This window comes from Scyliorhinus canicula, chromosome 6 (genome assembly GCF_902713615.1).
Source record: "Scyliorhinus canicula chromosome 6, sScyCan1.1, whole genome shotgun sequence".
NCBI classification, from domain to species: domain Eukaryota; kingdom Metazoa; phylum Chordata; class Chondrichthyes; order Carcharhiniformes; family Scyliorhinidae; genus Scyliorhinus; species Scyliorhinus canicula.
The window spans coordinates 69,040,442-69,328,799 of NC_052151.1; the positions used below are offsets into that span (position 1 = coordinate 69,040,442).

General features: G+C 45.0%; 2 protein-coding genes across 11 annotated transcripts; one reads left to right on the forward strand and one right to left on the reverse strand.

Moving 5' to 3' along the window:
* Positions 1–45,848: 45,848 nt before the first annotated feature.
* si:ch211-278j3.3 (E3 ubiquitin-protein ligase RNF19A) lies at positions 45,849–169,799 on the reverse strand. Of its 10 annotated transcripts, none has more exons than XM_038799458.1 (12): positions 169,583–169,796; positions 143,199–143,315; positions 111,289–111,427; positions 106,362–107,263; positions 93,811–94,016; positions 79,904–80,048; positions 66,980–67,142; positions 59,544–59,658; positions 59,091–59,225; positions 53,039–53,228; positions 50,193–50,403; positions 45,849–48,528 (listed from the first exon to the last, which is right to left on the reverse strand). In XM_038799458.1, the coding sequence occupies exons 4-11, from the start codon at positions 106,844–106,846 to the stop codon at positions 50,220–50,222; spliced, it is 1,623 nt and encodes a 540-aa protein (XP_038655386.1). In that variant the 5' UTR covers positions 106,847–107,263; positions 111,289–111,427; positions 143,199–143,315; positions 169,583–169,796; the 3' UTR covers positions 45,849–48,528; positions 50,193–50,219. The 10 variants fall into 10 exon arrangements, with proteins under 10 accessions (XP_038655386.1, XP_038655385.1, XP_038655382.1 ...); XM_038799457.1 differs by adding an exon at positions 113,046–113,281 and having other exon boundaries at positions 45,849–50,403; positions 169,583–169,795; XM_038799454.1 differs by adding an exon at positions 160,483–160,505 and having other exon boundaries at positions 45,849–50,403; positions 169,583–169,795.
* Positions 169,800–169,871: 72 nt separating this feature from the next.
* On the forward strand, positions 169,872–230,242 carry LOC119967222 (zinc finger protein 845-like). The gene is made up of 3 exons (XM_038799452.1): positions 169,872–170,475; positions 192,370–192,498; positions 224,004–230,242. Exons 1-3 carry the CDS (start codon positions 170,436–170,438, stop codon positions 227,666–227,668), a joined length of 3,834 nt encoding a protein of 1,277 aa, XP_038655380.1. The 5' UTR covers positions 169,872–170,435; the 3' UTR covers positions 227,669–230,242.
* Positions 230,243–288,358: the final 58,116 nt, after the last annotated feature.

A 288,358-nucleotide genomic window follows, 5' to 3' on the forward strand; every position in this document is an offset into this window, starting at 1 on the left:
CACAAAGGGTGTGAACCTCATTTTAATAGATTTACATACATTTCAATGTTATTAGTGGACAACGTTCACAACAGGTTTGGCCAGATGTGGGGGCAATCCCTCCGGGGTGAGGGGGGAGGGGGCAGAGGTAAGTATAGCTGCCAAGGGGGAGAGGGGCAGGCACAACCCCGTGGCACTAATTGGCACGGCCAGGTCAGCATTGCCAGATTGGCAGCAGTGCCGGGGTGGGCCCTAGTGGAATCCCCATGTGGGGGAGGGGGCGATTTTATGTGTGGTGGGGGAGGAAGAGTGGACACTGAGTTGGGGGGTGGGGGTGCTGGCTATACTTCTGCAGTGTTGGTGGGGGGTGCAATGCCAGCGAGGATTGTCAGAGAGGTGGGCGTAGCCCCCGATACCTCCGTGATGGGGACTGGGGGCTGTTAGGCTACAATGCCCATTAAAGATGACAGCTCGATCTCTACAGAGCCGGGTGCTGACTCAATGAGGACCCACCACACCAGGGCGACGGAATAAACCACGCCTACTCACTTTTTATCTTGAAGAGGCTCAATACTTGGAGAGAAAACCGGTCTCCACAACTGGGGAGTTACACGCCAATTTTCAGCCTGAGCCTGACACTGCAAGGTTCTGGTAAGAATCCACCCCATATTTCTGCGTCCTCGCAATTCAGCCCAAGTCTAAATGTTTATTGAGAACTAAACTAAAGCTGAGTGGTGTGGTCTGTTGCTGAACAGTTCTTTTGTGTCGCAGCCCACTCTTGATTTTTGTGCTTTTATAGGCGCAGGAAGGTCACGTTCCACACATCCAAGTGCAGATCGAGGCATCACTGATTCTGTTCCAACCCCTACTGTACTGGATTTATTTTTTCTGTTTCTTACAGAAAACACCCTGAGGACTGTCAGAGTAGCATGACCAAATTATACCAAATTCGCAGATGACTGCACAATGTTCAACACCATTGGCGGTTCCTCCGATAATGAAGCAGTCCATGTCCAAATGCAGCAAGACCTGGGCAATATGCAGGCTCGGGTTCACACATGGCAAGTTACATTCACACCACTCAAGTGCCAGGCAATGGCCATCTCCTACAAGAGAGGATCTAACCACCGCCCCTTGACATTCAATGGCATTACCATTGCTGAATTCCTCACAGTCAACATCCTGGGGGTTACCATTGATCAGAAACTGAGCTGGACAAGCCACATTAATACTGTGGTTACCAGGACAGATCAAAGGTTAGGAATCCTATGGCAAGTAACTCACCTCCTGACCCCACAAAGCCTGTCCACCATCTACAAGGCACAAGTCAGGAGTGTAATGGAATACCCTCTACCTGCCTGGATGAGTGCAGCTCCAACAACACTCAAGAAGCTCAACACCATCCAGGACAAAGCAGTCCGCTTGATTGCTTTCTCTTCCACAAACATTCAAACCCTCCACCACCGACGAACATTGGCAGCTATGTGTACCATCTGCAAGATGCACTGCAGTAACTCCCCAAGGTTCCTTAGACAGCACCTTCCAAACCCACGACCACTACCATCTTGAAGGACAAGAGCAGAAGATACTTGGAAACCCCACCACCTGGAGGTTCCCCTCCAAGTCACTCACCACCCTGACTTGGAAATATATCGTCATACCTTCACTGTCACTGGGGCAAAATCCTGGAACTTCCTCCCGAACTGCACCGTGGGTGTACCTACGCCTCAATGACTGCAGCGGTTCAAGGTGGCAGCTCACCACCACCTTCTGAAGGGCAATTAGGGATGGACAATAAATTCAGGGCCTAACCAGCGTCCACATCCCTTAAATCATTTTTTAAAAAATTAACAGCAATTTTGCCGTTTATAAGCTGCCTCAAGACTCTCCAAACAGCGAGTTGACATGATAATCACATAAGAGTGAAAGCCTTAGTTATAGGACAGAACGGCTTCCTGCAACCCAAGTGAAAGTTTCAGCCCCAAGCAGTGAGGTGACTTTGTCAAAGGATGCAAGATATGTAAGGTCAAGCCTACATCAACCAATCACTGAGCACTCAAGCAAAGGAGCCAGCCTGGCTCTTTACTGGATTAGATAGTTGGCAATGATTAACTTCAAGTTGGCTAGGATGACTGAAGCTGCCCTGAGTGGATACTTTTGCTATACTAGAAGGAAATTACTGTGGATTGAGAGGTCACGTGGTCAGGTGATGACATGGCTGCAAAAAAGGCCATCATGTTTCGGGAGCGAAGGAGTTAAAAATGACTAGCCCACCTGGTTTATTAATGGAATATAAAGGGAGTCAGGGTTAAGTAATGACGTAACTGCATTAAATAATCAATCCTACTCATTTACAGGTGACCCTGTAATGCCTCAACAGCTAAAAGTGGTCCGAAGCATGTTTTAGTTGGTTAATTGCCAGCTATTCCTGCACGTGCTTGATGGTCACTATGTCTGAATTCAATTATTATGCACCTGAAAGCTTTAGACTTGGTAAGTGTTGTATACAGAGGATGTGTGATTATATTGGGAAACAAAATCCTACACATGGACATTGATTTCTCAGCAGCTTGTTTTAGAGGCTCTGAAACATGATGATGGGATTCCTCATGTGTCAGACTCACTCATGTGTCAGACTCTGGCCCGTCTGAAAATAAAAGCTCTTTCAGTTTGTGATTGAGGCAGATTTACAGCTCGTGGGGCCTCACACTCGCGTTCATTTCTGCAGCCTCCCCCCCCAACCTCAAACTCCTCCTGGCTCGATACCATTATCCCGCTCAGAAATAGATAAGCAAATTTTTACCTTACTGTTGTGAACCGAACATGAATTTTGGTGCCTTGCCGTTTCTCATTATTTATTAATAATAATAATAATAATAATAATAATAATAGCCTTTTTCACAAGTAGGCTTCAATTAAGTTACTGTGAAAAGCCCCTAGTCGCCACACTCCGGTGCCTGTTCGGGGAGGCTGGTACGGGAATTGAACCCGGGTTGCTGGCTTTGTTCTGCATTACAAGCCAGATGTTTAGCCCACTGTGCTGAACCAGCCCTTATTAACAATAGGTTTGTGTGATTAGATCAGAAGTTACTGGAACGGTCAAGCTCAGGGGATAACGTGGGGCTGAGGACTTGTGACAAATGTATTTCTACGCTTGTTGTTGAAATCATGTAATCGGCCAGGGAAGCCCACTGCTAAATCAGTGTACAACAGGATGTGTGTTGATAGTCACACTGTCACATGAGTCTCATGCACTCGAAGTACACATCATATATGTAAAAGAGCTCAGTGAAGTGAGACGAGCATTGCTGAGGTGATAACTCCAATTAATCAGTTCTACTCGTAAAGAGTGAGGCATATTTTACAATGAGTTGGATTTCTTCACTGAAGAATTAAGATTATAAAAAGTAGTAATTATCATCCTCCAATTTTCCATTTACTCTTAAATTTTTTTTACCTGATTTTGTTTTATAGTACACATAATTTATAGTAGCGTAATTAAATAATTTATTGCTTTGTGAGACAACTGTAAACTTCTATTTAGTATCACTCTCCTTTTGAAACTTACTTAGAAGAACATTTTTAACACTGAATTAAGCAACATTTTTGAATGTGACCATAAGTATTGAGTTAATAATAATAATAATCTTTATTGTCACAAGTAGGCTTACATTAACATTGCAGTGAAGTTACTGTGAAAAGCCCCTAGTCGCCACATTCCGGAGCCTGTTCGGGTACAGAGAGGGAGAATTCAGAATGTCCAAATTACCTAACAGCACGGGCGATATTCTCTGCTAAAGCCAAAAATCGCGGAGGCCGTGGTGAACACGGCCGTGGTTCACGACGGCCTCAGGGCCCGCTCCCCGCACCTAATTCACCCCCACCCAGGGGGCTAGGAGCGGGCCCCCGTCGTTCCCGACTGCGACCTCGGCCGGCAGAAATGACGCGCGAACGGCACTTTTCATGATGTCATCTGCGCACACGCGGGTTGCCGGTTCCAACCTGCGCATGCGCGGATGACATCACCGCGCAGATGGCACGAACCCGCGCATGCACGGTGCCGTCTTTCTCCACCGCCGCCCGGCAAGACGTGGCGGCTTGATCTTGCCAGGCGGTGGAGGGGAAAGAGTGCGTCCGTTTTGGACGCTGGCCCAACGATCTGTGCGCACCGATCGCGGGCCTGTCCCCTCCGGAGCACAGTCGCGGTGCTCCCGTCCAAATCGGGCCCCTAGATGCCCCAAACGGGCATCTGGCGCCCGTTTCACGAATGCAGTGACCAGGTGTGGTTGCTGCCGTGGTGAAACGGGCGTGAAGGGCCGGCCGCTTGGCCGATCGGGCTCGGAGAATCGCCGTTCGCCGTGAAAAACGGCAAGCAGGGCGATTTTTCCGAGGGGGGGGGGGGGGAGAATCGCAGGGGCGCCAGGGGGAGCGTAAAAAATGTCGGGAGGCCCTCCCGCGATTCTCCCAGGCTGCGTGGGGAGCGGAGAATTCCGCCCCACATCTTTCGGGACTTGTGGGAGGAAACCGGAGCACCTGAAGGAAACCCACGCAGACACGGGGAGAACGTGCAGACTCCGCACAGACAGTGACCCAAGCCGCGAATTGAATCTGGGACCCTGACGCTGCGAAGCAACAGTGCTAACTACTGTGCTACAGTGCTGCCCATGAGTTGAGTATTTACATGTGGCATTTGTCCTTGTATATATGAAAATGAGTTTAGGTTGACAATTATACCTTCCTCTTTTGATGTGCTATTTTGTAGAGCCAAAGAGCCTCATTTTTTGACACTAGTTTTGGTGCTAAACCATTACCATTGCCAATATTTCCAGTGGGTAGAACAAATGCTACTCAAGTTTGGTGCAAATACTGGCCTCAAAATTGAGTAGAGTGTCATCACTGGAGGCCTACTGCAGATTCCCATGTTCGTTATGCATCATTGGCCACTGCTTGCATGGCCCACATGGTGTTATTGAATTAGAATGGGGAAGGTTGCATGGTCGTACAGTGGTTAGCACTGCTGCCTCACGGCACCAAGGACCCGGGTTCGATCCCGGCACTGGGTCACTGTCCGTGTGGAGTTTACACATTCTCCCCGTGTCTGCGTGGGTCTCACCCCCAGAACCCAAAAAGATGGGGTAGGTGAATTGGCCACGCTAAATTGCCCCTTAATTGAAAAAAAAAAGAATTGGGTACTCTAAATATATTTTTTTTAAAGAATTAGAATGGGGCATTGTAGACCCTGCATGTTTCCGAAGTCTTTGATTGGACGGCATCATGGTCTATGTCAGCCAAATCGGCAGATGCAAAGCTAGGTTACCAAATTTGTGCAGGCGGTGTCTTTGTAATCACTTATGAAGCAACAAGCAGGATGCTTCAAAAATTAATGACACTTGAAATAAAAGGGTGAACTTTAATCACATTCAGGTGGATTCAGGAGTCTGGATCTGTCCAGGAGGCTGAGCTGGCTTGATCTGTTATGGAGCAGTGTGGGCCCTGTTCTGGGGCTATTTAAAGAGCCATTCAAGGAGTTGCAGCTGAGGGTTTTCTTATTCTTGCAAAGGTAAGGTTGGTGGAAGCACTGTGGTGAGTTGCTGAGCAATTTACGGCAGACATTTAGAGGGAAAATGCTACTGGGGGCAACTGTTGCAGTAACACCTGGTTTGCAACATGACTAAAGCATGGAGAGGAGGAGGCAGAGATGGGAAGCACTGAGAAAAGGAGGGCTTTGAAGTTCATAGAATTCCTACAGTGCAGAAGGAGGTTATTCGGCCCATCGAATCTGCACTGACCCTCTGAAAGAGTACTTTACCTAGGCCAATTTCCCCGCCCTATCATCATAACCTCGTAACCTAACCCGCAGATTTTTGGACACTAAGGAGCAATTTAAAATGGCCATTCCACCTAACCTGCACATCTTTGGACTGTGGGAGGAAACCGGAGCACCCAGAGGAAACCCACACAGGCACAGGGAGAAAGTGCAAACTCTACACAGACAGTCACCCAAGACTGGAATTGAGCACGGGTTCCTGGCGCTGTGAAGCATCAGTGCTAACCACTGTGCCACCTTTAGAAGATCTTACTCAAAAAGGCTGTTCCAGGCACACCATTTTTACTTAGCAATGAGCCAGGAACTGAGGAGGCTAAATTTCAAGAAGGTGGTCGTTTGGGTTTACACCATCTCCTTCAGATTGGCCTGGAACCTCAAAGTAGGTCTGGGGCAGCCCTCCCTGTGGATAAGCAGATCACCATAACCCTAACACTTACACCAATCTTTTCCTGGTGGGAGTAAGCGACATCACACATTGCCATTCATAGACCCATCGAGGAGGTCACTGTGCACAAGGAGAGGGAACTTCATCCTCTTCTCCTTGAGGAGGGAAGACAATGATAAAATAGCATGGGGATAGCAGCTTCCGAATGGTGCGAGGCACCATTTGACTGTACTCGGAATTACAAACGCTACCAATCTCTGAACGTCCAATTGGTCAATGTATCAAGGGGTTCATCTTTATGAATGCCTGTTACTTTGGCAGTACGCACAATGCATTCATTTGCACCAGTTTGCCATATCTACCATCCTCGGGTCTCCTCGGGTTTCACCGGAATGTGGCGACTAGGGGCTTTTCACAGTAACTTCATTGCAATGTTAATGTAAGCCTACTTGTGGCAATAATAAAGATTATTATTAAACTGCCATAGATTGTGGTTAAAAAGTTATCTGGTTCACTGATGCTCCTTTTGGGAAGGAAATCTGCCATCCTTACCTGGTCTGGCCTACATGGGACCCCAGACCCACAGCAACATGATTGACTCTGAACTGCCTCCCCTGAAATGGCTGGGTGTATGTCTCCATCTAAGAACAATTAGGGACAGACACCAAATGCTGGCCCTTGCTAGGAGCTCCACATCCTGTAAAAGAATAAAGAAAAAAAAACCTTGCCAGATCCAGTTAAGGATGGACAATAAATGCCAACCTTACCCGCTGTATCCACACCCCAAGAATTAACTTTTGTAAACAAAGGACTATAACAACTGGGAAGGAACAGGGTGATGTGCAACCTGATGGGGAAGATAATTTGCTCCCCTGAATATGGGTGCTATTGAATTTTAAAGACACGTTATTCCAAATATGATTGAAATTAGGCAAACGTGTCTAATAATGCATGAATAAGAATGGAGTGCATTGATTCTGGAATGTTACTGTTTACCTGTCTCTAATGCTGTGCCTATTCAGGTACGGTGAGGCATCTTAACTTGGAAGTGGATCTTCTTTTGGAAACGGTTAGTAAACTATGATTTTCTGGCAGGAAATAAGCTGAAGGATGCATAGTGTGAAACTTGTTTAATCATCAAGTTCCAATAATCAGAACTAAATACTGGAAAACACAAGACTTTTAATAATGCCCACTGAGACTGCTGTTTCAAAAGGAAAGGCCGCACAAGATGTGAATCAACCGAACTCTCTCCTCAAATGAATCAAGAAACATTTTCGCTATGTGTGATATGTCATTCAAATATTTATTGGGCATCCTTCTCTGTCATTCAATGTCAGAAAATGAATGGTCCAACCTGCTACTGTAAATCAGCTGCTTGTAAAATCCATGTTTCGGGTTTTATTTGAGTTGCTAATCCACCATTTATTACTCGGAGGTTTTTATTGTTGATGTCAATGAGACTAAAGTCTCGGCAAACGTTGGCATCAGTTGGCACGATTTTCAAGTCAAAAAACCTAATTTCTTCAGTTAGTAAAGGCCATTAAGTTCATGTGACAGGACGTGGAAGGTTGCATTTGTAATGAACGTAAGTATTATTGCACTTTCAGACAAAACGCATGCTGTTTGATTTCATACCATTTTACAATCAAAACAGCTATGATTTTAGGCAGCCATTTTTAAACTCAGGGTCGCGACCCATGGGTGGGCCGCGTCCGGCTTTTAAAATGTCAGCCATTCCGCTCATGCGAGCCCCCTCAGCTGGGTCTAGCAGTGCACAGGCCCAGAGCCCAGTGGGACAGACGGCCTCCTCCTGACATCAGTGCGTTGTCCCAGGAACAGATTTTTAAAGAAATCAATGGAGCCTTCCTACCTGGAGCGGCTCTTCCCAGCAGAGAGCAGGTCACTGACATCACCTGCTCTGGCCCAAAATCACAAAGCAGGAATTCCAACATTTGATAGTTGACAGCAAGCAAGCAACAGGACTGTGGAGAACTGAAGATGGATCATTTTGTAATAAGGAAGAGAGTGCCAGAGGCACAAACAGGCCAGGATCTCGCAATTGAATCTGCTGGAGAGAGTTGCTGAGGAGAGTTCACAACAGGATAAAGCAGTCCTGGTGTGAGCTGATCCAGACCTCCATGGCCTCTGGTGAACAAACAATTAAGAAGAAACTGAAATCGGGAACAAAGCAGTATAAAGATGATTTCTTTACGTATAACATTGTTAATTTTTGTCAATGTAAATTAGGATGCAAAGCCCATGACTGTTATGTGCAGGGAAGCACTGGCAAATGAAAGTTTAAAACCCTCAAAACTTCAAAGACATTTGAAAACTAAGCATGGTGAGTTTGAGGACAACCCTCTTGACTTTTTTCCTAGAATGCAGCGAGAACATAAATGGTAGGCAGAAATGTAGCAATGAATTACAATACAAGTGAGATTGTGAGGACCAAGTAGGCTCACCTGTTCCATTAAAGGTAAGCAACAATTGTGGGTCGCGAAAGTCAGCCAGCGTGGATCATGAAGTTAAACATGATTCCACGATCTTTAAGGGGCCAGCACCGGTGCCACATGGAACACAATCAATTCCAATGAGAAACGGTGCCGGATTCGCCAGTTTCACGATTGACATCCAGGAGGCTGACACGCTGCAGCCACATCTACACACTTCACTCCCCACACACACCATCCCAGCCAACAAGATGGCAGTAAGGAGAGCAGCTCCATGCTTCACCGACACCAGGCTGGAGACCCTCCTGGACATGGTGGAGGAGAGGTGGATAACCCTGTACCCCGGCCCGGGAAGGAGGCTGCCAGCTGCCGCAGTTCGCCATGTCTGGGCGCAGGCGGTAGAGGCGGTCTGTGCCACCAGCAACACCATCCGGAGCGACCAGCAGTGCCGTAAAAAAGCTGCCAACCTCCTCAGGGCAGCAAAGGTGAGTAGACAGCACTGTGTCCCTGGCACCAACACCCGTCCCCGTGACCCTACCCCCCCCTCCCACCCGAAGGCTGGGCAAATCCCCACCCTGCACCATTGCCGACCCCCATTCCAGCCGACATGGCCGGGTGCCCTAGCCACTGAGGTCACCAGCTACCCATCCCCTGAGCTGCATGCGTCGGACTGTCTACTGCTGTTGGTTTCTGTATGCCACCCCCCCCCCCCCCCCCCCCCCGCCCCGGCCTTCTGGCTGCGCACAACCGCTGGGAGCGGGAGAAGACAGGAGGGGGACCACCAAACCTGCGGCCCCTCATTGTGGCAGATCAGAGGGTCCTGGATGTGATCGGCACCCTGGAGGAAAGGGAGGTCGCTGAGGTGGAGTTCAGCCACAGGTGAGGAAGTGAGACCTGCTGAGTTACCGTTGTGTCAACCCCCACGAACACCACCCTCACCCCCCCACACTACCCTCACCCCACACCACCCTCACCCCACACCACCCCCACACCACCCTCACCCCACACCACCCTCACCCCACACCACCCCCACACCACCCTCACCCCACACCACCCTCACCCCACACCACACTACCCTCACCCCACACCACCCTCACCCCACACCACCCCCACACCACCCTCACCCCACACTACCCTCACCCCACACCACCCTACCCTCACCCTACACCATCCCCACCCTCACACTCACCCCCACCATCCCCAATCTAATCATGCGTCTTGTATTGTGCCTTTCAGGATCTGCTGGAGATGAGGCAGGCCTTCTGGTGTCCCCTGCCCCCAGCCAGTGCACCAGCCGGAGCCCCCCCCCCCTCTCATGAACCAAGCAGCAATGAGAGCAGCTCGAATGGCAGTCCGCCGCCCAATTCCCGGGAGACCCCGGAGCCTGAGTCCAGGGATGACACAGACTTCCCGTCACAGCGTCTCCAACACCCACCCCCATCCCAGAGAAACTCACCTCGGTTGGGCGCTTTAGTGAAGAGGCTCCTGGGACACTCTCTGGTGCGCACCACATAACTGATGCGGTACAGCAGGTGGAGGTAGGAACACCCGAGGGGGCGGATGGTCAGAGGGCGGGCCGACCCTCGGGTCTAGCCGCCGTCCAAATTTAAATGAAATGAAAATCACTTATTGTCACAAGTACGCTTCAAATGAAGTTACTGTGAAAAGCCCCTAAGTCGCCACATTCTGACGTCTGTTCAGGGAGGCTGGTATGCAAATTGAACCATGCTGCTGGCCTGCCTTGGTCTGCTTTAAAATCCAGCTCTTTAGCCCTGTGCTAAACCAGCCCAAATGGGTTTTGGGCTTCAGGAACGGACAGTCCCATCAATCGTGGAGATGCAGTCAGAGCCAGGGTCTACACGAGGGGTTGTCGGTGAGCATCCAGCACCTTTAGGTGCAGATGGAGGACTCGAACCGCATGCAGCAGCCAGAGGTGATGCTGACAATGCGTGCACCCAGGCCAACACCACACGGATCGGGTCCACGGTGGAGACATTGGGGGCGACAGTTTTGGCTATGGATCAGCATGTCCAAGGTCTGAGCATTCTGTGCAGGCGCTGCCCGTGGCCCAGAACAGGGTTGCCATCTCACAGGCAACCATGTGCCAAAACCACCTGCAAATCACTGCGGCGCTCCTGAGCATGCCCTAGCCCCAGCAGGCCATGGCTGGGAACATCAGCGACATTGCCCAGGAGCTGGCCTACGTGGCACAGACACAGAGGGAGGTGGCCCTGTCCTAGAGGGACATGGCGCAGTCACTGGCTGATGTGACACAGATCCAGAAGGTGGTGGCACACTCGCAGCATGATGTGGCGCGGTACCCTTGCTGTAGCGACTGGGAAACCACCTAGACCTAGTGTTAGGGCCCGTAAGGCCAGAAAGTTAGACATCAGTTAAGTTAGCATTGGTGCAGGGCACAGTTTAGGTATAGGGGTTAGGGCACATATCTATAAATATTTGTTCACATTAAACACCTGTTCACACTGTTACAACCTGTCTCGGTGCTCTGTCAGAAGGGTGTAGGGGGTGGGCTGGTCTGGGCTGGCCAGAGAGGGGGGGGGGCGGGAATGGGCAGACATTGTGGGTGGCCAGGGCCCCTCATCCGCCACTGTCCATCTCCTCCACTATCACCCCAGGAATTCAATGGGACCATGTGATGAAATGGCCAACTCGCATGCATGGATCACTCAGGCGGATGGTGGAACATGCTACCGTAGACAGGAGTTAGACCTCATCATCGCTCATCGTCGAGTGGGTTGTCGCCATCCTCCATCCCATGGACCAGACCCGCTGTTACTGCCAACCCGGGTTCACAGGTTTTGAGAGCACATGTGGACTGCCCCGTCAGGAACTCGGCCCATTGGAGGCGGAGAATTGCGGGTGGGCCCACTGAGATGCAAACACCATTTAAACTCCGTGCGATGTGCGTCGCATTTATGCCATTTTGAGGTGACGGAGAATCACGATTTGGCATCAACCCGGCGGCTGCCGGGATTTTGGCATTGGAAGCTATTCCCCGCAAAATCGCATTTCCTGATTTTGCCATCAGCCGATGGAGAAACCCGCCCATCTTTCTGGTGAGCTTGCGATTGGTATGAGACCAACAGGTCGCCTACATCTGCGATGCATGGACATCTGCGAAACTCCAATTTGACTGAGGTTGGAGTTGATGCATGGGAACTCCTCATTGCCGACTAGAGTAACTGGAAACAAGCAGTCAAGAAGGGTATGGAGAAAGCGGAGGACAAAGGAAGTGGGCAGATGCTAGGGGGAGAGAAAAAAAAAGAGTTCGCCATGGAAAAAAATAATCAGGCGACATCGGACCAACGTTATTCACCTGTGCCAGCTACGGAAGAGTGAACCAATCACAAAGCAACAACAGGGAATATTCTATCCAGAAGTGATATTCACCCAGGGTGCAGTTCATCTGCCGGTCGGTGAGGAGTGCCACCCGATACTGGACTGGAGCGCGGCCGATGGGCGTCCCAACCTGGCTGGATAACCACACCCAGAAGCTCATTTACCTGCGGTCAATCAACCGACTCTGGGAACTTGCTGCTGGCATCAATGAGCGTTTCATGATTCTTAATCTATAACTTGACAAGAACCAGCAGTGTGACTCGTGAGTACTTAAGCCCCAACTGTTGATGCCAAAGAAGGCATCTACTGCATCCTGGATACCCTACTGTCCAACATTCCTGAGGAAGATAAGGTCATCCTCCTTAGGGACTTCAATGCCAGGGTTGGAAAGGATTGCTGCTGATTAGGATGGTTAACATTGTGCTGTGAGGCATGATGGTAAAAGAGGCCAACAGATTCATCTGTGTGAAAACCTGCCATTCTGCAGAATGTATTTCATGGCAACAGACATCACTTGCAGCTGCTAACACTCTGTTTTGGAATAGTGAGAATAAGGCTCTCTCAAGGATGAATAAGGCCTGTGGGCCGCAGGATTGTTTATCTCAATGGATTATAGACTACAAGCTGCACTGCGAGAGTTAGTCAAATTCCCCTTAGTGCTGGGGTTCTCGGGTATTATTTTCTTCTTCTGTCATTCTGTTTTTAGCCATGGGTGTACATTGTTGCCGGTATCCTGTTTGGGACCAGATGAGTCATTTATTCGTGGGGGGAACCTGTTGGGGATTTTGTCCCTGATTCATCCGGTCTTGTTGCTCCTAACACTGTAATGACTGTTGTTCTGGGCTGTACCTGTTGTACGCTGACACCTGGAGCTGTCTTTTTGCTTCAGCTTGCATTGTTCGATTTTGTGTAAAAATTCTAACAGACAGATGTTTAAAAAAAGAACAAGCTTCCCAGTGGAGTGGACAATATCTACAGGATGGATGGAAAACTTTACACCCTCAACCGTTTGAAATCTAATCAAAAAATGACACCGACATCACTTGTGGAATGTCAGTGTGAGGATGACATCGCCATATCCACTCTCTCTGAAGAGAATCTCCAAGCTATGATTGACACCTTCGTGGAAGCATCCCAAAGAATCGGTCTCAGCCTCAAATTCAGGGAGACTTACATCCTTTACCAAGGCACCCCAGGGCAAGATCCGGACTCTTGCCCATCGGGTTCAATGGAGAAACCCTCCCATATGTGTAGAGAGGTTGTGAGGAAGAACAGAGGGTAGTGGGAGTCTGGAATTCACTGCCCGAGTTGTTGGTGGAACATTTCCCAGACCTGGGGAGACACCTCTCATCTCAGACTGATATCAATGCGGAGATCCAACATCGTGTCCAATCCGCGAGTGCCTCCTTTGAAGGCTTACGTCAAGAAATGCAACGTAGACGTCATTGCCCAGGAGACCCTTGCTCAGATGAGACCTACTTAAAGGAACCTCATGTTTGAAGGGACACAATTCTTCCAATGGCATGGTGAGGTCCAGAAACGGAGCCTGAGAAAGGAATACCAGCGATCTCGAGTCCAAGGTCCAATCCTGGGAACAAGTGTCCATGGATCTGCAAACCACATCCTTCTGATTTAGGCAAGGGTCCTACCAACTGAAAGCTAACACCAAAAGGATGGAATGCAATTCTATGTAAATGAAATTTGTATGCAAGAACAGGAAAGTTATTTTAATGAGACTTCAGAAAACCAGACATAAAACTTGGAAAACCCAAGGAGTAGACTCAATGCTGGTAAATGCCATGTTTCTCTGCTTCATGACTCAGTGTGTCCATGACATGTGACAGAGAGTGCTCATTGTGAGCTTGTGCTCATTAATCACTGATACAAGGTGCAGGAAATGAAAGTCATAGCATCCCTGCAGAGAACTGCATATTGTCAAACATACATGAAGTATGTTATATATCAATACATTGTGTATTCGGTGTTATACTTGTCCTGTTATCATTTACTAATGTCCTCTACTTTACTATGAGCAAAACCGTACAAGACTCACTCAATTTTTAAAAGGAATGGAATTTTATTTAACGCCCATTGAATGTATCTTAAAGATATCTGTTTTAATGTGTTCCAAATTATTCCTTTGACTTAGAAATACACTGAAACTGGCCATTTGGCCCAACTATTTATTTATGCTGCAGTCAAGCCACCTTTCCTACCTCACCTAACTCTATCAACATGCACTCTATTCTCTTGTCCCTCATATGCTTATGTAGCTTTCCCTTCAATGCATTAATGCTATTTTTTTCAACTAACCTGGTAGTTCTCACCACTCTGCATAAAAAAAATTTCCACTGAGAAAATGACTTGGTGACTTTCTTACATTGATGGCCTCTAGTTTTGTTCTTTCCCACAAGTGGAAACACACTCTCCAGGCAAAATTCCATAGAACCATAGAAAAGTTAGAGCACAGGAGGTCATTCAGCCCATCATGTCCATGCCAGCCCGAGGACACCCACGTGCCCTTTCTAATCCCACTTTCCTGCACCCGCTCCATAGCCCTGTAGCTTGCAGCACTTAAGGTGCAGATCAGATACTTTTTAAGTTTAGGGTCTCTGCCTCCACCAACAACTTGGGCACAGAATTCCAGACTCCCACTACCCTTCTGCCACTTATCTTGAATCTATGTCCCCTGGTTCTAGAATTCTCCACCAAAGGAAACAATACAATCCTGTCCACTTTATCTTTCCCCCTCATAATTTTGTACACCGCAATCAATTCACCCCTCAGCCTTCTTTGTTCCAAGGAAAATAACCCCAACCTATCCAATCTATCTTCGGAGGTACACTTTTCTAGTGCTGGCAATATTCTTGTAAACTTCTTCTGCACTCTCTCCACAGCATTACGTCATTCTGTAAAGTGGTGACCAGAATTGCACATAATACTCCATGGTCGGCACAGGCCTGGAAGGCCGAAGGGCCTGTTCCTGTGCTGTATTGTTCTTTGTGGCCTCACACATTTAAAATCCATCTACCTGCACAGAGTTAAAAGTGAATTGTCTATCAAAACCTTTCATAATTATAAAGACTTTCATTCAGTCACCCCTCAAACATTTATTTTCAAGAAATAAAAAAAAACAGCTATTCATCCTTCCCTGATAAGCAAAATCTTAATTCTGGTATTATTCTTGTAAATCTTTCTTTTGCACCCTCTCCGATGCCTACATATCCTTTGTTCGATACATGTTTAACATAACTTTACAATTCTGTCCCTCCAGAAATGAATCTTCGTGTTTGATTTGCTTTCCTTGGACTTCACCCTAATGTCTTGAAAGAAGTGACGAATGAGAAAGTTGAAGCATTGGTTTTAATTTTCCAAACTTCCCTCGATTCAGGGAAGGTGCAATTTTATTAGAAGATAGCAAATGTAACTGTTATTCAAAAATGGAGGGAAACAGAAAGCAGGAAACTATAGGCCAGTTAGCCTATATCTGTCACAGGAAAATGTTAGAAGCTATTAAAGATGTTATAGCAGGGCACTTGGAAAAATTCAATGCAATCATGCTGTCAACATAGTTTACTGAAAGGGAAATCATGTTGAACCAATTTATTGGAGTTCTTTGAAAGAGTCACTGTGATGAATGTAGGAAATTGTTATATATATTGTATTATATACTGTTGCAGTAATATATTTATAAATCCTGGTTTAACATACAGGCAGATGGTGTGTCTGCACAATATGCAACTAAGATGTTGTAAAAGTGGAATATTAATTGATTATAATTTAATTGTTTCTCTGCATAAGACTAATGGACTTTTGTTTCTGGAAAGAAGATTCCCTGGGGTTCAGATAATTGAGGGATTATGTTTAGCCTTATTAAGATGGTCATAAGACAGTTAATGGAATAGCCATGATGTAATTAATGGGAGGAACCAGGTCTGAAGCCAATTTTTCACTCTGCAAAAGACAGAGGTACTTGCAGCTTGTGTCTGAAAGTGGTACTGTCCTTTACAGAAAGGAAGTCTCTACACAGAAGACAGCAAGTATCTCAGGGCTGGATTCTTCCAACCCGCCCACCGCAAGAACAGCCAGGGCGAAACGCGAACAATGGAGAAATCGATTGACCTCGGGTGGGATTCTACAGTCGCTGGGTGGACATGGCCGGAGAATCCCATTGTCTGTGTTTGCTAACTTTATGTACAAGTAGCTTATGACCTGTAATGGGCTTTGCTTAATTGGAGATAGAAAGATTATGAATTCGAAGTTAAAGTGCTTCCTTTTATTGTTAAGAATTGTTTAACTGTTCATTGTAAGCTATTTTCTGTGATGTCAATGCAGTTGGTCCTGTGTTACAAATAAAGTTTTTTTAAACATAATAAAAAATTGTTGTCTATCAGTGGAATTACCCCTGGGCATGAAGTATCCCTTCCTCACAATTTACTAATTGCAAAATTGCTGGGGTTTCACATCTAGTTCCCGAACATACATTGGGGTCTGGTCCAGTACCCTAACAGTCACATGTACTGTGGATAAAGGGGAACCCGGTAGCGTTGTGGATATCTCAATTGCTTCACAGCTCCAGGGTCCCAGGTTCATTTCCGGCTTGGGTCACTGTCTGTGCGGAGTTTGCACATTCTCCGTGTCTGCGTGGGTTTCCTCTGGGTGCTCCGGTTTCCTCCCACAGTCCAAAGACGTGCAGGTTAGGAGGATTGACCATGATAAATTGCCCTTAGTGTCCAAAATTGCCCTTAGTATTAGGTGGGGTTACTGGGTTATGGGGATAGGGTGGAGGTGTTGACCTCGGGTAGGGTCTCCAAGAGCCGGTACAGACTCGATGGGCCGAGTGGCCTCCTTCTGCACTGTAAATTCTATGATAACCTATGAACTAGTGGATGTACTTCACTTTGATTTGCAGAAGACAGTTGATATGATCCTTGGTGGGAGGGGGTCCCCTGTTACAGGAGTCCTTGGAGCGAAGGGGGTGGGGTCAGGTACTTGTGGGGAGGGGGGCACCCAGGTAATTCGGGGTTTGGGGCTGCGCATTTCATTAGAACCTCGCCCATAGTATTCCAAATTGAGAACCCAGACCAATGACTTTGAATATTTTTAAGGCACAGCCAAATAATTTCTTGATTAAACAGGGGTTGAAAGATAATTGGGGGTTACTCAGAAACTTGGTAACGTAAGTGGAATTCATATCAATAATGTCCTGTCGTGGAACAGACTAAGTTGGGGTACGGTTAGTGTTTTAAACAAAAAATCTAATTCTTCTTTTCTCCTAAGATATATATAAAGAAAGGTGGGGGTGGGGGACGATTTATGTTGGGGCGGGCTGGGCCGAAGGGCCTTGCTATTGGGCTGCCTGCTCAAGATGGCAGCCTGATAGTGGGATTCCCTGGGAATCTATCGTATCCACTCCATGCATAAATTTGCATGTGGTGAAACATGGAATTTCATCCCACTTTACGACCGCAAGGGAATGATAAAACTGGTGTAATTCAGCTCCAGGAGGGAGAACATAGGGCGGGATTCTCTGTTGGCTGACGCCGAAATCGGGAAATACGATTGGGCAAAGCCAAAATTGCAGTGGACGCCGATTTGACACCAAATCTCAATTCTCACATCGACAGCGGCGTAATGCGGTCTGAAACGCATGTATAGTAAACATCGTTTGCGTATCATTAGCGGGCCTGACCTGGTATTCTTCGGGGCCTCCATGATTCTCTGCTTCCGATGGGCTAAGTTTCTAAAGGCGCGGTTCAATTTTGCTTTTAAAAATTGTGAAACTGGCTTCATGGCTGCTGAGAGAGAGGGGGGGTATGGAAAGTGCCCAACATTACCATAGTTTGCTGACAGTTGTGCCACTGGCCAGAGGGCTTCTGCCAGGGCTGGGGAAGTAGCAGGAAGTGGGCTGTGGGGTCGGGGTGGATGGGCATGGAACACCATTGCTGCAGCCGGAAAGGCAGCCATGCAGCTGTGCACACCGCTAACTGGCCGCTGTGAACTTAGGTGTGCATAGAACATAGAACATAGAACGATACAGCGCAGTACAGGCCCTTCGGCCCTCGATGTTGCACCGACATGGAAAAAAAATCTAAAGGCCATCTAACCTACACTATGCCCTTATCATCCATATGCTTATCCAATAAATTTTTAAATGCCCTCAATGTTGGCGAGTTCACTACTGTTGCAGGTAGGGCATTCCACGGCCTCACCACTCTTTGCGTAAAAAACCCACCTCTGACCTCTGTCCTATATCTATTACCCCTCAATTTAAGGCTATGTCCCCTCGTGCTAGCCACCTCCATCCGCGGGAGAAGGCTCTCGCTGTCCACCCTATCTAACCCTCTGATCATTTTGTATGCCTCTATTAAGTCACCTCTTAACCTTCTTCTCTCTAACGAAAACAACCTCAAGTCCATCAGCCTTTCCTCATAAGATTTTCCCTCCATACCAGGCAACATCCTGGTAAATCTCCTCTGCACCCGTTCCAAAGCTTCCACGTCCTTCCTATAATGAGGCGACCAGAACTGTACGCAATACTCCAAATGCGGCCGTACTAGAGTTTTGTACAACTGCAACATGACCTCATGGCTCCGGAACTCAATCCCTCTACCAATAAAGGCCAACACACCATAGGCCTTCTTCACGACCTTATCAACCTGGGTGGCAACTTTCAGGGATCTATGTACATGGACACCGAGATCCCTCTGCTCATCCACACTACCAAGAATTTTACCATTAGCCAAATATTCCACATTTCTGTTATTCTTTCCAAAGTGAATCACCTCACACTTCTCCACATTAAACTCCATTTGCCACCTCTCAGCCCAGCTCTGCAGCTTATCTATGTCCCTCTGTAACCTGCAACATCCTTCCGCACTGTCTACAACTCCACCGACTTTAGTGTCGTCTGCAAATTTACTCACCCATCCTTCTGCACCCTCCTCTAGGTCATTTATAAAAATGACAAACAGCAACGGCCCCAGAACAGATCCTTGTGGTACGCCACTCGTAACTGAACTCCATTCTGAACATTTCCCATCAACTACCACTCTCTGTTTTCTTTCAACTAGCCAATTTCTGATCCACATCTCTAAATCACCCTCAATCCCCAGCCTTCGTATTTTCTGCAATAGCCGACCGTGGGGAACCTTATCAAACGCTTTACTGAAATCCATATACACCACATCAACTGCTCTACCCTCGTCTACCTGTTCAGTCACCTTCTCAAAGAACTCGATAAGGTTTGTGAGGCATGACCTACCCTTCACAAAACCATGCTGACTGTCCCTAATCATATTATTCCTATCTAGATGATTATAAATCGTATCTTTTATAATCCTCTCCAAGACTTTACCCACCACAGACGTTAGGCTCACCGGCCTATAGTTACCGGCATGTTGTACAGGTTTCCCCCCTAGGCCACCTCTCTAGGTGCTCTTTAGCCCCAGCCAGCCCATCAACTGTATGGGCATGCTCCAACACAATGAGTGCCGTCTTGTTGGCTGGGGTGAGTGTCTGTGGGAATTGACGTGTGTATATGCGGCTACAGCCTGTCAGCCTCTCGAGTGTCAATCACAGACCCGGAAAATCCTCCATTTTTCATTGGAATTGATTGTGTTCCACGTGGCGCCTGTGCTAGCCCCTCCACTGTCGCGTTCAGCGGCAGTTTTGCTGTTATGAAAGTACACGAATCCTGCTCCGGTGTCAACACTGAGGATTTTCTGTTGCTCGATGCCGAAATCATATTCGGCAATCGGGCGGAGAATCGCTTTTGTGACTGAATCAGGGCCGGTGACGTGTTCGGATGCTCCGCCCTCTCCAAATTGTCCTCATCAATGTGCGCGCCGCAAGCCATTGTGACGGCATCAGCACGTCGCTTTGAGGCCCTTCCCCGATGCTCCGCCTCCGATGGGCTGAGTTCACGACCGCGCAGGTCGGTGTGGTCTGGGTTTTCGTAAACCCGTGTGGCGGCTGTGGACTGTGTCCAGCGCCGCCACAGTCGGGGGAGGAGCCAAGTTGGGGGGGGGGGTGCTTCGGAGAGGGCTTGGGAACTGGTGTGGGGTGGCAAGGTGGGGGTTACTCAGAAACGTGATATTTTAAGTGGAATTTTTATCAATTTAACGTCCTGACTTGGAACAGGCTAAGTTGGGGTTATGTATAGTGTTTTTAAAAAAAATCTCTTTTATCTTTCCTCCTGAGATATATTCTAAAGAAAAGTGTTTTCTCCTTTCAATAAAGTTATCTGCCATCTGCCTTATTTTTTTATTTTCCCACATCAGGGGCGGCGTCAGTTTGACGCCGATTTTCTATCCTCCACCCCCTCTGAAATGGCATCATCGAGCTGCTTGCCAGAACCTGAAGGCCCTCCCCCCATGCTCCGCCCTCGATGGGCTCAGTTCCCGACCGTGCGGAGGAAGAGTGGGCTCAGCGGTCGGAAACCTGACGTGGCAGCTGCGGACTGTGTCCAGCACCATCACAGTAGGCCGGGAGCTTCAGCGAGGGCTGGGGGGACTGGTGTGGGGTGGCCAGGGGGGGCAGTATTTTGCAGGTCAGGTCTGCACACGGCCTGCGCCATGTTTTATGGCGCAACCGCTGTAGGTCGTCGCCGTGGCCACGGACCCAGCCATTCACCTGCCGTTTTTGTCATGGGAGCCGGGAGTTTAACCCGGCGCGGCTGCTAGCCCCTCACCAGTCGCAGAATCGGTGAGGATTCGACGCCGATTTTGGCGTCGTAAAACGCCACAGTTCCGCACTTAGCCGCAAAAACGTGAATCCGGCCCACCACCTTTTGGATGAGATATTCAACTGAGACCCTGTCTGCCCTCTCAGTAAAATATGAAGTAAAATATCCCATGGCACTCTTTCAAAGAAGAGCAGGGGAATTATCCCAAAATGACTGTCCATTATTTATCCCTCAATCAACATCACCAAAAGCATATTATGTCATCATTATTATTATAATATTGCTGTTTGTGGGAGCTTGCTGTGCATAAATTAGTCACCGTGTTTCCTACATTGCATGATTCATTTTTAAAAGTTTACTAAAAATGTTTCATTACAAACAACATAATATAAAACAATTATGCCAAGTTATAATATCAAAGAACAAGACAAACCAGCAAAATCACAAATTAACCTCACCCCACAGAACTAAACTAAGCCCCTTAACAACTGATGGTGACTAGTTGCTTAAAAAAGGAAATGAATGGCTGCCATCTTAGTTGGAACCAGTCTACTGATCCTCCAATGTGGTACTTAACCTTCTCCAAATTTAAGAACAATATGAGGTCGCCCAACGAAGCTGATGTATTGGGCGAGTAGGATTTCTCCATACAGGCAGAACTTGCCTCCGGGCTATTAACGAGGAAAAGGTGAGAATCTCTGCCTTCACCCTCATCTGGGACACTGGTGAGTCTAGCATCCTGAAAATGGCAACCAGCGGATATGGCTCCAGATCGACATCAAGTATCTCTGACATGGTGTTGAAGAAAGAGACCCAAAAGCTTACTAACTTGGGACAAGACGAGAACATATGACTCTGGTTAGCCAGCACCCAAGAACAATGCTCACACCTGCCCTGCACACTAGATGAGGCCCGTGTGCCACCTTGAATTGAATCAGACTAAGCTGACCACATGAGAACGTTGAGTTGACCATATGAAGAGCTTCGTTCCATACCTCATCATCCAGAATGGGAGGGCGGCAAGGTGCGCAGTGGTTAGCTCTACTGCCTCATGGCACTGAGAACCTGGGTTCGATCCCGGCCCTGGGTCACTGTCCATGTGGAGTTTGTACATTCTCCCCGTATCTGTGTGGGTCTCACCCCCACAACCCAATGATGTGCAGGGTAGGTGGATTGGCCATGCTAAATTGCCCCTTAAGTGGAAAATAAAATGAATTGGGTATTTTGGAATTTAAAAAAAAAATCATCCAGACTGGGACCCAATTCACTCTCCCATTTAACCTTGACGTCATTCAACAGAGCTGACTCCGCTGATAGGATCCGGCCTGCGCGAAATAGTCCCCTCACCAGGCCCGGTCAAAGATAAAATCCTCTTCAACAGGAAGGAGGGTGGTGCCAAGGGGAAAGAGGGAAAAGCCTTGTGTGAAAAATCACACATCTGACAGTATCTGAACCAGGTAGTTAAAATTTCACCGACAGCTCCTTGAATTGGAAACCTTCCCTCCACAAGCAGGTCCTCAAATCCCTCCAAACCCTTCCCCCTCCCATGACCGAAACGTCGAATCCAAACCCACTGGCAAGAAAAGGTGATTGTTGTAGATAGGCAATCAAGAGTTTGTCTTTACTTAATTTATTATTTTACTGCTTACCTGTAAGACCTGGAACCGAGTTTAAAATGCTGTCTGAACTACTTCCAGATTCTCCGGGTGGACATCACGACCTGAGTCAGGGAAAATCTTACCGGTGAGACTGGCAGCGATATGGTTACAATTGCACCAAGGCTGGAACCCTTACAGGAACTCGCCTCCATTTTCCCCCATATGGAACCCGGGTCACTGAACCACAACACTAATTTCTGAATGTTGGCTGCCCAATAGTAAAATAATAAATTGGGTAAAGCCAAGTCTCCTGATTGCCTATCTCTCTGGAAGAACGTCTTACAGATTCTTGGAGTCTTACCCACCCAACTAAAGGGGAAGAAAAGCAGGGAGACATTGAAAAATAAAAATCTCAGGAGCACATTCATTTTAATAGTCTGAACCCTGCCTACTAAGAACACGGGGAGGTTATCCCAATTCTGTAAGTCAGAGTTGATTCTGTAATTCAGGGCTGGTTTAGCTCACTCGGCTAAATCGCTGGCTTTTAAAGCAGACCAAGCAGGCCAGCAGCACGGTTCGATTCCCGTACCAGCCTCCCCGAACAGGCGCCAGAATGTGGCGACTAGGGGCTTTTCACAGTAACTTCATTGAAGCCTACTCGTGACAAGCGATTTTCATTTTCATTTCATTTCATTCACCAGACTAGTATAATTTAATTTTTAAAACTAGGCCCAATCGTGGACCACCCGGATACCCAGATACCCAAAGCTAGATCTGACAAGGTAACATTCTCAGATAAGCTCCTCTCCCTTGAGGATTAATTGGGAAGTATTGATTCTTATCCAAATTCAACTTTATCAAGAGAAGGAGCCAAAACTTTCAAGTAACTTCATTATCTCATCCATAGCGGATACTGGGTCCATAATATAAAGAATCATAGAATTTACAGTGCAGAAGGAGGCAATTTGGCCCTTGGAGTCTGCACCAGCTCTTGGAAAGAGCACCCTACTTAAGCCCATGCCTCCATTCTATCCTTGTAACCCAATAACCCCACCTAACCTTTTTTGGACACTAAGGGCAATTTATCATGGCCAATCCACTTAACCTGTACATCTTTGGACTGTGGGAGGAAACCGGAGCACCCGGAGGAAACCCACGCAGACACGGGGAGAACATGCAGGCTCCGCATAGACAATGACCCAAGCCGGGAATCGAACCTGGGACCCTGGAGCTGTGAAGCAACTGTGCTAACCACTATCCTACTGTGCTGCCCAGGTCATCTGCGTACAAGGACACCTTATGCTCCACTTACAGGAAAATCTCAACGCAATGGCAAGCGGTTCTAAGACAATAGGAGTGGAGACAATGGATATCCCTGCCTCATGCCTATATTTAGCAACAAGTAGCCAGAATTCAAAGCATTGTGTGAACACTAGCAGTGGGGGCCCTATACAATAAGCAATCCCAGGATATGAACTTTTGTCCAAATCCAAACCTCCCAAGAATCTCAAAGAGACATTCCCACTGCACCCTATCAAATGCTTTTTCAGGGTCTAAGGGAACAATCAACTCCGGTTCAGGCAACGAGGAGAAGAGGGCAACATTTAACAGACGATGTATATTTTCCGACAATTGCCGACCCTTGACAAAGCCTGTCTAGTCTTCCAAGTTCACCTCTTGGAGGCAGGGCTCCAACCGCAGTGCCAGCAAGTAACTTAACATCTGCATTTAAAAGTGAAATAGGTTGGTACGACCCACACTCTGCCAGGACCTTGTCTTTCTTAACGTTCAAGGCAATATAGGCCTGCGCAAGTGTAAAGGGCAACGAACTCCGGGATAAGTGGTCGTTAAACATATCTAAAATTAGAGGTAACAATTGTTCCGCAAACTTCTTCTAAAACAAAATGGGGACGTTATCAGGGCCAGGAGCTTTACCCGACTGCATCAACCTAATGCATTTCATACTTTCTTCTGGGCCCAACGAGATTCCAACTCTTAATAATAATCTAATAATAATCTTTATTATTGTCACAAGTAGGCTTACATGAACACTGCAGTGAAGTTACTGTGAAAATCCCCTAGTCGCCACACTAGGGTACACAGAGAGAGAATTCAAAATGTCCAATTCACCTAACAAGCATGTCTTTCGGGACTTGTGGGAGGAAATTGGAGCATCCGAAGGAAACCCACGCAGACATGGGGATGATGTGCAGACTCCCCACAGACAGTAACCCAAGCAGGAATCGAACCTGGGACCCTGGTGCTATGAAGCAACAGTACTAACCACTGTGCTACCGTGCCACTCTCATGCCTCTTCATTTCCACAGCCAGGATGGATAATTCATCCAAAAAATCAGTGCTCCAATCTAGAGATCCTGATAAAGCGTTTCATCAGCAGCATTGACCTGAAACGGGGCAGAAACCAGGGTGCCACTCGAATCCTGTACATGTACAATCTCACGGGAAGCCACCTGCCACCTCAGCTGGTGAGTTAAGAGTTGACTGGCACTCTCACCATGTTCATACAATACACCCTCGAACATCGCAGCTGGCCCACTGCCTTATCTGTTGATAATAATTCAAATTGTAACTGCAGCTTTTTCCTACTTTCCAACAACTCCGGGGCTGGTTTATCACTGGGCTAAATTGCTGGCTTTGAAAGCAGACCAAGGCAGGCCAGCAGCACTGTTCAATTTCCGTACCAGCCTCCCCGAACAGGTGCCGGAATGTGGCGACTAGGGGCTTTTCACAGTAACTTCATTTGAAGCCTACTCGTGACAATAAGCGATTTTCATTTCATTTCATTTTCATTGGGGTTGGGGCAAGTGAGTACTAGTGCTCCACTTCTGGAATGGAGTCTGCCAGTCTCTGTTGCTCCACCCTCGCTGTCTTTACCATGTGCACTTTGTAGGAAATTATCTCCCTACCATAACCACCTTAAGAGCTTCCCACAACATAGAAGGTGAGGTAGACTCACTTTTATTAAATGCAATATATTCCTCAATGGTGATGGTCATGCGTTTGCAAAATCTCGTCCACTAATAGTGCCCTATCCAATCTCCGCTGGGAGGGACCTGATTCGAGTCTCAAATCAACAAAATGTGGGGCATGGTCTGAAATCGCAGTTGCTGAGTAACCCGCTGCCTCCACCAAACGGAGGAGACACCTATCCACCACAAAGAAGTCAATACGTGAATATACCTGGTGCACATGGGAGTAAAAGAAAAATCTTTTATCAGCTGGATGGTACATTTGAGTTACGAAGAGAGGTTGGATAAGCTTGGGTTGTTGTCTCTGAGAAAACTGAGGGGTGACCTGATTGAGATGCACAAGATTATGAGGGGCATGAACAGGGTGGATAGGGAGCAGCTGTTCCTCGGAGTTGCATGGTCAGTTATGAGGGTACACAAGTTCAAGGTGAGGGGCAGGGGGGGATTTGAGGAAAGATATTTTTACCCAGAGGGTGGTGACTGTAAGGAATTCACTGCCTGGGAGGGTGGTAGAGGTGGGTCACCTCACATCCTTTATGGATGAGCATAACATTCAAGGCAATGGGCCAAGTTCTGGCAAATGGGATTAGGTAGGCAGGTCAGGTGTTTTTCATGCATCGGTGCAAACGCAATGGGTCGAAGGGCCTCTTCGGTGCTCTATTATTCTGTGATTCTGGGTGCAAAAAGCACCACAGATCTGCCACCACCCCTCCCCCTCCCCCATCTGTTCCATGAAAACCAACAATGCCCTGGCCACCCCTGATGGAGTCAGAGATTTGGGCCTTGACCAATCCAGCCTGGGGTCCTGAACACAGTTTAGGTCACCACCCAAAATGAGCTGATGCAAATCCCAATCGAGGATGGAGGCCAGAAGCTTATTAATAAAATCCGTATCATTCCAGTTTGGAGCATAGATATTAACAAGAACCACAAAGGTACCTGTCAAAGATTCACAGACATTAACATTTCTTCCATTGGAGTCAGCCAAGATCTTAGCAGCAGAAAGCTGAACCCTTTTATTGATTAATAGGCAGCACCCTGGGTCCTGCCATCAAAGCCCGAATGAAAAACTTGTTGGTTTAGCTCAGATGGCTGGACAGCTGATTTGTGATGCAGAGTAAGGCGAACAGCACAGGTTCAATTTCCGTACCGACTGAGGTTTTTCACGAAGGCCCTGCCTTCTCAACTTTGCCCCTTGCATGTCTGATGGGCTCAGTCCTCCTCGGGAAGGGACATGAATCCACCCTCCCCCACCATCTTCCCAAACATCTCCACAAAATATGCTCTGGGGGTTGGGCCTCGCAGCCCAACAAATCAGATATTTTGCCTCCTGGAATGATTCTCCAAATCATTCACTTTGGCCTTCAACAATTTATTTGTATCAGCCATCAGAGACATCTCTGCTTCAATAGAGGCAATCTGGTCGCTATCCCTCGAAAGGACCACCTCCATGCCATGTATCATGGTTCCATTTAGTTGGTCCTCTTCAAAGCCAAATGGATGGGAGCCAAGGCCTCTTCCATCGATTTGTCAAATTCTGTCACTGAGGTGCTCAAAAGCATCCTGGCTGTTAGTGGAGTAGCAGAAGTCTCAGAGGCTATCCCCTGCTTCCGATTCTGTCAACGAATCTCTACTTTCAGCAGGTTCTTTAACCCATTAAATATGTGTTTTTAAATGAATATACCCCTGAAACTAATCAGAAAGGACTAAAAGTGCAGTACCATAGCAATGGACCACCTCGTGCACGCCTTAAGACCTTAAGACATAGGAGCAGAATTAGGCCACTCAGCCCACCTAGTCTGCTACACCATTCAATCATAGCTGATATTTCTCCCCTACATAACACCACTGGAAGTCACCCAGATTCAATGATTCATGATCGTTATGTTGTTGTACGCTAATCAACAATCATTCGATGAAAAACAAAGGTGAAAGTACCCAATCCTGAGGAAATCTAGTATTTGTTAATATGGGTTCTGAGGAAATCCCAGAAAATAATACCTGTTGGGTCCTACTGTGAAGGAAATCACTGATCCAAAGTAGTATTGACATCAAGATTTTTCCTTTATTTTCTATAAATCTGGTATTAAAAGCTGAAGAGAAATCAACGAAAATAGTTGCCCAACTGCTTATGGATCAAATGGAGATCAAGCTCAGAACAGCACCCTCCACTGACATATGAGGTTAAGGCAAACTGTAACTCATCAACATGTGGAACAAGAGGATTTAAAAGACACTTTGACACAATGCGTTTGAATGAAACATGACCATTGACGTAAGAGCAACCGGTTGGTATGTTTCAGCTCAGCAGGCCGTGACTTTTTCGCAACCAGAATGATGTTGGCTGATTTCCAACAACATGGAACAGTGTGCAGGTCAAATGAAAGACCAGCTAGAAAATAGCTGCTAACTGATGAGAACATTCCTTCAGAAATGTTTCACTGATCTGATCCGGGCTGCATGCTTTCCGTGAAGTCACTCTCTTGAATTGCTTCCCATTTATTGATGGGAACATAAGATCCTTTGAAATTCATGAACTAAAGCCTGCTGCAAGGAGGGAGATAGCTTTCAGTATAGTGTGATGCTGACATCTAGTGTGAGGTTCAGTTTGCGGTTAACACTTTGCTGATTACCAACAACAACTTTATTTTGATAGCACTTTGAATGTTTTAAGTTTTTCACAGCAGTTTACATGAAAGAAAACAGACAGAAAAGAAAACAGGAAGGAGTTGGACAAGGTTAGCTAATAAAATGGATTACAAAAAGTTTTTAAGATGGAGAGTGAACTAGTATTCATTTCCTATCCCATCCTTCCCCACCTCACCTCCCTGCCCTATTATTTTCACCCATGATTTGAAAAGTGAGTACTTAATGAAATTTTGCTCTTTCAGAAATTAAGACCAAATGTTTGGCCTCTGCAAACAAACTTTTCCATCCTCCATTTCCCCAAACCTCAACCCCCTCACCTACTGAACTCCCTTTTCCATCCAGCTCCCAGAAGTCCAACACCTTTTCCCAAGTAATCCAGTTATGGGTCACTATGGGGAGACAGTGGTGCAGTAATGTCACTGTCAGTAAAGCAAAGGACTAGGCTACTGTTCCAGGGTCAAGGGGTTCAAATTCCACCATAACATTTGGAGTGATAAGCTAGTATCACTCTTTTTTCTTCTTTTTTTAAATAAATTTAAAATGCCCAATTCTTTTTTTCCAATTAAGGGCCAATTTAGAGTAGCCAATCCACCTGCCCTGCATATCTTTGGGTTGTGGGGGCAAGATCCACGCAGAGAGGGGAAGCATGTGCAAACTCCATACGGGCAGTGACCCGGGACTGGGATTGAAACCAGGTCCTCACCGCCATGAGACATCAGTGCAAACCACTGCGCCACTCTGCTGCCCTCGAAAAACTAGTATCGCTAATAGTGACTATGAAATTGTCAATTGTTGGAAACACCCATCCAGTTCACTAATGCCCTTTCGGCAATGAAATCTGCCATTCTTACCTGGTCAGGCCTACATGAGACTCTCGATCCATAGCAATGTGGTTAACTCTTAACTGCCCCCTCAAATGGCCAGCAAACCACTCAGTTCAAGGCTTCACCAGTGATGCCCAGATCCCATGAAAGAAAAATAAGTTTCTGATCAACCAACTTCCTTTTCTTCTTGCATGAAGTTATATACTCATTTTCTGCAATGTTTCAAGCCATTTTAAAACTGGGAATATCATATTAACGCCCTATAGTTTCACCCGCAGCCTCATCAACCCGATAAACTACGGTCTTATCTTTTATCTTCCTTTTCTAAAAATAATTGAAAACATCATTACCACACACTCACTAGCCCTCCGTGTTCACGTTTTAAAAATTTAGTTTCTGTTAAAGCCACAACTTGTCAATGCGCCCAATTTTTAAATTCTTTAGCAACTTCCATCCATTTCATTCCATTGGCCCTCTGGGGTTTATCCTTACCTGCCCCAACTAAACTAATACATTTCCTCAAATGATTTCTTCTCCTGTGCCTACACAATCACTTTCATATTTCCCAAAGGCTCCATATGAATCCTCTTCTCTTTTTTAAACAAGTACAAGTGCTGCTTGCACATATACAGCTATTACCCTGCTCTATCCCTCTCCCATCACGAAGGCTCCAAGGCTTTTGCTATACCTGACTGATTTACCACATCAAGCTCTGATCGAGTCAAAACATCCTACAGATTGTTGTTGGCAGACCTCAGGACACCCTGTTCAGCTCTCCATAGCACACTTATGTCTCTGGGAACAAATTCTAACAACCGCTTCAACTGCTTGATGAAGCTTAGGCCAGGAATTCACAACCTTGATGCGCTCTTTACTACAAATTGAATTTTCTGCATCGCCAGGTCATCACCAGGATTGCTTTCTCCCACTTCTAGATCTTGTATGTTTCTTTTTCACCGTCTTAGCTGGTGAAAGGCCAAAGCATTAGGATCAATATACCATTCTAATATGTTGTTTGTCAGCCTCCCCTCCTCCACATTTCATAAGTTTCGGCTAATCCAAATCTTCATGTCATCTTGTTGGGAGTTTTCTATAGGCCCCACCAATAGCAGCAGAGATGTGGAGGAACAGATCCAGATTTTGGAAAGGTGCAGAAGTCACCGGGTAGTAGTCATGGGTGACTTCAACTTCCCAAATATTGAGTGGAAACTCTTTAGATCAAATAGTTTGGATGGGGTGGTGTTTGTGCAGTGTGTCCAGAAAGCTTTTCTAGCACAGTATGTAGATTGTCCAACCAGAGGGAGGCCATATTGGATTTGGTACTTGGTAATGAACAAGGGCAAGTGATAGATTTGTTAGTGTGGGAGCATTTTGGAGATGGTGACCACAATTCTGTGACTTTCACTTTAGTAATAGAGAGGGATAGGTGCGTGCAACAGGGCAAGGTTCACAATTGGGGAAGGGTAAATACGATGCTGTCAGACAAGAACTGAAGTGCATAAGTTGGGAACATAGGCTGTCAGGGAAGGACACAATTGAAATGTGGAACTTGTTCAAGGAACAAATACTACGTGTCCTTGATATGTATGTCCCTGTCAGGCAGGGAAGAGATGGTCGAGTGAGGGAACCATGGTTGACAAGAGATTGAATGTCTTGTTAAGGGGAAGAAGGATACTTATGTATGGCTGAGGTTCAGACAGGATGCTGGAGGGATACAAGATAGCCAGCAGGGAACTGAAGAAAGGGATTCGGAGAGCTAAGAGAGCGCATGAAAAATCTTTGGCGGGTAGGATCAAGGAAAACCCCAAGGTCTTTTACACATGTGTGAGAAATATGAGAATGACTAGAGTGAGGGTAGGTCCGATTAAGGACAGTAGCGAGAGATTGTGTATTGAGTCTGAAGAGATAGGAGAGGTCTTGAACGAGTACTTTTCTTCAGTATTTACGAATGAGAGGGGCCATATTGTTTGAGAGGACAGTGTGAAACAGACTGGTAAGCTCGAGGAGATACTTGTTCAGAGGGAAGATGTGTTGGGCATTTTGAAAAACTTGAGGATAGACAAGTCCCAGGGCAGCACGGTAGCATAGTGGTTAGCACAATTGCTTCACAGTTACAGGGTCCCAAGTTCGATTCCCGGCTTGGGTCACTGCCTGTGCGGAGTCTGCACGTTTTCCCGTGTGTGCTTGGGTTTCCTCTGGGTGCTCCAGTTTCCTCCCACAGTCCAAAGATGTGCAGGTCAGGTGGATAGGCCATGCTAAATTGTCCTTAGTGTCCAAAATTGCCCTTAGTGTTGGATGGGATTACTGGGTTAAGGGGTTAGGGTGGGGGTGTGGGCTTGGGTAGGGTGCTCTTTCCAAGAGCCGATGCAGACTCGAAAGGCCGAATGGCCTCCTTCTGCACTGTAAATTCTATGATATCCAAGGATTCTATGGGAAGCAAGAGATGAAATTGCAGAGCCGTTGGCAATGATCTTTTCGTCCTCACTATCAACAGGGGTGGTGCCAGGGGATTGGAGAGTGGCGAATGTCATGCTCCTGTTAAAAAAAGGATAACCCTGGGAATTACAGGTCAGTTAGTCTTACTTTGGTGGTTGGAAAAGTAATGGAAAGGGTACTGAGGGATAGGATTTCTGAGCATCTGGAAAGACACTGCTTGATTAGGTATAGTCAGCAAGGATTTGTGAGGGGTAGGTCTTGCCTCACAAGTCTTATTGAATTATTTGAGGTGACGACCAAGCACGTGGATGTAGTGTACATGGTAAAGCAGTGGATGTAGGGGACATAAATTTAAGGTGAATGGTGGAAGATATAGGGGGGAATGTCAGAGGTAGGTTCTTTACCCAGAGAATAGTGGGGGCATGGAATGCACTGCCTGTGGAAGTAGTTGAGTCGGAAACATGCGGGACCTTCAAGCGGCTATTGGATAGGGACATGGATTACGGTAGAATGATGGGGTGTAGATTAATTTGTTCTTAACCTAGGACAAAAGTTCGGCACAACATAGTGGGTCGAAGGGCCTGTTCTGTGCTGTATTTTTCTATGTTCTATGTCCTCTCCCACATAAAAACCCACACAACCATCTCAGCCCACCTTCACTGGATGCCTGTACCTAACTGGATTAACTTTTGAGGGCGTTATTCTTAATTTCTATTCTCATTCTTTATTTCGAAGACCTCTAGCACTCCAGAACCTTACCCAATCAGTTTGAAAAATCAACATTGGCTCAATCTTCTCCAGCCTGCGCCTTGCATTCCCTGGCTGCTTACCCTCCACTCTATTACTAATAGCTGATCTTTCAGCCATCGTGATCCTATCCACATGAACACTGAAAAAAAATGTATATCTCCTTCCCTGCCTTCAAAAGCTCCTTAACACATCAGCTTAACTGAGTTTCCCATCCCCAGCTTCCATTCTTCTTGCCAATTTACATCTCTTCCTATGCAAAAATCTCTGAGACTATTATTTTGTATGAAGAGTGATATATAAATGCAAGTCTTTTGTCTATCCTGTTGATGCCAACATTTAAAACTACTGGAACTGCTGATATTCATCAGAAATGCTTACTTAGAGAATTAGCAATACCCAACTACGTAAGTGTTGAATTAGTGCATTATAGTCAAAACAACATAATTGTTGTCACAAACTGGCATAACTGTGTCTCTGGTGATATTAATGAACCTCTTTTACAGTGTTAGAGTAAATATCGAACACTGATCAGTTCTCCAGGATATGGTCAGTCACAACATTTGGAATTTGAGATTTTAAACCATTCAAGTGGATCTCCTATCCCATAGTTGCCAGGAATTTGTGAAACCGTGAACTGCTGAAAATTTTATATTTCAATAAAAACCCCAGACACTTCGCAGAATTTTTGTTTTGTATGCAAGCAGTGGTCAAATATGGATTAAATGGAAAAAAATTAATGAAATTAAAGCAGTGGCCATTTGATTTGATGGGGTTTGAAACTTAATCACACATTTGTACAAATGTATTATTTAAATAAATGTAGCAGCTATTTAAGCAAAAAGGATTTCCATCAAGGAATGCATTTAAACAAAATAGTTCCTGAAAAATGTTATAATTAAATAAAATGAACAGACATTTAGTTCCAGAGGATTTAACATTTTCTTTAAAGAAATATTTTTAATGAAACTTTGACAATTTTATACAAAGTTCACACAAAACCAAATCACACCACAAAAATAACAGTAATAGACCCCCCCCCCCCCCCCCCCCCCTCAACCACCCTATCCCACTGTCCAACAGCTAACAGTGACCAACTCTTTCAAATACAGTACAAACGGCCGCCATCTATGGCTAAATCTTCTCAGCGACCCTCTCACGGTCAATTTGACATTCCAAGGCACTTTGCGGTGTAGATGACCACCAGCTTAAGAGTATCCACCTCCGAGCCAAAAGTGAGGCAAAGGCCAGAATGTCTGCCCCTGCCTCTCACCAGAGCTCCGGTACATCCGAGACCACAGAAATCACAACCAATGGAAATAACTCCAACTCCATGTTCAGGATAGCCAACATGGTATCAAAAAAGGACCTCCAGAAGCCCATCAAGCTTTGAGCAAGACCAGAAAATGTGCGCATGGTGTTGCCGGCCCCCTTGAACAACGATCACATCTATCTCCATCCCGTTGAAAAGCTGACTAATTCTAAACTTTGTTAAGTGTGCTTGAAACACTACTATTAGCTGAATGAGACAGAGCTGCGCACAAGACAAGGTTGAGTTTACCCTCCTCAGTACCTCACTCCAAACCTTCTCCTCCACAATTGGACCGAGCTCTTCAACCCAGTTTCCATCACTCCCTCAACCCAGCCAGTCTCTTCCCCCACTATCCGCTGGTATATGCCCAACGTACTCTGATCCCAAGAATCTGCTTGAGCAAGGTAGAAGGCTGCTTCATCGGAAAGGAAAGAAAGTACATTTTGACCCAATAAAAGAGATACCTGAACCAGTCAGTGTCCGTAAGCTCATATTTCTCCTTCAGCTCCCCAGGCTTGCAAACCGACCTTCAAATAATAAATCTTCACCAACCCCTTCTCCTTCTATTCTCTAAAGCTTGCATCCTGCCTAGCAGGCACAAATAATTGGTTTGCACAAATGGGATCTAGCCTTGAGGCAGCCTTCAAATTGAAATGTTGACAGAGCTGCCTTCACGCTTCCCACACTTTTGAAGTCCTCAGTGCCATGGCTAGTGGCTCTATTGCCAATGCAAATAACAAAGGGAAAATCGAACAACCCTGCCCGGTATAGTGAAAAGGGCTCAGAAGCCACTTTGCTACTGCAAATACCGGCAAATGGGGCCGCATACAATATACGCACCCATGCTATGAAGCCCGATCCAAACCCAAATTTCTCTAGTATCGCAACAGGTAGCCCCACTCTACTTGGTCAAACACCTTCTCTGCATCAAGTGAAACAATGATCTCCGAAACCAAACCCGCATGAGGGGCAAGATCCTGCTCACGCACGTGGGTCTCCTGGAGAAACATCACCAAGTCCCCCAGACTCTTTAAATGAGCAAAAACCTGTGCTCTTTTGACTGGGTCTCTCAGCCCCGCAATTCCAGGTGACCACCCTTGCTGGGGTCTCTCACCTCAATCACCCACCCCCCCCTTACCAGCCTTGAGTCAGCCATTACCATCACGATAGGCCATAGCTTCACCAGTGATTCCCAGGCCACAGGCCCACATAAGATGCCGATTGGTGGATGAAAGAAACTAACAGTCACTGTTAATTCCTCCCTCTCCCCCACACCCCAACAATGCCTCCACTAACTCCCTTCCCCCCGACTGTCTACATCCATCAAGCCCAACCTATCTGGCCCAACAAGTCACAGCTCCACTTAACTACTGTTAACTAACCTACTTCCTAGTGTTAGCAAGGTGTGTCCCCCCCCCCCCCCAGGTGCCACCTATTCTTTAGCCTTTGGTCCTGCCCCAGGCTCGCCCCTATGGCCCTCAACCCATATTGAATAAAAACCTATGCCAGGGGAACAAAAGAAGCACGCCCCCTCCTGGCACAGCCCAACAAACACGGAGTCCGAAAAAGAGACTGAATATAGAACAGAGGATATACCCCCCATCTAACCGTTTCTACCATTACTCCAACCCAACGCAAAACAACAGTAAAATCTCAACCACCAAACATCCCACCTGCACCTCTCAAACCGTGCTCAGTCCATGATCTTTGATGAAGGTCTCTGACAGCACGAGAGTTTTAAAGTAAAAGTCCTTCGAGTCAAACGTGACTCTCAGCTTTGTTCCAAACTGCTTTCCTTGGTTGGACCGCCTTCACCTTGTTAAAGGCAGCCTGTCGCTTCGCCAGCTCAGTGTCGATGTCCTGGTAAATTCTTAGAGGATTTATTAATTAAGTTGAAGGAACAAATGTTACATGAACTTCCTAAAATGCATTAAGAATGTAAAAAATACTTTCCAAATTAATTATGCAGCAGACTGGTGTAGGATGCAAATATGTTTAATTTATTTCTACAGCGGGCAGCACGGTGGCCTAGTGGTTAGCACAACCACCTCACGGCGCTGAGGTCCCAGGTTCAATCCCGGCTCTGGGTCACTGTTCGTGTGGAGTTTGCACATTCTCCCCGTGTCTGCGTGGGTTTCACCCCCATAACCCAAAAATGTGCAGAGTAGGTGGATTGGCCACGCTAAAAATTGCCCCTTAATTGGAAAAATAATTGGGTAATCTAAATTTAAAAAAAATAAATAAATACATTTATTTCTACAGTACAGTAGTGGGAAAAGCCATCAGAAATTATGAGATAGGCTCTCAGCTATGGTCTTTAAATGAAAAACTAAATGAGGGGTGAAACCAAATTCAAAAGAAATTAAATGTTATTCCATACTTAAATTGTCAAATGTAAGCATATAGGTAAATATTCATACAATATTAATTTATATTTTGCATTTATTTATATTGATTTATCTTATCAAGAACATCTATACAATTTATATTAGTTATATTGATTATTTAAAACATTGGCCCAGATTTTCCTGGTCTCCAGATGAGCTTTATATCCCCGATTTATTAACTGAAATGAAATTCCTCCAGCTGCCATGAACCAGTGGCTTGGTATTGTACTAGTTCAGTGACACCACCACAACACCACCATTTCCTCTGATTATCCCCAACTGACTGTGCCTCCTGGCCTGACCAGACCTGGCAAGCTAAAGGCAAAGTCACCAGAGTCTCAGATGACCACAGGCTGCTTTCCCCTTTGAGGTGGGTGGGGGCGGCGGGGGGGGGGGAGGGGGGGGGGAAAGAGAGAGAGAGATTGACTGGTGGTGGTTTAACCTGAGGATCAGGGAGGGGCAAGGCTGAGCAGGTGGGGGCCTTCATGAATAACCTCAGCCATTATGGGAATTGAACCCGCACTGCTGGCCTTGTTCATCACAAATCAGCTGTCTAGCCCACTGAGCTAAGCCAGCCCCCACAAATTTCACCACCCAAATACTGCCTATCCAATTGTAGAGGAGAGGGTTGAGTGTTATTGCTATGGACTCATGGGGAACTTACAACAATTGCAAACATCATACACTTCGAATTAAGCATTGTGATGTTTCTACCATATTTAATATAAAATGCAGAGTTGTTAGTAGGAAGTAACTGCATATCAAATTTACAACAAATATCCTGTCAATATGCTGTAAAGATATTGGTGATCCTATCTTGCAGCTGAAACACTGGGAGGAATTCTCCTCCCCCCCCCCCCCCCCCCCCCCCACTGACACGTTCAATGACAGGCATGGTGGAAGTATATGGCAGGAAGCCCTGAAATTAGTTTCAAACCATAGTGAATTTACAGTGTGATCTCACGCTGGTGCCTACCCATCAGATTGGAAAATAAACCAGAGGCCGTGTGAACCTCATTTACAGCCTGTTAATGGGATGGCGAAACAGGCCAGACCATCCCCACACGAGATTCTTCATGAAGCCAGCAGGAAATCATACCGGTGTGAAATATGCTTGGAACAGCGTGGGATGCAGATATTGGGTGTCATCTGAACAATGGGGCTGCCGATGGAGTTCAGGGTGAAGGCCGCCCGCAACCCTGGACCATCATAGTGGTGGGTCAGGGGCGTATCTGCAGGTGAATCTTTCAGATTAGGTGTCCAGGAGAGCCTCAGAATGTTCTTGGAGATCCATCTTCATTCTCAGGAAGTCCATCTTCTTTCTTCAATGGTGGGTCAGTGATGGTGGATGCCTTTTGGATGTGGCACCCGGGCATGATGGCAGACAAATCGCCATCCAGACCAGCCCCACCGATGAACACGGTGTAAAACACCAGGTGCATAATTATTTGGTTGGGGCCAGAATATTTGACACGTTTTCCTGCCAGCTGGTGCAGTGGAAACACTTCATGTTCCCACCCATACCATAACACTTAATCTCCAGATGGGAGAATTTCACCGCCCCACTGTGTTGTAATTCCCTGATGCAGCTGCATCATCATCATCATCATTGTCTTACAGATTCAAGGGTCAAAGTAATTTGCATGAAGTCGCTGTGAAACACACCCAGACAGAACGAGGCGAGAAGAAAGGCAGGAGATCGCGTGAGCGGCGGTGACACAGGGAGGGGAGTAAGAGAGAGGCAGACTTGGGCAGGGGGAAGAGACTCAGGCAGGGGGGAGGGGGTGGGAAAGAGAAAAATAAGAAAAATAAGTGGGTGGCATAGTGGGACAGTGGTTAGCACTGCTGCCTCACAGCGTCAGGGTCCCGGGTTCAACTCCAGCCTCAGGTGACTCTCTGTGTGGAGTTTGCACTTCCCGATCCCCATGGAGTCACCCACGGCACCCTTCGTGAGGAAGCGCTGGAGGCAAACCTAGGGCCTGCCACCAAGGAGACTATGGCGGTCTCCAGTTCTTCTGAATTCCCCCACCCCCCCCCCTCGCCCGTCCCCTGACGCCGGAGCATCTCAAGAGCAGTGGGCAGCATAGCGCCACCCCAGAAAGTCGGCTGGGGGTCCTCCGGCTCCAAACCCTCCAGCGGACATCTGCCAAGAGCACCAATGGCCATACATGGCGCGGAAGGCAGCAGGCTGCTTTCACCTCTGATGTACATCCAGGGGACATACCTAGACGTTACATTAGACCCCGAAGGATCAAAAAGATTGAGGAGCATGGAGTGGGCACTTGGGGGGGGGGGGGGGGGGGGGGTCATTATCTGCAGCCAGAGGAATGGAAATGTCAAATGTTCACAATTAAAACATGCCACACCTGATACATAGAACACAGAACAGTACAGCACAGAACAGGCCCTTCGGCCCTCGATGTTGTGCCGAGCAATGATCACCCTACTCAAACCCACGTATCCACCCTATACCCGTAACCCAACAACCCCCCCCTTAACCTTACCTTTCAGGACACTACGGGCAATTTAGCATGGCCAATCCACCTAACCCGCACATCTTTGGACTGTGGGAGGAAACCGGAGCACCTGGTGGAAACCCACGCCCACACGGGGAGGACGTGCAGACTCCGCACAGACAGTGACGCAGCCGGGAACTGAACCTGGGACCCTGGAGCTGTGAAGCATTTATGCTAACCACCATGCTACCGTGCTGCCCTTTAAAAAAAAAAGACCATGTGAAGCCTTTGTCACGTTAATCGTCACAGAAGGCCTGCCTGTGCCCCCACCCCCTGCTGCAATCCGTTCCTATCCCGACATAGTGGTCCAAGATAAAATATCACTGATGTAGACACCGTTCAGGTGATGGGTGTGAGCATGTTGGCAGCAAAAAGACAAGAGTCAGACTTTGGTATAAACTGAGGAACAACAGAGCTTACCTCACAGCGAGTGATCATCACTCTCCTGCCTTGTATATTGTCCCACTGACAATGTCAACACAGGCCCATCACCCCGTTGGACCCTTGGAGAGTGAACAGGGTAGTCGGGGAGGGGGGGGGGGGGGGGGGGGGAAGAGAGAGAGAGAGAGAGAGAGAGAGAGACAGAGAGAGGAGGTGTGCAGGAGGGTTGGGGAATGGGGGGGGGGGGGGGGGGAGGGAGGGATTGGGGGTGAAGAGGGCAATTTGGGCATATTTAGATATTACACTGCGACCTGTTTAAAAACTCTATAGTTCCATAATTTGCTGGAGAAGTTAAAATCTTCAGTTCTGACTGTGGGAAACAAGCTGCCAATTTGGACACAAGGACCATTCTGTTAGTTGGGGCCAGCTTCTGCAGGTGTCAAAACTAAAAGTCTCTACAACAATGTGGGACAGCCCACCATTTGCTCGGACTCCAGGTTGCCTGCCAATAACGGCAGGGAGGGGTGATGAACAGCACCCATATTTCGAGAGGAGCCATTAAACAGTTGGGAGGAAGATGATTGATAGCTACACCCCATATATCAGATCGATGTCACTAATTGCAGGACAACATGCGTGCTTTGTCGTGATTTGATAGTTTAATTAAGCATGTGAATCTTTGATGATTGGTTAATTATTCTCACATACTATGCATGATATAACCTTAATCGACAGTCATAATTGGACATCGAGCGGGCAGCACGGTGGCACAGTGGTGAGCATTGCTGCCTACGGCGCTGAGGACCCGGGTTACTGACCATGAGGAGTTTGCACATTATCCCCGTGTCTACATGGGTTTCACCCCCACAACCCAAAGATGTACAGGGTAGGTGGATTGGCCACGTTAAATTGCCCCTTAATTGGAAAAAATGATTGGGTACTCTAAATTTATAAATAAATAAATAATTGGACAGATAACTAGTAATAAATTATTGATAAATGCTAACTCCTCGTAACAGAATCTCAAAGTATATCTGTCTACACCATTATTAAATCTGTGCTCTTCGGTGTCACTTGGAATTCCAATAGCCCCTGCTGTAGCTTGTAATCAAGGCCTAGTTGTTTAACTCCAAATGTCTTCATATGGCTTCTCATGAGTGGAAGAATGAAGTAGTCTAAAGTCCCAATAGCTGCATATTTCTCCGGCACATGGAGCAGGAGGGATTGTGGGTAGGGTGAGCTGATGGACAACACCTCATCCTATGAGAATCTGGTGAGGATGAGGGCTTCACTGATGTCCGGACATGCCGGAACCTTGCCGCCACCTGTCCTCCATCCTCCCGCGGCTTGCCCCCCAGCCGCTCCTGGTCCAGCTCCTCCTCCTCCAGCATGTCACCCCACTGCTGCGTCAGGTTGTACAGGCACAGCAGACCACCACAAAGTGGAGATCCTCTCAGGGGTGTAATGCAGTGCACTACCAGAGTGGTCCAAGCATCACAACTGCATTTTGAACAGTCCAATTCACTGCTAAGTGACAGAATGGATGGTAACATGGGCCTCGTTACATAGAACATACAGTGCAGAAGGAGGCCATTCGGCCCATCGAGTCTACACCGACCCACTTAAGCCCACACTTCCACCCTATCCCCGTAACCCAATAACCCCTCCTAACCTTTGTTTTTGGTCACTAAGGGCAATTTATCATGGCCAATCCACCTAACCTGCATGTCTTTGGACTGTGGGAGGAAACCGGAGCACCCGGAGAAAACCCACGCAGACACAGGGAGAACGTGCAGACTCCACACATACAGTGACCCAGCAGGGAATCGAACCTGGGACCCTGACACTGTGAAGCCACAGTGCTAATCACTTGTGCTATCGTGCTGCCCCTGTGCTACCGTGCTGCCTCCGCCTCGATCTCCGGCATGGCGTCTTCAGCCAGGAGCTCAGCAGGTGCCCCTTGTCCCCAAGAGTCAACCCGATATTGTGGGGTGGTCCTCCTCGAAGGTGCTGGTGATCTCAGTGTGTCCCAGGATTTAGCTGTCATGCATACTCCCTGGGAAGCGTGCACACATGCGCATGATCCGCAGTTGGTTAACACACAATTTGAAGTGGAACCCCTTGCTGTAAATGAAGGGTGCAGACAAGGCAACGTGTGCCATCAATTACCCCCTGGACCTGGGCATCGCAGTGACAGCGGAGAATCTTGCAGCCTGGGCATCTGGGTGGGACTGGTTCAGCTCAAAGTTGATAAAGTCTGATGCCCAGACATACATCCTCATGGATGCACTTGTGGACTGTAGATTGGGAAATGCTGCACAAGTACAACACTGGTACAAAAGGTGAAGTCACATGGGATCAGAGGTGAGGTGGTAAGATGGATACAGAACTGGCTCGGTCACCGAAAGCATGGGGTAGAAGTAGAAAGGTGTTTTTTGAATGGAAGGTTGTGACTATTGTTGTGGTATTTCACAGGTATCTGTGCTAGGGCCTCTGGTGTTTGTAGTATACATAAATGATTTGGAGGAAAGTGTAGTCGGCCTGATTAGTAAGTTTGCGGATGACACCAAGATTGGTGGAGTGGCAGATAGTTTTGAAGGTTGTCAGAGAATACAGCAGGACATAGATAGGTTGGAGAAATGGGCAGAGAAATGGCAAATGGCGTTTAATCCGGACAAATGTGAGGTCATGCATTTTGGCAGGTCTAACAGAGGGGAAATATACAATAAATGGAAAAACTCTTAGGAATATAAAGTCAGAGATATCTGGGCGTACAGGTTCACAGATCTTTAAAAGTGGCAACAGAAGTGGACAAAGTAGTCAAGAAAGTTTATAGAATGCTTGCCTTCATTGGACGGGGCAGAGTCTAAAAACTGGCAAGTCATGCTACAGTTGTACAGAACCTTGGTAAGGCCGCACATGGAACATTGCACATGATTCTGGTCGTCACACTACCAGAAGGATGTGAAGGCATTGGAGAGGGTACAGGGAAGGTTTACCACGATGTTGCCTTGTCTGGAGGGTGTTAGCTATATGGAGAGGCTGAATTGAATCAGACTGTTTTCAACAGAACGACTGAGGTTGAGGGACGACCCGATAGAGGTCTACAAGTAAATGAGACGCATGGATAGAGTGGATGGGCAGGCACTCTTTCCCAGGGAGGAGGGGTCAGTCATCAGGGAGCATAGGTTTAAGGTCCATGGGGGAAAAGTTTAGAGATGTGCGAGGCAGGTTTTTTTAATATAGAGGATGAGGACTGCCTCGATCACGCTGTCAGGGGAGGTTGTGGAAGGAGATACATTAACTGCGTTCAAAGGCATCTCGACAAATACATGGATAGGATGGGTATAGAGGAATACCGCACTAGGAAGTTCAAAGGGTTCTGGACAAGGGTGGTATCATGACCGGTACAGGCTTGGAGGGCTGAAGAGCCTGTTCCTGTGCCGCACTGTTTTTGTTTTAAGTCTCCCCTCGAGTCCTGCAATGAACCAGCTGGATAGGCATGGCTGCGGTGACCTTCACGGTCACCGGGAACGGGTGTCCTCGTCCTCCACAGGATGCCAAGTCTGCAAAGACATGGCACATGTACCGTACATGCGCAGCACGGTAGCACAAGTGGATAGCACTGTGGCTTCATAGCGCCAGGGTCCCAGGTTCGATTCCCCGCTGGGTCACTGTCTGTGTGGAGTCTGCACGTTCTTCGCATGGGTTTCCTCCGGGTGCTCGGTTTCCTCCCACAGTCCAAAGACGTGCAGGTTAGGTGGATTGGCCATGCTAAATTGCCCTCAGTGACCAAAAAGGTTAGGAGGTGTTATTGGGTTATAGGGATAGGGTGGAAGTGAGGGCTCAAGTGGATCGGTGCAGACTCAATGGGCCGAATGGTCTCCTTCTGCACTGTATGTTTTATGTACTCTTTGTTGAGATGGAGACTCCTGCGGCACATGCTGTCCGTCACCTCCTGGAAAAAAAAATCAGTGCCAGGCACAATGCAATGGTTAAATCACACCCACTTATTTACTAATCAAAATGCCATTTGAGACATCTGAACTTCTGCCTATTGGCCAACATATTGGACAATATTAGACTACACATTAAGTCATTGTCCATTGTATCCTGAATGCTGCTATTTGAGATAGCTTCATTTTTTAATGCAGCTTAGTTAGGCCTCAATGATCATTGAGAAAAGGAACATGGTTAACCATAATGGAGGGTTTGTTTAATCTCACAGATACACATTATTTTGTCTACTCAACCCCAAGCTGAGATCCATCAGCAATAACCGAAAAAAACTGGACTGCAGCAGTTCAAGAAGATAGGTCATCATCTCCTCTAGGGTAATTAGGGATGGGCAGTCCCATGAAAGAATTTTAAGAAAAGAGGGTGCACATTGTAACTCGTCAGCAGCTTACCCCTGTGACATGCAGCTGTGGCCTCATAATGCCTTACTGGAAGGCAGGGAGCCCCATCAAATCACCATTCAAGGGATTCCATGTCCTGATTTGCCAGTATCATGGACAGTCACAAATCCTTCCACCATGCGTCATATATACTTGGGTTGAGAAATATACATATGCACAGAAAACAAATGCTAGTGCCCATCAGTGCTGTAGCTATTTAAACATGAAGGTCAACTGAACTCTTAACTCATCTTTGCCAATAGTCCAGTCATACAAATTCAAGCACTTACTACGGTGTTATTTAGGCTCTTCTTTCCTTTAATTAATAAAATTGGTAAAATATACACTGCAATTAAATGTTTATCTTCAATGGTTATTTTATTTTACAGATTTATACTTGTAGAATATCCTTTCTTTCCCCCCAGCTCTGAAAGACGGAGAAAAGATTGAAATAAATCTTTGAACAGAAACTTAACTGGGCGAACCACATAAATACTGTGGCTACAAGAGAAGGACAAAGGCTGGGTATTCTGCAGTGACTCCCCAAAGTCTTTTCACTGTCTCCAAGATGCAAGCCAGGAGTACGGTGGAACACTTCCCACTAGCCTGGATGGATACAACTCCAACAATACTCGTATGTTTAACAATATCCGGGACAATGAAGCCCCCTTCATTGGGACCCACCCACCACCTTAAATGTTCACTCCCTCCGTCAGCGCAACCATTCGCCAAGACTCAATACCACCTTCCAAACTCATGATTTCTATCACCTAGAAGAACAAGAGCAGCAGGCCCATAGGAACACCATCATCTCCAAGTTACCTGACAAGTCATATTGCATCCTGATTTGGAATATTATCACCATTCCTTCATGATTGCTGGGTCAAAATTCTTGAGAACTGACTTGCTAATAGCACTATGGGTTTACCTATGCTACAAGGCCTGTAGCAGTTCAAGGTAGTGTCTCACCGGCATCTTCCCAAAACAATTAGAGATAGAAAATAAATTCTGGCCTTGCCAGTAACACCCACACTACATGAATTAATATTTAAAAAATATTTTTCGTATACAAAAGCTTTTAAATAAGATGCTGTAGAAACCTGGTAAAATGAGTTGGCATAGCATTCAAAAAATAATTAAATTGTAATTCATAGAATTCCTACAGTGTAGAGGAGGCCATTCAGCCCATCAAGTCTGTACCGACCCTCCGAAAGAGCACTTCACCTAGGCCCACTCACCCGCCCTATTCCCGTAACCCTGCTCGCTGACCATGGCTAATTCACCTAGCCTACACATCTTTGAACTATGGGTGGAAACCGGAGCACCTGGGGGAAACCCATGCAGACACGGGAGAATGTGCAAACTTCACGAGTCACACAAGGCCAGAGTAAAACCAGAGTCCCTGGCATTGTGAGGCAGCAGTGTTAACTACTGTCCCACTGTGCTGCCTCAATGTGAAGAAAAGGCACAGGAAATATAATGGCAAATTTAAAGATATTATGATTCAATTCCCGCATGTACTATTGTACTAGTCCATTACTTCTACTAGCGCATTCGGAAACACTTCTGGTATTGTACTTACTTAGCACAGTACCTAAAGGGCTGGATGAGCAAATAATCCTTTTTTTATTTGTGTCACAAGTAGGTTTACATTAATACTGCAATGAAGTTACTGTGAAAATCCCCTAGTTTCACACTCCAGCGCCTGTTCAGGTACACTGAGGGAAGAATTCAGAATGCCTAATTCACCTAACAGCACAGGTACTTGTGGGAGGAAACCGGAGTGCCCGGAGGAAACCCATGCAGACACGGGGAGAACGTAAATGGAAAATTCCCACCATGGTAATTAAAAAACATTTGCAAAATGTTGTTCGAAAATGCAAAAGAACATTAAGTTATGGAAGGCATAAACCATTTATGGTCCTTTAAAAGTATACATGGTTTCTAGTCTGTCTAACCTGAAAGAAGGAACAAAATTCCAAAAGAGGTGGAGATACTCTTGCTGAGTCTGGAGAAAGTTTGATACAGCACTTTCAAAGCACTATGCAGTCAGAATGCCAACAAAAATTTTCATTAAAAGAAACATAAATAATTACATTTCCAGATGAAAATTGGGAAAAGAGAAGAATTGAATACTGACTGAACAAAATACACAGCTTTTCTTGGACTTGAACAACTGTGGATGAAGATACAATTTGTACCAAAATGATGGTTATTAAATAGAATTAATGCATTAATGCTTTTGCTGAAAATCATTCCAGAATATTATTAAAGGTAGAACATTCAGCCCATCTTAATTCATTCAACCAAGAAATTGTGCCAAGATTTCCCTCCTCCACCCTGCTTCCTTCCATATTCAGTTTTCTTAACAAAAAACTTCTGCTTTTCCTTCAGCTGTTATACAAATCACTATGAGAAAATTCTACAGACCAAAGCTGAGATTCTCTTGATTTTAGAAGGGCGAGGGATAACCTACTTGACATGTTTAAAATGATAAAGGAATTTGATAGGATAGGACAGCATTCAGAATAAGGAGGCAGAATCATTTAAATAGAGGTAATCAGAATGAAACGAGAAAACACCGTTGCATATAAAGGATAGTGGAAATCTGAAACTCTTTCCTCAGACGATACTGGATGCTGAGTTTGTTGAAATTTAAGACAGGTATTGATAAAGTTTTGTTCGACAAGGGTATCCAAGGATATGGCTAAGCTTAAGGAGTTGAGATACAGATCAGCTGTGATCTGATTGAATGGTGCGGAATAAGCTAGAGGGGTTGAATGGCCTATTGCCATTCCTGTACCCATGCTTGACGAACATAATTAAATCTCTTGAAAGTCTCAAAAATAGAAGTGTTTGGAGAAGCTAGGAGTTGAACAGGTCTGTCTAATCTTTAGCTTCAGTAGAAAAAAAACAGGTAATAATGTTTAAATCAAGTATTTATTCATGATTAAAAAAAAAAAGAACAGAAAAGAGCCTTATCTATAGATGTTAAACAAATTCTCAAAAGGATTAGAGTGAGTGAAAAGCAACCCTCAGTTAAAATCTGAAGTGGAATTTTAGAATTAAAAATGCATGTTTGAGATCAAGGCCAGTTGAGATGGATGAAAATCAAGCTTCTCAGTCTAAAAGAAACTGAATTGATGATGAGGGGACAACAAAAGCTGCTAAAATTTAGGAAAAGCATATAGAAATTAGAGGTGAAGAAAGTCAATATTCATGGACAGACATCTTTAGATGGATTTAAGTTATCTTCCAGACAAGGAAGGAGAAATTTAACAAACGTGAGTGTGAAAAATCAACTCACTGTGTATAAAAGTGATACCAGTTTTGTTGTGCACAGATTTCATCAGGAAGGGGGACACCAGGAGGTACATTTTTACGTTAAGCTAAAGCCAGTAAAATCAACGGCCACCAGATCATAAATAGCCGTGTTTAGATTTCAATCTTAGTTTCTTCATTCAAAGATGGCTCAACTTCACCTTTGTGAAAAAAATATGTTGGAACAAGTTGAACCTGGGCAGAAACTGCTCGATGTCGGAAAGGAGCACATTTCCAATCTTGTGCAGTTGGCAACAGATGATCCTTCAGAGATGGATTTTAAAACTATTGCTTCTGAAAATGAAAATCCATTGATCACTTATACATAGTTTAAAAAGTTTTTAAATGAAGGCATCACTTAGAATATTGAACATACTTTCTTGCAAATCCATATTTCTAAATGTTTAGCATGAATGTACAAAATTCATTGCAACTTCATCAATCAAAGACTCCAGGATATTATAACACAATAGTTTTAAAGCCCTTGGCAGAACAAAGACAACATTATATTTGGGATGCTATGGGGGCATGCATTCACAACTTTTCTCACTCAAATTTGTTTATATTAAAGCCATTTCCATTTCAGACTTTTTATATTACACAATCTGTGTCTTATGGTAGAAATTCACACTGCGCCACCCCTTTATGACTGCATCCACTCTCAAAAGTGTTCAAACTAGAGAATTATAGGTACGTATAGCTCTTATATTATCGTAATATACGTTAAGGAGCAACTTACAATTAATACGCCAGATTTAATGGCAAATAACATCTCAGCTGCCATACTGACATGTGCACATTGGCTATGCTCAGACCGTAGCAAAGCAGAGGTTATAATGAACAGTGACTATGTGTTTTTAAAAACTGGGTTATGCTTTAATAATGTGAGAATGAAAATTAAGCAAATCATGCATTTTATGAGGAGCATTCCTTGACAACAGACTTTGCAAGACACACAAACATACTGTAAATGTTCACTTTGATGGCTTATGAATGCTCACAAAGATCTAATGCAAGCCATCCTTAAATTAAGGGATCCACAATTTTTCAGGATTTACCCTCTACCGTCGTAACCTGGAGGTGACGCATAGTGGCCCAAACAATCCTCAGAGACTAAGGTAGCAGTACATCAGGTGTTAGTACAAGATGCAAAGTATTCCTGAAAATACTGAGCATGGAGCACTTGTATTCATCATTTGTTTTTCTTCACTAAAAGAAATGTAGCAGTTCCTAAAACAAGCAATACTACTGAAATTCTAAAGAATTGTTTTCATTATATACTAGCAAAGTGAGCATTTCAGGGTCCTGTTTATGAAGGAATGCTCCTTTAAGGTATGGAACCAGTTTCATGTGGGTGGAACTCGTCAATGTGGTGCACAATCCAATATGGCAGCAGAATAAGGGTCCTTGACTCTGATGAGACATGCTCAAAATGTTCTGCAGCCAAAATGTTTTATAATTTTGAATATAGAGATTGTAATGTGCCAATACAAAGGTTATCATGGGACCATCTGGCTCCCATAATCAGTGTTAACCACATAAATAGCACTTTCTCCAAGCTGATATAAGGCTAAAGCGGACACATTTGATTCAACAATAACACCCAGTAACTTATTTGCTGTTATTATGCACATCTGAGATATTAAACATGCTGTTCCAAACTTTTGTAGGTTTGTGTTGTCTGCTGAGCATTTTGAAGCTTTAAATTTAATTGGTGTACATTCCTGTAATGATTTAGCTATTTTTAAAGGTGAGTCTATTCAATTTCTCAAGAACTCCACATACCAAAACAAACATCTCTGGCACTTTGTGGTCTCTGGATATACAGTTGAACTGCAATCTGACTGTTCATGGAAAGGCTGTGCCAATTCAAGATTCCATACTTCATGGGTACTGCTGGTTACAATAGCAATACTTTTCCAGCAAGTTGGCCTTTAAAATTGGCAAAAAAAATTACACTGGCCATACAATTCCAAACTTAGCCAGTAGTGAAATTACATGTTTACATTTGGTCTCTTTCTCATTGCGCCCACAGAAGACAAACTTCACAGCACGGTGTTGGAATTAAAAAGTCAGCTTGCAGTTGTCATGGTTTGAAATTGAGCACAAAGGTTGAAATGGATTCCGGTGGATTTTCACTGAACCACAGCCAGAAGGTGGCACATTCAATCCTGAAGAAAATCAGAAAGTCACTGTTATGTCTGCAGCTGAAGTAATGCAGCACTTTCAATGAACAACGACCCCCTCCAGTGGTCACCATCAGAAAAAGAAATCAGAGACCTTGTAAAGAATATATCGAATTTTAAGTCTGAGTTTTTACATCATTAAACTGTCTTTATCAAGATTAGCAGTGTTCCTTAAAACTATCGAAAAAGCTGCTCCATTCTTTGCGAAGGGAAGCTCTTTTGTTGCTGGCAAGAAGAACAAAGTTTAGCTTGGGATAAGTAATGTGTAGGAACAGTCAAGGAGCTGAGTTTTAAACTCAAAAATCATCTTAGTTTATTATTAAATTCTCAATAGTGATCCATTTGGCCTCCAATGGACACACGTTTAAATCACTGAACTCATACAATGCACATCTAACATGGATCTCCTTATGCCAGAATCATAAGTGTGCAAACTGAGAATAATTAATCAGCAACTGCATGTGGCAAGCCACTGATGATAGAAGTGTGCATGCGCCCACACGTGTGAGTGAGAACACAAAGTGGGCAAATGTTATTACCCTAAATTCTGTGGGAGTAATGTCAATTCTCCATTGTGACTCTGGTGGAAGACAGGCTGGACACCCCAAGAAACTGTGTATTGGACTCAAAACAGTTGCTTCTTTGGGGTTTCATTAGGACGTTGGGGGAATCTGCATGAGATGTATAGGTTCAGATCTGCTGCAGATAAACATTGTGACTTATTTCACACGACTGAATAAATTGCTGTTTGAAGCATTGTCAGGATTTTCATTCCATGACTGCATAGCTTTATTCAAATCATGCTCAAAATTGGCAGATGTCTCACTATGTGGTTTTCCATCAAAAATAGGTTTACAGATTGAATTTTTTTCCTTTAATTATATTGAAACAATTATTGTTGTTAAAATATTGAAGTTCTCATCACATTATGGAATAACACGGTCAATTGAGCACGACAATAAGAAATTCTCCCATTCCACTGGCCGCCTCAGATTATATCCTTCAAACCCAAATCGAAGCAAACAGTAGAACCAAGATTATTTTGGGGGATGCGGATGGAAACTAAAGTCCTCTTTTCATACAAGAGGATTTTAATTTTCATTTCAATTTTATATAGTTCCTAGATATTTCAGGATTTAGTTCAGGATTTTTAAAAAAAGAACGATAAATTCAGAAAAATAACATCAGGGAAAACGAATGCTATTGGAACAACAATGGTACAAGGAGATAAGAAAAATTGATTGAGGATTTTGACAATTGTAATTTTTTGCATCCCAGTACTGGTTCAGAATATTACTTTGCTGTTTTAACGGAGTGGAAAATCGAATTTATGTTAAAACTTGCATAATAGTTTTTGTTACCTTTTAATAGTTTAAATTATTATTTGAACCTGGGTGAGACAAAGAGTCAATATTTTGCTAGAGTGGAGATGGTGGTAAACAGCAGAAATTACACCCATTGCTGCCACTAATGCAGCTGAAAGTGGAATACCGCATCAAAGTGCAACAGGCAGGACAAAAACATCCCCGGGGGTTGGGAAGTCTTGTTAACATTCAGGCAAAAAAATCAGATAAACATAAAAATTCAAGAAGTTTAAATCGAAAATAACGAATGCTGCACATATATGGGCAGCTGGAGTAGCGTTGTAACTAGGTGTGTCAAAATATATTAATCGGTGTTTACAGCTGTAAAAACTCAGCAATTCTGCATATTCGATCAATTTTAATCTTTGATTTATGGGGGTAGTAAATACTGCACCTAAAACGGGACAAGGCATAAACTCTTTCACACACAGGTCTGAATGGAAATCCGTTCAATGTTTGGGCTTGTGCCACACAACAGTTCTCTTGAGCAATTTGGTGACTCCATAGACAAACTGTGAACAGACAGGTAACTACTGCTGCTCTGGTCTTTTGCCCCGCCAGGCTCTGTTTCAATATCCACGTGGACCTCTATGTTCTTTCCTTCCCTAAAACAAAAGCAGCATTTAGTAAGTTGCCAAAACCGCAACGCGTTGCAATATCATTAAATAAACACAACAGACAAGCCAACAGCAAGGGATGGAAAAAAAATACTGATGCTGGAAATCTGAAACTCAAAACAGAAAATTGTTGACAGGAGACATCAGGTCAATTAATATTGAAGAGGAAATTAAAGGTAGAGAATCAGACCTGGTGAAATGATTCCTGACAAAACTTTCCCTTTCTCTTTTTGTACTGCTGGGACTAGTTGCATACTGTTGTACATGTGCCCGCATTCTCTATTTCTGTACATTACAACATATAGGCTTGGCAGTACTAGGCTATTCTGCACCTTACACACACACTTACACACACACACACACACACACACCACTTAAATATGATGTGGCCCATCGAGTCTGCACCAGCCCTTCGGAAGAGCACCCTACCCAAAGCCCACACCTCCACCCTATCCCCGTAACCCAACCCAACCTTTTTTTGGAAACATGCAGACACGGGGAGAACTTGCAAACTCCACACAGTGACCTAAGCCGGGAATCGAACCTGGGACCCTGGAGCTGTGAAGCAACTGTACCCCTCCCCGGAGCAAAGGTTTGCAAAATGTATCTTATGCTATAATATTTTCAGTAAATACACAGTCCCTGTAATCCAATGGGCTAACTGTGGTCAGAGACACCTCACTCTGATAACAAGTGGCTGATGCCATCTAATCGAACTTCTGTGGATCTCTCCTCAAATCCTCCCAGATAATGATCACACAAATGTTTCCAAACTCTCAACCCAGAAAGACCTGCCTTAGAGTCTTCTTCCAAATAACGCTTTCTCTCAGCTGTTTGCAGTAAGGATATACTTCCCAGATTATAGAATTATAGATTTCCAACTCTCCTTTTAGTATTCCTCTGCATTAAATTGCCACAAACAGTCAAGCTCCCATACAATCTCTCAGATATCCAGCCAGCAATGTAACACTACTGCTTCACAGGTTGCACCAACCTTAGGATTGCTTCAGATATCTGGGGCGGGATTCTCCATTGCCCGACGCCAAAATCGGGAACGGCGATCGGGCAGAGAATAGCTCCCAACGCCAAATTGCGATGTTCCACCCCCTCCATATCGGCGACATTGCGACGTGCGCTGCGCATAGTTGCAACCAGGTTTGCATCTCGTTATCGGGCCCAACCACGATGCTCCGCCTCCGATGGGCCAAGTTCCCAGCAACATGTGCCACGTGTGGTCTCAACAATCGTGAACTTGGCTTTGTGGCTGCGGAGAGAGCGAGGGCGTACGGACAGTGTCTGGCACCACCATACTTCGCCGACAGTTGTGCCGCTGGCCGGGGAGCCTCTGCCCAGGTTGGGGGGGGGAAAGAGTAGTGGAGGATGGCCGGGAGGTGGGCTGTGGGGTCGGGGTGGATGGATGCGCGGTCCAACACAACTGGTGTCATCTTTCCGGGCATGATTGGTGCGCGTCTGGGGTGCGTAAGTGTATGCACAGCTGTCAGCCTTGCGCGTGTCCAGCACGGACCGGGCGATTCTCCCACCATTTTTCACGTGTTCCCCGGGTGTTTCATGCGGCCCCCGTGCTAGCCCCTCACTGGTAGCGTCAGCACTTAGCCGGAGGAACAGAGAATCCAGCATCTGATTTCTCTCGAGCAACTTCATCAGGTCTGCACCTTTCAGCACTATCTTTAACTTCAGTGAACAGTACCTTGTTCACATTCCGGTTCCTTCTTTCCCTTTGGCTTCCTGGAACTCTCTTCTCATTCCTTGGTTTCTACAACTAGCTGTTCCCAGTTTCTGGGACTTGTTTACTTCACCATTACTCCATTATATTGCTTCTGCTTTTGGCAAAACTGTGACTGCTGCCTTCTCTCTCACTAACTAGCTCCAACTAGGGGACGGTACGGTGACGCAGTGGTCAGCACTGCTGCCTACAGCGCTGAGGAAACTGGTTTGATCCTGGCCCCGGGTCACTGTCTGTCCAGAGTTGGCACATTCTCCCTGTGTCTGCGTGGGTCAGACACCCACAACCCAAAGAGGTGCAGGTCAGGTGGATTGGCCATGCAAAATTGCCCCTTAATTGGGAAAAAAAATAATTGGGTACTCTAAATTTATTTTAAAAACTAGCTCCAACTAGCTTGGGCCCAGTTAAAACTAAACTCAAAAGGTCTTTCTAACTTAAAAAGCAGCCCCTGTTTGTCATGAAACAGCCTATTCCTTCTTTACACTGGTTTGCTTTTTATGTTGTAAACTCTCTAAACACAGTAGACAGTTTGAAATGAAACCAAAATCCACATACATGCAAACACATTCCTTTAGCATGAATCTAACAAACCCTTTCTTACACAGAATCATTTAAAGTAAACTAACTTAACTCCATCCATTATTTCTAATATCCAACAATACAACCTTAGATTGCTTAAAAGTACCTCTGCTTCCCGACATTTGGCAGAGCCCAAGTCCAGTTTATTCAAAATATTATTTGAAAATCAGTTTTACGCTGGACAAATCAATTCATGCAATCTATGCTCAGAACATTCTAGACTCAACAGAAGTTTAAGATTAAGGCAATTTACCACGTCAATTTATAAAAGCATTTCAAGTGACTTTAGTATATATTTACCTGTTTGAAGAATCCTGTTCTGCACTCAGCATGCTTCCTGCTAATGCTACGGTGCTTGCTGATTGATCGTTTTCTAATTTGACACCTGCTCTGTCTAGGTTGCTTCCACTTGCACTCAGGCCACTGGTCACTTCTTGCACACTGCTCCCGCTGATGCTGTGGTTATGTAGTCTAGGCCGTGGCTCATTAACTATAGGACATTTAAGGCATTGATACTCAATACAATTGGAACACTTATTAAGATAAGAAACAGCATGTTTTAACATTGGACTTTGTAATGGTGCCATCCACTAAGTGTGCAGCTTTCAACATGAGCTCTCTTAACCATTCTATATAATATCAACATTAAAAAGCTTAGGGCCAGACAAAATTAATACTAAAAAGAAAGTTACTCTTCAACCAAAAATGGACACATCAGAGGTCTACTATTTTCAACATGCATAAGAATTGTGTTGGAGGCAGAAGTACAAAAGGTGTAATGGTCATGTGGCTAATTTTTAAATTCGAGGTTAAGGAGAATCCAAATATAAACTGGATGGAAACAATGAGATGCAAGACATTTACACCAATGCCATGTTCCAGTCTTAATCGGGAAGACAGTTGGTCGGCAAAGTTTTGGAGTTAGCGGACGAAGACAATGGGAAGAATTCTCCCAAGACCTCAATAGCGTGCTCAACGGCGGGCCTGGTGGAATAATATGGTGGGAGGCCCAGAAATCAGTTTAACACTGATGAAAATTTACAGGGGGATCTTCTACTGGTGAATGTCATGGTGAGGACCACATTTGCATTCTGTTAATGGGATGAGGATGAAGGCCTGACAAACTATGCCAGATTCTCCAGGATGCCGACAGGAAAACACACCAGCATGAAACACATTTGAAACAACATGGCATGCAGATGTTGGGACTCATCTGAACAATGGCTGGAGCTGCCTCCGGAATTCAGGATGGAGATTGTCCACAACCCTGAACACCACAGCAGTGGGTCAGGAGGGCATCTGCAGGTGGACCTTCCAAATCAGGTGTCCTGCAGGGGGACAATTTTCCAGTCTCAGAATGTTCGTGGAGATCCATCTTCATTCTAAAGAGGTCCATATTTCGGTCTCCATGTGCTCCCAGAGATCTATCATCATTTTCAGGTAGTCCACATTCTTCTTACATTAGTGGGTCAGTGATGTTGGGAGCCTTTTCTATATGGCACCCAGACATGGCGGCAGACTACGCACCATCCAGACCAACCCCATCACTGAATATGGCTTTAACCATCTGGCTGCACGAGGTCAGCGTGTTTTCCCGCCAGTGTCTGCAGTGGACAACATCCCTGTTCCCACCACACCAAGGCACTTTGACTCAAAATGACAGAATTCCACCCTTTGGAATTGCACACAGAGCTTGATCTGGTGGGAAAAACTGCGTGAAACTCACTGGATTCACAGAGGCCTTTTATCATCTGATTAAGCAGCGCCCTGTGCAATTTCAAGGTGCTGCCAAGGGTTACCGAACCAGCTTGAGGGACGGGGACGGGAGTTAGCACTGCTGCCTGACAGCGCTTGGAACCCTCGTTCAATTCTGGTCTTGGGTGATTGTATGGAATTTGTACTTTCCCCCAGCGTCTGCTTTGGGTTTCCTCCGGATGCTCCAATTTCCTCTCAGTCCAAAGATGTGCAGGTTAGATGGATTGGTCATGTTAAATTGTCCCTTGGTGTCCAAAGGTTAGGTGGGGTTATGAGGTTATGGAGATAGGGCAGGGAATGGGCCTTGGTAGTGTGCTCCTTCAGAGAGTCGGTGCAGACTCAATGGGTTGAATGGCCTCCTTCTGCACTTTAGGAATTCTGTGGTTCTATATTAGTTCAGAGAGTCGGTGCAGACTCAATGGGTTGAATGGCCACCTTCTGCACTTTAGGAATTCTGTGGTTCTATATTAGTTCACCAAGATATTAGAGCACTAGGCAGATTATGTTAAATGGGTAATAACAAACTGAAGCAAGTTGCTTCTTCTGGAGTTAACAGGAATTGCTCAGGATAGCATATTTTGCCATTTAGGAACATAGGAACAATTAGGCCATTCAGCCCCTTGAGCCTGTCCCGCCATTCAATGAGACCATGGTTGATCTGTAACCTAACTCCATATACACGCCTTTTGGCCCATATCCCTTAATATCTTTGCTTATCAAAAATCGATCTCAGCATTAAAATTAACAACAGATCTAGCTTCAACTGCTGTTTGTGCAAGAGCGTTCTAAACCTCTACCACCTTTTGAGTGAAGAAGCTCTTCCTAACATCTCTCTTGAATGGTCTAGCCATAACTTTTATGCCCCCTAGTTTTCGAATCCCCAACCAGTGGAAGTAGTTTATCTTTATCTACCCTGTCTTTCCCTGTTAATATCTCAAATACTTTGATCAGATCACCCCTTAACCTTCCAAATTCTAGAAAAAACATCCAATTTGAGTAATCGCTCCTCGTAATTCAACCCCTGTAACCTAGGTGTCATTTTTTACAACCTGCATTGCACTCCCTCCAAGGCCAAAATATCCTTCCTAAGATGTGGTGCCCAGAACTGCTCAGTCTCCAAGTGGGGTCTAACCAGGGTTTTGTATAGCTGCAACATAACTCCAGTGTCTTTATACTCCAATCCTCTAGATATAAAGGCTAGCACTCCATTTGCCTTTTTGATTATTTTCTGCACTTGTTTCTGGCATTGAACCCCCAAGTCTCTTCGGACATCCACTCAACCTAACCTCGTTCCATTTAGAAAGTACTCTGCTCTATCTTTTTGTGGTCCAAAATGGATAACGTCATACTTGCTTACAATAAATTCCATCTGCTACAATTTTGCCCAGTCACCTAGTCTCTCAATATCTTCTTGCAATTTTATCCTATCTAGGCTGTCCACAATGCCACCTAACTTTCTATCATCCCCAAATTTGGATATATGACTTTCTATGCAATCATCCAAGTCATTAATGAACAATGTAAATAATTGAGGCCCCAACACAGATCCCTGTGGTACACCACTCATCACCTCCTGGCCTACTAGATTAATTACCATTATCACCATTCTCTGTTGCCTGCCATGCAACCAGTTTCCTAACCATGTCAATAATTTGCCCTCAACTCCGTGGCCTTCCACCTTGGTTAACAGTCTCTTATGTGTGACTTTATCAAATGCCCTCTGGAAGTCCATACAAATGACATCCATAGACATTCCCCTGGGGTGGCACAGAAGCACAGTGGTTAGCACTGTTGCTTCACAGCACCAGGGTCCCACATTCGATTCCCGCTTGGGTCACTGTCTGTATGTATGGAGTCTGCATGGTCTCCCTGTGTCTACATCAGTTTCCTCCGGGCACTCCGGTTTCCTCCCACAAGTCCCGAAAGACGTTCTTGTTAGCTGAACTGGACATTCTAACTTCTCCCTCTGTGTACCTGAACAGGTGCCGGAATGTGGCGACTAGGGGATTTTCACAGTAACATCATTGCAGTGTTAATGTAAACCTTCTTGTGACAATAATAAAGATTATTAGAAGTCACTTCCTCAATAAATTCAATAAAATTAGTCGGGCATGACCGTCTCTTCACAAATCCATGCAGGCTCTCCCTGATCCTCTGAAATTTTTCAAGGTCCTCAGTTACCCCATCCCTGATTATAGACTGCAGCAATTTCCCCACCACAGATGTTAGGCAAACCGGTCTGTAATTCTCTGGTTTCCCCCTTTCACCTTCTTAAAAAGTGGAGGGACATGTGCAATTTTCCAATCCAGAGGGACTACTCCTGAATCTAGCGAACTCTGGAAGATTATAGTTCGGGCATCTACCATGTGCTCCCCTACTTCCTTTAACACACCCAGATGGAAACTGTCGGGTCCTCGGGGTTTGTCACTCTTCAGTTCCATTAATTTCCTATGATGTAGAGATACCGGCATTGGACTGGGGTGAGCACAGTAAGAAATCTTACAACACCAGGTTAAAGTCCAACAGGTTTGTTTCAAACACTAGCTTTCGGAGCACAGCTCCTTCCTCAGGTGAATGAAGGATTCACCTGAGGAAGGAGCAGTGCTCAGAAAGCTAGTGTTTGAAACAAACCTGTTGCTCATTAATTTCCTAGTTAGTGATCCTGTACTTATGTAAATTATATTAAGTGTTAGTTTCAGGGCAAAGACAAAATACATTTATTCAGAAGCAAATGACAGAAGTGACAGGTCCTGCAGAAGGAGATATTGTTGGCGGTCTTCTTGAAGCACATGAAAGTGAAGATAATTGTAGCTGGCTGGGAGATAGGAAGAATTAAGGTGGGATGATAGCATATCTGGCTGTAACTTTGGGGGTCCCCAGCGTTGGATTTGAGGGGGTACCCCAACGATATGCTGGGGAGTCCCTCTCGGAACTTCCCAGGCCGGGCCGGAGAATCCCCACGACTGGGCCACGCCTCCCCGAAGTCAGCACGTGATTCTCCACAGAGTGAAGGATTGGCGCCATTGGCGCCAGCATGGTTGGCGCGGCGCCGGTCGCGGGCCGCTCGATGCTGCCCCTCCCCCGCAATTCTCCGGCCCGGATGGGCTGAGCGGCCGTAAGAAAAAAACAAGTCCCACCGGCGCCATTCTACACTGCTCTGAGCCGGCAGGGCCTTGGTGTTGAAGGGTCAGGTGGCGGCCTGTGGTACTGGGGGTCCGACCCTGGGGGGGGGGGGGGGGGGTCCGATGTGGCCTAGTCCCCGATTGGGGCTGTAGAAGCCAGGATTCTAGAAGCCACCAATCTGTGGCCGGCCTCTCGGGCTGGGGGCCTCCTTTCCTACGCGTTGGCCCCTGTAGCCCTGCGCCATGTTCAGTCGGGCCCGGCGCATTGAAGGAGGCCACTGCGCATGCGCGGATTCCGCGGCGCACAGTTCTGAATTAGTCCTGGCAGTGGCCCGTTCACGCCGTCGTAAAACGCGACGGCGTGGACACTCTGCCGGGGGATTAGAGAATCCCGCCCCTGATTTTGGGACAAGCGGGTTTATCCACAGTGCACATAGTGAAGTCAACCGTTGGTTTGCTTTTGTTTGTTTTACACTCATAAATAAGATTTTAATAGAAGATAGTAATCTCCTGAAAGTTCCTTTGAAAAGGAGATGGGGTTTAAAAGAATCGTTATCCACTTTGGCTAATAAAATGTTTAAAATTTGCTTTCCTTGTAAGTGAGGTTTAGGAAGGCAGAAGATTTGAAATATTTGACAGATTTTGATGCTTTACTTGACAGGTACAGTTATTTCATGGTTTCTTGCAGCTGCATCCAGTTCATTTATTTATTCATTTAACAGTTATTTAGTACTTGTCGGAACTTCAAATGGGAAAAGAGAAGCAGAAGCTTGTGGAATAAATCACCAGCAAAGGCAAAAGAACTGAAAACAAAAATCATAGAAACTAGAATTCACAGTGCACAAGGAGGCCATTCGGCCCATCGAGTCTGCATTGGCCCTTGGAAGTGGCACCCTACTCAAGCCCACACCTCCACCCTTTCCCCGTAACCTAGTAACCCCGCATAACCGTTGGACATTAAGGGCAGCATGGCCAATCCACCTAACCTGCACATCTTTGGACTGTGGGAGGAAACCGGAACACCCGGAGGAAACCACGCACACATGGGGAGAATGAGCAAACTCCACACAGACAGTGACCCAAGCTGGGAATTGAACCTGGGATCCTGGAGCTGTGAAGCAACAGTGCTAATCACTGTGCTACCCGTATTGTATTGAAAGGACTATTAGATGTGTCTGTGGACAGAGGGGATTGAACACAATGTTGAGGTGGTACGCAGGCTGATACGTGAAAAAAGGTGCAACGAGGAAAACAGTTCTTTCATGTCAAATCGGAAATGTGTATGGGAGTACTGTATTCTTCTGGAATGCTTTTAGACTGCACCATTTTCCTGCCATATTCTGTCACTAACAATTTTGACTTCACATTGAAGTTACTTATGACGATGGGTGTGGCCAAGGGGGGAGTGAAATGTTTGCAATATATTTGGAATAAGGTCAACTGCACAACTTTTCTGAAACATTAGCCACACCTACCAGAGGCAGCATCTTCATCTATTTCAATCTTCACTCCTTTCCCATTTCCAGTCGTAACTCCACACCAATCGCTGCGACACAGCGACACTGGGACAACACCATAAACATATGCAAGCATTATAGGCACACCAATACCTTAAATACAAACAAAAATGAAATGTGTTGCTGGAGAGAGCAACTTCAACAAGTAACCGTGCCAACAGTGATATACAAGGACAGATGCATTAATTAAATAAAGTAGGGAAAAACTTTACACTGCGATTACTGGTGATGGAATTTGAAGCATGGTAACCAGAGGAAATTTTGTGTGGTTGTATCACTAAGTATACAAGATAAGGACCCACATAAAAGTTTTCCCCGTTTAAAAGAAAGGAAAAAAAATTCTCCCATCACCTGCCATTTTATCTAATGAAAGAACCAATTCAATATTCTTGTCCTGAAATTTAACCTTACCGACCGTCACTGCAGCTAACACAGGGGACACAATAATGGATAGAACCACTCCTCCAGCTACAGCAAGTCTCCGTCTATGTTTTGATATCTTATTACTTTCACAACGGCTGTAAATCTAAAAAGGTACAAGAATGAACTTCAGTTATATTAGTTTCATTATCTTAAAAATCCACATTGTTTCAAATTGGAGCAAAGTAGCACATATTAATAATTACATAGTCCCTTCTTAGATCAAATTGATAATACCCATTTAAGAGGGCCTTAACAGGGATACTGGATTCTTTTTGGTGAAATATAGATTACTACAATCAAGAGCATTAAGCACATCAGAAACTAGCTGGAAGGGCTGCACAGGAAGTACAAGAAACAATCTTCATGGTGAAAATCAGAAAAAAGTCTTGCGTTTATGTAGTGTCTTTCACGACCCCCTTTACAGCAAAGGACAAAATGTTTTTTCGAGGGCTCTTCTTGACACTCTCTCAAAGGCTCCTTTTTGATTTTCAGAGGCTCCTTTTTCACCCTGGCTATCTCCTCTCTTGGGTGATGCAGTCATGTTGCAGCATTAGCTTCTGTATTTGTGCTGAATATTTATTTTAGGGCTTCCTTCTTCAGATAAATGAAGTGGCGCTAATGCCAAAGACTATTAAATCTCCCATACTCTGTTTCCAAAATCAAAATTCTGACCACTTAGCACAAGGTAACTTATTGGGAATGACCCTCACATCTACAGGCCTTTAAAAAATTAACTGCAAGCAATTAGCACTCTCCAGCATTTCATTTCATTTTTCATTTTTCTTTGGTTTCGCTGGGCCAATTTCAAGATTCTTTTCCCTCATCAGTTCTGTTTAACGTAAGCGCTGACAAACATGTCAGGATACTGACTCCCAAAGGTCCAACACTGCAGCAAGGGGTATACACACAATTTAATTCAAGATAGCCATCGGATAACAAATAATCTAATTCACGTACACTTCACAATTCAGTGATTTCCCCCACCCCACCTCCAAGCTAATACACCTCATACGTTGCCTTAATACAACATGGATTGAAATCCCTTAGCACAGAAGCACCCTTGTTACATGGAAGACACACAGCACTTCAGAAAGGTGGTTAACTTGCTTACTATAACCCCCTAATACCATACTATTTACAATGGGCATTGAAAGTCTGTACACAAATAAAGAAACAGACAACTGGCTGTGTGAAGTAGCTTAAATACATTTCCCCAGCCTAACAGAGAAGATAAAGCTATAACCCTGTTAATTCACTTAGGTTACAAAAAAACAAGAGCAGACTCAGGACACAATGTGGAACATACAAACACTTAGAAGACCTAAAATTATACGAAACACGAACACAGGGAAAAACATGTTTATAAATCAAAAGATTACATGCAAATAACACAATGTAGTCTAATCAATCCATGTAAACAGTTCCAGATTTTATATACAGGGGAAACAGGAAATACTTTAATGACTAGACTTACAGGACATCTTACTACTATTAGAACAGGGAATGAGGACACAACGAACACCAGGCATTTCATGCAACATAGGCTCTCCTCCTTGGAAATTGTGGGGTTTGAACCTGATATGAGCCGGACACCAAACAAAAGAGTTAGCGGCTGGCAAAATTAGCAACACAGCTCCCAAAAGATTTGAATCAAGTTAAGGCAGGGCAGTTTTCAACCAGACTTAAAATTTAAAATACCCATAACAATCAACTGCCAGACAGGATTTTTAATTCTGATGGATAAATAGTTGATTAACATTGGACACTTAACAATTAAGTCAGTTGCTAATTTTTAGTGTCTAGTTTCCGTGATGGCTGGTAGAAAAGGGGGTAAAGGGCTGGAGAAAGTGGGGAGTCAAATGCCATTGCAAAGTACTCTCAGATAACACTGTCATTACCAAATCTGCTATCTGACGATCGCCAAAGCGGCATCAAGCACATTGCCAGCCTAACTTACAAGATGGCCTATCAAGGGAAAATTATCTGGGGTTCAGTCACCTACATGGAACACAGGACAATCACTTCCTTAGATGTTGTGTATGCCCTGTACCAGCAAGCAGGAACACTGTATGGATTCGGTGGATAAAAATAAATCAAGTCTAAAACACCTAACTTTTTTATTTTTTTAAATTTAGAGTATCCAATTCATTTTTTTTTCCAATTAAGGGGGCAATTTAGCGTGGCCAATCCACCTACCCTATACATCTTTGGATTGTGGGGGCATCTTTGGGTTCTGCGGAGAATGTGCAAACTCCACACGGACAGTGACCCAGAGCCGGGATCAAACCTGGGACCTCGGCGCCATGAGGCAGCAGTGCTACCCACTGCGCCACTGTGCTGCCCTCTAAAACACCTAATTAACCTAGCTTATCCAACCCCAACTGGAAACCCCAAACCCTACCTTAATATATCTAGGTAAAGTCACCGTAGTCCCAGATAACCATAGGCGGCTTTCCTCTTAGAGAGAGGGCGAGCTGATTGGTGATGATTTAACAGGAGGATCACCTCACCTCAGGCAAGGAGCAAGGTTGAGAAGGTGGGACCTTCATCATGTAAGCCCAACAGCAGAAGCTATTTCTTACAGCCCTTCAAAAAGGCATTTGGTGAGGTGCCGCATCAAAGGTTACTTCACAAAAATAAGCACAGGATGTAAGGGCTATGATATTACCATTAACTAACTTTATGCTAACAGGAAGCAGAGAGTACGGATAAATGGCTCTATTTTGCATTGGCAAACTAACTAGTGGAGTGTCACAGGGCTCAGTGCAAGAGGCTCAACTATTATCATCAGCATCAATGGCTTGGATGAAGGGACAGAATATATGGTAGCTAAATTTGCGAATGATAAAGAGATATGGAAAAATAAGTTGTCAAGAGGAGATATAGAGCCTACAGTAAGGGAGTTACCAGGTAGGTCAAGTGAGCGGGCAAAGACCTTGGCAGGTGGAGTTTCAAGTGTGAATATTTATCCACTTTGGCAAGATGATTAGAAATAATACACTATTTAAGTTGAGAGATATTGCAGAACTCCATGATGCAGAGGGATCTCTGGGTTCCCTTGTACACGAATTATAAGTTAGGAAAGTACACAGGTAGAGTAGTGATTAGGAAGTCAAGTCAAATGTTGGTGTTTATTGCAAGGGCAATGAAATATCAGAGTAGTGTGGCTACAACTGTACAGCTGCTACAACTGGGAGACTGCTTCTGGAGTACAATCTATGGTTTTAACATATTTTCAGAAGGAGACAATTGCATTAGAAATGGTTTAGAGAAAGTTCACTTGACTGATTCTTAGGATGAAAGGTTAACTTATGAGGAACGGTTGACTCTATACTCTTGTGACTTTAGAAGATTGAGAAATGATCTTATTGAAACTTAGAAGATGCTGTGGGTGCTTGACAGGGTGGATATTGAGAGGATATTTCCCTTTGGGGAGTTAGAACTGAGGTACACAGTTTAAAAAATAGGGGTCTCCCATTGAAGACTCAGAGGAGAATTTTTCTCTATTGAGGGAGGGATATTCATCTGTAAGATTCTCTTCCCCATACAGCAATGGAGGCAGCGTCATTGAATTTATTCAAGGTTGAATTAATGTTTAATCGACAACGGTGTCAAGGGTTATTGTCGGGTAGACAGGAAAGTGGGGCTGAGCGCGCAATTAGATCATCCATGATCTAATTTAATGGTGCAGCAGGCTCAAGGGGCTGAATGGATAATTGGAGGAGCTGGAGCAGTGAGGATGGAAGACAGAATCTGTGATTGGAGGAACTGGAGAAGTGAGCATGGGAGACAGAATCTGTGATTGGAGGAGCTGGAGAAGTGAGCATGGGAGACAGAATCTGTGATTGGAGGAGCAGCAGTGAGTTTGGGAGAGACAGAATCTGTGATTGGAGGAGGAGCAGTGAGCATGGTAGAGACAGAATCTGTGATTGGGGGAACTGGAGCAGTGAGCATGGGAGACAGAATCTGTGATTGGAGGAGCTGGAGCAGTGAGCATGGGAGACAGAATCTGTGATTGGAGGAACTGGAGAAGTGAGCATGGGAGACAGAATCTGTGATTGGAGGAGCAGCAGTGAGTTTGGGAGAGACAGAATCTGTGATTGGGGGAACTGGAGCAGTGAGCATGGGAGACAGAATCTGTGATTGGAGGAGCAGCAGTGAGTTTGGGAGAGACAGAATCTGTGATTGGAGGAGCTGGAGAAGTGAGCATGGGAGACAGAATCTGTGATTGGAGGAACTGGAGAAGTGAGCATGGGAGACAGAATCTGTGATTGGAGGAGCAGCAGTGAGTTTGGGAGAGACAGAATCTGTGATTGGGGGAACTGGAGCAGTGAGCATGGGAGACAGAATCTGTGATTGGAGGAGCTGGAGCAGTGAGCATGGGAGACAGAATCTGTGATTGGAGGAGCAGCAGTGAGTTTGGGAGAGACAGAATCTGTGATTGGAGGAGCTGGAGCAGTGAGCATGGGAGACAGAATCTGAGTGGAGGAGGAACAGTGAGCTTAGGAGAGACAGAATCTGTGACTGGAGGAGCTGGAACAGTGAGCGTGGGAGAGACAGAATCTGTGATTGGAGGAGCTGGAGCAGTGAGCGTGGTAGAGACAGAATCTGTGTTTGGAGGAGGAGCAGTGAGCATGGTAGAGACAGAATCTGTGATTGGAGGAGCTGGAGCAGTGAGCATGGTAGAGACAGAATTTGTGATTGGAGGAACTGGAGCAGTGAGCATGGGAGACAGAATCTGTGATTGGAGGAGCTGGAGCAGTGAGGATGGGAGAGACAGAATCTGTGATTGGAGGAGCTGGAGCAGTAAGCGTGGGAGAGACAGAATCTGTGATTGGGGGAACTGGAGCAGTGTGTGCATTTGGGGGGTCTGCATCGGCGAATTAGCCTATTTCCGCTGCCTATTTTGTACCCTGTTTTCCAGCCAAGCACTTCTGAAGTGTGGTCAAGGTTATAATTTAGGAAACATGACAGCTAATTTGAACACAGCAACCTCAGGCAAATAGCATTGTGCTGATGACCAGACAATCTGTTTTTGTGACATTGGTTGAGGGATAACTACTGGCCAGGACGGCTGGGGTGGTATCCCTGCTGGTTTTCAAATTAGTGCCACTGGATTTTTTACACCCACCTGAGACAGTAGTCACAGCTTCCCAATGACATTTGATTTGAAGGACAGCACTCCTACTGGAGCATCAGCCTCGATTTGTGTGCTCACATCCTGCCATGGGGCTTGAACCCACAGCCGCCTGACTCAAGGTCATAGTGCTATCAACTGAGCCATAGCTACCACAGGAAAGCAACATCAGAAAAATACTGAAAGAGTAACAGTAGGTGAAGCACAAATTTGGATCGGAGAGGAAATGGGTGTATGAACATACACTCTCTACAGATGCTGCATTACCAGAGTGTTGGCAGCATTTCTTGTTTTTATTTCACTCTGAAATGCTATTTGGTTGCAGAAAGTATCAAATTCTGAATGGGCAGGAGGAAAGAAAAGTGAGAAAAATACAAATAACCCCAATGATTCTCAGTGAGAAGTGGTAGCTCCCACAAAGCTGGGAATTTTCTCATTTCTAGTTGGAATGGGGACAGTTGGGACAGGGTAGGGAAGAGTATTTTGCCATCAGTCTGCAGGTTTCTCTTGGTTCCTTCTCTTTTGCCAGCAAAAGTAAAATATATATTGTAAAGAACGCATCATTTTTCCAACATTACTGTGGGATACTGTAAGCAGTTGTGTGTATGTATGTCTAATTTAATTAAACCAAAGACAATCAGACCGCAAGGTTTAAATCATCAAACGGGTTAGGTGTAAAAGCAGGCATTTGAAGTGGAGATGAGCAAAGCTAAGATGCAATACAGGTAAACAACCTGAATGGAAATTTGCATGAGGAGATAAAGAGGGTTTGTTTGTGTTTACTTGTTGAATTTCAAAGAGAAATAAAGAAAAATACAACTTGTAAGGATCGGAAACAAACAAAGCAAAGTTAAGTGTATTTCTCCTGAAAATAGTGGTCATAAAGATAACATGAACAATTTTTATATTCTGGGCAAGGTAACTTCCAAAGAAAGTGAAGAACAATGGGTTTGAAGATGAAAGAGAAAAGCATATTTCAGGGAATATTGAAAGTTGTACGGGAATGGCCATGTGATATCCTGAAAAGTGAGTTGTGCAGGGATGAACCTGTAAAGTAAGCAGCATCTCGCCACCCAAGAGAGTTTGGATGTTCCAGAAAGCAAGGTTTTGCTACAGGCCTTGGATTTCCAATGTCGAGTGAGAGGGAGAGAGAAGACCTGGGAAAACCTTAGTATAAAAACAGTGGATACCTGTGTTAATATTGGAATTTTGAGAGATCAAGAATCTATAGGGGCTGTTTTCTGAAAAGGGGTGTTCATTTGTGAGTCGACCAAATCGAATTCTTTGGGGAAAATATTTGTAAGACTAATTTTAACTGTGTAAATATAATCTTGTGTGTTTGTAAGTTTCCTTTTTTCTTAATTAATGCTTTAATTCAATATTTAAAATCTCCAAAAGTGGCACTGGAAATTCTACTACCCAACTTCAGCACACATACCTTTTCATAATAAAGTACAAACCGTAAATGGTTGTGATAGCTTTCCCAAGTTTCCCTTTGTAGCGAAGAAAGTAAATGGGCAGAATTTAATATGTCCACACCACATTCCCACACCCCGAGGTAAGTTTGGTAGTTGGAGGTGGGGGGTGACATTTATTTGGCAGGGGAAGGTGAGAGGTAGGGACCCTATCGCCTTCCCAACTTCCTACTCCTGTTTGACGTGATTAAGCTCTGGGTGAGATGGATGGAGGGTGGACTTCCCTTCCAGAGGCCCTTAACTAGTCAATTGAGGGGGGAATTCCCTTATTCATGGGGCATACTGTATCCCAATACAGGGAGCTGGCATTGGGTTGGGACACCCATGCAGACGTTCCCTCCATCCCCTCCCTCATCCTGCCTGCACTAACCTGTCTGGGGATCCATAGCTGACCCCTCTTGCAGGCCTGCACTCTTGGTGGCGCTGTCAGTACAGAATAGTTGCTGGTCTTTGACTGGCAGGTCACAAGTTTGTGATTTCATCACTACGAGGGTATTACTCAAGTGGGAGGCTCGATGCTATCCCGATAAGTGCACAATTACCTGATTATTCAATCAGGCCTCCGAGAGAGAAGCAGCGTGGGGTTCCTACCTATTCTCAACCAGTGACCTAGACTCCAGTCACTCATTAAATTCTAACCATTAGTACTTCCACCCAACAGGTGATTGAACCCTGTATAAAAATGCAATCCTGCCATCCCACAGTGTCACCAAAGCAGAAGGAAGGCATTCCCGGAATAATCTTATAGATAGTTGGCCAAGTATAAAGGGTCCTAGTGATGTCCATGCTTTTTTGATTGTATGTTCTCTTACCTTTCGGCCTACATAAATAGGGAGTCCAACCATCATAACTGGAACAGCAATGCCAGCAATCAACGTAATTCCAATTGGAGCACCAACCAACATGCCCACTTGCCAGAGAATCTTCTTCTTCCGGCTCCAGGGTTTTTTGCCCCAGAAGGTGCAGCCAGAGGGACTGTAAATGTAAGAAAACAAATAAAATTAATGCGTGGTCACGTCCCTCTGGAAACAAAGTCTTGAGACTTCCATGAGACATGAATGCAGGAAGCATGTGTATTAGCTCACCTATTTTGAAAAGAAAATGAAGTGGTACACAGACTACATTGGTATTGAATTTATCACCTGAGATTGCACCTTGGGGCAACCTGCAGACACTAATTTTTACTGATATGATTGAGCATGGGGTCTATTTTAGAGTTCCAAATATTTTTCTCTGCAACTACTAGCTGGACGGAGAAAGGCAAATAATATACAGACTAAGTTCAGGATGGCACAGTGGTTAGCACTCCTGCTTCTCAGTGCCAGGGACTCTGGTTTCATTCCAACCTTGGGCGACTGCCTGTATGGAGTTTGCACATTCTCTTTGTGTCTACGTACGTTTCCTCCGGTGCCCCGGTTTCCTCACACAGTCCAAAGATGTGCTAAATTGCCCCATAGTGCGCAAAGTTTTGCAGGTTGGTGGGATTACAGAGATAGGATGGGGGTGGGCACAGTTAGGGGGCTGGATTCTCCAATTCTGCGGCTATGTCCGGAGGATGCGTCTGGTCTTAAGACCAAAAGGTTGGCGCCACCCCTGCACCGTCTGGTGAGGGGCGAGCAGCTGCGCCATGGAAAGCCACCAGCTTTACCTGCCGAAACGGATGCAGAATGGCCGGGTCCTTGGTCGCGCATGTGCGCGAGGTTCTAGAACTTCAAACCAGTGGACACAAGTTTATTTTTATCTACCCTGTCATTTCCTGTTAATATCTTTAAGACTTTGATCAGACCACCCAACAAAAAAAATCAGGTGTGGGGATGTTGGCTGATGACTATTCAGTACCATTCGCAACTCCTCCAACACTGAAGAGTTCACGTGGAAATGCAGCAAGACCTGGACAACATCCAGGCTTGGGCTGGCAAGAGGCAAATAATATGTGCCAGGCAATGATCATCTCCAGTAAGAGAAAATCAAACCTTCACCCCATGGCATTCAAAAGCATACCATTACTGAATTCCCCGTTATCAATATCCTGGGGGTTATTATCATTGACCAGAAATTGAACTGGATTAGCCATTTTAATACTGTGGCTACCAGAGCAAGTCAAAGACAAGTACTCTGGCGACAAATAACTAGACTCCCCAAAGCCTGTGAACCACCTACAAGGCAGAAGCATGATGGAATAATCTCCACTTGCCTGGACGAGTGCAGCTCCAACAACACTCGAGAAGCTCAACACCATCCAGGACAAAGCAGCTCCACTGATTGGCACCCCTTCCACAAATATTCATTCTCTCCACCACCGATGCAGAATAACAGCAGTGTGTACCACCTGCAGGGGCTCACCAAGGTTCGTGAGACAGCACCTTCCAAACCCTCGACCACTACCATCTAGAAGCACAAGGGCGGCAGATACCTGGGAATACCACCAAATGGAAGTCGCTCACCATCCTGACTCGGAAATATATCGCCGTTCCTTCACTGTCGCTGGAACTCCCTTCCTAATAGCACAGTGGGTGTACCTACACCACATGGACTGCAGCAGTTCAAGAAGCCAGCTCATTACATCTTTCTCAAGGGCAATTAGGAATGGGCAACAAATGCTGGCCTAGCCAGCGAAGCCCACATCAGGTCAAAATGAAGTATTTTAGAAAGCCCATGCTTGTAAAGCTCAGAACAAAGTGTCCAACATTGAATTTGACTCTGCGGTTGGACAACATTTGTTAAGAATTACGCTGACAATCAATTTAAGGTGGTCTGTTGGGCTCGTAGTGTGGCATGTATTAGGAGCTCCATATATTAATACACAAGGCCCTGTTCTTCACAGACAAAAATAACATTTATACACATTGCGCTTGTTTCTGCTGAACAAAATAAGTGATAATTATTTGCTGGTTCTTTCCTCAGGGCAATGCCTTGGCCAATCAAAGTCAAGCTGCCTGGTTTGAATTTTTAAACAATGCTTGGCAGTTAACTGTCAGTCACCATGAACTGTTGCATTCTCCAATCATAGCCTATACCCAAACAGAGTCCATGCCAACCAAACAGTAGTCTCTTCTCATACAATACAAAATCGTTGCTTCCCCACTATTCTTGCAATTGTTCTGATGAGTACAAGACAAAAAGCTTTGACAGAATGTCTTTTTTTACTAATATTCTGTTCCAGCAAATGGCAATTAGCCCAACATTGTTACAATTGGGTTGCAGAAACACAAGCTGCTGTTATCAAGGTTTTATATCGCGGAACAATGGAATTCAAGGTGTGTGAGACGCATTCACACTCTGGTCAGAAGAACGGTATTGAGGTACCAACATGTTTGTTTAATTGTGCTGTTTATAGAGCTGTCTGCAGGGTGCTTTTGGTGCCTGCTAATTACCTAGTGAGGGTTAAAACCCATACTTGCCTGTGAGAGAGAGGTGGAAGAGAGAGAGAGAGAGGCAGAAGAGAGAGAGCGTGAGGCCGTGCATGGTGAGGGTTTGGGGGGGGGGGGGGCAAGAGAAGAAACGAGAGCTAGAGAAAGATACAAATAAGGCAAAAGAGATCAAGGTAACACAATTACATTAATTACAGTGAAAATATCATTGAACGTTTAACTTGTGAAGACTATGTTACAATCTACTGATAGGAAGTCTCAGTAAAACTCACATTGGAATATTATGACAAATCACCCATGATCACCCAGTTTGCTTCACCAATTTGCACAAATCCCAGAAGCAGAACATGTAAAATTGGTCCCCACATTTCAAGCCAATGCTATTGTGAAATCTTATTCACACCCTCTCCAAACATACCAACTTTATTTAATGTAAAAAGCACCCCATCCAAAGTATGGGAGCTGGAGAAGTAAGAATCGCTTACAAGGTCCCTCATGGCAGACTGGTGCAAAAGGTGAAGTCACATGGGATCAGAGGTGAGCTAGCAAGATGGATTCAGAACAGTCTTGGTCGTAGAAGACAAGAGGGTAGCAGTGGAAGTGCTCTTTTCTGAATGGAGGGCTGTGACTGGTGATATTCTGCCGCGATCAGTGCTGAGACTGTTGCTGTTTTTAGTATAAATAAATGATTTGAAGGAAAATGTAACTGGTCTGATTAGCAAGCTTGGGGCTGGTTTAGCACTGTGGGTTAAACAGCTGGCTTGGAAAGCAGACCAAGGCCAGCAGCGCGGGTTCAATTCCTGTACCAGCCTCCCTGAACAGACGCCGGAATGTGGCAACTAGGGGCTTTTCACAGTGACTTCATTTGAAGCCTACTTGTGACAATAAGCGATTTTCATTTCATTTTAAGTTTACGGTGGACACAAAGGTTGTTGGAGTTGCGGATAGTAAAGAGGATTGTCACAGGATACAGCAGGATATAGATCAGTTGGAGACTTGGAGAGAGAAATGATAGATGTAGTTTAATCCTGACAAATGTGAGGTGATGCACTTTGGAATGCTTGGGAATTATACCGGATATGGCAGAACCCTGAGGAGTATTGACAGGCAGAGAGATCTGGGCATACAAGTCTACAGATCATTGAAAGTAGCAATGCAGGACGGTAGCACAGTGGTTCGCACTGTTGCTTCACAGCACCAGGACCCCAGTTTGATTTCCTGCTTGGGTCACTATCTGTGCAGAGTCAGCAGGTTCCCCTCCATATCTTCCATGGGCTTCTTCCCACAAGTCCTGATGGATGTGCTGTTAGGTGATTTGGATATTCTGAATTCTCCCTCTGTATACCCAAAAAGGCGCCAGTGTGTGGCGACTTGGGGATTTTTGCAGTAACTTTATTGCAGTGTTAATGTAAGCCTTATAACATTAATAAAGATTAAGAAGGCATATGGCATGCTTGCCTTCATCGGTCAGGGCACTGAGTATGAAAATTGGCAAGTCATGCTGCAGCTGTACAGAACCTTAGCTAGGCCACACTTGGAATATTGCCCACAATTCCGGTCGCCACACTACCAGAAGGATGTGGAGGCTTTGGAGAGGTTCCAGAAGAGGTTTAGCAGGGTGTTGCCTGGTCTTGAGGGTATTAGTTACCCTCAAAAGGAGAAGTTGAATAAACTAGGCTTGTTTTCACTTGATAACGGAAGTTGAGGGGCAGCCTGATAGAAGTTTACAAAATCATGAGTGGCATGGTCAGAGTGGATAGTAAAACGTTTTTTTCCCCAGGGTGGAAAAGTCAATTACTAGTGGACATAGGTTTAAGGTGCAAGGGGAAAAGTTTAGAGATCATGAGGGTGATGAGCGTCTGGAACTCGCTGCTGGGGGAGGTGGTGGAAGCAGGTACGATAACAACGGTTAAGAAGCACCTTGCCACATATATGAATAGAATGGGAAGCGTGATACAAACACTCGGGAAGTGCAGAAGGCTTTAGTTTAGTCAGGCATCAGGATTGGCGCAGGCTTGGAGGGCCAAAGGGCCTGTTCTTTCAGCTGACCTCACTTGAGTATCTATCCTTAACTAGAAATATAATTGGTTATCAGACTCTCAGAAACAGTGCAAGATTGGGCGGAAGCAGCAGCAAACAAAAGCCACTGCAAGCAGGCAAGCGGGGGAAGGGCCAGCTTATAGGTCTCAAGCTGACTTGAGGGCCTTTATGAAAGCTGAATTCTAGCAGCAGTCGACGCTGTCCCGACGAATCCCAGTGGGGGAAGATGTCTAGAGGAGCATTCCCCATAATTTATGGTGCTCACCCGGAGTGGGGCAAAGGAAAAAGCTGCAGCAGCTCCCCAAGAAAAGCAGGAGAAGAAAGACAAAATGGCGGCCGGCGGAACACCCGAGGACTGGTGGAAGTGGGCGCAGGAGCAGCAAGCCTCTCTTCTGCGCTGTTTTGCTGAAGGCTGAGTTGCTGGACTCCCTGAATGCAACTACAAACAAGCTGCTTGGGACCCAGGCGGCACAGGAGGTGTCTATCCGGGAGTTGCAGCAGCAGGCCGCTGAGAGGGAGGAGGAGGCCGTGGTCCTCGTGGGGAAAGTGGAGTTGCACGAGGCACTTCACAAGAAGTGGCAAGACCGCTTGGAGGAGCTGGACGTTCGCACGAGGTGAAAGAATTTGAGGATCCTGGGCCTGGCGGAGGGGCTGGAGGGGTCGGATCTCCCGTCTTATGTGACCACGATGTTGAGCTCGTTGATGGGAGCGGGGTCCTTCCATTTGCCCCTGGAGCTTGAGGGAGTGCACAGAGTGCTGGCCAGGAGGCCCAAGGCAAATGAACCCCCGCGAGCGGTGCTGGTGCGGTTCCATCGATTTAGTGACCGGGAGTGTGTGCTGCGCTGGGCCAAGAAAGAGAGGAGCAGCAAGTGGGAGAATTCGGTGGTGCGAATCTACCAGGACTGGAGTGCGGAGGTGGCAAAGCGGCAGGCCGGGTTCTACCGGATGAAGGCGGTGCTGCATGCCAAGCTGGTCAGATTTGGAATGCTGCAGTCTGCGCGTCTGTGGGTGACATATAAGGTCCGGCACCACTACTTCGAGTCCCCGGAGGAGGCGTGGGCCTTTGTACAGGCGGAGAAGCTGGACTCGAACTAGGGTCTGGGGACACACTATGGCCGTTGCTGTTTTCGCTGTTGCTGTTCTTCAATTTTGACAGGTGTTATTTTTATGCTGGTTTCCTTTTTGCTCTGTTTCCGGGTGGGTTTGTCTGTTGGGTATGGGTGTGGGGTATGTGGGGAACGTTGGGGGTATGTGCTTTATATGTTCTCTTCTGTACGGGGCTGGGGGTTGGGGTGAAACTGGATTTTGAGGAGCTGCGTCAGAAGGGTGGGGTGTGGCAGTGTGAAAGCGCGGGCTTTCCTCTGGATGTCCGCGCTGCGGGGCGGGGGGGCGGAGCTGGAGGTGGGGGCGTGGTCTTCATTGGTTTTCTTTCCCCTGCTGAAGCGGTGCCAAGGAGGTGTGGCAAGAGGGGGATGACCCCATGCCGGGAGGAGATGGGTTTTGGCGGGAGCTGCCGGGTCAGCAGAAGTCAGCTGACTCACGGAAGTACCATGGAGGGTGCGTCGCGGCTAGGAGGGGTCCTAGCCTGGGGGGGTGGGGTGGGTGGGGGGGGATACCGGGTTGCTGCTGGAATGGCCAGGAAGGAGCTAGTGAGGGCCGGGGGGCGGGGGGGGTAGAGGAGAGGCGTTATCGCCATGGGGAACGGGTCAGGCGGGGCAAGCTGGCCTGGGGCGAGCAGTCGATAAGCTATGGCTAGCCGGCGGTGGAGAGGGGCAGGTTGCCCTCTGATCCGGCATATTACCTGGAACGTGAGGGGGCTGAATGGGCCGATTAAGAGAACTAGGGTATTTTCTCATCTGAAGGGGCTGAAGGCGGACGTGGCTATGCTCCAGGAGACCCACTTGAAGGTGGAGAACCAGGTTCGTCTGAGGAAGGGGTGGGCGGGGCAGGTTTTTCACTCAGGATTGGACGCGAAGAACTGGGGGGTGGCGATTCTGGTGGGGAAGAGGGTGGCGTTCGAGGCGGCTGAGGTGGTGTCGGACAAGGAGGGCAGATATATTATGGTGAAGGGTAGGCTGCAGGGAGAGAAGGTGGTGCTGGTTAATGTATATGCCCCGAATTGGGATGATGCCGGCTTCATGAGGCGCTTGTTGGGCCGCATTCCGGACCTGGAGGCGGGGGGCCTGATCATGGGGGGGAGACTTTAACACAGTGCTGGATCCCGCACTGGACCGGTCCAGTTCAAGGATGGGTAGGAGATCGGCAGCAGCCAAAGTGCTGAGGGGGTTTATGAACCAGATGGGAGGGGTGGATCCCTGGAGGTTTGGGAGGCCAAGAGCGCGGGAGTATTCCTTTTTCTCCCATGTCCATAGGGTCTATTCCCGAATAGATTTTTTCGTCCTGAGCAGGGGATTGATCCCGAAGGTGCAGGATGCAGAGTATTCGGCCATAGCGATTTCAGACCACGCTCCGCACTGGGTTGATCTGGAGATGGGGGAGGCGCGGGACCAGCGCCCGCTCTGGCGCCTGGATGTGGGGATGCTGGCTGATGAGGAGGTGTGTAGGAGGGTCCGGGGAAGTATTGAGGGGTATCTGGATACCAACGACATGGGGGAGGTCCGGGTGGGGATGGTCTGGGAGGCTCTGAAAGCAGTGATCCGGGGGGAGCTGATCTCCATCCGGGCCCATAGGGAAAGGCGGGAGAGGAAGGAGAGGGAGAGACTGGTGAGGGAGCTACTGGATGTGGCCAGGAGATACGCGGAGGCACCGGAGGAGGGGTTGCTGGGGGAACGGCGTAGTTTGCAGGCCAAATTTGACTTGTTGACCACCAGAAAGGCGGAGACACAGTGGAGGAGGTCGCAGGGCGCGGTATATGAGTATGGGGAGAAGGCGAGCAGGATGTTGGCGCATCAGCTCCGCAGGCAGGATGCGGCTAGGGAAATTGGTGGAGTGACGGATAGGGGTGGGAATGTAGTGCAGAAGGGGACAGAAGTAAATGGGGTCTTTAGGGACTTCTACAAGGAACTGTACCGGTCAGAACCTCCGATGGGGAGAGGGGGGATGGAGAGCTTCATGAACAGGCTATGGATCCCAAGGGTTCAAGAGGAGCTGGTAGAGGGGCTGGGGGCGCCGATAGAGCTGGAGGAGCTAGTCAGGGGGATTGGACAAATGCAGTCAGGTAAGGCGCCGGGGCCGGACAGGTTCCCGGTGGAATTTTATAAAAAGTATGCGGATCTGGTGGGCCCCCTGTTGGTGCGAGCCTTCAATGAGGCATGGGAGGGGGGGGGCTTTGCCCCCGTCGATGTCGCGGGCACTGATCTCTCTGATCCTGAAGCGGGATAAGGACCCCTTGCAGTGTGGATCATACAGGCCTATCTCGCTCCTCAATGTTGACGCTAAGTTGCTGGCGAAGATCCTGGCCACCAGGATAGAGCACTGTGTGCCAGGGGTGATACACGAGGATCAGACAGGATTTGTCAAGGGACGGCAGCTCAACACGAATGTGCGGAGACTGCTAAATGTTATTATGATGCCGGCAGTGGAGGGGGAGGCTGAGATAGTGGTTGCGCTGGATGCGAAGAAAGCGTTTGATAGAGTTGAGTGGGGGTACCTGTGGGAGGTGCTGGAGCGGTTCGGATTCGGGGAGGGATTCATCAAATGGGTGAGGCTGCTCTACGCGGCTCCGATGGCAAGTGTAGTTACCAATGGAAGGAGATCGGAGTACTTTAGGCTCTACCGTGGGACCAGGCAGGGGTGCCCCCTGTCCCCCTTGCTCTTTGCACTGGCGATTGAACCTTTGGCTATGGCGTTGAGGGAGTCAGGGAGATGGAGGGGTCTGGTGCGGGGTGGGGAGGAACATCGGGTATCGCTGTATGCGGACGACCTGCTGTTGTATGTGGCGGATCCAGAGGGGGAATGCCGGGGGTGATGGAGCTGTTAGCGGAATTTGGGGGCTTCTCGGGCTTTAAGTTAAATTTAGGCAAGAGTGAGGTATTTGTAGTACACCCGGGGGATCAGGAGGAGGGAATGGGGAGATTCCCATTTAAGAGGGCAGTGAAGAGTTTCAGATACCTGGGGGTGCAGGTGGCCAGGAGTTGGGGGACTCTCCATAAGCTTAATTTTACCAGGCTGGTGGAGCAGATGGAGGAGGAATTTAAAAGGTGGGACATGGTGCCGCATCGTTGGCGGGTAAAGTGCAGTCCGTCAAAATGACGGTTCTCCCGAGGTTCTTGTTCCTTTTTCAGTGTTTGCCCATCTTTATCCCTAGGGCCTTTTTTAGAAGGGTGACTAGCAGCATCATGAGCTTTGTTTGGGCGCATGGGACCCTGAGGGTGAAGAGGGTCTTCTTGGAGCGGGGTAGAGATGGGGGGGGGGGGGGGGGGGGGGGCTGGCGTTACCCAATCTCTCGGGGTATTATTGGGCGGCCAATGTGTCGATGATGCGCAAGTGGGTAATGGAGGGGGCAGCATGGAAACGGATGGAGAGGGCGTCCTGTGGAGATACAAGCCTGGGGGCCCTGGTAACGGCGCCGTGGCCGCTCCCTCCTACGAGGTATACCACGAGTCCGGTGGTGGCGGCTACCCTCAAGATTTGGGGGCAGTGGAGGCGACATAGGGGAGAAGTGGGGGGCTCGATGGAGGCTCCGTTAAGGGGGAACCATAGGTTCGTTCCGGGGAACATTGATGGGGGATTTCAGGGTTGGCACAGAGCGGGCATCAGACAGCTGAGGGACCTGTTTATTGATGGGAGGTTTGCGAGTCTGGGGGAGTTGGAGGAGAAATTTGGGCTCCCCCGGGGAACATGTTCAGGTATCTGCAGGTAAAGTCATTTGCTAGGCGGCAGGTGGAGGGATTCCCTTCGCTTCCCGCGAGGGGGGTGAGCGACAGGGTGCTTTCGGGGGTCTGGAGAGGGGAAGATATCTGATATCTACAAGGTTATGCAGGAGGCGGAGGAGGCGTCAGTAGAGGAGCTGAAAGCTAAGTGGGAGGGGGAACTGGGGGAACAGATCGAAGACGGGACATTGGCTGATGCTCTGGAGAGGGTTAATTCTTCCTCCTCGTGTGCGCGGCTTAGCCTCATCCAATTCAAGGTGCTGCATAGGGCCCACATGACTGGGACGAGGATGAGTAGGTTCTTTGGGGGTGAGGACAGGTGTGTCAGGTGCTCGGGGAGTCCAGCGAACCATGCCCATATGTTCTGGGCATGCCCGGCACTGGAGGAGTTCTGGAAGGGGGTGGCGAGGACGGTGTCGAGGGTGGTGGGATCCAGGGTCAAGCCAGGATGGGGACTCGCGATTTTTGGGGTTGGGGTGGAGCCGGGAGTGCAGGAGGCGAAAGAGGCCGGTGTGCTGGCCTTTGCGTCCCTAGTAGCCCGGCGAAGGATCTTGCTACAATGGAAGGATGCGAGGCCCCCAAACGTGGAGACCTGGATCAATGACATGGCGGGTTTCATTAAGCTAGAGAAGGTCAAATTCGCCCTGAGAGGGTCGGTACAAGGGTTCTTTAGGCGGTGGCAACCTTTTCTCGACTTTCTGGCTCAACGATAGGGTACAGGGACAGTAGCAGCAGCAACCCGGGGGGGGGGGGAAGGCAGACAATGACTATGTTTGTTTATTTAATTGTAATATATTTTAAAGTTCTTTTGTTGTTCATTGGGGTTGGGGGGATGTGATACATGCGTCGATACGGTCTGGGGGTGTCACAGTTATTATGGGTTATTTTGTTGCATTTCATTGTTTGTCGTTATGTTTTATATTTTCTGTAAAAAATTCCAATAAAAATTATATTAAAAAAAACTAGAAATATAAATGTACTGTATAAATAGATTGTGTCATAGGAGGTGGTACATGGAAGATAAACAAAATGATTCTGACATAGCAGTGCTCCAGTTACATCATTCTTCCCTCCCAGAAAATACAAGCAAATAGAGTGTACCAGATTACGCAGAGGATACTTGAAGGATTTTTTGACTTGAAAGGGAGTATTTTGTTATAGAATGAGGAAGGTAAATAAAATAATTGACCAGCAGCAGACTTCTGATTGGTAGAATGCTGGCATTGTCAGAGAGTAACCTCTTCATTGTGTATGATTTGTTCAGGTACAGTCTGCATAATTTCCAGCTATAGTCAGGGAACTACAATTTACCATCATTTTTATCCAGTGCTCTTTAGATACTATTATTGACCAATTTATTTTTATCCATGGACAGGCTGAGCAGCAGTCATTTTCCAAAATTGTTTGGACTCTGGAAGGGTTCCTACAGTTTGGATGGTAGCTAATATAACCCTGCTATTCAAAATAGGAGATAGAGAGGAAACAGGAAACTATAGACCAGTGAGCCTAATGTTGGTAGGAGGAAAGTTGCTAGAGTCCATTATTAAGAATTTCATAACAGCATTTGGAAAGCAGTGGTATAATCAGACAAAGTCAGCATGGATTTATGAAAAGGAAATCATGCTCGCCAAATCAATTGGAATTCTTTGAAAATGTAACAAGTTGAGTTGACCAGGAAGAACCGGTGGATGTGGTTTTTTAAACTTTCAGAAGGCTTTCCACAAGGTCACGCATAGCAGATTTCTACGTAAAGTTAAAGTGCATGTGATTGCTGGTAGTGTCTGGAGATGGATAGAAAGCTGGAGATGGATACAAAGCTGGTTAGCAGACAAGAAGCAAAAAGTTGGAAAAAAAACTTGGATCTGCACTGGACCCCAACTGTTCACATTATATGTTAATGATGTGGACAAAGGAACTAAATGTAGTGTTTCTAAATTTGCAGATGATACAAAGTTGGGTGGGAGGGTGAACTGTGAGGAAGATGCAAGGATACTTCAGCAGGATTTGGACAGGCTGAGTGAATGGGCATCTGCATGGTAGATGCAGTATAAAGTGGATAAATGTGAGGTTATCCACTTTGATAGCAAAAATAGGAAGGCCGATTATTATTTGAATGGGTGGCCTCACAACGCCAGGTTCCAGGGTTCGATTCCAACTTCGGGTGACTGTCTGTGTGGATTTTGCACATTCGTCCCATGTCCATGTGGGTTTCCTCCCACAGTCCAAAGATGTACAGGTTAGGTGGATTGAATATGCTAAATTGTTCATCGGTGGGGTTACAGGGATAGGAATGGGGAAATTGGGCCTGGGTTAGGATGCTCTTTCAGAGGGTCGGTGCAGACTGAATGGACTCCTTCTGCACTGTAGGGATTCTATATAAAAAAAATTGAGAGGTGGATACTCAGCGAGAGCTTGGTGTTCTTGTGCATCAGTTGCTGAAAGTAAACACGTATGTACAGCAGACAGTAAAGAAGGAAAATGGTATGTGACCTTCATAGCAAGAGGATGAGTATTGGAATAGGGATGTTTTACTACAATTGTACAGGGCATTAGTGAGGCCACTCCTGGAGTATTGTGTGCAGTTTTGGTGTCCTTATCTGAGGAAGGATGTTCTTGCTATGGAGTGAGTGCAGCAAAGGTTTACCTCAAGCGGATTCCTGGGATGGCGGGACTGTCATATAAAGGAGAGACTAAATCAGTTAGGATTATATTGATTGGAGTTTAGAAGAGTGTGGGTAGATCGCATAGAAACTTATAAACTATAACATGATTAGACAGGGTAGATTCAGAAAGAATATTGGGGAGTCCAGAATTAGGGGTCATGGTTTGAGGACAAAAGGGTAAAGGAGGCGAGGAGAAATGTCTTCACCCAGAGAGTGGTGAATCTGTAGAACCACTACGACAAAAAGTAGTTGAGGCCAAAACATTGTGTAATTTCAAGAAGGAATTAGATATAGCTCTTAGGGCTAAAGGGATCAAGGGATATTGTGGGGTAAGGCGGGGTCAGGGAATCGAGCTCAATGATCAGCCATGATCATAGTGAATGGCGGAGCAGGCTTGAAAGGCCGAATGCCCTCCTTCTGTGATTATTTTCTATGTATATTCCTGTAATCAGAATAAGTTTTAATGTAGGGGCAGGTGGGAAGACACTTTAGCAATGAAGTGGGTGAGAAATGGGTTCCTCATCGCAACCAAGAAGAGAGGGTAAAAAAATGCAAGAAAATACGATCACAGACAACATTTAGAGTAAATGAAGGAAGCATTTTCCCAGCCTCGCTATCCAGGAGTAATGTTTGAGCAGAGACTGGAAAATGCAACAAAATACAAATTTCCTCTTATCTTTCAAAGTGGCAGGGCCGTACATGGCAATGGAACAGCTTCCATTTACTTCCATCACGGTGCAGCCGACTGACAGATCCCAGTTTCAGGTCATAGAGATGAAAACATGTTTAGTAGCCAGCATAAATATTGTTGTAAATCTAAGTTGCCATACCTGAGGTAGTGCAGATCTGTAATCTCCTTCATGCACAGCCAGCAGAACTGACAACCACATACAGCACATGTCATCCTATTGCAGCTTCCATCATTCATCTTCAGGATAAAAGCACCACAACGTGGACAAGGCTTGATCTCTTCCACTACAAAATTGAGGGATAGGAGGAATGAAAACAGTCTTACTTTGTAAATTACAAATCTGAAATCAAAATTAATATAGAATCTACACTTGATTACCCTTTCCCTCCCATCCTGCTCACCACCCCCCCCCCCCCTCTCCCCCTTCCCCCCCCCAAAAAAAAACTGGAAATTGGAGCATCTTCATTCTCTTTCAGATTAAACTTTGGGGAAACTTATTGTAGGACAGTTCATTAAGGACAAAATTAAACAATAGAATGGCCTTCACATTTTCCTAATATGCAAAATATTATGGGTTGAAAACCGGTACACAGTTGAGCTCAACTAATAAATTCACTGTGTGATGTAACAGATAATGAATCCAAGAATCTAAAGCACAGAAAAGGCCCTTGGGTTCCTTGTATCTGTGCCGGTAAAAAACAACCACCTAACTATTCTCATCCCTGCACATCTGTGTAGACTTGGAAATCCTTACAAGGCAGTAACACCCCATGCGTAGAGGGAATTCAGTCAAAGATTCACCTCCTGATTGACATCAACACGCATGGATGTGTTCATATGTGGGCATCAAGTGAGAAGAGCACCATAGATATTAGCAACAGTCAAGTTGACTGACTCACTGAAACTCACTTCTGAGTTCATTCCCAAAGAATGGACACATAGGTAAGGTTATGGAACACCTCGGTCTCTGGGACCATACCTATCAAGCGAAACGGGAAGAAATTCTTTGACAAACGCAAGCTTTTTTGGGCCATTGTTCGGTATGATTTTAAAATAGCTAATGTCAAAACAGAGACTGCTGTCTCAGATTCAAAATGCAAGGAAGAAATCTCAAAAAAAATGGCAAATACCTTTTGATCAGAGATTAATTATGACGAATATGCTTCGATAGTCAGGGTAAAAGATTTAAAAAGGTGTCACTATGTACAGCTTGCCAATAGAGGTGCAATTTCTATGGTGCTCAGCGATTGCAAATAGGCTACTGAAGGGTGGGTAAAAAGTGACAATTATTGTAAAGTGTGATTTAGGATTAGTATCATTGTCAGAGTGAGATGTCAATGGTCTTTTGCCACTGAATTAAATCAAAGCAGATCGGTGTTATCATCAAAAATTCTGTTTGTACTTTAAAAGGAAACGTTACTCTGAAAATCCAGGGATCCTCTTGATTACTTCAGTCTTCTCAAGTCTCTATACGTGCATGGGATAACAGGAATTAAGAAAGAACGAGTTATAGATATTTACCAGTATAGACTGTGTTTTAATAATATGCTGAGAGGACCTGCAAGAATTACTTGTGACGTGATCCTCGTTTAAAACTGGCACTCTTGTTTACATAAAATGAAATTTGCTTGTACTTCATGGGGTAAAGAGGTACAATTTTCCATCTTCCAAGGTGACAGGAAAACATATTGAGAATCCCACATATTTTTCGGTAAATTCATTAGCATGATGTAGAATTTAATCATTAGACATGGCCTGAGCTAGAGGAAACTTTTTTTTATTTGTCCATGCGATGTGGGAGCCACTGGCTGGGCCAGCATTTATTGCCCATCCCGGAGGGCATTTAAGAGTCAACCACATTGCTTGGCAGAGACTAAATATGCAGGTTTCTGTTCATAAGGAATTAGTTCTGCTCAAGGAAACTAGTCTTGTCCAACCTATAAATAGGATAAGAAAGCCCATAGGGAGGTTGGAATATCAGGAGAACCATTTGATGAATGTCAACTTGCCCCTTTCCTGAGCTACTCAAATTATGTGAACAAATAATGAGCGGCTGCAAAACATTCGCAAGGGGGAGAGGGAGCAGCCAGAAGTTGTTGTGCACATTAGCACAAATGACATAAATAGAAATAGGGATGAGATCCTGAGGAGTGATTATAGAGAGCTAGGAAAAAGGTTAGGAAGCAAGACCGTGGGGCAGCACGGTAGCGTAGTGGTTAGCACTATAGCTTCACAGCGCCAGGGTCCCAGGCTCGATTCCCGGCTGGGTCACTGTCAGTGCGGAGTCTGCACGTTCTCCCAGTGTCTGCATGGGTTTCCTCCGGGTGCTCTGGTTTCCTCCCACAAAGTAACTAAAGACGTGCTGTTAGGTAATTTGGACATTCTGAATTCTCCCTCTGTGTACCCGAACAGGCACCAGGAATGTGGCGAATAAGGGCTTTTCACAGTAACTTCATTGCAGTGTTAAATAAGCCTACTTGTGACAATAAAGATTATTATTAAAAAAAGACCGATGGTGGTAATGTCTACATTATTTCCAGTGTCACGTGCTACTGAGGGCAAGAACAGGAGAATATGGCAGATGAATGCGTGGTTGAGGAATTGGTGCAGAGGGCAGGGATTCAGATTCTTAGATCATTGGGATCTTTTCTAGGGCAGAGGTGATCTCTTTAAGAGGGATGGGTTGCATCTAATCTGGAGGTGATCAATATCCTGAGGGGCAGATTTGCTAGTGCTACATGGGGGATTTAAACTCATTGTCAGGGGGTGGGATCCTCAGCAGTAGGGAAGCAAATGAGGGGTTGAAAGGAGATGCAGCATTCAGCAATGGCAAGCTGAATAGACACGATAGGCAGGAGCACGGCAGGGAGCGGGGAAACCTGTTGGATTAAATTGCATCTATTTCAATGCAAGAGGGCTGATGAACAAAGGGCATGGATATGTATGTGGGACTGGGATATTATAGCCATAACTGAAATATGGCTGAGGAAGGGACAAGACTGGCTGGTGGACTTGGAAAATCAGGTTGTTAGTTCATCCCAAGAAAAGGAACTTATGGAATGTCGAAGAGATTTTTTTTTCAGCAGCTTGTGGTAGAGCCCACGAGGGAACAGGCAATTCTAGATTTGGTGATGTGTAATGAGGCAGACTTGATTGGGATCTTAAGGTGAAGGAACCCTTAGGGAGCAGTGACCACAATATGACAGAATTTACCCTGCAGATTGAGAGGGAGAAGCTGCAATCAGATGTAATGGTATTACAATTAAATAGGGATCCTACAAAGACATGGAGGAGGAGCTGGCCAGAGTTGACTGGAAAAGGAACCGAGCAGGGAAAACAGTCAAACAGCAATGGCAGGAGTTTTGGGGGGTTATTCGGGAGGCACAGCAGAAATTCATCCCAAGGAGGAGGAAACATGCTAAGGGTAGGACAAGGCATCCATGGTTGACAAGTGACGTCAATGACAGCATAAAAGCAAAAGAAAAAGCATACAAAATGGTGAAGATTAGTAAGAAGCCAGGGGATTAGGAAGCCTTTAAAAATGAGCTGAGGACAACTAAAAAAGCAATAAGGGGAGAGAGGATGAAATATGACTGCAAGTTAGCTAGTAATATAAAAGATAGGAAGAGCTTTTTTCAATATATAAAAGGTAAGAGACAGCAAAATAAACATTGGACCTCTGGAAAACATGGCTGGAAATGTAATCATAGGAAACAAAGAAATGGGAGATGAACTGAATAGTTACTTTGCATTAGTCTTCACGGTGGAAGACACCAGTGGAATGTCAGAGGTCCAGGAGAATCAGGGGGCAGAGGTGAGTGCAGTGGCCATCACTAAGGAAAAGGTTCTGGGGAAACTGAGAGGTCTGAAGACGGTAAATCACTTGGACCATATGGGTTCTAATTCATTAGCATGATGTAGAATTTAATCATTAGACATGGCCTGAGCTAGAGGAAGGGTTCTAAAAGAGATAACTGAGGAGATTATGGAGGCATTGGTGATGATCTTTCAGGAATCACTGGAGGCAGTAAAGGTCCCAGAGGACTGGAAAGTGGCTAATGTAACACCACTGTTTAAGAAGGGAGGGAAGCAGAAGGTAGGAAATTATAGGCTGGTTAGCCTGACTTCGGTCATTGTTAAGATTTTAGAGTCCATTATTAATGATGAGATTGTGGAGTACTTGGAAGTGCATGGTAAAATAGGACTGAGTCAGCACGGCTTTGTCAAAGGGAGGTCATGTCTGACAAATCTGTTAGAGTTCTTTGAGGAGGTAACAAGGAAGTTAGACAAAGGAGAACCAGTGGATGCGATTTTTCCAGAAGGCCTTTGACAAGGTGCCGCATAGGAAATTGTTAAATAAGAGCCTATGGTGTTAAGGGTAAGATCCTGGCATGGATAGAGGATTGGCTGACTGGCAGAATGTAGAGAGTGGGCATAAAGGGGTCTTTTTCAGGCTGGTATCCAGTGACTAGCGGTGTGCCTCAGGGGTCTGTGCTGAGACCACAACTTTTCACAATATACATTAATGATCTGGAAGAAGGAATTGAAGGCATTGTTGCTAAATTTGCAGATGATACACAGATCTGTAGAGGGACAGGTAGTATTGAGGAAGCAAGGGGACTGCAGAAGGATTTGAACAGGCTGGGAGATTTGAACAAAGTGGCAGATGAAATAAAGTAGCAGAAGGAGATTACAATGGGATGAGAGAAGAGCTAGCTAAGGTAGACTGGAAGCAAAGACTTTATGGTGAAACAGTTGAGGAACAGTGGAGAACCTTCCAAGCGATTTTTCACAGCGCTCAGCAAAAGAAGGACGGTAGAAAGAGGGAAAATCGACCGTGGATATCTAAGAAAATAAGGGAGAGTATCAAATTGAAGGAAAAAGCAGACAAACTGGCAAAGATTAGTGGGAGACTAGCGGATTGAGAAATCTTTAGGGGGCAACAGAAAGCTATTAAAAAATCTATAAAGAAGAGTAAAATAGATTATGAGAGTAAACTTGCTCAGAATATAAAAACAGATAGTAAAAGTTTCTACAAATATATAAAACATAAAAGAGTGGCTAAGGTAAATATTGGTTCTTTAGAGAATGAGAAAGGAGACGAGGAAATTGCTGAGGAACTGAACAGGTTTTTTGGTTTGGTCCTCAGAGTGGAAGACACAAATAACATACCAGTAACTGATGGAAATGAGGCTATGACAGGTGAGGACCTTGAGACGATTGTTATCACTAAGGAGGTAGTGATGGGCAAGCTAATGGGGCTCCTGGCCCTGATGGAATGCATCCCACAGTACTAAATGAGGTGGCTTGGAAAATTGCAAATGCACTTGTGATAATTTACCAAAATTCTCTAGACTCTGGGGTGGTCCCGGCAGATTGGAAATTAGCAAACGTGACACCACTGTTTAAAAAAGGAGGTAGGCAGAGAGCGGGTAATTATAGGCCAGTTAGCTTAAGTTTAGTAGTAGGGAAGATGCTTGAATCTATCAAGGAAGAAATAGAGAGGTATCTGGATGGAAATTGTCCCATTGGGCATATGCAGCATAGGTTCACAAAGGGCAGGTCGTGCCTATCTAATTTGGTGGAATTCTTTGAGGACATTACCAGTGTGGTAGACAACGGGAAGCCAATGGCTGTGGTATATCTGGATTTCCAGAAAACTTTTGACAAGATGCCACACAAAAGATTGCTGCATAAGACAAAGATGCATGGCATTAAGGGTCAAGTAGTAGCATGGATAGAGGACTGATTAATTAATAGAAAGCAAAGAGTGGGGATTAATGGGCGTTTCTCTGGTTGGCAATTAGTAGCTAGTGGTGCCCCTCAGGGATCAGTGTTGAGCCCACAACTGTTCACAATTCACATAGATGATTTGGAGTTGGGGACCAAGTGCAATGTGTCCAAGTTTGCAGATGACACCTTGATGAGCATAGAACATACAGTTCTGACGGAGGCCATTCGGCCCATCGAGTCTGCACTGACCGACTTAAGCCCTCACTTCCACACTATAGCCGTAACCCAATAACCCCTCCTAATCTTTTTAGGTCACTAAGGGCAATTTATCATGGACAATCCACCTAACCTGCACGTCTTTGGACTATGGGAGGAAACCGGAGCACCCAGGAAACCCACGAGTGGTAAAGCAAAAAGTGCAGAGGATACTGGAAGTCTGCGGAGGGATTTGGATAGTTTAAGTGAATGGGCTAGGGTCTGGCAGATGGAATACAATGTTGACAAGTGTGAGGTTATCCATTTTGGTAGGAATAACAGCAAAAGGAATCATTATTTAATGATAAAATATTAAAACATGCTGGACAGAGGGACCTGGGTGTCCTCGTGCAGGAGTCGCAAAATGTTGGTTCACAGGTGCAACAGGTGATTAAGAAGGCAAATGGAATTTTGTCCTTCATTGCTGGAAGGATGGAATTTAAGACTAGGGAGGTTATGCTGCAACTGTATAAGGTATTAGTGAGGCCACAGCTGGACTATTGTGTTCAGTTTTGGTCTCCTTACCTGAGAAAGGACGTACTGGTGCTGGAGGGTGCGCAGCGGAGAGTCACTAGGTTAATCCCAGAGCTGAAGGGGTTGGATTACGAGGAGAGGTTGAGTCGACTGGGACTGTCCTCATTGGAATTTAGAAGGATGCAGTGGGAGGGATCTTACAGAAACATATAAAATTATGAAGGGAATAAATAGGATAGATGCGGGCAGGTTGTTTCCACAGGCGGGTGAAAGCAGAATTAGGAGGCATAGCCTCAAAATAAAGGGAAGTAGATTTAGGAATGAGTTTAGGAGGAACTTCTTCACCCAAAGGGTTGCAAATCTATGGAATTTCCTGCCCAGTGAAGCAGTTGAGGCTCCTTCATTAAATGTGTTCAAGATAAAGATAGATAGTTTTTTTGAAGAATGAAGGAATAAAGGGTTATGGTGTTTCGGCGGGAAAGTGGAGCCGAGTCCACAAAAGATCAGCCATGATCTCACTGAATGGTGGAGCAGGCCTGAAGGGCCAGATGGCCTAATCCTGCACCTAGTTCTTATTATGTTCTTATGAAATACAATGTGGAAAAGTTTGAGGTTATGCACTTTGAAAGGAGGAATTTAGGCATAGACTATTTTCTAAATGGGGGAAATGCTTAGGAAATAAGAAGCACAAAGGAACTTGGGAGTCCTTGTTCATGATTTTCTTAAGGTTAACGTACAGGTTCAGTCGGCAATTAGGAAGGCAAATGCAACGTTAGCATTCATGTCAAGATGGCTAGAATACAAGACCAGGGGTGTACTTCTGAGGCTGTATAAGGCTCTGCTCAGGCCTTATTTGGAGTATTGTGAGTAGTTTTGGGCTCCCTATCCAAGGAAGGATGTGCCGGCCTTGGAAAGGGTCCAGAGGAGGTTCACAAGAATGATCCCTGGAATGAAGAGCTTGTTGTATGAGGAACGGTTCAGGACTCTGGGTTTGTACTCGTTGGAGTTTAGAAGGATGAGGGGGGATCTTATTGAAACTTACAGGATACTGTGAGCCCCGGATCGAGTGGACGTGGAGAGGATGTTTCCACTTGTAGGAAAAACTAGAACCAGTGGACACAATCACAGACTAAAGGGACGATCCTTTAAAACAGAGATGAGGAGGAATTTCTTCAGCCAGAGGGCCGCAGAGGGTGTGGAGGCCAAATCACTGAGTGTCTTTAAAAGAGAGATAGATAGGTTCTTGATTAATAAGGTGATCAGGGGTTATGCAGAAAAGGCAGGAGAATGGGATGAGAAAAATATCAGCCATGATGGAATGGCGGAGCAGACTCGATGGGCCGAGTGTCTTAATTCTGCTTCTGTGTCTTATGGCCTTTTGGTAGCCTAATGTTGCAGGGTACAAGTGCTTTCGGCGGGACAGAGGTGGAGGAAAAAGAGGAAGGGGAGTTGTATTTGTGATTATGGGGAGCATCGTGGCAGTAGTCAGAGGTGAAATAACCAAGGGACCATCCAACTAAGCTTTGTGGATGGAGCTAAGAAATAAGAAGGGGATGGTGATCTTATTGGGTTTGCACTCTTGGCCCCCAAATAGTCAATGGGAATTAGAAGAACAAATATCCTGGGAGATTGGCGAGACTTGCAGCAGTAACATGGTTGGCATGAAAGGGGACTTCAATTTTCTTAACATGGACTGGGACTGCTATAGTGTTAAGGGCTTAACTGGGGTGGAATTTGTTAAGTGTGTTCAGGAAAGTTTTCTTCGGTAGTATGTGGAGAGTCCCACTTGGGAAAGGGCAAAACATGACTTACTCTTGGGAAATAGGACAGCGCAAGTGACTGAGGTGACGGTGGGGGACCACTTTGGGACCAAAGAACAAAAGAACAAAGAAAAGTACAGCACAGGAACAGGCCCTTCGGCCCTCCAAGCCCGTGCCGACCATGCTGCCCATCTAAACTAAAATCTTCTACACTTCCTGGGTCCGTATCCCTCTATTCCAATCCTATTCATGTATTTGTTAAGATGCCCCTTTAACGTCACTATCGTCCCTGCTTCCACCACCTCCTCTGGCAGCCAGTTCCAGGCACCCACTACCCTCGGTGTAAAAAAACTTGCCTCGTACATCTCTAAACCTTGCCCCTCGCACCTTAAACCTATGCCCCCTAGTAATTGACCCCTCTACCCTGGGGAAAAACCAGTGACCATAGTTATATTAATTTAAAAATAGTTTTGGAAAGGGTCAAAACTGGTCCACAGGTTCTAAATTGGGGCAAGGCGAATTTTGAAAAAATTAGATAGGATCTTGCAAGGGTTGATTGGAGTAGCTTGTGGGGGGGCCAAGGGGCCTCTGGCATCTGAGAGGCCTTTAAAAGTGAAATAGCTAGAGCTCAGGGTCTATATGTTCTTGTTAGGGTGAAGGGAAAGGCTGGCACGAGTAGGGAACCCTGGATGACAAAACAGAGGTTTTGGCCAGGAAAAAGAAGATAACATAGCTCAGGTACAAGCAGCTGGAATCAAGGGATTCCCTGAGGGGAAACAGGAATATACTCGAGAAGGAAATTGGGGGGGGAAAAAAGGGGGTATATTAAAGGAAAAACTAGAGAGAGAATAGGACCCCTCAAGGACCAAGATAGACACATACGCGTGGAATTGCAGGAGATGGGCAAGGTTCTCAATGAATATTTCTCCTCGGTGTTTACTGTGGAGAAAGACTCGAAGACTTGGGAATCTGGGAAGGTTAGTCATGATATACAGTGGTGATATACAGTTCGCATTACTGTAGAGGGGATGATGGACATATTAAAATGCATGAAGGTGGATACATCTCCTGGCTCTGACCAGGTATATCCAAGATGTGGAGATGCCGGCATTGGACTGGGGTGAGCACAGTAAGAAGTCTTACAACACCAGGTTAAAGTCCAACAGGTTTGTTTCAAGAACACCAATAACACTCTATGAGGCTAGAGATTTAATTTCATTCTCTGTTCACACTTCGCTCCTATCAGGAATTCTTTGCCCTTCCCATCCACAGATTTTCTTTTATCGGAACAAAAATATTCTGTTGTTCCATTCCTAAAAACCACATTTATCAGAAACAAAAAAGATCTTATTGCTTGTTGGGTTGAACTAAATTCAACCAAGGCAGATCAGGAGATTTCTCATGCAATAGTACTAACAATATTTTGTTGGGGGAGGAAAAAAGGAATGGTGCAAGAAGCCCATTTTGCATGCGTAGGAATTCTCTATTTACATTTTTCCTGAAATCAAATACCTTGATAACCTTTTAAAATGAATGTAAATTTCACCAAACTAAAGTACACTTGATCAACTTGCTCAGCAGGAATAGAAAGTTTCCTCAGAGCAAAATGAAAATATTGAAAGTAACTGGGCAATGCAGCATTCAACAATTAATCAACCTGACTATATATTTTTTTAAAAGCAGTGTTGCATTAAGTTTAGAATACAGTGAGGTACGCATAGTAATATTATTTTATCAGTGTCACAAGTATGTTTATATTAACACTGCAATGGAGTTAGTGAAAATCCCCTAGTCGCCACACTCCAGCGCCTGCTTGGATACACCGAGGGAGAATTCAGAATGTCCAATTCACCTAACACTCACGTCTTTCGGGACTTGTGGACGCAAAGCGGAGTACCCGGAGGAAACCCACGCGCACATGGGGAGAATGAGCAGACTCCGCACAGAATGTGATCCAAGCTGTGAACCAAACTATATATCAATATCAATATTCTATATCAATAATTAGAAAACAGATGATTTTTCTGTTTCGTACAACAGCTCTCTGCCACAGATCTTATGATCGCAGGAGATCCTGAAAACTACATTTTGCTCGACACTATTTTGGGGGTTGTAAGACAGGAATCAAGAGTCATGTTGTATAATTGGCAACAAAATCCCGATGGAACAATGGAGTGGATATCTCAAGAGTTTGTGAAAAAACATCAGATTTTGGAGTAGCTGGAGAGGTTTGAGGTTGCTCCCCATAGAAGCAGTTGACTCTTATTTTGGGCAAAAGGGAGGATGGGAGTTGGAGGCAATATTACCCAATGGAAGAGTAAATTCTTGCATTCTATTTTTATCTCCAGTTTTGTTGTTTTGGTTCCAGTGCACAAAACATTATACTATCACATTTAAACTTATTTGATGACGATGGTTTTATGGGGTCCACAGAAGTTCTTACAGGACAGAATTTAATGGAGCCTGCTGGAGCAGGCATGATGGTAAGTGTACCCATGTTGGAAAACTGAACCGCTAAGTTAGGGACAGGAAGAGCCCAACGTGGGAGCCCCACCTGCCAGTGGCAGAATGTCAATTAGGCTCGTTATTAACCCATTTGACAGAAATTATCTTGGAGCACACCTCAACTTAGTGAAGGCTCAGAGATTTAATGGAACTTGCATGGCTCTCCCATGGCCACAAGGGCAGTTCAGAGACGAGGAATCATGCGACGAGAAACTCATCTCCTGACTCTGCAAAGCCCGTTTACCACCTACAAGGCACAAATCAAGAGTCTGATGGAATACTCTCCACTTGCCTGGATGAGTGCAGCTCCACTCAAGAAGCTCAACACCATCCAGGACACAGTCCGTTTGATTGGCATCCCTTCCACAAACATTCACCCCCTCTACCACCGATGCACAGTATCAGCAATGTGTACCATTTACAAGATGCACTGCAGGATCTCACCAAGGTTCTTTAGTCAGCACCTTTTAAACCCACATATGGAAAGGCAAGGGCAGCAGACACATGGTAACACCACCATTTGGAAGTTCCCCTCCAAGTGGTCCACCATCCTGGCTTTGAAATACATCATGGTGATGTCAAAAGCATGGAACTCCCTCCCGAGCAGCATTGTGGGTGAACCTACACCAGATGGACTGAGCGATTTAAGAAACCACCACCTTCCAGAGGGCAATTAGGGATGGGCAATAAATGCTGGCCTAGCCAGCAATGTCCATATTCAAGAATGAATAATTAAAACTAAAATCACCTCCTGAAAGCCACCCAGTTAACCCTGTTGGGTTTTCCTGTGGCCTCCTTGAGGGTGGGGGTTGGGGTTTCACTCGTTGATAGGCATTCAGTCCAGAAAGAGCAACCTAGCAGCAGGAAGGGCAGGGAAGGTGGCTTTGCCTCTGACCTTTGCCCATCCCCTCTACGGCAACCCCATCCAGCCCCACTGACCAAAATTCAAGGATCTAATATCACTCCTTGGGTTGGGTCTTGAAGCATTACTGACAGAAACCCGATTGGCCAGCAGCTCTCAGCGTTGGGATTCCCAATGGGAGTTGATTGTTTGGAAGGGCCCACGCTAGTCAGTTTGCACTTAAATTGCATTGGGCCTCCTCCACAGAAGCGATGTGGGGCACTGCAAGCACTAAATCCTAGCCATGGTCTCCCTCTGAGCCTGTTCATCTCCCGCTTTTCTTTCCCATCTAATTTTGGCCCTGTTTTTGGTCAGTTTAACCGGAAAGTATAAAGTGGTGTTTTCTCAAATAAATAAATAAAAGAACATTTCAGCAACCTTCCCGCATCTGTTATTCTTCTATTTGACACTCGCACTCTTTTGCGGTGCATCCTCCTGAACAAGTGATGCAGGTTAAATAGATCACAATACTCAGCATCCCAAAACTTCTCACGTAGGGCAGCAACTCAGCTCATGTAGGACATCAATTTATGTACTTTTGCCAATCTAAGTAAACTGTGCCAATACCAATCTCTACACTGGGGAGATCAAAGAAAGATTTGGATGACTACTTTTTTTGAACTACCGTCATCCTGCCCTAAAGTGTGATTCTAGTTTTTTGTTTGGGGGTGGGGGGGGTGTTGCATGGTAGAGACAGACGTAACAGATTTAATCAGAATGGAATACCTGCACTGCCACTGGATACAATTAGAATTTGGTGGCCACCAGTCAGACAAACTATATGTGCAAATGTGCAAGTGCTGGCAGACTCAACCTTTCTGGGTCTGGGAACAAGGAGACAGTGTTTTTCCAGTGAGGGCAAGAGTCCAACCAATAGCAGTTAGAAATATTTACATCAGTAAGATTAAGTTCTGCTGAAGATCAGATTTATTTTAGACAGTGAGCACCATGAGATGGGAACCTCTGTGACCATTGGAATCATTGGTGCCTTAATCAGGCCTACTCGCTGTGGCGACTGAATCTGCCTCCATTAATAATAATAATAACTTATTGTCACAAGTAGGCTTCAATTAAGTTATTGTGAAAAGCCCCTGGTCGCCACATTCCGGTGCCTGTTCGGGGAGGCCGGTACAGGAATTGAACCCGCGCTGCTGGCCTTGTTCTGCATTACAAGCTGTTTAGCCCACTGTGCTAAGCTAGCCCTTGAATATTTGGAAACCAAATCGTTAGACAATCTGTAAACAACAAACCATCTGGATGCCAAGTTATTATCAATGGAATCAACAGGAGAAAGAAGGGATGAAGAGATGTGGTGCAACGGTGAATTCGAGATAGCTGATAAAGCTGGGGCCAAATTATTTTCCAACTTCTAATTCAGATATAAGCAGCAAAAGCAAATCAGAACTCTCCTGTTTCGATTGACAATCAGAACGCTCCTGTTTAGATTGACATTGATTTCATCACTGGAATTTAGCCATTTGTCTTTGGCATTCTAATAATTTTGGCTAATACTCACACAAAGGGAGGTAGAAACAAGATACTGAAAAAGGCAGCGAAAAAAAAAGTCACTAGCACAAAATTCTTCTCCCTTGATGCATGTGGCATTGGGAAAGATTGCCTGACTGAATGTTTTAGATTGTACCTTTCGCAATGAACAGGGAGTAATGTCTCTACACAACATATCAATCTCAGAAAAGAAATATGGAAGATTTACTGGGCTGACTGTAATACTGTCTGATGACCTCTCCAATCACACATCTGTATGCCCCCACCCATGAAAATATTAATAACTTTAGTCCCAGATTCTTTGACAATTTGTCCGACTGCTGTCCCAAAGCCTGTGAGTGATAGCAACGTGGATGCCTCTAAATATATACGGACAACAACATAATTGTACATCTCTCATTTGCTGTTGGCTTCTCCAATTCAGTCACCTCTCTACAGCATTTGATTAGAGCCTTACTAGTTATAGATAAAGGTAAAATTGTCATAGTCTCAGATGACCATAGGCTGTTTTCCCCTTTTGAGGGGGGAGAAGCTGACTGGTGGTGGTTTCACCTGAGGATGACCACACCTCAGGTGAGGGGCAAAATTGAGAAGGCGGGGCCTTCACGAATAACCACAGCCAGTACGGGAATTGAACCCGCACTGTTCGCCTCGCTCTGCATCATGAACCAGCTGTCTAGCCAAGTGAGATAGATTCAAGGACACAAAAACTTGGCATAATTATACAGTCGGAGGCTAGCTAATATTTAACCTTGCGGGGGAACCACAGCAGTAAATTCCGTCACTTATACTTTATTTGTTTAGATCCCTTTAGGAAGAATTTATTTGAGACACATTTACATACTGAGCTTCAAAGAAAATAACTTGCATGAATTATTTGCCTTCTCCCCCCCCAAAAAAAACAATATTTACCATTGTCTGATTCTTCACTGTGAATAAGAGAGGTAGAGTGTTTTTCTATTCCAGCCACAAACACATCTCTCTGCTTACGAGCCTCACTGCAGGTTTGGTCTGGGTGCCAAAGTTGTTTACAGTGGTAACAGAATTCAGTCGCACAGCCTGACCGCTCACATGTCAGCTTTGGGCAAGTTGCACAACCACTGGCAATTACTCCATAACTGTAGAGAGTCCGAGTTCACAAAACATCAGTTCCAAATTGTCAGAGACAACAAGCCCAGTGTGGAGATGAGATGTGGTACATATTATCATTCACCATCTGAATATCCCCAAAACACAAGCAATACACAAATGGGTAAACTCCAGCAGTTTGTTGACCAATCTGTTGTTATGCAGCAAAGAGCCAGTCCGGCCTACAAAATAAAGCTCAGAAGCATTTAAGTTTTGTTACATGAATTACTTTGCCAGGAGCTAGCACTGCTAAAACATTAGTGTTGAAAGATGCCTGAACAGGAAGGCTTCTGTAAGGTACTTTCAGATATTAATTCGCAACTTGAGATGGTTTCTTTAACATAAGCAATTAGGTTTGCTACAAACATCACTGTCAGATACAATGAGATTATTGAATTGCTTCAACACTGAACTGGCCTGAACAGAATGCAGGAAATCCCTGTTGTTGTATTTTAAACCTAACCACATTAAAAAATGGCTCGCTGGATCTTTGTTTTCAATAAGTAAGTGAATGTTGCTGGCAATCACCAACAAAATTGCAATATTGTATATTATAGAATTTGCTGCTCATGACGGTGGTGAAAGCAAAGACAATCAATGATTTCAAAAAGAAATTGGAAGGACACTTGAAGGAAAAAGTTTACTCAAGAAAATTGTTGGGATCTGGCATGCAATACCAGAGAGTGTGATGGGAGAAGATTCTATAATCATGGTTTTCAAAAGGGAATTTGATGAGCACCGGAATAGAAATGTGCAGGGCTACAGGGAAAGTCAAAGAGGGGGAATTATGTGGGACTAGCTGTGGCACGGACATGACAGACCAACCTGCCTCCTAATGTGCTGGGAATCATTCTATGAATTCAAAAGGATCCTTGCCTATTTATTCTTAGATGGCATGGATTAGTTAGCGGTGAGAGATGCCATTCAAAATAAGTCTGCTCAACAAAGATCGGTTTACTTTGCTTAACCAATAAGATGTTTTAGCGGTTCACTGGATTATGCACAAAAACACTCTACATCAGGACTTGTATTTATTCATTGTAATTTCCTGAAATATTAGATTAATGACCCATCCAAAGTAAACACGAGAATCCAACGCTCCATTATATGATTGTGCACATGACATATGGATAGTTAGTACTCTAGCTTTAAATGGTTTGAAAACAGGCGCCTGTTTTGATGTTGTGATACTATGACTAACAAGGTCAGATGGAACGTTGAAGAATGAACTAATTGGTACATAGCTAAAGCCACATGAGCTCCAACAGAAGACAGACAAGAATTTGAAAAGAAGTTGTGCCTTACATTTCCCAAGCTCAAAATCTAATGGTCAAATGTGTCAGAATTATTTTTATAAAGTACTAATTTGCACGTTGGATTTTTGTTTTGTGCACTGCACCTAAAGGTATGATTGCCCTAAAGTTCCCGTTGGGAAATTAAGTATTTAAGGAGGTTCCATCAGTGAGTTTAGGCATTTAAAAAATGAATTATGTTCAGTAGCTAGATACAAAGATGTCCTAACAAGGGCTGTTATACTGCAGAAAGATCTATTATGGAGCTTGAATGGACTGTAATAAATTAATTAGTTAGTATAGCTCGATTCCATGGAGGTCCAGTGTAATATGCAGAAACAAAAAGGTGAAATTTAAGTTAAACGTATTTTTAAAAATTCTTTCACGGAAATAATCTTCCTACTGACAAGAATAACTATAATTATTCCAAACTCAATTGCACACGTGTACTCAAAATATTAATTGCATTAAGTGTTACATGGAAATGAAATGAAAAATGAAAATCGCTAATTGCCACGAGTAGGCTTCAAATGAAGTTACTGTGAAAAGCCCCTAGTCGCCACATTCCGGCGCCTGTTCGGGGAGGCTGTTACGGGAATCGAACCGTGCTGTTGGCCTGCTTGGTCTGCTTTCAAAGCCAGCGATTTAGCCCTGTGCTAAACAGCCCCTATGATGACTGCAGCGAGTGACCCATTATTACCCTACCACAAAGCCCAAACACTATTGTTGTATTGCAATACCTACTTTATTTTTGGTAACAGACAAATGTGGGAGATCTTTAACAAACAGTGCTCGAGCTCAATTCACAATCTGGCTATGAAGGACAATTTTAGCCTGAAGCTTGAGGGTCAGGACCGGTAGGTAAGAGAGATATTCTTTTGTATTTTCATATTGTGTAGTTAGCGCGGAAGGTTTTGGTGAAGTGATGTGGCCCACAGAGTCTCCAGGAGGAATATACATGTAAAATGTGTCAGAAGAATGATGAGATGAAGCATTAGCTGAATATATTCTGTAGTATACCAAGGATGAAATATTCCAAGAATGTATGCTTATCACCTCAGTGGGGAGCAGAAGTATGATAGCCTATCCATGAAGAAAATGAATATTAAATAGGAGAGCCAGCCCAAGGGACCAGAATTTAAAATTTTCCAATGGGTATACTGTACATGATGTCCAGGAGGTCAAGAAGATAGCAAGCGCATAGAAGAGCAGTCATTTTATTTTTTAAATTTAAAGTACCTTTTTTTCCACCCGGGTCCTCAGAGCCGTGAAGCAGCATTGCTAATCGCTGCGCCGCTCGGCCTCAGAAGCAACACGATTGACTGCTATTCATTTTAGTAAGAAGAATGCAGGGATGCAATATAAAATAGAGTACAATTCTAAAGGGATTGAAGGAGCAGAGAGACCTGGATGCATATGTGCAGACATCATTGAAGGTAAATCACTGATTCTCAGCTGGCTGGCAAGGGACAAACTTTGAATACTGTTAAGAGAAATACACAATAATTGGAATTTGTGGGGCACAGCTCAGTGATAAGAAATTGCACCCTCTCCATCGTTCGAGTCAGAAATTTATGCATTCTTCCAGCCCCACTCCTGAGACTCGAGTCAGTACTTAGAGGGCACAGCAGTATGAGAGGGTGGGAGAGCATTTAATTAAACATATGGACTTCTGGGCTTTATAAATAGAGTGCAGAGTACAAAAGCAGGGATATCAAACCTCCATAAAACACTGATTTGATTTAACTGGAGGATTGTGTCCAGTTTTGGGCATCAAACTTCAGGAAAGATGTGAAGGATTAGAGAGGATGCAGAAAGGATTCCAACTATTGGTTCCATGGATGAGGATATTTAGTTACGTAGAAAGATTGGAGAAGTAAAACTGCTCTCCTTGGAGAAGAGATTTAAATAAGCTAATATGCCTTCTTCCACTACAACTTCCTGGCAGCACGTTCCGTGAAAATCTTAACCCGCACAACTCCCTTAAACTTTCCCCCTCTCACCTTGAACCTGTGCCCCCTTTGTAATTAACACTTCCACCCTTGGAAAAAGCCTCCGACTGTCCACCCTGTCTATGCCTCTCATAATTTGTAGGTCTCGAAAAAATACAGGGGAATGGCACCAGGTGAATTGGTCCTTCTGTGCGCTAACCATTCTGTGGTTCAAAAGTATCTTGAGTGAAGGAGTAACAGCTAAGAGAAAAACAAATCAAGTGATAGTTGTGGAGCCCACCGCAGTTTGGGACCAGCTTGCCTTTTTTGCAGCTGCAACCAGAGTCCCAATGGAGTGGGTGGAAAAACCTTTGGGAAAAAAAAAAGAGGTCATTCGGTCAGAAGTTGCATCCCATGAATCAGAGAAAAACATTGGACAGGAAGCCTGTACGGTTCAGGATGGTGAGCAGGGATACTAGTGCAATATTGAGGGGGGGGGGGGGGGCTTCAACAATATGGAGATCACTTTTGAGGGGCTTTAAATATCAAGAAATGTATAGCATATAACAAAGACCCCTTTACATAGAACAGTACAGCACAGAACAGGCCCTTCGGCCCTCAATGTTGTGCCGAGCCATGATCACCCTACTCAAACCCACATATCCACCCTATACCCGTAACCCAACAACCCCCCCCTTAACCTTACTTTTATTAGGACACTACGGGCAATTTTAGCATGGCCAATCCACCTAACCCGCACATCTTTGGACTGTGGGAGGAAACCGGAGCACCCGGAGGAAACCCACGCACACAGGGGGAGGACGTGCAGACTCCACACAGACAGTGACCCAGCCGGGAATCGAACCTGGGACCCTGGAGCTGTGAAGCATTTATGCTAACCACCAAGCTACCCTGCTGCCCCTACCTAACCAGCTCTGTATGGAAAAATACAATACCACAATACTCTGTACTTGCTACTAGATAATGAATTAAAGGAGGTCAGCAGTACAAAGTAGAAAAGAAAATGAGGAATAAGCTTTAATGTTAAAATAGAGAAAGCAAACCGTCAAAATGAGGATTCACTATAGACTTAATGTTAGACAAAGTGCAGAGGCATGCAAAAGGATTTTGCCTGGATAAATTGGACAAAAAAGAATTCATTCATAAAATAGAGTAACAGTGAAAAATATTTGAGCATCATAAGAGATCTGGGAGCATTTCAATAGGAGGGGAAAAATTGGTGGTCAGGCTCTGCGAGTGAACATATTTAGAAATAAAGCACTATGCAAAATTAGAACTTGCAACACAACAGAGTCAAAAGAAACACTAATCTAGAAATGGAAACAAAAAGGGGAAAGCACCAAGAAGCAAGACATAACAAGCTTCATAAGCAACATAAAGGAAAGACCAATATTTTGTGGATGAGTAAAAGCAATTAGGGAGAGGTGGGACTGGTCAAAAACAAGCACGGCAAAATTGTGACAGCAGGTAGGAATGCAAGATTTTGGTAATTCTAATAATTTTTAGAATCAGTGATATCTATGGATTATGTTCTTCAAAACAGTTTAAAATTAAAATGGTCAAATGGAATTAAGGTGGTTAGGAAACAGTAAAGCAGTCGTTTGGGGAGAAATAAAATTGTTTTATTGTTTTATGATGGAGTTACTTTGAATCTTGAGCTGAAGCTGTCTTCATGGCTACAGTAAAATTAGGTGTTTGTTTTCAAATCAGTTTGAAGGAATATCTAAAAGAAGCATGAACTTAAGATGACAGTATGTTTAAACAAAACCTGCATTGCTTTGATTGATCTGCACCAGAGAAGAAAACTTTATTCTCTGATATTATAATAGGAGTTCCTCAGTGTAGTGTCCTAGGCCCAACCATCTTCAGCTGCTTCATCAATGGCCTTTCTTCCATCATAACATCAGAAGTGGGGATGTTCACTGATGACTGCACAATGTTCACCATGCGCGACTCCTCAGATAGTGAAGCAGTCCATGTCCAAATGCAGCAAGACCTGGACAATATCCAGGCTTAGGCTCAAAACTGGCAAGTAACAATCACGCCACACAAGTGACAGGCAATGACCATCTCGAACAAGACAGGATCTAACCATCGCCTCCTGACATTCAATGGCATTACCATCACTGAAACCCCACTATCAACATCTGGGGGTTACCATTGACCAGAAACTGAACTGGACTAGCCAAATAAATACTGTGGCTACCAGAGCAGGTCAAAGACAACTCACCTCCTGACTCCCCAAAGCCTGTCCACCCCATCTACAAGGCAAAAGTGAGGGAGAGTAATGGAATATTCTTCATTTGCCTGGATGGGTGCAGCTCCAACAACACTTTGACACCATCCAGGACAAAGCAGTCTGCTCGATTGCAACCTTTTTCCACAAATATTCAACTACTCCACTCCAATGAACAGTGGCAGCCAAGTGTACCATCTACAAGATGCATTGCAAGAACTCAGCAAGGTTCCTCAGGCAGCACCTTCCAAACCCAAGAACACTACCATCTAGAAGGCCAAGAGCAGCACATACCTGGGAACCCCACCACATGGGGGTATTAAAGATATTAACAGGGAAAGACAGGGTAAAGATAAATTATTTCCACTGGTTGGAGATTCTAAAACTAGGGGGCATGGTCTAAAAATAGGGCAAGATCGTTCAGGAGAGATATTAGGAAGCACATCTTCACTCAAAGGGTGGCAGAGGTTGGAACTCTCTCCCACAAACAGCAGTTGAAGCTAGATCATTTGTTAATTTTAAATCTGAGATATAGGTTTTTATTAAGCAAAGATATGGGCCAAAGGCAGGTACATGGAGTCAGGTCACAGATCAGCCATGATCGCATTGAATGGCTCGCAAAGCTGAATGGCCTACTCCTGTTCCTTCCCCTCCAAATCACTCACCATCCTGACTGGGAAATATATTCCTGTTCGGGGTAGCACGGTGGCGCAGTGGGTTAGCCCTACAGCCTCACGGCGCCGAGGTCCCAGGTTCGATCCCGGCTCTGGGTCACTGTCCGTGTGGAGTTTGCACATTCTCCCCGTGTTTGCGTGGGTCTCGCCCCCACAACCCAAAGATGTGCAGGCTAGGTGGATTGGCAATGCTAAATTTCCCCTTAATTGGAAAAAATTAATTGGGTACACTAAATTTAAAAAAATATATATATTGCTGTTCTTTCACTGCTGCTAAATCCTGGAATTATCTCCCTAACAGCACTGGGAGTGTACCTACACCTCAGGGACTGCAGCAGGTTCAGGTAGGAAGTTCAAGGGCAACTAGTGATAAATAATAAATTCTAGCGTATCCAGCAACACCCATATCCCTTAACTGGATTTTTAAAAAATGGCATAGTGGTTAGCATCAATGCTTCACAGCTCCAGGGTCCCAGGTTCGGTTCCCAGCTGGGTCACTGTCTGTGCGGAGTCTGCACGTCCTCCCCGTGTGTGCGTGGGTTTCCTCCGGGTGCTCCGGTTTCCTCCCACAGTCCAAAGATGTGCGGGTTAGGTGGATTGGCCATGCTAAATTGCCCGTAGTGTCCTAAAAAGTAAGGTTAAGGGGAAGTTGTTGGGTTGCGGGTATAGGGTGGATATGTGAGTTTGAGTAGGGTGATCATTGCTCGGCACAACATCGAGGGCCGAAGGGCCTGTTCTGTGCTGTACTGTTCTAAAAAAAAAACTGTTGATTTTAATGGCTTTAGAGTGGGGCTTGGCTTAAGATACGCTGATAAAAGAAAGTGATTTTATGGCTTTTCTGTATCTGTCCATTGTTGTGATGAAATGTAAACTTCTGGAGTTTCCAGAACTGAGCAGGGGTTGCAAAGATGGGGTGACACAAGGCGATTTGCATTCTATAGCCAATAGGAGTAGTAAATCTGGACCATGTTTAAAAAAGGGAGGGGATAAAAGTTGATAAATCATAGTTCTTGTTGGCTCAATGATACCATGGCTTCTGGGCTTTCATTCTTCTGGACACTGTTTTAACATCACTTCAAAGACAAAGAAGAGAAAGATTGTATGTGCTGACAACTCCAAGAATTCCTGGGATCTTGAGAGATGAGAAACGTCACTGTTGTTTTCACTGCCTTCTGTTAAGTATGTGTAAATTCCTGGTTGATAAATTCTACTTGATTCATGAACATGAGTTATTTGTACCTTGTAGGTCAAGCACAAATGAGGACCTTAGTGTTAGAAATGTAAAATTCTGCCCCAAGAGGTTTTTAAAAAAAAATTAGAAGGGTTTGATACCTGAAAACCCTAAATCATATTGGAAACTGGCAGAGCTATTTAATGAATAGCATGCCTCGGTATTTACAGAACATAATGAACTAAGTGTTCAAAGATTTTTGGATGAGGAAAGAAAAGAACAAGCAATGTCAAAAAGGATATGGAGAATTTTTCCACAGTTCTGATGAATGGTTACCCACCTGAATCGGCAACTGTTTTTCTCTACAGGTGCTACCTGACCTGCTGAATACTTCCAGCATTTTCGGTTTTTAATTCAGCATCTGTAGCATTTTATCTTTCAATAAGGACATTGTTTCTTAGGATACTGAAAATTCCCAAGTAAATTGTCCGAATCCCAGAACACACAAGATAATGAGGGGGCAGCAGAAGGGTTTTTCAAATTGTCACCATTTACCAAATTTGGTTGTTATTGCGGATGCAAAGCATGGACTGGCAATGTTACACCTCTATTCCAGAAGGGAGCAATGATAAGCCAGGCAATCAGTTGGCTCATGTCAGCATAGGAGAATTATGAGAGATCACAACTGGAAATAAGTAAATACCCAGAAGGGCAAAAATTGGTTAGAGATAGCTGACTCGGATTTGCCAAGAACAGGTCAAGTTTTACTGAACCATACAGTCAATGTAAAAAAACTAGGCTGATGGAGGGGGAAGGGGTAATTGTAATTCATATGGACTTTCAGGAGCTGTTGATAAATCTGAGAAATTGGATGATGGAATTAAGGCTTCCACGGCATAAAGGAACATGTGGTGAAGTGAATAGATATTGCCTAAATGCAAACAGAAAAGGTTTTGTGTGACCAGAAGGCCCTCAGACAGTGCTAGTGAGGTGCATCAGGGACTAGCACTATGCTAGGATATATAATCTGCACTTAGATATAAAAGAAAGTAGTATAAAAATCTCATGACAATAACAAACTAGGAAAAGCAGAAAACTTTCAAGAACTATCTAGGAGCCTACAGGAGGACTTGAACATGGGAGCGGATAACATCATTTAATCCAGAAAACAGTGATGCAATGCATTTTGGGAAGAATAGTGACTAATAGAGTGGGGAAGCAAAGGAAACTGAATGTGTACATGCATTAATCTTTACAGGTGGGTGGACGGAAGAGAAACAACTGGAATTTATATCAAGAGGATTGAATGCAGCAGTTAAAAAGTACAATATGACTAATCACATCTGACATACTGCAAACATTAGGAAGGCGCAACAGCCCTCCCGAGTGCAATACAGATTTTGGTGCCAGAAATGAGGGTTCCAAACTGGAGAAATGTTAGAAAAACTACAGCTGTATTCCCCAAAACCAAGAGAGTGAGGGAGAACTTGATGGAAGTGTTCGAAATGAAAAAGGAATGGGTTGATTAAACACAAACTAACTATTTCCATTGGTAGATGAATCAAGGACAAGAGTTCATAATTAAAAGATAAGCTCTAGGTTAGAAAACATTTGCAGAATATAGAATGCTGTACCAGGAGGGGGGATTGAATGTTAAATTGAATACAACACTTAAAATGACACTGGGTAATTCAGAAATACAAATGGCTTTGTAGGAAAACTATAAAGCATAAAAATCAGCATCCAAAGGATTGTAAATACAGCAGAAGCAAGGAGGGCCAAGTTGCCACATTCTATACTGCAAAACATTTGCAGTTTCAATATATAGGGTGGTATCTCTTAAGAAGAAACTGTACATGAAAACTGTTCCAAAGGCCTAGCTATTCATGATATTACCATGGCAAATTGCAGCATGATCCTATGCCTGTCCATATTGTAATTCAGCCTCTGCGATGCAAGGCTCTATTCAATGCTGTTAATAAACTGACCGACTTGAAAAAAGGTTGCCCCTACAAAAGGTAGTTTTAAGAGATTTATATTTTTACTGGTCCTAGAAGGGCAAAACCTAAAGTTTGATTCATGCAATGGTGTTTGATTCTATTGTTCTATTGTGCTTAAAGGGTCAACAGTGTGAAGAATAAATAGAACTAGCAGGCCCTTGTAAGGATATAAAAAAGCTTTTAAGTTTTACTTTTAGCTGCATTTGTTGGCAGTTGGAGACATGATCTTGGGACATGAGCATGTCTGCCAGAAGAAAGACTCGACAGGACAGGAGCTGCAAAGAGTAGGCTTCTTAAAGTTACAGTCCAGATAACGAGGGAATTGGGACAGAAAGAATATTTAAGAGACTGGAGTGAAGTGAACAGAGGCCAAGGTATTATTCAGAAGAATTCAAGCAAGAGTAAACAAAGTGTTCGGAGTTAAAGTGACAATTGCAGTAATCAGATTTAAAGTGGCACAGCAGCCTTCAAAGGTAAAACAAATGTCTGATACCATTTTAAGACAGTTTGGGAACGAGAGTTAATGCAATTGTGAGTAGTTTGCACAGTAGTCAAGAACAAGACAAGGAAATCCTAAGGGCTTGGTGTGAAATCCTGGACTGGATTCGCTATTAAAAGTGGAATGCAAGCTTGGTTTTTAAAAAGTGCAATTTGGAAAACCTGATCTGGATTTCAGAATACAAACCACTAGAACATAGAACATAGAACAGTACAGCACAGAACAGGCCCTTCGGCCCTCAATGTTGTGCCGAGCCATGATCACCCTACTCAAACCCACGTATCCACCCTATACCCGTAACCCAACAACCTCCCCTTAACCCTACTTTTTATTAGGACACTACGGGCAATTTAGCATGGCCAATCCACCTAACCCGCACATCTTTGGACTGTGGGAGGAAACCGGAGCACCCGGAGAAAACCCACGCACACAGGGGGAGGACGTGCAGACTCCACACAGACAGTGACCCAGCCGGGAATCGAACCTGGGACCCTGGAGCTGTGAAGCATTTATGCTAACCACCATGCTACCCTGCTGCCACTAGTGGAAAGCATAATCATGTGAGAAGATTTGAAAGCTTGTTTTTGGGAGTAGAGTTTGGAAACTCTCCTGTGACAATCATCTGGGTAGATTCTGAAGACACCCACAAACATTCACTTGGGGTTCAGAATGGAGTGTGTATTTGTGTGCTTAAAAGGGGTTTTGTGCTAATGAGACCATTGTAGATTAAGATGTACTCTGTAATCCATGTTAATCCTGAAGCCGGTGTAATTGTTAAAATGGGGGAGGGGGGGGGGGGAAGAGAGAGAATAAAGGTGTACTGTACCATAATCCAATTTTTTCATGTTTAATAAATGGGTTTTTTCTTGTTAAAACAAATTAGCAGCCCTGCGACTCAATTCCTCCACGTTTTATGCAAAAAATGGTGAATGTCTTTTGAGCCAGGGTTCCATTCTGGGATTTCCCACCCAGTTATATGAACTGGGGTCAAAATACCACCACCACCGACCCCCCCCCCCCCCCCCCACATCGATATTAACTGTGGGCGGCCTTAGCAAGCGGATTAAGACTTTCTCCCCTTTAACGGGACAAATCCAGTACTCGAGAGCTGCTAACCCTCCTTCAATCCTGCTTTTTCACCAGACTTGTTGAGTTGCCTGCCCACTCTCGTCTGCCTTCCTCTTTATGGCATGGGCAGCATATCAACGGGTCAATTAGCTTGTTAACAAGCTTAGTTACCTTTTATTGACTTTTTCCTAAATGGTGGTCAGGCTGACGATTTTGACGCCCGCCTGGCATCTGTAATATGGAAAGCCAGTGTGTTCTCATCAGGTTCATGGCCCAATGTCATTACACTGAATTTTATGCCTGTGTATGAAAGCAGCAGTCCTCTTTTCCACACATAAAAGCGCCTATAACTACATGGTACATAGAACATACAGTGCAGAAGGAGACCATTCGGCCCATCGAGTCTGCACCAACCCACTTAAGCCCTCACTTCCACCCTATCCCTGTAACCCAAAAACCCCTCTGAACCTTTTTGGTCACTAAGGGCAATTTATCATGGCCAATCCACCTAACCTGCACATCTTTGGAATGTGGGAGGAAACCAGAGCACCCGGAGGAAACCCACGCAGACACGGGGAGAACGTGCAGACAGTGACCCAGCAGGGAATCCAACCGGGGACCCTGGAGCTGTGAAGCCACAGGGCTAGTCACTTGCACTACCGTGCAGGGGGCATAATCTCAGGATAAGGGGTTGGGCCTTTAGGATGGGGATCAGGAGAAATTTCCTCACTCAAAAAGGTGGTGAATTTGTGAAATACTTGGCCTCCAAGATGGAAATGTCCAGTTGATGAATATATTCAAGCCTGAGAATGATTATTTGTTGGATCAAAGGGAATCAACGGACATAGGGATCTGGTCGAAAATCAGGCATGATTTTTATCAATGCAGCATAGACTTGAGGGCCCTACTCCTGTTCATATTTCTATTATTTTCTTACTTCACATTTGTATTCAGTCTATTATTAACAGCACCAATAATTTTACTCTATTAACCCGCCCGGTCATAGTTATCTGCCACTTGTAGGTGAAAATCATGCATAAAAGTGGATTGGACTTGCATAATCAATTTTGCTCTTTCTGCACCCCACAACCCCCCCCCCCCCCCCCCCCCACTAACCACCACTTCTCATATTTTATTAAATTTAAAGTACCCAATTCATTTTTTCCAATTAAGGGGCAATTTAGCATGGCCAATCCACCTAGCTTGCACATTTTTTGGGTTGTGGGGGCGAAACCCACACAAACACAGGGAGAATGTGCAAAGTTCACACAGACAGTGACCCAGAGCCGGGATCGAACTTGGGACCTCGGCGCTGTGAGGCCGCAGGGCTAACCCATTGCGCCACCGTGCTGCCCAGGCACCACCATTTATACAGTAATTAGGTGGAGGAAACGTAACCCATATATTCAAAAGGAATCAAATCGATTATAATGCAGGACATACCTACAATCAGGTGCAGGGCACCATCGGGCATCTGGATCAGATGCAAGATACCTTCGCAGCATGAACTCCTCATACTTTTCCATCAAAGTACTATTGTTGAGAATCATACGGATGTCTGAAGGATGAAACAACTCAGAACATTCTGGACAGGCGACATTGACTCTACTCTCTGTAATTTCAATTTTCAAATATTGTTGCAAGCAGTCCAGGCAAGAACGATGATGACAAGAAATGATCTCTGGGAACTGGGATCGAGGCTGGCTCAGAAGGCAGAGTGGACACTCCAGGGTGCCCAATAACTGTTCGTTACTGGACGATTGTGTTGTCCTGTTGGTGGAGGACACCTTCTTCTCATCGTCATTTTCCATTTTTGTATGTACTCCCTCAATTGTGACTGTGGACATCTCCAGTTTTGATTTCGATTTAGGTTTCCTGCTGAAGAGGCTGAAGAATTGGAGCTGTCGGTGTTTATTTGGTCTCTTCATGACTTTAAATATATTATAAAGTTACAAAGATGGCCAAGGTTACTCCACTTAATGGTTTTCCAAAGTGGTTGACCACATCTACCAATTTTGGAAATAAACAGCAACTGATCATTGAAAGACAAAATGATCCTTACAAGGATACACTGCAAAAAAAACCAAACATGGCAAGGTTCTTTTTCCACTTAGAAAATCCAAGTTGTTCGTAAATATAATTAGTAATACTGAAATAACCAGTGTTTTGTAGAGCTTACATGAAGCATGAATCACAACACTGATTTTTAAATGGCATAGCACAGAATGGATACACGTAGTAAGTCGAGATAGTAAGTAGTCCCAGAATTGAACAGCAGTGCATGTTGGATGTTAGGCCATGTCACCTTACAATATTCATTGCTTTGTCCATTTTTGTCGCCAAGCCTAGAAAACATTGAAAGTAAAAGAAGGGAAATCAATGACAAAAATTGTTGCATCACAAAAATGTTCAAATATCCCCAAATAATATTAAACCTGCCCATCCAGTAAATGTTATGATAGTTGACATAAAGCAACATCACATGTGAAAGTAGAAAACATCACCCAGAATAGTTACTTCTACTGATGCAAGTTTTCTAACTGAACACTAAGTACAATCTTCAATTGAAGATCACAATAGGCTTGAGGGCAAAGAGTAGCAATTTTGCAGCACTTGAGGTATCAAGTCTGCATAAAATGGAAGTAGTGATAAATCTCCACTTAAAAATCAATCTCACCTGTAAAATTGGAAATACCAGACACTAACCGACAATAGCAAAGTTACTTGATTCTTCATCTATTCATTCATGTTAAATATGATTATTGTTGTGCTCACACTAATCTTAAGCTGTTGATCGATCAGAAAATGAGATTGTTCAAAGTCTAGTTCCTTCATACACCTCTTTTCATTATGGCTTCACACAAGTCTGCCCCGTCTACACAATCAGATCTGAACTCTGCAGTTGAATTGGAGTCAGCCAGTATAGTGCACTAATGGCACATTTCCCCAATTATATCTGATCACTTTTAACGAAAGTACAAGAAATTGACTTCAGATTGCTGTACTATTTAAAGGGTTTGTGTAGTGTATAATATCAGAGGAGGAGTAGACCATTCTGCCCTTCAAGCCAGCTCTGTCATTCGATAAGATCATGACTGATCTGGTTGTGGTCTCAACTCTGCTGCTTTGTTGTCTGCGTTCCTGTCTGACTTGCTTGAACTGGAGCGGCACCAGAACTGAAGGGGCACCAATATCCTGGGTGGCAGGTTTGCTGGTGCTATTCGGGAAGGTAAAACTAGTGTGGCAGGGGGTGGAAACAGAAAAGCAGGCCAGTAAGTGTAGAAACTGGGAAAAAAAGTGAGACTGAGATAAACGTAGCGCAGAGTAAGAGCAGCAGAGGGAAGCCACAGGGCTCAGCGGGACTGTAGGTCTGGAGTGCATTTTCTTCAACGCAATAAGTATAACAGATAAAACAGATGAACCGAGAGCCTGGATTATGGCATGGAACTATGATGTAATTGCAATTACGGAGACATGGTTAAAGGAGGGACAGGACTGGCAGCTTAACGTTCCGGGATATCGTTGTTTTGGAGGTGGGGGAGTTGCATTGCTGATTAGGGAGCAGATCACAGCTGTGTTGAGGGAGGACACATTGCAGGGATCTTGCAGTGAGGCATTATGGTTCAGGAATAAGAAGGCTGAAATCAGGATTAAGAAGGGTGAAATCACAATGTTGGGAGTATATTATAGATCTCCCAGAAGCCCGCAGGAGACAGGGGAGCAGTTGTGTAGTCAGATACTGAAAAGGTGTAAAAGAGCAGGGTAGTTGTCATGAGCGATTTTAACTTCCCCCATGTTGACTGGGAATCCCTTACAGCCAGGGGCTTGGATGGTGAGCAATTTGCTAGTTGTGTCCAGGAGGGCTTTTTGATACAGAATGTTGACAATCCAACCAGGGAGGGGGCCATACTAAACTTGGTATTGGGGAATGGAGCCAGGACAGGTGATTGATGTTTCAGTGGCGAAATATTTTGTGCTTAGCAACCATAATGCCATAAGATTTTGCGTAGTCATGGATAGAGACAGGTGGCCTGTGAATGAGGGTGTTTAATTGAGCGAATGTCAATTACATCCAAATTAGACAGGAACTGGGGAATGTGGATTGGGAGCGGCTATTTGAGGGCAAATTCACATCTGGCATGTGAGATGCTTTTCAAGGTCAGTTGATTGAAGTGCAAGACAGGCATGTCCCCGCAAAAATGAAAGATAGAAATGGCAGGATTCGGGAACCATGGATAAGAAGGGAAATTGCAAGCTTAGTCAAAAGGAAAAAGGAAGCATACAATGGGTCTCGACATCTAAAAAACCCGAGGAGTACAGTGTAAGTAGGAAGGAACTTGAACATAGAATTAGGAGGGCTAAAAGGGGCCATGAAATGTCTTTAGCAAACATGGTTGAGGAGAATCCCAAGGCTTTTTATTCGTAAATGAGGAACAAGAGGGTAGCAAGAGAAAGAGTAAGCCCATTTAAGGACAATGGAGGGAAGTTCTGCGTGGAACGACAGGAAGTGGGTGAAATCCTAATGAGTACTTTGTATCGGTCTTCATCAGGGAGAAGGACACGAGGGATGTTGAGGTCAGGGATAGGTGCATGTACGCTCTTGAGAACGTAAATAAATCAAAGGAGGAAGTGTTGAGTGTCCTAAATTGCATTAAGATAGACAAGTCCCCAGGGCCGGGTGGGATCTATCCCAGGTTACTGCGTGAGGAAAGGGGAGAAATATCCGGGGCCTTACAGATATCTTCACATCCTCGTTGACCACAGGCAAGGTTCCAGAGGGCTGGAGAATAGCTAATGTTGTTCCCTTGTTTAAGAAAGGAAGCAAGGTCAATCCAGGAAATTATAGGCCGATGAGCCTGACATCAGTGGTGGGGAAGACAGCCGTTTGGACTAACGCTCTCAACGTCTATCCCTCTGACTATACTGCCCCCGACCACGTTTCTATTAAGGCTGCCGAACTTTAATGGTTTCCTGTACCACGGTGCTATGGTCAGTTTGCTCGTTGACCTTGCAGCTCTCGTTTTCACCCATGCAGACTGCAAGAACCTCAAACTTGTTGGAAAACTGCAAAGGCTCAGGCTCCTACACATCTACCTTCTGGGTCCCCATACCTGCCTCACTCACAGCCATGCCCTCATATCCCCAACCAAATCAGAAGACCCTATTCTAAGGGGTTTTACTGTCTCTTGGAACAAAGTATGTACATTGCAGCGTCCGCAGCTTGGCCTCCAGCTCAATTACTCTGAGCCTAAGCTCCTTCAGCCGCAGACATTACAGACGTGTTTGTCCTGATCTCACAGGTGCCCAGTAACTCCCACAATCTGCAGTCGCAACACATCACCTTGCCACCACGAATGAAATCTTTCAAGCATTAATAAATTATCTTTTTTGAAGGATAAACAAACAAAGCCAATACTCATGAGCCAATCACCTACCTGCTTCCCCGGTGATGTCACACATCATAGCACCCACTTTCTACACAGGTGAACGCAAGGAAGGCCAATGATGCAAATGACACCCAGTAACTATAATTTTTTCCTTCTCGATAGTAGTTTCCAACTAATATGAAACTTGCTGAAAAAGGAGACATGCCGAAGTTTTTCATCTTGCACAATCAGGACACTTCGCATGGCTGCCAATATAGGGGGAAACAACATTCTTGCTAGTGTCTTTTGAGTGCAAAAGCCAAAAGCTTCAACATGTCTCTTTTTTCCCCCCAATCAAAACTCAAGTTGTGTATTACCAAGTGACTAAAGATAAAGCTCCACTCCCTTATAAAGTCTTTTATAAACAAAGGGTCACAATCTGGGGTGAAGTTAAGATTTCTTTTAGCTTCCTTACTGAGACGTTCTTTGTTCTCAAAATATAGCACAAAAAACAATTAATTTTGTTTCATGCTCCAAAATTCCCCAATTGTTGTAACCGCAGTACAGTAAAAGAACAAAATCCACATACATTTGGTAAGATGCAAACAGACACTGAAATCCAAATACTGTTGTATAGGGCCAGACTGACCAAGGAACAAAACAGCCAAATATCTTATCCTGCCACCAGCTACAAGATACAAACAGTTCCTTGGAGTACCGAGTCAAAAGTATTCCCACACTAACCTGGCAAAGTTTAGAAAAGTAGCAAATATAACTATCCCAAATGCAAAGGTGCTCTTCTGCGATAGCTGAAGCTAGGCCCAATATGAAACTTTCCAGTTCCTCAATTCCTTAATTGTAAATGTGGACATATGAACAAGGGGCAGGAGTAGACAATTTGGCCCCTTGAGCTTCCTCCACCATTTAATATCATGGCTGATCTGAAATTAACCTCAAATCTGTATCCCACTTACCCCCGGTAAATTATAATGCAATATACATACCTACACGTGTGGGCTGGTGATGCCTTCCTGTTCTGCTAACAAGCCTAAAACCCAGTTTCATTCATAGCCTTCGTTTTTCCAAGGGATTTTCTGGCAATGCAGGTGCTTTTCCACTTTCTGGTTAGTCACTTCTTGATGCCTGGTTGGTGAGGAAAACAGCATATTCAGAATATAGAGCCCAAGCTTGCCCTCAACTACAGAACAATAATCGCTACAACTTACACTACAGTTGTCAGCAACTATGAACGATGAAGGGAGTATAAAAAATGTTCTTCTTCACAATAACATGGATTCTGACAGAGTCTTTTATACATTAAAATGTTTATTGACCTAAACCAAAAAATATCTGAATTGTCCACAATTTATAGTTGAGCGTTTTGCCCACAAGCAATGTCTACATAGGTAAAATGTTTTTGTGACGATCAAATGATTACATAAATCCGAAAAGATAATGTTCACATCTGCAGCTTCAAAAAACCCTGGTTAGACCCCACTTGAGTACTGGGAGCAGTTCTGGGAACCACACCTTAGGAAGGATATTTTGGCCTTGGAGGGAGTGCAAAAATGACACCTGGACTACAGGGTTTAAGTTTAGAGGAGAGATTACACAAATTAGGCCTGTTTTGACTAGAATTTGGAAGGTTATGGGGTGACCTGATCAAAGTATTTGAGATATTAACAGGGAAAGACAGGGTAGATAAAGATAACTGTTTCCACTTGTTGGAAATTCTAAAACTAAGGGGCATAGTCTAAAAATTAGGGCTACACCGTTCATGAGCGATGTTAAAAAGAATTTCTTCACTCAAACGGTGGTAGAGGATTGGAACTTTCTCCCACAAACAGCAGTCGAAGCTAGATCAGTTGCTAATTTTAAATCTGAGACAGATAGATTTTTATTAAGCAACGGTATTAAGAGATATGGGCCAAAGGCAGGTATATGGAGTTAGGACACAGATCAGCCATGATTCATTGAATGGCAGGATAGGCTCAAGGGGCTGAATGGCCTACTCCTGTTCCCAGGTTCCTGTGTAACTTGTTGGGAATGGGTGCTGGTGAAGAACTAGAATATACTGCGAAATACTTCCATCTGTAATAAAAAAACCTATTAGCCACATTGCAATGCCATCTTCCGCCTCAGACATTAGAACATGGATTGTTGTAAGGCACAAAAAATGTGAGAGTAAATGCCAAGACAGGACTTTGCAGAACTCATTGGCATTCACAGTTCAATCATCAATTGCGGCACTTAATATACTTGCTTTCAATTTAACATCCCTTCCAAAAACCCAAGGATGCTAAAGTAAAGAAAATGTTTTATTGATGAAACCACACAACCAAGAACAACGCATCATCGTATGCTTCAGTTAAAAAAATCTCACATTTAAAATTTTCCAAAAATAACTTCAAAAATATCTTAAAACAATTTATACAACTGGATAGATAGCAAGAGTACTTAAAATGGAACTGATCACAAATTAGGAAAGTTAAACAAAATGCACACTCTTCTCATTAAACAGGAAGAGATTAAATTTCTAAGAGCTGTCATTACCAAATCGCAGTGGCAAGCACAAGAACTGAAAGTCTGACATATTTGGACAGGAGTGCGGGCTACGAAAGCCTGACCAAAATCAAAGTACTGACCTACTCATACGATGCAAAATAAACTTTACTTAATGGGTCAGCACCATACTGTAATTCATCAAATTAACATGATTGAATTGGTATAACGTATGTATTCATTACAATGATTTGCTCACCTAATTTACCACCCACTGATGCAGACAATTAAGAGCTCTCCACAGTGGTGTAATCACCGCCACTTCCCCCCACTGTTGCAATACTACTGATACAAAAAATTGCATCATGCGTTTGTGTTTTTGCCATCAACTGCAGGCTCTTATTTAAACTTCTCTTGCAGCTGGCAATTTTTACAGGACCAATTGTAGAGATATCCTAATTGCAACAGGTGGTAATTGAATCCAATTTTCGACACCTGTGTGAAAAAAATAACCTGCTCAAGTTGTTGCTCAGACTTCTACTCATGCGGCTGCATTGAATCAACCGCAAGTATGTTAATTGTGAAGTTAGTTATCTAGCAATAGATACAGGAAAAAAGCAACATAATGGGCACAGAACATACTGTCCCCTTATAGTGCCACTGGACAAACTAACAAATAATTTTAAAACAATCTTTTATGTAATTTATTCCAGTGACAAAGCATTTTGTGAAGTTAAAAAAAAGTAGAATAAAATGTCAACCAAACTGCACTTGAATTTCCACCACTCTTTTTCTTCTGAAGCTCAGTACATTGCAACTTTGCAAAAAATTAGGTTATGAGAAATGGCTCGCACCTTATTTTCGACTAGATAAACCGTATCCATTATTCAAATGAGTCTTGGACTCATCTGACAATAGCACTTCCACAGTAGGCAGTCCAACATGACAAGTGCTGTACGGAAAGTGTGGCGGCCAATGTTAATGATCATGTGGAGACATAACTCAGCTGGCAGTTTTGCCGCACATATATTGGCAGAGGTTAATGGATGATACCACCACTGCTCGGTGTAGCAGAGGCAGACTATACTCAGCAATGTGGTGTGGGTCAGCATTGTAGGGAGATTACAAGCTCTTGAAGCAAAATTAGCGATCCATGACCTTTAAGCACCAAACATGCAAACTTTTGATGCTAGTGGTTTTCCAATGCAACTAATAATTGGATTTTGCTGAAGGTGAATAGCAAATCCAGAACAGAGTGAATAGAAGCACATATCAGAAACAGTTCTGCAACGTGACCCACGTCAGTCAAAAATACTGTCAGCTCCATATGAACAAATATCTGATGCCAAAGAATTTTAGAAATCACTAGCCACTCATTCCACTGATGGCAGATCTCTTCTTCAGTGAGCTGACTTTAAATATGCCAACTTTTTTAAAATATCAGCCCAATGTTTTCTCCTTAACTGTGACAGAACGATAGTCAAAGGGCTCATGTGCCTCAAAAGAGTTGAAGACCAATATCACAGGAACGTTTTATAATTTAATGGGGGGAAAATGTATTTTTTTCATTTATTTTGGATTAGATAGAACTACTGAATGCATTTTAAGTAGACCATTGTGTAAAAGTCAAGATACTAACTATTTTTATCTGCAATCTGCAGAATACCTCTCCAAACATCACGTTTCTTGATATGCTCATTATTATTCAAAACCACAAAGGCCTAAAAGGATGAAGATAATTATACACTGCCCTCAGTTTAACGAGCTGTACCCCAAATACAAACAGTGACAAGGAATTAATACGACTGAAACATTTTACTTCAGTTTTAATCCAAGTGATAGATACGGAAAGTTTGGGAGAGCATGTTGCGAGAGCTGAACAGTAGGTCCGTTTTAGACCTTAAATTGCAGATTAAGAGAAATCCTTTAAAAATCATATTGCACATGCTGTGAACTTCCACCATCACACACCACCTTCTCTTTCTCCACATTGTGACCAGAGCAGCTGAAGGTGGTGTGCAATGGTGGGAGTTCACAGCACGTGCAACATGATTTTTGAAGGATTATTCCTTAATCTGCAGCATTGTTGAACATGGCGAATATACTCCATTTATTACCTTTTAGCAAGTTATACTAAATCTCTATAAGACACCATGGATTTGTCTTCAGCTGGAATATTGTGCTCATTACTGGGCATCACACTTTTGGAAAGATGGCCAAACCTTACAGAGGGGGCAGGAAAGATTTATTAGAATGATACCAGGGATGAGGGACTTTGGTCATGTGGAAAACTGGAGAAGCAGGGCTAGTTCTCATTACTTACAGCAGAGAGGGTCAAGGAGAGTTTTAATAGAGCAACTGTTTACAATGGCATAAAGGGTCAGTAATCAGGGGACATGTATTTAAGGTGATTGGCAAAAGAAGGAGAGACAATCTGAGGAAACATTCTTTTTCTGTGTTTCAGTCCATAGTTCCATGAAAGTGGCATTGCAGGTGGATAAGATAGTCAAGAAGTAGAAGAGTTGTCCGGTCATGTTACAGTAGTATAAAACTTCAGTTGGGCCACATTTGGAATAGTGTGTGCAGTTCCGGTCGCCACACTACCAGAAGGACCAGAAGCGCTTTGAAGAGCATGCAAAGAAGGTTTACTAGGATGCTGCCTGATCTGGAGGGTGTTAGTTACGAGGAGAGATTGAATAAACTCGGATTGTTTTTGGTGGAAAGACAGAGGCTGAGGGGAGACCTGATTGAGGTCTCCAAAATTACAAGAGATAGACACAGGGTGAATAGTCAGAAGCCTTTTCCCAGGGTGGAAGATGCAATTACAAGGGGGCACAGGTTCAAGGCAAGAGGGGGAAAGTTTAGGAGAGATGTGCGGGGAAAGTTTTTCACACATAGGGTGGTGGGTGCCCAAACGTTGCCAGTGGAGATGGTAGAGGGAGGCATGATAGCAACATTTTAAGATGTATCTTGATAGACACACAAACAGGTGGGGAATGGAGGGGTACAGATCATTTAGGCAATAAGTAGTAGGTCTAAATAAGGAATCTGGATTGGCACAGGCTTGGTGGGCCAAAGGGTCTATTCCTGTGCTGAAATGGTCAATGTTCTTTCTTCTTAACACAGTTGGTGTATTCTGGAAAGCAGACCCTGATATGGTAGCGGAAGCAACAAATTCAATTGTAATATTAAGAGAATTTACCTTTGAAAGGGGAAAAAGCAGGGGAGGAGTGTAACAGCAACATTTGCAGATGATACTAAAATAGGTGGGAAAGCAGGCAGTGAAGAGGAGATAAAGATTTTACAAACGGATATGGATAGGCTAGGATAAAATGGATAGGTTAGGAAATTGGGTCAAAATTTGGCAGATGGAGTTTAACGTGGATAGGCGTGATGTCATCCCTTTTGGACAAAAAAAATAGAAGGCAAATTATTATCTCAATGGAAAGCAGATTCAAAATGCGTCTGGGCAGAATCTTTGTTCATGAATTGCAGAAAATCAGTATGCAGGTAGAGCATGTAATAAAAAAGGAAAATGGGATGTTTGTGTTTATTGCAAAAGGACTGGAGTATAAAAATAGATAAGTATTGTTGCAATCGTATAGGATGTCGGTGACACCACATCAGGAGTATCATGTCCATTTTTGATCTCCTTATTTGAGGAAGGATGTGGTGGCATTGGAGGCAGGTCAGAGTAGGGTCACCAGATTGATTCAGGGGATAAAAGGGTTGACGTATGAGGAGAGATTAAATGGTTTGGGTTTATACTCGCTGGCATTTAGAAGAATGAAGTGGGATCTGGTCGAGGTATATAAAATACTAAACGGGATTGATAAAGTAAACATAGACCAAATGTTCCCCCTTGTTTGGTGAGGAGGAACTACTTCGCGGAGAGGGTAGTGTATTTGTGGAACTCGCTGCCCCATTGTACGGTGAGTCTGTACTCACCAGCTCCAAGCTACATTTAACTTGTGTCGTGCAGAAAATGAGACTTAAACCACTACCCTTTCTCCCAAATCACTCACGCCTTCAATATACTCCAGCCCTCTTTGCATCTCCTTTACCTTTTCACCCATCCACTCTTACAGTTAATCTATCGCTCCCTCCTTTTCGAACCAAGTGTGCTGGCACACAACATGAAGAAAAACAGTTGAACTTTATCGGTTTAGATTTTGAAATCTGCCATCTTATTTTTCAAAATTTTTTTAAGAAATGCTACTGCTAAATGCTAGATACTACAGAATTCCAGTAGTACAACAGGCTGAATGACAGTGCATAATCTAGATAGACGTTCAGTCTTAAAAATTCAAATTCAGTCCAGCATCAGAACCCTGGCTGGAAGAATCCGGACTAGGCTTTCAAATGAATACTTTGAATGAAGACATTATGCAAATGTAACCAAATTATTGAGATTTTGGTCTTACTTTAAGTTGGATAACTTTCAGCTGCAGAATGGCAGTTTTGTTTCCCAGAAGGCATTTCTCTTCCCAACCTTCCCAACCTCCCCCCCCCCCCCCCCCCCCCCAGCTCTCTCCCACCCAGTCTGGTTCTCCTCTTACCCCCTCCTTGTGGTTCCCCCCCCCTCTGTGGCTCTCTCTTCTCCCCCCCTCCCCCCCATGCCTCTCTCTTCCACGCACCCCCCAACCCCACATGGCTCGCTCTCCTCCCCCCCCCCCCTCGCATGTGATTCCCCCGTGGCACTCTCTTTCTCTCCCTCCCCCATGGCTCTCTCTCTCTCTTTCCCCCTCCCCGGCTCTTTCACTCCCCCCCACAATCCCTGTGGCTCCGCTCCCCCTCCTTGTGGCTCTCACTCTCTCCACCACCCCCCATCACCTGTGGCTCTCTTCCCCCCCCCCCACCCCCACCCCCCCATGCACCTCTCTTCCCACCCCCTCACAACTGGGCTCTCTCGCCCCATCTGTGGCTCTCTTTCCCCCCCCCCTCCCCATGGCTCTCTCTCTCTTCATTCCCCCCAACCCTGTGACTATTTTTCTCTCTCCCCAATCCCTCTGGCTCTTCTAACCCCCCACCCCCAATGTGGCTGTCACTCTCTCCCCATTTCCCCCCTCTCATCATTCATTTGTGGCTCTCTCTCTCTCTTTTCCCTCTCACATGGCTCCCTCTTCCAGCAGCCCCCCCCCCCCCCCCCATGGCTCTCTCTCTTTCCCCCTTCCACTCCATGGCTCTCTCTCCCACACATTCTCGTCTATATCTTCCCACTCTCCCCACGTCTCTTCCCCCCCCCCATCCCACTGCCTGCCCTGTTTCAAATTCAAAAATCAACACGACAGTATGACAGAAAGGCGAGACTTATTTTTATTGAACAGATGACTGCCACAGAATTGCCCATCTTTCCAGCAAGAGCTAATAATTAAATAACTTATGAGTAACACAAATTTGAAGCAATTGCTGAATGCAATATAAAGCAAGATAAATGGTCACTGAGGATAAGCATAAACAAAATATAACAAAAATATACAGGAGTACAAAGACTATTAATATTATCTATTAATTTATTAGCGGTGACTTTTTGAGGGTTTGGCCTTTAACTGTCAATCACTTAAACAATTTAAATTCAGGGTGGAGTTGGAAGGAGAGAGATTCCAGCATATTCCCCAACAGACCAGTTTTTCAAGTGGTTCGTTAATTTTATTCAATCTTATTTGGATTGTAAATATTTGAAGTATATTCAGCCAAATTGAACTTTGTATTTACTTTCCCAACCCCTCTTGTTGGACAAGGGTTGAAGCAAGCCGTATTCTTGCTACTGCAAAGTTTCAAAATGCATTTATGTCTCTTCTTCAGATATTTAGGAAGTTAGTCACATAAAGCTACAAGTACAAGGGAGCGCTGCGATAACATAATCAATTTAGTGATATTTGCAAAGACCAATAAAATGGTAATTCCAAATTCCAGTCAGGTGAAATTATGCAAACAGCGACAGGTAAAGATTTATGGTACATTTGTGATATTCTGCATTTCACATTTTGTACTTCGATCAGTTCTCATTGCACAAATTTTGATGAAGGGAATAATTCTGGGCAACTGTACAAGGAAGTTAATTGGGAAAATGCTACTGAAACACACCGCTGTACTGTATGAATGACCAACGTGGCAATCACTTCAAGCACAAATATTTTGTTTGCTCTGGAGGAAAACTTGCTGAGAAATAAAAGCTCTACTGTCATTACAAGTATTTCACATTGGATAGGGATTTGTGTTTACTCCCTAGAAACTGTAACTGATGCCATCACTTCACGGCGGTCTTTTCCCATCGCTGATGGAATGTAGTTTACAGACAGTACAAACTCCTGAGAGTAAATACAAATACTCCTCCTTAACCAGGTTTTAAAAAAATCAAAGTCTCAGTTTGTTGTTGAACTATGTTGATTCAGGTTTTTCTTTGTACCTTTTAAACCTATTCTTCCCCAGTGATAGATTCCATAGCAACCAAATCTATACACTGGATCTGAAACTCAACTTAATTTGTGTACTCTAAAAGGTATGGGTGCAGGGCGAGGTGCATGGTTGGCGATAATCCTCCATTTATTATGAATTGCAACTTTAGTGCGTTGAATTCTACTGAATCTCATCCTTTCAAAAAATGGCTAATTATTAAGCATAGCAAAGAGTGCAAGCATGATATGGAACAAATCAGTGCTCTATGGGATTTTACACATCCATTCTGGCCAACAATTCAGAATTTAAAGGGTTAATTTTTTTAAAATCGCAAATCTTTTATCATTTACTATTTATATCGCAAAGTTGTAGTAAACAGTAATGTTCAAAAAGATCTGCACACTGATCTGACAGTTTGCCAATTTCCCACGTTATAAACAAGGTTTCCAGAAAAGCAATTCAAAAGGCCATTATTTCTGCTCAATTCCTCATAACGGCAATGTAATGCCATATCGAACACAAGATACAAACCAATTTCATTTTTATATAAGGTGTTTTGTTTAAAAAAACACTGACTTCAGAATACAAAAAGTAAACCACAGGTTACACAAAGCAGTCGTCTAAAAATGCTGCTAAATTTCTTTGCTAAGTATGCAGGACGTACCAACACTCCAATTGTACCCGAAAAAGGATCAGTGTTTAATTGCATGCCAATATTATGTATCATTCTCCGAAATGGCCATCTGTTAGCATCAAGGAATAAGGAACAGAAAAAATTATATTAATTTAGGTACTTCCTGCTGTTTCGTCAGCCCATGCATCATCTATTACGCAGTGTAGCTGGACTATTCATGACCACTTTGAGAGTGATACATCAGTACACCAAGAAATGTAAAGGCATTGCTTTACATCCCTCACCATAGCTTACTAGGTACAATTTCCTCATCAGGCTGTCATTTTCTTGTTTGATTTTTGTACTTTTTAAAATTACCATTATTTCACTTTTTTTGTATCTTTTTCAAGTTGCCAGGCAATGAATAGTGGATATTCAATGCTTGGGCCTCAGCTATTAACAATTCACATTAATAAATAATGTGTCAAAGTTTGCTGATGACACCAAACTAAGAAAGTAAGCTGTGGGGAGGGCACAAAGACCGCAAAGAGATGTAGATAGGTTAAAGTGTTGGCAACAAAGATGACAAATTGAATATAACGTAGGGAATTGTGAATTTATTCACTTCAGTCATAAGAATAGAAAAACAGATTTTTATTTTTTAAAAGGTGAGGAACTTGTAAATGTTGCTGTTCAGGGCGGCACGGTGGCACAGTGGTGAGCACATCTGCCTACGGCAGGGAGGACCCGGATTCGATCCCGGCCCACTGTCCATGTGGAGTTTGCACATTCTCCCAGTGTCTGCTTGGGTTTCACCCCCACAATCCAAAGATGTGAAGGTTAGGTGGATTAGCCGTGCTAAATTGCCCCTTAACTGGAAAAAAAATAGTAAGAAGTCTCACAACACCAGGTTGTAGTCGAACAGGTTTGTTTCAAACACTAGCTTTTGGAGCACTGCTCCTTCTTCAGATTCACCTGAGGAAGGAACAATGCTCCGAAAGCTAGTGTTTGAAACAAACCGGTTAGACTTTAACCTGGTGTTGTAAGACTTCTTACTGTGCTCACCCCAGTCCAACGCCGGTATCTCCTCATCATGGAAAAAATAATTGGGTACACTAAATTTTTTTTAAATTGTTCAGAGACTTGGATGTGCTTGCATAAGGAATGCACAGTTAGCATGTAGATGCAGCAAGCAATTAGGTAGTCAAATGACATGTTTGCCTTATTGTAAGGAAACTGGGGTACATAAATAAAGAAGTCTTACAACTATTCTACCAGATTTTGGTGAGACCATATCTCGAATACTGTGTATAGTTTTGTTTTGCACATTTAAGAAAGGATATACTCACATTTGAGCGTATACAGCAAAGGTTTATTAAAGTGGCCCATGGGATGAGGGGGTTGTCTTGTGGTGAAATCCAGAGTAAATTGGGCTTATATTCTCTGGAGTTGAGAAAAATGCAGGGCAATCTAAAACATGGGGAGTGTAAAACATGAGGGCACTGTAACAGGATAAGGGGCCGATGGAAACTAGTTGCAGAACTACGCCATTTAGCCCTTTGAACCTGCTCTGCCATTCCATAGAACTACTACAGTGCAGAAGGAGGCCATTGGACCCATTGAGTCTGCATCAACCCTCCGGAAGAGCACCTTAACTCCTAGGCCCACTCCACTGCCATATCCCCATCTAACCTGCACATCTTTGGGCTGTGGGGGGAAATCGGAGCACCCAGAGGAAACATGGGAGAAAATGCTAACTCCACACAGTCACATAAGGAATTGAACCCAATGCCCTGGCGTTGTGAGGCAACAGTGCTAACCACAGTGCCACAATTCAATGGTGCACTCACCTGCATGGGAAACACAGGGCAGGGTGGATTGTGGCTCGAGGAGGAAGAGCTCTCCCACTAACTGCAGGGCTGATAACCATGTTGTATAAAACGTAGGCCAGACGGGAACCAACCAGAGGGAGAGGACTCGGTGAAGTATAACCGGGCCCCATTTAAATAGTTGTGCTTATAAATTAACATCTTCTTTTGTTTACTCATCGGACTCTCCTCGCCTTTATTAAACTGGCGACAAGATAAATTGGAACTGTCGACTTGCAACCCTGCTGACGGAGCCACTTCTCTATGACTTTGCTTCTTGGACAAAGGTACGGTGTGCAGTGTTTCACTGGCTTTGTTTGGTCGATTGGATGCTTTGGACCCTGTTGAATCCTGGAATCAGTACGCGGAACGCCAGAGTTACAACATTACCGACAACGAGCACTAGACTGTGATCCTACTGATGGCCTGTGGAGCCCACATTAAAGCGGAGTTAAGGACGTTTCCGGTGCGCCGGATAAGGTAGCATGTGACCAACTGAGGTTGTCGTTCCTGCGAAAGGGCAACCTTTGGTTCTGAAAGATCTTCACGCGGCAAACCCGGGTGTCTCAAAGATGAAAATGCTGGCCAGTTGGACACTCTGGCTGCCGGGAATCAACACAGACCTTGAGGTGGTAGCCCAGCGTTTGTCAAGAACATCAAAAGTCTCCGGCAGGAGCGGCCAAGACATCCCCGAAGACGTTTTTAGGATCCACGTTTCTCATCTTGCCGGATGCACAAAGTGCCTGGTGGTCCACAAAATTACGTCCATCACCTCCCGCGCAACCGTCGAACGGTTGTGCACCTCTTTTTCAGCCCACAGCATACTGAAGGTTCTCATTACCAACAATGGGACCTTGTTACCAGCGAGGAGTTTGCTGCATTCGAGAAAGGAAATTACATTCACCATGTTCGCACTGCTCCTCATCATCCGGCCTCATATGGACTGGCGGAGAATGCCATACAGACGGTGAAGCGGGGCGAAGAAACAAACCACAGGTTCGATGGATACCAGGCTGACACCTTTTCTGTTCTCACATGGAACTACCTCTCAAGCGGTGACTGGGATGGCCCCGGCCAAAATGTTGATGGGTCGCCGACTCTAAACTCGGTTGGGCTTATTGCTCCCCGGCACTGGCCGTACACAAGATTTACGAGGGCGTTGCCTGACTAGGCATTGTCTTCTACAGCATTTTGCACCTGAGGAAACGGTCTACCCATAACTTTGGTGAAGGTCCTCGCTGGCTCCCAGGGTTCTCGTTTGCCAATCCAGTCCTGTATCATAGCAGGTCAATGTTCGAGGTCAGCTGATGAACCGTGCTTGGAGGTTCGCCACTCTGGAGGTTCCTCGCGCGAACTCTACCCTGGTCCCACCGGTTGCTCCAGTTCAGAAGCCTGTGCATCTGGTTACCTCATCATCTTTTTCTTGCGATATGGAGATGTCCGACATCTGGTCGTCTGAAATGAAGACTCAGACCTCTGAGGTCTCTGACTTAGACATGTAGGTTAACTGCCTTTGGATGGTTCTCCACCCAGACTTTCCAGCTGCAAGCATCGCTCTCCGGCCAGGTATACGGCGGCTGTCCCGGTCTCACTGTCTGGCAGAGATGTGCCGAAACCAAAGCATCTGCATCATCCGCCGCCTGCTGGGACTACCCAGGTTTCTTTTGTTCCTTCCCTGTCATCAGTGTTTTTGACTTCTCCTGCTCTTCATCTTCAGTGGGCGTCTTCGAACTTCGGCGGGCGGGGGGGGCGGAAAGAGCGATAACCTGCAGGGGACGTGTAATGATGGTACCCATGTCGATGATCTGGCTTGTCTTGCAGAGATTGCCGTGTTCCAGATCATCGACATGGGTACCACCATCTGCACGTCTTGAGAGATTGCTCCCCGGAGCATGGAAACTATGACATCTTCTTCGCAGCCTTCAACACGTCATCGATGAAGACCAACATCTTGCCAAGGTCATCCCCACTCTTGCCTTCAAACAACTGCGCAACCTGAAATAGACCATAGTTTGCAGCAAACTATCCAGCCTTCAGAACAGCGACCACAACACCACACAACCCTGCCATGGCAATCTCTGCAAGACGTGCCAGATCATCTACATGGATACCACTATTACACGCAAGAACACCACGCACGTGGTATATACTCGTGCAAATTGGCCAACGTTGTCTACCTCGTATGCTGCAGGAAAGGACGTCCAGAAGCGTGGTACATTGGCGAGACCATGCAGACGTTGCAACAACGGATGAACGGATATCACGCGACAATCGCCAGGCAGGAATGTTCCCTTCCAGTCGGGGAATATTTCAGCAGCCAAGGGCATTCAGCCTCTGATCTTCGGCTAAGCGTTCTCCAAGGCAGCCTTCAGGACGTGCAACAATGCAGAATCGCCGAGCAGAAACTTATAGCCACGTTCCGCAAATGAGTCCGGCCTCAACCGGGACCTTGGATTCATGTCGCATTACATTCACCCCCCCACCATCTGGCCTGGGCTTGCGAAATCCTATCAACTGTCCTGGCTTGAGACAATTCACACCTCTTTAACCTATGATTATCCCTCTCTCCAGTTGCTCCGTCTGGACCTGTAAAGACTTAATTACCTGCAAAGACTTGCATGCAAAGTGTCGTCTTGCATCATTGACTTTGTCTATACAGTAGTCCCCCGTTATACCGCGCTCCGCAATACCGCGGTTCGCGATATACCGCGGGGGGGCTTATGGACCCCAACTGTCAATTGTGTCAATTTCAGCGGCCGGCTGATTGCTTCAGTGAGAGAGCAGCTTCCCTCTCCGGATCAAAGTGAGCCGGCCGCTGAAATTGACACTGCCGGCTGCTCTCTCCCTCCAATCCAACTTTTAAGTTTTAATGTTTCTGATTGGAGGGAGAGAGCAGCCGGCAGTGTCAATTTCAGCGGCCGGCTCACTTTGATCCGGAGAGGGAAGCTGCTCTCTCACTGAAGCAATCAGCCGGCTGCTGAAATTGACACTGCCGGCTGCTCTCTCCCTCCAATCAGTACCCCAGCAGCCACAGCCTGCATCCCAGCAGCCACAGTACCCCAGCCTGAACCCCAGCAGCCACAGCCTGCACCCCAGCAGCCACAGTACCCCAGCAGCCACAGCCTGAACCCCAGCAGCCACAGCCTGAGCCCCAGCAGCCACAGTACCCCAGCAGCCACAGCCTGCACCCCAGCAGCCACAGAGCCCCAGCAGCCACAACCTGAACCCCAGCAGCCACAGCCTGCACCCCAGCAGCCACAGTACCCCAGCAGCCACAGTACCCCAGCAGCCACAGTACCCCAGCAGCCACAGCCTGAACCCCAGCAGCCACAGTACCCCAGCAGCCACACCCTGAAGCCCAGCAGCCACGGCCTGTACCCCAGCAGCCACGGCCTGTACCCCAGGAGCCACAGCCTGTACCCCAGCAGCCACAGCCTGAACCCCAGCAGCCACAGCCTGAACCCCAGCAGCCACAGCCTGAACCCCAGCTACAGAGGGGAGGGGCGATGTGAGACCATGCTGGTCTTGCAGAGGCCCGTATGACCTCCTCCTGTGTTCTCTGCTCTCTCCCTCCAATCAGCCGGCAGTGTCAATTTCAGCGGCCGGCTCACTTTGATCCGGAGAGGGAAGCTGCTCTCTCACTGAAACAATCAGCCGGCCGCTGAAATTGACACAGCCCGCTGCTCTCTCCCTCCAATCAGAAACATTAAAACTTAAAAGTTGGATTGGAGGGAGAGAGCAGCCGGCAGTGTCAATTTCAGCGGCCGGCTGATTGTTTCAGTGAGAGAGCAGCTTCCCTCTTCGGATCAAAGTGAGCCGGCCGCTGAAATTGACACTGTTTTAATTAGATCCACGATGGGGGTTTTAAATTTATTTAAAAAGCTATGCTAGCGCTTCCCATTGTGAGTCTACGGGGGTCTGACCTCTCCCCCCGCCCCCCGTAGACTCTCAATGGGAAGCGCTAGCATAGATTTTTAAATACATTTAAAACCCCCATCGTGGATATCCGCGGCTCGGTTGCAACGCGGGTGGCTGTCTTGGACACCAACACCCGCGTTATAAAGGGGGACTACTGTATATATGTTTCTGGAACCCACCGCTCCATTCACTTGAAGAAGGAGCTGTGCTCCGAAAGCTAGTGAATTTAGAAGGATGAGGGGGGATCTTATAGAGACATTTAAAATTATGAAGGGAATAGATAGGATAGATGCGGGCAGGTTGTTTCCACTGGCGGGTAAAAGCAGAACTAGGGGACATAGCCTCAAAATAAGGGGAAGTAGATTTAGGACTGAGTTTAGGAGGAACTTCTTCACCCAAAGGATTGTGAATCTATGGAATTCCTTGCCCAGTGAAGCAGTTGAGGCTCCTTCATTACATGTTTTTAAGGTAAAGATAGATAGTTTTTTTAAGAATAAAGGGATTAAGGGTTATGGTGTTCGGGCCGGAAAGTGGAGCTGAGTCCACAAAAGATCAGCCATGATCTAATTGAATGGCGGAGCAGGCTCGAGGGGCCAGATGGCCTACTCCTGCTCCTAGTTCTTATGTTCTTATGAAACAAACCTGTTGGACTTTAACCTGGTGTTGTAAAACTTCTTACTGCACTTCTTAAATACATTCAATGATTTGGCTTCCACAGCCTTCTATGGTAGATAATGCCATTGGTTCACCACTCTGAGTGAAGAGGTTTCTCGTCATCTCAGTCCTAAATGGCCTATCCTGTATCCTGAGACCGTAACCCCTTGTTCTAGATGCTCCAGCCAGAGGAAACAACAATCCTGTATCCAGTCTGACAAGCCCGGTCAGAATTATATAGGATTCAATTTGATCTCCTCTCATTCTTCTAAATTCCAGTGAATACAGACCCAGTCGACCCAATCGGTCCTCATACGGCAATCCTGCCATCCCAGGAATTAGTCCGATGAACATTTGCTGCACTCCCTCTATGGCAAATATATCCTTTCTTAGATAAAGAGACCAAAACTGCACACAATACTCCAGGTGTGGTCTCACTAAGGCCTTGCACAGCCGCGGTAAGACACCCTTGCTCCTGTACTCAAGTCCTCTTGCGATGAAGGCGCTATGCTAACTGCTTGCTCTACCTGCATGCTTGCTTTTAGTGACTGGTGTACTAGGACATCCAGGTCCCTTTGTAGGTCAACATTTCCCAATCTACAACCATTTAAATAATACCCTGCCATTCTCTTTCTCCATCTTAAGTGGATAACTTGACACTTATTCTCGTTATACTGCATCTGCCAAATATTTGTCCGCTCTGATACGAGGAGAAATGTATTCATTCAAAGGGCTGTGAACCTTCGGATTTCTCTACCCCAGCAGGTTGTGGATGCTCCATCATTGAATGCATTTAAGGTCGGGATAGACAGATTTTGGTCTCGGAGGGAAAATGGAGTTGAAGCCCAAGATGAGCCGTAACAGTCCAAATGGTCTACTCATGCTCCCATTTAATGTTCTCACATTACATTCTGTACCCTTGCCGTTTTCCCGCATTAGAGGCACTGTATAAATGCATGTTGTTACAAGCTGGGATGACCAACCTGAAAGTGAATATTGAATTTAATTCATACTGCCTAGGATTAACAGTTAACAACTTGAGCTATTCTCCTCAAGATTAACACTTAATTAAAAATTAAACTTAGTACGATCCGGGCCATTTTGGCAGTTAGCATGGGTGTCCAGCTCCCATAGAAATATGTGACCTCATTAACAATACTGTAGCATGTAGATTGGACCACAAATAATGGGGTCTAAAAATATGAAGATACCACAAGAGAACAGAAAAAGACCAACTGGTCTATTAACACAAAAGCTAAATACTGCGGGCGCTGAAAATGAAATTAAAACAGAAAATGCTTGTCTGCCACAGTATAAAAAGGAATAGATACTTTCAACCCCATGTCTCCTCCCTCTTTCATGCAGTCTCCTAGGACTGGACAGAAATTAGTTTTTAAAAAACTCCTCAAGCCAATTTAGTCATGGGGATGTTTCAGGGTGACATTAGTATACTTATACACACAAACCAGATTTTTCTATGAAGGAAGCTGCTTCATGGGAGGAAAGAATGGAAACAGATCCAGCTCTCTGCCCACCATATGAAATTGGACAAATTTCACAGCTATTCTGTGCAGGGTTATAACAATAGTTGAAGAGTTTTGAGTAATTCGAGCAAGACTAATCTTATGCCGGGAGAGCTTAGGACCCTTACGACAAAACGGTTGGTAAATTGAAACAAAATTATTGAGCCTAGGATTCAAACTTTTCTACCAAACAACATAAAGCATTTTACTCGATCAACTGTCTGCACTCAAAAACAGACGTAGCTAAAGCAAACATTTGATTTTTGTAGTGCTGAAACCCAACAAGGCAAATACATTCAGCTGATGTCAGTAAAGACAGAGAAGTCCGCACAAGATTGCACATGCATTTAAATCAGTTAGGAAGGGAACAAAAAAAGTACAGCACAGAGGCAGCACGGTGGTTAGCACTGCTGTCTCATGGGGCCGAGGTCCCAGATCCCGGCTCTCGGTCACTGTCCGTGTGGAGTATGCACATTCTCCCCTTGTTTGCGCGGGTTTTGCCCCCACAACCCAAATATGTGTCTGGTAGGTGGATTGGCCATGCTAAATTGCCACTTAATTGGAAAAATGAATTGGGTACTCTAAATTTTTTTTTTTTTAAAGTAGTACAGCACAGGAACAGGCCCTTCGGCCCTCCAAGCTTGTGCCGATCATGATGCCCTAAGTAAAAACAAAACTTTCTGCCCTTACTCGGTTCCTATTGATGTACCCATCCAGATACCTCTTAACTGTTGCTAATGTGCCTGCTTCCTCTGGCAGCGCGTTCCATGCACCCACCACTCTGCATAAAAAACATACCATACACATCTCCCTGAACTTTCCCCCTCTCACCTTGAACCTGTGCCCCCTTGTAACTGACACTTACACCCTTGGAAAAAGCCTCTGACTATCCACCATGTCTGTGCCTCTCATAATTTTGTAGACCTCCATCAGGTCGCCCCTCAGCCTCCGTCTTTCCAGTCATCTTTCTGAATTATGGAACAGGCTTGAGAGCCTGAATGGTCTACTCCTGCTTCCAAATATAGAGTGACTGAGCAGACTGCAGCTTCATGTTGCCTACCCACAACATAACCGTATTATTTCATATCAGTCATCCCAGCTGATCTGGGAAAAGACATAACTAGCTGGCTTGGAGGCATGGTTAACAAAGTACATTTAACATCCTCCCCTCACCCTGCTCAATAAAAAGTTTACTGCAGTGCAAGAGAGTTCGATTAGCAACACTCACAATGAATGATGAACTTTACCAGCTGTTAGACATCTTTGCTTCCAAACTGAAAGAGCTACAAAGGGTGCATTCGGGTTTTGTCACACAGTCTCTTGTGCAATGCGGAACGGAAGTATAAAGCAAGATTAAAATGAGTCAATGTAATTTTTTAATGCATTAAAATGTGTAAAAATACTTAAAAAAAGTTAAACACTTAAATAAAAAAGGAAAATAACACACAACACTAAAATTATGAAATCAAAATGGATTACGCATGCACAAGCGCTTTGTAAATCTGGCAAACGTTAACAAGTAGTGATCCTGTTTACTGTACTCCAAATTCAAACAGCTGTTCAGCTTGTTTTTTTTAAACTGAGAATGTTAATAGCTTTGGTGAGAAACTGATGTGGATGAACTGCTGAGCCAGGCAAATCCAGGGTGCCAAGCCCCAGCAGAAAGTCATTAGCCAGTCATCGTTTCTGCAATTCTGCAGTTTCAATTACTTATGTTAGATCATCTGCCTTGCACAGTTGACTACCTCATTCACTATTAAAACAAAATACAGTTTTGAAAAGACATGGAGAAAAAGTGGGGGGTGGGGAGGTGCAGGAGGAAACCAAACGGTCCGTAACCAAAGAGCATAAACCTGCCGCGAATTTACTCAAAGGTGTTCTGTCACTACAGCATGGCAGTGACATTTAGCCACTAATTAAGCAGTAGTACTAATTTACGTACTTGGTGCCACTTAGAAACTGCTGAGGTCAATTGTAACCACTTCTGAATTTCAGGTTTCTGGTTGAGTACTGTCTCTCTGCTTTTTTTCATTTAAAAAGATGGCTTTGCATCTGTATGGAGTCAGTAGTTCTGCTATTGCAAAGAGTGGGATCCCCATTGAAAGGCACTGGAAATAAGTTTGCATGAGATCTCCCTTGAAATGGAAGTAACTGCTTTCCGATCCTCACTGCAAGGCAGGGAAATAAGTTTGAACTGCTCCAATAAATAATTTATTTCACTTTATTGTTCACATGCTTAAAATAGGGTTTTATGCTAAAATTCAAGACATTGATTGAAAAATTAATTTTAATGTTTATTTCTTTACTATCTTATTATAAACGCCCTGCCTGAAGGAGTGAACTTCAATTCAAGACTCATTACTCCAACCTGAAGTTGAATGGTGCTTCTAAGGCAGCCCATTTTTCATCTCAGAGTTCAAAACAAAGAAAATAAATGCAGCTCAGTAATCATTCAAGATTGTAATGGGCCAGAGTTTAGAGAACACCAAAGTGTATCATGGAGTTCACCTGACCCACAACTTTTAATAGATTGTGGTATGTGGAACACACGACCCTCTACAGGTGTGGTAGAGCAGAAATGGAAAAGTATTTTTTAAAACTAAACACTGTTTATTCTATGAACTCAAGTTAACCTTGTTAAAGACAGTGAACATCTTCACAACTATTAATTCAAATATAACCCCCCAAAGAATACAACACTAAGTAATCCTAAATAACTTCCCAAACAACATCCAGAAGACAAAAGAAACACCTTTCAACAGAAGCACATTAGGTTAACATTCACTACTGAGAACATTTATAATTCTAAATCCACCAAGTGATCAAGAGATAGTCTTTTCATGGCAGAGAGATCAACAGTACAACTGCTCTGTCTGGCTTCCGCTCCAACACTGAAAATGAAACTAAAACACACCCTGCAGCAAACATCCTAAAGTGAAAGTAAAAAGCTGACAGACAGCCCAGCTCCATCCACTCTCTGACATCACTGCAGCAGTAAACACTCATTTCTTAAAGGTACTCTCACTACAGATACTTATATACACACCCATTGATAAACACCCATTTCTTAAAAGGTACTCTCACATGACACCTCTCCCCAAGAAAAAAAATATAAACCATCAACTTCAAGATGGTTTCGCTTTTCACCTTTTCACTATCCTTTAAGAAATGCACACAGTAAATATACTTTTTTGTTTCAAGAGAAACAACACACGCAAACAGGTATAATAATATAGTCTTCCTCCAACTGAAATCCTTCCTGATTGACAGTCTCTTTGAACAAGGTGGTCTCTGCACGATCCGTCCATTTCTCTACGCCTCGACATTTCTCTTTAAAGTCACATACTTTAGTTCAACCTGATCGCAGAGTCCCTTGTAATTCTCCAACACAGGAGCATTGGTTATCACAACTTTCAGGCCATCAAATGCCTGTTGAAAGTCCGCTGTCCACTGAAATTTTTGACGTTTCTTCATCAAGTCCATCAGTGGAGCAATCACGCTCCAAAACGTTTGCACGAATGTTCAATCAAATCGACTCATGCCAAGAAATCGCATTATTTCCCCTTCGTCTTGTGGGTATCGGAAACTCCTCAAGGAAAGTGACTTGGGCCTTTCCAAATTCACTTTTGGCGAGGTTTATCACTAAATCCGCCTCCTGAAGTCGATCGAATAACTCCATCAGATGTTTCAAATGTTCTATCCATGTCTGGCTGAAAATTACCAGATAGTCGTTGTCTACCGCACAATTGGGTAATCCAGAAGCAACTTTGTTAGTTAACTGTTGAAATGAGGCTGGTGCATTTTTCATGCCAACTGGCAGAATTTTGAATTGGTATATACCATCTGGAGTCACAAAAGCTGAAATCTCCTTTGCCCTTTCGGATAAAGGTACCTGCCAGTAACCTTTAAGTAAATCCAGTTTGGAAATAAAAGCTGAACGTCCTACTTTCTCAATGCAATCCTGCAAAATGTGGGATAGGATAAGAGTTTGTTCTTGTAACTGCATTAACCTTTCTATAGTCCACACACAACCGTTGGGTACCGTCTGGTTTTGGTACCATCACTATGGGTGAGCTCCGTTGGCTGCAACCCACTTCAATTATGCCATTTTTAAGCATACTCTCAATCTCTTTGTTAACCTGTGCCAATTTTAAAGGATTAAGTCTATATGGATGTTGTTTGATTGGAACAGCATTTCCTACATCTACATCATGTATAACCATTTTAGTACTTCCCAATTTATCTCTACAAACTTGCACACGTGATATCAATAACTCTTTCAAGTCAGTTCGTTTTTCCTCTGGAAGATAACTCAACAACTTATCCCAATTTTTAAGAACATCCTTGTTTTCCAATTTAATTTGAGGTATGTCAAATTCACAGTCATCTGGATTTGGTTCATACTGAGTTAGAATCATTAAAACCTCCTCCTTTTTCTCTCCTTCCCTTTCAAAGTATATTTTAAGCATATTCACATGACACACTCGGTGAATCTTCCTTCTATCTGGTATTTTTACCACATCATTCATCTCACTTAATTTCCTTTCAACCTGATACGGTCCACAAAACCTAGCATTTAATGGTTCACCTACCACTGGTAACAATACTAAGACTTTATCTCCACAGGCAAAACTACAAACTTTGGATTTCTTGTCCAGGAATGTTGTCTAGCCAATTTAAATATCAGAAACGATTTTTGATCAGATGGTTGGAAAAGAACAGGTGAAGGATCTTGTCCTACGCAATCAATTAGGACCCTTGTAAAAGGTACCTCAAATGCTGGAATGGGTACTAAGGGTGCTGGTTTTATAACTGCTTGAGGTTTCCCATCACTTGACACTGCTCTATTTAATTGTTCCCTAAAATTTGACACATAATCCAATAATGTAAGTTCTGATTTCTCACTCACCAATTTTTCCTTAATCAATTTAAGTGGTCCTCTTACCTCATGACCAAAAATTAGTTCAAAAGGACTAAATTTTGTAGACTCATTAGGTGCATTCCTAATTGCAAACAGTACGAATGGAATTCCTTTATCCCAATCCTCTGGATAATTGTGACAACATTGTTTTTAATGTCTGATGCCACCTTTCTAACGCTCCCTGCGATTCTGGCTGGTACGCAGTTGATTTAAATTGTTTTATTCCTAAACTAGCCATAATTTCTTGGAATAACCTTGAGATAGAATTTGATCCTTGATCCAACTGTATTTCTGTGGGTAGACCATATCTAGTAAAGAATTTATGTAACTCCTCCACAATCGTTTTAGCTGTAATATTACGTACTGGAATGGCCTCTGGAAACCTAGTAAACACATCCATTATAGTCAAAAGATATTGATTCCCACTTTTCATTTCAGGAAGTGGTCCTACGCAATCAATTAGGACCCTTGTAAAAGGTACCTCAAATGCTGGAATGGGTATTAAGGGTGCTGATTTTATCACTGCTTGAGGTTTCCCTATCACATGTGTGACATGATTGACAAAATTTAACTACATCTTTATGTAGTCCAGGCCAATAAAAATGTTTTTGGATTTTAGCTTGAGTTTTCCTTATTCCCAAATGACCTCCCACTGGTACCTCATGTGCAACTCGCAAGACTTCCTTTCTATACCCTACCGGCAATACTACTTGATGAACTTCTGCCCACTTTTCATCCGTCTTCATATGTAAAGGTCTCCATTTTCTCATCAAGACATCACTTTTACGGTAATAACACTCTGGTATACACGCAGATTCCTCTTCCATGTATGCTTTCTGATACATCCGTTTTATTTATACATCTTTTTGTTGTAACTCCGCCAATTTCCTGAACTAAAAATATCCGTCTCATCCTCCACCTGTTCTTTTCCAACCATCTGATCAAAAATCGTTTCTGATAATTGCACTTCACCTTTATCTTTACTTTTTGATTTCTCCTCTTGTCTTAACCTGTGACTTTACGACCTTGTTACTACACTATCCGGAAAAATCCGAGGATATTCCTCCTTCAACACTTCAGTTGTCTGAGTTGCCACTGGCTTATCACTCCCACCTGCAATCCAACTATATCATTACCCAAGATAAACTGTATTCCTGGACAAGATAGTTTCTTTATTACTCCTACTACCACTTCACCGCTCTTCACTGGACTTTCCAATCTTACCTTATATAATGGAACGCTACTCCTCTCACCCTGAATTCCACATATCACCACCTTTTCTGGCAACATTCTTCCCAAACTACATAACTCCTCATCTCTGACAATTAAAGATTGACTAGCTCCCGTATCTCTTAAAATTGTGACTTCTTTACCTGCTCCTCCTGATACACGAGTAAACTTTACACACATAAGTAAATTATTTAAAGAGATCTGGCACCTTCTTATCAATCACCTCTTGATCAGGCTGTACAATCCTTTGCACCTCCTTCGTTTCACTTGGGCTTTTATTTACCACTTTAACAAACTCCACTGTCTTATCCTGTTTTACCACATCAGCCTTCCCAGTGCTTTTCTTCAACCACCAACACTGTGACTTTACATGGCCTAGTTTATTACAGTGAAAACATTTGAAACTTTTCATTTCTTTTCCAACCTCCTGGATTTAGTTTTTAATCTGAGGTACACTCTCCTTATTATCTCCCATTAGATCAACTTTGCCCCTACCACTTGAGTATTTCTCATGTCCCTAGTTTCTATCCCTCACAGGCTGAAACTGATGTCGGAAACCAAGCTTTGAAATATGAACTAATTCATAATCATCTGCCATTTCTGCTGCTAATCTCACAGTTTTAACCCTGTGCTCTCCCACACGAGTTCTCACTACTTCAGGAATTGAATTTTTTAATTACTCCAAAAGTATAATTTCTCTGAGAGTTTCATGGGTTTGGTCTATTTTCAAAGCCCTTATCCACCTATCAAAATTACTTTGTTTGAGCCTTTCAAACTCAATGTACGTTTGACTAAATTCTTTCTTTAAATATCTAAACCTTTGTCTGTAAGCTTCAGGCACTAGTTCATATGCACCTAAGATGGATTTTTCACCTCCTCAAACATCCCAGATACCTCCTCTGGTAGTGATGCAAACACTTCACTAGCCCTACCGACCAGCTTTGTTTGAATCAGTAATACCCACATGTCCTGTGGCCATTTTGTTTGTTTAGCTACCTTCTGAAATTAAATGAAAACGGCTTCCACCTCCTTCTAGTCAAACCTTGGCAATGCTTGGACATATTTAAATAGATTCCCACCAAGCCTTCGACTTTGACGCTCTTTCTCACTATCCTCATCATTATCAACCAATTGTACGTTTCCCTTTACGTCTGCCAATTTTAACTGACTGTCATGTTTCATGGCCATTTTCTGAAGTTCCAACTCTCTCTCTATCTTTTTCCCTGATCTGTACCTGCCTTTCTCTTTCCTGTTTTCCCCACTTTCTCTTTCCTTTTTTCCCCACTTTCTCTTTCCTGTTTTCCCCACTTTCTCTTTCCTCTTCCTCCCTACTTTCCTCTTCCTCCCTACTTTCCTCTTCCTCGCTCTCTCTTTCTCTACCTTTCTCTTTCCTCTTTCTCGTATTCAAGCTGCTTTAATTCTTTCTCACGTTCCATTTGTTTAATTTGTAACTCAATTTGTGCCATTTCCAATGAGTCAAACTGTATCTCAAGCAACTTTAAATGCTTAGCCATCACCATAATTACCTCATATTTTCGCATTTTGTCAGGTAATGTTAACTGAAATGTTTTTGCCAAATCTAACAGTCTGCTTTTAGTCTCTGTCTGTAAGGTACTGCGTGTGACCGTCTCCATCCCCAAAAACCTCTGAGCCTCTGAAAGAGCCATTGTCCACAACACACTCTTTACTTCAACTAGAATACCACACCTGAAAACAACCACAATATGCTCACCTGTCACTGTCTTTAAGTTCACTAAGCCAATCCAATAGATAGGCTTTTATCCTCCTCAAGCCCCCAATCTGTTATGGGCCAGGGTTTAGAGAACACCAAAGTTCACCTGACCCACAACTTTTAATAGATTGTGGTATGTGGAGCACACGACCCACTCTACAGGTGTGGCAGAGCAGAAATGGAAAAGTATTTTTTGAAACAAAACACTGTTTATTCTATGAACTCAAGTTAACCTTGTTAAAAACAGTGAACATCTTAGCAACCATTAATTCAAATATAACCCCCCAAAGAATACAACACTGGGTAATCCTTAATAACTTCCCAAACAACACCCAGAAGACAAAAGAAACACCTTTTAACAGAAGCACATTAGGTTTACATTCACTACTGAGAACATTTAGAATTCTGAATTCACCAAATGATCAAGAGATAATCTCTGCAGTACACCTTCTCTTTCTGGCGTCAGCTCCAACACTGAAAACAAAACTAAAATACACCCTGCAGCAAACAGCCTAAAATTAAAGTAAAAAGCTGACAGACAACCCAGCTGCACCCACCCTGACATCACTGCAGTAGTAAACACCCATTTCTTAAAGGTACTCTCACTACAGATATTTATATCCACACCCATGTATTAACACCTATTTCTTAAAGGTTCTCTCACATGTCAAGCTATGTGACAAAATATCCAGATCAACTGAGTCCTTCTTGCCATTTCCTTCTCCAATTATTAATTTGCTCAAACAGGCATAGGCCCTAAAGAAACCATCGCTGGAAACCTTTTGAACAATGAAATTGCTAGGGCGGCACGGTAGCACAGTGGTTGGCACCGCTGCCTCAGTGCCAGGGACCCGTTTTGTGTTGAGTTTGCATATTCTCACCATGTCTTCGTGGGTGCTCCTGTTTCCTCTCACAATCCAAAATGTGCAGGTTACGTGGATTGGCCATGATAAATTGCCCTCAAGTGTCCACGTTATGTGTGTGTTAGGTTATGGATGGGTGAGTGGACAGGGGTAGAGTGCTCTTTGAAGTGTTGGAACAGATTCGAAGGGCTGAATGGCCTCCTTCTGCACTGTAGGGATTCTATGAATTTGCTATTGCATATGCAAATTTATATACGTTTTTGCAAATTTTGCAGCCATTAGCTGTGTTGTGAATGTCCTCAGCCTAGTAAAAGGAAACGTGGCAACTAAAATGATGTTAACCAAATCTATATCTCCTCTGTTCCTTGCTATTGATGATTTCTACACACAGACTCTTTTTAGAAATACAACACTGAAGAAAACGGCACAAGTTCGACTGCAGCACCAAAGTGCACAAGAGACGCATGAAGGCAAACCACACTTGACACAGAAGCATTTTGTAGAGATTTTAAAATAGAACACCACACTGTTTTAAGAAATGCGCTAACCAACTAAATTGCAGTGAATACCAATTTTTCACAAAAGACTCCGAGAAAATATACTGCAGTGGTATCATAGCTTAATGCATATTACATAAAACATGACACAAGTAATAACTAAAATACAATGAAGGAAGATGTCAGGTGAGATCATGTAGAAGCAAGACACATGAAAAGGGGCTCCCGGTTGGGTCTTTGTTTCGGATCAATTTTACCTGACCTTTTGGGGGGTTTTGTTGACCAAGTGCCCGTTCTGGGTTTAGGAACTGTTCCTCAACAGTCATGCCATAAACGTTGGCAAAGAAGTTGGCCTCGAAGAAAGCTCAAGAGCGTAGCCTGAAGGAGGTGAAGGAGGGAAGATGACACGTTGGCGGTAGTGATGGTGCAGGAGCTGGAGAATTTGGGCAAGCAAAAGGTTTGACAGTTTGAGCAGCAGGGCTCCTTTAAAGGAATCCTTTAAAGCCACTGCGAGGAAGCTTTGGGCCCAATTCAAGAGCAGTTGGTGAAGACCTCGAACGTGGTTAAAGTGCGGGGTGAGACATTGAAGGGGGTGGAGGAGGCCCTGTTGCAGCATGAGGATCGGTGTGTCTCGTTGAAGGCTGAGTTGCTGATGGTGGCAGATATCAACAAATGCCCGAGTCTGAAGTTGCACGATCTGGAGAACAGGTCAAGACGGTTACGCCTCAGGTTGATGGAGCTGTCGGAGTTTGAAGGGCGCGAAACTGACCCAGTACTTTTCAGATACGTTTCTTGGTTGGTGGGAGGGGGTAAGTTGTTCTCCTCTCGTGAATTGTCAAAGCTCACCTGGCGATCAGGCAAAAGCCAAGGCCGAATGAACCACCGCAGGTGGGAATTATACGCTTTCAGAACTTCCAATGGAAGGAGACCTTGGAGTGGGCAAAGAGGATTCAGAATATCAACTGTGATGGTGACACGGTACAGGTATATCAAGATATTGGGACTGACCAGGCAAAGAGGTATGCAGCCTTCAACAGGGTGAAGGGTGTTTTCTACAGCAAGGGCGTGCAATTTGGGGTGGTGTACCCGGCAAGGTTGCAGGCCACCATGGACTCGAAAGTGCTTTCAGGAGGGGACAGTGGTGGCTGAGCAGGGTGTTTGTTATGTGATGGAATGGAAGACAATGCTGTTAGTGAACATGTACTCGCCGAATTGGGATGATATTAAGTTCATGGTACGGCTGTTCGAGTTGGATACACACCAGCTGATTTAAGGGGGGAGGAGGATTTTTAACTGTGTTTTGGGCCCAAAGCTAGATCATTCCAGGCCAAGTCACTGTATTTCGGGGTTGGCGAATGTGTTGGCGGCATTCATGGAGACGACAGGAGGGGTGGGTCCATAGTGATTTGTAAACTTGGTGGGTGAGGTGGGGGGGTAAGGGCTTTCATTTTATTTGCCAGTACACAAGGTGTACTCGAGGATTGACTGCTTTGTTATGGTTAAGACTTTGCTTCCTGGGGTAAAAAGTGCAGAGTCTGCACGTCCTCCCCCTGTGTGCATGGGTTTCCTCCGGGTGCTCCGGTTTCCTCCCACAGTCCAAAGATGTGCGGGTTAGGTGGATTGGCCATGCTAAATTGCCCGTAGTGTCCTAATAAAAGTAAGGTTGGGGGGGGGGGGGGGGGGGGGGGGGTGTTGGGTTACGGGTATAGGGTGGATACGTGGGTTTGAGTAGGGTGATCATGGCTCGGCACAACATCGAGGGCCGAAGGGCCTGTTCTGTGCTGTTCTATGTTCTAGTACTCGGCAGTGGTCATTTTGGACTATGTGCCAAATTGGATGGTTGTGAAGCTGGTGGCAGGTCGGGCACAGCGCAGGGGTTAGAGGTTGGATGTGGGTCTTTTGGCTGACCTCGGGTTTTACGTTAACGTTTCCAGGGCCATCAGGGATTATTGTGGCATGGAGTGAGAATGGGGTGGTCTCTACTTCTATGTTATGGGAAATGTTAAAGGCAGTGATCAGGGTAGGGGGCATTTCGTACAGGGCTCTTTTGGATAGGGAGGCGAGGCAGGAATGTCAGGAGCTGGTGAATGAAATTCTGGTTGTGGATAGGGAGGAAGCGAGTGATCCCATGCCAGAGCTTTGGGAATGCAGGAAGAAGCTGCAAATGCAGTTTAACCTGTTGTCCATGGTCTAGGTGGTGCATCAGCTGCGAGTGGTAAAGGGAGCAGCATACGAGTACGGGGAGAAGGCTAGTCATCTTTTTGCCTATCAGTCAAGGCGGCAAGAAGTTGCAAGAGAGATTTTGCAGGAGCCAGGGGCGGCGGGAGGGAATCGGCGTCTGCTCCAGAAAGCTCAAGTCCCCAATGAGGGGCTTTATAAATCACAGGGGGGTGAGCTGGGGATGTTAATAGTTTTTAGAGGGGTTGCCGTCTGTCCAGGTAGAGGAGGAGTTGTGGGAGGATTTGTAAGTGCCGTTGGGGTTGGAGGAGGTGCGCATGGCTTTGGGGAAGATGCAGACTGGGAAGGCGCCAGGACCAGATGGGTTCCTGGTAGAATTCTATAAGTTTGTGAATCACTTGGTTCCATTGGTGTTGAGGGTGTTTAATGACTCATTGGCACGGGGGTTCCCTGCGCCAGATGTTGAGGCAGGCTTTCATTTCCCACCTTCTGAAGAAGGACAAGGAAACCAGAGTGTGGGTCGTACACACTAATCTCTCTGCTTAATGTGGCTGCAAAACTTCTTGCCAAGGTTTTAGCGCTAAGGTTGGAGCCGTGTCTCCCGGAGGTTGTGGGGGAGGATCAGACAGGCTTTGTGAACCATAGCATGTTGTCGTAAATTGTGAGGCGGTTACGCAATGTGGTTGTTGCACCAGTGGTGGGGCCAGAGCCCGGAGATAATTGTGTCTTTGGATGCAGAAAAGGCCTTCAACAGGGTTGACTGGAAATACTTGTTTATGGTTCTGGATAAGTTTGGGTTTGGGTTTGGTCCTGGGTTTGTATTGTGTGTGGCTGTTGTATGAAGCACCGTCGACTAGTGTGCAAACTAACACCATGGCGCGATTCTCCCATGCCGCACTGTATGGGAGAATCGGCATTCACGCCATTTCCCCCCGCGGCGCCAGTCTGACGCCGGCAGGCGATTCTCCGAGGAACAGAGAATAGGCTCCATTTGCTCCGGCACGTTTGGCGCTGCGCCGGTCACAGGCTGCTGTCCGCGGCTGGGACGCCGATTCTCCGGCCTTGATTGGCCGAGTGGCTGCACGGAAACGGTAGAGTTCCGCCGGCGCCATTCACACCTGCTCGCAGCCGGCGGGAGCTCTGTGCGTAGGGTCGGGGAGTGGCCTGTGGTGCGGGGAGAAGCGCTCCTTCACCAAGGGGGGGGGGGGGCTCCGATGGGGTCTGGCCCAGTCTCTCCAGCCCTGGCCCTATTTTATTATGTGGCCGGCCCCTAAACCCCCACACCATGTTGCGTCGGGGCTGGCGCGCTGAGCAAGTACCCCGCGCATCCGCGGGTTGGCGCGGCCCAACTGTGCATGCGCGGGTTGGCGCCGGGAAGGGAGGCTGGAGCAATGTGAACCGCTCCAGCGCCGTGCTGGCCCTCTGTGGGGGCCAGAATCAGTAGTGCCCGCACCCGTTTTGCTCTGTCGTGAAAGGCAACGGCGTTCATGATGGCGCAAATACTCTGTCTCCATTTCAGAGAATCGCGTCTCATGAGTTTGGGGTCCTTCAGATTGCACAGGGGAATAAGGCAGGGTTGTCCTATGTCTCTGGTGTTGTTCGCATTGGCAATTGAGCGATTGGAAATTGTCTCCAGGGCCTCGGGCAAGTGCAGAGAGATTGTGGGGGTGGGGGTTCTTTACTTTAAGCTAAACTGCACTTTTAAAAAATTAATTTACATGACTTGAGCATCGCTGGTTCGGCCAGCATTTAGCGCCCATCCCTAGTTGAACTTCAGAAGGTGGTGGTAAGCTGCCATCTTGAACCACTGAAGTCCCTGGAGTGTAGGTACACCCATAGGCTGTTCAGGAGGGAGTGCCAGGATTTTGCTCAGCGACAGTGAATGAACGGCGATATAAGTCAGGCCAGTGAGTGACTGGGAGAGCAACCTCCAGATGATGGTGTTCCCAGGTGTCTGTTGCTCTTGTCCTTCTAGCTGGTAGCAGTTGTGGGTTTGGAAGATACTGTCGAAAGAACCTTGGTGAAGGGAAAGCAATCAAGCGGACTGCTTTGTCCTGGATGACTTGTGCCTTGTAGATGGTGGACAGGCTTTGCGGGGTCAGGACGTGAGTTACTTGCTATAGGAGTCCGAGCCTTTGACCTACCCTGGTGGCCACAGTATTAATATGGCTGATCCAGTTCAGTTTCTGATCAATGGTAACCCCAGGGTGTTCATTGTGGCGAATAGGGCATCGGTGGATTTGCAGAAATGGGACAGCACCCATCGTCTCTGGCGAGCCGGGTGCAAGCGATTAGATATAGAACAGTACAGCACAGAACAGGCCCTTCGGCCCTCGATGTTGTGCCGAGCAATGATCACCCTACTCAAACCCACGTATCCACCCTATACCCGTAACCCAACAAGGGGGGGCCCTTAACCTTACTTTTTAGGACACTACGGGCAATTTAGCATGGCCAATCCACCTAACCCGCACATCTTTGGACTGTGGGAGGAAACCGGAGCACCCGGAGGAAACCCACGCACACACGGGGAGCATGTGCAGACTCCGCACAGACAGTGACCCAGCCGGGAACCGAACCTGGGACCCTGGAGCTGTGAAGCATTTATGCTAACCACCATGCTACCATGATTAAAAAAACATATTTCCATAATTCGTTTTTATGTTTTAGTACCTTCTGGTTTTCCTGCCTAAAGCATTCTTCCAGGGCTGGAGCAGCTCATAACGGGGTTGATATAGGCGGGGTGAACGCCTCTGATTGGGAGAGGGTCTAACAGAGGGATAGGCAAGCGGGAGGACGGATGGGTGGGGGGGTTGGCACTGCCGGACCTGTTGTTTTACTATTGGGCAGCCAATGCGGAAAATGGGTGAGATTGGTTCAGGGACCAAAGATTACCTGTGTACAGATGGAGTTGGGGGTCATGCAAGGGTGTCTAGGGGCCTCTCGGCTGTTTGTTCTAGCGAAGTATTCGTCGAATCCGGTGGTTACTTCCACAGTGCCACCATCCACCTTGCTGGAATGGATTCTCCCCAGTGCAGGGTCGGAGGAGATTGGTACGTCCACGTTATATGGTCAGATCATGGGAGACAAGTAGGTTTCAGTGGGGGAGGTGAAAGCCAGGGGGAGGAGGAGCTGAGTCCAGTTTTGGCGGAGGAGGTGTAGAGGAGCCTCTCCACAAGGTGAATGCTACATGGATTTCCGGGGGTCTTGTTTCAACACCATAAATCGGTCATTTTAAATGTGGACTTGGAGTTCTGCCCATTAGTAGCGATATTTGGGCTGTCAAAGCAACCTGAATTGAGGGCCAAGGTGATAGCAGATGCTCTGGCCGTTGCCTCATTTTTGGCTCGGCGGTGGGTTCTGGTAGCTGGAGGCAGGCGACACATCCCAGTGCCGCAGAGTGGCTGGGTGATTTGACGGAGGTCTTGCGCCTTGAGAGAGTCAGGTTCACAGTGAGAGAAGCAATAGACAGTTCTATCGTAGATGGTAACCGTTATATTGCATTTCAAGGATCAGGTTAGCTTTTGATGGCGGGGGGGGGGGGGGGGGGAGAGGAGTGGTTATAATTGTTGTTTTTAATATATTCATTGAGATTATTGATACACGTGGTATTGTTTGATTGTTAACGTATAAAATGTTACACGGTGGCAGTGGCGATCTCTGCTGCCTCACAGGGCCTGTTCAATTCTGGCCTTGGGTCACTGTCTGCAGGATTCTGCACGCTTTCCAGCTTCCTCCCACAGTTCAAAAGGTGTCCGGTTAGCTGGATTGGCCATGCTAAATTACCGCTTAGTGTACAGGAGCCCCTTAGTGTACAAGTATGTTAAGTGATGGAGTTATGAGGATAGGGCAGGGTGGAAGGGGGGGGGGGGGGGGGGGGGGACGACAACATGGGTGGTGTGTTGTTTAAAATGGGTTGGTGCAGACTCGATGGGCTGAATGGACTCCTTCTGCACTGAGGATTCAACGACTTCTATGACAATAATTTCAAAAAGATAGATCATGTTTTAACCAACCTTATCGAATGGACGTTGTGTACTTCCAGAAGACATTCGAAAAGTTGCCACATAACAGGCTCCCGACAAACATCAGGGTGTGGAATCAATCAGGAAGTAGCATGGATTGAAAAGTGGCTACAAAATTGAAAAAAGAGGACAGAAGTTAATGGAAGATTTTTGGACTGGCAGAAAGTGGAAGTGGTGTTTGACAGGGATCCATCTGGGACTGCTGTTGTTCACCTTTCATAAATTTTATTTACCTTCAGAAATTAAGGCATAGTGTCGAAGTTTGCACATGAATGCACCACAGCACAGCAAGTCAAACAAAACACGGAAAATGTCAGAGAAATGGCAAACTGCGCTCCATATAACCGAAGTGTTCATTTTGGGAAGAGGAATCAGGAGGGCACTTATTCCTTGCAAGTTAAGAAACTAATAGGAATAGTGGAACAAAGAGATCTGGGAATACAGATACAAGGTAGCAACACAAGTTAATAAGCTGTGAAGAGTGCAAACAAAGTGCTGGGGTTCATTTTTAGAGGAATTTCTACAAACTCCTGGTTAGACCACACTTGGGTGCAGTACTGGCCTCCATATTACTAAGGAAATTAAAGCTCTGAAGAATGTGCAGAAAAGACGTACAAGGAGGTTGCCATAATTAAGAGGATGCAACTATCAGGACAGATAGAGCAAGCCGGTGCTCTTTTCTCTGGAAAAAAGAGGGCTAGGAGAAGAATTATATGGGTTGACAAACTGATCTTAAATGGTCACCTTGAAAATAATACAAGTGAATGTATCACTATGCTTGAGGGGAGAAGGGAGAGTCAACTTTGACGGATGAGAAATAGTATGACTACAGTAAACTGGGCTGGACTATTAACAAGTAAAACCAGAATAAAAGAACAGGAAATATTCAAACAAGTAATTTGTACAATGCAAATGAGCCAAGAGACCACCAAAAGGCTAACACAAATCGAAGGAAAAATGCAAACCATGTGAACAAACGAGGGCGATAAAAGCACTGAGGGGATACAACCAAGGTGGCATGAGATCCAAAAAAATGCAGTGTGTAAAAGACGCATGCTACGAAAATCAAAGTTAACAGGAATAATTTTGTTACAACACCCTGGGCTAGAGCACAGTCAATTTCAGGCCTACATGCCCCAGAGTCACAACACAAATGAATTAACCAATTATTATTATACAAATACCCAAAGTCTTTGGACCTTGGCTGTCCACTAACAACAGGCACCAGGTTGGTAAGGTTAATAATCATTATTATTGTCACAAGTAGGCTTACATTAACACTACAATCAAGTTACTGTGAAAAGCCCCTAGTCGCCACACTCTGGCGCATGTTCGGGTACATGGAGGGAGAATTCAGAATATTCAATTCATCTAACAAGCACGTCTTTTGATACTTGTAGGAGGAAACTGGAGCACCCAGAGGAAACCCACGCAGACACGGGGAGAATGTGCAGGCTCCACACAGTGACACAAGTCGGGAGTCGAACATGGGTCCCTGGCATTGTGAAGCAACAATGCTAACCGCTATGCTACTGTGTCGTTAAACACTATTACTGTTTATACCAAGAACTATCATGAAAAATGCAATAAATACAACTGGATAACGACAAGCTAATACCAACTTGAAATGTCACACTCTCTACCTACATACACAAGACAGACAAACACAGAAGGAGAAAAAGGGTGAAAAATAATAAAGATTAAAGTCCAAATATAAGAGCCTTAGCACACTTTCTTCACACCAAGTTTGCAGATTAGAGTCTTTGGTTTTCATTTGGTAAAGGCCTTAGTTGTAGATTCATTAATTCAGGGTCCCTGTAGTTTAGAAAATGCAATACTCATAGGCAGCATGCTTTCTGGAGAGGCACCTTATTTCTCATCTGGGCCTTCAGCTCGAGGCTCACATTCAGGCCTCTTGCCTTCTGTCAAACCTTGCTTTCAGCTCATGGTTTGACTTCAGGCCTCTGCAGTTTCAGGAGAACAGCACCCAGAGGCTTTCTGGAGAGTGAGTCAGCCCTTATAGTGGCCTTCTGGACAGAATTAGTTGGGTCTGTTCACCGGCTGGCAGAGATCAAAAAAGCAAGCAAACTCGAGACATGAGACTTTGAAAACCATGCCAGTGGGAACAGATCCATTCACCACCTTTTTTTCCAGAGGGCACATCCCTCTGGACCCATTCATTGGCCACCAGCCAAATCAATCAATCAAACCAAGTCCTCACTGACACCGGCCAGTCAGCAATCACCAATTTAACCTTCCAAACTCTTGTGCTTGAATTGAAGCTACAGGCTGCTTGCTTGCCTGCAAAGTGGTATTTCCATCAATCATCCATAGATCAAAAATCCAACAGCAAAATAAAAAGGGAAATAAGGGAATAGACAGCAAGTACCCTTCCAATTTCCATAGTTATGTTAAGAGAAATAGTGGTAGTATGGTATGTGGGTTCAACAAAGACAGGTAAAGGTTAGACTTGTTGAACCCAGACAAAGTGACCACATGAAGTGATGATGTAGGCAAAACGAAAAGGTTTCATGACACAGAACTACTATCTACAACTCCACTCCCCGAAGGGTCTCCCGCCCCAAGTTTGGATAGGGCTTTTTATGTCCGCTGGGCTCCCCACCGTTAAAGGAAAGACCCGCCCCCTTATCAGGGAACTCGTATTCATCTGAGGTCACGGGGAACCTCATAGTCCAAAGCCCGTGAATCGCGGGAAGGTTCGAACACGACGATAATGAACAATGAGGGAATTCTGGACTTGTGAAATGAGTACTTTGTACTTGTTTTCACAGTGAAGCAAGAGGCCATATGACCATAATAAATAGGAGCAGAATTAGGCCACTCGGCCCATCGAGTCTGCTCCATCATTCAACTTTGGCTGATATTTTTCTCCCCATTATTCGGCCCATTACTCCTGATCCCCTTATTAATCAAGAACCTACCTATCTGTGTCTTAAAGACACTCAGTGAATTGGCCCTCCACAGCCTTTTACGGCAAAGAGTTCCACAGATTCACCACCCTCTGGCTGAAGAAATTCCTCCTCATCTCTGTTTTAAAGGATCGTCCCTTTAGTCTCAGATTGTATCTTCTGGTTCTAGTTTTTCCTACAAGTGGAAAGATCCTCTCCACGTCCACTCTATCCAGGCCTCGCACTATCTTGTAAGTTTCAATAAGATCTTCCCTCAAACTTTTAAACTCCGAGTACAGACCAGATTGCTCAACTGTTCCTCATATGACAAGCTCTTCATTCCAGGGATCATTCTTGTGAACCTCCTCTGGACCCATTCCAAGGCCAGCACATCCTTCCTTAGATACGGGGACCAGAACTGCTCACAAAACACCAAATGGGGTCTACCCAGAACCTTATACAGCCTCAGAAGTACATCCTTGCTCTTGTATTCTCACCCTCTCGACATAAATGCTTACATTGTATCTGCCTTCCTAACTGCCGACTGAACCTACACGTTAACCTTAAGAGAATCATAAACAAGGACTCCCAAGTCCCTTTCTGTTTCTGATTTCATAAGCATTTCCACATTTAGAAAATCGTCTATGCCCAAATTCCTCCTTCCAAAGTGCATAACTTCACACTTTTCCACATTGTATTCCATCTGCCACTTCTTTGCCCACTCTCCTGGCCTGTCCAAGTCATTCTGCAGCACCCCCCTGCTTCCTCAATACTATCTGTCCCTCTACATATCTATGTATCATCTGCAAACTTAGCAACAGTGCCTTCAGTTCCTTCTTCCAATCGTTAATTTATATTGCGAAAAGTTGTGGTCCCAGCACCGAGCCCTGAGGCACACCACTAGTCACCGGCTGCCATCCTGAAAAAGACCCCTTTATCCCCACTCTCTGCCTTCTGCCAGTCAGCCAATCCTCTATCCTTGCCAGGATCTTACCCTTAACACCATTGGCTCTTAACATATTTAACAGTCTCCTGTGCGGCACCTTGTCAAAGGTCTTCTGGAAATCCAAATAAATCACGTCCTGGTTCTCCTTGTTATCTCCTCAAAGAATTCCAACAGATTTGTCAGATATGACCTCCCTTTGACGAAGCCGTGCTGACTTATTTTATCATAGTAAGAAGTCTTACAACACCAGGTTAAAGTCCAACAGGTTTGTTTCAAACACGAGCTTTCGGAGCGCAACTCCTTCCTCAGGTGAATGGGGAGCTATGATCCAGAAATACTTATATAGACAAAGTCAGAGATGCCGGACAATGCTTGGAATGCAAGCATTTGCAGGTAATCAAATAATTACAGATGCTCGCATTCCAGGCATTGTCCGGCATCTGACTTGTTTATATAAATGTTTCTGGATCATACCTCTCCATTCACCTGAGGAAGGAGCAGTGCTCCGAAAGCTCGTGTTTGAAACAAACCTGTTGGACTTTAACCTGGTGTTGTAAGACTTCTTACTGTGCTCACCCCAGTCCAACGCCGGCATCTCCACATCATGGCTATTTTACCATGCACTTGCAAGTACTCCGTGATCTCATCTTTAATAACGGCCTCTAAAATCTTGCCAATGACCAAAGTCAGGCCAACCAGCCTATAATTTCCCATCTGCTACCTCACTCCCTTCTTAAATATCGGTGTTATATTACCTACTTTCTAGTCCTCTGGGACCCTTCCTGCCTCCAGTGATTCCTGAAAGATTACCACCAATGCCTCCACAATCTCCTCAACTATCTCTTTTAGGACCCTGAGGTGTAGTCCATCTGGTCCAGGTGACTTATCCACCTTCAGACCTTTCAGTTTCCCCAGAACCTTCTCCTTAGTAATGGTCACTGCACTCACCTCTGCCCCCTGATTCTCCTGGAGCTCAGACATTCCACTGGTGTCTTCCACCGCAAAGATCATAAATACCAGAGGTACAATTGAATCTAAAAATAGTTCAAAAGAAATGCCTTATGGATTTAGCACAAGCTAAATAAAAGTGAAAATAAAAATGAGACTTTAAAGTGGGAAAATCTCCAGAATCTGATGGTTTCCATATTATAAAAGGAACTATTACAACAGGAAGGTAATTGCAGATGCACCAGTTGTAATTTTCTAAAGCTCGCTAGTATAAATAATTGTAACTTGGGGCTGTAAAATTGCTATTGTTTAAAGAAGGGAAGGAAGGAGAAACCTTTCCATCAATTTAACATTAATTGTTTGCAAGTTGGAAACCGTGAGTGAGAACTTGGGCAAGTACGAGCGATCACAGATAGCCAACATACCTATATTATTATGTTGAAAGTGCACACCTGACTAAAAATAAATAAATAAATAAATAAATAAATAAATGTTTATTATCACTAGTAGGCTTACATTAACACCGCAATGATGTTACTGTGAAAAGCCCCTAGTTGCCACATTCGTCACCTGTTCGGGTGCACAGAGGGAGAATTCAGAATTCTCAGCTGGAATTGAACCCGTGCTGCTGGCCTTGTTCTGCATCACAAACCATCTGTTGAGCCCACTGAGCTAAACCAGCCCTACAGACTAATCACATTAATTCTTTAGAGAAGGTCATAAATATAGTGAATATTTTTTAAAAATTCATTTTTACATAATGTGGGCTTCGCTGGCTAGGCCAGCATTTGTTACACATCCGTAATTGCCCTCGAGACGGATGAGCTGCCTTTTTGAACCACTGTAGGTCCTGTGGTGTAGGTACACCCACTGCTTTGTTAGGGAGGACGTTCCAGGGTTTTGACCCAGTGAAGAAATGGCAACATATTTCCAAGTCAGGATGGTGAGTGACTTGGAGAGGTTCGGTGCAGACTCAATAGGCCGAATGGTCTCGTTCTGCATTGCAGGGATTCTAAGATCTGCTGCCCTTCTCCTTCTAGATGGTGGTGGTCTTGGGTTTGCAGGTCCTAAGGAGCCTTAGTGCAGTCCTACAGTGCATCCTGCTGACACTGTGGGTCTGTGATGGAGGGAGTGAATGTTTGTGGATAGGATGCCAATCAAGCAAGCTGCTGGTCCTGGGTGGTGTTGAGCTTCTTGAGTGTGGTTGTAGCTGCACTCATCCAGCCAAATGGGAAATATTCCACTCTTGACTTGTGCCTTGTAGGTGGTGGGCATGTTTGGGGAGTCAGGAGGCGGGTTACTTGCCACAGGTCTCCTAGCCTCTTATTGTCACAGTATTTGTATGGCTAGTCCAGTTCAGTTCTGGTCAATGGTAACACACTCCAAGGATATTGATAGTGGGGGTTCATTGATGGTAATGCCATTGAATTTCATGGTTTGAGTTTCTCCTATTGATGATGGTCTTTGCCTGGCACAAGTGTCACTGGCATGAATGTTACTTGCCACTTGTCAACCCAAGCCTGGATATTGCCCAGGTCTTGCTGTATTTGCAAATGGACTGCCTCCGTGTCCGAGGAGACGCGAATGGAGCTGAACATAGAACATACAGTGCAGAAGGAGGCCACTCGGCTCATCAAATCTGCACTGACCCACTTAAGCCCTCACTTCCACCCAATCCCCATAACCCAATAACCCCTCCTAACCTTTTTGGACACTAAGGGCAATTTAGCATGGCCAATCCACCTCACCTGCATGTCTTTGGACTGTGGGAGGAAACCAGAGCGCCCAGAGGAAACCCACGCAGACATAAGGAGAATGTGCAGACTCCACACAGACAGTGACCCAGTGGGGAATCGAACCTGGGACCCTGGCGCTATGAAGCCACAGTGCTATCCACTTGTGCTGCCGTGCTACCCTAGGATGATCAACAGCAAACATCCCCACAACTGCACAGCTGACCTTGTGTTGGAAGGAAGGTCTTTGATGAAGCATCTGAAGATGGTTGGGCCTGGAACACTACCCTGCAGAACTCCTGCAATGATGTGCCGGGACTGAGATGACGGACCTCCAACAACTACAACCATCTTCTTTGTGCTAGGTATGACTTCCAACCAGTGGAGAGTTTCCAATTGGCTCCAGTTTAGTTAGGGCTCCTTAATGCTATACTCAAACAAATGCTGCCTTGATGTTCAGGGCAGTCACTTTGGAGATCAGTCTTTTGTCCACGTTTGAACCAAGGCAGTAATGAGGTAAACAATGGCAGAATCCAAACTGGTCGTCCGTGAACAGGTTATTGCTAAGTGCCTCTTGATAGCACAGTGGTGATGATTCCTTTCATCACTTGACTGATGATTGAGAGTGGAGTAATTGAGCAGTAATTGCCCTGGTTGGATTTGTCCTGCTTTTTGTGGACATACCTGGGCAATCTTCCACATTGTCGGGTAGATGCTGGTGTTACAACTGTACTGGGATAGCTTTGCTAGGAGCATGGCTCTGGAGCACAAGTCTTCAGTATTATTGCCAGAATATTGTCACACCCACAGCCTTTGCTGAATCCAGTTCCTTCAGCAGTTTCTTGATTTCGCGTGGGGTGAATCGAATTGGCTGAAGACTGGCATCTATGATGCTGGGGACCTCTGGAGGAAATTTAGATGAATCATGCACTCGGCACTCCTGGATGAAGAGCATTGCGAATGCTTTAAACATATCTTTTGCACTGATGTGCTGGGCTCCTCCATCATGAAGGATGGGAATATTTGTGGAGTCTGCTCCTCCAATGAGTTGTTTAATTTTCCACCGCCATTCACAACTGGATGTGGCAGGGCTGCAGAGCTTAGACGAGATTCCATTTTTGGGCACCAAACCTCAGGCAAGAAAGAACTGCCTTTAGAAGAAGTAAAGCAAAGCTCCACCAGAATGATACCAAGGCTTAAGAAGGTTAGTGTGAGGTTAATCTATACAACAGTTGCCTGCATGACTTGAATTTAGAAGGGGTTGAGCAGTCATCTAGTAGAGATCTTTAAAATCATTATGTGTAGATGTTGAAACTATTTCTCCTGTTGGCCAAGTTCAGAACAATGGGGCACAATCTTAAAATTTGAAATTTGCTTCCAAAACGATTGCTGGTGCCATGTGAAGTGATACTGATTATCCCACTACAGTTCTGTCTTCAGGTGAAATAAATGAAATGAAATGAAAATCGCTTATTGTCACAAGTAGGCTTCAAATGAAGTTACTGTGAAAAGCCCATAGTCGCCACATTGCGGTGCCTGTTTGGGGAGGCTGTTACGGGAATTGAACCATGCTGCTGGCCTGCCTTGGTCTGCTTTCAAAGCCAGCGATTTAGCCCTGTGCTAAACAGCCCCAGACGATGAACTCCCATATACCTAAAAGTATAAAGCATTGTTCAGAATGTTTATACAGTTAGGGAGGAGCCAACAACTGGGGTTCAGGCAGAATTTGGCAAATTAATTTATGATTACATCACAAATGAAAAGGTCTGCTTTGCTCTGTTCACATTAAATGAATTATTTGTGTGTGTGTGGGGGTGGGGTTGACTCGTCCCGAAACACACGAGATTTTAGGTCTTTAAAACATGAGCAGACTTTAGAATCTCGGTCTACAAGTCAAGTTGAATAAAGGTCACTAAGTTTTCTGTCTCATTCTAGAGTGTGGGAGTTAATTGCTTTTAGTTTTTGTTACTTTATGTGAAGACATTAACTTTTTTTTTTTAACATAGCATTTAGTTCACACTTTAAGATAAGTGCACTTTTATTAGGGCAGCACGGTGGCCTAGTGGTTAGCACAACCGCCTCACGGCGCTGAGGTCCCAGGTTTGATCCCGGCTCTGGGTCACTGTCCGTGTGGAGTTTGCACGTTCTCCCCGTGTCTGCGTGGGTTTCGCCCCCACAACCCAAAAATGTACAGAGTAGGTGGATTGGCCACGCTAAATTGCCCCTTAATTGGAAAAAATAATTGGCTAATCTAAATTTTTTTTAAAAAATGATAAGTGCATTTTTATAAATAAAATGTCAAAAGTGGCAATACAGCAATCCAACAGCAACTCCTGCTAAACTGTGTGCAACTGTGCCAGGTTCATTTACACCCTCCCACCGTAATTCTAGCCAAGGGACAGTGCGAGTTAAGTATGACAAGTTTACATAGACATTTTCCATTATATATATATGGAGATAAAAATTTAATTGTGGGAAAAGTCAACAAAACTTTCAGATGCCAGGTTTTTTTTTAAAAACCATATGTGCTCCCCCAGGCACATAAGAGTGCCGTCTTAAAGGGGTGACCAGAAGGGGCACGAGAGGAAAATTCATGCTCAAATTTCCTGTCCTCGGTACATAAAAGTGCTCAAACACCAAGCAGCACTTCCAACGATACAGCTGAGATGTGCAACTCAGCTGTGTGGTTTCTGAAGGCAGAGCGGGCGAGGCCACAATCCACCACGTTTAGATGCAGCATTACATTTGGTTCTCAGAAATTAGTGTCCAGTAAATAGTATCTCTACTCTATAAAAACCAACAGTTTCCATTAAATCAGGCTTCTGAATGGTTTAATCATCTGTTTTTTTTACGACTTAATCATTTCCTGTTTTAGTTTTCTTCTTTTTTTTATTTTCTAGTTTGGGCTTTCAGTTTAGGTATTCTGACCTTTGCCGCATCTCCCCCAGTTTATTTTGTTCCTTGCTGTTTTATACAAGAATTGGTTGCTAAGCATGTTGCACAAGCTGTAGAGGTTCTCTTGGATCATTTTTCTTCAAATTCTTTGTTCTTAAAATGGGATGGGGGAAACAGAATTTGATCATGTGTGCCAATGTCAAGGGCCAGTCAGTTCCAATTCCCAAATCCACACTTCAAATTCGTCCTTTTGATTGACAACGCTGAACTCTGAGAATTCCCAGGTATGATTATTTGATCAGGTAGCCTTTCTTAAACTGTTCAAAGCCCAGGCTATTGGCCGCTTAGCATTGGATGACATGGTCCACAAATTACCGAGCAATAGCCAGAGAGCGAAGAGAGTTGACAAACATGTTTTGAGGGATCAAATCAGCCTTGAAATGCTTCTGCTGCACAACAGATTACTGCGTCATGGGACGTGTGCTTTAAAACATCTCTGCAATCCATAGCCCCTATTCATGAATGTGTGCAAATTACTGGTTGTGTTCAGTTATACCATAAATACAATGAAGACTAAGAAACAGACAGCAAACGCTTCGACAGTTGTTCACATGCAATTGTCCATGCCAGTCATTAATGAAGCAGATAGATTCTTGATGAGCGAAGGGGAGAAAGTTATCAGCGGCAGGCAGGAATGTGAAGTTGATCTTATTGAATGTCAGGGCAGGCTCGAGAGGTTGAGAGGCCAACTTCTGCTCTTAATTCGTATGTTTGTGTGCAAAATTGCAATCAAAGATTAAGTTATTAAATGTTGCCTCAATTTGGCAACAGAAGGTCAGTGTGAGGCCACATAGATCGTTATTAAACCAGCAGGCCAAATAAATACTTTTTCACAAAATAGGTTGTTATTCTGGCAAAACATAAAAGATTTGGTTTATTACTGAAAAAATTTGGTTTATTACTAAGATACATGGAGCGGTATTCTCCATTGGCCAGTGCCGAAATCGGGGCGTGCGATCGGGTGGAGAACAGCTCCCGGCCGGGAAATCGCAGAAGTCACCGAATCGTGATGCTCGGCCTCCTCAGAAATGGGCGTCAATGATACGCAGTAGTTGAAACACTATTTGCATATTAGTGGGCCCACCCGCGGTGCTCTGCCTCCGATGGGCCCAGTTCCTGACAGCACAATCCACATCTGCTCTCACCTGGCGTGGTGGCTGCTGAGAGAGAGAACGTATGGCCGATGTCCAGCACCACCATGCTTCACCAACAGCCGTGCCACTGACCGAGGGACTTCTACCAGGGCTGGGGGGAGTAGTGGGGGTGGCCAGGAGGTGGGCTGTGGGGTCAGGGTGGATGGGTACGCAACGCCATTACCGCAGCCGACAAGGCAGCCATGCAGCTGCGCATGCCGCTGACAGCCCACTATAAACCTGTGCCCTGGGTCGTATAGATAACACTCCCAGGGCACTCCACCGGCCCCATCAGCTGTATGGGCACTCCAGCACAAACTGTCCCATGTTTTCGGCCCCGATCAGTGTGTGTGTGGGGGTTGTATTGTTTAAGCGCGCCTGCGAGTGTCCATCACAGACCCGCCAATTTCCGCACCACTTGTCATTTGTTTCGAGAGTGTTCCACATAGCGCCGGTGCTAGCCCCTCACTGGTAGCAGAATCGGTGCAGGTGTGGTGCCGATTCTTCTGACGTGAAAGTCTACGGTTTCTCCATTGGCGTCAGAAATGGAGGATCAGGCCCATGATGTTTCCAGTGGGATTAAAAGGTACCAACTGTTCAATAAGATTTTGTTGTTAATCCAGAACCTGTTCGGACTACTCTACTGAAACAATCAAATTCATTATCAACACCCGCAATCCTGAAAATATCAAATCCTGAAAGAAGCTGCTCAGTTACAGTGTACAATTTCAAATCCTCATCTGCGTGAGGGGAAGTCATTTTGTTTATTTCCTTTGGGCAATCAAAATCATTTCCTGATCTGTTTGTTTGAATAATTTACTGGAGAAAGACATCAAGAAATCAAGAAATAAGACATCAAGGGACGGCACGGTGGCTAACACTGCGGTCTCACAGCGGCAGGTTCGATTCCGACTTTGGGTGATTGGAGCTTGCATCGTGTCTGCATGGGTTTCCTCTCACTGCGTGGGTTTCCTCCCACAGTCCAAAGATGTACAGGTCAGGTGGATTGGCCATGCTAAATTGTCCTGAGGTGGGGTTAGGACGATAGGAGGGATTTGCGCCTAGCTGGGCTGCTCTGTCAGAGTGTCGGTGCAGACTTGATGGTCCGAATGGCCTCTTTCTGCACTGTAGGGATTCTATAATTCCAAGAAAAGATAGAGTCACTTCCTTTTTTTCCAATTAAGGGACAATTTAACATGGCTAATTCACCCACCCTGCACATCTTCTTGGGTTGTAGGATGAGACCCATGAAGACACTGGGAGAATGTGCAAACTCCAGCCGGACAGTGACATGAGGCCGCGATCGAACCTGGGTCTTCGGCGCAGTGAGGCAGCAGTGCTCACCACTGCGCCACTGTGTTGCTCGCGATAGAGTCAGTCCACTCCAAATATGAGACATCCCATCAATTAGCAAAACAGCACATCCTTAACAGAGTTGTGATAACATCTGCAATTAAAATCTCTTTCCCCCATCCCACATCCTTGTTTTTGGATCTAATATTTAGCAAAAGTGTCCCAAGGGCCACTTTAGTAAGAATCAGCAACTTAAATTATTTGGCTGTTATGTCAGTTTCTGTTGACTTGAAGAAACATATTCTGCTTAAATTAGAAACAGTTTCTCAGGCCTCAGCCATTGGAGTTAATTAGCAGTAACATTAAGATTTTTTTCCCCCCCTCGCCCTTCCTGGAAGCATCCATTCTAACTCGGATCTGATCCCACAGATACCGTACAAGGTGAAATAGTGAGTGCGAGCAACACAAATTGCAACAAACTCTGATTCTGTTCTCAGTTTTTATCCCAAATGTACTTGCATTTTCTAGCATGGACAGGAAACGGGGATGCAAACTCTGGATGAAACACGATAGCTTCAATTGTGTAACTGCAGAGACTACTTTTTTAAGACATTAAGAAAGAGCACGGTGAGAAACAGGACTTGGGACTTGCGTTTTTTTTTTACAAGGAGCGTTAGGAATGTTCCATTGTTAGTTCACAGCAATGCTCCTGGGGAGAACAAAAAATAAATGCACTGTGCTTTGTCAAGATACTGGGGCATGGACACGAGACTGTTATAAGTAGGGCATTTCAATCTACATTCTCCTTCAAGTCACCCATCGATACACTTTGCCTCCTCATGTGTGAATCTGTTCCAGTCAAGCAACTAAATTAGGGTTTCTCACAGTGGCTAAAACACGGTTACAGATCACAAAGAGCAAAAAGAAAGTCGCAAAGAAAAAGGAGATTTACCTTACAAGAGACAATCAACACTTTGATATCTTGCCTCACCCCGCCCAGCTTTCACTCCTTCACAAGTTGCTCCAGGCCCAGTTGCACCACCAGAAAGAAGGTGATAGGAAACCCAATGCTCCTCTGCCATTGGAATCAAAGGGCCACAGAATACTCGTACATAATATTCCATAGCAAGTAGTTCAAGTTTCCCTCGCCCTAGAGCTTCCCAACCTTTCTCATTGTGCAATTCAAACTGGAAACTGGCCAGACCAGAGGATGAAATGCATTATATGTTCTTCCCTGATACGACACGGTGATATTTCACCACATAGCATTGCTCCCAATAACGATGCTTTCAATTAGGCAATGCAGATAATGACACAAGTGTAAACTTCAAGGGTGGTATTTCAGTAATTCTTGATGAATAGATAATATTAAAATCTAAAAATGAAACACAAAAAGATCCAGCACCCTGTCATTCAATTGCAGAGCTGCCAGTGATGGCAATGTGATCATGCAAATGCAATGTTACAATGTTACAATCAGTTGCAATGGCTACTGATCTACTGTTTGAAATTAGCCTGAAACAATCAGCTGCGAAGATCACAGGAACTGTTAAATTTGTATGACTCAATGGTTGCATTCATCAATAGCTACACTGAAGGATAAGCAATGAACTATTTGGTTATTGTCCTGTTGCACATTAAAATGTAAGAAAGTACAAGCAAGGGTCCCCAAGGACAACCAAGCTGCCTGGTATCTGGCCTGGGTCTCTATACTACTCAATAAGTATCAATCAACAATAAGATGGGTGAGAAGAGCCCATGGCGACTTGTCTCTTTAACTTCTGTACCTTTGTGAAGAGATAGCTAAATTTTGCTCTTCCTCCCTCCAAATGGAAAGCATGAATTACCATTAATTACCCTTTCTTGCCAGTTTACATGAAGTATGATCACCTGGCTGAGACATTTGAGACAGTTTGCAAAGCGATAGATGCTACCTGGGGTGCATTCTCTAAGAAAGGAGCAGTCAGTATTTACAGGATATGTGGGGAAAATGTTTGGAGATGAGGGAAAGAGGAAAGGACATTTACCTTTAAGTAAGAGAAAAAGCTTTGCACTTAGAGAGTGAGTCTCATGATGCCAGTGTGTTCTGAAGTGGCTTACACCAAATCAAGCATCATTGATCTGCAGGAAATACAGGAGCCAATTTGCGAACAGTAAGGCTGCACAAACAGCAATGTGATAATGATTAGATAATCAATTCTGTTTTTGTGTTGATTAAGCTATTAAATACGGAGCAGGTCACGGAGGTGAATTTTCATTTCTTCTTTGAAGAGTGCCATGGGATCTTCTTTCAATTCTCATCCAAAAGATGTTACCTTTGAGTGCGCAGCATTCTCAATACTGCTTTGAGGGGAGGTGGATGAATGACTGCTAGGTTCTGTTAATCCCAGGAAAGCAGCTTTTGAAAATCTTCAGGAAACTAGTCACCAGCTTGCTTTCTTCTCTCCATGTGGGAAGTAGAAGGCTCCATTCTACACCTTCCCACTGCTCAAGGCCATGAATACAGACGCTGTCATTCAATGACGATCTCTGATCCACCAGCCACCATCTGCTCGATGTGCCGCATGTTGACAAGCCCCCTTTTTGTCCATCAGCTGGTCCACATGAGCTACTCTAGTCAAGAGTAAATCAAGTAACTGACACAGAACTACCGAACAATATTCATGTGACAATAGAATGAAGATAAAAGTGAACTCAAAGGATATCTGCAAAGTTAATCTCTCAAAAGACCGTTTTGAATTAAATAAATTTTAGTCTGCTCAAGTGACTAATGCACTTGTTTGAAGAACTGCAGGAAGCAGAATGTTGAACATCATTTGATACTCTTGGGTTTTCTCGATGAGTCAGAAAACATTAGTATGCAGGTGCAGCATGTAATCAAAGAAGGCTAAAGTGATGCTGTCCTTTAATACGAGAAGAATTAAACATAAAAGCAAGGATGTTGTGCTTCAGTTATACAGGGTGCTGGTGAAATCACATCTGAGTTTGGTCTCCTTATTTAAGGAAGGATGCAAGTGTGAGAGTCATAAAATCCCTACAGTGCAGAAGGTTTGCACTGACCCTCCGAAAGAGCACGCTACGCCCACTCCCCACCCTATCCTAACCCCACCTAACCTGTACATCCCTGGGCACTAAGGGGCAATTTTACCATGTGCAATCCATCTCACCTGCACATCTTTGGACTGTGGGAGGAAACCCACACAGACAAAGGGAGAAAGTGCAAACTCCACACAGATAGTCACCCAAGGCCGGAATTGAAACCAGGTCCCTGACGCTGTGAAGCAGCAGTGCTAACCACTGTGCCACCATACCGCCCATGTTGGAAGTGGTCCACAAGGGATTTACTAGGTTTTTAAAATGAATTTAGAGTACCCAATTAATTTTTTCCAATTAAGGGGCAATTTAGCATTGCCAATCCACCTACCCTGCACAACGTTTGGGTTGCGGGGGCGAAACCCACGTATACACGGGGTGAATGTGCAAACTCCACACAGACAGTGAACCAGAGCCGGGATTGAACCTAGGAACGGGTTCCGTCAGTCAGCTGAGCTAACCACTGCGCACTGTGCTGCCCTAAGAGATTTAGTAGATTGATACCAGGAATGAACTGGTTGTCTTCGGAGGATAGGTTTGAAAGGCTGGACTCCTTTCCACTAGGATTAGTAGGGGGGTGACTTTATTGAAGCATACAAGATCTTGAATGGTCTTGACAAGGGGACATGGAAAGGATATTTCCTCTGGTGGGCAAGTCCAGAACCAGGAGGTACTGTTTTAAAATTAGGGGTAATTGTTATAGGAGAGAGATGAGGAGAATCTTTTTTTTCTCAGAAGGTAGTGCAACTTTGGAACTCTGCCTCAGAATATACCAAATAATATGGGCCTCATCCTGTAATTCATTTATTCAAGGCTCCAGTTAATATTAGTCAGTTTCAGCTGCTGGACCAAAGAAAGCAGGATATAGGAAATCCTCCACATCCATGGGGGCAGTGTCTAAATATGTCCAAGCAACAAATTACACACTTTGGCTGCACATTTGTATGTTGAAAATCAACGCTAATTTGGTAGCACAGAAATTAAATATTGCTGAAAAGGAGAGACTGCGTAGGTTTTTCGCCTTGCACTTCAGAAATACGGTAAAGCCTTGCGCCTTTTGTGAATTACCATGAAACATGGGGAGCCTGAAGTTCACCATTGGCAATGCCTTGGCCAATTAGAGTTGCCTTGCCAACCAATCAACACCCCTTTTTCTCCTGTTGTATAAATTGTTGCGGAGGTTTGAAATATGATGTGGAGGTGCCGGCGTTGGACTGGGGTGGGCACAGTAAGAAGTCTTACAACACCGGGTTAATGTCCAACAGGTTTGATTTGGAATCGCGCACTTTCAGAGCGCAGCCTCCTGATGAAGGAGCCAAGCTCCGAAGGCTTGTGCTTTGAAATATGGCATTCTTGTATTTGTCCTGATGGGTGCAAGGTGAAACAAATCCAGGCAACATGCTTCCCTTTCCAGTAACATTCACGTTGAAAATACAAATTATAACATACTGGGATAACATTTAAGAAGTATTCAGATGCACACTGGCAATACCAAGGCATCCAAGGCTATGGGCCAAGTGCTGGAAAATGAGATTAGAATAGTTAGGTGGTTGGTTTTGACTGGTGCCGATGCGATGGGCTTTTTCTGTGCTGTAGATCGCTAGGACTCTATATAAAATAATTCTGTTATATTAGCTCAATAAGGGCTAAAAGCAGCCCGATCAGCACAAATAAATTGGGGGAATTTAAAACCGCTTATACTCATGTCATCTGCAATTTGTTGTGGTGGTTTTAGATTAAATTTGCCTGAATTGGGGCCCACCCCAGTCATCCCCCTGCCCCCACCCCCCCCCAAAAAAACACCGGTCAGAATCATGAAATTCTACTGAGCAGGAAGATAGGAAGATTATTGAAATTGCAATCTGAGGGGGAATTTCACACCAAAAAACACTTCTTCAATGAGAAACTAATGAGTGTACACCAATGTAACTTCAATAGTTCACTATAGTTTAAACCAGCAGGGGCTGGTTTAGCACACTGGGCTAAATTGCTGGCTTTGAAAGCAGACCAAGGCAGGCCAGCAGCACGGTTCAATTCCCGTACCAGCCTCCCCGAACAGGCGCCGGAATGTGGCGACTAGGGGCTTTTCACAGTAACTTCATTGAAGCCTACTTGTGACAATAAGCGATTTTCATTTTCATTAATCTCATTAATTTCATTAATCATGTTGCTGTCAGGTGAAAGATTAGATAGACACTTAGATAGACACATTTTCATTATAAACCCACTTTTTAAAGCAGTATTAATAAAACTTTATCATCTTACCACTTTTGAATACAAAGAATGCACTCGAATGGAAAGAAAAACAAAAATGGTTAATTTCAATAATACCACCTGATTGCTCTGGTGTAAATACCATTTTAAATGTGATCCTACTATTTTCAGCCAAAACTAGAATTAATCTAAACTTTGCAATTTCAAGCACAATTACCGATTGCCCCAGAGCGGATTCTATCCCAACATTCTCGTGGAAACAAAGGTGCTTGGGAACACATGCCCTGCCCTTCCCTTGCAAACTCTCCAAGCTCACCTTCCTCGCTATAGAGGGGAAAACCTTTCATGGAAGCAATAACACTTGGAATACAGGGGCATGAACTGATACAGCATTTGTTACTATTTTATACTATTATGCCAAAGATGTATTGGATGTTGGAAACTTTTACTTTCAACATTGATCGGATGAAAGACACTATTTATTTTAAAAAACGCATTGTATTCAAACTTGTATCAAAGTAGGTTACAGCAAATAAACACCCCGGGAAACATTCTTCCCAACAATCAACTATACAGTTTGTACAGAATTTCCTCTTTTTTCACCTCCGCCCCCCGCCCCCCGCCCCGCCCCCCCGCCCCCCCCCCCCCCCCCCCACCTGCGACGAACAGCTCCTCAAACACGGTCACAAACATTCTCCCCCTTTTCTCGAACTCCCCTGCTGAGCCCCTTAACTCGTACTTTATCTTCTCTAACCGCAGGAAGTCGAACAGATCACCCAACCATGCTGCTACCCCCGGTGGCAATGCCGACCGCCACGCCAGCAAAATTCGTCACCATGTAATCAGAGGCGAAGGCCATGGTATCGGCCTTCCTCCTCTCCATGAGCTCCGGCTTCTCTGAAACCCCAAATATCGCCACCAAAGGGTCCGGGGTCCACTCCCTCCTCCATTATCCTGGCTAAGACGGTGAACACTCCTGCCCAGAATCTTCCCAACTTTTCACAACCCCAAAACATGTGCGCATGATTCGCTGCCCCTCGCCCACACCTCTCACACTCATCTGCTACCCCCTGAAAGAACCAACTCATTCTCACCCGAGTCATATGCACCCTGTGCACCACCTTAAACTGTATCAGGCTCATCCTTGCACAAGAGGAGGCGCCGTTTACCCTTCGCAGTGCCTCATTCCATACTCTCCAATTGATCTCCCCTCCCAACTCCGCTTCCCATTTCTCCTTGATCTTCACCACCCGCTCGCCTCCCTGCTCCCCCAGCCACTTGTATATATCCCCAATTCTTCCCTCCGCTTCCACATCTGGAAGCAGCAGTTGCTCCAGCAGGGAGTATCCCAGGAATCTAGGGAGCCCCTTCCAGACCTTTTGTGTAAAGTACCTAACTGTAGATACCTGAACTCACTCCCTCTCGGCAGCTCTACCCTCTTCCTTAGCTCTTCCAGACAGGCGAACCCTTCCTCTAAATACAAATCCCTCACCTTGACCAGCGCCCCACTTTCCTCCACCTCCTGTATACACTATCCCCCCCCCCCCCCCCCCCCCCCCCACCAGCTCAAACCCATGATTCTCGCACAGCGGTGTTAACACCAACATCCCTTCCACCCTAAAATGCCTCCTCTGCTGATTCCATATCTTCACCATGGACTGCACCACTGGGTTCCCCGAATACCTACTCGGAGCCATTGGCAATGCTGCCGTCACCATAGCCCACAAACTGGACCCTTTACAAGATACCTCCTCCATCCAAACCCACTCTACTCCTTCTCCTTCCCACCACCGCCGCACCTTGTCCACATTCGCCCCCCAATAATAATGAAGCAAGTTTGGCAATGCCAACCCCCCCTGCTGCCTCTGCAGCTGGATAAAAAGGCACTATTACAGACAATTATGTCTCCATTACAAGTGGAAACTGGCAAGTTTCCTGCAACCATACGTTTCTTAAAACTCTGAACTTCAAAGTGCACAGGGATATTGGGACAAGATGGTGTGGTTTATTGACAGAGCAAATCAGGTATGAAGCCAAAATGAATGGTACTTTTCAATGAAAGAACCAAAAATAAAAATATCCAGGTTACTCTCATTAATTTTTCCTTTCAGATTTTAACATTGGCCACCTTGAACCTCCAGCCATTACTGCTCTACTGTTGCTCTTCTGAATAATGTGGCCAAGGAGGCAAATTTTCTGTCCTAATGCCTGTATTATTGATTTATTCCATTACTATGGAACCAGAATGTTAGTGACAGAAACAGTTGACATCACATGAAACATTCTCAAAACAACAATTTGCCTTTATTGTCAAAGATTTCATGGAATATAACATTCTGAAGTGCTTCAAAGAGGTGAAGCTGAATCATGGGCAATGAGTGGAAGAGAGTTAACCAAGGTGACCAAGGGAATGATCAGAATAGGTTTTGAGGAGATACTTGAAGGCGAGCAGTGAAGGCTGAGGGAATTTACGTACAGCATTCTGAAGTTTGACTCAACAAAAACAATTTGCCCTTCTTTAGCGTTGTAGAAAAATGTCCCAAGGCATTTCACACAGTGTTACAGGAATATAGGAAAGAGCAGGAGTAGGCTTTTCAGCCCCTCAAATCTATTCCACCATTCAATTAGACAATGCTTGACCTTCTACCTCAATGCCATTTACCTGTACTATTGCCACATCCCTTCATAACTTCACTATGTATAGATCTATTGATCCTCGTCTTTAACATACTCAATGACCACAGAGAGCTCCACAGCTCTCTGGGATAGAAAATTGCAAAGATTCACCACTCTCTGACTGAATAAATTCCTCCTCATCTCAGTCCTAAACGGGCTCCCACTTATTTTAAGGCTGTGTCCCGTTTCTAGACCCCCAGCCAGGGAAAACATCTTTCCCTATTGAACCCTGTAAGAATTTTGTATGATTCAATGAGATTGCCTCTCATTTTTCTAAAGTATTGAGAATACAGGCCCAGTATCCTCAATCATTCCTCATAGGACAACTCCACCATCCCAGAATTACTCCAGTGAACCTTTGTTGAACTACATCTATGAGAAGTATATGCTTCCTTGGGTAAGATGACCAAAACTTTCAACAATACTCCAGGTGTAGTCGCATATGGCTCTATACAATTGCAGCAACCGGAAGAGTGAGGGCAAGAGTTGGGGTGAACAGACCTCAGAATGGTATAGGGCTGGAGGGGTGTAGAGGGTTACAGAGGTGGGGGTGGAAAGAGAGATGCCGGGGTGAGGCTATAGAGTGATTTGAACATAAGGATGAGAGGGAAAGCAAAGTTGTTTTGCTGGAGCTAAGGTAGGTTTTCAGCAGCAGACGATTGGAGACAGAGTACAGGGTGGAGATGGGGGAAGAATGGAACTGATGGTCTGGGCACAGAGTTTGTGGCAAGGACTGAAAACAATGACTTCAGTCTTCCCAATACTTAATTGGGAACATTTAATCTCATCCAGTATTGGTTATTGGGCGAGCAGTGTGACAAGATGGACGTTAGAAGGTGGGGAAGAGGGTGTGTTGGATAGAGATACAACGAAGGTCAGAATTGGAACAATAAAGAGTACACACTGACTTGTGGGTCTATCATTATAGGCTGCTGAAAAGATTCCTTTTCAAAAAAGTTGTGGCACAATACTATTCCAAAATGCTGAACGTTGCAAATGAGAAACACAATGATGTGGTATAGTGTTTAGCACTGTTACCTCACGGCACGGGGGACGCGGGTTCAATTCAGGCATTGGGCAACTGTCTGTGCGGAGTTTTCATCATCTCCCCATGTCTGTGTGGGTTTCCTCCAGGAGCTCCAGTTTCTTCCCACAGTCCAATAAAGTGCAGGTTAGGTGGATTAGCCATGCTAAATCCAAAGTGTCCAAAAATGTGCAGGTTTGGTGGGGTTATGGGGATAGGGTGGGGCAGTGGTCCTAGATAGGGTGCTCTTTCAAAAGGGCTGGTGCAGACTTGATGGGCTGAATGGCCTCCTTCCACACTGTAAGAATGCTTTGGCTCTAATATCATAAACAGGTTTTTAAGAAAATATTGTTAAGAAAAACATTTTAAAAAGTTAAACTATTACACCACGTGTCAATATTGTAAACCTAATAAATTGGCAATCTGCTTTCTGCATCAGTAAATTCTCTATTATTGCTCGTCGCTCTTCCACGCAGACAAGGTCAGGGGGCTGGATGCTTCCAGATATCTGTTACTCAGTCATAAAACTGCTATTACGGACCAGCCATTGGATTTCAATGGAAATAAAAATTGTTTGGTATCTATAACAGAAGTTGAAAATCTAGCATGCCAAGTCAACATCTATTTTCCCTGCAGGCCCACCTGCAGTCTGGGAAGTGTTGCACAACAGCAGTGCTGGTCCACACCCAATTTTTGCAGTGCTGTTGGAACTCAATACCATTTCAAAATAATAAGCTCGAACACAAATGGCCTTTTGCTTTGCGAAGGACGAATTAAAACATTTATGTATTCAGAACTCAACCAATTTAATTGAAATCCCCGTATTCCTTTTATCATAGAATTTACAGTGCAGAAGGAGGCCATTCGGCCCATCGAGTCTGCACCGGCTCTTGGAAAGAGCACCCTACCCAAGGTCCACACCTCCACCCTATCCCCATAACCCAGTAACCCCACCCAACACTAAGGGCAATTTAGCATGACCAATCCACCTCGCCTGCACATCTTTGGACTGTAGGAGGAAACCAGAGCACCCGGAGGATACCCACACACACAAGGGGAGAACGTGCATACTCCGCACAGACAGTGACCTAAGCCGGGAATCAAACCTGGCACCCTGGAGCTGTGAAGCAATTGTGCTAACCACAATGCTACCATACAATTTGTTGGCTGAAAATCTCTAATCAAGCTAATTATCTAGACTAAATTAATAATAATTATTAATTTCGCCACTCATCATGAAAATAAAAACAGGCAAAGGTATGGGTTGCCAATCAGCTCTCCAAATCTTCCTGCCAGGAAGGACATGAACTTCACTTGCCATCACTTGCTCAAAGGCTAAGAAACTTTAAAAAAATTAATTAAATTAAAATCACTTAGTGTCACGAGTAGGCTTCAATTAAGTTATTGTGAAAAGCCCCTAGTCGTCACATTCCGGCGCCTGTCCGGGGAGGCTGGTATGGGAATCGAAGTGTGCTGCTGGCCTGCTTGGTCTGCTTTAAAAGCCAGCGATTTAGCCCAGTGAGCTAAACCAGCCGCTAATAAATGAAAATCACTTATTGTCACGAGTAGGCTTCAATGAAGTTACTGTGAAGAGCCCCTAGTCGCCACATTCCGGCGCCAGTCCCGGGAGGCTGGTACGGGAGTACCAGTGTACTTGGGAGAAATCAGTGTGTTCCCCCTTTAGTTTGTAACCGGAAGCCATGGTATCATTTATTTTTGCATCAATGCACCATTATGCTTTTTCATCTTGAAGGAAACTTTCAAGGGTATATTGATAAAATGTATGATACCAGCACACAATTGTAATTGTATCATGCTTATAACAAGGTATATTTCTATAGCATTTTTAACATAATGAAACATCCCAAGGTGCTTCACCCAAGCATCATAAAAGAAAATATGATACCAAGCCACATGAAAATGAAATGAAATGAAAATCGCTTATTGTCACGAGTAGGCTTCAATGAAGCTACTGTGAAAAGCCCCTAGTCGCCACATTCCGGCGCCTGTCCGGGAAGATAAGGAGATGGCCAAACGTTTAGTCAAACAGGTAGGTTTTAATGAGTGTCTTAAAAGAGGAAAACATGGTAGAGAGCAAGGAATTGTAGGGTGTTTATTCCAGAGCTACACGTCTCAGCAACTAAAGGTCATAAAAAGCAATAAAGAAAGGAGTGAAGATACCTTGGTGGGTTTTAGGGCTGGAGGTGATTACAGGGATAGGGAGGGGCAAGAAAGTGGAGGGATTTGAAAACAAGGGCGAGAGTTTTAATATCAAGATGCCGCTTGACTGGGGGCTACAGTAGGTCAGTGAGCACAGGTGAGACAGGGTGCATTTGGACATATCTTTCTTGATGCATGCTTTGGAAGCAACGTGCAGCTAAGAGTTGAAGTAACTCGAGTATGGTTTGGAGCCAAGCTGGGTTGGAAAACTAAGGGCTCTACCAAATTGTTCAGCATGCCTGGAGAACTGTTCCTGCTAGGTTTGCATTTTTAACCAGTTGTCCTGCCTTATGCTCAAGGTATAAAAATAGAATCCCACAGTAAAGGAGGTCCCCTTAGTTTGCTACCATGTGATCTGAAATGAAACAAATGTAAAACATCTTTCCTTAATGAAATCTCAAGATAGGGTGGCACGGTGGCGCAGTGGTTAGCATTGCTACCTCACGGGCACCGAGGTCCCCAAGTCCGGTCCCGGCACTGGGTCACTGTCCGTGTGGAATTTGCACATTCTCCCAGCGTCTGTGTGGGTCTCACCCCCACAATCCAAAAGATGAGCCTGGTAGGTGAATTGGCCATGCTAAATTCCCCCTTAATTGGAAGAAAAATTATATTCTAAATTTATTTTAAAAAATGAAATCTCAGAATGCAGACATTATCCTTTTTTTATTAAAAAGGTAGCTTAAATAGTATATCCAAAGTGATCAATACCCCGCAGATGTGGACTTATAACCGTATTAAACCATTATTGTGTCAATTACTACTTTAAAATCAAAACATTGATGCCATCTATAACCGCACTGCTATGACTGCCCCTTATTCTTTGAGAACAAACTTATACAAACTCGACTGAACCAAACCTCAAGCTTAGTCTCCTAATGATCAGAAAATTTCCACTGTGTTTCCCGTGTCAATAGAAATGCAAATAAATACAATGATGGGATGCATCCAATTGAAAACCTTAGGTTATGTTCAAAGGAAATACTTATGGGCTATAACATCAAGGTGAAGTACTAGCGGTTACAGGTCTGTTACTGGTAGTAGCAGCACTTAAATATATCCTTTCAGAAAATCACATCTATTAAAATATCAACCTAGTTATGAATCTCTATTCCCACAATATAATTGTATTCATAACAACATACTACATATTCAATGACCAAATGCCTACCGACTATGTTAACTATCCAAATGTATTTACATACTGCCTTGCACACTTCAAAAATAACACAAGGTAACAGGAAAGTGTTTTTCTTGCTACAAGTGGTCATATCAAACGCAGCTCATAAAGAAAATATACTGCTTAATATTTAACAATGCTTCAACATAAAAGACAGCTCCTTGAACAAGCTACATTTCAAAATGGCTTTTAACGTAGAAAATGACCCATAGTGTTATTTCAGAGTGGTGTGAAAGGGAAAGAGAGGAAAAAGGATACATGAAAAGAATAAAAGCCATATATAACCACTATGAGAAGTTGATGGAAGTCCTTTAAAATAAGGATGATGTGTGCAGGGTTAGAAGTGCAAAGGCATGTGTGGAGGCATAAAGTAGGACGAGAATGCTACAGGTGTACAAAATGCCATGAGTTTCAAAGCTACCTGGGCACAGAGACATGGAGGTGATGGGAGTGTGGGACTGTGCAGGAAAAGATGCAGTGTTTTGGATGGGTGGAAATCAGTGGAAGAGGGAGGCAAAAATGCTGTCTGGAAAGCTTCAGAGAAACCAAAGAAGGAGCTGTGCAGATGATGGTGTTGGTGGTGCATAAGCATACAATGATGCAGAGGTGGGGGGGAAAAGTCAGTGACAGATAAGGTGATTTGTCACAAGTACTTTGTTTCCAAAGGTCATCTGTAGATAAAGACATGCCCATCTTGTACATAATTCTAGAAGAAACCAGAGAGTTAGTCATTAAGAATTACTGAACAGAAAGGTTTTATGTCTTCAAATCACTATTTGCACATCCGACATCCATTATTAAGCATTGTCTATGTCTACAATGCCCAAACAATTGAGCTTTAACGATTTATGGACATCAAGTCAAAAAATGAATTCTTGAATAAGGCTTTGTCTGGTTCTAATATTTACTGTACAATATTATCACCACTCAGTGAACGAAATGATATGACTGTGAACTTCCAACTATCTGCACAAAGAACAATTTAATGAGAAGAATTAGAATAGAATTCTGGAAGAAGAGGTGACTTAGTCATCAAATTTCACGTACCCCAGATATTTGTTTCCTTGCGACTCTTCTTCACACACTGCATTCAACAGCATGGATGATCAAAGTCTTGAAATAATCAGAACGCACTTGGAAACACATTAGGAAGTGCTTAAAGTACAAAGCAGCTGCTACCCTTTAGCATTCACTCATGTTGTTATATTTTAATAGCTGTTTTCAAAAAATGAATTTTTATTTCATAACTATTTTGATATATCAATCCTTTGGGGTTTCTTTACTGAAAGGTTTTACTTCAAATAAACCAGCCCAGAGAAGAGTTTACTTTGCAAAAGTGGAAGATGATATACAACAGACACCAAAAGAAAATCAAACGCCTGTTTGGACCTTTGGCATCTACTCAGAATGCAGCAAGAGTATTGAAGATTGCCAGTAATTTACTTGCCAAGGATAAAACATTATTATGAACAATTTACTGATACAAAATATATTCTAACATCTAGGCAATACAACTACCCACTGACATTCACTACTTCACAAACCTAAATCCCAATCGCAGAAATCAGTCCAATATCCAACAGAAGTAGGACCGAATTGAATATTTTAGCTCAAAGGGAGTCTCCTTTGCAGCATTTTATGAAAGTACAGAACCCCTTTGACTACAGCCAGTAGTGGGACAGGCCAGATCAAGTCAATGGCAGCACACAACTGCTTTCAAAATAATCCTTGCCAGACCACTCCTCGTCAGGACACCAAATCTAAGGTTATATCCGTAGTGCCACAATAAAAATAGACGACGAAACGTAGATGAGGCTAGATTTAGGGCTTCACTTCAACACAATTCGGAGAGAGACATTTCCCCCAAATTATTAAAGGGTAGAAAGTGCACCCATAAAATGTAGCATGGAAACCTGACCATTTAATGTGGAAACCTGCTGGTTCTAATCCTCGGCTATCCTTCACGAAGGCTAATGATTTATTAGAGAAGCTGCAATAATGCAGACCAAGCTGCAGTTACAGGCAGGCCTGTTCTGTTCAGTAACTGTACTCACCACCCCCCAGCTGCTTGTTCTGCTCGTCTTCCCCCCAGGATCCAGCAGCTCACATTCTGCAACAGCTGATCCACCTCCCACCAGACGTCATCAGAACCTGCGCATCCAGGTGCGTCATCACGCTCTGTGTAAACATTGCGTCCCCTCCAAAGATTCCCCTTGGTCGGGGGCATAGGGGCCAACCGAGGTCGAGGTGGTTTAGCAAAAACAAAAAGCCCAACTTTTATTATGGACGGGGAGTTTGGTCATTAACTATGTGTTTTTTTGATTCGTTGTTTTATTTGAAAAATGATAATTAGAGTCGCCGGCGCGCGGGACGGCATATCGCAATGCATTATGGTCATTGCAGTTGTCGAAGCGGCGGCGAGAACCCGAGTTTGCCGCTGAGGCGAAAATGTCAGAGAGTTTTTTTTTATAACGCCTGCGTTGCACCAACGGCTCGGTACGTCCCCCGTCCCCCCTCAACGGTTCGGCGGCGCCGGCTGATGGCGTCGACCATTATGGTTGACAGCGGGACCGGAAGACGGCAATACCCAGAAGGCGTTGCTGCCTGCGGAGAACGTCAGAGAGTCTGCGCCGATCGTGCGCGCTGCCGTCATCGCCGGTGGTGTGTGTGCGCGATGAGGTCATCGGAGAGGGAACGGGAGAGGAGCGAGAGAGAGGAAGTGCTGGGTTTCCTTCCTGGATTCACTCTCCCAGGGTCTGGGGTTTCATTAATGGCTGTTAGTTTAAAACAGGAAGTAAATTGGATTTAAGCTCAACTTTTATTTTTTTCTTCACAAATATTGGATACGTCTGGATGTCGCTTTTTAACTCGTTGCGTTTCAGGGCCAACTTTAAGCTGAAGTGAAAAATGCCCAGAAGAAAGCAGTCCAATCCTCAACCTGTGAAAAGTAAGTAGTCATTGCAGTCTGTGTGAATGAGGAAAGGCGAAGTAGGGGGAGGCGACTTCGCCAGTTCCTGGTCAACTGAATCCTGACCTGATCTGAAGTTAGAATTGCTCTGATGAGCAGGGAAACAAGAGTCGCAACTGAGGTTCATTAACTCGTTCACGGTGGAGATTAGGAGGAAAGGCATTCCACTTTGGAATGTTGTTTTTAGATCACGTCTGACTTTAATCTGCCGCATTTCTTTTTGGTGTCACTGTCTGGGAAGCAATGTACTAATGGAGGCCTGCCATGGCTCTGAGTTGGAAACTGTGAGGTAGCGGGGGTTAAAGTTGGGTTGCTTGATTGGCTTTAGTATAGCAGTGGCACCTGATAGTTGTGCACTTAATCAACATTATCTTTAATTTCTATAATAGTCTTTATATGGCAGGAAGAAAAATAAATTGTAAGGAGTCGGGGTCCAGGTGTTGGAATCTGTGAAATGGCATTTAGAAAGGTACATTCCAAGGAACAGTAATGATTTGGGGAGGAAATTTTAGTGTGGTAGTTTTGGGGTAGTGGTGGTGTGGGAGGGTTGGAGACGAGAAGATGCAAAGTGGAAAATACCAGATTTTAAGGTGTGGGAGAAGGTGTAATGCTCTATGCAGTTGCAGAGACAGGGTGGGACAAGGCCATCGTGGAATTGAAGGAGACAACAGGGTTTTTTCGATTAATTGGATTAGGGGCCAGTGTCATGGGAGTAAATGATTAGACATTAATCCAGAACAAAGTGTGGGCATTTGAGTTTTGAATATATTTAGAGTTTCTAAAGGAGTTGAGACCAGGAAGAATTAATTGGAAAAATTGAGTCAGTTTCACCAAATCCTGGATATGGAAGTATGTGATGTTACAGAGTAGAATCTGTACAGAGTTGAAGTTTAGCTTTGGGCCCAACATGGTTCCAAGGTCACAGTCGAAGAGTAGAATACTGCAGATGCTGGAAATCTGAAACTAAAACAGAAAATGCTGGAAATACTCAGCAGGTCAAGCAGCTTCTGTGGAGAGAGAAACAGAATTCATGTTTCAAAGATGATCCGAAACATTGACTCTTGATTCTTTCTCCCGAAATGCTGCCTGACCTGAAGTAATTCCAGCATTTGCTGCTTTTATTCCAAGGTCATAGTTTCTGCTTTGCTTGCACTGAGTGGTCAGGGATGAGAGTGAAACTAGTGACAAGTGAATTGAGGATATGATCGGAGCTGTAAATTATGAGCTTGGCTGAGTCAGTAGCGCACGTTCTTCCTGAAAAAGGAAGACTTGCATTTATGTAGCACCTTTTCGCAACTATCAGATGTCTCCAAGTGCTTTCCAGTCAATGAAGTATTTTCAGAGTATTGTCACTTTATGTACTCGTTTCGGAAATGCAATTTGTGATGTTGATTGAGAGATAAATATTAGTCAGGTCGTTTGAGGATAACTTTCCTGCTCTTCTTTGAATGTTTCCATGGGATCATCTACATTCATTTGAGAGGGCCTCAGTTTAATGTTTCGATTGAAATCTGGTACCTCTGGCAATGCCATGCACCCTCAGGCATGCACTGGAATATTAACCTAAATTGTAGTCCACATATCCTGGAGTGGGACTTAACCACTTCTGCCACCAACTGAGCCACTGATGACTGTCTTCCTTGTGATTGGCCATGTGATGAGGCTTGGAAAATTATGGAACAATTGGAAAGTCATAATACGTCAAGCAGAGTCAACATGATTTTTAATTATAGGAAAATTAATGTTTGAATGTTTATTAGAATTCTTTTGAGGATGTAGCATGCATGGTGGATAAACGTGGTGCCTGTAGGTGCAGTATTGTTCAATTACCAAAAGGCTTTCTGTAAGGAACCACATAAAAGGTTGCGACACTAGATAACAGCTCGTGGTGTTAGGACTGATACATTAGCATGGGCAAAGGATTTGCTGAATATTAGAGTTGGGATAAGTGGATCATTTTCAAGTTGGCAGATTGTAACTAGAGGAGTAACACGGATCAGCGCTGGGTCGATATGACTTGGAGGAAGGGACAGTATGTAGTGTGGCTAAACTTGCTGATGGTAGAAAAGCAAGTTGTGAGGAGGATGCAATTTGTCACAGGTATTGGTGGGATAAATGAGTAGGCAGAAATTTGACATGGAGTATAATGTGGGAAAATGTGAGGTTATCCAATTTGGCAGGAAGAATAGAAAACAAAATATTTAAATGGGGCAATGTTGCAGCATGCTGCAAGTGCAGAGGCATCTGGCCGTCCTTGTACATGAATTATAAAAAGTTAACATGCAGGTACAGTACGTAATTAGGGAGGCAAATGGAATGTTGGCTTTTATTGCAAGGGGCATGGAGTATAAAATTAGAGAAATCTTGCTGTGACTGTACAGGACATTGGTGAGACAATGTTTGGAGTAATGCGTGCAGTTTCAGTCACCTTATTTAAGGAGGGTGAAAGTTCACCGAGGTTAATTCTTTTGATGAAGAGATTGTCCTTGTGAGGAAGGGTTGAGCAGATTGGGCTTGTCCTCATTGAGTTTAAAAGAATGAGGCGATCTGATTGAAAATATACGATTCTGAGCAAGCTTGTCAGGGTAGATGCTTAGAGGAATTTGGAACTTGGGGGCCCATGCTCAAAGTGAAGAGTCTCCATTTAAGATGAAGAAAAGGAGAATTTTCTTCTGAGTGTCATTAATCCCTAGAATTCTCTATTGCAGAGAGCATTGGCAGCTGGATCACTGTAACTCAGCCTTGTAGATCAAAAATCAAAATATATTCAAGGGGGTCAAGTGTTGTAGAGGGCATGCAGAAAGTGAAATTAAAGTCATAATCAGATCAACTATGATCTTGTTAAATGCCTCTAAAGTGTTTTGTAGCCCAGTCCACCTAATTATCATGTGTATAATTTCAAAGACATCTGGCTGATGAGTTTCGAACCAGGGGTCACATTCTCAGAATAAGGGCAGGCAGAATGGCTTACTGCTCCCATGGTCCTATTAGTTTCCCCTGAACCTTCTAGTCACCACATTCCGGCGCCTGTTTGGGGAGGCTGGAACGGGAATTGAACCCACACTGCTGGTCTTGTTCTACAGTACAAACCAGCTGTCTGGTTACAGTGGGCTAACGCTGTACTAAACCAGTCCCTTGCAAACTGAACTTCTAAACTGAAGGGAGTAAAATACAAGCCTGTCCTAATCTCTCCCTTTACTGGTATCATTCTGGTGAATGTACGCTAACATTTCCAAAGTTAATATGTTTCATCGGGTGTAGTGGCCAAAACTGAACACAAGTACTCCAGAAGGGCATCTGGCCAAGTCTTTGTAAAACTGAAGTATCACTTGCCCACTTGAGTTGCACTTCCTTGAACTAAAGATGGAAATTGCATGCTTTTTTCTGATTGTTCTTCTAGTGATTTGTGCAGAAGGACACCTGAGTCCCTACTCCACCAAGCTCTTAGCCTCTCACTGTTAAAGAAAATATACTGTTTGAGACAGACACTCGTACACCATCTATCTGGACTGTTGGTGCAATTTTTAGATGGAACCTTGCATTTTGTTGCCTTTGTTTTGAAAGGTGTGGGGCTGGCTTCCCAATTGACTCAAATAAACACTGTTTTGTGATCAGGAAGATTCCAGTTTTTAATCTGCAGTTTTCACTGAGTTGGCATTACAAGTCATCTAATCTTAGGACAATGTAGGGTGGGATAGGGTTTGCAGCTCTGATGTCTACCCAGTGATCTCTCTGGAAGTACAGCCATGCAGACTTTGAGTGAGACCAGGATTGGCCTCGGGTGTTATGTCCTTCGTGGCTCAGTAGCCTGGCAACACCATCTGCATCAGATGGAGTGCTGCGAATAATGCCCCTTAACAAAGTAACATACTGTCCATGAAATCCGTGTCTTCAGGTGAACAAGGGAGAAAGAAAATTGAGGGTACTGCAAAAGTATTTAAGCAGACCCCCGAGTTGGGTGCCAGTATCAATGATATGGTACGTGGTACAATAAACATTTCCATCCCCATCACATTCTTCACACCCCCACCAATAAAACAATAGTCTGCCCCCCCCCCCCCCCCCCCCCAACACATTTCTGCTTCTGTTGACCTTTTAATTATCTCCGAGAAAGTCGACGAACGGCTGCCACCTCCGGGTGAACCCTACCTTTGACCCTCTTGGGGCGAACTTTATTTTCTCGAGACTGAGAAACCCAGCCATGTCAGTAACCCAGATCTCTAATTTCGGGGGCTTCGAGTCCGTCCACATTAGTAGGATCCATCTCCGGGCTACCAGGGAGGCAAAAGGTCAAGATGTCATCCTCTTGCGCCCCCTGAACCCCCGGCTCTCCTGACACTCCAAATGATTGCCACCTCTGGACTCTGCACCACCCGTGTTTTAAGTACCGTGGACGTAGCAATAGCGAACCCGTGCCACAACCTTCTAAGCTTCGGGCATGCCCAAAACATGTGGACATGATTTGCCGGACTTCCCGCGCACCTCGCACACCTGTCCTCTACCCCGAAAAACTTGCTCATCCAGGCCACCGTAATGTGTGCCCGGTGGACTACCTTGAACTGTATCAGGCTAAGCCTGGTAATCAGATTCTTGATGTTGATGTGAATTTATGTTCTAAAATATTGTTTTATTTTGCAACCCAAACGGCACTGATAGGTTTTGTCTTTTGCCTTGTTCTTTTAATTTGTTCATGGGATGTGGGCTCCCACATGGCCAGCATTTGTTGCCCATCCCTAGTTGGCCTTGAGAAGCTGGTGGTGAGCTGCCTTCTTGAACTGCTTCAGTCCATGTGGTGTACTTATACTCATGGTGCTGTTAGAGAGCGATTTCCAGTAGTCTGTAGTGTGAACAATAAGGGTATCGGAGTATAAATATTTATATAGAAATAAATCCATCATTTATTTATTTATTTTATAAATTTAGTGTACGCAATTCATTTTTTCCAATAAAGGGGCAATTTAGCATGGCCAATCCACCTAGCCTGGACATCATTCGGTTGTGGGGCGAAACCCATGCAAACACGGGAAGAATGTACAAACTCCACACGGACAGTGACCCAGAGCCAGGATCAAACCTGGGACCTCGGCGCCGTGAGGCTGCAGGGCTAACCCACTGCGCCACCGTGCTGCCCCCATGATGCATTTATACACAGTGCTAACATATACTGGTCATGTTGACTCATTGAATTAGAAAGTACTGATTTTGTTTCTTGAATAAATCTACTGTAACGTATTAATATTTCATGACATCCTTAATTAGATTGCTCCATAGAGGTAAAATGCTGGGTACTAACAGTAAGATCAGGAAATAAGTATGAAATTAGCCGAATAAAAGTTAGTGTTGGGTATTAATTCGCAGAGTGATGACAGGGTGGACAGAAATACTGAATATAGTGATACATCGCCATTCCTGGCAGGTTGCCCGCGTTCTTCACTCTGTAGATTTGAGGTCATCAAAAACTCTATGCATATCTTAATTTGCCCCATGTCCCATTAACCTGTTGCCCCTATGCTTTCTGGTTTGTTCGAGTTTGTTTCCTGGTCAAGCAAAGTCCTGATTTTTAATAATTATCAACTTTTCAGACCCCTCCAGAGCCTTGCCCCTCCCTCTCTCTGTAATATCCTCCAGCCCCATGTTTGCCTTTTTGCAAGGGGATTGGAATACAAGAAAATGTAAATCTTTGCTACAATTGATGGCCCTTTGGGGTAGCGAACCTTCACTATTCTGCCTCCATTGCTAGTATATCTAGAGACCAGAAACGCACACAGTATTCCAGATGTGCACATCTGGTTCGCTAGATTGGCCTTTGGGATGAGGTTGTCCTGTGTTAAGCTGACTAAATTGGGTATAGATTCTCTGGAGTTGAAAAGGATAAGAGGTGATCTGATTGAAACATTCAAATGCTGAAGGGACTTTACAGGGTACATACTGAGAAGTGTTCCTGGCTGGGGAATATAGAACAAGGGGCACAGTTTCAGGATAAGCATCTGATCATTTGGGAGTGAGATTCGGAGAAATTTCTTTACTCAAAGGGTTTTGAATCTTTGGCATTCTCTACCACAAAGGGCCATCATTGAATATATTTAAGGCCGAGGTGGGCAGATTTTTGTTCTCGTGGAATCGAGGGATGGGCCATGGTGGGAAAGTAGAGTTGAAACTTGATCGCACATGATCATATTGAATAGTGGAATATGTTCAGCAGGCTGTATGGTCTTCACCTGTTCCTATTTCTTATGTTCCCACATGTTCCCAAGATATTTGTGCTCCTCTACTTCTGGCTGTTGAGCATCCCCAATTTTTAGATTCTCCATATTGTTGGCCGCACCTTCCATTGCCTAAACCCCAAGCTCAAGAATTGCCTCCCTATACTTCTTCAGCTTCTCCACTGTACTTTCCATCTTTAAGACACTTCTTGAAACCTATATCTCTGCTCATGCGAACTATTAGTCATCTGCCCTCCAATTTCCTTATCTGGCTCGGTGCTTTGCTTTGTTTAATGGCACTCCTGGGGAAATGCCTTGAGATGTTTACTATTGTGTTAATGGTGCTATATAAACATAAGTTATTTTTCTTTAGACGTTGATGCTAAGGCACTCAAGCTGTTTTGAGTTTGCATTGAGGACTTGGATTCAAAAATCCAATGGAAATGTTTGAAAACAGCAAATGATCTAAGCTGACGGTGATCTAAGCTGACGGATGAGACAGCCAAGGACCAATAAACCTGTCAGTGGGTGAAACAATAGAACATAGTTTAGACATCGGGTAATTTAGGAGGAAAATCCGAATCAATTTGAATTCATTATACGATCACCCATTTATTTCTCTTAACCAGGATAAAGTGTGACTTTGCTTGTAGATTTGTGTGTCTTTGTAGTTTCCATTGGGCAAAGGCTTACTTTTTTCTCCCTCAGAATCTTGTAAATGTAAGGCAGTGTTTTTCAAACATTTTTTCCGGGGACTCATTTTTACCAACTGGCCAACCTTTGCGAGCCATGCCGGCCGACCTTCACGACCCACCATTTTCTCTTACCTTGTTTTCTGCTGTCAGAAATGGAGGAATCGCAATTGTGCCCAAAGCATATGAAGGGTAGGCAGCACGGTGGCGCAGTGGTTAGCATTGCTACCTCGGCGCCGAGGTCCCAGGTTCAATCCTGGCTCTGGGTCACTGTCCTTGTGGAGTTTGCACATTATCCCCGTGTTTGCGTGGGTTTCGCCCCCACAACCCCAAGATGTGCAGGCTAGGTGGATTAGCCACGCTAAGTTGCCCCTTAATTGGAAAAAATGAATTGGGCACTCTAAATTTTACATGAAGGTGACGTTCGAGAGCCGTGACCTGCTCTCTGCCTCCCTCAGGCAGGAAGATTACATAGTATTTTTTTTTTAAATCTTCTGCGTCTCTGATTGCGCAAATTCACAGTCTTCAGCCGCAGCAGTTGGCTTTTATATTCAATTTTTGTTTATTTTTTGTAAATTATAACAATGTTGTTGCGGGCATTTTTAATCAAAGAAACCAAAACCCATGTCATCGTCGGACTCTTCCTGTTTCTTCTCTTCCTTTTTCTCTTCAGCAGCAACAGGGGCAGCAGTGGAAACAACTGCTGCAGCAGCTGGGGCACTGTTACCAGCACCAACATTGCAGATCAGACTATTGACGTCAATATTAGCCAATGCCTTGGCAAACAGACTCGGCCAGAAAGGCTCAATGGTCACTCCAGCTGTTTTAATCAGGGCATTGTCTTTGGTGATAGTGACCTCGTCGTCGGGCAGGATGAGCGCGCTGCAGATACAGGCGAGTTCCGAGATGGAGGCCATGGCACTGGATCTCTGCGGGTGGGTCCGTAGGTGCTAGTCGCCGGGGGGAATCTCGACCTTAGCTTCGTTCAAAAGAACCGAGCACTTCCGAACCGGGCAGAGCGAGCAGCAGCCGGCTTTTAACTATGCAGGCTGCGAGCGGCCTTTTTATCATATAAAAAAAATGCGGCCGCACTGCGCGTGCATGCCAGCTCATCGGTGCTCATGTGCAGAGTTTTGCGCATGCGCACCGATGAGCGGGCTTGCACGTGCAATGCAGCCGCATTATTTTTAAAGGGAAAAAGGCTGCTTGCAACCAGCACAGTTAAAAGCCGGCTGTTGCGTGCAAAATTGCGCAATCGGGAGTACGGATGGCTCCGCAACCCTCCCGATACACGCCCACGACCCACCTGCAGGTCGCGCCCCCGAATGTGAAGATCGCTGATGTACGGTATTGGATAACAGAAGGAAAAGTGCACGACATACATGAAAAGAGATCCAGATTCAGCACTTGAAGTATACAGTAACCCTCAATGAGGAGAGTAGGGTGCTGAGCTATATTCAGGATTTAATGGTGTTAGTGGAGTAGATGCTAAAGCTATACACTACCCTGGTTACACTGTAACTTAAATACTGCACCCATTTTGGTGATTCAGACAATAAAATCCTGTAGGCAGTGTAGAGGTGGAACTAGGAGGATTAGGAATGAGGAAAGATTGCAAGGACTTGAACTGTCTTCACTAAAATGATTCTGGGAGGATCTCAAACAGATGGACATGACAGTAAGTGATATTGAAATGGTAAATCTGGAGCACTGCTTCAAATTAAATTACAGGACAAGGTGATGCAAGACAAATGTAGGATGAAGTTCTGGAAATTGTTGATGCACGTGTGGGATGGTGAGGATAATTGGATGCAAAGACGAAGCCATTTAAGAGATGGTTGTTTGCATTGTTAAGGAGCGAGGGCTATACGTGTTCCTGAATATATGGGCAGCATGGCTTTTTTCCTCCATTCTTGCTTTGTGATTGCCTTTTCGAACCAAGAGGGTAATTGTCTTCACTGCATCAAACGGGTCACTTGAATATGACTGGCACAGAAGAGGCATTATCACATAATTGTTTTAGTTCTCATCACAAATATGAACTCAGTCTGGTATGAAGTTACTTTATTTAAATCTAGTCACTAATGACTAGTTACCATTCTGCTTGGCTTTTAGCTTTTAGATTCTCGGACATACGCTGTTGCTTTTGACAACCCACCCAATCCTGGCTAATAATTTGCTGCTTCTTTCATGTACTCCTGCTTGTCTTTAATGTTCTTCGACTGGCAGTCCTTCTGTGCGGCTTTTTCAGTCTCCACACAAATAAGCATTATCCACATTACACAATTATTAATTCAAAAACCCAGGAAAGGAAATCGCGCTTATCCTGCTAATAGCAATTCGTTCAACCTGAGCATTAATGAGGGTGGTGATTTGTCAGAAAAATTGGGGGAACAATTATCTATGTTAATGCCTAGGGACTACAGGCTAAACATTGTCCACCTTTCCACTACATTGATATCTCAGCTGATTTCCCCACTCCCACAATGGAGTCAAAAGAGCAGTTTTACTCCCAAAATAAGAAGTATTTTAATAGTGCTTACTGACAAGGGGATCATCAATTCAGGGAGGGTCAGATAAATTTTATTAGTGCAGAGGGTTTTTGGAACCTGCAATACTTTTCTGCAAGGAATGAATGAGAAACAGACCTACATATTTTAAGCAAAAAGTAGGTAAATAACTGAAGCAGAGAAGGATGCAAAAAACCCAGCTGTACAACGTCAAGGTGGACTATTAAGATCGTAGTTTGAACAAAGGATTAGACATCTGATTGGATATTTACAGCAGAAGTTGGGTTTTGTTAGGATAGCAGCAACTGTCAATGAAACATCCTGCCCACCTTGGGAAGAAAAGCATGAAAGCCATTGATTCAATGCTATATCCAGGCGATTTGCTAAATTACTGTAGAGTACCATTGACAAATGCTGGCTGCTCGCTGGATGAACATATGTATAACTCGTACCATATTTGTAACTAATGGGGATATTGCACTGATAACTGGCATTCCTATTAAACCAAGTAAAAATATTCATGATTAATTTGGGCTTTTGAGTGTTCTCTGATTTGTTTCTTGTAATTCTCATGTCCAAATGGTGGAGTGACCTGTCCAGGGTAGAACGTTATGTCTTGGAGTGAGATTAAATTTGGATTCTCTCGCAGAGAGCTGGTGCACTCGCAATGAGTTCAATGGCCTGCTTCTGTGCTGTAATCGTCTGTACATCTATTCGGAGATTATGCACTTTGTGGTTTTCAGAAATAATAAAATGATAGTATTTGTATATTTATGATAAAACTGCATTTGATTTGAACATTGCCACTTCTGCTCACAATCTGGTGGCCAAGCAACGGAAGAAAGCCGAAAGTCCATTCAGCCCTTTGAATCTGTTGCTTCGAAACTGGTACACCTCCATGGGCTTCTCCCAAATGGCCATCTCTTGAGAAAATGATGAGGACAAAAAATCTCTTAATTTGAGCAAATGAAATGAAATTTGAGGATCGATTCTACACTTCAACCGTGGCCAGCTGCAATCCACCAAGGAAATTCCAACGGTTGTAGCAGAACTGTGGCCATGTAATGTAGGAAGGACTTGAGATTTTAGAATTTTCCATTCTTCTCCGTTCAAAAGAAGATGCTTTTTGCAGGTGTTTCGAAACACAGCTCCTCTTATTCCCCAGTGACATATTCCCTGTTTAATTGAGCTCTCCTATTCAGGGAGTTCATTGCATATTTCAACTAAGACTTGGAGTAGGAACAACCAGGTGTTTAAATCGTGAGTCATGTTCCAGAAAGTGACCACTTATCGACAGTTTTTTTGCACAAGTATAGAAGGAGTAAATTTACTGCAACCTGCTTCTAAACGAAACCCGACTGAGTGTTTAATAGATTATTGACTAAGATGTTAGTTTGGATCCAAAGGTAAATCATGAGCATAAAAAACAGTGTGTTTTTGTACAAAAATCAATTATACAATGTTACCAGCTATGTTTGTACTTTTAGGGCAGAAGTACTTGATGATTTAGGTCACTGGTTTGTCTATTTTAAGTAAGGTGCTTTAAGTGAAGGTACAATCGTGAAGGGCATCGTAACAATTGAATAATAATCTTTATTCTTGTCACAAGTAGGCTTATATTAACACTGCAATGAAGTTACTGTGAAAATACCCTAGTCGCCACATTCCGGCGCCTGTTCGGGTACATTGAGGGAGAATTCCGAATGTCCAAATTATCTAACAGCACGACTTTCGGGACTTGTGGGAGGAAACCGGAGCACCCAGAGGAAACCCACACCGACACGGGGAGAACATGTAGACTCCGCACAGACAGTGACCCAAGCCGGGAGTCGAACCTGGGACCCTGGCGCTGTGAAGCAACAGTGCTACCCACTGTGCTACAGTGCCACCCTGTGAACAGAAGTAAATCAAGAAGTTCTGCTTTGAACCAGAATTTTTAAAATGTCGACACCAAGATTTAGTTTTAAAAGCTTGAGGTTTTATGGAAGTCCAACACTGACAGGGATGTAAGGAATACCACAATTTCCTTTCTATGACACTCTGCGAATCCACTTCCCTGTCCTCTTCCCTTGATCTTCACTTTCCATAATTCAGTGCAGAGTTTCAGTCCATTATACAAGCATGTTCTTTCTTCACAGCAGCTTGTCTTCTCCTTCCTGTCTGATCTCCGGCATCCAAGAGGTTCATGATCATTTTTCTCCTGTCTAAAGCCGGTTACTGTCCTGCTGACTCAGCCTCTTTAAACGCGCAGGTGTCTATTCATCTTTTAGTCACCCGTCTTTTCTTTCCCCATAGTCTCCGCTCTATTTTCATTTCTTCCCTTGCTATTGTTCAATTGATGTGGAGATGCCGGCGTTGGACTGGGGTGAGCACAGTAAGAAGTCTTACAACACCAGGTTAAAGTCCAACAGGTTTGTTTCAAACACGAGCTTTCGGAGCACGGCTCCTTCTTCAGGTGAATCACCATTCACCTGAAGAAGGAGCCGTGCTCCGAAAGCTCGTGTTTGAAACAAACCTGTTGGACTTTAACCTGGTGTTGTAAGACTTCTTACATTGTTCAATTGTGCAGCTTTCAATTTGCTTCCTTTCCACCGCAGCATCCCAGCTTCTCACCTTCTAATCTCTCATCAGACTCATGCGATCCAGCTTTGTGGTATTGTTCTATCCTGGTTCCACTTTAACAACACCACAAATAGATTTTCCTTGTATGTGTGCATGGTTACCTCTGGTACCTTGGGTACTATCCTTAGCTCCCTCTTCACCATTTCCATGCCCCTGATGATTTCTGAAAGGAGGAACCTGTTTTTACATATCCCAGTGATTAAGAACATAACGTAAAATGAAACTTGAAAAAGGGCCAGATGTAGGCCTTAACAGCACTGTTGGTGTATCTACACAACAGAAACTGCAATGGTTCAAGAAGGCAGCTCATCACCACCTTCTGACGGGCAATTAAGGATAGGCAATAAATGCTGGCCTAGCCAGCGACGTCCGCATCCCATAAATTAATAAGACAAAATGGTCTTTTGAGCCTTCAGTGCCGTTCAATAAAATCATGGATGATCTACAATCTCAACTCCACCTCCTTTCCTTATGCCTATACCCCTTGTATTTTTAAAGACCAAAATGTTGAATGTTCTTTCGGACTGAACATTGACAGAGGTGGTAGGGAATTCCGAAGATTCACAACCCTTTGTGTGAAGAAAATTCTCTTGTTTCAATCCTAAATGGCCTATCCCTTATCCTACTACTACCATTGTGTGCACTGATGAACAGCGAGGTGTCAAATTTGAACTTCAGCCAGTTGGCAGCCTCTTCATCAGCCTGCTGTAGGGTAGTGATTCCATCACTGAAGCACAGGTTGATGCACTTGCCACTTATATGCATCATGATTTGTACTTCCCAACAGTTACACAGGGGTGAGTCACAGTATCCCCGATAGAGGTTGTTGCGGCAGGAACCGACTCGTGTAAAACGTGTTCAGTTTGACCCATTCACTGCGTGAGAGGTCAAAGCTGTGATTCTGTGGGTTCATCGACTAAGTGCTGATTCTGGGCTGTGTTGTTGTTGTGCCACAGGTCTGCAGCAGAACTGCCTAGCCTGGGCATGTTGATCCAGATTGGCCGCCTTGATGAGGGGTTTGTTAGGTGGCTGGTGATGTCTTCTACCAGTGACCGAACCGGATTTCTGTACACTCTTTCTAGCAGTCGTGCTGTGCTAGCTAAAATATGGGTTTGTGGTGGCGCTATGTTGCAGAACAGGTAGCCAATTTATGTTAGTTGACCAGATTACTCTTGAGATGTTCCTCATGATCTCATTTAGCTGGGTATTCACCAGTTTACAGTGCACACGTTCTTCTAGACAGAAGTGCAGTACATAGCTACAGAGTCCCTTATGCTGAGACTATGCTGCCTAGGTCTAGACTCCAGCTTGGAAAAACAGGCTCTTTGTATTTACTCACTACTATGTTTCGGTGAGATCACCTATCGTTCTTGTAAATTCCATAGAGTATGGTCTCAGTCTACTCAAACTCTAATCATAGGACACCCCTCTATCCCAGAAAACAGTCTGGTGGCCCTTCCTTGTGCACAGAGACCAAAAGTCTATATCATCCTCCAGGTGTGATTTCATCAAAAACGTGTATAATTGCAGCAATGCTTCTTGACTATTGTACTCCAGGCCCCTTGCAATGAAGACCAACATGCCATTTACCTTTCCATTTGCTGGCTGTACCATCTCCTGCTCCCTTGACCACCCACTTTATTTCCTATTTTCTACGTTAACTAATCGGAAAATAGGGGCTTTTCACAGTAACTTCACTGAAGCCTACTCGTGACAATAAGCGATTTTCATTAATGGTTTTCTGCGGGCGGAGCTCAGGCCAACAATACAAAAGACAAAGCTGAAGCATTTGAAACTGTCTTTTGCCAGAAGTGCCGAATGGGTTATCTGTCTTGGCCTCCTGTGGTTCCTTGCATGTCTGACTTCAAGCAATTTGATTCATCTAATGTAAAACAAAAAGGTTGAAGGCATAGTTATTGAGAGGAGTTATAGGGAGGTAGTCACACCTCAGGTAAAAGAAGAAGGTAGATGGGGGTGTGGCATTGTTAATCAAGGGAAGTATTACGGCGGTAGAAAGGACGTTTGCGGACTCGTCTACTGAGGTAGTATGGGCCGAGGTTAGGAACAGGAGAGGAGAGGTCACCCTGTTGGGAGTTGTCTATAGACCTCCGAATAGTTCCAGAGATGTAGAGGAAAGGATTGCAAAGATGATTCTTGACAGGAGCGAGAGTAACAGGGTAGTTGTTATGGGGGACTTTAACTTTCCAAATATTGACTGGAAATACTATAGTTCGAGTACTATAGATGGGTCAGTTTTTGTGCAGTGTGTGCAGGAGGGTTTTCTGACACAGTATGTAGACAGGCCAACAAGGGGCGAGGCCACATTGGATTTGGTACTGGTTAATGAACCCGGCCAGGTGTTAGATTTAGATGTAGGTGAGCACTTTGGTGATAGTGATCACAATTCGGTTATGTTTACTTTAGCAATGGGCAGGGATAGGTATATACCGCAAGGCAAGAATTATAGCTGGGGGAAAGGCAATTATGATGCTATTCGGCAAGATTTAGGATGTATAGGATGGGGAAGGAAACTGCAGGGGATGGGTACAATCGAAATGTGGAGCTTTTTCAAGGAACAGCTACTGCATGTCCTTGATAAGTATGTACCTGTCAGGCAGGGAGGAAGTTGTCGAGCAAGGGAACCGTGGTTTACTAAGGAAGTTGAAGCACTTGTCAAGAGGAAGAAGAAGGCTTATGTTAGGATGAGACATGAAGGCTCAGTTAGAGCACTTGAGAGTTACAAGTTAACCAGGAAGGACCTAAAGGGAGAGTTAAGAAGAGCGAGGAGAGGACACGAAAAGTCGTTGTCGGATAGGATCAAGGAAAACCCTAAGGCTTTCTATAGGTATATCAGGAACAAAAGAATGACTCGAGTAAGATTAGGGCCAATCAAGGATAGTAGTGGAAAGTTGTGTGTGGAATCAGAGGAGATAGGGGAAGCGTTAAATGGATATTTTTCGTCAGTGTTTACACTGGAGAAAGACAATGTTGTCGAGGAGAATACTCTGGTTCAGTCGACCAGGCTAGATGGAATTGAGGTTCACAAGGAGGAGGTGTTAGCAATTTTGGAAAGTGTAAAAATAGATAAGTCCCCTGGGCCAGATGGGATTTATCCTAGGATTCTCTGGGAAGCCAGGGAGGAGATTGCAGAGCCTTTGTCCTTGATCTTTATGTCGTCTTTGTCGACATGAATAGTGCCGGAAGACTGGAGGATAGCAAATGTTGTCCCCTTGTTCAAGAGGGGGAGTAGAGACAACCCTGGTAATTATAGACCTGTGAGCCTTACCTCGGTTGTGGGTAAAATGTTGGAAAAGGTTATAAGAGATGGGGTTTATAATCATCTTGAAAAGAACAAGTTGATTAGCGATAGTCAACACGGTTTTGTGAAGGGTAGGTCATGCCTCACAAACCTTATTGAGTTTTTTGAGAAGGTGACCAAACAGGTGGATGAGGGTAAAGCGGTTGATGTGGTGTATATGGATTTCAGTAAGGCGTTTGATAAGGTTCCCCACAGTAGGCTATTGCAGAAAATACGGAAGTATGGGATTGAAGGTGATTTAGCGGTTTGGATCAGTAATTGGCTAGCTGAAAGAAGACAGAGGGTGGTGGTTGATGGCAAATGTTCATCCTGGAGTTCAGTTACTAGTGGTGTACCGCAAGGATCTGTTTTGGGGCCACTGCTGTTTGTCATTTTTATAAATGACCTGGAAGAGGGTGTAGAAGGATGGGTTAGTAAATTTGCAGATGACACGAAGGTCGGTGGAGTTGTGGATAGTGCTGAAGGATGTTATAGGATACAGAGGGACATAGATAAGCTGCAGAGCTGGGCTGAGAGGTGGCAGATGGAGTTTAATGCGGAAAAGTGTGAGGTGGTTCATTTTGGAAGGAGTAACAGGAATGCAGAGTACTGGGCTAATGGCAAGATTCTTGGTAGTGTAGATGTACAGAGAGATCTCGGCATCCAGGTACATAAATCCCTGAAAGTTGCCACCCAGGTTAATAGGGCTGTTAAGAAGGCATATGGTGTGCTGGCCTTTATCAGTAGGGGGATTGAGTTTCGGAGCCACAAGGTCATGCTGCAGCTATACATAACTCTGGTGCGGCCGCTCCTGGAGTACTGCGTGCAGTTCTGGTCACCACATTATAGGAAGGATGTGGAAGCTTTGGAAAGGGTTCAGAGGAGATTTACTAGGATGTTGCCTGGTATGGAGGGAAGGTCTTACGAGGAAAGGCTCAGGGACTTGAGGTTGTTTTCGTTAGAGAGGAGAAGGCTGAGAGGTGACTTAATAGAGACATATAAGATAGTCAGAGGGTTAGATAGGGTGGACAGTGAGAGTCTTTTTCCTCGGATGGTGATGACCAACACGAGGGGACATAGCTTTAAATTGAGGGGTGGTAGATATAGGACAGATATCAGAGGCAGTTTCTTTACTCAGAGAGTAGTAGGGGTGTGGAACGCCCTGCCTGCAACAGTAGTAGACTCGCCAACTTTAAGGGCATTTAAGTGGTCACTGGATAGACATATGGATGAAAATGGAATAGTGTAGGTCAGATAGGCTTCAGATGGTTTCACAGGTCGGCGCAACATCGAGGGCCGAAGGGCCCGTACTGCGCTGTAGTGTTCTATGTTCTATGAGTACAGCAAAAGCCATGGGCCCAGCAACATCCCGATTATAATACTACAAGTTGTGCTCCAGAATTAGCTGCACTCTTAACCAAGTTATTCCCTTATAGTTACAGCACTGGTCTCTATCTGGCAATGTGAAACATTGCGCAGGGATGTCCTGTCCACAGAAATCAGAACAAATCCAATCTGGCCAATTACCACCCATCAGTCTACTATCAATGGTCCACAAAACTCCAGGAAGGAGATAATTGCTCCGGTGAGCGAACAGAGGAGATTTAAAAGAACGTTGCCAGGGCTTGCAGCCATGAGGAAAGATTAGAGAGGCTGGGGTTGTTTTCCTCGGAACTGAAGAGATTGAGGGGAAACCAGGTTATGAGGGGTCTGGATGGGGTAAACAGGGAATCCCAATTTCCCCTAGTAGAGACATTAATTACTAGGGGGCACAGGTTTACAGTGATCAGTAGAAGAATTAGAGGAGACATGAAAAATTTCTTCACTCTGAGAGTGTGGTGGGTGTTCAGAATTCAATGCCTGGTTTGGTGATGGAGGCCTAAACCCTCATCGCATTTAAAAGGTACCTGGATCTGCGCCGCAAGTGCAATTGGCTGCAAATCTATGGACCGAATACTGGACGGTGGGGTTAGAATGGACAGATAAGTTTTGATTTTGTTTTGGCCAGCGCAGGCACGGTGGGCTGAATGGCCTCTTTCTGTGCCGTAACGTTTCAATTGTTCCAAACAGATGGAAAGGGTTGCCTAATCATCAATACCCTACTCACCAGTGCTCAATTTGGGTTCCATTAGGTTGACTTTGCACCAGAGCTTGTTACAACCATGGTCCAAACATGGACAAAATAACTGAATTCAAGAAGTGAGCTGACACCAAGGCAGCATTTGACCTGATTGTGGCATCAAAGAATCCTAGCCAAATTGAAGTCAATGGGATGTTGGGGGGAACTCTCTAACAGTTGGAATCAGATCTTGCATAAAGGAAGGTGGTTGTAGTTGTTAAAGGCCAATCATCACAATCCTGAGTCATCCCTGCTGGAGTTCCTCTGCCAGTGTCCCAGGCCCAACCATCTTCAGGTGATTGTGGACGATCAGACAGGATTCGTGAAAGGCAGGCAGCTGACAGCTAACGAGAAGATTGCTTAATGTGATCATGATGCCCCCGACGGGCAAGGAGGTGGGGGTAGTGGTGGCAATGGACGCTGAGAAGGCTCTTCGAACGGGTGGAGTGGGGCTATCTGTGGAAGGTGCTCGGACAGTTTGGGTTCGGGGAGGGACTGGTGATTTGGGTGAGACTACTGTACCAGGCCCCAAAAGCTAGTGTTAGGACAAACAGGGTAGTGTCAGATTATTTCAGACTACATCGCGGGACCAGACTGGGATGCCCACTCTCCCCGTTGCTGTTTGTGCTGGCCATAGAGCCGTTGGCGATTGCTTTGAGAGCTGCAAAGGGATGGAAGAGAATGACCGGGGCGGGGTGGAACATAGGGTCTCTCTCTATGCGGACGACCTGCTCCTGTACGTGTCGGACCCACTGGCTGAGATGGAAATATACTGGAAACATTGAGGAAGTTCGGCCGGTTTTCAGGGTACAAATTAAATATGGCCAAGAGTGAGATGTTTGTGGTGCAGGCAAGGGGCCAGGAGAATAGACTGAAGGAGCTGCCATTTAGGCTGGTTGAGGAACATTTCCGGTACTGGGCATACAGGTGGCACGAGACTGGGGCAGGTTGCACAAGTTAAATTTGACCAGGGTGGTGGAACAAATGAAGAGGGAGTTTCGGAGATGGGATGCACTCCCGCTGTCACTGGCGGGGGATGGATGGGGGATTTCGAACATGGCGGGGGTGAGGAGGGTGGGCGATATGTTCCTGGAGGGGAGCTTTGCGAGTTTGAGGAGCTTGGAGGAGAAATTTGGTCTGGTAAGGGGAAATTATTTCAGGTACTTACAGATGCGGGACTCTGACTGCAGACAGGTCCCATCCTTCCCACGCCTCCCGCCAATAGGGATCCAAGACAGAATAGTCTCTAGAGGAGAAGGAGGAGAGGGTAGAGTCTCAGATATTTATAAGGTGCTCATGAAGGGGTAAGAGTCCCAGACGGAGGAACTGAAACTCAAATGGGAGGAGGAGCTTGGCGGGGAGATGGAGGACGGGCTGTGTGCAGAAGCCCTGAGTAGGGTAAACTTAACCGCAACATGTGCCAGGCTCAGCCTGATTCAATTTAAGGTCGTTCACCGGGCCCACATGACGGTAGCTCGGATGAGCAAATTCTTTGGGGTAGAGGATAAGTGCGCTAGATGCGGAGGAGCAAACCAGCAAACCACGTTCACATGTTTTGGGCATGTCCTAAGCTTAGGGGGTACTGGGAGGGATTTGCGGGGATCATGTCCCGGGTGCTAAAAACAAAGGTGGTGATGAGTCCAGGTGTGGCAATTTTTTGGGATTTCGGAAGACCCGCGAGTCCAGGGCGAGAAAGAGGCTGATGTTCTGGTCTTTGCTTCCCTGATAGCCCGGTGACGAATACTGCTAGTATGGAGGGACTCGAAACCCCTGAAGACTGAGCTATGGCTTTCGGACATGTCAAGTTTTCTGGGTATAGAAAAAAACTAAGTTCGCCTTGAGGGGATCTGTTCTGGGGTTCGCCAGAAGGTGGCAACCATTCATCGACTTCTTCACGGGAGAGTGAACGTCAGCAGGGCCGGGGGGGAGGGGGGAGATTAGAGTAGAGTAGGAGGGATAAATAGGCGGGTAGTGTCGATGGGAGAGGAGCGGGCTTGTGAAGTATGGTTCGATTGAAGTATTGATTTTACATTGATGTTTGCACATTTTTGCCTTTTTTGCGTTTTTTTGTTATCTGTAACTGTTTACAATGCTTAAAAATGCCTCAATAAAATTGTTTAATTTAAAAAAAAAAGACCAATGGGGCAATGTCATCGTGAATGTCTAACAAGCTGTGCACCAGGGACACGTTCATCAGGCATATCATATTGTATGAAGCATAGGTACATCTTGTAAAATGACAAAGCAGGTCATGTTTTGTGAAACCGTTATATTTGAATACAAAAGTTAAAAGTTCCAGAGGAAGGAGGATGTGGTGATATACCTGTGGACAGTGCATTTAGCTAGGAATGTAACCTCCAACCAACTGGTGGCGATAGAGATCCATCTCATTACTCTGCACACCTGGCAGTTGGTAGCAAGATGTACAAGAAGACAGTCGCACTTAGAGTAGCTCCAGGATTGGGCGGCATGGTGCAGTGGTTAGCACTGCTCCCTAAGGGCGCTGAGGACCGGGTCACTGTCTGTGTGGCGTTTGCACATTCTCCCCGTGACTGTGTGGGCCTCACCCCCACATCCCAAAGATGTACAGGCTAGGGAGATTGGCCACGCCTAATTGCTCCTTAATTGGTAATCAAATTGGGAGTACTCTAAATTTATTTAAAAATTAATAAAAAGAGTAGCTCCAGGAGAATTCACTGAATTCATTTAGTAGCCATAGTCTGTATATTAGTTTCTTAGTTATCTTTTCCACGTGTTTATTAATAAATCATCTTTTATAGTTCATTAGCTATATGTTCTGTGTACATCATTGCAACGGTTACATCACCGAACACAACACACACAAACTTATTCACCTATCACTGCTGTACTCACTGGCCTAGATTGGCTCCCAATTTTAAAAATCGGATCCTTGATTTAATATCCCTCCATGGCTTCATCCCTCCCTATCCCTGTAATCTCCTCTGATTTCTGTGTTAATCCAGTGTTGGTCTCACCGCTACTCCAATTATAAATGATTCACCATTAGTGGGAGTGCTTTTAGCAGCCAAGATGCTCAACTCTGAAACTCCTTCCCTGTATTTCTCGACTTATTTTTCCTCCTTTAAAACAGTACTTAAAATCTACATCTGACCAAGCTTTTGATCACCTGCTCAGTATCAAAATTTACTTAATGTTTCTGTGAAACGCCTTGAGACATTCCATAATATTGAAGGCACTATATTATTACAAGTTGTACTGTATATTAATTTTGTTTTGCGCACATTTGCTATCATTGAATTCTCCACATCAACATCCTGGGAGTCACCATTGACCAGGAATTTAACTGGATTAGCCATATAAACACTGGCTTAAATGTAGGTCAGAAGCTGGGAATTCTTCAGTGAGTGACTCCCCTCCTACCTCCTTAAAGCTTATCCACCATCTATAAGGCACCAGTCAGGGATGTGATACACCTGTCTGGATGAGTGCAGCTCCATCAACACTTGGGAGCGTCATGTCGTCCAGGACACAGCAAGCCGCTTAACCGGCACTCTGCCCACCACCTTAAATATTCACTCCCTCACCAAGGTAGCAGTGTGTCCCATCTTCCAACCTGTCTTGGTGCATTCATCCAGGTAAGTGCAAAGTGTTCCATCACACTCCTTCACTCCTGACTTGTGCCTTTATAGATTGTGGACGAGCTTTAGCGAGTCAGATTGGGAGTCACTCACTGAAGAATTCCCAGCTTCTGACCTGCTTCTAAAGCCACAGTGTTGATGTGGCTAATCTAGTTAAATTCCTGGTCAATGGTGACTCCCAGGTGGAGGATTAAGGACAGCAAACATACACAAAACAACTGCAGCAACTCGCAAAGTTTTCTTCAACAGCACCTTGAAAACCCATATCCTCTACCACCTAGAAGGACGAGGGGAACTAAAGAATGGAAACACCACCATCTGCCAAGTTCACCTCAAAGCTACACACTATCTATCCTGACTTGAAACTTTATTGTTGTTCCCTTGCTGCCGGATCAAATCCCAGAACTTCTTCAAACAGCACTGTGGGTGTACTGTTCCACACCGTTTGCAGTGGTTCCTGAAGGTGACTCGCCAACACCATCACAGGTGCAATTGGGAATGGGCAACAAATGCTGGCCCTGCCAGCAGCACTGCATCCCATGAAAGAATACAAAATAACTTGCTGAATTTCTTCTACCTTGCTTCTCATGTCTGACTTGTATTAAAGTTTAATATTCTAGGACTAAAGTGCATGATCCTTGAACCCATTTTAATTTCTATCATCGTCGCTGTTCCCCAGAGAATCCCTTCAACTTAATTAGAGGTTCTACATTTTTTTTTAAATCACCATTTGGGAAAGATAATAAGGCAAGTGATAGAATATTCCCATGATGATGTTGACTGAACAGTGAGCTCTTTTAATTCTGCAGTTGAGTCAGAGGATGGCTGTGAAGAGAATGGGCCTGAAGAACTGGTCCTGGAGAGTGACCTGATGCTGGGGCAAGAACTGGAGTTTGAAGACGCTGAGAAGATCATGGGCTTTGATAAAGATTCAAAAGGTTTGAAAAACATTTCCTTTTTTTTGTGATCGCAAAATATGTTTTTTGAGACTCGTGCTTCTCTGGGACTTGATGTCCATGAGTAACAGTAATGGACCAGATGTTTAGATTAATATTGTCCAGGGCACTTTGCCCCTTGCACATTGCTGTTACTCACTTTTTAATTTTCTCTGTGGATTTGTCACACTTGTATTGTACTTGATCACTGCCAAGAACAAAATGAAACATGGTGGCAATTAGAGAGAAGTAATGATGATAATCCTGGAGCTAATATGAAAATAACATGCATTGTCAAAAACTAAAGCCGCCTTCTCTTCCCTGCCCCCATTATACAAAAGCTACAAAACACTCATCAAATTAACAATGCTGTGCACAAAAAAATCAATCCCCCTCATTGTATCTTCATAATTTTATATTGTATTATATTCATGAAAGGTCAATGGAAATAGGGTGGGACCCATAACCCCAATAACTAGCAGTTACACTCACTACTTTGTAAGCATTGCTCCTGTTGATCAGTTATATAAGCTGCAATGTTCTGAATGAAAGACGCTCTGTTTTCTGTATAGGTGAAGGATTGAAGACAATGGAAACTCATTTTCAGATGATTTTCACATAATATATGAGTGTTATTGGAAAAATTGGTTGCTTCTTCATCACCTGATAGATCTTAATTTGCTCAGCGCTGTTGCAATTTAAGGTCAGATTAGGTATAATAACTGAAAGACGTCAAATCAGTCACTTTTCATTTAAATACGGTTGATATGGGCATATAGTAGAGGGCTCAAGTAGTTTGATTTTAAATCTGCATAGAGTTCCCAGGTGATCATGCTCTGAAGCTCAGTTGTGAGTGGGCAGGTACTGGAGGACTGCAGTGTGAACAATGGGGTGCTTGTATTCAAAAGGAGAGACAGCAAATCTGGCTACATATAGACCCACTTGTATGGTTGGGAAACTAGAGACTTTAATTAAGATCTATCCAGAAAAAGAGCAGATACTGCTTGAAAAAAAGACACCAAAACATTTTGTCTTGCACTCATCGTTTTATTGGGTTCCATCCTGCACTCAATTCAGCTTTGAAATGGGGCAATCAAATAAGCTCCTTTTCCTCTATGTGCTATTTGAGAAATCTGCCAATGGTTTCTTCATTCATGTCTGCCACAAGCTTGCTTTCACAACACGTATGCATTGGGATTCCAACAGTTCCGATTGCTCTCAGATTGGTCTTATCGGCAACCTCATAAATAGAGCCCAAGTATTTGCTCACTATACAAGCTTGATGCTGAAATAAGGCACATCAGAGCTATCTCCCAAGGAAAATGGCTGTCCTGATCAAATCATTGCTTGCTGTATATCACGCAAACGTATGAATGGGCCTAAGGCCCACCACTTCTGGTCCTGAAAAGTGCCCAGTCTACCTCAGATTGTATTGCAGTAGCAATACCAGTAGTATTCTCCGTGAACAGGAATTTGCTGCCAAGCCAAAAAGACACTCTGCTTATCCTGCATGTGATTAATGTGTTAAATGAGTTTTATTACCGATGTGATGCCAAGTAGGCCATGCATCCCAATGACTGGCAGATTGTATCAAGTGGCACATTTCTTTGGCTGTTCCCAAAGGGCAAAGTATTGACCGTACCTAACCTGCCTGTGCTTGCAAAACTCAAAACCTAGTAAATGTGATCCCATGATTGGACAGAATCATAGAATTTACAGTGTAGAAGGAGGCCATTCGGTCCATCGAGTCTGCACTGGCCCTTGAAACGAGCACCCTAACCAAGCCCAAACCTTCACCGTATCCCCGTAACCCCACCCAGTACTTGCTAAACTATCCTGATTGTGCTAAGAATTACACTGACAACCAAATTAAGATTATCAGTTGGGCTTGTAGTGTGGCTCATTTGCACGTGCCGGCAGTTATATCTCTTCTCACACAAGGCGGTGTCCTTTGCGGACAGAAGGAGTGCGTCCAGGAATTGCATCATCTTCAATTAAACAAAAGCTTGGGGCAGCCATTCCCTGGTTCACAGAATTTATAGAATTTACACTGCAGAAGGAGGCCATTCAGCCCATCGACTCTGCACCGGCCCTTGGAAAGAGCACCCTACCCAAGGTCAACAACTCCACCCTATCCCCATAACCCAGTAACCCCACCCAACACTAAGGGCAATTTTGGACTCTAAGGGCAATTTATCAGGTCCAATCCACCTAACCTGCACATCTTTGGACTGTGGGAGGAAACCGAAGCACCCGGAGGAAACCCACGCATACACGGGGAAGATGTGCAGACTCCGCACAGACAGTGACCCAAGCCGGAATCGAACCTGGGACCCTGGAGCTGTGAAGCGATTGTGCTATCCACAATGCTACCGTGCTGTCCACTGTTCATTGGTGAAGGAATTGTCCCTGAGGATTCAGTTGACCTGCCTGCATTGAATTTGAACGAAAGTTGGCAGTTAACTCTTCCCAGGTGCATTCTCCATGGTAATGCCTCCAACTATTAAGAGTCCACTTGCCAGCCAATCAGCATACTCGCCTCATGCATTATAAATTGCCGTTCCCATTGCAACTGGTATTCTTGCAAATCTGCCCTGATGAGTGCAAAACAAAAAGCTTCGACAAGGTGGCTTTATAGGAATATGGTGTATTGAAACAAAGCAATTGTTGCCAAGCTGAAGGAGAAGACAATAGGGCAGGTGACAAATAGCTTGGCTAAATGGAAGTTTTTAAGGGAGGGGGGGTCAAAGACATTAGTCCCCAGACAGCAGAAGGCTTGACTGCCATTTGTGAGGTGAAGTAAGTTGACTGTACAAGAAGCAAGAATTAGATGTGTGCAGAGATATCTTAAAAGGTTGAAAAGTTGAATTTGAACATACGGATGATTTTATCATTGAAGCTTGACCTGACCAGCTCCACTAGAACAGGGAGATGGGTGAAATGTGCAAATTAGGATAATTATTCCAATATGGAGCATAGTGAGGTCAGCCAACAAACTCTTGTTTGTCATGATTGAAGGTTAGATTTGATAGATTGTTGAGAGAAAAGGGGAAGATGGAATGTGAGAAAAGTGTGACTTTTATTTGTTTTTGGGATGTGGGCATCACTGGCCTGATCAGCATTTATTGCCCATTCCTCATCGCCCTTTGAGGAGGTGTGTTGTTGCCTTAATTATGTGAGTGGAAATATTAACTTGGTGGAAAATATATGCTAAAATGGGCAATTTTAGCTGAATGACCTGTTTCTGTGTTGTAACGTCCCTGTGTTCCTAGGAAGGATTACAGTTCATTATTTCCCAACCCTGTACGCCATTTTTATTAGGGCAAGAAATTGGGATTGTATAAATTTTTTTTTAATGTTGGACAGTATATTTGTATTCAGTTAGTTCAAAAAGATAAATGTTAATATTTCCTGCAAGTAAAATGCAAAAGTGTCTAATTTATCTTTGTGGCAAAAGTAGTTCCCCCTTGCTTTGTGCGAAGTTGACTCCAACGCCATCTTCTTTTTGTAACAGTTTATTAAAATGAATAGATAAAGGCTGCAATGAAGGGATGAGAAATGCACAACAGGATATAGGAAGGGAACTGCAACAAGTTTCCTCACAATCCCGATTTAGAAACTGAAGCGTAAAATCCCTGTTGACTCCTTTCCATTCCAAATCATCCACCAGCTCTATGTGAAACAATTATTATTCGCTTTGTCATAGTGTCTTTAACACCGGAAACCGTCCCACATCACTTCTCAGAAGTGAATCAGACAAAAATTAACGCTGAAACAAAGCAAGAAATATTGGAGTGAAGACTAAAGACTTGGCCGAAGAGCGAAGTTTAAAGAGGGGTGTAAAGGGGGAGAGCGGGGTTTTAGGAGGGAATTCTAAAGCTCGGGCCCTAGATAGCTGCCAGTGATGGGGCATAGAGAATGGGGGGATGTAAAAGAGATGGGGCTGGAGGAGCACAGCATTTTCAGAGTAGTTGCAACACTGAAGATGGGGAAGGATGAGGTGATGGAAGAATTTGAACACATAGCTGAGAATTTTAAGTTTGATACTTTGCTAAGCTGTTCGTGATTGTAAGTGTAACACTGCGACTTGGTGTATGTTGGAATGTGAGCTGCAGAGTTTCGCTCATACTTATAGAGGGTAGAAAATAGGACTCCAGAAGAGCATTGGAATAGTCCCGTTAGGATGTCACAAAAGCATGGATGAGAATTTAGGGAAGGTTGGAGATAGCTAATGCTATAGTTGTGGAAATAATGGGGAGAATTTGGCGGTTTCTGGCCTTTGCTTCGTGTCAAACAAGGGTATCGATGTTGCAAAGATTAATTTCAAAAGGAGCAAAGGAAAAGGTTGTGGGAAACAGAAGGGACATGAAATAGAACAGAGGAACGATGTATAGAGAAATCGTAACACAAAGATAATAAGAGAAGGCCATATTCTTGAAATGAAAAATGAGTGAAAATCGCTTATTGTCACAAGTAGGCTTCAAATGAAGTTATTACTGTGAACAGCCCCTAGTCGCCACATTCCGGTGTCTGTTTGGGGAGGCTGGTACGGGAATCGAACCGTGCTGCTTTAAAAGCCAGTGATTTAGCCCTGTGTGCTAAACCAGCCCCTTGAACTTTACAATGCAAGAAGAGACACATCAACAAAAGAAAGCACTTGTATTCAAATGTGTTAGAAATTTCTCAAAGTACTTCACATGCAGCAGATTTTGGAGTAATGTCACTGTAATGCAGGTGAATGTGGCAGCCATCTTGTACATAGCAATACCCCTAAACAGCTCTGGGATCAATGAGTTGATCTTTTGATAATGTTGGCTGAGGGAAGAATGTTGCTCAGAACTCTGGCCTTTGAATGTACCTGGAATTTTAACATCCAACTAACCACCAAAACAGTATTTTGTTTTTTATTGATTTATCCGGCACATTGAACCTCCAAAAATGCTTCGTTCTCAGTAGTGTACTCCAGCCCTGGAGTGGTGCTTGAATCCCATTTCTAACTCGGATGACAGCACCACAAACCAATCCAAGCTGACAAAGAATTGAATGCAGTGTTCAAAATGGGTTGATTACAATAGATAAAAGGGGAATTGGTATTTGGTCCACAAGGGCTAATTGATAGGTTAACTTAAGCAAGTTGGAAAGCAAAGAATGATTATGTTTGAATTGTGACCTACACTGTTTGACGATGCAGGTTGCCGTTTGGGGAGATACAGGAATTTGTATCCAATACAAACAGATGGAATTGTTCAAGCTAGATATAGTTGAGCTAAATGTGGCATGGTGGCACAGTGGTTAGCACTGCTGCGTCACAGCGCCAAGGGCCCAGGTTCAATTTTGACCTGGGGGTTTCCTCCCATAGTCCAAAGATGTTCAGGTTAAGTGGATTGGCCATGCTAAATTGTCCCTTAGTGTCCAAAGGTCAGGTGAGGTTACTACGTTACAGGGATAGGGTGGGGGAGTGGGCCTAGGTTAGTGTGCTCTTTTAGAGGGTCGATGCAGACTAGATGGGCCGAATGGCCTTTTTCTGCACTGTAGGGATTCTATGAAAGGCAGATGTGGGAAGAAAGAAATGCCTTAAATAATTACTTAAGGTCAAAAATGAGAGATTTATCAGTTGGTGTCAATGAGGAAAGAAGAAATATCAGATTTTTAATCATTAGAGTTAATTATACTATCGTCATTGGCCATGGACTTTTATGCCCATGAATAGATGGTGGCCAAATCAGTCTTTTTTATTGGTACTCATCCCTAGTTGCCCTGACATTGTGCTGTGGGATTTTGTATAACTTAGTGACTTGTTAGGTTTTACAATTCAACCATGTAGAATGGGTGATGGAGTCACTTGTATGCCTCGTCAAGTCGTGTTGACTGGTTTCTTTGCCTAAAGAAAGGACATGTGCAAGCCAGTTTGATTTTGGTGACAGTCCAGCTGCTTTTCATATTTTCTTTCTGATTCCATGTCATAAACTCTCTGAGTTCAGGATTTTCTGTGGTTAGATTTGAGCATGCAACCTTTGGGTTGTTAGCCCAGTAGCAAAAGTTTGATACAACTGTAACCTCTTTCCATCAATTTCCCCGATCAGTACAGGTCAAGTGCACTGATATTCATTTAGTGATAGAATCCCCAGATGAAAAGAGTTGCTTTGCAGCAAAGAAAATACTTTGCAGCAAAGAGGCGACTCAGAACCTTAGCTTTTTGCATGTTAATTCTCATCGCTCCACCCTGAGTAGGGGCTTTATAACACTGCTCCCTGAAAATGAAGGAAATACAAAGAGAACAAATATTGTGAGTGGCAATGCCTTGAGTAAAGCATCAAGTCAGAGCAAACAGCCAGTCTAAGCATGGCCGACGTGGAGTACTGCAGTTCAGTGGTATGGTGAACATTGTTATTAATTGAAACAAAATCAAAATTCAGTGGGTGCTGGAAATCTGAAAAATAAACAAAAATGTTGGAAATTTCAGAAGGCCAGGAAGCATCTGTAGAGACAGAAAAAACAGAGTGGTCAATCATAGTGATACTTTGAACTACGAGCAAAATGAATGACTTTAAGTTGATTTACTGCAAAATAGTAATGATGTCCAACAATAGGGGTGAAAGAAGACAGTAAGGGTGATGGGTGAAGGGAAGGGACAAACAAAAACCACTATCAATCAATAGATTTCCAAGGGATAATGTTAAAGGTGTTGTTTTCTGAGGCCAGAAGTGAAGTATATGGCATCGTAGATTGATGAGCTAATTAACAGAGAGGGACCTGAAACGGTAGTAATGTTACATGTTGGTATTGAAGATGTACGTGGAGATCCAGAGATCATAAATGTTTGTGGATCTGTGTTTTTTTTTAAGGTGTAAATCTGATCAATGTTTTCAGCTACATCTAGGTGTTAAAAATAAACAGGAAACAGATTTACATGATTGCTAATGGAAAGCTGAAATTGTTTAGTGGAAATACAGAAGAATAAATGATTATTCCTATGGAAAGGAGAGGTTGCACATAATTAGGTGGGAGCATAAACATTTGATGCTGTTTAGTTGAAGTGAATCCCAGTCGATCCTAAAAATGCAGGAGAGCAACTCTGAACGTTTTTCATCTTTGTCCTTTAATAGATATTCTGAAACAGAATATTAGAAATAATATCGATCAGCATAAAATGAATATGATTAAGATGAAAAAAATAAGAAAAAGGGAGAGATATTGTTGCACTTAAGACAGAATATTACAAATACGTACTTGGAAGTTATGTTCACTCTCAGCTGCCTGGCTGCAGAAGAACCTGAAAATCTCCCCACTGGTCATGCAGCAAAATCTGGCGCCTTTATGATCACGTATGGACGGCTGAGCAAAAAAGCCTTCATGGAGCTGTGCACTGAAACAGATTGCCCGCGCACGCCAGAGAGGAAATTAGAGACAACATTGATTCAGAGTAAAATCGTGCTTGTTTTTCCAACGCCCACATAAAGTTGGAAGTTATCAACAGTATACAAAAATAGCTTTATAAATATTGACATTACTGAGCCATGGTTCAGCATTTTATTAAAAATCTGAGCAGGTCTTTTTATCCCTCGCCCAGGACCTTCATTTTGTTCATTGATGTCAATGTGAGCACGGACTGGAACAGTCACGCGTTCAAAATGACTGACAGACGATCCTAGGGCATTCCCATCACTGGAATTGCATTTTCTAACTTTTTTCCATAGAATCCTTACAGTGCAGAAGGAAGCCATTTGCCCATCGAGTCTGTACCGACCCTCTGCAAGAAGCACACTTTCCCCCACCCTATCCCAAGCATGGTAGCACAGTGGATAGCGCAGTTGGTTCACAGCTACAGGGTTCCAGGTTCAATTCCCGGCTTGGGTCATTGTCTGTGTGGAGTCTGCACGATCTCCTTGTGCCTGCGTGGGTTTCCTCCAGGTGCTCCAGTTTACTCCCACAAGTTCCGAAAGATGTGCTTGTTAGGTGAATTGGATATTCTGAATTCTCCCTCGGTGTACCCAAACAGGCGCCAGAATGTGGCGACTAGGGGCTTTTCACGGTAACTTCATTGCAGTATTACTGTATGCCTACTTGTGACAATAGAGATTATTAACCCATGACCTAAGCTGTCAACCTTTGGACACTTAAGGGGCAATTTAGCATGGCTGGTTCACTTAACCTGGACATCTTTGGGCTGTGGGATGAAAACAGCACCTGGGGGGGAAACCCACGCAGACACGGGAGAAAGTGCAAACTCCACACTTACAGTCACCTAAGGCTGGAATTGAACCCGGCTCCCTGGCACTGTGAGGCACCTGTGCCACCATGCCATCTTTTAAAAAATATATATTGTGATCTGGGCATAGCTAGCACGACTGGCATTTTAACAAACATTATTTGCAGGATGTGGGCATTGCTGGTTAGGCAAGTATTTAGTGCCTACCCACAGTTGCCCTTCAGAAGATGGTGGTCCGCTGGCTTCTTGAGCCACTGCAGTCCCTGAGGTGTAGGTACATCCACTGTGCTGTTAGGGAAGGAGTTCCAGGCATTTGCCCCAGCGACAGTGAAGGAACGGCGATATATTTCCAAGTCAGGGTGCAGGGGAACCTCCAGGTGGAAGGGTTCCCAGGTATCTGCTGCACTTGTCCTTCTAGATGGTAGTGGTCATGGGTTTGGAAGGTGTTGTCTGAGGAACCTTGCTGAGTTACTGCAGTGCATCGTGTAGATGGTCCACATGTGTAGCTAATACTATTTGTCAGTGGTGGAGGGTTTCAATGTTTGTGGAAGGGGGAGCAATCAAGTGGACTGCTTAGTCCTGGATTGTGTCGAGCTTCTTGAGTGTTGTTTTTATGGCCCATGGTGAAGATACTCTTACAATACTATTAGGTAGGCATTTCCAGGATTTTGATCTTTTATCTTCTTTAAAAGCACAATCATACCCTTATCATATTGTTCTTTTAATGAACAACTCCAAGTTTTCAAATTGTAATGATAGACCGAGAGCTGAAATTAGAAAAATGCAATTCAGATGCTGAGTACTGTGGATTCCCCGTGCACTTTGTAAAGTTGTACTGAGTTATTTTGGGCTTGTAACTGCTCCCACTCATACTGTCAATGAATGCTCTCAACTTCCATCTACTTTCATGAGACTCGAAGATGTTTGCATAAAATAGTCATGTCAGAGGTATTAGTGAAATAGATGAACTGAAGTGTTTTTTTAGTAATGTATTTAAAGCTTGGAAGGATATATTTAGCAACACCCTACATTCACTGTAGAAAAACAATCCTTGGGTCTTAATGGAGAAATAATCAGACCAAGTCAAGGAGACATGGATAGGATGGGTATAGAGGGATACGGAAGTAGGAAGTGCTGAGGGTTTTGGCTAAGGGTGGTATGACCAGTACAGGCTTGGAGGGCAGAAGGGCTTGGGCTGTTTTGTTCTTTGTTCTTTGAGACAGTAGGAAGGGTGAACTCTATTTTGGTCAAATAGATGTGATTTGAAGAGGCCTTTAAAGGAGGAGATGAAGGTCGTTACATGGAAATGATTTGGGGGAGAATTGCAGGACAGAGAGCTGAAACAACTCAAGGTATGGCTACCAATGGTGGGTTGAGGTTCAGAGGTGGCAGAGTATGGGAGCGAAATGCTGTTATATGTATGTGATATGGCAAAATGCTGAAGAATATTGGACAGTGGAGAAGCATGCATGCAGATAGGCATCTGTACTCATAAAACAACTAATTAACTCGTGAAAACAGTAGACTGCTAATAAGCTCAGGGACTTGAAGGTGGTGAAAAACAAGTTAACGAAGAATAACAGACGTCACGTGTCTGACGTTGTGGTCCAGGTATAAAAAGTAAGCGATTGGAACTGGTTGTAAACAAGTGGTTATTAAAAAATCAGACAAGATGGAAGAAAGCACTTCCTTTGAATAAGAGAAACCAGCAACAAGCTGAAGGTGTTTATCATTGGCATAGTGGGCAAAAGTGAGCAGGAATGCTAAAGACTGCAGATGCTGCAAGTCTGAAATAAAAGGTAGAATTTTTTTTTTAATCCCATGACCCACTCATTTTGCCTTGCACCATCATCTGTTTTGTCGTCATATCGCTCCTATCTGCCATCCATTTACAGACCTTTCCTTTAGATTTTTTCCCTCCCCTTTCCCTTCCTCTGTACCTGAAAACTGGTTTTAATTTTTTCCAGTTATGATGAAAAGTTATCAACCTGAAACATTAACTTTGCTTCTCTCTCCATCGATATGGCCTCACCTGCAGAGTATTTCCTGTCTTTATTTTATATGTGAACAGGAGTCTGTTATGTCAAGTAAGCAAATCCAGGGAACGTTAACAGACAAATAATTATGTAATAAATATTGAGGTTTAATCTCACACAAGTTATTCCTTTTGCATTTGGCTTCAAACTAATTGAGAATCAAATATTCACCAGTGGTGCGTCCTGACTAAATATTGGGCTACATTTGGGTATCTTAGAATTTGGATATCATTTGAACAATGCAATTACCATTGGTGCCTATGGTTCTAATGTGCAGCCTCAATGGACTCTTCTCCGCTCCGCCCCCCCCCCCCCCCGTCTCAAAATGCATGTTACTTAAATCACAACAGATTAACAGCAGAAGAATAAGAACAAAAATGAGAACTTAAAGTGGGAGGTGTTGGGGGGCATGAGTCAAGGGCAAGGATGTTGGTGAATGTGACTTGGTGTGGAATGGGATACAGGCGACAGAGATTGCATGAGCTGAATTCCACGAATGGCAGAGGATGAAGTGCGGGGCACAAGAGTATTTCAGTTGTTGAATTAGAAGGCGACTGATGCATTGATGGAAGGTTTCAGCAACAGAAAAGCCCCCGGTGGAGATGGACCATAGATGCAAAAAGAGCAGGTGAAGTTATAGAACTTAGGAAATAGGAGCAGGAGGTGGTTATTCGTTCCCTCAAGCTTGCTCTACCATCCAATTAGATCATGGCTTATTTTCTACCTCAATGTCATTTTCCAGCACTATCCCCAAATCCATTGATACCTTTAATATCTAGAAATCTATTGATCTCTGTCTTGAACATACTCAATGACTGAGCCGCCGCAGTTATTTGGGGTAGAGAATTCCAAAGATTCACCGCACCGAGTGAAGACTTAAATCTTATTCTCAGACTATGTCCCATGATTTTAGACCCCACCTCTCCCCCCCCCCCCCCCCCCCCCCCCCCCCAGCCAAGGGAAATATCCCAGGATATTAATGCTTCAGGCAGGATCGAGAGGGAGGTAAAAGGGGTGGAGGAGTTGCATTACTGGTCAGAGAGGATATCACAGCTGTGCTGAAGGAGGGCACTATGGAGGATTCAAGCAGTGAGGCGATATGGGCAGAGCTCAGAAAAAGGAAGGGTGCGGTAACAATGTTGGGACTGTACTACAGACCTCCCAACAGCGAGCGTGAGATAGAGGTACAAATATGTAAACTGATTATGGAAAGATGTAGGAGCAACGTGGTGGTGATAGGAGATTTTAATTTTCCCAACATTGACTGGGATACACTTAGTGTCAGAGGTCTAGATGGAGCAGAATTTGTAAGGAGCATCCAGGAGGGTTTTCTAGAGCAGTATGTAAGTAAGTAGTCCAACTTGGGAAGGGGCCATACTGGACCTGGTGTTGGGGAATGAGCCTGGCCAGGTGGTTGAAGTTTCAGGAGGAGATTACTTTGGGAATAGTGATCACAATTTCATAAGTTTTAGAATACTCATGGACAAAGACGAGAGTGGTCCTAAAGGAAGAGTGTTAAATTGGGGGACGGCCAACTATACCAAAATTCGGCAGGAGCTGGGGAATGTGGATTGGGAGCAGCTGTTTGAAGGTAAATCCACATTTGATATGTGGGAGGCTTTTAAAGAGAGGTTGATTAGAGTGCAGGACAGACATGTCCCTGTGAAAATGAGGGATAGAAATGGCAAGATTAGGGAATCATGGGTGACAGGTGAAATTGTGAGACTAGCTAAGAGGAAAAAGGAAGCATACATAAGGTCTAGGCGACTGAAGATAGATGAAGCTTTGGAAGAATATCGGGAATGTAGGACCAATCTGAAACGAGGAATCGAGAGGGCTAAAAAGGGTCATGAAATATCTTTAGCAAATAGGGTTAAGGAAAATCCCAAAGCCTTTTATTCATATATAAGGAGCAAGTGTGTAACTAGAGAAAGGGTTGGCCCACTCGAGGACAAAGGAGGAAAGTTATGCGTGGAGTCAGAGAAAATGGGTGAGATTCTTAATGAGTACTTTGCATTGGTATTCACCGAGGAGAGGGACATGACGGATGTTGAGGTTAGGGATAGATGTTTGATTACTCTGGGTCAAGTAGGCATAAGGAGGGAGGATGTGTTGGGTATTCTAAAAGGCATTAAGGTGGACAAGACCCCAGGTCTGGATACGATCTATCCCAGATTACTGAGGAAAGTCCCAGGTTACTGAGGAAAGTGAGAGAGGAAATAGCTGGGGCCTTAACAGATATCTTTGCAGCATCCTTGAACATGGGTGAGGTACCGGAGGACTGGAGAATGACTAATGTTGTCCCCTTGTTAAAGAAGGGCAGCAGGGATAATCCAGGTAATTATTGACTGGTGAGCCTGACGTCAGTGGTAGGGAAGCTGCTGGAGAAGATACTGAGGGATAGGATCTATTCCCATTTGGAAGAAAATGGGCTTATCAATGATGGGCAACATGGTTTTGTGCAGGGAAGATCATGTCTTACCAACTTAATAGAATTTTTTGAGGAAGTGACAAAGTTGATTGATGAGGGAAGGGCTGTAGATGTCATATACATGGACTTCAGTAAGGCGTTTGATAAGGTTCCCCATGGTAGCCTGATGGAGAAAGTGAAGTCTCATGGGGTTCAGGGTGTATTAGCTAGATGGATAAAGAACTGGCTGGGCAACAGGAGATGGAGAGTAGTTGTGGAAGGGAGTTTCTCAAAGTAGAGAACTGTGACCAGTGGTGTCCCACAGGGATCTGTGCTCGGACCACTGTCATATATATATAAATAATCTGGAGGAAGGTATAGGTGGACTGATTAGCAAGTTTGCAGATGACATGAAGATTGGTGGAGTAGCAGATAGTGAAGGGGACTGTCGGAGAATACAGCAGAATATAGATAGATTGGAGAGTTGGGCGGAGAAATGGCAGATGGAGTTCAATCCAGGCAAATGCGAGGTGATGCATCTTGGAAGATCCAATTCAAGAGCGAACTATACGGTAAATGAAAAGGCCCTGGGGAAAATTGATGTATAGAGAGATCTGAGTGTTCAGGTCCATTGTACCCTGAAGGTGGCTGCACAGGTCGATAGTGGTCAAGAAGGCATACAGCATGCTTTCCTTCATCGGAAGGGGTATTGAGTACAAGAGTTGGCAGGTCATGTTACAGTTGTATAAGACTTTCGTTTGGCCACATTTGGAATACTGCGTACAGTTCTGGTCACCACATTACCAAAAGGATGTGGATGCTTTGGAAAAGGTGCAGAGGAGGTTCACCAGGATGTTGCCTGGTATGGAGGGCGCTAGCTATGAAGAGAGGTTGAGTAGATTAGGATTATTTCATTAGAAAGACCGAGGTTGAGGGGCGACCTCATTGAGGTCCACAAAATCATGAGAGGTTTAGACAGGGTGGATAGCAACAAGTTTTTTCCCCAGAGTGGGGGACTCAATTACTAGGGGTCACGAGTTCAAGGTGAGAGGGGAAAAGTTTCAGGGAGATATGTGTGGAAAGTTCTTTACGCAGAGGGTGGTGGGTGCCTGGAAAGCATTGCCGGCTAAGGTGGTAGAGGCGGGCACGAAAGCGTCATTTAAGATGTATCTGGACAGATACATGAATGGGCAGGGAGCAAAGGGCCTGTTCCTGTGCTGTAATTTTTCTTTGTTCTCTGAAACATCCATTCTGCTGCTACCCTGTTGAGCCCTGTAAGAGTTTTGTATGCTTCAATGAGACTATCTCTCATTCTTCCCAACTGTAGAGAATTTGAACCAATCTCTTTCCTTGTAGGTTAATCCCGCCGTCCCAGGAAATAGTTTGGGCGGCATAGTGGTTAGCACTGCTGCCTCACAGCTCCAGGGACCCAGGTTCAATTTTGGCCTCTGGAGTTTGCATGTCCTCCCCGTGTTTCCGTGGGTTTCCTCCGGGTGCTCCGGTTTCCTCCCACAGTTCAAAGATGTGCAGGTTAGGTGGATTGGCCATGTTAAATTGCCGCTTAAGTGTCCAAAAGATTATGTGGCGTTACTAGGTTACGGGGTAAGGTGAAGGCGTGGACGTAGGGTGCTCTTTCCAAGTGCTGGTGCGGACTAAATGGGCAGAATGGCTGCCTCCCATACAGTTAATTCTATACCTTTTATTGCACTCCCTCTACGGCAAATAGTTTCTTGGGTAAGGGGACCAAAACTGTACACGATATTCCAGGCAAGGTCTCCGCAAGACTTTGTACAGTTGCAGCAAAACGTCTTTTCTCCTGTACTCTAATTCTCTTGTGATGAAGATAAAGGCCAACATTCCATTAGCCTTCCTAATTGCTTGCTCATGCCTGTTAGCTGTCGGTGACTCGTGAACAAGGGCACCCAAGTCGCTTTGGACATCAACACTTCACAGTCTCTTACAATTGAAGAAATAACTTATTTCCGTTTTTTCACATTATATTCTATGGCAGGGATGGGCAAACTACGGCCCGCGGCCCGCCAAAGGTCTTTATGCGGCCCACCAAGATCAAGTCATTAAAAAAAAAATTTATTTTTTATTTTTGTTTAATTAAAAAAGATTTTTTTTTAATAAGGTTAATTGGGGGGGGGGGGGCTGTTGGGTTACTGGTATAGGGTGGATACGTTGACTTGAGTAGGGTGATCATTGCTCGGCCCAACATCGAGGGCCGAAGGGCCTGTTCTATGCTGTACTGTTCTATGTTCTATATGAGGCGCCCAGAATCATAACCAGCTGAAGCGCCATTTTTGAAAAGTAGAGAAAAAGAGGGCTAAAGGCAGGATGCCGCCGGGGGAAGCGCTGAGGTATATGCCGCACGCTAATTGGTTACAACCGGGACTATTAATTAATATACTATGCGGCCCTTTAAAATTGTGAATTTCTGAATGTGGCCCTTGCACGGAAAAGTTTGCCCACCCCTGTTCTATGGCCTTACCCAGTGATCTTCAAACTTTTTTTCTGGGGACCCATTTTTACCAACCGGTCAACGTTCGGGACACAACCCAGCCGACCTTCGCGACCCCCGCCGGCTGACCTGAGCGACCCACCATTTTCTCTTACCTTGTTTGCTGCTGACAAAAATGGAGGAAATGGTTTTGGGTCCCTTTGGCCCTCGTACACGCTCCTCCAATGGAACCTGTTGGATGAAGGTGAAGCCTTCTGGTGTCAGAAAGTATGGAGTCTCCATCTGTCCAAAGTTCTGAATTTTTTATCCTGTAAAATTTTATCAAATAAACCCCCACCCCGAACTTGTTAAAAAAAAAAATAAAATGAGTAAAATAAATGAATAAAAACCACTACAGAACTTGTAAAACAAAAAGCTGCAACCGTTTTTTAAAAAAGAAACAGCGGCCGCAATGCGCATGCGTGCCCGATCATCGGTGTGCATGCGCAATGCGGCCAAATTTTTTTTTAACATGTTCGCGGCCGCTTGCAGCCGGCGTTATGAAAAGCCGGCTGCTGCGCGGGGAATTGCGCGATCGGGAGCGCCGCGGACAATGGCTCCGCGACCCACCCGTGGGTCGCACCCCCGACTTTGAAGAAAACTGGTCTTGTCCATTTGTTTAGCTTGTCTAAAATACCATGAAGCCTCTGCATCTTCATCACAACTAACATGACGTCAGCAATATTCTGTTTGAAAATATTCCATTTGGTCCCCACATAAATATCATTGATATAGTTTGTAAATAGCTGGGGCCTAAGCACTGAAACTTGCAGTCCCCCACTAGTTACAGCCTGCCAACATGAAAAGATCCATTTATTCCAATGCTGTTTTCTGCCTGTTAGGCAGTTCTCAATCCCATGAGCTTTAATTTTGCTTACTCACCTCTTGTGGATCTTGTTCAAGCCTTCTGAAATTCAAATGCACCACATCCACTGGTTCTCTCTTATCTATTCAACTGGTTAGATCCTCAAAAAGAATAGGCTTGTCATGGATACACGTTGACTCTGAGCAATCCTACCATTAATTTGGCAGTGTCCAGTTATCACATACTTTATTTTATTTTTTAAATTCATTTTTATGGGATGTTGGAGTTGCTAGATAGGCCAGCTTTTGTTGGCCATTCCTAATCGCCTTGGGATGGTGGTGGTGAGGTGCCTCCTTGAACTTCTGCAGTCCAGATGGTGTAGGTACACCACTGTGCAGTTAGGGGGGGTGTTGCAGCATTTTGACCTAGCGACAGTGAAGGAATGGCGATATATTTCCAAGTCAGGATGGTGAGTCACCTGGAGCAGAACTTTCAGGTGGTGGGGGTTCCCATGTATCTACTGTTCGTGTCCTTCTAAATGGTAGTGTGTCTTGAGTTTGGATGGTGCTGCTTAAGGAGCCTTGGTGAGTTACTGCAGTGCATCTTGCCGATGGCACACATTGCTGCTGCTGTGCATCGGTGATAGAGGGAGTGAATATTTGTGGATTCTAATAGATTCTAGCATTTCCCTGCTCCTGATGTCAGGCTAACCGGTCTGTAATTCTCCTTTATCTGTCTCCCTCTCCTGATAAACTTTGCAGGCTACATTTTGGGCAGTTTTGATCATCATTCTGTCCAGCTGCAGATCCTAGTTTCTTTCTCCGATCTATCAACCTTGGATGAAAAATAACACTTGCCCACATTGAACTCCATCTCTCATAGTTTTGACCATCTGCGTAATCTGTCCATTCCTTTTGTAACTTTCTGCTCTAATCTGTACTTTTTTATTTCACACTTGCTTTGCTTTGATCCTTAGTCTCTGGTAAACTCTGGTAATGCAGCATTTTTAATACGGCATTTAAGATTTGTGCCTTGGGCCAGGATAGGAGGCAATTGTGCCAGGTTCTTGTCATTTCTATTTGGGGACTACAATTGGAATATTTGATGATAAATCCGTTCCATCTCCGCTAAAAGGCTGCATTGATTGGCACTGATTCCTCCACTTTGGTTGTACATAGAGAATGGTTTAGGTCTGATTCTGCAGTGTGCCATAAGCACATTAGAAATAGTAGTTGGAAATGCTCTTGAACCTGCTCTGCAATAAGATTGTCGAATCTGATTGTGGCCTTTTCTCCGATTTCTTCCCTGTCCCCCATAACCCTCAAGTCACTTGTCAATCAAATATCTGGCTAGCTCCACCTTGAATATGTATATTCAATGACCCAGCCTCCATTGCTCTCTGAGGAAGAGAATTCCAAAGGCGAACGACCCTGTCCGGGGAGAAATTCCTCCTCATCTCAGTCCTAAACGGGAGACTCCATTTTAAACTGTGCCCCCTTGTGCTCCATTTGCCAACAAAATTAAACATCTTCCTAGTGCCTACCCTGTTAAGCTCCCTCAGAATCTTATATCTTACAGTAAGATCACCTTTCTCTCTCTAAAGGCTACCGAGTATAGGCTCAAACTTGCCTCATTAATTAACCCCTTCATCCCAGGAATCAGCCCTATGAACCATGTCTGAACTGCTTTCAATGGAAGTATATCTCTCCTACTTAAGGAGACCAAAATTGTACACAGTACTCTTAAGTGTGGCCTCATCAATGTCAGTTGCAGAAATGATTCCTGTCTTTTATACGCAATCTGCCTTGCAATAAGTGCCAAGATGGCATTTGCCTTCCTAATTACTTGTATCTGCATCCTACCATTTTGTGATTCATGTACAGGGTCACCCAGATCCCTATGTACTGCAGCATACTGCAGTCTCTCCACATTTAAATAATCTGCTTTTCTATTCTTCCTATCAAAGAGAACACCCTCAAATTTTCCCATATTATACTCTGCATCTGCCAACCATTTACGCATTCACTTAATTTGTCCATATTTGTTTGCAGACTTGGTATCCTCCTCATAACTTGCTTTCCTATCTGTTTTTGTATCATTCGTAAATGTGTCTTCATTGCAGTTGGATCCGTCATTAATACAGATCATAATTAGCTGAGGCCCCAGCACCAATCCCTGTAGCACACCACTAATTAGTTTGCCAATCTGAAGATTGTCTATTCCCTCTTCTGGTTCCTATTAGTTAACTAATCCTTTATCCATGCTAATATATCACCCCTGACACTAGTTCTGTTCTTGTGCAATGAAATTTTACATGGCACCTTATCCTTTTGGAAATCCAGATATGCGACATCTATTGGTTCCCCTTTATCCCCCCACCCCCCGCTGATTACATCCTGAAAGAACTCTTAATAAATTTGTCAAACACAATTTACCTTTCACAAAGCTTGTTTGCATTATGATTTTCTGAATATCCTGCAACTGCCTCCTTAATAATGGATTCTAGCATTTTCCAAATAACTGATGTTAGGCTAACTGGCCTAAAGTTTCCTGCTTTCTGTCTCCCTCTGTGAGACCACCGAGTCTTCCCTAAGCAAAACTCAAAACGTTCAGACAAAGGCAGAAATATTTTAAAATAGTTGGAAGTTTCTATCAAATGTAATATTACAGGAAATGGAGTGATACACCTCAACGTAGCTGTCTTGTTCCTAGAGAAACTGCTGAGAATTGTCGGTTGCCGTACTTATGTTCGTTCATTCTTTGTCCGTGTATCTCCCTCTTGTCAAAGCACTGGAAAAACTTGAGATTGTTTATTTGTGAAGAAGCACATTATAGAACAGGGAACTTCCAAACTGCTGACCATCCAGATCAAGAGAGGAAATGGATCACTGTCACTCAGCAATTAGGAAGTTTTGCTGCTAAATTAAATGGAACAATATAACAAAGCTATACACATTAGTTTAAATAGTTTGAGGCAGATTTTCCCACTTCTATCAGAACAAATCTCTGAATTGTGTTTTTAAATTACCGTTTACTAACTTGCACTTTTAAGATGGTGCATTGAATTTTATTTGCAGATTCAGTGGTTTGCGATTGGTCTTTACATGACTAATAATGATGAGTGTCCTTCCACTTAAAAAAGACTAAAGACCGAATACGAGGCAGACCAGTAGATACATACTAAAAATATAGAGACAGAAGCAAATTCTGAATTGTTTATCCATTTATCTATCTGGAAGTCCAGAGCAGCTGGACAGAATGACATATCAAAACAGCCCAAAATGTAGCCTCCAGGGTTTATAGGAAGAGGACACCACCTCTGACCGAACCACAAATTCTGTTAATCAGCCAGCTGGAAAACCTCAAGTGGCACATGTGAATTCACAAAGGCAAGAAGCCCTTCAAAAATAAAGACTGTGACTATGCCTGCAGCAACATAGCCAATGTGAAACATCACCAGAGCAGCAACTTGGCCAGCAAGCTGTTCAAATGTGACACTTGAAACTAAAGTTGCAACCAGAGTGTGAATTTCAAATGCCATATCCTCAGAAATGAATCAACAACTTCAGGACCCATGAATGCAATGTATCCAAGCACTTGTTTTTTAAACTTATTCCAAACATTTAGTTCATTTTTTTTATGTGGAATGTGTCATCTGATTTAAAAGGATTAAGTCATTACCTTTTCCAGTAAATATTTAGAAAACAGAAACTTCAGGATATGGAAGTATTCTTTGCGATAATGGAAAGAAAACCACTATCCTTAACTTAAATCCGGTCTGAAGAAAGTACCTGAATCCGTGTGTCCACTGCCATACCTGATGGAACGCACCAAATACAGGAATACTCTGGAATTATATTGTGGAATCTGTTATCGTACATTTTTGAAAAAGATATATTGCAATCAGTTTGGGATATTCGGGCTAGATAGACGGTTCTGGAGAAGCTGAAGTTAATACCGACATCCTGTAGATTGTTCAATCGGGTCTGATAAACAACTGTCTCCCATCCACCACTTACACCAAAGGAAGGAAACTTTTCAGAAAGGTTATCCAAAGTTGCTGCATTGGTTTTTAAGATATGGTTTGTGTTAAGATGATTGTCACAATCAGATCAGAAATGACCTTATTGAATGGTGGAGCAGGCTCGAGGGATTGAATGGCCTCCTCCTGCTCCTAATTCTTCTATTCTTGTGTCCTGTCAGGATATTGAGGAATGAAACATTACAAGATTGAAGTCATTTATATAGTTGTGCAGTTGCTTTTGAATTGTAAAGAGCTTTTAAAAAAAATTTTGTGAAATGATGCTAGTACATCAGACAATGTGCAACTTACAAAGACTGTAATAAGATACAGTTTGAAACTTGGGGAAACAATCCACTTACTCCCAAGAGCTAGTATGATCCATTATTGAATTCCACAGTTATTGTGACACTTTAGATTTTTTCCGAGACACATTGATTTTGTATGAACCTTTTTCAACAGTATGCCATTTGTCATCAAAGTGGCCATGTATGTTTTGTCCTTGCACTATTAAACGTCTGAAAATGTTCAGCTTGGTGCGAATTGCAGTATGGCTGCAGCACACCTCAAATCTGCCTGATATATGGTATTGGTAACATGAAATATTTTGTATACGAGGTGCACTTATGATGTGCTGGTTTACATTTTCACTTGCGTGCTCTGCAGAAGAAATGATTTCCTCCCAACCTTTTTAGCTTCAATTTTATTGGCACCAAAAGGAATTTGTTTGTTTGTGCGCGTGTGTGTCATTGTTCCACACCAATCGGTTCCCTGGGCAGGTAGCTCTGGCGGAAATCTCATTTTACTGTGCCATCACTAATGTAAACTGATGTGATTTTTATCTCTTTTTCTGCTTTCGCTGACCTCTCTGAATGAAATTATCTGTTAGTTAAATTAGTGGTGTTTTGCCATCTGTGGTACAAAATGGGTAGAGAATGTGTGAACTGATTTCATATGCATGGAGTCTTGCATCCTATTAGTTGTGCTGGATTGAATCCAGATTTTAGAAAGTTGGGGAACTTTTACTCATCAAGATTTTTGGTTCTTCCAGTCCTGACGCGTGACACATGACGAGTATCGCTGACAAAGCCAACATTTATTGTTCCTCCAAATTTCTCTCAAGAAGGTGGAAGTCAGCCATTTGCTGGTGTAGTCCACCTGGCACAGGTACACCCACAGTACTTTTAGGGCGTTCCAAGTTTTTCATCCTGTGACAGTGAAGGAACGGCAATATAGTTTCAAGTCGGGGTTGTGTGTGACTTGGAGGGGAACTTGCTGTTGGTGGTGGTCCTATGCGTCTGCTGCTCTTGTCCTTCTAGATGGTAATGGTCACATTTCCAAGGTGCTATCAAAGTTGATTTGGTGAGATGCTACAGTGCATCTTGCAGATGGTACAGATTGCTGCCACCATGGTAGTCTTGCATCTTTGACTTTGTTTATATATATATATATATATGTTTCTGGAACCCACCTCTTCATTCACCTGAGGGAGGAGCTGTGCTCTGAACTCTAGTGATTCTAAACAAACCTGTTGGACTTAAACCTGGTGTTGTAAGACTTCTTATTATGGTGGAGGGAGTGAATGTTTAAGATGGAGGATGGGCTGCTGATCCCTTTTAAGTGGGCAATTATGTCCAGGATAATGTCGGAACAGCAGTCATTCAAGCAAGTGGAGAGTATTCCATCATATTCCTGACTTGTGCCTTGAAGATGGTGAACAGGCTTTGGGGATTCAGGAGGTGAATTACTCATAGAGTTTAGAGTCATAGAGGTTTACAGCATGGAAATAGGCCCTTCGGCCCAACTTCTCCATGCTGCCCAGTTTTTAACACTAAGCTAGTCCCAATTGCCCGCATTTGGCCCATATCCCTCTGTATCCATCTTACCCATATAACTGTCTAAATGCATTTTTAAAAGACAAAATTGTACCTGCCTCTACTATTCCCTCTGGCAGCTCATTCCAAACACTCACCACTCTTTGTGTGAAAACATTCCCCCTCTGGACCCTTTTGTATTTCTGGCCTCTCACCTTAAACCTTTGCCCTCTAGTTTTAGATTCCCCTAGCTTTAGGAAAAGATGTTGACTATCTACCTTGTCTATATATGGCCATCATTATTTTATAGACCTCTATAAGTTCACCCCTAACCTCCTACACCCTGGGAGAAAAACGCCCCAGTCTATCCAGCCTCTCCTTATAACTCATACCATCGAGTCTGGGTAGCATCCTAGTAAATATTTACTGTACTCTTTCTGGTTTGATAATATTCTTTCTATAATAGGGGACCAGAACTGTACACAGTATTCCAAGTGTGGCCTTACTAATGTCTTGCACCACTTCTACAAGACGTCCAAAGTCCTGTATTCAGTGTTCTGACAATGAAACCTAGCATGCCGAATGCCTTCTTCACCACCCCGTCCACCTGTGACTCCACTTTCAAGCAGCTATGAACCTGTACTCCTAGATGTCTTTGTTCTATTACTCTCGCCAACACCCTACCATCAACTGAGTAGGTCCTTCCCTGATTCGATCGACCAAAATGCATCACCTCACATCCTGGCAGAATTTCCAACCTCTGACCTGCTCTTGTCGACGATATTTATAGCGCTGGTCCAGTTAAGTTTCTGGTCAATGGTAACCCTAGGATTTTGATGGTGGGGGAATTCAGTGCTCTTAAATATTAAACAGAGATAGTTAGATTCTCTCTTGTTGGAGCTGGTCATTTGTGTGGCATGAATGTTACTTTCCACTTATCAATCTGAATGTTAGCCAGGACTTGCCGTCTATGGACACAGTGATTCCGTATCTGAGGAGTTGTAAATGGCACTAAACATCGTGTAATCATCAACAAGAATTCCTATTTCTGCCCTGGTGAAAGGAAGATCATTGATTTTTTTTTTTCTAACTAAGGGGCAATTTAATGTGACCAATCCACCTTCCCTGCACATCTTTTGAGTTGTGGTGGTGAGACACACGCAGACACGGGGAGAATGTGCAAACTCCACATGGTCGGTGACCCAGGACCACGATCGAACCCATGTCCTCGGCACCATGAGGCAGAAGTGCTAACCACTGTGTCACCATGCCCCCCACCACTACCCAGGATGATCATTGATGAAGCAACTCTCCCCAGGAGACTGCCCTGAGATACTCGTGCAGAAGTACACTGGAGCTGAGATGATTGGCCTCCAGCAACCACAACCATCTTCTTTCAAGCCAGGTGTAACTCCAACCAACAGACAGTTTCCCCTCTGATTCCCATATTCTCATTAATTGTAATGTAGCTTGGATTCTGCAATGCCACACTGGTCAAGCGCTGGCAATCACTTTGCCTGGAAATCAGCTTTTTTTGTCCAAGTTTGGATCGAGGCTTAAACCAAGTTGTCCTAGTGGAAGCCAAACTGCGTATCAGTGAATAGGTTATTGCTAAGTAAATGCCACTTAACAACACTACCAACAGTACCTTTGATCGAGAGTAATCTGAAGGGGTGAGAACTAATCAGATTGGATTTGTCCTGCTTTTTGTGGATAGGGTACACCTGGACAATTTTCTCCTATGTTGGGTAGATGCCTGTGTTGTAGCTGTCCTGGAAGAGCTTGGCTAGGAGTGTTAAAATCTAGTGCTCGAGAGCATGTCTTCAGCACTACTTCTGGAATGTTGTCAGAGCCCAGAGCGCTTGCATTATCGAGCAGCGTCAGCCATTTGTTGACATCCTGGAGTGAATTGAGTTGGCTTATGTCTGACATCTGTGATTTGGGGGCTTTTGAGAGGAGGTTGAGATGGACCATCGACTTGGCACTTCTGGTACAGATGGTTGCAAATGTTTCACCCTCTAGTGCACTGATATGCTGAGCTCATTCGATATTGAGAATGTGGATGTTTATTGAGAATGTGGATGTTTGTGGAGCCACCTGCTCTGGCTAGTTGTTTAATTGTCTACCTCCATTCAGGACTGGATATGGTAGGACTATAGAATTTATCTCTTGGTTCAGGGATTGCTTAAATGTCTATTGCATGCTGCTTGCTGTTCAGCATGCAAACCATCCCGTGTTGTAGTTTCACCAAGGTTCCACCTCATTTTTATGTATACGTGGTGCTGCTCCTGCACTCATCATTGAACCAGGGCTGATCCTCTGGCTTGATGCTCATGGTAAAGTGACTTCATGCTGGGCCTTGAAGTCACCAATTGTGGTTGAATACAGTTCTGCTGATAGCCAACAGTGCTTCATGTCCAATTTTGAGTTGCTGTATCTGTCCTGAATCTATCCCATTTAGCACAGTAGTGGTGCCACAACTGAACTTCATCTCAACAAGGACTGTGTGGTGGTCACCCCTACTAATGCTCTCATGGCAGATGCACCTGTGACAGGTTGATTAATGAAGATGAGGTCAAGGAGGTTTTTCCCTTTTGATTCCCTTATCATATACCACAGATGCAGTCTTGCAGTGATGTCCTTCAGCCCTCGGCCAGCTCGATCAGTAATTATGTTACTGGGCTAATCTTGGTAATGACCATTGAAATTCACCACCCAGAATACACACACTATGTGCCCTTGTCACCCTCAGTATTTTTTTCCAGTTGGAATTTAACTTTATCAGCAGAGGGAAGGTGATAGGTGATAATCAGCAGGAGGTTTTCTTGCCTTTTATTTGATGCCATGAGACTTCATGAGGTCTAGAATCAATGTTGAGGACTCCCAAGGCTTCTAAAGGATGTTAATGAACTAGATGGGTTTTTACAGCAATGATACTGATGCTACCCTTCAATTCTAAATTCACTAAATTTACAGAACATTTACTGACCCAGCAATATTACCGTTACACATCATCCCTTTATGTCTCTAACCTCTTGCTTTGTTCCATGTATAAAGTGAGCTATGGATGACTTTGTACAGAAACACTGCACACTCTGTCAAATCTGTGACATTCTTACTTGCTTTCCTTCATTATCAAGTTGTGAACTTTTTCAACACCATTGACACAATTTGCGAGGCAATTTTATTTTTCTTTAGTCTTTTACTGAGAAATTCATGTCTGATTTGTTGGGAGAGGTTGTGCTTGAATTTGGATTGTGGTTTGATGATGGCACATACTAGCTTGAGTACGAACAGCATTTTCAAAGTATCAATTTCAATCCATACGTCATCATAATTGAAAACAAAGTCAAACAAGGCCATCTTTACATTCGCCATCTCTTAGAGTACTTTCATGTGCTTCTGTCTTTGGGTCAAGTTAAGTTTGTGGTCTTTTCTGTATATTGAGCATTAACGTATGAATAATTGAAAAGTGCATTTTGTCTCAATCCAAGTTTTGTGTCATGGCTAGAAAATGTATATAATGGTTAATAATCTTTTATTGTCACAAGTATGAAGTTACTGTGAAAGGCCCTGGAACTTGACATAACTTTCTGTGTCTGGATCAGAAGCAACCATGCTTGCACTGAAAGGAGTAAAATTGTGTTTGAGTCGAAGCAAATATGAGCATTTGCTCTGGCATTCATTTTGCAATTGGAACGGTGTAATTGTTCTGACAATAGGAATGACAGCACCAGTTTTTTTCTGGAAGAAAGTTTGGGAATCTACTAAATAGGAACAAATGAAAAATCTGGGATCAAAAGTTTATTTACATGGAATTGACAGTATATCTATTGGTATTTGGGTAAAATTATGACATATTGCCTGACCCCACGGCCTGTGGAACAAAAGACCTCTTAAACCATGCAAAGCAACTCATTCCATGATCTCTTGTGCTATTAAATACCTGTCATAGTCTTGGGTTGAGCAGAATTCCCTAGTTATCCTTAAATCAGTCACCGAGCTGAACATTGTCCTGGTGCTCTGCACTACAGTAACAGTGGTTATAGCATTTCACGCAGAATGACTGAATATTAATTACGTAGCTTCCAAAAAACTTCAAAACATTTTGCAGCAGAATGTTTCCCTCAGCTGAGGGGCTAATTACCAGGGGTAATAGATGATTGGTTGAAGAATTAGAGGGGACGTGAGGAAAAGCCTCTTCACCAAGAGGGTGGTGGGTGTCTGGAATTCACTGCCCGAATTGGTGGTTGAGGCTGAAATGTTCAACCCAGCTAAAAGGTACCAGGATCTGCATCTGAAGTGCTGTAGCCTGCAAGGCCACAGACATGGTGCTGGAAAATGGGATTAAAATCAGCGGCTAGTTTCTTTTTTTGCTCCTCTTCATCTCTGATAAGTTCAACTTCTTCCTTAACTAACTCTCCTTTTGCCCTTTATATACTGGTAAAGCTTCTTTGGGTTTTCCTTAATCTTGCTTGCTGATATCTTTTCATGCTCCCTCTTTGATTTCCTTATTTCTTGAGCCCTGTACTTTCTTGTCAACTCTATCTGCAGTGTTGAGTTGTGACTATCATGAGCTATCTTTTTTCTGTTTAATCTTCCCTGAATTTCTCTACACAACCATGGGGGTCGAGATTTGACAGTACAATTTTTGGAGGGGGTCTCACTTATTCGTGCTTCCCATTGATTTACCGCTGATTTATCCTTTAGCATCTTGTCCATCCCATCTCAGCCAAATCACTTCTCAGTTTTATAAAATTTGCCTTTCCTCAATTTAAAACTTTTACTCCAGATTGAGTTAAGTGAATCCACTCGTGTTTTGTAATAAATTTTTAGTTAATTTAATTTGGGAGGATATGCAAGTCTCCGTAATCCCCTTCCCCTTCCCAATAGCATCATAAAGGAAAAAAATATGTATTTACATAACGGAATTGCAGAATTGTCACAAGGCCGAAGGAGGCCATTTGTCCCATTGTGTCTGTACCAGAACTAGCGATGTTGAGATTATGTTACTGGATTAGTGATTCAGCAACTTTTGAGTTAAATCCCGCAATGACACCAAGGGTGACCATTTAACTGTTGGATTATTGTAATAGCCCATCTGGGTCACTGATGTCCTTCAGGAAAGGAAATCTGCTACCCTTATCCAATCTGACTATGTGACTTCAGAATCACAGCACTGAGATTAACTCTTAACTGCCCTCTGAAATGACCTAGCAAGCTCCTTCATTGTCAAGAAGGCGGTTCACCACCACCACTTGAAGGGCTGTTAAGGATGGACAATAGTTTACCTGGCGAACGACATCCACGTTCTGTGAATGAGTAAGGAACAAGTCAATTTGAGATGTGTCTAGGGTTCCATGTACCTGGCCAAAGGAAGTGGCTTGCATGGCGTCTGTTTTAAAAGAGGAATTTTTCTATACTTGTAAGCAGACTGTTGCAGCAGTTCTATAACCTTTATAGAGTATATTATTTTCAAAACTACGAATTGGTTGCGCAAGGAAAACAAACCATTTATCCACTTGGTCTTTGTTCTTCAGTGACCCTGGATCATACTTGGGGCTTAAAAACCAATCTGCTATGGTAAGTAGCGCTACTGCACAGAAATAGAAATTTTATTTGCATTTACATATTGACTGTTTGTGAAAATAATTGTTTTGTTTTAAGTAAATTTCAGCAGAGTAGCGTTACTTCTGGTCAGTGATGGGCAACATGATTTGTTTTCTTAATTATGATTTTATTTTATTAAGGTACGACTATACCTTTCTAGAAGTAGTTTAGCTTTGCGAGACTAAATATTTGCTTAATTTACCATTGAACCACCAAGCCTTGTTGGCAGCCTGAAGTAGTATTGTTTAAAAGTGGCTGACAGGTTACAACTGTGATCTTACCAACATGTAAATCTTATTATATGTAAATTATTTTTCTTGTCTTCGGTTTAACTACCTACCCAACTGCTGCTACTTTTCAAATGCGGTAAAACTTGTTATCTTTTTACTTGATATTGTTTCTAGACTTGCAGTCCTCTCACTAAGGAAGCTAACGTCATAATACTAGAATTTTTAGGAACAGGGGAAAGATATTTTGTCCTATAAGCTGGGCCTTGTTTTATACATGAACTTTTCATTGCCTCTTCCTCCAGAAAGGCATTTAATTATCTCCTCAACTCATTAATATTGTGTTTTAAATAACTTTTTTTGAAACTTTCTGCAGCCTGATCAGCCTTTGGGTGGAAAAATAACATCTGAAGTCACCTGGCTTCTTTCTACTCTTGACCCTCCAAATTTGTAGGTTGTAAAACCTACGCAATTGGCTCCTTTTTTTTCCAATTATATCCACAACTTTCAATATTTCACCTGCTACTGCTCAATCATCTCTCAAGTAGAAAAGCTACAGTTTTTAAACATTCCTCAGAATTTCTATTCCTAATGAGTGGAATCACCATTGTTGCTCAAGGGCAGACTTAACCTCCAGGCTTGGGTGTGGCCAGTGCCCCAGACAACCAAATATAACCAAATGTTGAGACCCTGCTAATGCAACTGTGTACCTCATTTGCTTTTCTTGCTGCTGCTGAGCACAGTGCTAATGGGCGGCTTGGCAGTACAGTGGTTAGCACTGTTGCTTCATAGCTCCAGGATCCCAGGTTCGATTCCCGGCTTCGGTCACTGTCTGTGTAGAGTCTGCACGTTCTCCCCGTGTCTGAGTGGGTTTCCTCCGGGTACTCCGGTTTCCTCTCTCAGTCCAAAGATTTTCCTCCCACAGTCCCAAAAATGTGCAGATTAGGTGAATTGGCCATGCTAAATTACTCTTGGTGTCCAAAGAAGGTCAGGTGGGATGACTGGGTTACGGGGATAGGATGGGAGTGTGGGGATAAGTGGGGTATTCTTTCTGAGGGCCGGTGCAGACTCGATGGGCCAAATGGACTCTTTCTGCACTGTAGATTCTATGATCATGATTTCATCAGGTTAGCCTCTAAGACCTCGATAGAAATGTTGATGCTTTGTTGTGATTTTTACAACAATGAAGGGAATAATTGTTTTCCAAGTGGTGTGTGTCGACTGTTGCCCAATGGATGCAATGTTTCTGGTTATAATCACTTCCATGTAGACATTGCTGTTCTCCTTTTCTGTTCTGGTCCATTTTTTCCTCAATTTCAGTTAACCTGAGGATTTTGGGAATGGCAATGTTTACTTATGGATTCGGATACCATAGCTTTAACTATTTGCCCAATGACACGCCAGAGGCAACAAAGAACTACCATCTTAAAATACAGTTTTTCAAAAACTTTTCCACACTAAGATGTTGCAATCAATACCCTCGTGAAGATTAAATTTGAATTTTTGTTTGAGTCTCCTATTCTAACGTGCTGGCATTCCATCATGAAATGAAAATGAAAATCGCTTATTGTCACGAGTAGGCTTCAGTGAAGTTACTATGAAAAGCCCCTAGTCGCCACATTCCGGCGCCTGTCCGGGGAGGCTGGTACGGGAATCGAACCATGCTGCTGGCCTGCCTTGGTCTGCTTTAAAAGCCAGCGATTTAGCCGAGTGAGCTAAATACTCCTAGTTGAGTGGTTTACACGTTTACAAAATGCTTGGCGCTCTCAATGGTTCCCTGTCTAAATGCACCACTTGCATTCTTTCTGGGCCGTACAGAGCTATAAAGTCCACATTTCAATTTGGGTCTATACAGAAAAAGAAGATCTTCAAGGCAGGCATAGAGAATCATAGAATCCTGGACTTTACAGTGCCATTTGGCCCATCAAGCCTGCACCGCCCCTGAAAAGAGAACCCTACCAAGTCCACATCTCCACCCTATCCCAGTAACACCACCCAAACTTTTTTTTGGACATGAAGGGCAATTTAGCATGGTCAATGCATCTAACCTGCACATCTTTGGACTATGGGAGGAAACTGGAGCACCAGGAGGAAACCCACGCAGACACGGGAAAGCGTGCAAACTCCACACAGGCGGTGACCCAAGTTGGGAATCGAACCTGGGACACTGGAGCTGTGAAGCAAGAGTGCTAACCACTGCGCTATCATGCCGCCCCATATAGGGGCCCACTGAGCTATAACTTCAGGTCACGGTCAGGGAGGAAGAAAATAGCAAAGATACTTACCCCTGATCATTATCCAGTGACTCCTGCTGACTCAATATATCAGGAGGGATAGCATAGTGATGATGCCACTGGATAAGTAAATGAGCAGCCCAGGCTATTGCTCCAGGGACACAGGTTCAAATCTTACCACAGCAGCTGGTGGAATTTAAATTCAATGAAAAAAAAATTACCCATCTGTCCTTGCTTCTCCATCCAAGCCAGCAACCTTGTCATATGGAATTGTACCCCAGCATGGCACACTGAGAAGATGTGCAAACCAGGAAAAGAGTTAGAACCCTTTTTTTTCTATATTTGTGTATGTCTAGATGTAACAAACCTGTAGGAAGATGATCCAGGAAAAAATAGCAGTTGTACCCTTTGCCTAAATGAGACTCGAGGGAAGTTGCCTCGTCCCTCGTCGAAAACATAGAAATTCCTGAAATAGGCAAGTAGTGAGTTATGGTTGCCCATCTTTCTGGTTGAACTGCCAGTTGAACTAACCTTCCTTTGTGCTGTCAGTTTAAAATTTAACCTTGGCTGGCCATTTTCTGATTATGTACTTTATATGTGTACTTCACAGTAAAGAGATTTCACTCGTCATATGACAAGCATTTCAGAATGCGAACACTGAAGACCAAAATAAGGTGGAGCTTTAACTCATTATATAAACTGCTGTGTTTTTTTTTTCCTTTTTAATTACTATATATATTTCAGATGTTTTGAGTATATGAATATTAGACCCATGTAGATGGTGAGGAATTTGCCCCAAATGTCTGTGATGAAAACCCTTGGGTCAACTATCCTATGGCTTGGATCTAGATTAAAGCTCCTTTTAACGCCTTCCCAAAATAATAATTTGTATCTCCCGTGCCCACCATATCCACCCCATCATGCTCCCTAAAAGGCATTCCTCCCTCTTTACTGTTGCAGAAATTTTATCTTTTTTTCTCCCCCGGCGCTTTTTAATTGCACACCATTTTGAGTTTCTGGGTGTTGTTTTACAGGCAAGATTTGCATTCATTATAAGAAAACTGCAAACTATCCAAGTTCTTTATTAGTCAGCAAAGAAGAAAAGCTTGTAATTCTGCCTTGTAGTCATTAAGATATCTCAAAGCACTTCATAACCAGTGGATCATTTTTTGAAGTATAGTAACTATAATGTGATCAAGAGATTTCCATCCTACATGTCTGGGTTAAGCTCCAACCTGAATGAGAATTAAGTCTTCTAGCTCTCTGTCAGAGACCCATAGATCTAATACAACTTAGTGAACATTTATTGTTGTTTTTTTTTGTGGCTTTGTTTAGACTTTTACCACATAGCAGCTTATATTCAGAACATCGCCACATCAAATTATTGCATTTATGTTTGTGTTTTTTTTGTTAAACCCAATGTCTTTTTTATTAAAGCCGCTGGAAATGAAAATGCAGAAAAATAAGTACACCATATTAATATAATACTGGATTAATATACTCTGCACCATGATTGTTGCCCATCACAACTGCTGGTATTGTAGCTCTGTTGATAAAATGGGACTTTATTTATGTTGATGTTTTTTGCCAGCTGGCAGTGCCCAATAAACTGATTGCTTGTGTTGATTTTTATTTGCAGGTTCTGATAGCTTGGACTTTAGTGATGCAAATGACAATGGTGGGGAGTTTTCGCCAAGCTGCAAACGACTCAAAACTGGAAAGGAACAGCAAAATGATGTAGAGATGGTGGGTCACCAAGTAAAATCTACCCCAAAGCCGCTTAAAATGCTGACAGACTGTTGTGACGGTTCCCCTCAGCAGACAAATGGTTTTGTCAATCAGAACAACATGGATGTTGGTGTGGACAGCATGCTGGAAGAAGACTGTAGCTTTGAGGAAACTTCCATGCATTGTGACAGTCTGAACAAAACCCAAGCACTTGACGAAAAGCTCTATAAATGCTCCGACAGCAATCGTAAAACTAATCAAGTGGAAAAGGCTAAGTGTCATTTCCTGAATTGTGAAGGCCAGAAGCCTTTGAGATGTGACAATGCATCTGACCAATTCACAGCCCTTGTGCAAACCCAAATTCAGAAAAAGGCCATCAGATGCAGCTACTGCGATTTTGCCTGTGATCATATGATCACCCTGACACGGCACAAGAGAAAGCACATGAAAAAGAAACCTCCGTCGGAACGAAAAGAGAGCCCTGCTTCAAAGAAGCTATCCCCCTCGCAGGCAGACTGTGACATATCCACTGGAGGAAGTGAAGATAAGAAGTTTTACCACTGCTCATACTGCAGCTATACATCATCATTGATGGGGAATCTACAGCGTCACATCAGAATTCACCTTGGAGAAAAACCCTTTAAGTGTGACCAGTGCTACTATGCAACTGGCCAGTCGGGGAACTTGAAGCGCCATAAGCTCACACATACCCAGAAAAAGTCCTTTACATGCAACCAGTGTGATTATGCATCTGGTCAGATGGGGAATCTCAAACGTCATATGCTGATACACACAAGGAAAAAATCCTTCAAATGTAGCCAGTGTGACTATACAGGAGCCAGTATGGCAGATTTAATGCGACACAAACAAAACCACAAAGATGACAAAAGTTTACTCCAAAATAATGATTCAGATGCAACCAAGATGAAAGCAAATAGTGAGGAGAAGCCTTATAAATGTTTGTATTGTAGCTATGCATCACCATTGCTCGGAAATCTCCAGAGACACACCCGCATTCACCTGGGAGAAAAACCTTTCAAGTGCGACAAATGCGATTATTCCTCCTGTCAAATGGGGAACCTTAAGCGTCATTCGCTCACTCACACACGTGAAAAAATGTTCAAATGCCGGAGCTGTGGCTACAGCTGTGGTAACTTTTTAGACTTAAAACAGCACAAAGAGACTCACATAAAAGAAAAGCTTCAACAAGATAAGGAAAAGCATCTGCAGGATAAACAAAATGTCACTAGCAAAGCCTCAACCAATATTCCCGAGCAAGTTGCAACAAAAGTTGGAGAGGAGAAGCCTTACAAATGTTTATATTGTGATTATACATCATTACTTTTGGGGAACCTCCAAAGACACACTCGAATTCACCTGGGAGAGAAACCCTTCAAATGTGACCAATGTGATTATGCAACTTATCAGTCAGGGCACCTTAAGAGGCATAGGCAGACACACACGTACAAAAAATCGCTCAAATGTCGCTTGTGTGACTATGTCTGTGATAACATGGCCAATCTAAAGCAGCACCAACAAGACCACACTGAGAAAACTGGAAGTGGAGAAAAGAAGCCTTACAAATGTACATATTGTAATTATGTATCTTCTTTATCAGGGAATCTACAACGGCACATCCGGATTCATCTGGGAGAAAAGCCCTTCAAATGTGATCAGTGCGAGTATGCATCTCACCAGTCAGGAAATCTCAAACGTCACATATTAACACATACTCGGCCCAAGTCGTTCAAATGCGGCATCTGTTATTATACCTGCAGCAGTGCAATGGAATTAAAGGAACATAAGGAGAGCCATGTCAAGAAAGAATTGCTGTTGGAAGACGATGAAAATGGGAATGAAAAAGCCCAGGAGCTTTATTCCTGCAAGCTGTGTAACTTTGTCTCGGAGTACCCAGGCCACCTCATGAGGCATATGAAAACACACAATTCAGAGAAACCCTACAAGTGTCACTACTGTGAATATGCAACAGTGCAGCAAGGTAACCTTAAACGGCACATATTGATCCACACTGGGGAAAAACCTTTCAGGTGCAGTGAGTGTAATTACACTTGTAGCCGCATGGAGAATTTGAAGCGACACAAGCAAATTCACACAGAAAAGACATTCTTAGGGGAGGGCAGCAATTCAGTGAAATCTGAGAAACCCTATTGTTGTGTGTTGTGTAATTTTAAAGCCCAGTACCCAAGTATTCTTGCAAGGCACATGAAGACTCATGCAGATGTGACCAGGAAAAACATGGGTGTCCAACAACTTCGCACAGGTAAAAAGTCTTTCCAATGTGACCAATGCACCTATTCTACTTGCAGCATAACCAGCTGGAAAGGGCACTTGCAGAATCACATGGAAAATGAAGGGGAGCTACAGTTGGAGGAAGAAAGAGAGGGTGAAAATGCTCAGAAACGTTTTTCTTGCAATTTGTGTGACTTCATCACAGAACATTTAAACGATTTAATGGGGCACATGAAAACGCACAGTTCAGGCTCTGTGTCTAGTGACCCCCAGCTGCCTTCCAAAGAGACAATTGTCCATCAAAGTAGTGAAAACATCTTCTCTTGCAAATTGTGCAGTTTTGTCACCCAGTACCCCAACCACTTTATAATGCACATGAAAGCACACATGAAAACACACAGCAACAGCAAAAGTGAGTATCAGTGTTCCCACTGCAACTATACCACCAAGCAATCTGGGAACTTCAAGCGCCACATCCAGGTTCATTTGGGTGTGAGGCCATTTAAATGCAACAAGTGTAACTATGCATCCATTAATTTTGCAAACTTGAAGAGGCACTTGCAAACACACATGAAACAATCATCTAGCCATGTGGATTCCTCCCCTACTGAAATAGCTGATCTGGTACAACCGGACAGCATTAGCATAAAAAAAGAGATAGAGAATGGTCTATCTACGCAGGAAGATAACAACCTTGAAAATGATGAGCCTCCCTCCTGTGAGGCGAGCAGTTCTTTCCCCAGCCATGTTTCAAGAAATTTGAAACGGAAGAGACAGTATAAATGTTCGCATTGCTATTATGAAACTATAGAGTTGGGGAATCTTAATCGACACATCAGGAGCCACAAAGGAGAAAAGCCCTTTAAATGCAGCCAATGCAATTATGCTTCCACCCAATTAGTCAATGTCAAAAGGCACCTTCGAACGCATGCAGGAAAGGAATCCTACCAGTGTACCCAATGCAAGTTTGTATCCGACAGCAAGGCAGCCTTCAAACGCCACAAACAGAATCACATGGAAAGGACGGAGATAAAGCAAGAAGAGGAGAATGAGAATAGCCTTAGCAAAGAACAAAAAGTCTTCTCTTGCAAATTGTGCAATTTTGCCTCCCAGTACCAGAGCAACCTCATAAGACACATGAACATCCACAACTACAGAAGGCCATATAAATGTTCACAGTGTAACTATGTCTCTGCCCAACTGGGCAACCTCAAACGGCATATGGGGAACCATATAAAGAAAGAAACTTTCCAATGTGACCAATGTAACTACTCGTGTGCTTCTATGACCAACCTCAAGCGGCATGCCAAGGTTCACATAAGTTAAAGTCTAATTGTGCAATAAAGGGAAAGCCTCCAATGGGAAGGACAGAGATGGCTGTTGTGATGGGCGGCACTCAACCTTGGTAGACACAGAAATAAGGAATGGTGCAGAAGCAAGCAGATGTTTCCACTACATATTGCAGTGAAGTAACTTAAAAAGTTGTAGTAGTGAACACGAGTGGGTGAGGGAACCCTCCAGTGAAAGCAGCGCCATGAGACTGAAGGGACTTAGCAGGGCCAAAATGTAGAAACCTGTTTCTGATGAACAATAGGCAGTGTGCCACTTATACATCTTTACTTGAAATCATTGTAAATCTTAAAAATGCATCCGTGTGCACATTAGTAAGCTTTGTTTGTATAACACAGTAGAGTGAAGCCTGTTAGTCTGGTTACTTTGGTGGAATGTCCACCTATCTTAAGCAACTCCTTTTTATTGCAACCAGTAGGTTTCAGTCACAAAGGTAATGCCAGGGGTCATAAATTTGTCAGTGAAAAGTCCATTTAAATGAGGTTCTTAGAAAGAGCTTTACTGAAAAAAATATGGTAAATGTTTGGTGATATACTGGTGAATAAAACTGGGGCATTCATGATATAATGGGACAGTTAGGGTACTGGAGAGGTGGACTGAATATTTTTCCCTCATCCATGGGTTTTTCTTCTGTTATGTTTTCTTTGATTAAAATTATGTAAATAGGCATTGATAGCTAAATAGCCTAATGAATGTACTTTAGCAGATGAGCGATACTGCAGTTCCATTATAGCCTTGCATTGATCAGTGACTGGCTGAATATACAAAGCTGTATATGTTATTTTTTGGGGGGGAAACTGAATCGCTTCAGTTTTCCTAGGAATACTACAGTTGATTTACACTGGGGTTGTTGATTTAGATTAAATCTGAAGAGAGTGTTTAATCACATTAAAAAAAAATAAAGCGTGGGTTGTGATTTTTTTCATTAATTTATATATTTAGTTCTGATTTGAGAGCTTCATTTAATATTGTGCTTCTAAAATGCATCTTTTAATCTGGCTGTTGGCTTGACATGCCAAAATAAACCACTTCAGCAGCAGTTGTGATTAAGAAGAGAAGGCTGAGGGGTGATTTGATCGAAGTTCTCAAAAACGAGAGTAGTCAGGATCTGGAGTGCACTGAGTGTGTGGTGGAGGCGGGTTCAATTGTGGCTTACAAAAAGGAATTGGATAATTATCTGAATGGAATAAAAAATTCAGTGCTGTGGGCAAAAGGCAGGGGTATTGGGATTAAGTGAGTTGTTTTTGCGGAGTCAGTATAAACGTGAAGGGTCAATGGCCTACTTCTGTGCTGTAGCATTCCATGATTCTAAGTATATGCTTTTCCATCAAATGCTGCTTTTTCCGCAGCAGACAGGTCATTGGGATATCGTTATAATCCTCAATTCGGTTGTAAATTTAACTATCTCTGCCAGTTTGGAATGAATGCCCTAACCTAACAGTAGGTCCAAATTTGGCTTTATTAGAATTGGAACCGTTCTGGATTTGTTCTAGACGCACTGGAAATGAAATGTCTAATTCTGGCCAGTAAGACAAAAAAAAAACATTAATTTAGGGTGTAGTGTGCATATTGCCTCTCTCTTGTGCAATAACACTGCGACATCCAATGCATTGTGTGAAGCACTCTGGGGAATTCCAGTTACCCTGCAGCAAGGCAGATGTCTGCAAAACCAGAAGCAAATCACATGTTCATTCATTTCAATTTCGAATTGTTGATTACTAACCCTAAATAAGTTCCAATTCAGCAAGTGCTGATACTTAATCTGCTTTTCAGATAAGAGTGGTGCCCTTCAATGTGTTGCATTTGTTACAGATCAGTGCAACCTCACTGAAATTTGATATGCGCAAAAAAACCTTAGGAATAGCATACTTTGTTTATGCTTTTACTTGGGAACTGTAATATAGGCTTGGCAATCAAATTTGTGCAGGCGGGATTTGTTCAGTTCCTTACTAACATGAAACTCTGCTCAAGGGCGCCAAGGGTCATTTGCTTTGATTTAAGTTTTGGAAGTGCATATTAAAATATAAATTTTAAACTGCAATTATTTGGGGTTGGCAGTTAATGTAGGAGAAGATAAAATGGTGGGGTGATTAAATGGGAGGAGATTGACTGCTGAACGTCTATCAGTAGATTACTTATCAAGCTTCCACATGAAAGATCCGAAACATAATGGTGTGGCTTATATTGGTTGTTCTCAACAAGATACTGCCATCCTGCTGAATGTTCCGAGCATTCTCTATTTTTATATTGACAAATCAAGGTTGCATCTAAAGACCAGTTTATTCTCCATTTGCCTTGAGGCACTGGCGAACTGCATTCAAATTCAGCCAAATTATTACAGTCATTCAAAAAAAACAAGTTTTTCGCTTCTGAATTAATTCCCCAGGAGAGCACTGGCTTCTGCAAAAAGGACCTTGCCTTCTAAATGATGAATTTTAGTCACAAAGATAAGTATTCAAGCCACATTGCTGCTGTTCTATAAAGAAAAACTGCTTCCTGTCGGACTTTTTTCTGTAGTGTGATTAAACCATGCACTATGTTTTGAACATATATAGCCTGTAGTTTCTTGAACGTGAAAGCACTTCCATTAGAAATCAAACCTTATTTAAGTAAAGTGAGATGTTGAAGTAACTAATGGAAATAATTTTATTCAGAATTGCGAGTGCAGCTTGAAGTTGTCATAGCTAACAAAATATTGCAATAATTTGAAGTTTTTTATTTTTCTGGGCAAACTGTTGCTGTAATGTTAGCCCAGAATTTATTGAAAATGTAACAGCTCACTGTTCCTGCACAGGTTGCACAGCAAGTCCAGGTGAGGGCAGGTACAGAGTGAAGCAGGGAAATCCGAAAGTTGTTGCCCAAGATGCACAACATTTCTGTGAACTGTGTGAAAGTGACACCTTACTATGTGGCTGGCTGATCATACAAATGCATTGAGCAGCACCAAGTTCCTTTATCTAGACAGAAAATGGGCTCTTCTTTTCGGTCAAAGTATCCCTTTTTAATATTGTGTTAATCTTTAACTACAGCCAAACAAACTCTGTCAGTGAAAGGTAACCTTTAAAGTGTGGTGTCTCATTCCTTCACTTTTAATGATTGTTAAGAGATTTTTGGCTTCTTTTTCTTCCTCAATCCAATTTTTATTTATTTTGCTCTTTTCCCCCTGAGTCAGTGTTCCTTGTTACCGTAAGAGATCACAGGGAAATACAGCCCTGCAATCCAGGCTGCCTAGCAGATATTAAATGTTTCAAGGAATGTTAATTAGCTGGAGGTGGGACTTCTGCCCTTCACTAGGGTGGAAGTCCTGCCCGTCATTCACATTGACTAGCAGCTCTGCTGTTCCAGCAACAACATTTGGGGCACTGGGCACTATTGGGTCAACCAGCATGCCATCAGTCTAAGTGATGAAGCCCACAGGACCAACGTGGTGATGGCAAGGCCAGATAGGGGCAGCGACATCCGGAAATGGAGCACGAGTCTGATCTGGAAAGGGGACTAGTATTGGCTGCGTCGTCCTCCCTCATTTTCATCCAAAACTTGAGCAGAGTGATCTGCTGATCTCCCCCCCTCTCCCAGTCCCTGAACTCCAGCCAACCGGCCAATAAATTATGCTGGGTGGAAAATGACCCATAAGTGGCCAGTTAAGGTCCTCAATTGGTGCAAAGAACAGGCAAGCCACCCTAGGCACGCTTGCCCTAGGTAAAATTATGGGCTGGTCAAGGTTCGGCAGGAAGGCCGCTCAGGGAACTTTATGATTTTATGGGGTCCCTCCGTCTCCTCAAGGTTCTCTCTCTCTCGCTCTCTCCTCCCTGCTCCCCAAGTAAAATCGTGGACAAGTCATGGTTGGGCAGGAAGGCCATCCTGGGATTTTTATGGGGTCTCCTCTTTCTCCCCCACCCCACCCTGCCTGCTAACATGCCAGCAGGGACTGCGAAGATCTGCCTGGGTGTTTCAAGATTTACTGCTGTAACTATGTGCTTCACGTTAAGAGCTCTGAAATGTTACTGTTATAACCTGAAGTCAAACTGACAACCGGACACTTTTCTTTCTCACTGAAACATTTAACATGATTTACAATAATTTTCAAAATGATTAAGAACAACATAGGGCTGAATTCAGAAGTGCCCAGAAGAAAAGAGATCCAGAAACAAAAGTTGACAGTATGTGTTCGTAATTTTAATAAGCTTTTCAAAAAGTTAGCTTTTGTCTAATCTCTTATTTTCCATGGGATTATTTAGTTAACAGCAAAACTACAGGCAATGTACTGTCAAGCTATGGTTGATTCCTTGCTCAAAGGGGGGGGGGGGGGAGAATAGATAATCCAGATAGTGTTGGAAACTAGACAATTGCTCAAAACATTAGTACTTTGTACAAAAGTTTTATTTGTGAGTTTAAAGGGTCATTTAGTTTTGCCTTTTTTATAATTAACCATTTGCTATAGAAGTCTGTAACATGGATCGATCAATTAGTGCCCTATCACAGTTGCAGTCTATTGTGTAAAATAAAGGCTGAGGAATGTCATAGCCAGCACAATTTCTTACTGGATGCACGCTTGATGTACTGCTACTGGAATGCTGATTAATTGACACCTCTCAAAAGATGATGCAAGATCATGGAATTTGACTAAATGTATAGCCGTAATGCAAAGAAAAAATGTGGTTTTGAGAAACAAAATGCTGGAGCTACTCGAGCACGCCAAGTACATCTGTGGAGAGAAACGGGGTTAATGTTTTATCAGAAGAGAAGGAAGATAGAAGTGTAAGAGTTTTTAAACCAGGAGAAGAGGAAGTAAGGGGTAAGAACAAAAGAGATGATCTGAGATCAACTGGAAGGCAGGAGAGATTATTTAACAAAAGATTTCATGATGCAAAAGGGTAATGGGTGTGATATGCACATTTAATCCTGCTTCAGGGAGGCTGAGGTTGGGAACTCTGGACTGTTGTCTGTGTTGATCAGGTATCCCTGCTCAGATCACTGTCCACATGGGGCTCCTTGGGTAATCTGGGATTGTCGGGTGTATTCACAGATAGAATTTACAGTGCAGAAGGAGGCCATTCAGCCCATCGAGTCTGCACCGGCCCTTACAAAGCTCACCCTACTGAAGCCCAAGTAGCTACCCTATCCCCGTAACCCAGCAACCCCCACTTAATCTTTTTAGGACACTAAGGGTAATTTAGCATGGCCAATCCACCTAACCCGCACAGCTTTGGACTGTGGGAGGAAACCGGAGCACCCGGAGAAAACCCACGCAGACACGGGGAGAACGTGCAGACTCTGCACAGACAGTGACCTAGCCTTGAATTGAACCTGGGACCCTGGAGCTGTGAAGCAATTGTGCTAATCACTATGCTACTGTGCTGCCCAACTACTCGAGTGGGAACCGGTCTGTGTCGGAAACAGCAGGTGAAAGCTCCCTTGCTGTTCAGTACCAGATGATGTTAAAGTGATGGAATGCTAATCCATCATCCTGTGCATGTGCTCAACACAAGCGAAGGAACAGCACCTTATCTTTTGTCTCTGGACTCGACAGCCTTCTGGACTTAGAGTTCAACAATTTAGATCATATCTTTTGCCTCCATCTTTTTTTGTTCGCTGCCTTGTTTCTTTATCCCTTCATGTTGCATTCAGATGGCTGCTTTATAGCCATTCCCGCCTGATCTCGACACCGTCTTTGTTCATTTTTTATACACCTTACTCTTTGGCTTTTGCATCATGAAAGTTTTTGTTACTTGTGCTCCTGTCCTCCACCCTATCACAGACCTTCCCTTCTGTTATTCCTGCGCCCTCCCCTTCCACTGTCTTTAAAACATTTCTATATTTCTTCTGTTTTGATGAAAGATTATTGTCCTTATTTCTCCACAAAGGTTGCCTGACCTGCTGAACATTTTCAGCATATTGTGTTCTTATTTCAGATTTCCAGCACCTGAGTATTTTGCTTTTGAGGAAGTGTGATTATTGGTTTGAACTGATTTAATTGTTTTAACAAGCTGTGCATATCATACTATTAGTATTTATTTTCTTTTAAGAAACTCTTTTTGAAAGAACAATTTCTGTGTAGTGCAGATCACTGAAAGAGAAAAAGAATTATAGAAAGGCATTACTGAAATGTTTTGTTGCTTTTCTGTATTAATTACTGGATTAAGATTTTGACTGTTTTGTAAAAGTAAGCATTTAAACCACTTAAACACATCCATCATTATCACCTAATTAATGCATTTGCATTTCCAAATTCTTAGTGCAGTTACTATTATGCAAATGTAAATGTGTGAACCTGAGCAAGATAGGGCTTTTGCAAGATCCCAAAACTATTGTCCAAAATTATCAAGAAAATAACTGATGTGTAAACGAGGGCCGAAAACAAGCCAAGGAAAATGATCTGTATCTCAGCGGTAACCTTTGAATGAAGCACTCAAAAGTGAAATATATACGCTGCAATTACAGTTTATATCCCTCAGCACTTCATTCTAGGCGTAAAGTTGGATGCAAATCCATGTTTTAAACACAAACTCTGATTACAAGATTGGTTCGGATCAAATCACCAAAATGGTTTCCTTGCTGTGCTGCCTCGCCCTAGTTGTGTAATTTTCTTGAAGATGTAAAATCTTAATGTGGCACTGATGTCCTAGTTTGCCCTGGGTAATACCTACCTACACATTTAGTATCTCGGATACAAAATCTCGAACAACCACTTTACATTTTTATCAGTTTAAGGTTTCAAGAAAAGATGGATCTTGGTGTATTATGTTCAGCTGAAATGGAATCTGAAAATTAAATGTTTTTTGTAACCAAAAAAGTACATTGGTTCTAAAAATGGAATCAAGCTTATAACATTAAAAAGGATTATATGATCGTAATAATTCAAAAGCTGTGTCCTATCATCATAGACAAACAATACAATTCACTCCTCATGGTATCACGAAACAGTTGAACACATCGGGGACAGCAACAGTGCTGAGCTCTGACAGGTTCCCTGCTGTAGTACTGAAGAAATGTACTCCAGCACTAGTCCCACCTCTAACCAAGTTGTTCCAGCACAGCTACATCACTGACATCCACCTGAAATTGTGGAAAATTGCCTCATATGTCCTACAAAAAGCCAGGCCAATTACCAGCCCATCAGTTACTCAAAGTGAGGGAAGGTGCTTTTGGCAGTGCTATCAAGTGTCACTTACTCAGCAATGACCTGCACAGCAATGCTTAGTTTCAGCTTCACCAGGACCACTCTGCTCCAGATCTCATTGTGGCTTCCGTCCGAACGTGAGCTGAATTCATGAGATGAAAGTGGCTTTCCACTTGACGTTAAGGCAGCATTTGACCAAATGTGGCACCATGGAGCCCAGCAAAATTAAATTCAGTGGTAATCGGAGAAAACTTCATTGGCTACTTAGAAAAAGAAAAATGGTTGCAGATTTTGGGAGCCAATTGTCTCAAACTCGGACTGCAGGAGTTGCTTAGGGTAGCATCTTAAGCCCAGCCATCTTCAGTTGTTTCATTATTGATCTTCCATCGTACAGTCAGAATTGGCACTGCTGATTGCACAGTTTTCAGTACAGCTTGTCACTCGTAAACTGAAACTGTCTATACCCATGTTCAGAAAGACTTGCCCAACTTTCAGACTTGGGCAGATAGGTGGAAAGTTGCATTTGTGCTCGGCAATAATTGTCTCCAATAAAAAAAACCTAACCATTTCCCCTATGACATTTGCTAAATCCCCCAGCAACATCCCAGGGGTTATTATTGCCAGAAATGTAGCTGGACCAGCCATATAAATACTGTGGCTACAAGAGCTGGTTAGAGACTGAGAATTTGGTACCTCCTGACTCCCAAAGCCTTGTCCACTTGCCTGAATGAGTGTGGCTCAACACCATCTAGCACCAAGCATCCTGCTTAACTGAAGTCCCAACTTTAAACACCCACCCCTCCACCACCATCCGCAGAGGCATCAATGGGCGCCATCTTCAAGATGCACTGCGGCAACTTGCTAAGGCTGCTTCAACAGTACCTTTCACCCTCTATCGCCTAGAAGGATAAGACTAATAGATGCGTAAGAATGTCACCACCTGCAAGCTGTCCTCCAAGTGATGCATCACCCTGAATGGAACAAGATAAATGTTCCTTCACTGTTGCTGAGTCAAAATCCTGGAATGCCCTTCCTCAACAGCACTGTGGGTGCATCAGCTCAAGAAGGCAGCTCATCACCACATTATCAAGAGCAATTGGGAATTAGCAACAAATGCTGGCCCTGCCAACAATACTTGCATGTCATGAACAAAGAAAAAAATGCCTGTTAATTACATATATCATTGTAAACTTTTAGGATTGCTTTAATCTGGTTTGCTGGGTTTTTTAAATGGCCAGGAACTGTATAGCTCCCAAGGTGCCCAGTTCATATGGTATATTGGTCAACATGTAATATTTATGAATTTTTTTGTTCCTGTTTATGTATGCTTCTTACACTTTTGAGAAGTGAGAATCAGCAAGCCACAGTTATTGCAGACTGTAAAGAGCAGCTGTTTCAAGTACACCAGTCTGCAGACTGAAGAATTCAAAATCAAATCTAATACGCTGAATACACTGGAAAACCCTTGCATAATAGATGTTGGGTTGTTGCTTTGCAGTTCTAATCTACTTTGCAATGGCGTGTGAAGTGTGTGTGTTTTGGTGCATGGGAATATTGTATTTCCTCACTTGCTAAGTGCATTTTAATTCTAACTATAGGTTTGCACAAACTGATTTTAATTTTTTTACTGAAAATGCTTGGGTTATGTTCCATGAAAAATTCCTAAATCCTGATTCTTCATCTCAAAGTCTATAATGTTACAATGTTATAATCATTAGACCTGCTGATTGACCAGTATAATGACTAGACATTTGAATGGACTACCCTCCTCATTTTAACAAGTTTCATATTTTTCTTTCTGCAACAGAATGTAGGTATGCCTGTGATAGGGAAACAGTCAAAATAACAGTCAAGTGTTGGGCATTAAATTCCCAGACAAATGATGTCTCTGCTTGCTAGTCTCGCAAACCTAATGGAGGAATAAGACTGCTATATGTTGACTGTTCCAAGCAGATTGAGGAGCAGAGTCAAATACGAGTTTTTATTTGGCTCGTGGAACACCTGAATAATTCTTCCCACATATTTCCCCCATTTTCTTAGCAACAATTTTAATTTCTTTCAGAAATGTGCAACTTTTTGAATGAAGTAATAAGCTGTCTACTAATGCTTGGCAGCATATCCCAATGACAAGTACATGTCTTTTTCATGAAATGTTCTACATTAGAATTTCCTTTCATTGGGATGTGTAAACGTAGATTACATGATCTTTACTGTTGTATATTTGCCAGTTTTGTATATTAAATTACATACTTTTGCAGCTAAGAAGTGTTTTTTTTTCTTTTCATTCTTGTGTCGCTTTTCCTTTTATGTTAAATAGATCCACGTAAATACACATCTGACAATCATGGAAGTGCAAAAGAAAAAGTTTATTGTTTTGACCCTTTTTCATCATGTCTCAATTGTTAACTATTCCCAGATTTCTCTATGCAGTTTTTCAATATTTTAAGCATGTAACTTATAGCTCCTAAGTTGTTTAGATTCCAGCTGTTTCTCTGAAGAGCAAACGAGCAGCTGGCAAATAGTCTTAGGCTCTCGATTTAACTGATCTTGTAGCGGGGGTTGGAGGGTGAATCATAGAAGAATCCCTACAGTGCAGAAGGAGGCCATTCACCCCATCGGGTCTGCACCGGCCCTTGGAAAGAGCACCCTCAAGGGTGCAAGGGAAGAAGAGAATGGGCAAGTGGACAGTCAAACTAAGGGAAGTCAGTTACCCTCACTGATCCTGCTTCCTTCCTGTTCGAGCAGGGGAGCAGAACAACCACAGGAAGGAGTGGGGTCCTGTTTTAAATATCCAGATTGGGTCCATCCTGGCTTAATTTGCAATATATTCCGGAGGCCTGAGCAGTGTGTCTGGCCCTTCAGTCAAAGCTGTCAGGGGCCAAAACCTGGATCCAAAAGGGCCCAAGAATGATATTTTCAAATTTCTTTTGTGGGGCAGGAGCTCCTCCCAACCTCATAATGCACTGGGCTACTCCATCAGTGATTGCAGCGAAGGACATCTAATTCTCAATCTCTCGGCATGCAGGGGAGGTGTCTCCTGCCATTCTGCTGCCTGGACTGTCCATTTGAATAGCTGGTGGGGGTGGGGGGTCAGGGAGGTGGAAAAGGGGCATGAATTTTTTAATGAGGCAATGTCATTTAAAATGGGGTCCTTGCCCCTAGTCTTGCTTGGTTTTCCTAGCAACAGAAATGTTTTTAAAAATCAATTGTTTTTGAATTGGACTTCATTAAAATATTTTGGCACACTTCCACAGACAGCTCATTTATTTTCCATAATGTCGGCTCACTTGTCTCTAACAATGAACGTGATCAGCCTCATACTTCACATTCTACTCCATATGCCATCTTGTCCACTCATTTAGCCTGTCTCTATCTCTTTGCAGCCTCTTTGTCTGCCTCATAGCTTGCATTTCCACCTCACTTTATATGATCAGCAAACTGACACTGCTTTCTCTTTGTCTATAAAAGTAAATGTTATAGATTACAAATAGCTGAGGGCCCCTGGAGTGGGGAGTTGTGGCAATTGTTTGGGGCATTGGCATTTGGGAGGAGCAACAGAAAGGTTCTTGATGATTTTGTACCTTGAGTTGGCAGCTGCATCGGACACTGAAGAATTGCACCAGAGCTTGCCTGGCTCATTGTTGTCCAATTTGAGGTTGAGTATTCTTCAGGTGACCTTGGGGCACAGGATTGAGGTGGCCAAAATTAGATTTTGTTTCATCTGTTTATAATAAAAGAGCAGATTTCCACCACAGCTATTGCTGCAGGATGCACTGTTGCAATTCATCAATTTAGTTTCACCGTATCATTTCAACACCTGAATCTCTACCACTACAAAAAATGAGATGAGCTTCTTTACCCTTACAAGTCCCACGCCATCCTGACTTGGATGTATCCTATCACTCCTTGATGTTCAGTTGATCTGATCATCATGCAAATATTATCTCTGGCATTCATGCAGTGGTTCAAGAAGAAACCAATCACCAGCATCTTGAGGCAGCCAGAGCTGAGCAATAAATGCAGCCTTCTCAATGTCCTTGAAACCAAATAGGAATAATGTAGACTGCCAGCCACCATCCCAGCTGAGATCAGCTGGTGCAGACCTACAACCTCCTAGTCACTACAGTGAGTGACACACTGGTGCATTACTGTCATGTTGGTCCATTGAAAAGGGGGGGATTACAGGATTAGTGTTGGAAGGGTGATGCATTTTGACACATTTAGAAGCCGGTTGGTTTTGTAATGCAAAAGATGGTGATTGCCGTGTTTACAGAATACAATTGGGGGGGGGGGGGGGGGGGGGGGGGGGTGAGGGATTTAGGGAGCGAGAGCAACAAAATGAGGCTGAGTCAGCTGTATGCTCAGCTGCTGATGAGTAAATTGAAGCAGGATGGATGCACAAAAGGAAAATTAAAGAATGTAAGCGCTTAAAGAAAGAAAACTTGGTATGGGACATGGGGATGGGAGAGTTGCAGAGACATGGTAGGATGATTTAAATTTTCAAATTGGTGCTTTGGGTATAAGATAAAAATGGAAAAGGATTAGAATAATAGGAAAACTGGATTTAGTGAGGTGCGGGATGTATGCGGGAGGATTTTTGGTGTTTCAAGAGAGTAAAATTTGGGAAGCCCGCAAGCTAGAAAACCTGGATCTCGAGTTCACAGCGGAGGTATTCATTTAGCAGGAGTGGCAAGTGATTTTATGGAAGTGGGACAAAATGGTTCGGTGATGGTGAGCATATGGAACTTGAAACTTGGCCCTCGCTCAAGCAAGAATTCCCAAATCTGTTCATTTATAATCTGCCCCCAACTCACCCTCAGGTCCCCTTTCCCTCCCCAATTCACAGACCTTGGGATTCATGATCATCTCAGGATTCCCTTGTCGCTCGAGCAGTGACCTCGACCGTGTGCTGGGACTGCTCAGCTGACCACCAATCAGATTGACTTGCAGCTCTCAAAGGCAGGGCTTCCTGTCCCTGAGGAGCGAAAGTTCCACCCCCACCTTGCTAAGCACCCCTCCCCCCACATATATTATTGCTGTGAGTCAGATGGCATTAGCTATAAGGAGAGATTGGATAAACTTGGCTTGTTCTCACTGGAACCATGGAGGTTGAGGGCTGACCCGATTGAAGTCTACAAAATTATATGGGGCATGGACTGAGTGGTTAGTCAGAAGTTTTTTCCAGGCAGGAAGTATCAATTATTAGCGGACATAGATTTAAGGTGTGAGGGGTAAAGTTTAGAGGAGATGAGCGATGGGTAGTGGGTGCCTGGAACTCGCTGCCGGAGGTGGTGGTGGAAGCAGATATGATCTTGACGTTTAAGGGCATATTGACAGAAACATGGAGGATGGGAATAGAGGGATACGGACCTCGGAAGTGTGGAAGGTTTTGGGCAGCATGATTGGCGCAGGCTTCGAGGGCCGAAGAGTTTGTTCCTGTGCTGTACTTTCTGTTCCATAAGGAATGTGATAGGATATGAATGTACTTATGAAAATGACCTCATGTCTATAGATGATGTCATTGAGAAGCAATAAGTAAATAGAAAAAAAGGGGCTAAGGATGTAATGGAGTTGAGTGGGGGCGGATGTTCAGAGAGAATGTGGCCAGGAGAAACCATTGCTGTAGATGGATTGGCCCAGTCAGGACATGTGCAATCATGGAGGGGCAGTCCCGTACAAGTAGGCCACAGAGAAGAGGTGGCTGATAGGAATGAGGTGATCAACTCTGTTGAGATATTAAGGATAGCGCAACGACAGTCTTGGCTGAGGAAGAAATCAAAATTGGAAGGAGCTGTGAAGTAATGATGCATGAAAGACATTTCAGCAAAAAGATGGGAGAGAAAGAGGGAACCGATCTAATTACAAATAGAGATGTTTCAATGAGGGTATTTTTAAGACTGCAGGTAATATGTGCATATGTCACATGATGACTGAGTCAAAAGTGTCCCAGGTTCAGAAATTATTCAACGTAGTAAACAATTAGTATTCAAACCCTGTGTAACATCTGAATCAATCTAAGTCACAATATTGCACTAATGATAATTGATAATTACTGTTCATTAGGTTGTAACTTCAAAATGTATGAACACTACTTGATGTAGGTCAGTTTTAATATATTCGACATGGTGGCAGTGCATATTTCAAATGGACATTTGCATTTTGATGGCACATTTTCCATTCCCAGAAGTGGCCTCATGGATAATGCTAGAGCAATTTCACTGACCAAGGAATTAATATCTATATTCAAGTTGTACAAATGCGACTTGTGACAATGAAACTTTTATCTGCATATTATAATGCAAATAGAGGACGGCTAATCATTTGAATTTCTGCTTTCTAAATCTCTTTATATATTTGTAAATACAAACAGCTGAAATGCTACATTATCAAAATGCTTTTCTATTGTAAGGGCTTGCAGTTTTGTTGATAACTCTCAACTTTGGAATTCTATATCACCAAGAATTCCAATTTAAGTAAATCAAAATCAGTTATTCGGTAAGTGAGTAATCTCTAAACCCTTGCTGGTTTCACCGAGGTAGATGAAAAAAGTCAGTGGCTTATATATAGCCTTCATTCTAAGGAGCCTGTTATATTGCAAGGATTGATCAAAAACATGTTACAGATTGCAATACAGAACCAGCAGAGCTAAACTACCAATTCCCATATAGGCAATGGGCGGTCATAGCCACGCGTGCTGCTACACTCACTTAAGTTTTACTGTGGGCAGCTGGCAGGATCTCACAATGGAAGATGCAGCACTGGAGCACTGTTTAAACTTGATTTAGCGATTTAGCGCAATGAGCTAAACCAGCCCCTGCTGTGGGTGTAAAGTTCAAACAGTGTGAGATTACCACTTGGGCCCTCTCCTTTCGCACATCTTGCGGAAATGCATCCTGTGACTTCACATCCAAATGGCACAGCTCTGTTAGATTGACATGTAAGGAAATTCACTTTCATTCTGCAAATACTGTGCAATTTGTAACTGCCGCCAACAGTCTCCCAGAAGAAAATGGGGCAGGGGTGTTGGTGGGTGCATGTTGGTGAGAGGGAAACATTACTAATGCAAGAGACAGCTTCTTCAATTTAAAAACATTGGCTGGCCAGTGAATCGAGCCTGGGTCCCTGGCACTGTGAAGCAACAGTGCTAACCAATGTGCTGATGAGATCATCTTTCAATTGCCACTTCCGGCGGTGGGGATGTGCTGAGAAGTCGCACATCAGGTGGTCTCCTCCCACGAACCTGAAAAATAGGCTCTTTTTGTCCGAAAAGGCCCACTGACACCTAAATAACATCCCCACACTACTACAACAACACGACAAGAGGAAAAACTGCCAAATAGCAGCCATTCCAGAGGGCATATGGAAACCAGGACTGGGGAAAGCCTGGACAATAAACAACCAAGCCGGCAGGCACGTGAAGTGGTGAAACTCAGACCTTGCCAGAGAGAGAGGGACCAGCCCGCCACACCAGGGGATGGGTGGAAGATCATACTCTCAAGAGAACTGAGAGAAAATCGGGAGGAGACAAAGTTGTCCATTCAAGCTGCGGTGAAGGGTGTGGTTGCCGAAGCTCTGGCCAACATGCAGGTGGCTCTGGATGAGGTAGAAAGGAGACTGGAACCCAGGAGGAAACGATCAAAGAGCTCGAAAAAGCTTCAGCAAACCAGGGCAACCGATCATCGACATGGAGAAGGAGGTGGCAATGCAGGGGAATTCAAAAGGAAAAATCGAGGACCAGGAGAACCGGTCGAGGCGTCAAAATCTACGAATCATGTCCTACCGTAGGAGATCGAAGATAGGAACCACACAGACAATATGACCCAAATGCTGGGCAACTTGGTGGGAAGGGACAGCTTCTCCAGCCCACCAGAAATTGACCGCCCGCTTCGCCCAAAGCCAGGGAACAGCCGAGGGTGATAATTGTCAAAATGGACCAATACCAGCGTTGAGCGAGACAACCCAAATACTGTACCTGGGAAAGTCACTGAATTCAGATTTATCGGGACATTGGAGCTGACCTCCCCAAGCACCGAATTTAATAGGGCGACGGCTGCACTGTACAAATTTGGGATGCTGTACCCAGCCAAACTTTGGGCCACGTTCCAAGGCGGGGAGCATGGTCCCTGCGAATGCGGACACGTTCGTCTCGGAGAGTGGACTAGAGAAGTGGCAGTGGGGACAACGATGAAGAGCCCACAGGAAGAGACTCTGAATGTATACTTTGCACTTTCTGAATTACCCACTGTGAACCACCACCATAATCGACCACTTTGTGTGGGATTGCACTGCCTCGTTCTGGGGACGAGAGAGGAAGGTAGGGATAAATGCAGCACAGCATAGAAGAAGTTGAGGGGAATGGCAGGCAATGAGCTCAGGTAACGGGCGGCGGAAGGATGCACAACCTACCCTGGGATGCGGTGGCCACCACACTAGGGTAGCTAGCACTGGGAAGTGTGCAGGAGAGAGAGGCTGCGGTGCATCTCCCGCAAGGGATAACGTGTCTGGCTGGGGGGGGACAGACATCAGGAATAGGGGAACTGTTAGGGGAAGAAACAGGGGGAAGGAGAAGGGGGGCAGCTACAGGGTAGGAGGGGAAAGAAAACTGGGGGGGGGGGGGGGACATCAAAAGGAAAATCCAGGTGAAGAAGGATTAAGGACATTAGGCTTGCTAAAACAGGCTACTTGGAACAAAATGGCGCTGCAAGCAACCACTATGGAGGGTCCCTGAACAAAGGGAAACCCCGGAGTGCAGGGACTCACCCTCATGACGTACTCACAGTTAGCGGCCATGTTGGGTGCCCCCTGGACAAAGGGAAACCCTAGAGTACAGGGGCACATCCAAAAGGTAAGCATGGTTGACCCCGCAGGAGTTGGGGGGGGGGGGGGGGCACACAAATACCCCATCAGAGTAATCACATGGATCGTCAGGGGACTTAACCAGTGAAAAGATCCAGAGTCTTCACCCACCTAAAAAGTATGAAAGGGCCGACTGCGCGTAAGGAAGGGCTGGGTGGGACAGACCTACCATTCCATTCCTGCTACGGGACTAAGGCCAGGGTAGCCATACTGTTAAATAAGAGGACGGTGTTCACAGCGTCAAGGACGGTTATGAACCCAGGGGGTAGGTATGTTATTGTGTTCTGTGACCTTGCCGTTTCAATGATGCACCCAGAACATCTGGTGATTTAACTAGAACGATAATTTATCCTTGCTGGCCATACCTGCGTCACCAGCTTCTTTCGTTTTTTTATGCGATACTTTCTGAAGCTGCCTCGTTGTGTACTTTCTGGCCTGTTGGCCGCATTGCCGATGTCTTCTTCTTTGAAAGTTGTACCTGCGCAGCTTGAGTAAGATACTCTGGAGGCGAGGCGTCATGTCATTCAAGTCCTTTTGATAATATTTACAAGGGGGTGGTGGTCTGTTTCAACCGTGAACTGCGGAAGTCCATAGACGTAGTCGTGGGACTTCACGACTCCAGTGAGAAGGCAGAGACACTCTTTCTCGATCTGCGCGTAGCGCTGCTCTGTTGGAGTCATCGCCCGCGACGCATACGCAACGGGGGCCCATGACGAGGCCTCGCCTCGTTGCAGGAGCACGGCACCAATCCCCGACTGACTGGCATCGGTAGAGATTTTGGTCTCTTTGGTCAGGTCGAAAAAGGCCAATACTGGGGCCGTGGAAAGCTTGGCCTTCAGCTCCTGCCATTCACGCTCGTGAGCGGGGAGCCATCGGAAATCTGTGGTTTTGCAAATCAGGTCTCTGAGGGCCGTGGTGTGTGAGGCAAGATTCGGGATGAACTTCCCGAGGAAGTTCACCATGCCCAGAAACCGGAGAATCGCTTTCTTGTCCTCGGGCGTCTTCATGGACGTGATTGCTGCAATCTTGTCCTCGTCCAGATGCACCCCCTGGTGGGAGATGTGATCCCCAGAAACTTAATGTTCGACTGGCCGAAGGAACATTTGGCCCTATTGAGGCGGAGGCCATTTTCGTGAATGCGCCTGAAAACACGCTGATGGCGGGTAATGTGTTCCTGCGGGGTGGTTGACCAGATGATAATGTCGTCGACATATATCCGGACGCCGTCGATCCCCTCCATCATCTGCTCCATGATCCGGTGGAAAACTTCGGACGCAGAGATGATGCCGAATGGCATCCGGTTGTAGCAGAACCTGCCAAAGGGTGTGTTGAACGTACACAGATTCCTGCTTGACTCATCCAGTTGGATCTGCCAGAAACCCTTTGAGGCACCCAGTTTTGAGAATAGTTTGGCGTGGGCCATCTCGGATATGAGCTCCTCCCGTTTCGGAATCGGGAAGTGCTCCCGCATGATATTCTGATTTAAATCTTTAGGATCAATACAGATCCGCAGCTCGCCGGACGGTTTCTTGACACAGACCATGGAGCTTACCCAGTCTGTGGGTTCCGTCACCCTAGAAATAACTCCTTGGTCCTGGAGGTCCAGGAGCTGTTGCTTGAGGCGGTCCCTGAGGGGCGCTGGGACTCTGCGAGGTGCGTGAACGACAGGCGTGGCGTTGGGCTTGAGTAAGATTTTGTACATGTAGGGGAGCGTGCCCATGCCTTCGAAAACATCATGGTATTGTTGTATGATGGAGTCGAGTTGCGCCCTGAAGTCTGTTTCAGACGATGCAGGTATATCGCTTGAAGAGAGAGAGTGTACTCTCTGCACTAAGTGGAGCAGCTTGCATGCCGGTGCACCAAGCAAGGAGGCTTTCGAGACAGCAACAATCTCGAACGGGAGAGTGACCGTGTGAGCACGATGTGTCACCTCAAGGCGGCAGGAACCGCTGGCGGCGATAGCATCGCCATTGTAGTCCAGCAATTTACACACGGATGGCAGGACAGCAGGCTGTACGCAGAGCTTGCGGAAATCAGATGGCGCGATGAGATTGGCAGAAGTGCCAGTGTCCAGGCGGAACCTGACAGGGGGCCGGTTGACCATAAGGGTGGCACACCACTCATCATCCTGGATGATGCTGTGGCCATGGACAGGTTCAGTGCCACGGTTGGGGGACATCCTGTTAGTAGTAATAACGCCGATTTGGAACGGGACCTGTGGGTCATTGCAGGCACAGTCGGAATCAAGGTGTGGAGTAGGTGCATTGATGTCAGGCTGGATGGCCCTGACGTCTCTGTGGGGCTGGGTGGACCTTCGAAAAGCAGCAGGCATGGAAGATCTGCACATTGTAGCGTAGTGGCCTCGTTTGCAACACTGCAGGCAGCGTCGGGACTTCACGGGACATTGCCGCTTTAAATGGGCGGAGCCGCAATTGCCGCACGCTGGAGCGTCGGGACGTTCGTCGCGCCACCGCGCATCCAGCGTAGCGGCACCTGCGCGAAGCAGCCCGTGACGTCAGTACGCTCGCTGCGTGTGGGCGCGGGACTCCACGAAAAACACGCAAAATGGCCGCCATCGTTCAGGTCCAGAGCCTGAAGAGATTTTATGATTTGGACCCATTCTGCCTCGTAAGGGGCTTGCCGCGCCGTTTCAGCGGCCTGGATGCAGGAGTAGCGCGTGGAGGCGTGCTCATGAAGCGCACATGTCTCAATGGCCGTAGAGAGGGTGAGCTGCTTTATTTTTAGGAGCTGCTGGCGCAGGGGCTCAGATTGAACACCAAAAACAATCTGGTCACGGAGCATAGAGTCAGAGGTGGACCCGTAGTGGCAGGACTGTGCAAGGACACGGAGGTGGGTAATAAAGGACTGGAAAGGCTCGTCCTTACCCTGAGTTTGTTGCTGAAACATGTATCTCTCGAAACTCTCATTAACCTCGACTGCGCAGTGGCTGTGGAACTTCAGAATTATGGTCTTGAACTTCGATTTGTCCTCCCCCCCTCATCGAAGGTGAGCGAGTTGTAAATGTGCAGAGCATGGTCACCGGCTGTGAAGAGGAAGAGAGCAATCTTCCATGCGTCCGAGGCAGCTTCCAGGTCCCTGGCTTCGAGGTACAGCTGGAAGCGCTGTTTGAAAAGTTTCCAGTTGGAGCCCAGATTCCCTGCAATGCGGAGAGGCGGCGGGCGAACGGAGTCGATTCTGTAGGATGGTTGGAGACTGGCGGAAGGCAGATCACTGAAGGGTAGGTCTCAGAAGTGCGAGCATTCCCCAACTCCTGGTATCATGATGTGTTGGCTAGTGTATGCTTGAGAGATGAACAGACATTTCCAACACTGATGAAGGTTCAACTCAATTTTATTAACTACTTCTAATTTTTTTTTAAATGATTTTTATTAAAATTTTTCAACAACAAAATAAACAAGGCATAGAAAAAACAGAAACAAAAGCCCCCCCCCCCCCCCCCCCCCCCCACATAAAGCAATAAATGAATTACACAAAAAAAAGTAACAAACACATAGTTACAAAAACAATCCCCCTTAACAAACCGATAGTTCCCCCCCCCCCCCCCCCCCCCCCCCCCCCCCCCCCCCCGGTTGTTGCTGAAATTGACCACCCCCTAACACTCCGCCAGGAAATCGAGAAAAGGCTGCCACCGCCGAAAGAACCCTTGCACCGACCCCCTCAGGGCAAACTTAACCCTCTCCAGTTTAATGAACCCGGCCATGTCGTTAATCCAGGCCTCCGGGCTCGGGGGCTTCGCGTCCCTCCACTGTAAAAGGATCCTTTCCGGGCTACTAGGGACGCAAAGGCCAGAATACCCGCCTCTCTCGCTTCCTGCACTCCCGGCTCTGATGCCACCCCAAAAATAGTGAGCCCCCAGCCCGGTTCCACCCTGGAACCAACCACCCTGGACAGGATCCCCGCCACCCCCTTCCAGAAACCCTCCAACGCCGGACACGCCCAGAACATGTGGGTGTGGTTCGCCGGGCCTCCCGAACACCTCCCACACCTGTCCTTACCCCCAAAGAATCGGCTCAACCCGGTCCCAGTCATGTGCGCCCTATGCAGCACCTTCAGCTGAATTAAGCTGAGCCGTGCGCAAGAAGAGGATAAATTCACTCTCCTCAGGGCGTCCGCCCACGTCCCATCGTCGATCTCCTCCCCTAGCTCCTCCTCCCACTTCGCTTTCAGCTCCTCCACCGAGGCCTCCTCCCCCTCCTGCATCACCTGATAAATTGTCGAGATCCTACCCTCACTGACCCACGTCCCCGACAGCACCCTATCCTGCACCCCCCTAGGCGGCAGTAGCGGAAACTCCGCCACCTGCTGCTTAACAAACGCCCTAATCTGCATATACCTGTAAGTATTCCCGAGGGGGAGACCCCACTTCCCTTCCAACTCCTCTAAAGTCGCAAACTTCCCGTCGAGGAAGAGGTCCCCCGTCCGCCTGATGCCTGCCCTATGCCAACTCAAAAACCCACCATCTATTCTCTTTGGTGCAAACCGGTTATTGCCCCGTATGGGGCCCACACTGAGGCCTTCACTTCCCCCCCTATGCCGCAGGGGAGCAGGGGAAACGGCCAGAATCGACAAACTACTGGGAAACGAAGAACAGGAAACGGTAACCACCACTGTAAATAATGCAAGAAGAAGAACGATGATGTATGTATGTAAATAATTGAAATTGACCGATGTGTAAATATTTTGTTTATCCTCTATTACCTGTTTGCCCACGCCTATCCTTGTTTTGTATAGCACAAAATACTCAATATAAACATTTTAACAATATATTTTAATTGCCTGAATTCACAGGATTCGATGAGCTGTGTTACCGCAGTCATATACTGAGCAATAGACTTTTTTTCACCTTGAGTATTGTGGTGAACCACTGTGTAAACCTGTATTAGGGGATGTAAGGTAGGACCTGTACTACAGGTTCGCCGGTAGCCCCTGCCGGCTAGCTCCGCCCACTAGGAGCTGTATAAATATGCGTGTCCTCCTTCTGATCTGCCATTTCGCCAGCTGCAGCATCTGACTTTAATAAAGCCACAGTTGTACCAATCTGAGTCTTTCATGCAATTGATCGTGCATCAATTTATTACAGTCACATTTAATAAGAGATGGATATCAGAATCAAACCAGATCGCCTGCAGCTGGATCCGCACTCGCCCGACGCCAGAAAGGACTTTTATCACTGGCTAGCTTGTTTTGAGGCTTACATCAACACTGCGAACCCCACGCCGACGAAAGCTCAGAAGATTCAGGTTTTATACTCCAGGTTGAGCTCCAACGTGTTCCCGTTGATCCAGGACGCCCCGAGTTACGCGGAAGCGATGGCACTCCTAAAAGAGAACTACACACAGAAAGCAAACACGCTCTTCGCCAGGCACGTACTCGCCACTCGCGCTCAACTCCCTGGTGAGTCTATCGAAGACTTCTGTTGGGCTGTAATCCCACTCGTACGGGACTGTGAATGTTCCAATCTTCTCATGTGTGACGCATTCGTAACGGGGATTGCGTTGGACCCCATCCGACAACGACTGCTTTAAGGGGCCACACTCGACCTAATGGAGACGAAAGCTTTAGCGCTCTCCATGATGGTCGCATCTCGTAATATCCACGCCTACTCTGCTCGCCGCGCGGCCCACCCGTCCTACCCCTCCTGGACACCGCAAACGACTCCCCTGGCTGGGGCCTTGCCGACTCAATATGCCTGCGCCGCCCGCCAATCAGCGCACCCCGGTGGTCCCCGCTGCTACTTCTGCAGTCAGCAGAAGCACCCCCGGGAACGCTGCCCGGCCCGCGCCGCCACATGCAAGTCCTGCAGTAAAAAGGGCCACTTTGCAGCTGTGTGCCAGGCCCGCGCAGTCGCCGCTATCGCGCCCGCTATCGCCCCCTCCTCCCTACCGAACGCGCAATGGGCGCCGCCATCCTCTTCTCCCAGGGCCACGTGCGGCCAGTAGGCGCCGCCATCCCCCCTCAATCCACGTGCGGCCCATGGGCGCCGCCATCTTGCCCCGCCCCCGCAACGTTCGCTCCATGGGCGCCGCCATTTTGTTCCCTACAGGACCCCCCGGGACACCGCCATTTTGTCTTCCCCATGGGGGTGGAACGTCAGATCTGGGTCGCCGACGCTCTACATCTGAAACCTCGGACAACCACCCGCAGCTCGCCTGGATGATTCTGGACCAGTCTCGTCCTCACAACCTGGCCACCACTTCGATGCTGGTGAAAATCAACGGTCACGTGACCTCTTGCCTGCTGGACTCTGGGAGCACTGAAAGCTTCATACACCCAGACATGGTAAGGCGCTGCTCCCTCGTGGTCCACCCCACCAACCAACGGATCTCCCTGGCCTCCGGATCCCACTCTGTCCCGATCCGAGGGTTCTTCGTGGTCAATTTCACTGTCCAGGGCATAGAATTCAGCGGTTTCCGCCTCTACATCCTCCCCAACCTCTGCGCTGCACTATTGCTGGGCCTGGATTTTCAGTGCAACCTCCAGAGCGTCACCCTCAAATTCGGCGGGCCCCTACCTCCACTCACCGTTTGCGGCCTCGCGACCCTCAAGGTTGACCCCCCTCCCTCTTTGCCAATCTAACTGCTGATTGCAAGGCCATCGGCACCAGGAGCAGACGGTACAGCGCCCAGGACAAGACATTCATCAGGTCCGAAGTCCAGCGGCTGCTTCGGGAGGGTATTAGCAAGGCCAGCAACAGCCCCTGGAGAGCTCAAGTGGTAGTAGTAAAAACGGGAGAGAAACACAGAAGGGTCGTGGACTACAGCCAGACCATCAATCAGTACACGCAGCTCGACGCGTACCCCCTCCCCCGCATATCTGATATGGTCAATCAGATTGCGCAGTACCGGGCCTTCTCAACAATTGACCTGAAATCCGTCTACCACCAGCTCCCCATTCGTAAATCGGACCGTCCATACACTGCCTTCGAGGCGGACGGTCGGCTCTATCAATTTCTTAGGGTTCCCTTCAGCGTCACTAATGGGGTCTCGGTCTTCCAAAGGGAGATGGACCGAATGGTCGACCGGTACGGTTTGTGGGCAACGTTTCCGTACTTAGACAATGTCACCATCTGCGGCCATGACCAGCAGGACCACGACGCCAACCTCGCTAAATTCCTCCGCACTGCCACTCTCCTCAACCTTACGTACAACAAGGAGAAGTGTGTGTTCCGCACAACGCGCCTAGCCATCCTCGGCTATGTAGTCCAAAACAGACTTCTGGGGCCCGATCCCGACCGCATGCAACCCCTCATGGAGCTCTCCCTCCCCCACTGCCCCAAGGCCCTCAAACGCTGCCTGGGGTTCTTCTCCTACTACGCCAAACTATGCGGACAAGGCCTGCCCACTCATACAGTCCACTCAATTCCACCTTGCGGCCGAGGCACAACATGCCTTCACCCAGATCAGAGCAGACATAGCCAAGGCCGGGATGCATGCAGTGGACGAGGCACTCCCTTTCAAGTTGAAAGCGACACTTCAGATGTCGCCCTCGCCGCCACTCTAAACCAGGGAGGCAGACCCGTGGCATTCTTTTCCTGCACTCTTCATGCCTCTGAAATTCAGCACTCATCCATCGAAAAAGAGGCCCAGGCCATCGTTGAAGCTGTGCAGCATTGGAGGCATTACCTGGCCGGCAGGAGATTCACTCTCCTCACTGACCAACGGTCGGTAGTTTTCATGTTCAACAACACGCAGCGGGGCAAGATCAAAAATGATAAAAACCTTGCAGTGGAGAATCGAGCTCTCCGCCTAAAATTACGAGATTTTGTATCGCCCCGGCAAACTCAACGAACCCCCCGACGCCCTTTCCTGAGGTACATGTGCCAGCGCACAAGTAGACCGACTCCGGGCCCTGCATGACAGCCTTTGTCTTCCGGGGGTCACACGACTATACCACCTCGTCAAAGCTCGCAATCTGCCCTACTCCGTCGAGGAAGTACGGACAGTCACCAGAGACTGCCAGGTCTGTGCGGAGTGCAAGCCGCACTTCCACCGGCCAGACCGCGCGCACCTGGTGAAAGCCTCCCGTCCCTTTGAACGCCTCAGCGTGGATTTCAAAGGGCCACTCCCCTCCACCGACCGCAACACATAAAACATAGAACAGTACAGCACAGAACAGGCCCTTCGGCCCTCGATGTTGTGCCGATCCATGATCACCCTACTCAAACCCACGTATCCACCCTATACCCACAACCCCCCCCCCCCCCCCCATTTATGCTAACCACCATGCTACCGTGCTGCCCCAACATATATCCTCAGTGTGGTCGATGAATACTCCAGGTTCCCCTTCGCCATCCCATGCCCCGATATGACGTCTGCCACCTTCATCAAGGCCCTCAACACAATCTTCGCTCTGTTCGGATTCCCCGCCTACATCCACAGTGACAGGGGATCCTCATTCATGAGTGATGAGCTACGTCAGTTCCTGCTCAGCAGGGGTATCGCCTCCAGCAGGACGACCAGCTACAACCCCCAGGGAAATGGGCAGGTAGAGAGGGAGAACGGGACGGTTGGATGGCCGTACAGCTGGCCCTATGGTCCAGACGCCTCCCAGCCTCTCGCTGGCAGGAGGTCCTCCCTGATGCACTACACTCCATTCGGTCACTGCTGTGCACCGCCACAAACAATACACCCCATGAACGTGTTTTTATCTTCCCTAGGAAGTCCACATCCGGAGTGTCGCTTCCGACTTGGCTCGCAGCTCCAGGACCGGTCATTCTATGTAGGCACTTGGTGGACAGGGTACACTTGCTCCACGCCAACCCCCAGTATGTCTAAGTGGAGTTCCCCGACGGCCGCCAGGATACTGTCTCCCTCAGGGACCTGGCTCCCTCAGGTTCCACACCAACACACTCCCCCACCCGCGTGCCACCCTTCCCTCCCCCGGCACCCTTAACACTAACCCCACCAGGTCCATCCCTCCTTTCCCTGCCCACGCAAGAGGACGAGGAAGATTTCGGCATGCTCCCAGAGTCATCCAACTACTGGCCAGCACCAACACCGCCAGCACCGACGTCGGCAACGCCAGCACCGATATCGCCGCCACCATACGTCGCTCCCAGCGAACCGTCAAAGCACCGGATCGACTGAACCTCTGACGGGCACCGGACCATCAAAATGGACATTTCTTTCCCCTCCCCACTGTAAATTATTTGCAAAACTGTATATAGTTCCACGCCACCCCCGCCGGACCCATTTTTAACAGGGAGTGAATGTGGTGAACCACTGTGTGCACCTGTAATAGGGGATGTAAGGTAGGACCTGCACTACAGGTTCACCGGTAGCCCCTGCCGGCTAGCTCCGCCCTTAAGGGGAGCCGTTTAAATATGCGTGTCCGCCTTCTGATCAGCCATTTCGCCAGCTGCAGGAGGAGGCCACGCATCTGACTGTAATAAAGCCACAGTGTACCAATCTGAGTCTTTCGTGCAATGGATCGTGCATCTAGTATTGAATGCATAGATTTCATAAGTTACTTTCACTTGGGGTTCAAAGTGTGCCTTCAAGGCTTTCAAGGTTTCTGCCTTCTGCTTCTTTTCTGTTCTTTGGACACATTTGGGGTAGAATATAATTTGTTTCAGTCTCTCCCCAGCATAGAACATAGAACAGGCCCTTCGGCCCTCGATGTTGTGCCGAGCAATGATCACCCTACTCAAACCCACATATCCACCCTGTACCCGTAACCCAACAACCCCCCCCCCCATCCCCCGTTGCTGCGTGGATTGGCTCCCTGTTGTTCATTAAATCTGTTGTGATCTCATAATTTTGCCAATGCGAAAATGCTAGTTCGTCCACATTGCACCTTTCATTCTGACAGGAACCAGGGAGCGGAAAATTAACAGCCCCTTTTGACTTGCCCAGTAATTTATTTGTGACCTGCTTCTTTTGTTTGTTTTACCTTTTCAATGGCTTTTTCAGCAGCTTTAGGTATTTTTGTTTCCCTTTCAGTGGCTGTGGCTTCTCTCTAGCTTTTCAAATCTCAATATTAGCTCCACTTCTGGCACCACGTTATGAACTCAAAGACTATATTGCCTCTAGTGCAATGCCTTTATTAGAACTGAGTGTAACATGGCTGCCCGTGGCTTGTCCCACATAGCAGAAGTCACTTGACTATGGCAAACCAGTTAGGGCCATTTACTGCATGATTTTATATCTATTCCAAACATGCTCCTCAATCATTTTGATAATGGTGCTGGCCTCAGTTCAGCTTTCAGTCTGTTCTCTTTGAGACTATTTCAGACCCAATGTCCAGTTCATCACATTTTCCAGTAAAATTCAAAGTTATAACTTCTGGTGGATTTTGATTTTGTTTATTGTCATGTGTACCGAGGTACAGTGAAAAGTATTTTCCTGCGACCAGCTCAACAGATCATTAAATACATGAAAAGAAAAGAAAACATAAGGTGCACAATGTAACTACATAAACACCGGCATTGGGTGAAGCATACAAGGGTGTAGTGTTAATGAGGTCAGTCCATAAGAGGATTGTTTAGGAGTCTGGTGACAGTGGGGAAGAAGCTGTTTTTGAGACTGTTCATGTGTGTTCTCAGACTTCTGTATCTCCTGCCCGGTGGAAGAAGTTGGAAGAATGAGTAAGCCGGGTGGGAAGGGTCTTTGATTATGCAGCCTGCTTTCCCCAGGCAGCGGGAGGTGTAGATGGAATCAATGGATGGGTGGGCTTAAGTACGGTGCTCATTCCAAGGGCTGGTGCATACTCGATGGGCTGAATGGCCGCCTGCATTGTAAATTCTATGATTTTTGACACTGTTCCAAAACAACATGGTTCAGTTTCTCTGCACAAGCCCAGCTTCTGGGGTTATGGGGATGTGGCGGGGAAGTGGGCCACGGTGGAGTTCTCTTTCAGAGGGTCGGTGCAGACTCGATGGGCCGAATGACCTCTTCCTGCACTGCCGACTTCTATGGATTCTGTGACGGCTGGTCCTGAGAGTGGGCTGGAGGTTTTGACTGGAGTCAAAACTAGAGCAGAAGCTCTAGTGTGGTAAACTTGCATTTATATTCCGACTTGATATTTTAAAATCTCACTCCATAATTCACACTCCAGTGAAATATTGATTTAGCATTATTCACATCACAATTGTTAACAGTTTCATTCACACCAGTGAATTATTGATTTTTAAACCTTTTGCCACTATCAATTTAATCAGAAACCATCCAATGAAACTGCAAATCTGTCTTTCCCACTGAGCCAATGACCAGGAATCTGGGCAGACAAGTGGTTCAGTACTGATTATACACAGAAAAAAGTAGCTAATAGGATCATGGAAGCTTAAATTCACAGAGATTTTTATCTGAAAATATGGACAAGTACACCAGTAATGAATCTCTGCTTAAAATGCAGATTGTGGGTACTCATAACCAAAGTTTAATTTTTTCATCGGCAGAACGATGGATAATGTAATTCTTAACTTTATAAGGGGCCTGATTACTTGAATGCCACATGAACGGGTAATGAGGTTATAGCCGGAAATATGTGGACACCATAATCCACATCTGAAGCCTTTGATGTGATCTGCAGTTCATCATTTCTGTTGATCATATTCCCACTGAAGTGCAGATAGTTTCCACTTCATTATGATAAATTCTGTTGGCGGTTTTGACCTTAGGTTAGGTAATTTTGTTCAAATTGAACAACACTAACAAGACTTATGGGTGTAAATTTACTGATTGAATATTAACGCTGTGAAACCTTGCCTAGAACTGCAGTGAAGTACCGTCAATTACCACGAGACGAGAATGGTGAAACAATCGAGGCTTTATTGCACAAGATATTGTGCCTCCTGCAGCTGGAACCAGAATGGAAGCAGCGCAGGAGAGCATACACATTTATGGGCGGAGCCAGCAGGCAGGGATTTACCGTCGTACCTGTAATATACGGGCAGTGCCTAATACATGCAATATATCACTAGTGGTGTTTACCACATTCACCCCTGTTGAAAAAGGCGGGGTTGCCTCAGTCCTGGTGGTGATGTGGGCACTGACGTGGTCACCTGCGACTCCGGGAGCATGTTGTCCTCGTCTTTGTCCCCCCGAGTGGATCCAGTGTGAGGACGGATCCTGCTGGGGTGGGGGCTGCGCTGAAGTTCGCTTGAGGGAGGGTGGGTGATGCAGGGGTGGAAGAGGCAACCGGGGTGGAGAGGAGCGGTGTCAGGTCGGGGGTGGGGACCCAGCGGGTCCGGGTCCCGGAGGGAGACTTTGTCGTGGCGCCCGTCGGGGTGTGCCACCCGGGCTGATCAGCAGTGGCGGAGGCAGCAGTAGGCGAAGAACAGCCAGACGAGCAGGGATCCTGAGGCGCGGTCCAAAATGGCGCCAAAGATGGCGGCGCCCACGGGGTGCACATGGCTTGTAGTGGGGAAGATAGCAGCGTCCACGTGCCGCACGGGGCATATGGTGGGGAACATGGCAGCGCCCACGTGCCGCACGTGGCTTGCGGAGGAGAAGATGACGGAGCCCCTGGGTCGCAAGTGGGGGGTGTAGAAATGACGGGCCTGGAAACAGCGGCGACCGACCGGGCCTGGCAAACGGAAACAAAGTGTCCTTTCTTCCCACACCCATTGCAGGTCGCGCTCCGTGCCGGGCAGCGCTGCCTAGGGTGTTTGCTCTATCCACAAAAATAACACTTGGGGTCCCCCCAGAGATGGCTGGCTGCCGCGCGGCGCAGGCTTGCGGTGAGGTTGAGTCGGCAGCTGGTGGGGTCCATGATGCCCACGAGGGTGCCGCGTGGTTGGTGTGTAGGACTCCAGATTATGGGAGGCCACTTCTAGTGAATTAGCAAGCTGCCTAGTCTCTGCAAGATCGAGTGTACCCCCTTCCAACAGTCTCTGGCTGACGTACGTAGACTTCATGCACATGACATAAGCGTCTCTGATTAATAGTTTGGTGTGTTGGACAGCCGAAACTGCCTGCCAGTCACAGTTCCTACCGAGGATCTGTCGGGCCCACAAGAAATCGGCCAGAGTCTCCCCTGGGAGTTGCCGTCTAATGGCCAGGAGGTGCCTGGCGTACACTTGATTCACCGGTTTAACGTAATGTCCCTTTAGGAGCGTCATCGCTTCAGAGTAGGTGGGCGCATTCCAGATGAGGGGAAAAATTTCAGGGCTCACCCACGAGTAGAAGACTTGGAGCTTCTGTGGGTCCGAGAGTTCTTCAGTGGCTGCTCTGAGGTAGCCTTCAAAGCAGGCTAGCCAGTGTTCGAAGGTGGACTGCGTGAGGGCTCAGCTGCAGGCAATCAGGCTTGATTAGGAAGTCCACCTTTTTAAAATCTTGTGCAATAAATTGATGTACCGTCAATTACCACGAGACGAGAATGGTAAAACAATCAAGGCTTTATTGCACAAGATGTTGTGCCTGCTGCAGCTGGAACCAGATTGGAAGCAGCGCAGGAGAGCAGACACTTTTATACAGCGCCTGCTGGGAGGAGCCAGCAGGCTGGGATTTACTGTGGTACCTGTAATATACTGGCAGTGCCGTAATACATACAATATATCACTAGTGGTGTTTACCACATGGTGCAAATTAAATAATCATAGAAACAATGCCTGGACTTTGCAGCTCGCATTGGCAATAGGTGAGGTTTTTTGCCACCTGCTCCTACTCAGAAAATCATGTCCCAATTTTTGGCTTTTGGTTTCAATGCCTTCAGTTGCTTCTTACAGATCTCTGCCGAGTGTGACGGCACTGGACACTGTCTGCAGCCAGCAAGCCAGGTTCATAACCGCTGGGACCACAAGTGGTCCACGTCATCGGGAACTCGGCCCATCAGAGGCGAAGCATCGCGGGAGGGCCGGCTTGTGACGTGCCAAGGGCGTTGCGACTGTACGCAGGCCGATGACGGCAATTTGGAGGGGGCGGAGCGCCTGCCCCAATTCCAGCATCGGAAGCCATTCTCCACCTAATCAGCGTTCCCGATTTTGGTGTTGGACTACAGAGAATCCTGCCCAATGTTTGTTACTTGAACCCCAACCCTCGTCCATCAATTGTATCTCTCCTCAACCCCCACCTAACTTTCTCTCAGTAGGGAATTGTATCCAGATGCTGATTTTGTGCTTGTAACCTCCCTCATAAGACCATAAGATATAGGAGCAGAATTAGGCCCCTCGGCCCATCAGATCTGCTCCGCAATTTAATCTTGGCTGATATTTTTCTCAACCCCATTCTCCTGCCTTCTCCCGATAACACCTGGATCCCCTTATTAATCAAGAACCTATCTATCTCTGTCTTACAGACACTCAGTGATTTGGCCTCCACAGCCTTCTGCGGCAAAGAGTTCCACAGATTCTCTACCCTCTAGCTGAAGAAATTCCTCCTCATCTCTGTTTTAAGGAATCGCCCCTATAGTCTGAAATGGTGCCGTCTGGTTCTAGTTTTTCCTACAAGTGGAAACATCCTCTCCATTTCCACTCTATCCAGGCCTCACGGTATCCTGTAAATTTCAATAAGATCCCCCCCTCATCTTTTTAAATTCCAACGAGTACAGACCCGGAGTCATCAACCGTTCATCATACGACAAGCTCTTCATTCCATGGATCATTCTTGTGAACCTCCTCTGGACCCTTTACAAGGCCAGCACATCCTTCTGAGGCCCAGAACTGCTCACAATACTCTAAATGGGGGCTGACCAGAGCCTTATACAGCCTCAGAAGTACATCCCTGCTCTTGTATTCTAATCCTCTCGACATGAATGCTAACATTGCATTTGCCTTCTTAACTGCCGACTGAACCTGCATATTAACCTTAAGAGAAATGAGAACAAGGGCTCCCAAGTCCCTTTGAGCATCTGATTTCCTAAGCATTTCTCCATTTAGAAAATAGTTTATGCTTCCATTCCTCCTTTCAGAGTGCATAACCTCACAATTTTCCACATTGTATTCCATTTGCAATGTCTTTGCCCACTCTCCTAGCCTGTCCAAGTCATTCTGCCCCCTGCTTCCTAACTACTACCTGTCCCTCTACAGATCTTTGTATCATATGCAAACTTAGCAACAATGCCTTCAGTTCCTTCTTCCTGATCATTAATGTATATTGTGAAAGGTTGTGGTCCCAGCACAGACCCCTGAGGCACACCACTAATCAATAGTTGCCATCCTGATAAAGACCCCTTTATCCCCACTATCTGCCTTCTGCCAGTCTGCCGATCCTCTACCCATGCCAGCATTTTACTCTTAACACCATGGGCCGTTAACCTATTTAACAGTCTCCTATGCAGCACTTTGTCAAAGGCCTTCTGGAGATATAAATAAATCACTTCCACTGGTTCTCTTTTGTCTAACTTCATTGTTACCTGCTCAAAGAACACAACAGATTTGTCAGACCTGACCTCCCCTTGATGAAGCCGTGCTGACTCAGTCCTATTTTATCATGCACTTCCAAGTACTCCGCGATCTCATCTTTAATAATGGACTCTAAAATCTTACCAATGACCAAAGTCAGGCCAACCGGCCTATAATATCCCATCTTCTGTCTCCCTCCCTTCTTAAACAACGGTGTTACATTAGCCACTTTCCAGTATTCTGGGATCCTCCCTGCCTCCACAATCTCCTCAGCTATCTCTTTTAGAACCCTGGGATGTAGTCCATCTGGTCCAGGGGATTTGCCATCTTTAGACCTTTCAGTTTCCCCACAACCTTCTCCTTAGTGATGACCACTGCACTCACCTTTGCCCCCTGAGTCTCCTGGAGCTCTGGCATTCCACTGGTGTCTTCCACCACGAAGAATGATGCAAAGTAACTATTCAGTTCCTCTGCCATTTCTTTGTATCCTATTATTACTTTTCCAGCCACATTTTCCAGTGGTCCAATGTCTATTTTTGCCTCTCTCTTACCTTTCATGTATTGAAAATAACTATTCCTATCTTCCTTTATATTACTAGCTAGCTTGCACTCATATTTCATTTTCTTCCCCCTTATTTTTTTTTTTGTTGGCCTCTCTTTTAAAGACTTTCCAATCCTTTGGCTTCCCACTAATCATCGCCACTTTGTATGCTTTTTCTTTTGCTTTTCTGCTTTCATTGACTTCCCTCCTCAGCCATGGATGTCTTGTCCTCCCCTTAGCATGTTTTCTCCTTCTTGGGATGAATTTCTGTTGTGCCTCCCGAATAACCTCCAAAAACTCCTGCCATTGCTGTTCCACTGTCTTCCCTGCTGGGCTCCTTTTCCAGTCAATTCTGGCCAGCTCCATCTGATTGCAGCTTCTCCCTCTCAAACTGCAGGGTAAATTCTGTCAGATTGTGATCACTGTTCCTTAAGAGTTCCTTCACCTTAAGTTCCCTAATCAAGTCTGCCTCATTACACATCACCAAATCCATAATTGCCTGTTGCCTGTTCCTGAGTAAATTCTGTCACAAACTGCTCCAAAGAAATTCTCTTAGAAATTCCACAAATTCTTGGGATCCACTACCAACCTGATTTTCCCAGTCCACCTGCATATTGAAGTCCCCATGATTATTGTAATATTGCCTTTTTTACATGCCTTTTCTATCTCCAGATTTATATTCTGCTCCACATCCTGACTATTGCTAAGGGGCCTGGACATAACTCCCATCAGGTTTGTTTAACCTTTGCGATTCCTCAATTCTACCCACAGAGATTCTATGCCTTCTGATCCTATATACGTCACAGAGACGTGGCTGCAAGAGAATCAGGGCTGTGATCTAAATATACAAAGATATGTGTCCTATTCAAAGGACAGGCAGATGGGCAAAGGGGGTGGGGTTGCATTGTTAGTAAGGAATGAAGTTAAATCGATAGCAAGGAGCAATATAGGATCAGAAGGCACAGAATCTCTGTGGATAGAGTTGAGAAATCGCAAAGGTTAAACGAACCTAATGGGAGGACCCCCTGCCATACTTGTTTAACATGATGTGGCGATGCCGGCGTTGGACTGGGGTGAGCACAGTAAGAAGTCTTACAACACCAGGTTAAAGTCCAACATGTTCATTTCAAACACGAGCTTTCGGAGCACTGCTCCTTCCTCAGGTGAATCATTCACCTGAGGAAGGAGCAGTGCTCTGAAAGCTAGTGTTTGAAATGAACATGTTGGACTTTAACCTGGTGTTGTAAGACTTCTTACTATACTCGTTTAAATCCTCCCAAGTATGTATGTTAATAGAGTCCAGACTTCAATTTTGCTTGGCTCCTGCCAGCATTATTGGCTGGTTGGCTGTCTGGAATGCTTGACTTCTCTGCTTGATGGTGAAAATCTACCCTACTGAATTCAGTGGGTAATAAGTGTTGCCCCATTCAACATTGCACGTTATTGTATATTAATATACTGATCCCCAGTGGGTTATGCAACAGTGTTTCAATAGCATGTCAAGTTAGCAGATAGTTGTTTAGAAATACCGACCATTTCCCTAGAACATGACAGGACACAGGGAACATCAGAGTTGAACTTAATCCTTCCTGCTGCCAACAGCCACACACATTCATTTTCATCAGGCGTCGTGGATTCTAATCAGGAAATAAACTGATCAGCTATGAGTCTTGACTTTACATTAGTTTTCTTCAGGCCAGTTCAGGCCCTTCACAGTGACCTTGGCTGAGGTCAGGCAAACCAGCAAAGACTAAGGGCAGGATTTTTCAAATGGCGGCTGTATTATAAAGAGTTAACAGAATGGATATGCTAATCTGTGAGGCACATAATGATGTAGAACTGACATCAGACAATCATGTGCTTGATATTCTAGACAGCCTTGAGGCGAGATGTGTCTCGCCTGTAACCTACTACATATAAATAGTCTGAATAAACTAGTTTTTAAGTCAATACCCTGATATGCCTATAGCACATCCTACAACATAGCAGCGGTTGTGGGCGGCACAGTGGCGCAGTGGTTACCACTGCTGCCTCACAGCGCTGAGGACCCGGATTCGATCCCGGCCCGGGTCACTGTGTGATTTGCACATTATCCACGTCTCTGCAGGCGTCTCACCCCCACAACCCAAAGATGTGCAGGGTAGGTGGATTTGCCACGCTAAACTTCCCCTTAATGGGAAAAATCTAATTGGGTACTCTAAATTTATTTTTAAAACAAAGCGGCAATTGTGGTAGCATCAATTTTACCCATTGATGGGGGCCAAACGACTACCCGCCGTGGTCCTAGACAATGGTGATCCTGGCTCAGTGCAATACCTTACCAGACATCTTGGCAACTCACTCACCACAGATGAATAGTGATGGCAGCCCTCAAGAATAGTCACTGTCCCTACCCCACCCGTTTTCATGCTGCAAAGACCCGCACAAAGGTTGCTACTGAAAAATGTGCCAAGAAAATTTCCTGCAGTTCCAAATGGCCTCTTCATCCATGCACAACTTATTCAGTGAATTCTTTCCTTTCTTTTGTAGGGCTGGTTGCGAATCAGATCATTGATACCGATGTTTCCGAGACCTCAGATGAGCTTGTTCATTCTCTCCTGACCACCTCAGGCCCAATAACCAGTCCTTACTGACAACAACTCTCGACACTGCATCATCTCAAAACGCTATCCATCAGAGTCAGCATAGTTTTATGAAGGGTAAATCATGTTTCACTAATTTGCTAGAGTTTTTCCAAGATGTAACAAGCCAAATGAAATTTAAAAAATGAAAATCGCTTGTTGTCACAAGTAGGCTTCAAATGAAGTTACGGCGAAAAGCCCCTAGTCGCCACATTCCGGCACCTGTTCGGGGAGGCTGGTACGGGAATTGAACCGTGCTGCTGGCCTGCCTTGGTCTGCCTTAAAAGCCAGCTCTTTATCCCTGTGCTAAACCAGCCCCTTATCAACCAAGAGGATAATGGGGATCCTGTAGATGTAGTATATCTGGAATAGGGGTAATTAATCAGCATGGTTAGAAGACTGGCTGAAGGACAGAAGACAGAGCGTCGGGATAAATTAGTCTTTCTCTGAAAAGACTTTGGGGTGCTCCGATGCAGAGGGGTCTGGGTGTCCTCATGCATGAGTCACAGAAAACTATGTTGGCATTTATAGCTAAAGGAATGGAGTATAAAGTGAGCGGCATGGTGGTGCAGTGGTTTGCACTGCTGCCTCACAGCGCCGAGGACCCGAGTTCGATCATGTGGATCATGATCATGTTCGATCTTGTTCATGTGGAGTTTGCACATTCTCCCCGTGTCTGCATGGGTCTCACGCTCACAACCCAAAGATGTGCAGGGTAGGTGAGTTGGCCACGCTAAATTGCCGCCTAATTGGAAACATTTTAAAAGACAATAAATAAAAAATAAATGAATAAATAAGGAATGGAGTATAACGGTAAGAAAATGTTGTTGCAACTATACAAGGTATTGGTAAGACTGCACCTGGAGTATTGTGCACAGTTTTGGTCCCCTTATTTGAGGAAAGATGTAGTGGCAATGGAGGCAGTTCAGAGGAGGTTCAGTAGGTTGATTCCAGAGATGAGGGATTTGTCGTATGAAGAGAGATTGAACAGTTTAGGCCTATACTCTCTAGAGCAGGGGTGGGCAAACTTTTCCGTGCAAGGGCCACATTCAGAAATTCACAATTTTAAAGGGCCGCATAGTATATTAAGTAAAATAATTAATATTTAAAATAGCCAAAATAAAAGGTTTTTAAAGAAAAAAAAGCAATTAATTTTTATTAATTAATATTTTAAAGTAGAAACTTTACATGAAACACATTTATTTGAAAAACAAAGTAACTCAGTTTAAAGAAAAAAAAGCAATTAATTTTTATTAATTAATATTTTAAAGTAGAAACTTCACATGAAACACATGTTGTGCCGAGCAATGATCACCCTACTCAAGTCAACGTATCCACCCTATACCAGTAACCCAACAGCTCCCCCCATTAACCTTAAAATAAAATAAATTTTAAAAAAACAACTTTTTTTTAATGACTTGATCTTGGTGGGCCACGTAAAGACCTTTGGCGGACCGCATGCGGCCTGCGGGCCGTAGTTTGCCCACCCCTGCTCTAGAGTTTAGAAGAATGAGGGGAGATCAAATTGAAGTACATAAGGTGATAAAAGGGATGGATAAAGTAGATGTGGAGCAGATACTTTCTCTTATGGGGCATTCTAGAACAAGAGTATTAGCCTCAGGATAAAGGGTAGACACTTTAAAACCGAGATGAGGAAGAACAATTTCTCCCAAAGGGTTGTGAATCTGTGAAATTCACTACCCCAGAGTGGATGCTGGGACAGTGAGTAAATTTGAGGAGGAGTTAGACAGATTTTTAATTGGTAATGGATTGAAGGGTTAAGGAGTCCAGGCAGGGCGGTAGAAATGAGGCCAAGATTAGATCTGCCATGATCGCATTGAACGGTGGAGCAGGCTCGAGAGTCTAAATTGCCTACTCCTGCTTCTAGTTCTTATGTTCTTAGAATGAACCATTCTGTCTAATTCCACCTTCCAGCTCTTGCTCTGTAGCTCTGCAGGTAACAGCACCTCAAGCAAAACCTGGTGTTAATAAGGGGATTTCTTGATTAATAAGGGGATCAGGGGTTCTGGGAAAAGGCAGGGGAACGGGGATGAGGAACATGTCAGCCATGATTGAATGGGGAGCAGACACAATGGAACAATTGGCCTAATTCTTCTCCTATGTCTAATGATCTTATGGTCTCAATCAGCCCATCCCAACCGAGCACAATTGGTCCTTGCTGTATGCCGAGGCACTGGTACAACCCACTTCTCTTGCAGGCCCAAACGCAGTAACTGCCTGCGCTGCAGCGCACCAAAACAGTACAAAAGACGAGAAACCGGTCTGCTGCTATTCTGAAATATTTGCACTGTGACACAAGATAACAGTGATGTGGAGATGCCGGCGTTGGACTGGGGTGAGCACAGTAAGAAGTCTTACAACACCAGGTTAAAGTCCAACAGGTTTGTTTCAAACACGAGCTTTCGGAGCGCAGCTCCTTCTTCAGGTGACTTCTCCAGTCACCTGAAGAAGGAGCTGCGCTCCGAAAGCTCGTGTTTGAAACAAACCTGTTGGACTTTAACCTGGTGTTGTAAGACTTCTTACAAGATAACAGGACAAACGGCAGGATCGCCTAGCAGGGGATACCGAGTGTTTCACATACCTCAGGTCATTTCCAGTGCGTCTGCTTAGTTAGAGTCTCCAAAGACGGGGCTAACAACGAGAAAATAACACCCATTATACATTTCCTAGGTGAGGTTTATCAGTATTCCCGGGATCTTCTCGTCAGTTAATTTAGAGGTCAGAGATTTCCCAACATGCTCCAAAGTCAACATAGGCACATGGGTATCACCTTGTGTGGCTCCATACAATTCCTCTTTAGCCTTCCAATATAAATCTACAGGAGCCAGGAGGAATAACCTGCATGTTAAGGGTCAGATCCCAGCTACACTGTACCACAAGGAGCGACAGACCACAGAAACTCCATCTGTCATTCGCAACCAAAGCATTTTTCTACTTCGCGGGAATGCATGTGTACGGTTGGACATCACACAGAAAGTCATCGGACACGAGGGTCACATTCCACCAGTATTTTCAACAACTTTTTCAAGGTCTGAACGATGATTATTATATCTCTCTACTCTCAGACGCCATGCCAGTGTGACTGTTCACCCCTAGGAGGGTGCCACACCCACTATTGGCTAAGGAGGAACCTGACCACTTTTACACAGGTATGCTCTTTCTCCAGCCACACAACAAGCCCGCTGGTTTTCTGATTTGGTCACCCTTCCCAAGCCTAATAGCCACCTCTGGCTATGCAGCTTAGCAAAGGAAATCCACCTGATAACGACAGTGGATGACACCTTGGCCAAGCTCACCGGTAGCATCCCTTTTACTAAGGTCAATGCGAAAAGTGGATTTTGGCAAATACCACTCAATACCAGGGGCTGGTTTAGCTCACCAGGCTAAATCACTGGCTTTTAAAGCAGACCAAGCAGGCCAGCAGCACGGTTCGATTCCCGTACCAGCCTCCCCGGACAGGCGCCGGAATGTGGCGACTAGGGGCTTTTCACAGTAACTTCATTGAAGCCTACTCGTGACAATAAGCAATTTTCATTTCATTTCACAAGGAGTCGCGGGATCTGATGACCCACGGTCAATTTTGCTTTAACCGCCTCAATTTGTAGAGCTATGTATGAATTATGTCACCCAGCCTTTGCTCTCAATGGTTGTTGACATGTTTCATTGGAATATTTCAGGGGCAGATGAAATGCCAAAATTGAGGCGGTTAAAGCAAAATTGACCGTGGGTATCAATTTTGGCATTTCATCTGCCCCTGAAATATTCCAATGAAACATGTCAACAACCATTGAGAGCAAAGGCTGGGTGACATAATTCATACATAGCTCTACAAATGTGAAAAAGTACCATTGGATAAGAGAGGTGCTCAATGCTCTCCAGGAAGCAGGCTGAGCAACAAGTGACCAACATAAAATTCCTAGGACACATCTTCCAATGGTTGGATGTTACAGTTGATCCTCAGACATGTGTTGTTGATATTCTCCCTTTACTGGGTGTAGCGCTAACAATTGTACACAAAGACTCGAGTGCAGTGCAAGAGAGGCTTTATTACAGTGAGATGCTATTCCTCCGGCGGCAGCTGTAGAATGGCATCTCAGTGAAACTTACGAATATTTATACTGCTCCCTGTGGGCGGAGCTCACCGGCAGGGGCTTACCGGAGAAACCTGTAATTCAGGTACGGCCATACATCCCCCTACTGCAAGCACACATATATACAGTGGTTAGATCACCACATTCACCCCCTGTAAAAAAAATGAGTCCGGCAGGGGTGACGTGGAACTATAATACATAAAGTGATCTATTTACAAAAGGGCAAAACAAAGGAAAACCAAGAGTCCATCAGGCAATCCGGTCACAGGTTGAGTCGGATCGGCGGCCGAACGTTCCGTTGCGAGCGACGTAGCTGTGGTGGCGATGTCTGCACAGGCGGCATTGGTGACAACGGTGCAGGTGCTGGCGGTGTTGGTGCTGGTGGTGTTGGTGCTGGCCAGTGGCGGGATGACTCCGGGAGCGAGTCGCGGGCAGGGGAACGAGGGATGGACCTGGTGGGGATGAATACGGGGGCGCCGGGGAAAAGGAGGGTGGCCCGGGCGGGGGGGGAGGGGCGTGGGCATGGGATTGGCACCAAAGGGAGCCAGGTCCCGGAACGAGACTGTGTCCTGGCGGCCGTCGGGGAACTCCACATAGGCATACTGTGGATTCGCGTGGAGCAGGCGTACCTTGTCCACCTTGTGGAGCCTGACATGCCTACGAAGAAGGACTGGGCCCGGAGCCGTGAGCCAATTCGGGAGCGACACCCTGGATGTAGACTTCCTAGGGAAGGCAAAAACACGTTCATGGGGTGTGTGGTTAGTCGCGGTGCACAGCAGTGACCGAATGGAATGGAGCGCGTCAGGGAGGACCTGCTGCCAGCGAGCGGCTGGAGGTTCCTGGACCGTAGGGCCAGCTGGACGGCCCTCCATACCGTCCCATTCTCCCTCTCTACCTGCCCATTTCCCCGGGGGTTGTAGCTGGTCGACCTGCTGGAGGCGATACCCCTGTCACTGTGGATGTAGTCGGGGAAACCGAACAGAGCGAATATGGAATCACGGGCCTTGATGACGATGGCAGACGTCATATCCGGGCATGGGATGGCGAAGGGAACCTAGAGAATTCATCGACCACACTAAGGCTGTAGGTGTTGCTGTCGGTGGAGGGGAAGGGCCCTTTGAAATCCATGCTGAGGCGTTCAAAGGGGCGGGACGCTTTCACCAGGCGTGCGCGATCTGGCCGGTAGAAGTGTGGTTGCACCCCGCACAGACCTGGCAGTCTCTGGTGACTGTCCGTACTTCCTCGACTGTGTAGGGCTTTGTCTAGGTGGTACAACCGAGTGACCCCCGGATGGCAAAGGCTCTCATGCAAGGCGCGGAGCTGGTTCACTTGTGCGTTGGCACATGTACCTCGGGAGAGGGCGTCTGGGGGCTCGTTGAGCTTGCCGGGGCGATACAAGATCTCGTAATTGTAGAAGGAGAGCTCGATTCCCCACCGCAAGATTTTATTGTTTTAGATCTTGCCCGGCTGCGTGTTGTTAAACATGAAGGCTACTCAGTGAGGAGAGTGAATCTCCTGCCGGCCAGGTAATGCCTCCAGTGCCGCACCGCTTCAATGATTGCCTGTGCCTCTGTAGTAATCCACGGGAGGCAGGAGTTCCGTCACCACACCAATATTTATTTACAATAACGATATTACAGGAGCAGCTACAAACAGTGCTGCTAGCAGTCCAGTCAACTTAAGACTGGCTCACAAAGCCTACACAGGTGATTATATGGGCCCCCTCAATGAGCTATCATTGTGGGAGCTCATACTCCAATTGGCCAACCAATAAAGCCAATTGGAGTTCATTACAGCCTCCTTTTCAACAGAGGAATGTCAGATTTCGGAGGCGTGGAGTGTGCGGGAGAAGAATGCCACGGGTCTGCCGGCCTGGTTTAGAGTGGCGGCAAGGGCAACATCTGAAGCGTCGCTCTCTACTTGGAAGGGCAGTGACTCGTCTACTGCGTGCATCCCGGCCTTGGCTATGTCTGAGCGGATACGATCGAAGGCGTGTCGTGCCTCGGTCGTGAGGGGAAATTGTGTGGACTGGATCAGTGGGCGGGCCTTGTCCGCGTATTGTGGGACCCACTGGGCACAGTAAGAAAAGAACCCCAGGCTGCGTTTGAGAGCCTTGGGGCAGTGGGGGAGGGGAAGCTCCATGAGGGGGCGCATGCGGTCGGGATCGGGCCCCAGTAGTCCCTTTTGGACAACGTAGCCGAGGATGGCCAAACGGTCTGTGCTAAAAACGCACTTCTCCTTGTTATAGGTGAGGTTGAGGAGAGATGCGGTGTGGAGAAAATTGGCAAGGTTGGCGTCATGGTTCTGCTGATCGTGGCCGCAGATGATGACATTGTCTAAGTACGGAAACGTGGCCCGCAGTTCGTACTGGTCAACCATTCGGTCCATTTCTCGTTGAAATACCGAGACCCTGTTAGTGATGCCGAAGGGAACCCTAAGGAATTGATAGAGGCGACCGTCCGCCTCGAAGGCAGTGTAGGGACGGTCCGATTTACGAATGGGGAGCTGGTGGTAGGCGGATTTCAGGTCAATTGTAGAGAAGACCCGGTACTGTGCAATCTGATTGACCATTTCAGATATGCGAGGGAGGGGGTACGCGTCGAGCTGCGTGTACCGATTGATGGTCGGCTGTAGTCCACGACCATTCTGTTTGTGTCCCCAGTTTTAACCAGGTGGTAACCTGGGCTCTCCAAGGGCTGTTGCTGGCCTCGATAATACCCTCCCGAAGCAGCCGCTGGACTTTGGACCTGATGAAGGCCTTGTCCTGGGTGCTGTACTGTCTGCTCCTGGTGGCGACGGGCTTGCAATCTGCGGTCAGATTGGCAAAGAGGGAGGGAGGCTCATCCTTGAGGGTCGCGAGGCCGCAAACGGTGAGTGGAGCTAGGGGTCCGCCGAATTTGAGGGTGAGGCTCTGGAGGATGCATTGAAAATCCAGGCCCCGTAAGAGTGACGCGAAGAGGTTGGGGAGAATGTACAGGTGGAAACGGTCGAATTCCACGCCCTATACAGTAAGTTTAACCAGGCAGAAGCCCCGGATCAGGACAGTGGGAACCGGAGGCTAGAGAGATCTGCCGGTTGGCGGGATGGACCGCAAGGGAGTAGCGCCTTACCGTGTCCAGGTGAATGAAGCTCTCGATGCTCCTGGAGTCGATGAGGCAGGAGGTCACGTGGCCGTTGATGAGCACCGTCGTGGAAGAGGGTTCCAGGTTGCGGGTACAGGACTGGTCGAGCTTCATGGAGACAAGTAGCGGGCGATCGGCTGACGAGTCTGACGAGTCCGACGAGTAGCGGCAACGTCCCAGGTCCTGTGGGGAGGGCAAAATGGCGGCGTCTGGAGTACCTGTGAGGAAGAAGATGGCGGCGGACAAGATTGCGGCAGGAAAGATGGCGGCGCCCATGGAGCGCACGTTGTGGGGGTGGGACAAGATGGCGGCGGGCAAGATGGTGGCGCCCATGATGCGCACATGGCGGGGGTGGCGAAAGATGGTGGCGCCCACTGATTGCACGTAGGGTTGGGGCAGCGGACGGCTGGTCCCATTGTGCGATCGGCTGAGGCGAGGGGGGGATTATGGGTGCGATAGCGGCAATCGTCCGGGACTGGCACACCACTGCAAAGTGGCCTTTCTTGCCACAAGCTTTGCAGGTCGCGGTGTGGGCTGGGCAGCGCTGGTGGGGATGCTTCTGCTGACCACAGAAGCAGCAGTGGGACCCCCAGGGTGCGCGGTGCGGTGAGCAGCGTAGGCGTAGTGCGCGGGGGCGTCTGCTGGGGGGGCCGGTTGCGTGGTCTACGAGGGATAGGACGGGTGGGCCAGGGGGGCCGGTTTCGGGGTCCACGAGGGGTAGGACGGGTGGGCCGAGTGGCTTGCGGCGTAGGATCGCGCATTACGGAAGGCGGCCGTCATTGATAGCGCCAGAGTCTTTGTAGCCGCGAGATCGAGAGCGGCCCCTTCCAGCAGTGGTTGCCGGATGGGGTCCGATGCAATACCCGTAACAAAGCATGAGTAAATCGGAATGTTCTGTGCCCGTGAGGGCCTGGCAGTCGCAGTCTCGTACTAGAGGTATAAGGGCCCTCCAAAAGTCCTCAATCGACTCACCCGGCTTTTGGATGCGAGTAGAGAGTAGATGTCTCGCAAACAGGGTGTTCGTCCTCAGTGCGTAGTTCTCTTTGAGCAGTTCCATGGCCCGGGCGTAGTTAGGCGCATCTCGAATTAGCGGAAACACGCTGGAACTGAGTCTTGAGTAAAGAAGCTGTCGTTTTTGAGCCTCCGAAGGTGGAGGTTCCGCTGAAGAGATGTAGGCCTCGAAAACTGCAAGCCAGTGAACAAAGTCTTTCCTGGCTTGGGGCGACTGCGGATCCAGCTGCAGGCGGTCAGGTTTAATCCTGATGTCCATGGTGTAAGGAAAATCTCACTGTAATAAATTGTGGCGCTAACAATTGTACACAAAGACTCGAGTGCAGTACAAGAGAGGCTTTATTACAGTGAGATGCTATTCCTTCGGCTGCAGCTGTAGAATGGCATCCATTCTACATCCCTGTGGGCGGAGCTAGCCGGCAGCAGCTTACCGGGAAACCTGTAATACAGGTACGGCCATACATTCCCCTACTGCAAGCACACATATATACAGTGGTTAGATCACCACACTGGGGTTGGTAAGCCTGGTGAGAAATTTAATTCCTAACTTAGCCACATACATGGAATCCTTGCGGGATCTCCTGTGGAAGGGCCAATAATGACTCGGGGGTGCTGAACAACCCAAGGCCTTTCAATCCATTAAAGATCAACGCGTCTCCTCGGATGTCGTGGCACACTACAATTCCATGTTCCCTATTGTTGTCACTGCAAACACTTCCTCTACCGCCCTCAGCAATGTGCTCATCCAGTTGCAAAAGAACAGTGATAGAAAACCTGTCCATTTTACTTCAAAAGCCCTCAAGGAAACTGAACGAAGATATGCCACTAGTGAGAGAGAGAGACACTGGCCGCTATATTGGCCGTCAAGTGTTTTTCTGATTACCTGATCAGGCTGTCCTTCCAAGTGGAAACAGAGCACAAGCCCCTCATAACACTCCTCAATTCCATGCTGATTGTTAAAATGCCCATCTGTATTCAACAATTTTACCTCGGTTGATGTGGTACCAATATACAACTGTCTATGTCATTGAAAAATAGAAACCATAGAACATAGGAGCAGGAGGAGGGCATCTTCATGCCTGCTCAGCGATTCATTATAATCAAGGGCGATCATCCAACTCAATAGTCTGATCCCACCTTCCCCCCATATCCATTGATTCACCTCACCACAAAGAGCTAAATCTAACTGCTTCTTGAAAACATACAGGGAAAATTTCTAGGTGTCATTTTGGGCACGTTTGGTGGGGTGTTTCTCGACGGTCGCATTGGCAAGATCACGCCCTGTATTCAATGGCACTTACTGGCTGTCTCACTGACAGACTTGCATGTTGGCTTCACGCCGCTAACAAGCTCCCTCAACACTCACTCCCAGTCGATACACAAGCATGGCAACGTGCAGACTTGCTCCTCGTTTTGGGGATGTTGACCTGACCAGGCTTCTTGACACTGTGGATGTGAGGTGGGACATCCTGTTGCCCCGAGGGGGTCGGAGGACCAGCAGTAGGGTCAGCAAAGCCGCCTGAGAGGCAGTGACAGCGGCTGTCAGTACAGGCAGCATGTCAACGAGTACCGCTGTCCAATGTCGGAAGAAAACCAAGGACCTCCACTGAGAGTAAGTTACCACCTCTCGCCTGGCAACAGTTCCGCATGCCACCCCTCAAATTCCCAAACCACATTCCCCACCCCACCCCCTCCCTCCAATAAATAAATAAATAATCTTTATTAGTGTCACAAGTAGGCTTACATTACATTGCAATTAAGTTACTGTGAAAAGCCCCTAGTCGTCACAGCACCTGTTCGTGTACACAGAGGGAGAATTCAGAATGTCCAATTCACCTAACAGCACGTCTTTCGGGACTTGTGGGAGGAAATAACCTTCTCACAAGCGCACAGTTTGCGTTCCGCTACGGTTACTCAGCTCCTGACCTCATCATTACCTTTGTTCAAACATGGCTAAGAGGTGAGAGTGACTGCTTCAAGGCAGTATTTGACCAAGTATGGTAGCACAAGTTGATAGCACTGTGGTTTCACAGCACCAGGGTCCCAGGTTCAATTCCCCGCTGGGTCACTGTCTGTGTGGAGTCTGCATGTTCTCCTAGTGTCTGCATGGGTTTCTGCCGGGTGCTCCAGTTTCCTCCCACAGTCCAAAGGCATGCAGGTTAGGTGGATTAGCCGTGATCATGTCCAAAAAGGTTAGGAGGGGTTATTGGGTTACGGGGATGGGGTGGAAGTGAGGGCTTTAGTGGGTTGGTGCCGACTCGATGGGCCGAATAGCCTCCTTCTGCACTGTAAGTTCTACGTTCTACATTCTACGAAACCGGAGCACCCGGAGGAAACCCACGCAGATACGGGGAGAATGTGCAGACTCCGCACATACAGTGACCCAGTGGGAAATGGAACCCGGATCCCTGGCGCTGTGAAGCGACAGTGCTAACCACTACACCTCGCACCCTCTCAACATCCAATCTTCTTGCTTGTTCATCAGCACCCAGTGGCACAACTAGTCTAAGTAACTACTCAAGGGAGTAGTTATTTTCGGTCAAAATGATCCTTCCCTCTCATTGACCACATGTCCATTGTCTCGCACGATCTCCATCTAATGAGGCCGGGTCATCTGCAGTCGTCTCCCCATCCACCACCACCCAAAAGAGCACCTTGAGGAGAACACCATAGTGGCAACACAGCAGTCACCCCCACCTTCCACCAGGGCAGAGACACACACCTCGGTGGGCAACATTAGTACACAGGCTTTTGAGACACAATCTGTTGAGCACCATACAGTTGCTGATACATATCAGGTGGGGTCAGGAGCATCCAAGGGAACGTGCACTTCTGCCTCACAGCTCCAGGGATCCGGGTTCAATTCCAGAAACAAAAGGGAAAATGCTGGAAAATCTCAACAAGTCTGGCAGCATCTGTAGGGAGAGAAAAGAGCTAACGTTTCGAGTCCGATGACTCTGTCAATTCCAGACTTGGGTGACTGTGTGGAGTTTTCACTTTCTCTCCGAGTCTGCATGGGTTTCTTCTTGGTACTCTGCTTTCCTCCCACAGTCATAGATGTCCAGGTTAGGTGGATTGGCCATGCTAAATTGCCCCATAGTATCCAGAGATGTGCAGGTTAGGTGGAGTTACAGGGATGGGGTGGTGGAGAGTGGGTGGGGTGCTCTTTCAGAGGGTCGGTGCAGACTTGATGGGCCGAATGGTCTCTCTGCACTGTAGAAATTCAATGACTCAGCTGGGTCCCAGTTAGATGCTGAGCCTCTGGACGAAGTTCTCCCAGAACTGTGCAGATGATAGGCCAGAGCTGTGACATTCCGGAGGGGATGTTAGATTCATTCCAGTGACTGTGTAGCCAATTGGAGAAGTCTCAAAGGCTTTGGCTGCAGGAGATGATGCCAATCATGCGTGGCACTGAGTCCAACTCTTCGTGAGACCGCAGTAGAAAACCTGGAGCACAACATCTGCATCTTGAGTGGTGATGTCCACGGCACGTCTCAGTCTGTGACGACCATGGCTGAGGTTCTCAACATCATGTCCCAGTCACTGAGAGACGTGCCCCAGTCGCAGGTGAACATTGCTGAGGCATTGCAGAGCATGGTCCAGTCACTGAGGGATGTATCTCAGACGCAGATGGACATTGCCGAGGCACTCCGGAGTGTAGCCCAGTCACTGAGGAGCATCGCTGAGGGCATTGACTCTTTGGTGTAGACAATTGGCAGCAGCCAGGACTAGCAGAGCCAAATTTGATTTGATTTTGATTTGACTTATTGTCACATGTACCGAAGTACCATGAAAAGTATTTTTCTGCGGCCAAGGGAACGTACACAATACGTACATAATAGACAAGAAGAATAGTCAACAGAGTACACTAACAAATGGTACATCGACAAACAGTAATTGGTTACAGTGCAGAACAAGGGGCCAAACAAAGCAAATACATGAGCAAGAGCAGCATAGGGCATCGTGAATAGTGTTCTTACAGGGAACAGATCAGTCCGAGGGGGAGTTGTTGAGGAGTCTAGTAGCTGTGGGGAAGAAGCTGTTACTATGTCTGGCTGTGCGGATCTTCAGACTTCTGTACCTTCTGCCTGATGGAAGGGTCTGGAAGAGGGTAATGCCTGGGTGGGAGGTATCTCTGATAATGCTGTCTGCCTTCCTGAGATAGCGGGAGGTGTAGATAGAATCAAATGATTCTGAGGCCTCTGGACTCACTCCAGCAGCCACTACGTCTCATGGAGACCTACAGGGCTTGACTGACCCTGTGAGGGAGGAGGAAGCGCTGAAGGCCAACCTGGGGCCTGCCATCAAGGAGGCATTGGCGGTCTCCAGTTGTTCCGAATCCCCCCCCCCCTTCCTGACACCAGCACATCTCAAGTGCAGCAGGCAGAACAAGGTGGCATAGCGATGCCTGTGCCATCAGTAAGTCGGCCCGCCCTCCAGCTCCAGGCCCTCCAGAGGACGTTCTCCAAGAGAATCAAAGGCCACAGGGTGCGGAACACAGCAGGCTGCCTCCACCTCTGATGTGCATCTTGAGGACACTCCTGGATAAAGCAGTAGACCACAAAAGATCAAGAAGATTCAGGAGCTGAATGGGCACAGGGGGAGTGGGCGGGAGACACTGTCTGTATCTAGGGGGAATGGAAATGTCAAATGTTTACTATTAAAACATGTAACATCTGATACATGTGAAGTCTCTGTCACATTAATCTTCACAGCAGGCCTGCCTACACCCTCACCCCCTGTTGCCGTTCACTCTCCTCACTCTCTGCCCCTGGGCACAGTGGTCCAAGATCAAACAGAACTCGGTTCAGAGAATGGGTGTGAGTATGCTGTCAGCAGATCTTGATGGGGTAGGGGGTGATGTGTTATCTGTGTTGGTTTAACATCGACTGCAACTGGATGCAGTAAAACGAGAAACAGGCTTCCGACACAGGAGATGGTCCAACACTGTTTTATTGAACCTGTTGATTGCTGTACATAATCTGCTGTGGGTTGTCACTCTATTAACCTAACTGATAACCTCCTACTGGCTTGACCAGACTGGCTCTCTACCACATGGTGATGATGTTCATTGGCCTGTGCACTGTGACTATCTCCCTGGCCGTGTCCTGTGAGAGAGGGGGAGAGCCTTAATGCCCCGTGGGCTTTATAGTGGTGGTGTCCTGTCTGGTGATTGGTTGTTCTGTGTTGTGTGTGTTCATTGGTCATCCTGTGTGTCAATCACTGCCTGCCTGCATCTCATGATATACATGAGTGGATATTATGACAGGGGAGATTGCAGGAAAGGAGGGAAATGGGGAGGAAGGATTGGGGGGAAGAAAGGTAATGTGGACTGGGGGGGAGGAGGAAAATGGGAGAAGGGAGACTAGGGGGGAAGGAGGGACTGGAGGGTAAAATGAGAAATGGGGAGAAGGGGGTGGAAGGAGGGAAATAAGTGGGGGGTCCTGAGGTGATGGACAAAGCCTCATCTTGCATGAATCTGGTGAGGATGAAGGCTTCCCTTGTCCTCCGGGCGTATCGGACCCTTGCTGCTGCCTACCCTGGCCCTCCTCCGGCTCCTCTCCAGGCTCATCCTCCAGCTCCTCCTGGTCTTGCTCCTCCTCCTCCTTCACCTCAGATGAGGCTGCATATCCCTCCTCCTCCTTCTCCAGCATCTCCTCCCGCTGCCAGGTTGTGGAGGGCACAGCAGCCCACCACAAAGTGGGTGACCCTCTGAGGGGTGAAGTGCAAGGCACCACCAAGGTGATCCAGACATCGGAACTGCATTTTAAGCAGGCCAATGCACCGTTCAATGACAGCACAGCAGGCAGCGTTAACTTCATTAAAATGGGTCTCCACCTCAGTCTCAGGCATCAGCACCGGTGGGTACCAGACATCAACTGGTACCCCTTGTCCCCAAGTGCCAACCCGTTATGCTGGGGTGATCCTTGAAGATGCCAGGGATCTCTGAGTGTCCCAGGATGTAGCTGTCTGCGATTTCTTGCTGACGAGTCAGGTAATTCCTGGGAGGCCGCTCCATTCGGCATCCCTCTGAGGTTTGAGGTTTGACCTGTTTGAGGTTTCTAGGTTTCTATGTGATTCCCCCTCATTCTTTTGAACTCCTAGCAAGTCACAAACCACGAGTGATGCTCTCTCCAGAGACACAGTCGACCATCCCCCAATTCTCCCTTGGTGTCAGAAGTAGAAGCATTTTCCTCCACCATCATGTGCCTACTGCCAAACCAACCACGAAGCTCCAGAATGTTCGGTGGACCCAAAAAAGGATGCCGAATTCTATATTTTATTGAAGACTATTTGTTTAGACGGTGGTCTCTACTCAAAGCTTTACATAGAACTATTTCTCTTTATGCGTTGCTATCATATGATGTTACATATTTACATATCTAACATTAACCATTTATCCTACATCTCCCCCCAAAGTATCTACCTTCATTTCTGGTTCACAATAGGGCGGTATGGTGATGCAATGGTTAGCACTGCTGCCTCACGGCACTGAGGACCCGGGTTCGATCCTGGCTCCAGGTTACTGTCCATGTGGAATTTGCACATTCAGCCCGTGTTTGCGTGTGTCTCACCCCCACAACCCAAAGATATGCAGGATAGGTGGATTGGCCACGCTAAATGAAAAATGAAAATTGCTTATTTTCACAAGTAGGCTTCAAATGAAGTTACTGTGAAAAGCCCCTAGTCGCCACATTCCAGGGCCTATTCGGGGAGGCTGGTACGGGAATTGAACCGTGCTGCTGGCCTGCCTTGGTCTGCTTCCAAATCCACCGATTTAGCCCTGTGCTAAACCAGCCCCTTAATTGGAAAAAAAAAATATTTGGGTATTCTAAAACAAAATTTTAACATTTTTGGTTCACAGTGATGAGTGATATGGTGATTTCACTAATCTCCCCGAACTTGTTCGGATCTCTCTCAGAAGTTGTACAGGATTCAAGTTCACCCTGTTCTCCCTTGAACTCTGTGGAATAGCTTGTGAATCTTCAGAGACCAGTGGCCTTCTCTTCAGATTATCTTCCTGATTACATGGGTAGTTAATCCATTGACGTGATGCTCTTCTTGTTGATATGCATGTTCTTCCATTTCTTCTCATTATTCCATTGTCTGTTTCAGTTGAATAAAACTTTGTATCATTTCCGGTGTGCGGCCTTCTCTATTCTGTTCTCTGATCCAGACTGGTTGAGCTGGTTGACATTCTGGTAACTCGAGTAGCCTAGGGTGGTGATTGTAATTCTTTGTCTGATTTGCACAATAGCCATTCTCCTCCTCCCCTACTCTCTCAAAGAGTTTTAGATGTGTTATGAATGTATCTGGAAGGACAGGAAGGTGAGTGCTTAATCTTCTTCCCATCAGTAGTTCTGAAGGAGCTAGCCCATTCTTAAGTGGTATGGAACGGAAGCTCAACCGTACAAAGTTGAGATCATCATTCTTTCTCAACAAAGCTTTGAATGTTAATAGAACATAGAACATAGAACACTACAGCGCAGTACGGGCCCTTCGGCCCTCGATATTGCGCCGACCTGTGAAACCATCTGAAGCCTATCTGACCTACACTATTCCATTTTCATCCATATGTCTATCCAGTGACCACTTAAATGCCCTTAAAGTTGGCGAGTCTACTACTGTTGCAGGCAGGGCGTTCCACACCCCGACTACTTTCTGAGTAAAGAAACTGCCTCTGACATCTGTCCTATATCTATCACCCCTCAATTTAAAGCTATGTCCCCTCGTGTTGGTCATCACCATCCGAGGAAAAAGACTCTCACTGTCCACCCTATCTAACCCTCTGACTATCTTATATGTCTCTATTAAGTCACCTCTCAGCCTTCTCCTCTCTAACGAAAACAACCTCAATTCCCTGAGCCTTTCCTCGTAAGACCTTCCCTCCATACCAGGCAACATCCTAGTAAATCTCCTCTGAACCCTTTCCAAAGCTTCCACATCCTTCCTATAATGTGGCGACCAGAACTGCACGCAGTACTCCAGGTGCGGCCGCACCAGAGTTATGTACAGCTGCAGCATGACCTTGTGGTTCCGAAACTCAATCCCCCTGCTTATAAAGGCTAGCACACCATATGCCTTCTTAACAGCCCTATTAACCTGGGTGGCAACTTTCAGGGATTTATGTACCTGGATGCCGAGATCTCTCTGTTCATCTACACTACCAAGAATCTTGCCATTAGCCCAGTACTCTGCATTCCTGTTACTCCTTCCAAAGTGAACCACCTCACACTTTTCCGCATTAAACTCCATCTGCCACCTCTTAGCCCAGCTCTGCAGCTTATCTATGTCCCTCTGTATCCTATAACATCCTTCAGCACTATCCACAACTCCACCGACCTTCGTGTCATCTGCAAATTTACTAACCCATCCTTCTACACCCTCTTCCAGGTCATTTATAAAAATGACAAACAGCAGTGGCCCCAAAACAGATCCTTGCGGTACACCACTAGTAACTGAACTCCAGGATGAACATTTGCCATCAACCACCACCCTCTGTCTTCTTTCAGCTAGCCAATTACTGATCCAAACCGCTAAATCACCTTCAATTCCATACTTCCTTATTTTCTGCAATAGCCTACCGTGGGGAACCTTATCAAACGCCTTACTGAAATCCATATACACCACATCAACAGCTTTACCCTCATCCACCTGTTTGGTCACCTTCTCAAAAAACTCAATAAGGTTTGTGAGGCACGACCTACCCTTCACAAAACCGTGTTGAGTATCGCTAATCAACTTGTTCTTTTCAAGATGATTATAAACCCTATCTCTTATAACCTTTTCCAACATTTTACCCACAACCGAAGTAAGGCTCACAGGTCTATAATTACCAGGGTTGTCTCTACTCCCCTTCTTGAACAAGGGGACAACATTTGCTATCCTCCAGTCTTCCGGCACTATTCCTGTCGACAAAGACGACATAAAGATCAAGGACAAAGGCTCTGCAATCTCCTCCCTGGTTTCCCAGAGAATCCTAGGATAAATCCCATCTGGCCCAGGGGACTTATCTATTTTGACATTTTCTAAAATTGCTAACACCTCCTCCTTTTGAACCTCAATTCCATCTAGCCTGGTCGACTGAACCTGAGTGTTCTCCTCGACAACATTGTCTTTCTCCAGTGTAAACACAAACGAAAAATATCCATTTAATGCTTCCCCTATCTCCTCTGATTCCACACACAACTTTCCACTACTATCCTTGATTGGCCCTAATCTTACTCTAGTCATTCTTTTGTTCCTGATACACCTATAGAAAGCCTTAGGGTTTTCCTTGATCCTATCCGCCAACGACTTTTCGTGTCCTCTCCTCGCTCTTCTTAACTCTCCCTTTAGGTCCTTCCTGGCTAATTTGTAACTCTCAAGTGCCCTAACTGAGCCTTCATGTCTCATCCTAACATAAGCCTTCTTCTTCCTCTTGACAAGTGCTTCAACTTCCTTAGTAAACCACGGTTCCCTTGCTCGACAACTTCCTCCCTGCCTGACAGGTACATACTTATCAAGGACACGCAGTAGCTGTTCCTTGAAAAAGCTCCACATTTCGATTGTACCCATCCCCTGCAGTTTCCTTCCCCATCCTATACATCCTAAATCTTGCCGAATAGCATCATAATTGCCTTTCCCCCAGCTATAATTCTTGCCTTGCGGTATATACCTATCCCTGCCCATTGCTAAAGTAAACATAACCGAGTTGTGATCACTATCACCAAAGTGCTCACCTACATCTAAATCTAACACCTGGCCGGGTTCATTACCCAGTACCAAATCCAATGTGGCCTCGCCCCTTGTTGGCCTGTCTACATACTGTGTCAGAAAACCCTCCTGCACACACTGCACAAAAACTGACCCATCTATAGTACTCGAACTATAGTATTTCCAGTCAATATTTGGAAAGTTAAAGTCCCCCATAACAACTACCCTGTTACTCTCGCTCCTGTCAAGAATCATCTTTGCAATCCTTTCCTCTACATCTCTGGATCTATTCGGAGGTCTATAGACAACTCCCAACAGGGTGACCTCTCCTCTCCTGTTCCTAACCTCGGCCCATACTGCCTCAGTAGACGAGTCCTCAAGCGTCCTTTCTACCGCCGTAATACTTTCCTTGATTAACAATGCCACACCCCCCCTCTTTTACCATCTTCTCTGTTCTTACAGAAACATCTAAATCCTGGAACCTGCAACAACCATTCCTGTCCCTGCTCTACCCATGTCTCCGAAATCGCCACAACATCAAGATCCCAGGTACCAACCCATGCTGCAAGCTCACCCACCTTATTCCGGATGCTCCTGGCGTTGAAGTAGACACACTTCAAACCAGCGTCCTGCTTGCCGGTGCCCTCTTTCGAACTTTTAACCCTATCCCTGACCTCACTACTCTCAGCATCCTGTACACGGGGACTACAATTTAGGTTCCCATTCCCCTGCTGAATTAGTTTAAACCCCCCCGAAGAGCACTAGCAAATCTCCCCCCCAGGATATTGGTACCCCTCTGGTTCAGGTGAAGACCATCCTGTTGGTAGAGGTCCCACCTACCCCAGAATGAGCCCCAATTATCCAGGAAACCAAAACCCTCCCTCCTGCACCATCCCTGTAGCCACGTGTTCAACTCCTCTCTCTCCTTATTTCTCACTTCGCTAGCACGTGGCACGAGTAACAATCCAGAGATAACAACTCTGTTTGTTCTAGCCCTCAGCTTCCACCCTAGCTCCCTGAATTTCTGTCTCAAATCCCCATGTCTCTTCCTACCTATGTCGTTGGTACCTATGTGGACCATGACTTGGGACTGCTCCCCCTCCCCCTTAAGGATCCCAAAAACACGATCAGAGACATCACGAACCCTGGCACCTGGGAGGCAACACACCAACCGTGAGTCTCTTTCGTTCCCACAGAACCTCCTGTCTGTTCCTCTAACTATGGAGTCCCCAATGACAAGTGCTCTGTTCCTCTTCTCCCTTCCCTTCTGAGCAACAGGGACAGACTCTGTGCCAGAGATCTGTGCCCTATTGCTTACCCCTGGTAAGTCGTCCCCCACAACAGTATCCAAAATGGTATACTTGTTATAGAGTGGAACGACAGGGGATCCCTGCACTGCCTGCCGGTTCCCTCTCCCTCCCCTGACGGTAACCCATCTACCTTCTTCTTTTACCTGAGGTGTGACTACCTCCCTATAACTCCTCTCAATAACCTCCTCCGCCTCCCGAATGATCCGAAGTTCATCCAGCTCCAGCTCCAGGTCCCTAACGCGGCTCTCGAGGAGCTGGAGTTGGGTGCACTTCCCGCAGATGTAGTCAGAAGGGACACTAGAGGTGACCCTTTCCTCCCACATTCTGCAGGAGGAACATTCAACTGCCCTAGCCTCCATTCCCACTGAACTAACTTCCCAACTACTGAAAAATAAAAATAAAAAACTTGTTAGTTTAGCAATCCAACGGACAGAACGTTTTTTTTTGGTTAGAGGAGGAGGATGGGTGGGAGACACTACGTAAGTAGTGTTTTGGGTAAAGCTGTCACTCGAGAACAGCCCCTTCACAAACCACCTTCAACTTACGCTGACCGCACTGCACGTATGCAAATCTCCCCGGAACAGCCAATCAGAAGCTCTGCTCTGCTGCCCTCTGCTGGATGTTCTTACTCCTCTCTTGGCCTTACCATTTCCTTGTGGATACCTGGGTGAACTATTTATGCGGAATAATCCATAGTTCGGTAAATCTCTTGAACTCTTTATTTGAAATCTGCTGACCAGTGTAATGACAAGATCTGCAACACTGTGTACGGCAAAAAAATAATTTTTGTGTATTAATGACCGCTTCTGAGATTGTTCCTTGAAGGTGGTTAATCTGAATCCAACTAGAGTAATAGTCAACAACTATGAGGAATGACTTCCCCCAGTGGTCACATACATACAGTTCAAGATGTTCCCAGGGTCTGGATTCAAATAAGTATATATTTACATATTTAACATTAATCTTTTATACAGTAACTTCCACCCCTCACTTGGGAAGAGTCCCACCTCAAAGAATTGCTGGCCAATCCAATTGAGGCCCAAGGGATGTGGTGAGAGGGTGGGTGGGGGTCTTAATGAAAAGGCCTAGGGCGAGGAAGCATCCAAGAAGGGGCATATGTTGTCATGAGGGAAGGGTTGGGAGGGCGGTGGATGGAGGGTATGATGTGGAAAGACAGCTCTTGAGGGAGACCTGAGGCCTGGGCAGGGTGACCTGCCAGAATTTCCCACAGTTCTTGAACTCCTCCCACTAGCCTTAACATTTAGACCGGGCGGAAAGCAGCCCTTAATTGGCCATTTAAGGGCCTCAATAAGGTACAGGTAGGTGAACTGTCGAGGCCATGGTGCACATGCCCCCCCCCCACCCCCCCAGCCCCACACCGCCACCACGTGAAATTGTGTACAGGACACGGACAGGCAGCAAACTGGTGGGAAGGAAATCCAGGGAATTTCCACCTAGGAAATATCACGGGTCCTGCGACTGGCAAGCCTGTTAATGGGAACCATAAAATAATGCCCTAAAAATTAAACATTGGAATTTGGTCCATGCGCTCAGTTTCATAAGACTACAAGATGGAGGAGCAGAAGTAGTCATTTTGGCCCATCGAGTTTATTCTGCCAGTCACTGAGATCATGACTGATCTGATCTTCCCACCTTATCCCCATTACCCTTGATTCACTTCCTGATTTAAAATCTGTCTAAAATCTTGAACATACTTAACCACCCAGCCTCTACAGTAAAGTATTCTACAGATTCACTACCCTCTGAGAGAAGAAATTCCTCCTCAGCGTCTTAAGTGGGCATCCACTTACTCTAAGATTATGCCCTCTGGCCCTAGACTCTCCCACAAGAACATAGAATATACAGTGCAGAAAGAGGCCATGCGGCCATTCGAGACTGCACTGACCCACTTAAGCCCTCACTTCCACCCTGTCCCAATATCCCCTCCTAACCTTTTTTGGACACTAAGGCAATTTAGCGTGGCCAATCCACCTAACCTGCACATCTTTGGACTGTGGGAGGAAACCAGAGCACCCGGAGGAAACCCATGCAGACACGGGGAGAATGTGCAGACTCTGCACAGACAGTGACCCTTTGGGAATTGAACCTGGGACCCTGGCACTGTGAAGCCTCAGTGCTAGCCACGTGTGCTACCGTGCTGCCCAAGAGGAAACATCCTCCCAGCATCTACTCTGTCAAGCCCACTGAGAATCCCATATGTCTCAATAAGGTCAGATTTCATTCTTCTAAACTTGAGTAAGTACAGTCCCAATCTATTCAACATCTCATCGTAAGAAACCTCTATTCCCGGAATCAACCTAGTGAATCTTCTCTGTCTGCCTCCAAAGCTGGTATATCTTTCCTTAGATAAGGGAACCAAAACTGTTCACAGTATTCCAGGTGTGGTCTAACTAGTTGTATAGTTTTAGCAGGCTTCTCTATTTTTATACTCCATTCCCTTTGAAAGAAATTTCAATATTGCATTTGCCTTCCCAATTATCTGCTGAACTTGCATGCTGGCTTTTTGCGATTTATGCACGTGGACCCCAAATCCCTCTGTGCTGCAGTTTTCTGGAGTCTTTTTCCATTTAAATAATGTACCGGGCAGTGTAATGCCAAAGTTAAGAATCAAGCACTCCAAGTGAAAGCATAGTTGAAAAAGCTATTACCAGATATCCAGACAGTGGCGAGCGGGAAAGTTGGTGAGATTCCCGTTGGGCAGCAAGACGGATTATTTTGCACATTGTTAAGTTCCATAGCTTCTGCTGTATTAATAATATGTGGATATATTGTGACTGTGCAAGTAAAATTGTTCTAATTTTGAGTCTAAAAGATGCTGCAACACAGCCAGTAGGCCTGGTCCTTAGAACAATGCAATCAAAGCAGGCAGGTTGGTAACCTGCCATGTTTCACTTCCATGCACTTGTGAGTTGTATGCTTTACTGTTGATGGTTCTTATTTATTGTTAATAAAATACTTTTATTGACTGTTAATGGAGCCAACAAGGATTAGATATGGCGTTGCTACCTGAGTGGCAGAAATTGTGCTGAATACTGTAAAAAACAGTTGGTATCGCTTATACTGGATACACTTTGAAATCTTGTTTATATGTTTCTAGATATATAAAAAAATCTTCGTTTTTATTGTGCGCAAGACTAATTGCAGGAATATCATATGCATTACAAAGAGTTTGTGCATCAGCACATGATCCCTTCTTACTTTGTTCCTTTGCATATAAAATGGACAACTTCATTGGAAGGCAAAGGCAGGATTATACTAGACGTATTGCTCCAAGAGGCAGCATGGTAGTGCAGTGGTTAGCACTGATGCCTCACAGCGCTGAGGACCCGGGTTCGATCCCGGGTGGAGTTTGCACATTCTCCCTGTGTCTGCGTGGATCTTATCCCCACAATCCAAAGATGTGCAGGGTAGGTGGATTGGCCACGCTAAATTGCCCCTGAAATGGAAAAAATTTTAAAGAGAGAATATTGCACCAGGTCAAGGCTTGACGCGCTTACTAAATTTTTCTGCAGATGCGCATGTTCAAAATTATTTTTTTTTTTAATAAAAATTTAATTGAGATATTTTTGGTATTATAGCAACAACAAAATAAACAATGTACATGAAACTATAAACATAGTGCAAAAGCCATCTCCCTTTCTTACAGGTCCCACCTTTATTAACCCCCCTCCCCCCCCCCCCGTTCTGCTGACAATTAATTTTCTGCGAAGAAGTCGACGAATGGTTGCCACCTCTGGGGGAACCCTAACAGTGACCCTCTCAAGGCGAGCTTGATTTTCTCCAAACAGAGAAAGCTAGCCATGTCCGATAGCCAGGTCTCCGACTTCGGGGCTTTGAGTCCCTCCAAGCTAATAGTATCTGTCTCCGGACAACGATCCTCAGGCTCTGCCGGCGGAACCTATTCTCTAGGCCCTCCACCTTCTCCAGGAGCTTCTTCTGCTGGTCTCTCAGCATCCCCACCTCCAACTCCATCGCAGTTTGATGTTCCTACTGCTCAGCCAGCGCCTTCTCCACCTTCTGGATCACCCGATCTTGGGCGTCCAATCTAAGCTCCAACCGCTCAATTGACTCTTTTATTGGATCCAAGCAGTCCTGTTTCTGCTTAGCAAAGCCTTTCTGAATAACTTGCATCAGCTGCTCCGTTGACCACTGGGTCGACAAGCCTGAGGTCCAGACTTCCGCCATGCTGTCTCCCTCTGCAGCTTCAGCCCAAGCCTTCTCTGTCTTTCTGTTTCTGCCTTTACGAGCACTTCTAGTCCTTCTCTCCAAGCACCGATGTGGGAATTCAGTACACAATCGCCTTTATCTTCAGTTTTACAGTTCAAGTCCGGTAGAAAATCAGGGGAAAAGGTCCAAAAGTCCGACCCGAGCGGGAGCCACCAAATGTAAGACTTACTCCTTCATAGCCCCCACCGGAAATTGACCGTTCAAAATCTTGTCTCATCAGGCATGGACTGGTAGCCTGTATCGCTTCATTCTGTTCCATAATGATTCCATAACTATTTACTCGTAATAAACTGTGAGGAAAACAGAAAATGCTTGAAATTCATACCATTAAACATATATGTTTGTTTCGCATCTTCACGCATATATTTTTTTCCTTTGGGGAAGCAGGTATAAGATGAAAGGATTTGCAGTCTGGTTATAAACCCATTGAATCGTGTCATGATGCTTCTGTGGACAACAAGCCCTGGCATGAAAAAAAAACAGGAAGAAACGGAGTTAATGTACCAATATGATGTTTTTTTTCGGAACTGGAGCCCTGGAGTGGGACTTGAACATGAAGCTGCGAGAGGCAAAGGCACTTCCTCCTGATATAAAGACCACTTTCTTCTGCCTTGGCAGCATTGCAGGGCCATGCCCCACCTTTTGTCATCTCATCAAATTCTTAGTTCATATTTTTATCACCTTGAGGCTCAACAACTTACTTTCTCCTCTTTGACCTCCCCCTTCAGACACAGTTGCATCCACACCCACTCCGTACCCACATCAGTGCCATCCTCTCCCACCTCCACTGACCCTGGAACTAAAACAAAGCAGTTTACGAACTTGCATATTCTGATTCAGTCATTAGAATGATCAGAATTACTGACTGTGTTGCAGTTTTATTATAATATATGCAATATTTTAGCTTGGTAGTACAGACTTTGAATATTTTTGAAAATAAGTTCAGAGTACCCAATTATTTTTTTCCAATTAAGGGGAAATTTAGCATGGCCAATCCATCTACCCTGCACATCTTTGGGTTGTGAGGGTGGGACCCATGTAGACATGGGGAGAATGTGCAAACTCTACAGGGACAGTGATCTGGGGCCGGAATCGAACCTGGGTTCTCAACGCCATGAGGCAGCAATGCTAACCACTACTCCATCACGCTGCCCAAAAACCTTGAATATTGCTGAAAAAAAGACATGAAACTTTTTATCTTGCACTAATCAGGACAAATGCAAGAAAGCCAACTTTCAAATGATCACAACAATATATACTGCAGGAGAAAAGGGAGCTGATTGTTTGGCAAGTTGACTTTGATTAACTGAGGTGTTGCCATGGAAGAAGCAATGTGGAAACAATCGGCTGTCTATGCTACTGGGTAATTCAAAGAGGTGCAAAGCTTGAACATTTTTTGTTTGTTTGTAGAGAACATGCCCCTCTGTACGAATGTACGTCACATTGAGCAAATGTAAAGGAGCCACATAACGAGCTCAACTGATTATCTGAAACTGGTTGTTGATGTAGCTATTAGCACACTCAGGATTGCTAGTGTTGCCCAATCACAGAATCACAGCCAACAGTAGATGTTCTGTTTTGGGTTTTGCAAGCACGGGCTGGTAAAGTACGATCTGTACTCTGTTTAGTATCACAGCCAAAGGAGCATGTTGTTTGATTCGATTGGCTGATACACTCGGGTGTTGATCATAACCTAACACACGATCCTTATTCTCTGAAACAATGTTTTCAACTCTGAAAGGTGGATTAGCTGGTTTCCTTTCCATTTGTGCAGAATGAAACAGAACAACTGTACCATGCCCATGCTACTATTCCTTAAATGGCATGGGTATACTTGCATGCATCCTCTGATTTTGCAGGTATTGGTGGTAAGTGGACATAGCTCTAAATTGTTTATCAGTGAACCAGAAAGGCAATCTCCCTTCCACAATCCTTTGCAGGATTTCACATCCCTGTTCCACTAACCAAGAACCATGCATTGTGCAAATACCATTTTCAGCAGCTCCCACAGAAGCATTTTTATCCTTTCTCAGAATATCATTCATACAGTGGACACATCTTTGCAATTCCGACCACCGAATTTTGCAAATAAACGGTCATAATTTGAACTTCCTCTCAATCCTTCTGTTTCACATCATTCATCCCATTTACTATTTTTGTTTAACCAATGCCTAACCTATTTCAAATGACTACTTTGTCTAAGGTAGCTAAGTCTAAAACTATTTACAAGTGACTTCCCAGGGTTAAATATGGTTGCCATGTCATTAATCTAGTTACACCACACCTGTCTGTGGTAGTGTACCCCTTTAAGGAGCGGGTTCTTGGAGGATCATGTGACCCGTTCTACATCAGGCCAGAGCATGCAAATCCTGGATCTAAGCGTGGGTTTTCCTTGCTAGTTTGGAATCCAGAATCGTGAAGTATGGAAGCCTTTATCTCATTCTCTGTGAATAGTTATCTACCTGAATAAATTGTTTATTAATTGATCCACTTGGTGGTCACCAGTCTTATAGGATACTATATTTGGCAGCACGAACCAATCGGAGTGCCTTCCACCTGTTACAAAAATTAGGCGAGCAGTCGTAGAAGCCTTTTTTTTTTAAAGTAAACTCGTTCAGCAGTCTGAGAGTGTCAAAATGTCCCTTTTTTGGAAAACTTAAGCCATTTGAACCTAACACAGAGCAGTGGGTGCTTTATGTTGAACACCTGCGCTATTTTCTTTTAAGGA

Excerpts from the sequence above, each read along its gene's own strand:
- si:ch211-278j3.3 (XM_038799458.1), bottom strand. The coding sequence starts at position 106,846 with ATGAAGAGACCAAATAAACACCGACAGCTCCAATTCTTCAGCCTCTTC. Across the intron at positions 80,049-93,810 it reads CAGTGAAGAATCAGACAATG|TGGAAGAGATCAAGCCTTGT; the intron begins GTAAATATTGTT and ends TCAATTTTGTAG. Across the intron at positions 53,229-59,090 it reads AGATGAAGATGCTGCCTCTG|TTAATGAGCCACGGCCTAGA; the intron begins GTAGGTGTGGCT and ends AATGTCCTATAG.
- LOC119967222 (XM_038799452.1), top strand. The coding sequence starts at position 170,436 with ATGCCCAGAAGAAAGCAGTCCAATCCTCAACCTGTGAAAA. Across the intron at positions 170,476-192,369 it reads CAATCCTCAACCTGTGAAAA|TTGAGTCAGAGGATGGCTGT; the intron begins GTAAGTAGTCAT and ends TTAATTCTGCAG. Across the intron at positions 192,499-224,003 it reads CTTTGATAAAGATTCAAAAG|GTTCTGATAGCTTGGACTTT; the intron begins GTTTGAAAAACA and ends TTTTATTTGCAG.